A 227,863-nucleotide genomic window follows, 5' to 3' on the forward strand; every position below is an offset into this window, starting at 1 on the left:
AGAGGGTGGTCTTTGTTGGACTAAAAAAAAAAAAAAAATTAAAAATCAAAGCTGTAACATAAAATGCTGATCAGTACCATCTACAAATATTTTGTTTCAATGTTATTTCCCCTTTAAAGGAGCGGGAAAATAGAAAGCTTGGCATTTCTTGTTATCTTCCAACTACTTTGGGGAAAAGTTTTACCCAGAAACTAGTTTGTTCCTGTTGTTTAATAATGGCATGTCAGAAAAAAAGACAAAAACAGCTCAGGATGAAGGGGTGAAGAGTACAGAGCAACTTTATTTTCTCCACAAGGTCCCACGTACGTAGGACAGGCGTGTTTTGCAATACTTACCACGTGCAGTGGTGTTGAGGGGAGGCTCTGTGGACTTGTGGCATAGTAGGGACAGACCAAGTACTCCTTCTTGCTTTGCTACTCGCTGTGATTGGGAGGAGACAAGTTACTAATGGTCTGATTTTGTTTTCTGAAGTTGGGGTGATAAGTACCACCAGAGATTGCTGGGAATGTGCGAGCACTGAGGCATTTCTTTCAAACGGCACCTTTATGTATCTGGGGCTTTCTGCATATCCAGCTGGTGAATTAGGGAAAACCGTGTGGGCGGGTGATGAATTAGAGATCCCATTAATAATTGCAAAGTGCTTTTAGGATGCTATGATGAAAGGCACATTAGGGGCATCAAAGTGGTTTTTCTACTGTTCATCATGCATTTAATGGGGATGGCTGGTTGGGGTGTTTTGTGTGTGTTATTTTGAGGAAGGCAAAGGTGAAAGCCACGTTACCCACATCAATTAATGACTGAGGTGGCGTTAGCCATTTGGTGGTGAGGCTGTCAGGTGCACTACATCAGCATTACAGAGAAAATACTGTACCTGTTCCCTTGCCCGGGGCATATCCACTGACAAGAGTATTAACAAAGTATTGTTGCTTATTCAAGACTTTGAAGATTGTGAAATATTAAATGGTCTTATTTATTTCATTCTGCTGATTAATGCAAGTCTTGCAGCAAGATTTGGTCTGGCTTGTGTGCTAATTATGGGATTTTATGGGACAAGAGCCACCGTCAGGGCTGTTTGAAGAACATCTCAAGATATACTGAGCAATGGAACGAGATTAAAAGTTGCCGTTTTTAATCTAAACAAGAAATAGTTTAATGTTAGCTCATATTAAAGAAGTGCCAGAAAAAAAAACAATATAAGAAAGGCAAGTGTTCAGGCTGGCTATGAAGTGAGATGACACTGATAAGGCATAAATTTCGCTGGCATATGAAGCAAATGTTGAAGCGTAGTGAGTTTGCCAGTGGAAAAGTTTGCTGATGACACACAAATGAGGTCTTCCATATGAAGAGAGGTTTGACTGTTTTCTGAGAAATTGAAGAGTAAACAGTGCTTCTTCCTTGGTTTTGGAGTGTAGAACTTGACCCTGACCTAACCCTCATCAGTGACAAGGCTCCTCTTCAATCCCACAGACTTTGGGGGAATGGGAAATGGGAAGCAGGTTTAAAAATGTCTTGATTTAGTTTGTATAATGGCTGCTCTATAGTGATGCCACTGGATGCTGCAAATGAGGGCTTACCCCCTTGGCTACATTTCTGAAATGTATAAGGGCCAAATTCTCTGTGCTGTTCCACAAATACAAATTTCAGCTGAACACACAGAAATTCGTTGCACTTCTATTGCTGTATTTGTGAGCAGTGGAAATGCAGGATTGTTACTAGCTTTACTAACATTAACTCCTTGTGCTTTTTTTTTTCCTGAAAGCATGGAGAGGGTGCTATTGAGTGTGAGCAGTATGTATGTATTTATTTCTGTTTGCAAGTATATACAAATCTGCTCCCAGGTCTCTATATAGTGAATGGAGGATGCCCAGCTGCAGCCAGTGGCACTCCATCAGTTTACATCAAGAACAAGTTTATCAGTTTAAATCCTCTTAAACCACATTAGGAAGGCTGATATGCTGCCTGCTATAGAGTAGCTAGTCCAGGAAACAGTTTTCTGGTAGTGAAATGCATCCTGGTGACTGACTCTCCTGTAAAAACTTCAGGTATCTTGTGCAAAAGGATTCAGAATTCTTTTTTTTAGAACAACAATAATAGGAATAGTCACTTCATTATGCAGGATTCAACAATAGATAGTTTTGACAGGAAAAGCCTACTAAATTAAAGGCTTTCCTGATTAACGGTGCAGAGGTGCCAATCATGCCGCACACATAACGCCCTGGTTGGCTGCCATGGGGTAGCTCACACTGGGAACTCCGGCATGGCAGAGCTGAGTGGGATTTGGTCCCGGTGTGTAGTTCAGGGGGGTTTGCCTTTGGCAGAGGGAAACTACCTTCGATAGACACGTTGATGGGTTGATGGGATCACAGTCCCTGACGCTCTGATTATTGCTTTAGTAAAGGGATTTATGAATCACACGGAACAGACAAGCCCAAGGGCCTTAATGTGGGTGGAGGGACAAAACCAGCAAAGCAGTTTGTCACAGAGGCAAAGAGCAAATTTGTCACTGGTAGATCTTTCCTTTTCAAAGGAACTGTGCGCTGGAAGGGCTGGAGTTAGCCACAGGTCTACACAAGTGAGAAGCCCTGGTGAAACCAGAGCATGTTCTGGAGGCTTGAGAAGTCAATATGAGTCTTTCCGTTGGCCCTGACAGGCTTTGGACAGGATCTCCATGCTGGGAGAGCTAGAACAATGCTGATTAAATTGTTTATACTGTATCTAACTTGCTGGAACATTAACTGCTTCTTGCTCAGCAAGTCTGGCCCCATCAGGGCTGAGCCGAGTGCATCCCGAGAGGGTGTTTAGGGGGAACGGAGATGGTCCAGTCCCTGACGTACCTGAGCCTTGTGTCTACCAGATCCAGTGACGACTCTTGCAGCGTGCAAGGGCTCCTGAGCCTTTTGGTCCTTGGTGAAAGGTCCCACTGTGGACCTGCTTCGATGCACTCTGTACAGTACAATTGCATTTAAATTACAATAAAATTTTTAAAAACCCAAACAGCTCCCAAGCTCTGAAAACTAAGCAAACAAAGTCCCCTTCCATGAAATCCCCTATCAATCACTTCATTTTATTTCCCTCTTTTGGGGAGGTGGGGATTTATTTCACCAGTGAGTGTATAAATATTGACTTGATTTTTTTTTTTTTTTTTTTTTTGAATTGGAGGAACAGAGACACAACCAGGTCTCTTATTAGTTCTTATCCAAACATCAGTAAATACAGTCTTTCTGCAGTGGCTCCAGTTTGGAGAGCTTTACCAAATACTATTGCTATTGAAGTGAAGAGAGAGTGAGAGTGTGCAGATATGAAGAAGTGTGTTTGCTGGAAAAAAAAAAAGCCTATTAGCTTTGAAGCAGACTTGTATTCTTTCAGTTAACATACGGAGTATGTCAGAAGAGAACTTCTCTGTGAAAATGGGCTGTGTTTCTGCTTTATGTGTTAACAATTCAAGCAAAGTATGAAGAAATCGAGCATTGTTCTGCTCTAAGTGGCACAGATTGCGTTTCAGTCAGTGCAGATAAAGTGGTAGGAATTGTCTACTGTACTCCAGAAGATGTATTTGAACTGCATGTTTAATCAGCAGCGGTTTTTTTTTTTTACACGGGACTTTACAGCCAGATAAAACTGAACATTCTCTAATGAACTGTGCATCTGGATGATGGCAGGTTGTAGTGAATATAAAAGCTGGTTGGGAAATAGATTTACACTTTCTCCTGCAGGAAAGGCTGCCGCCAACTGCGTAGTAAAGTTGTAACAGTTCACTGGCAGCGCTTTATGTCTGAAGGTCTTAAACCTCTTTACACACAACATGATCTATATCACAAGCTTCACTCTAGAGACAAGAAAATAACAGCACAAAAGCAATGGTTTAAGTTGCTTCAGGTCACCCTGAAGGTCACTGGAATAGTGAAAACCAAAACCGAGCTCTGCTGAGATCTAGGTTAGTGTGTGATCCCTCGGACACTGCTGCCTCCAGGCAGAGAACAGCGACTCATTCTGTCTGAGACACCCAGGACTGAACAGCTGCTAAGAAATGAGGCAACATCCCTTTCCAACTAACCAGCCACATCACTTCATCAGAACAGTGATGAGCAACTGGTTGCAGAAACAGCTGAACACAATTGCTAAAGGAAATGGTGTCATAGCAGCGCATTGTGGCTCAGATTAGGTTAAGCAACTCTGTTATGGTTGGTTTGTCCCTTACAGATACTCTCAGACTACACAAATCAAGTTGCAGAGGTTTTGGTCTTGATGCCTCAGAACTTAATGTTGTATAATCTTGTGCTTAACATACGTGTGTGTGTGTGTACGTGCAAGGGGTGTCTCATCCTTGTCACTGCTAAAGAAGCTTTTCGTGTGTGTCATTAGTGAGCCCAGTGCAGGGTGGAGGCCAAGAGATGCTCACCTCAACTCTGTCTAGTCTCACCCTTCCTTCATTCTGCCCTGGACTTATCAGTTCTGCTTCAATTTCTTCCTGACACAAGGCAGCTATGGTTTCCCTTTGAGCAGTAAACAGCTCCCACAGGCCTGCCCAACACCGGTACGCAGCATTATCTTTCCTACAGCAGTTGGAACCAACAACTTTCCAAAAGTCACCAGTTCCAAAACAAAACATACATCTTGTTTGACTTGTAAAAAACCTTTTTGTTTTAAATAGTATTACCTTAAATTTTGGTCATAACGGAAAGTTGTTTTGATGTTTTCTAAGCTCTTCTTCCTTTCCCCTCGCAATTGAAACTACTCAGAATCTGACCCAGGCTTAATTTCTGTCTGTCTTGCACAAAATCTGTGTACCAGGCATTTGCATTGTAACATGCTGTCTCTTGAAAGGCAAGATCTTGCACTGATTTCTGTCTCCCTTTTGAACTCAGCCTTGAGGCTTGCTGGGTGTGCAAATGAGCTCCAGCTGCCGTAAGCACCATGTTCTCACGTTTGGGCACATGCATCCACGGAGCAAACGGCACCTCTTCTCGGAAAGGACCTAGCGTGACTCGGTAGTCTGTACCTTCCGATGTTTGTTGCCTGCAGCTACGTAGCCATTGTCCAGTGCGCTCAGGTCAGGTCACTGCTCCTGTCTACACCAGTTCCGCGTCGTGTGTGCGGGGACTCTGATCCACACCTGCATCAGCGCTACCGGGATACCCAGAAAGCTGACAGGCCGTGCTAGAAATGGGTGGTGCTGCCCAAAATTCATAAGCACGGTGCATGTATGACTTGCAGAATTCAGACTTAAATTTTACACACTGGTTTATGCTTCCTGCCATACTAATATGCTGTTGTAGTAGCCACCACAGTGGCAGTTAACTTGTAATTTTCCTACTTAACATGTAGGAAATTATTTAGATCACCAGGCACTTTTATGTACTAGTATAATGTCCATCTGTGCCACAGAGGAATGTGCTCTCAGGGTGGTTCTGTTTCATGAAAAGAAGATGTGCTGTTTCTTTAGAGAAAGATCACATTGCCTGCACTCACCCAGGATAACACACGTCCATCTCCACCAGCCCAACAGGGTCCTTTGGCACATCAGTGGGGAAAGCACTTGTGCTTGCTGATGAATTACTGCGTTTAACTAGCAAACCTCCAGACTGGAAGGATTGCTGCTCCATGTGCAGCAGCCCAGTGAGGATTTTGGTGGTGGATTATTTTTTTCCCTTATCATAAAGGGGGGAGACTGGCCTGCATTTTCTGCTGTGCAGTTCAAAACGTAGCATAGGATCACCGTGCTGCGCCAAAGACAGCAGAACAGCCTGGTCTGGTGTTTAGATTAGAGGACGTTGCTCAAAGCTGCCCAGTATTGTTGTATCTCCTGTATTTTCCAGTAGCACCAGTAACTGAATGGGTCCTAAACCAGGGATAGACTGAATACAGCTTAGGAACAGAGGGACAAATAGGGGCAATAAAGGGATGTTGGCAAAACCAGGCAGTCTTTGCCTGATATCTTAAACAAAGACAGTCAGGATTTAGGAGCTGTAATACCTTCTTGTCAAAGCCTGCCGATGTGTTACTGTGTCATGGCTTACCTGTCAGTCCAACACTGCTGGCTTGTCACATCGGCTGAACGATCGGCTTTACAGCCACCCTGTAAAACTGTAGCTCTCTAACTATCTAAATCGAAGCGTATGGCAGAATTGTAATCGGCAGGCAGCATTTCCTTGGGAAGGGTGGGCTTGGACTTGTGTCGCTGCATTGTGTTTCCTCTCATTCCAATGGAAAAAGGCTCTGTTTAATGATTAACAGCCATTCCTGCCTCTCGGCTGGTTGGGCAGCCCGATGTGATATGGTATAGCTGGAAAGTACAGAAAGATCAGTCTTTGCCAGACATGGCATCCCCACCGCACCGGTCAAGAGACAAAAGCCTTTAGTGTTCCCGAAAAGAATTTAAAACATTTTACATCAAACGGCTGCAGAAGTTCAAACATGTCACCGCTAGCCTGTGGCACCGGGGTTTGTCAGAAAGGCTGCAGAGAGGGGGGAAAATAGCACTGGGCAGTAACTTGGTTAAATACGTGATTTTTGAGCTTTCTGTGTGTATAATTAATACCCTTTATAGAGCACTGGGATCAAGAAACATAACTCACAGCAGGTTTTACATCACAAAATAGCTGTCAAACAGCAGCCCCTAAAATCACAAGTGCTTCATCTTCTGCTCCTCAGCTGAAACCTTTCATTCTCGCAGTAATGGCTGAAGCCAGAAAGAGAAAACGAATAGGAGCATCAGCTAACTGGACCCCAGCCAGGCCAGCTTCTCCTTCATGGAGATCTTGACTCTGCCATGGGTGGAGAGACTTCTTAGCAACCAAATGAAGTTCATCAGCAGATTTCTGCTCATGACCAGGTCCCTGCAGGGCAGGGAAGACTTTAGTCCAGGGCTTGAACTAGTTCCAGTCATTCAAATAGAGTTCATGCGTGTGAGAAGTGCTGGTACGGTCCTGTTAAATGCAGGATCTGAACAGAAAAGTCACGTAGGGATTAGGAAATCCTGTGCAGGGAATTACATACCTGGGAGAGCATTGCGGCAAAGCGTGGAGCTCACAAGGGCAGAGGGGCTGAGCTGCCCTCAAAGGGAGCAAGAAGGGATAGAAAATGGTGGCTTTGGTGTAAATGTTTCGGTGCCACCACGACAGGCAGGGATCAGTACCAGACCCGCTGCCTATACAGCTCTCCAGGGGCTTCTTGCTGCCAAGGCTGCTGACACTTGCAGCGTAGGTGCTAGGTCAGCCCTCGGCAGGACATCCCCAGGAGCTGGGGCCTGGCACAGCCTGTCCCTCCGATGCCACTGCCTGGATTAGCGTGGCGGTGCATGGGCTGGGGGCTGGGTCCCACTTCTGTGGATGGTTGATCTGTTCCTGCTGGGGTTGCAGGTGGGGATCCAGCCCTCCCCGGCAGCCCTGCTCCGTGCGATCCGTGTTCCTGGGCCACGCCACGTAGCTGTGTCCTCCCACCATCGCAGGGACTGTCACCCCTTCCTGGCAGCAGCACTTCCCACAGGGTGGGTCCCCTTTCCCTGTGGCTCCAGCCGCTCTTAGCCAGGTACCAAGTTCAGACACTCCCGATCTGGGCTGGGGGCAGATCCTTAGCCCAGAGGGGTGTGAAAGGCTCTTTATCCCACCTCTCCTTCACATGGTGTTTGATCCCTCCCACAAGTTTTTCCGGTGCCTTGGTTTTCACACCGCCTGTGCCTTCTGCCTGGTCATGCCACGGTTTGAAACCTGAATGGGGTGTTTATCTAAATATGTCCAAATATATCCCCATGATTCCTTGTGAGTTCTGGGGGCAGTGAGTGATGCAGGCTACTTTTCTGACTTGTGCAAAGGTAAAAATGATGGAACTGTAATTCAGCGTTGTCCTTCAGGCCAAGCCAAACTGGGAGGGCAAGCTCAGGTTAGTGTCTGGGATTCCTCTGGTCCTTGAAGTCAGGCACTGTGAGTCATGGAGAGCAGCTGTAACGCATGCTCGCCATGGCTCCTAGATGCCTTCACGCTTGGTTTTCCAAGAGGAGTAGAGAGACAAAATTATCTTAATAAGAGCCTTGATGCTTAACCAAGCTATGGATTCTGAGGAGAGGTGGCTATTGATTCTTCTGGAAACTGTCTAAATACGGACGAATATTTTAACTGCTGTATTTATTCAGGCAGTAATGACATGCTGCTTTTTTGGAGAGGTGCGTTTTGTCAAAAGCAAGTGTTCTGTTCCCTGTTCCCAATGATGTGTGGTGTGTGGTGGCATTTACTTCTCCCCTGTACTTTTCTTATTTTGGCTAATTAAGCTAGAACTGTCAATTCCAATTTTTTTTTCTTTTTCTTACTTTTTTTTTTTTAGTTTCACTGCTGTGCTGATTTACTTGAGTTTATTTAGCACTTTAAAATGGCTTCTATTTAATTTGGAAGGGAAGAAAAATAAATCTGCTAAATATATTTCTATTCAGATCATATGTTGTGGCTTTTCTCTTTTTGAAGAATGAGGTCTAATTTTTGAACCTGAATTCACTTGGCACTACTCTTGGCTTCAGCAACGTTGGGTTTCCTTTTGTTTTAAACTAATTCCCTTTTTCCTACTGCTGGACTATATTTATGTCTCCATGTTAGCAAAGCTTTTATGCATGTGTTTGGTTTGAAAGTGTTCATCTGAGCAAAGTTAAGTATGCTCAGAACATTTGAGGCTGAGGCTCTAAGTGTGTTTTATGGTGGCCCTTGGTGCAACACCGGGGACCTGAAGCATTGCCAGTCCTTACCAGCTACCCATAAGCATCCCGTTTGCGTACGTCTTTGCAGAAAGAGGCAGCACATCTTTTTGCTTTCTTCTCTGTCCCTCACTCTGGGAAGCCAGGGCCTTGTTCTTTTCTGGGTAGAGCAGAGGAAGGAAGGTTACTAAATACTTGCTGCTTTTGGAAGAGAGAAAAGGTAGAAAAGAGCAGGACAACAGAAGGTGGATTCAACAGCGCAGGATCTTCCACACGCTTCTTTGCAAAGTATTTTCTTTTAGTAGATTAAAGCTTTATCTTTAACACTTAGGCTTGGCTAGAATGTGTTTCTCAGTGAGGAATGCGTGACTGAGAAACACGGAAAAAACAGCTGGGGAAAAAAATAACTAAGAAATACGGAGATTTTATGTGATTTCTGACAAGTTATGTGACTGCCTTTTATCCCTAAAGTCCCAATCCTCAAAGCTGGTCTGGATGGGTTGTCTGAGCTCCTGGGCTTTCAGAGGGTTTTGAGATAGGTTTGTCTGTGCCTAGGAGTTTCTTACAAGTATCTGGTGGTGTAGCTTATCTGCACTCTTCTGAAAAGGTTTTCTTGAGGACAGTGGACTGTGAGGCTGTTAGTTATCTACCCCAGTCATAACACTGCTTGTTTAAAATTCTTTGTTATTGTTACTTAAAGCTTCTTCTGTTACAGCAAGCAAGAAAGCAAAATGCAGATGCTTTAGAGCAAAGGTATGAATAAAATCTTATGCCCATAGAAATTGGAGAACGCAAAAGTCCTGGCAAGCAACCACAACTAAGTCAAATATATGTATTAAAGGAGAGAAGTCCTTAGCATGCATGATGACAGATGTCATGTGTACAGGAGATCTGATCTATGTCAGAAACCTCAACGTTTGGCCACATTCTGAAGTCAATTTTTTGAGAAAACCTGCATTGCTGAGTCAGGCCAGTGGGTCCTTGAATTTTCTGCTTTCAGTGTAACATCATTTCCCTCTAGCTTCAAGTTCAGGTACTTGGTGGGTCAATGTTGATCCTACTTGTGGCTGTATTTTTTTCACGGGGAGCATGTTTAGTTTAGTGCCCATACCCAGGTTCAAGGTGCTTTAATTCCACCTGGTCCTTCCCCCTGTCTTGGGGGGATACCTTTGTGGAGCGAGACCCTGGGGTGGCTCAGCTCTAATGCCCAGACCACACTGGTGCCTCAGACCTGTGCTGGGCGCTCAGCACCTCGCAGGACCTGTCCTTTGCCCTGCAGACCTTGCAGCCCAAGGACCTACAGCTTGCCCTCCACCTTGGAGCAGCAGTGACCATGCAAGTCTTCACCCACAGCCCTCCCCTCCCTCCTCCAGCTTCATCCCTGCTCCATCCCTTGCTGGTGGGGTGCCCGGGCTGCCCCCCTGCCTCCCCAAGGCTGCAGAGCAGCCCTGAACCTGCCCCTCGGAGGCTGGATCTCTGCTCATTAGCTGTGTTTGCTGAAACCGGATACCTGGGGCACCCCAGCCAGCGGAGTCCCCTGGCTGCAGCTATTTAAAAGGACAAGGGCAGCCTTCTAATTTCCACCTCTTTCACATCCATGTCCCTCCCTGCACCCCGTCCCAACCTCTCTTCTCTCCTGGATCCCTGCAGCATCCATGACCCACGAGGGGAGCGACGGCCCGAGGGAGACTTGCCCGCAACAGTCCTGGGGAAGGATTATCTCTTGAATTTGGGGGAACCTCAGGCTTGCCAGAACGCCTTGGCTCGCTCGGGGCCCGGGAGCCTGGCAGGCACTTGCTGGCTCCCAGCACAGGAGACACCTTGAGACTGAAGGGGAAGGAGGGAGGAAGGGGCTTTGGGGATTTTTGGGGTGTTTGGTGGTTTTTTTGTTTGTTTGTTTTGCTTCTTTTGCCTTTTTTTTTAGTTATTATTTTATAAGAATTTAAAATTGCCATTAAGCTGCTGAGACAAATGAATGCCAATGAACGCAGGGCTGCGAGGAGACCGTGCCCAGCCTCTCGCCTTGCTGCAAAGTAAGTGCCCAAGGCAGAGACACTGTGTCAGGGGGAAGGGAGCAGGGCTGAGGGGGCACCCAGGGGTGCAGGGAGGAGGTGGGAGGGCTCGGTGTGGTGGGCTGCCCTCACCTGTGCGAGGGAATCCCACAGAGCTGAGGGGTTTGCTGTGTCCTGGTGTGGATAAGAGGGACCTGCTGGTCACACTGGGGTGTGCACAGTGGCTGGGTCCTGGCTTGGTGGGACTTTGCAAGAGCTGGAAGAGGAGGGGGCACGGGGATGCAGGTTTTATCCACATGCAAAAGTCCCCTCTCCTGGCAGAGCTGGCGAAGTGGACTTGGGATCTGATTTACTCTGATGGACCTCGCGTAAGAAACTCATTCCTCTCTCCCTGCCCTCTGGGCTGCAGCTTCCATCACTTGGTGCTGGGACGAGAGCGGGATCTGGAGATGCCCTGCACCCAGTCCCCTGTCCCCGCTCCCTGTAGAAGCAGGGCAGGGCAAGGAGGGGAGCAGGGGCAGGAGGAGCTTTTCCGCGAACCTGGGCCCCCTCCAGAGGCTCCCAACCGCCTCTGCCAAGCACTGAGCCCAAGGGAAAAGCTGTGTCGGTACCTTATTACGTGGGTCCTTTGCCAGCCCGTGGTGAGGTGGGTCGAAGTCGGTTTGGGCAGAGGGCTCATGGGTCCCAGCAGGTGAGCGCGGGTGAGCAGGATCTCCATCAGCAGCCTCCCCCAGACCAGGGGCCTGCACATTCCCTCCACAGAGCCTGGAAGGGGTCTTCGATTGCTTCTTGGCAGCTCTTCGGGCTGAAAGAGTTTCTTTTTTTAAATTATTTATTTACTTTGTATTATTTTTTGTAAGTGCTTCGGTATTACAGAGGAGGGCAGCAGAGAGAGGCAGCAGGCACATCCTTAAATAATTTTCATTTCTCAAAATCTGCCTTTTCCTCTTCTCTCTAAGTCCAGAGGAGAGATCCTTGGGGGGGTGGGAGGCACATCTGCACTGCAAATAAAAATAATAATTACAACCACCAACCAAACAACAACAAAAAAGTAACAGCTAAGAAAAAAAAAAACACTTTAAATCAAGGACTTTGGAAATCAGAGATCACAGAAATTGTACTATTAATAAGGAGGGGAAAAAAAAAAAAAAAGAGAGACAAGAAATCCAGCGACCATGGGCCAGCCTGGCTTCCTAGCGTGTACTTTCTGTTCTCTCTCCTTTTTCCCAAGGTAATTGCAGTCTGCCGAGAGGGAGTTAAATGGGATTAAAAGATCTGTGTAAGCAAAAGGACCCAGAAGAGAAGGAGGAAGGAGTGAGCCGTCCGGGCCAGGGGGTGTCTTTGACACAGCTGAGCCCCTTAGAGAGGCAGAGAGCTGAGCTCCTGGGAAGGATGTACCCACAAACCGGCCTGTCCCCCTTTTTCTGATGGATTGCCGCAAAAATTGCCCGAAAGAGACAATGCACTAAACGTGATGGAGCCGGAATCAGAGCCGGTCTCCAGACTCAGAGCTACAGCAGCAGGCAGGGGGTGAGTACAAAGTCCGGCTTCTCCCGGCGCTGGGGAAGGGCATCCCGGGCGGGGATGGGGGTGCCCGGGGAGCCGGGGGATCCCGGGAGGGCTGCGGGAGGGGAGAGCCGGCCCGAGCGGGGAGCTCCGCTCCCGGGTGGCTGGGGATGGGGTGGGGGAAGACATTCCTTCTGCCAGGGGATGATGTGAAAACTCCTGGGCTGGAGAGGAGCATGGGCTGGGAGAGAAGGGAGGCCACGCTGGAGCAGGAGGGTGGGAATGGGGCTGGGGTGTACGGAAAGGGGGTGAAAGCGGCGGGGGGTCGCGGCCGGGAAGGGCAGGAGGACCCCCCCACACACACATTATTCCCACGCACCGGGGGAAAGGAGCTCCCAGCCCGGGACCTGGTCCCGGGGGGGTGGGGGTGGGGGGGGGGGGTGGGGGGTGTGGGCGCCGATGTTGCACCCACACGAGATGCAGGAACGGGTGATTCCATCTCCCCGCTCCCCCCCTCGCACACCTCCCGGGCAGGGGGGCAGGTTCCCCAACCCCTCCTGGGAGCAGGGAAGGGAAATGCTGCTCCCTGACCCTGTCCTGCGGGGCCGTGGGGGCAGGAGTACCTGGAGATCGCCGCCGCCGCCGTCCTCCGGAGGGTGGGAGAGCCGCGGGCAGGGCTGAGGCACGGCCGGAGCGGCAGGCGGGTGCCTGGTGGCATGTTCTTCATGTGCTCCGTGTGCACACCCGCGCACGGACACTTCTTTCTGTCTGTGTATACGTGTGTATCGAAAAAATCCCAGCGCACCCCCTGCCCGTCCTCTTTCTCGCACTGCCGCGACCAGCTTTTACTATTTTCATTGTTAAAGTTGTTGTTGTTGTTATTTTCCCGGGGACTAGCAAAGGGTTAATCCCTCTGGTTGCGTTGTCGGATGTAATGATGATTTACCGACACTCCCTTGGAAAGACTGGGATTCTTCTGCCTGGCAGTTTGAAAAAGTTGTGTACAGGATCCCTCTGCTCCTGCCGGGCTCGGCTGGGCTGTGAGGTGGGGTGGAAAGGGGTAGAAACTGGGCGAAGGGATTTGGGGGCACGCACACACACCGCCCCCCCGTCCCTCCCTCCCTCCCTTCCACCCCCGAGGGTCACCCCGCTCCTGGCAGCCGCCCCTTTAGCGCAGCGCCGGGGTCTGGCCGTGGATGAATGTGCAGTTCCCTTTGTAGGCTCAGCACACGCTCTCCCTGCCTGGGTCTGGGCGCCAGGTTCTGTGGAGGGGTCAGAACCTCTCCCAGGAGCTGCAACCAGCTCCTTGAGACCTTTTGGGTGGGTTTACACACTCGCGAGGACTGAATTTCAGCGCTTGAGGGTTTTGGGGGTGGTTTTTTTAATTCTTTTTTTTTTTTTTTAGTTGCGCAGACGGTGGCCGTGGCGTGTCTGGAGATGCTGGTAGCTGCGGCGTCTCTCGGTTGTACCTTTTTTTAATGTTGGGCACGGTCTGGAGCGAACTGCTTGGCTGGGACTGCGCGAGGGTGGCTGGCTGTCAAAGATGGAGAAGTCAAAAGGGGAACAGACAGATAAAGATTTCTTTGAAAGATGGAGAGCAGCGCTGCAGTCGCAGCGAGGCGAGGGGAAGGGCCCCGGTGCTGGGGAGATACTTGGCACGAGGCGCAGTCGCTGCACAGAGCACCAGCGCGTGAGCGTGATGGAGAAGTTGCCCACGATCATGTTCCAGATGAGGGCAGGGAGATTCCGCTCGAGTCCCAGGGCAAATCCGACCCTGCTGAGGACAGGGTTAGGAAACAGGGAGCCAGGCAGCGTGGCTGCCCGCTCGCAGGAGGTCTGTGCCTGGTTCTGCATCTCGGTGTCCCAGGCTAGCACTGTGCACGGCTGCAGCGGGCTTGAGCGTTGCAGTGCCATGGGAAATCTGCGCTTTGGTCTTTTCTGGTGACTCCCAATATGTGTGCCTTTTGTTCTCAGGATCTCCTCTGGCTTAAATACCTCACAGCGTGCTGCTGATCCGTTCCCTCCTCAGCAGAGGTCGCTTGCTACCCTTCGCATTATCTCCCGATGGGCTTTTTGGTGCTGGGTTTTGATTTGATTGGCAGAGCTGAGTGCTGTGCAGCCAACCATTCCCACAGCTGGATGTTCCCGTTGAGGCCGTTAGTCTTGGAGAGGGTCCTCCGTGCTGCCGAGCAGTGGGTGAGGGTTGTGCTGCCCGAAGGCAGCATGTGATGGGAACTTTCTGGTGCATTCCCACATCGCACTGGGGGTCCCACTTGTCCCAGCACTCCTGCAGCATCCTTTGGAGCAGAGCTGGTGGCTGAGGAACTGCCAGACGTGCGGGAGAGCCGTGGATGGGAGGGCTGTCTCACTGGGGAAGAAGTAGTTGCAGAGTGTGCTGAAGCCTTGTCCTGGCTCGAGCAGCCTAAGCTTGTAAAACCAAGAACACAAAGTTTTACAGGCTCTGCAAGCTTAAAATGCCCCTCTTGATCATTGTCGATGCGTTTTTAGTGAGCACAGGCTCACTAAACCACAGGAAAGGGTTTTGCATTCAGCTGTGCATTGAGCACGTGTCCAGCCCGTAGCACTTGTGCTGTTCAGCTGTGTTTGTGCCACCTTGGCCCCTTCCAGCCTCAGTGCCACATGCTGGCCATGGAGGAGGCTTGGTTGATGCTCCTGGAGGGTTCCAGTGGGTGCCTGCTTGCTGTCACAGCCCTGGGTTATTGGCGTAATGCTGCTCTGGGGCTGCCTGGCCCAAGTGCTGGATGATCAAGCTGCACATATGGTGGTACAGCACCCACCTGGCACCACCAAGGTGGGTCAGCCCCTGGGAAGGCCTGAAAGGGCTGGAGGAAGGCACAGCTCCTGTTCTAAGAGGGAAAGACCGTTGCGTGCAAACTGGGCAGGTGACCTAGGGACAAATTATGGCACCGCTGGACAAATTCAGCAATGGGAGCCATAGGCAGGCAAATGATATGTGTGTGCTGGGTGCCTTGCGGTAGAGAGGAGGCAATTACACAGCCTCCTGGAGTTGTGTCCCAGGAGGGAAGGGCAGTGTCACAGCCAGGGATACAAGCTGAGGTCCAGTGTCCTGGTCCCCACTTCGTGCTGTGTCTCTATATGCTGCTCTGAGCGGGTCCTTTTAATAAAGCTCCAGCTTCATCCCCTTTCTGCAATGGGTTGAGGGGATAAAATCTGCCCTAATTGAAAACAGTGTTTATGGAGGTTACATTATTGACCGAGGGTTGCCCAGGTCTTGTGGTGAGGCGGTTGTAGGAAATCTCTGACCAGAGACAGACACAGAGCACGTGGGTTTTTCTCCCCTTTCTCTTTCTTCGCCAATTTGTTGGGGGCACAAGTAGAAATGATGGACGCTTACTGAAGTGCAAATGGAAACAATGGAGAATTCTATACAGCTCTGCCAAACCCCATTCACAAAATGAAGGAATGCAAAGGCGTTTGTTGGAAGGACAAAAAAGGAGTTAGATGACAGATCACGCTTAGCACTTCTGTTTGTTGAAGGCTCCAGTTACTAACTGAGAACACAAAGGCAAGGGCCAGTAGTGAGTGTTGTCACTTCACACAGCAACAAAGTCAATAACCCAGACAGACGGGGTGGTGAGCAAAGAGGAAACCAAGTAATGCGTTGTCAGGAAAGATCCCCTATTGTAGAAAGTTGCTGGGAGGTATCTGGGAGGGTATTGGATCATCACAGCCTTGTCAGTCAGTCTTGTACCTAGCAGGTGAGGAAGCAGCTTGTCGCCAGCAGGAGCTCAGAGGAGCTGGTTAGCTCTGGGCCAGCTTTGTGCAATGAATATACAAGCTCTAGTTCCCAGTTAGGAGGACAAGGACCAGTGGTTTGAAACCCATCAGCCCTATGTCTGCAGATACCGGCATAAATCCTTTAAAGAACAAGGTGTGAGGTGTCTGCAGGAGGGAGGGTTGGCCACACTGATGCTTCATCTCCATGTTCTGTGTACTGCAGATCTGCATTTCCCTCCTGGAGAAATCCTAAGAGCAGCTATAGCTGCTGGGGAAGCAAATATCAGGCCTTTATGCATCCAGATCCTCCTTGTGCCTGGCTGATGTGCAGGCTTTTAGGGGAGCAAAGCTTCTTTGCAGGACTCGAGACCTACTGCCGTACCATTGCCAGGAGCTGAGGTCCCTCCCTGTTGTGAATACGATTTCTCCCTTTCGTCAGGCCCTGATGGGTTCCTCTTTTCCTACCGGGGGCCTCCTCTGAAGGAAGAGCAGCTTTTTCTGGGCCATAGTTGCCAAAGCCCTGAGACAGACTCCTACAAGCACAGCACTAAGGGCATTTTCACCCTCAATTAAGATTAGATTTGGCAGAAATGATGCCAGAGAAACCCTGGGAATTTCTGGGTTTGCACGCACACTCCAAACTCTGGGGCAGGGTACATTCCTGTTCAGGATCACCCCAAGGACAGGTTGGAGTCTGGCCTAGGGAGTTTCCCCATCTGGGCTCTTGGAGTCTCTGGTAATAATGGTGGGACAATCTTTGAAACCCTCCGCTTTGTACTCTGCTCAGAGTGCTGTTAAAGCTCCGGCGGCCGCACTGACGTCCCACTTCATGTTCTCGCCTTCTGGCTACACGTGCAATGAATTTCAGGTTGTCACCTGAAAATCTGTTTTGATAAATGTGCGCCTAGGAGGAGTGGGTTGGATTCTGGGTGTTTTGTGTACTTGATGCTGGATAATACTTTTAGGGAGCTTTTTTGAACATTAAAATCTTACAGAAGGGTACTGAATTTTATTCCTCCCTGCTTAATATTGGCAGTTTCTCTTAGATTTCTCAGTATTTTTAAACAATCATGGAAAATTGTCCATCTGGACTATATCTGCTTGTCCGCTTTCTCCTTTTTCTTAAAAATGTAGATGCTGAATGGGAGTTAAAAATGAATACCGTTCCAGTCATCTCAGAAACTCTCCCCTTGGCGTGCTGGGTTTTGCAACAGTGCCTGTGTACACCAGACAAAAATCTTTGACTGGAGGTGTAAATCAATAGCTGGTCTATACTGCAGAAAATGTCCAGCAAAGGACTGTGCCGGGTCGATACAGGGACATCTACAAAACTATATGTTCCCATTGCTCTCTCCAGAAACTGAGGGTGAGAGGAGAAATACCGCAGTTTCTAGAAGCCCTGAAAAGAGAGCAGAAGTCTGTTCTGCACAGGATGATACTAGTACAAAATAAGATTTCTAACCCAAAAAGCTGGCAGTGGAGTTGATGTCACAGTGCAATTTAAAGCATCAGTATGTAGGTTGTGATTTTTGTTTCCTGTTGACTATCAGAACTGCTTGGGAACCTTATAAAATATCACCTCCAGTCATGTGCAAAGGATCTTAAGCAACATAGACACTTTCTCCTTTTAAAACACATTGTCTGACCTACAGCTAGAAATGTAGATTTACCTTCCTTGAAAAGCAATTTTCAACATACAGCTGGCTTTCTGGTCTTTTGGACAGAAGAAAATGCACCTGAATGGAGGAGAGCGGGGGGGAAATCGTTTTTCCACCCTGCAAGAACATTTGCCATTTTCAAAGACATTTCCTCACTACAAATGAGGGAGAAAACAAAATAAAAAATTAAATGCTGCTTTAGGCCCTAGTAACGTTTTCTTCAGCTTCAACCCATCATCTAAGCAAATAAGATGTCAAAATCATTTGGACTTATTTATTTAAGGCAGGGGGAAATCTTTCGATTTAAAAGAGCTGAAATTGTTCCAACCAACTCCAGAAATTGTCAAGTGGAGAATTAGCTGATCACAATTATTTCGCAGATTGCTTCAGCTTTGTTCCACTTGCACTTTTTTCAGGATAATTCCTGACCAAGTCTACCCCAGAGGCTATTGTCTTACTATTGTCCATAGTTCAGTGTAGTGCTTTATTCCAGTGGTTGTCAGGTAAGCACCGATATGTTCAACAGGATTTTTCCTTTGCTTTTGCTCTGGAGATTACCATCTGAACATGACTTTACTGGGGCTACACCAACCAGGCATGCTTTGCATAAGCCACCTGGAGAGGTGATAACTTTTCTTTAGCCTCCAAGTCACTTGCTGCTCTCAGGAGTCTGGTCTTTCAATGCTTAGTAAGAAGGTGGCAAGTGACTCTCAAAGCTGAAAACCCAGGGCACAGTTTGGCAATTGTGTGCTAATTATCATCGTGATTTCATCAGGTCTCTGGACTGGTGCGTACCACCATGTGCAGGGACCTCCTGCCTGTCCTAAAGCCCCAGCAGAAGTGGTGTCTAGACCTTCTGGCTGCTTTTTGTAGGAACTCCTCAGGATGTTTATTCTTGGCTGCTACCTGTGTGCGCATGGTCCTTGCTGGGAAGATGCTAAAATCACCATTAAGGCTGAGAAGAGTTATTACCAGTCTTTGTGCTTTTCTGTCCCTCTCTGTTGTCTTTTGCTTTGCACTTTTGGCACTGGTTAGTTCCCATGAACTGATCACGAGAGTTCACACATAGTAGCAAAGCAAAATTAAACTGTAGTTAGTAGCTTCGGTTTGCTATAAAGGGAGTTTATCTGCACTGGAAAACTTTTAGGGTTCACGTGAGCTTACATCACATGTATTTAGGGGCACTTCTTCACCTAGTGACTATAGCCACAGGATCCCCATTCTGGTATTCATAGGCCCTATGCAGTAAAAGAAACAAATGCCTTTAGCGGGTACCTCTTGATAGAGTCTCTGGAAAGCACTGGTTGTGGAAAGAAGCCGAGATAAGGGCCAAGGTGGGTTTGATAGCTCTATATAAGGAGAAAAATCTTCCTTTACTATTGCTACTCAAGTTGCTTATGCAATCCTGTTGCTGCAGAGTTGTAATGGAAAAAGAGCCTGCATTGTAAAATCGTGCAATAATTAACAGCCCCATCAGTCACAGGTCTGCCATTTGGAAGCTGCTTTTGCTTTTTCCATTAAGTTGGTAAATTTTGCCAAAATGTTTTTCTTCAGTGTTTTGGCACCCAGCCCTGCTCTCAACTCTTATGGTATTGGCTGTGCAAGGGGTCCAGGAGCAGGGCTGAGGCCAGCTGGATCCCATGCTGTGCATTCATCTCCTTTATAGCCCCGTCAGTGTCACTGGAATGAAATTACGTGCTGGATTTTCCCCTAAGGCTTGTTCCCCTCACTGTGGTGGTCAACAGGGATTTTGGAAGCAAATTTGGGTCGTGAAGGTACCCCTCCAAAAAAAGACCTGGATTTCAGTTAGGTGTGTTATGTGCAGCAGTGCTGGTACATAGCTGTACAAATCTGATCCTCATCAGAGAAAAGGTGTTATTAATGCTTGGGACTCCTGCTGCCCTCGGCATTCTCCTCATTTTGGTCACCCTCTTCCCTTTGTCCTTCTGTGCTCTCATCGGGCAGTCAAGCCCAACTGCTGATACCCTGTGAGGTCTTTGCTCCATGGACACGTGGAATTGTGTGCACATCTTAAAACTCCGTTGTTCCTTTGGAGGTGAGCACAGAAACGAAGGTCTTTCCATGAAGTGGATTTTAGCTTCTTTTAAGTCATAAAGACTTCTGATAGTGGTAGCCGTGAAGAATCATTCTGTTCTCCTTCCCTTCCTACCTCCCCTGAGTGAACTGGGACAATAGCTTTCCTTGGACTCAGCTGTGTCTTCAGCCTGACAGCTGCGTCCAATGGGATGAAGTGGGCAAAAAGCAACCAAGACTCCCCAGCTGGAGATCTCTTGAGCATAGTGAGGTTTTCCTGGTTAGCATACGGGTGGCTATAGGACACGGCGAAAGAATACCATGGTTCGGCTATTCCAAGGTGTTGTTTCTTCGCACACAAACTAAAGCAGCCCCAGAGCTCCTGAAATGTGCAGCCCAGTGTAAGTGTAATGGAAACAGCAAAGAATGATGTGGTCCATCTCATTTGTTTCCCAGCCGATGCGGGGCCTCTCCAGTATTTTGTCCTTTCAAGCCTTAAAATACTAGTTAGTGGCTGGATTCCTGCATGGATTTTTACATTCAAGGCCAGGTTTCCCCACTGATGCGTAAATCACTGTGGCTTCATTTTAGCTGTGGGAAAGGGTCTCCTGCACTGAGTGAGGATCTGGCCCAGGGTAATACATTGTCTCAGAGGATGCTTTCTTGTGCTAAAGCTGAGACTTGATGGCAGGAGAAGAGTGGTCTCTAATCCCACTTGATAAATCACTTGTCTTTGCCAGATCTGAAGAGAGGAGAAAGCTGCACTTTGGCACTGCTTTGCGTATCCCAGTGTTCACACTGGCTTGGCTGAAATGAAGAACAACCTGTGGATGTCCCATACTGCTTTCTTCTGGCTGAGGACTTTCTGTAGCTTACATTTTTGACTCTGTTCCTCCACCAGCCCTTGCTGATCAAGCTGTTAAATATCATCTCTAGAAAATTAGGGAATTCAGTCTTCAAACTTTCCACTGACAGTTTTAAGTGAGCTTAACCAAGGAGTTTCCTATGTTCGTTATTTGGCTACAAATCAAGGAAGTTGGTGGGGGAAGGGGGGACTCCAGCTACCTTTCTGGTAAAAGCTTTCTTCTCTGCTGCTGTTTTCAATGGCACTTCAAGGCTTAAAGTTTAGCTGACTGAAAGGTTTGTCCAATTCCCTCTCAGGCGTGAAAGAGTCTGTGAGAGCACTGCGCTTGGGAGTCTGCAGCTCTCACACTTTCTAAAATTACTTGCCGTACCAAGCTAATGAGAAATTCATTAGTGGCAACAGCACAGGGTGCTGAGTGGTTAGAAGCTGCCCCCATCTTTGCATCTGAGTGTAAAAAGAGGAATAGATCCATGTAGGATTTTGTATGCTTAGAATATTTTTAAGCTTGTAGTAAAGCAATAGGACTCCGAATTTGTTTGCTGAGATGCAGGTGATGTCACTGCATGTCAGTCCATTTGCTACCTGTGTCATCACAGACGTGCATGTGCGCTGCTGGCATGTCACTTGACCTTCCAATTTCGATTTATTTCTCCATCCTCTTGCATTTCTAGTGTTCTGTCCTAGATGGGGCGAGTGCCAAAGGGTAGCAGTAGGGAAGGGGCTGCTGACCTGGCACTGATGACCCTGCATCTCAAAACACTGGTCTGGTCCTTGTTTAAGGCTTGATCAATGGTCCCTAATACCGGTGGGAAAACCTTCCACTAACTCAGTGGGCTTTAGATGACTTTAAAGTAGCAAAATAAGATCTCAGTTGGAAGCAAGCGCTGTTCTACTGAGCATCCATTCCCCGTTTCCCAGAGACATGTGGACACTGCCACTGACTTCGCTAGACTTGTGATCAAGGAGAAGACCCTTACTGGGGGGACTAGGTTTTGTTACTAATGTTGTAGAAACTCATTGTCTTTTCTTCTCTTCCAATTTTAGGGGATTCTGCTTTCTCTGGACCGTATTATGTTTTACCTGGTTCCTGGGATTCACACAGGGAAATTCTGAAGGTAAATTAGACTTCTTATTTTTCTCTCCTCTTTCAACCAAAGTAAAACCCAAGTGCCTTGGTATTGGTTTAGGACCATCATTTAACAATGTCTCAGCCTAGTGCACAGAATTAAATGCATTTATTGCTGATCACTGCAGTACTGATGATACAGATGACGTAGTCAACAGCTAGCAAAAGAACCAGTTTTTTACAGGTGATTACGTGCCCCACAGGATTTTCAGAAGTGCCTGTCTGTCTGGTGGAACTGGTGTGAATGAAGCACTTCAGTGTGTCTAAAATGTCACTGGCACCTACCTGCACTCGCTAGTACTTAACTGCTTTTAGAAAGTGCCCCTTGAGGCTGGGGCATTAAGGAATTAAGCGTCTCTGGCAGACAGGTTTTTCCTTGACTCGAATGCAACCCAATCATGCCTGTGCAGGCACATAGGATGTTGTGCATACAGAAATTATGTCAGTCCCAAAAGTAAAAGCAAATTTAAGGAAGAAAAATTCCACCGGGGTGGTTCATAGTAGAGTGACTATGTCTGGCTCGGGCCCTGAGCAGTAGGGGAAGTATTCTATAGGGGAGTGATCATAAACCTTCATCCTGTTTTTACACCTCTTCTCCTGGCATCCCCTCCCAGTGCTGCAGGGGACAGGACAAAAGGTTGGGGTGCAATAATCAGTGACCCCATAAAAGCGGATAGAAGGCTTCAGCGCCAACAAAAATAAAAATAAGTTCTTCTTTTGCAGTTGGTAGCGGGAGCTGAGCACCTCTGCCACATCTGTTTGTAAAGGAGCCATCTCCTCTTAGAATAGCAACACCTCTTCCACATGGATGCTTTACACGGGTATATGCTGGAACTGAACAGCTTCCTCTGCAATCAGTAGACAGCAATAAGTGGACTAGCAGGCTCCAGGGCTGCTCTCTTAGTCTTCAAAACATGAAGGAAAAATAGAAAGCTGGTCAATGCTCAGCTGTAAGCCAGCCCAAGGAGCACTTTTTACTGGGGGGAAAAAAAGAAAATACATCCCTGCCATCAGCAATTTTGAAAAATGTAATATTTTCCAAATTCTGCTTCAATGCAAGAGAGGTGAACATCTGGCTGAATTACTTAGTCAAGCAGTTTTCAGAGCAAGTTTTATGTCAGCTCATAAAGAGGCAGAACAAATACTGTGTCTTGGCGTCTCTTTTTTTCAAGCAGATTTTAATATGCTGTTTAGATTCATCTCTATCCATCATTTTACCCCCATCGTAATTATGGGATGGTGCCATGTCTTTTGATTGTTACTATCAATCTAAAGGAAACTCTTTCACTTGGCTCTTACTGCATTACCTTAATGTGGTAGATAACTCCCCTCTGAGATACTTTCTCTGTGATAAAGAAATTCTAAAAATCTTGCTTGCTTTCCCCACAGTTAGACAGGCTGCTCTTCTGGGTACCAGAATGCAAAAGCTTCCAAGGAAGCAAAGACTGTAAGGAAAATTGGTGTCTTGAGACAGGGTTACCAGTCAGGATTTTCAAACACGAGATTTACAAAAGCAATAAGAGCTTGTTCATAGATCTGTGTGAGGCTGAACTTAAGCCAATGCCACGGGCTTTTGAAAACCCTGAAATTATTACTATGAGGCTTAGGGGTCTTCCTGCACACTGGAAAATCAGGGAACGCCAAGGATGATTTTTCCATAAGTGTTACAAATCCGAAAGATCATGGGGTTAGTGAGTTCATCTGATGTGCACTGACTAAGGGTCTGGGCGGCAACTTTTGGAAATGTAGTGTTTATTCAACCCAATTTTAGCTGTGGGCATCACACCTCAGCTGCTGGAATCAAGGAAGCTGCAAGTTATTTCTCTCCTGCCTTTTGGCTTTTTCTTCTTATAAAGCTTTTTGCGTGGGGAAAGGGGGAGGGAAAGGAGGAGATGGGAAGGAGAGCAATAAAACACTTTATCCCCTCTTTCAGAGGTGATCGTGTGGTTGTTGAGGAATCTCTGTGCATCTCACTTCATGCACAGAGTCTGCTAGAAAATTTTTTCCTGGTTGCTCAAATGTTGCTACAGGAATGTTGCAACTAGCTTCAAGGCACCTGGGACCAGGCAGCTCTGACTGAATGGGTTTTTAAATAATGTGTTTTGATGGAAAAATCTACAGAGGAAAAAATTCGAAGGGGAAAAAATGTTTTGCTAAACTTGGAGCTACTTAAGGAAGCCAAAATTACCTTGCGTTTTATGTTAGTTGATGACATCCCGCCATCCCTGGGGACGTGCCCCACCAGCCCAGGGCAGTCGGCATGGGATGGAGAAACAGACAGGCTGGGTGCACAGGAGTCCTGAGCTGTTTGCCTGGACCTGGTGCTGGAAAATCCACACACATGTTCTGTATGAGGTCTCTTTTAATCAGGTTTTGCGTAGGCATCTAGAATTTGGCTCTACCTTAGTGAGTTTTGAGGGAAAGGAGTGGTTGGGTTGTGCTTTTTTTCCTTTTTCTTAAGCACTGTCGGATGCAGTTGCTAACGAGACAGTTGGATTGGTCCTGAAAGCAGCAGCAGGATCCTCTGAGCAGGGAAACATCCTTACGTCTTTGCAGAGCAGCTACCAAGTGAATAGCTCCTGGAGTGTAAAGCATATCTGCCTAGTAGAGGCACACCACTGTCTGTCTCTGGGAGAGAACCTAAAAATACATGTAGAAATTGGAAGCTGGAGTCTAGCTCCTACTTTAAGTGGTAAATTTATTTCCTTAGGGCTAAAGCCTAATGCCTTTGAAGCCCGTGGCAAGGGTCCCGCTTGACTTTGCTAGAGCCAGGCTTTGGCCTTTAGTGTTTCATGGGCTCTGGAGATTATCCAGTATGAAGAGGCTGCTGTGATTCCTCCATTCAGTGCAGAGAGGGGAAGGCTCTACCTTTGCTATGCTGAGGGACAGCCGTGTTGGGCAATATGGCAGAAAAACAGTGGGAGACGAAGGATTTCATAGTATAGGAGAAGAACCGTTATTAACACTTGCACATGCTGTGCAGTAAATTATCCCCTCTTCATAGAGTGGGAAAATTTCCATCCCCTTTTGCATCTGATGCTTCTTCTCCAGGGTAGTGTCTGCTAGAAAATGAGTCAAGCTGCCTTAAAAAAGAGAGGTGGGAATAAAGCTGAGCTCAGACAAAGTAAATATTGATTGACTTGTTCTTGCATACAAAAATGGCCAAGGTTTTTGCCAAAGTCAAGGAACAGAGGTTTTCTCGTTATTCTCCTCCCTTCCTGGCCAGCAACATTACAGGCCTCAGACTGGCTCGAGTCTACAACCCTTCTGGCCAATGCTGAGGATCTCTTTTATGTGCCAGCTCTCCAAATATTGGGTATTGTGCTGAATATTTAATAGTTAAGTGTGGAAGAAGCCAAATTCCAAGGCACTTTTAAAGAAGGAGCTTGTTTTTTCTTTGGACAACCTTTGAGTTATTTTTCCTTTTAATCTAGGAAAGCTGCAATGCCATGGTGTTAGCTGATGTGCAGCCATGATTGCCGCTGCCGCATTTCTGATTGTTAAATTCTTACCTTGCAAGATCAGCATTTGGATTATACAGCCCAGACTAGCTTCCCCAAAGAGTACTTAAATATGAGAGTTAGCTGGTCATTGAGTAATGGGGATTGCATTTGGGCAGGGAAGAGAGAAGGAAATAGTTACCATAGCTCATTTTCAACAGTGGTAGTCTCCTGGTAACCATTACGGCCTTACCTTTATCTGTCTTTACCATGTAGGTAACATCTTTATTAGACCAAATGTTTGAACTGAAGTAAAAGAACAAGGTTTTGGGCACATAAGCACCTTTTTCAGGTCTGGGCACATTTACCTTTGCAGCTTTTCTCATGTAGACCTCTGCACCTTCCCCATTTGAGTAGTTCAGCTGAGACTGCTGCCAGCTGGCTCCGGCTTGTGTTGCTGTTGCCTGCTAATCTGCCTTGGACTCCGAGCTGTGTGTGACTCCTGTTAGACCTCGGGGCCAGAAACCAGAGGATTCTGCTTGTCTGTCCATTGCAGACTTCTCCTGGAGCTGGTGGAGAAAGATAGGTGCCTCTGGACATCAATTCCTCTCATGCTGTCTTGAACAAGACACCTAGTTCCTAGGTGACAACTGCTGGAGGCGAGTCTTACCTCTGCTGCTCAGTGGCAACCATAACTAATTTCTCAGCTCTTCACAAACCAAGTCTGATTCCTCCAGCCTATTAAAATAATTTAATACTGTAAGATGATCCACTGGGAAAAAAGTACTGCTGTTGAGAACCTTAACCAGTTCAGTGAAAACTAGGTGCAATTTTTTCATGCTGGGAGGCACCTTCACTTCCGTAAACTCTCCAGAATCTCAAAGATCAAAAGCTGCTTCTTACTAATTTGGAGAGAGGCAGATACAAGGCTTTTGCTCCCTTTGAAAGTTCTGTTACTTGCCTTCTGGGGATATAAAATTTTGCAATCCCAGCTCAGTCTGTTGTTCAAATTCCTCTCCAGCTGTGTGGTCAGTACTCAGAATTAAATCCCAGAGAAGTGGAGTATTGGTGCTCAGTGGGAAATTTCCTTGTAGTGAGGTCAGCTCCCCCCAGAACATCTGCAGCTGGTCCCTGGTGGGACAGGATAGCTAGCCAGATGCACCATGGAGCTGATGCATTTTGGCAATTGCTGGTCACCAAGTCAAGCATGCACTTGCTTCTCACAAAACGTGCGGAAGAGCTATGTGCTCTCCATTCTGATTATTTGAATGTATATATGTGAGAGGATGGTCGGGGTTTCCTGCATCCTGTTGCCTTTTTGCATGGACTGTTTGACTCCCCCATACCCATCTAGCCCTTGGGTTGCCCAACATCTCAGTCTTTGTGCTTCTCTTTCAGATGTGGATGTTCTTCAAAGACTGGGCCTGTCAGGGAAAAGGCCATCAAGTGGCTGGTCCTCATCACGTACAGTTCCTCAAGGAGTCATTCCTTTCAAATCAGGGGTCATCTTCACTCAGCGAGCACGTGTCGAAGCGCCGGTCAGCACCATCCTCCCCGCAGGCTCCAGCACTGACCTGCTCCTATTGCTGAGCCTCTGCTCCCACCGCATCAACAATGCTTTTCTCTTTGCTGTCAAAAGCAAAAAGAAGAAACTGCAGCTGGGGGTCCAGTTTGTGCCTGGGAAGATCATAGTATATGTGGGCCACAAACGCTCTGTATATTTTGATTACAATGTCCATGATGGCCAGTGGCACAATATGGCCATCAATATCCGTGGCCAGACAGTCACTTTATTTACTTCTTGTGGGAAGCGCAGAGTACATGCGGATTTGCATTTTAAAAAGGACGAGGCATTGGATCCACATGGATCTTTCCTCTTTGGGAAGATAAACCAGCACTCCGTGCAGTTTGAAGGAGCCATCTGCCAGTTTGATATTTATCCTTCTGCCAAGGCAGCTCATCATTACTGTAAATACCTGAAAAAACAGTGCAGGCAAGCAGATACCTACCGGCCGAACCTGCCCCCCCTCATCCCCCTCCTGCCCCGGGATCCCAGTGCCTCCCTGAGTACCCCACAGCATATGGAGCCCTCGCTGCAGGGTCTGAAAAACCTGACCACTGCTGCCCCATCCTTGGAGTCTGGCAGGGTCACTGCACCCCTCAAAACTCGGGGTTCAGGTGCAACAACCGTTGCATTGGTATCATCCCCGCCATCACTGCCAAGACTGACAACCAAAGCCACAAAGGACACAGTGGCCCCGTCTCCTGTTCCATCGAGTACGGAAACACAGCCACCCGCCCGTTTGCTCCCTCCAGGGACAGTGACGACCCTCGGGGTGTCTCGGCCCACTCCCCGCACACACACGGAGAAAAATTCCCTTCCCGCTGCCAAAAAGGCCCCACCAACAAGCCAGAGCCCTGCCACGGCCAACAGGAAGGAGTCCAAGCAAGAGACCAAAAAGAATATCAACCAAAAACCCACCACTGAGTCCTCTGAAACACCCAGTACTGTAAAGCCAATGAGGAGGATGACTGATAACACAACCAGCAATGTCCACTTTGTCACCCTAAAGCAAACCCCGCAGAACCCAAGCAATGGGCCCATTCCAAAGAAGCACGTGCCGTCCCCCACCAGAAAAGTGGAACCTAGTAACGTCCCTCTGGTGTACACCAAGCCACCCCTGGGGTCTGCCCGTCCTGTCTCCAGAACCAAGGCGCAGACCTTCAACCTCACAACCCCAGCTGCGACTGATGGCTATCAAATCTTTGACCCCCTCGGACCTACTCCGTTTCCATTTTTACTGGGGTACCCGGGAGTGAAAGGAGAGAGAGGACCTCAGGTAGGTTCAAGCTCTTAATGCTAACTCACAGCTCAGCTAAATGGTCGGCAGGCCATAACTTACAGGGGTTTCTGAAAAGCTTAGCAGCGTGTGACGACTCAAAAGAGCGGCCAAGCACTATTACATTTCTGATGATCTCAATTTCAGCATATATCTCAGTGTAAACTTGAGTGCTCTGTGATGGTGGATGCCCCTTAAAAGTTTGTGGTTAAAGTTGCTGTTTAATGTTAGACTTAAGAAAAGAAAAAGAAAAAATTCCCACCTTGCTTCCTACAAGCTGCTGGTTAAAATTTTGATGGCCAGGTTGGTGGTCTGTTCCACACTCCTGGTTTTTCTCAGGGCCAAGAGGGCAGAACTGCCAGTCACCTTCCAAAGAATACCCAGGTGGCTCAAAAACATGTCACAAATTAACTATTTCTTAACACTGGTTATTAATTTATTTTGTACCTGAAATTCACATTTCTAGAAAAGTGCCCTGTTTCAGTAAATTCAAGTACAGAAATTGCTTCAGTATTTATTTTTTTAAATGAACTCTTGTCTATTTTCAAGATATAAGTTAATTCACTTTTTTTTATTTCTTATAGCCCGCACTTAAAATGTGCAAAGAGTTTCCTTTATAAATTTAACTACTGCATTCCACACACAATAACCACTCTCAGGGTGTATATCTTGGCAATCGTAAAAGTATACATACATTTTGTAATGCTAAAAGCAGTCAGGCTACAGTAATTATCTGCTAGTTTGTTGGTGGGTTTTTTTCAGATGTAAGAATGCAAATAGGATCTTTAAACTGGCCAACTTTTGGAAGGATTTGGTGTTCCAACCCAAGCCTTTTGCTATTTTGTGCATATGCGAGAGGGGGTTGTACATGTAAAATAAGTTTCTCCCAGACAGAGTCTTTGGTTGCCAAGTTCCAGCCTAGAGCAAATTTTTACAGCTGACTTCTTAAAATAGTGAAAGAAGGGTTTACAATGGAAATATTGAAAGTGGCTTAAGGAACACAATCAACAGCACTTGTGCCTGCAGATGTGCTGCTCATTGTTGCAAGTAACACCTCAAGTGAAGCGGTTGTGTTTCCCTGAGCCCTCAGTGGGTACTTACCTTCAAGGTGTGTGTTTCCTGCCTGTCCTGTTTCAAAGCACCGTGGTGATTTCTCTCCTTGTAATTTGGGTGGGGAGTCACTAAGGAGTGTTTTGTTCTAAGGTTCCCATCTCAGGGAGAGGTGAAGATGCTGCCCCAGCCGGGGGAGTGCGGGCAGCTCTGTGCTCCTGCCTGATTTTACAGGCACACATCCCTGACATAGGCTTTGTACTCGGAGAAGTTTTGCTAAATCCTGAGTAGAGAGAATGAGCTTCAGTGATTTTTATCTTTGGGCAGTCTTCTGTGTTTCATGGAGAGTCATTTCAGGCACATTCCCAAGCAGAGAAATTCAGCAATTGTGAACTTCTTTTCAAACACTACTCACCTGTAAGGGCTAAGCCTGGGTGGCTTGCTCTGAGCCCAGTGAAATCCTGACCTTTTCCACCTTCTTGCCCTGCAAAGTGTCATGAGGGTGACCAAGCTCCAAGTCCCCACTTCCCCCTGCAATGTAAAGAGCTTATTATTGAACTGGAGTGGAAAATCCCTCTCAGCTTGTGAATCATAGCAAAGAAACAGATCCAGGCTTTGGAGGGCTGAGGGAAGAGATGGCAGGATTTTTCCATCCCATCTGAGAACCACTGGAGTTCTGAATTGAGGGAAAGGAGAACATTTTGAGGCTCTGTCTGGCCTTATCCTCTTTGACTGCTGGAAACAGAGTCGGCACTTTGGGACGGAAAGGTTATGGCTTGGCTGAAGCTGGCGGCTGTGCGGTGCTTGATAGCTCCTGTGACTCACTCAGAGATCTCTGTACCATACTTCGTTATGTCAGACACTTGGATGTGTCTGACATGGGAAGAGAAAGAGGAGAAAAGACCGGAATGGGGATGACATGTTGAGAAATTAATGTAGAGCTTCTACGGCCAGAAAAGCATGTTTCAGAACAGGTGCTGATAAATCCTCCATGCTTGAGTAATTACCTGGCGCCATCCTCGTGTTGTTGGGCAGACGTTTCTGGTGAGGTCAGTGCAGCCCTTCCCGCTCTGCTGTGTGATATCGCAGCCCCGCGCTTTCCCTGGACAGGGCAGGTTATGGGCTGGGAACGCCGCTCACGGAGTCTGGCCCATGGGTGGAAGGAGAAGATGATTAATTAGTTTTCCCAGTTGCGTTGCCTGACACAAAGTCTCTTCAAGAAGACTGTCACTCTGGGCAGAGAAATGTGTACAGGAAACCACCTTCTACCTTTTCAGCAAGGATTGGCAGCGATCTATGGGTAGAGGCAGTCTGGCAGCCAGCAGCACCTTGCCTGTCCGGCTTCTGCTTAGAGACAGTCTTTCACCCTGATCATCCCGAAACCAGGATGTGAATGACAGCCGTCGTGCGAGGCAGGGATGACTCAGGCACTGTGGTCTCTGTGCAATTCCAGCTCTGTGAATGCTACCAAAATAACTGTGGTCTAATCTTACCTGTGTAGAAGGACCCCATCCCCACAATGGAGGGAGGTGGCCGCACGGTTAGAGGAGTGCAAGCAAGGGGCTAAAAGGATCTGTTCACCTAGAAACAAAAGGCAGCGTCCTCCGTGGATTAATCTGTCCTGAAAGACCACCACAGCGCTGCGCAACAGGAAACGGAGATGCTGCGTCCCACGCGCGACTAATGGCAGAGCATTAATTCTTCAGGAATGTTGGGTTTGCTGGGCAGCTAGAGGAGGGAGGATATTATGTTCTTAAAAAAGAAAAATTTCTTGGGAACCATTAATAACCACAAGCATTTGGGATCTCTGCTCTAAATTTCTTTTGGAGGAGGGGGAAAGAGCAAAAAACACCCAAACATCATGCTAAGTCAGTAACACAGCACTGACTCAGCAGCTGGCAAACGTCCCTCTGAATCATCCCCACAGCTGCCCACAGCACCTCTGCTGAGCTTTGCTCGAGATCTCTCGTCCCTGCGCGGGGCCAAGCAGGCCTTTGCTCAGCTTGCAGAGCGGCGTGACCCCAGCACATGGCTGTGAGTAGCTTGGATACACACAGAAGAAAAATATATATCGAAAATAGTATTTTCTTGCCAGCATGTCAAGCCTTTGAACCCTTGTAAGGTTCTGATGCAATAAGTGTTTGAATCCTTCAGTGGATGGCGTATCATTTGCTTGTGTATACCAGCAGCAGGTTTGATGGGGAGATTTAGGGGTCTGTAGCCCTCTCCCCTGCCCATCAGCACTGCCTGCTGGGATGTGTATTCTTCTGTGTAATGTGGTAAAGCTGCAGCAAACCCCTTGCCCTGGCGCAGCTGGGCACTAGCTGGGTTGTCCACAGTGTAGCCCAAGCTGGACCTTTCTCCTCCTGTATAATAAGGCTGTAATTCTATGGCTTTTTGGCCTCTATGTATTAAAAAAAAACCCTGCATTGACTCTTTTGACAAGTGCCTGAGGGTTATTTTTAGAGCAGGAAAACCATACCTGCTGCTGAACGAGCAGAGGAGCAGGCTGAGTTCACAAAGAAGCTGTGGAAACACTGAGTAACGCAAGAGGAGCGGGGAGGGAGCGTGTTTCAGACGACTCCCCGAGTATCTGAGTGGGAAGAGTCCCCGGGCGGGCGGCCGGCAGCCTCCAGTTCCCAGCCGCCCGGCGCGGTGCGCGGCCAGGAGCCCCAGGTTCGAACCCTGGTGGCGGCAGGCCCAGCCAGAGGTGTGGCGCAAGGCTGGCCAGCAGCCACCTTTCAAAGGCAGATGTGTTTCTGAGCGCGTCCCCAGTCTAGACTGCTCCAGCTGCCATCTTCCGCACGAGCCGTTTGTCTTGGAGCCCGGCTCCTTTCACGAAGAAGCAATCCTTGCCAATTCAATCAGTGGGCAGGGGAGAGAGAGGTGATTGGGAACGCTGATAAAATACAAAGTGCCTGTTTCCAGTCTTCCTTGTACCAGAAAAGGCTACTTAAGCTGACAGTCTATGATAAATTAGGGAACACACAATGTGTTTGAACGTCTCTTAATGAATGAGTCATATTAATAAAAAAAAAGAGATCGCACGCTTTGTATAATACATGGGAAAAGTTTTAGCCTCTCTCACACAGTTGGATCATAATTCTTTTGCTAATTTAACCAGAACTATCCCCAAAGGGAAGTCTTTTTGCAGGCAAATGACTAAGCATCAGAGAGCTCTATTTGTGTAAAACAAAGTTCATTTTGAAGAGCCGTACTTAGCAGTGTGATTGAGATAAATGTGCTGCAGAGGATGCAGGGATGTATTGTATAAATATGTACAGGTATTCTTATAAATCTTTAAAAATAGAAAGTGAGTGATAGAGTATGGGATCCCTCTATTTCTTCACACCCCTTCAGACTTCCTTCCAAGGCCTGAGATTTCTCAGGAGTCTGAAGTGTCTTATGCAGAGACTGTTCCTGAAACGCCTCTGTAGAAAAGCTGCTTTCATCAAGCTGGAATATTAACATTTTGTTACATATTGTGCTGCCACTCTATTAGGAATCCAGTTGTGGACGAAGCCCTTTCTGTGATAGGTGTTGTACAGGCCCAGAATAAACATCTGTGTCTATTGCGGAAATCGTATTACAAGACTGGCTGTCCACCAACATCTTGGTTCCTGCCAGAATTATGAGGGCTTTTTCTTTTTACGCTGGTTGAAACCCAGATGTGTCCAAATTTAATATGATAAGCCTGCCTTGGAGAGGAAAGTAACCGAAGTGCTGCATTTTTTATTTTCCCCCCAAAATTCCACATTTGCTTGAGTCAGTACTTCAAGCCAGGTTTTAGTTTAGGTCCCGTCTCCCTCTCTGTGCAGTGCCTGGCAAGGACAGTGAGGTGAAGCAGGGTTGGCATGTCTTCTGGAGATGAGGTCTTCACTTCTGCTCTCCTGAGCAGGGTTTTTTTTAATTCTAGTTCTGCCCCTGTACCTGCTCAGTCCCTCCGTGCTGGTGCTTTCCAGATGTACAAGGCTAAATGCTTTATTTGTGGTAGTGGCCTTGTATGTGAAATATGCCTTTCTCTGGGAAGAAAACAAGACACGTTCTCTGTCTGCAGGGGTAACGTCACTGCTCAGAACCTCATGCCAAAGTGCAGAGAAACTTTTGATGCATTTTCTGAACTGCCTTTTAAGTTGGCTTTTACCACACACATCAGCATCTGAGAAAGAAGAACGTTCTCTCCTCAGCCCTTGCAGTGTTTTGCACAGTGCAGGATGCTCACCTCTGAAATGCAGCCGTTTCTGGGACAGAAGACAACTGCCCCACTGATGCTGTGCAGGGGTGCAGAACAGGGGAGGCAGAAGTACGTTGGAGAGACCCAAAAGTATAGATGTGTCTGTCAGAGTGCACTGGAATATGAGCTGAATTGTGTCCTAGATAATTGCCAGCTATTTGCTACCAGGCTGAGTACTTGCCCCTGAGGAAATTATTACAAGAATACTTTGCCATCTGGGCAAGCTGATTCAGTAGTCATTCAAAACGAAGGTAGTCATTTCCCAAATCACAGCACCAATTCCTGTACCAATTCTGCTTTCCTTGAAGCTCTCTCAGTTCAGCCCTGCTCAGGTTTTGAGATCCGAAGGTACCCAACTCCCAGGGGCACTGCTGCAGGCAGAGGAAGCAGTGTGAGGAGGGTCATGATGTGGGAGAGGCAAAGATATAAACTGGCTGATCTCTGCGGCAGGAGGAAATGGTGAGATTTCTCTTGTCCTGAGGGTCCGATGTATTTCACATTCAGACAACTTAACTTAATTCTCCATTTGCAATTTGAACCTCAAAAAGCTAAGGAAAAAAAAAATCCCTTTTGCGCCAGAAGGTTTCCCAGCAGCAGCTTAGAATAAATCCTATAATCATTTGGTGGGATCAGTCATCGTTGCTAATGCTACCGTGGGAAACTAAGAAGGGTTAAACTTTTATGTGGCTGCCATTAGCTGCTTCGCAGAACTGTTCGGGCTGGTTAACAATTCAGCTGTTTGGCTTGAGAAGAAAGTATCTGCTTCTGCCATGTTTCTTCTTGATCTCTGATTTTGCTTTGTGTGATAACAGGGTGTGTGTTCTCTGCCATCAGTTTGCAGAAAGGAGCAGGCAAGAAGCCAGAGAGACAAGAACCAAAGTGCTAGGCACGGTAGCTCGCTGCAGGAGGCTGTCAGCTTTGCTGAGCTCGTGGGGTGTTTGTGCAATGGGAGGGCAGGAGCGGAGAAGTGATATCTTCCTCAAGCTGCCAGGAAAAAAACCTTCCTGCCTCTCGGAGCACTTCCCATAGCTCCCTGTGGAATTCCCCAGGGGTGCTCTGAAGGGTCCAATGGAAAGTTCCACGCAGGCTCTATGTGAACATTTTAACTCTTCCCTGCACCCCACGTTAGGGGAGAGGGTGGCGATGTCTCTGGTGGGTGTAGGGACTGCATGGGCCTCACCTCCAGGAGGACTCTAGCATCTTGCTGCGTGGTGGCTTGTTGATAGATGTCTCTTACTCTCCATGTCTTGGAGCCTTACGCTTTAAGTGGGACTCCATCCATCATCCCTAAGTAGCTGGGCCCTGATCCAGTCTTATTCTTCTCTGGCTGCCTCTGCGGATGTGCATTTTTCTTCGTGTGTATTTCAGTATTGCTCTCCCCAGACCAAGTCAGTTGTCTGACCTGGGCCTTTTGTCTGAGAACTTGAGATGGATGATGTAGACGTATATGTACAGGGCAGAGGGCAGGGGAGAAATGAGTCGCTAGGAAGGCACAGTACATGTCCCATCCAACCCAACTGCCAAGGAACCATCTGAGAAGCTAGAAAGTGGTCTTGCAGCACGTCATGCTTCACAGCAACCATTGTTCACCCAGCTACCCCAGTCCTCTTCCACCTTGACTTGCTTCTAATTTATATCTGGTCACACTCTTGCCTTATACAGTTGCCATAGTGGCTGGTACCTTTTAGCCCCTCAACCCACAGTCACCTTATTCCTCTTACTCTTCAGGAGACAGGACAAAAAAGAAAAAATCTGAAGGAAAGGCAAATTAAACCGAAGGAAAGGCAAACAAAACCAAAGCAAAGTGATAGGGACTCCCGAGTTATGTATTGCTCTTGCTGTGCTGTTCCAACTAGATGCCTTTCCCTTAGCTCTGTATTCCCACTCCAGTGCAGGTATGAGCTCTCTCCTTATTTTTATGTTAGCTTCAGTTTATTCTGAACAGCCTACATTTTTGGAGAAGGTTTTTGTTTAAGTGGCCAAGTACAATTGCAGCTGCTGTTAGCAGGAAGGTGGAAAAGGTCACCTCAGTTCTGGTATGCAGGGAACACAGTTCTCAAACAGTTCCATCTTCTCTTTTACTTCTCCTTCTATGGGTAAATGGGGATGGGTTTTGATGGAGAAGAGGTTAAGGACTTGAATTGGTCTTTGGTGAGCTGTATTAGCTGTCGCTGTATCGGTTGCATTGGATTTATATTTTGATAGTTATCTTCCCGACTAAAAGGGCAAGGGGATTTTTTTAATAAAAGCTTGGATTCTGGAGCACAATTATACATGAGGCTTAAAAAACCCTACAATCACGTGTCTATTTGCACAGCTGTATAATTGCATTATGCACGGGGCCCTGAGCTGGCACAATGGCAGGTTAAAATGCTGTGTATATTGCTAAAATGAGGGTCAGCTGTATCAATGAGGGTTGTTAATACAAGGACCAGTAATACTGTGTCAGCCAGCAAAAAGCAACTTGGAAAGGGGTCAGATGAAGTGTCTCAGGCTATAGAGACTGGAATTCTCCAGGACAGGGTAGTAGCCATGAGTGATATGGTGGTAGAAGTCCATCCCTATGTGTTTCAGTGTGGGGCATTAACTATTCTATGCTCTGTAGGCTCTTACACTTTTTAAACAATCCTTTTCTTGTGATTTTTACTGCAACTAGAACCAACTACAGAAAAAAAATGTTACAATTCATTTGAAGTCCTGACAAATTAGTAGCACGGAGAGACCTACCCTGGGCTTGGCTTACTCCTCCCTGATTTTTTCCTACTGTACCAAGTTTGGCTGGATGTCTTTTTTAAAAGATATCTTTTATATAAATTAATTTGCTAATTATGTATAGGAGTGTTGATAACACTAGGGGAGTGTTTATTCATCAGTTACCTATAAGGTTCAGGCAAGTATTCTCTGTTCAAAATATTATCCTGGGCATGAGATTCAGGGTAGGGATCTCCAGGGATAATTTTTGTTACTAAATCACGCACTTGATAACTCCTGAAAACTTCATTAGAGATCATGAACTCTTCACTCTTCCTCAGGGCCAGTAATACGCTGCAGAACCTGAGCAGTTCTGCCTGGCAGTCCTTCAGCAGCAACAGGGCCAGCCTTGCAGCAGGCTCTGCTCAGGGCGATGGAGCACGTGAGGTCCTACAGAAATGACCCAGTGGGAAGGGAGCGAGGCCGTGCTGGGGCCAGAATGCTGCTGCGGGGCTTGTGCTGCACCCGCTCCACTGATGCACCCATCTTCCCCACGGAGCGTTGCTCCTGGGACCTGCTGTCCTGCTCACCACACAGCTGCGGAGCTCAGGCTGCCTTCCAAGCATCCTTCAGCCTGCCGCTCTGGATCTCTCTCTCCCCTGGATGCAATGAAAACTCGTCTTTTGTAACAAGCTACTAGAATATAAATCCTCTGGGAGACACTTTAATTAACAGTTATTCTTGTTAGACATGTTTGGCTTGGGGGAAAAGAAGTTTTGAGGAGTTATTAGGAGTTGCCAATGGCTCTCCAGAAATCTGAATTCTCCAGTCTGTTGAAAAAAATGAATAAATAAATGAAGAAATTCAAAGGCATTCAAACCTCATTGGTTAAGTATCTTTTCCTAACCTGTTTCAGATCAGTGCACAGCTGGGCGCCTGATATCTCCACTTTGTTCTCACCCTCTTCCAAGAGCCCCCACAGCCTCACACACTGACATGTATGAGTTGACCTCTCCTATACTACAAAGCCATATTTAAGAAATTCCGACATTGACACCAATTTTATTACATTTTGTACCATGCCACTTTAACATATGAAGTGCTGGGATGCAATTATGTTGTAACTCATGTAGGAATCTACAATACCCAGAACTATACATCCTCAGCTGATACATATTACAACACACAATGTTCTTCCCTCGCCAAGGTGCTAACACATTACTTCTGTTGTGTGCTAGCACGTAGCAGGAAACTCCAAAGCTGAGAGATGGTTGTGTTACTCCTGTGTTACAGCACGGGTGCAGGGAAGTGGAAGCATGAAACACAGCTGTGGTCACAGGAACGTGGTCTGCATCAGGAAGATGTGAACTCTCTGTCTCTACGGAAATAGATGCTTCTGCATATGTTATTGTGCATGGCTTTTTGTCCCTTTATAGTAATATCATAAGTTGAAGGGAAATTCTGGCCATGATGTTATAACTAGCCCTTCTCCCCAGATCTTCTCCAAATGGTTGTATTGTGGGTCTCTCTCAAACACTGTCAGGAGCACCATCCTGTTATGATACCGTCATTAATACTTATTTTTATTTTCCTAGGGTCCACCAGGTCTGCCGGGCTTACCAGGACCACCTGGCAAGAGAGGTTCCCGAGTAAGCAGTCTAAAAATTTCTATACATTTGTACTTGCATCTGCCTGTCCTATTGTTCCAAGGGCTGTTTGTGTTATGTTCCTGTGGCTGAGTAATTATTGCTTCAAACCTCGCTGTCGACGTCTGGTCTTCCTCCTTTCTCTCATTGCCTGTTAAAAGGTTTTCAGGAGGCCACACTGGTGATTCGCAGCCTCCCTGAGCTAAGGTTTGGCATCAGCAAAGGCTGGGGATGAATGTTTCCAAATGGCTGGCGTCAGAAGAATGAGTTCTGTCTGTCTCACTTTGTTTCCAGCATCCATTCCTTCTTGCAGACCCAGTGCTGAACATTAGCTTTGGCTGCTTTTTGCTTTGTCCTTCACTCTCCCCAGCTTCCCAAACTGCTGATCCTTCACTGTCATTACGCCTTCACTAGTGGCACCATGGTCTCTAGGACCAAGGACTCAATACACAAGGATGAGCTTTTGTGTTCCCCATACTCAGACCTGCGCTCTGACTCCTTTTCAAGATCCAGAGCAAACTGTCTTAGCTGTCCTACAAGATCCATTGCAAATTCCTGAATTTCTTCCTCCTCATGTTAAATTCTAATGTAGATCTTTGAACATTGAGTGCTATGCTGAGGAAACATCTGGTGCTGAGCGCTGCAGCTAGCTGTGAGAAAAGCTTTCTGCATTGGCCTAGCTGCAGAAGCAGTCTCCCAAAGCTGGGCAGCGTGCCTGACCTGGATACAGTTAACTGTTGGCACGGTTTTCACGGTAGCATGGTGCTGTCCCACAAGGTATGGTCATGGAGCCCATTTCCTGAGCACTGAACTGATGTGGGTTGGGAATCAAAAGATGTAAGTGTCTGAGGCTGGAAGAAGAGAATGTTTGGATCCGTGATCCAGGCAGCATCCTGGCCTGGCAGCAGAGGGAGATTTCCTCACACATACTTGGCTAAAACTCAACCCCGTGTAATGTCTTTAAAGAACAACCAAGAGGCTACGAGCTAGAAGGCTGTGCATTCCCTGAGGACACTTGTTACAGTCCTGTGAGATCTTGCAGTAACCAGTAAAGATAAACACTACAGCAGTAAAAACCAAAAGGACTGCAGGACCCCCTGCAGCCTGGGCATGGGTATCAACAGACCTGAACACTGATTTGAGCCCTAAGTGTAAGGCGTTAGATAGCACCAGGGTCGTCTGTCTAACAGGCAGGACATTCTGTTCCACATTAGATATAGTCTGTAGTGAAACATCAGCACGACTGATTGTACAGCCCTGATGTCTTCTGTTTCCAAATACCTGAGCAGCAACCACATCAGCAAACTGTCCAGAGCTTGCAGTTCTTAGCAAGTCCTCATGAAGGCTGAAAGTTTCTTCTTACCCCAGCTCGTTACTCACAAGAGGTGTTTGGTGTTACTTCTTGCAATCCTGCGGTGTGCAAACTAGACTCCGTGACTGGAGACCCCAGCTGCATCCCCTGCCTGCCATGCGAGTGACCAAATTTCAGCTCTACATCCAAATTCAACTACCTACAAAAAATTGAGATTTTCTGAAGAAAAAAGCATCGCGGAAGCCGTGTCGTAACTTTCTGTGTTAATTCCCCAGCTGTGGCATGCTTCATCTGATATTTAAGATGAACCTCTGAAAGACAATAAGCAACAGAGGATTTCTGAGTTCAGTCCCTGCCAGAGGTGCTGAGAATCAGCCCAGGAAAGAGTTCCCAGTTAGGAAGTGCTCAGTACAGCTGAGCCTGGCTTGTCTTGGACCTCTGCAAAGAGGCTGTGCTAATTTTGGAGGGAGCAAAAGGGTCACTCTGTAAATGTCTGGCCTGGAGCACTGGAGACAGAATTGCTCTGTGCATAAGTTGTTTTGACTTTGCAATGTGTTTCTTCTAGTATTTTTTTCTTGTGGCTCTTTGGGGTTTAAGGATTTCATTGCAAAGAGGAGGAGCTGCCAGAAACCAAGACAGACTTAGGGGAATTCTTGCATCTTTTGCATTTGTTGTGCATGAGCCACTTAAAAATAAATGTGCAACACTTCAGGGTTTGTCTTCTACCTCTGCCTAACCTGATCCTCAAACAAAGCAGCTTTAGAGTTCATATACCAGCCCAGTCCATGGGTAACCCGTGAGGTGCCTCATGAGGCTCCAGGCCAAGATTGGAGCTCCTGAGGGGTGGTGAATATTGCATGCAACTTTGCAGTGCTGGATGCCAGGGGAAAGGAAAGATTTTTTTTTAATTATTATTTTTCTTATCACCAATGCAGTTTGTGGCCTAAAGTGTGAGATCTAATTGCCCTTGTTGTAGCTTGCTTAATTTCTACATTATTAACACTTATACAATTACTCGGGTCATTTGAAAGTCTGGTAGCAGCATTTGACTCGTGATCTTCTGTAGCTGTGAAGTCCATAAAGTTGCTTTCTTGCTGATGTAGCGCAGTATTTCCACTCCTGTGAATTCTGTTTTGTCTCTGTTTTATTTCCCTTTCTCTCCCCTTATTGGTCAGGATAAAATGAAAGCTCTGATTAGCTTTTGCTTTGAGGTTGAGATTGCGGTCAGTGACAGTTTGTAAGAAAAGCTGGCTGATCCCATGATTCTGTTTCCTTGTTTCCAGCAGATAAGTATCACTAGACTTGCCTGTGTAGTTTGAATATTGCTCTTCCGTGTAAGCAGTGCCACCTGGTTCGCAGTAACGCCTGCCAGTCTTTGTAAAAGCATGAAAGAGGTGGTGTTCAGGACACATCTCAGCATTGAAGTGCAACTCAAGGTAGGGTAGTTAAGTGGATAGTGAAAGTCGTCTTGGAAATTACAATTTCTTGATTTTTAAAAGCCAATCCCCATTTTAGGAGCATGGAATTAATTTTGCACCCTGTCACTCAGCACCAGGGGCCCTTTGAGCCGAATTCAAACTATACCTATGCTCTACTCTGCAGCTATGAAGGCAGAGATACATAACAATGAAAGCTGGGTGTTTCTTCTCAGCTCTGCCTGAGGGACTCCAAGGGGAAGGAGTAAAAACGTTGATGACAGGAAACGATGGCTAATAACAATACTCAGGAGATCTGCAAACCTCTATAGGTATTGCTGTATTGGTCATATGCCCTTCACAGGATGGTTTTCTCTCTGCCTGCATCCAGCTAGGGTTATTTTCAGCTTCTATGTCTGCATTAAAGAATTTGAGGCATAAGCAAGAGATCTGTCCACACTACTTCTCCTCAAGCAAACGTGCCGTGTGCCTTGACAAGTGTCTGTGTAAGATCTGAGGTGCCTTTTGAAGGGAATGGCAGTTCTAGCAATGAGGGGTTTCCCCAGCTTTACGTGATTTGAAAGCACTTTGCTGGGCAGGTAGCGGGACAGCTTTTCCATGGTTGTGTCTGTAAGTGGTGGCACTTGGGTACACCCACAGCAACCCGAGCAGGGCAGTTCTGTGCGAGCGATGTGTGTGATCGCACTTCATTTCTGCATGTGACCTTTGCATTTCTTCAAACATCAGGGTTTAGTGGGCAGGCAGTGACTGAGGCTGGGGTTTGCTAGCAGAGCTGTGCTAACAAGCTCTACAAGTAACTGTCAACAAAGGGCTCCCGGTGGAGCAGTAACTTCTGCACCATTGTAGCTTATTCCTGCCTCACCCGGGACTCAATTAGCTTCACTCCCGTGCTGTCTGCATGAGGGGCTTTTGCCAGCACATCTACGTTGATCACAAATTGTGGCTCTTTCCAGTCCTCACTGGTATAGTTAGACCAGCAAACTACCCACGATTTAGTCAGGTCTGCAGAAAAGTACCACGAACCATGACACTTGGTCTTAAATGCTGCCTTCCAGACGAGTGCTATGTAAATCCTAGTTGTCTGTTCCCCTCCCACGTGAAGGAAACAGCAAGCTGACACATGACAGACGGAGTCCGATTGTTGGCTTGACTCCCAGGACAGCAAGGGAAGAGCTACGGTCAAACTTTCCAAAAGACTTACATAATTTAGGAAGCCAGGTCTCACTGGGAGTCGATCTCCCTCTCTAACAGATAAGCAAACTCAGGTACCAGGGAAGTGTTTTACCCATGTCCACCCAACAGGTCAGAGGCAGAACTGGGAATAAAAAGCCTGGCATGCTGCAGTTGCTCTTGTTTATTTACCCCCTCCCATACAATACAGGAGAAATCCAAATGGATGAGTCAAGAGAGTAGGTATGCACTCCCCAATGCTTTGGGATGCTCTTGCCATCCTCCTGTGAACCTTAGCAGCTTGAAAGATTGCAAGGTCCCAGTGTGACATGTCCCTGTTACATTTGGTCTGCGGTTGCAAAATGCAGGGCTTCCCTCCTAAAACAAGCAAGAACTTAGTCAGCTGTAGAGGTTCCCCGGTATCCTCATTTCAACAGGAAGATTTTCCAATTTCTGAAAAGAAGTGTTTAAAGAAACAGTTTGTTTGGCTTCACTTCAAATATTTAGCTCATTTCTTAGCAAGCCAGAGGTCAGAGTGGGATCTGTAGGTCAGGAGCAGAAAAAAAATTTGCTTTACACAGTGAAACCCCAAGACATAGAGAGTTTTGAATGAGTGGTCATTCCTCTGACTGAAGCTTTCTAGCATTTAGCAGGAGTTCGGAGGATTTTTTTTCCCCTCCTTGTGAATGCTGGAGGGATTGGGGGAGCTGTGCACAGTTACACTTTTGTTAATTTTTTGTAGGCTGTGAACTATTACGCATAAAAGCGCTTCTGTGAGCAGGGTCCCATCTCCAGGCACGTCACCGAGATGAACTGGATGGCACAGTGTAGTTCTCAAGTAGCATCATTCAAGTAAAGGACATTCCAGGGAGATTACAAACCCCGTCACCTTTGGGAACCCCCCCCTCACTTGCAAACACATTCAGGGATTGTTCTGGTCTCTGTGCTATGGAGCCTTGGGCTACTTCTGTCCCATGGTAAAATTTTCCATGGAATTTCTGGTGCAAGGCTTGTAAGATTTCAGATGCAAGTTTGCTTGCTGCTAGATTGGACTGTTTCAGCAGTCATAAGGGAGCCAAAGCCAGTGGGTAAATAGGCACATGTACAGATAGTAATACATCCTGTGGGATTTTTTTTTATTCAGTGGTCTCAGCATTGTCCCATCCTGTGTGTAGAAAAGAGGAGCAAAACTAATGCGTTGATGATAAATGTATTTAGGAGAATCCCAATTTCTAGATATGAGTGGGAAATTGAATTAAATCCAGGACAGCATGAGTAAAACATAGCAGTAAACTATAGCACTACAAAGCAATTAACTCCTGAATTGCTTCTGCATGAAAAGAGGGCTGTTTCTGAGAGCACTGGCTCAAGGTGGGTACTTCTACTGGGCACAGTAAGAAAGGAGGAAGGAACGTTGGACTGAGTTTAGTAAAACAAGGGTGAGTAGCTTGGGGGCAGGATGACTGTTACTGGGGTTGTCAGATTGGTGGATGGATTAATTTATAAGGCCTGCCAGTTCAGATTTTGTATTGCTAACAGCTCCTGAGGCAGATGCTGTCCTGTACCTTTTGTTACTCAGCCCATCTAACTGTACCACACTGCGTCTTCCTCCTCTGCCAAGAATGTGGATGTAATTACAGATTCAGGATTAACCATGTTGGAACACATCAAGACCAGTTATTTTTTTACCATTTTCAGGACTACTGCCAGACTACGCCCTTTCTCTCCACAGTTACAAGAGCAGTTTAAAATGTCTAGCACAAGCCCCAGACTTGGTTACAGCAGTTGCTTGTGTGCCAGACTGGACTTCCCACCGCCACTTCATCGGCGGGATGTGGTCACTTCTCACTAGGATAAGACCACGTTGGTCTTGAGGTATAGGATGGGTCTCTGACCTTCCTTTGCCTGGAGCACATGCTATGAGTCTCATTGAATTCAGCAGTAAAGGCTCCATCTTATCTCAAGAGCCTGTATTTTTCATAATCATGTGTCTTGTCACTGGATACTGGGACTAGATTATTTCCCCCTTCTTCCCTCCTTTTGGTTAAGGCTTGTTATGATTTTGTTGCTGTCCTTCAGTTTAGCTCTGAAAGAGCCTGCACCAAATTTTGCTGAAGGTGTGATTAGTCTTTTATCCAGGAGCTCTTGATCAGCAGCTCAGCTTCCTGAGTTCCAGGTTTCTTCCTGGAAACGATCATTTTCAGCAAGGAGTCACACCAAACCATGCTGTTCCTGCCGGTCTGACACTGTTTTAAGCCTGCCCCAGGCTATGGTGGAGCGTGGATTTCAACTAACTGCACTGAAACGGGCTTTGAGCCAAGCTGCCTGACCCCAAAGCTGAATAACAGCTGAATTCCCTCCTCAAATCTGGATTTATGAACCCTGTTCAGAGCTACCTAGATTATTGCTTATGTGTAAGAGCTTTTTAGGAACTCATCTTTTATAGAGACTTTACTGTTCTGATTTCTGTCACTTAGTATTAATTTTCATACGTATTTGAGATTTGGAAGGCTTGGGTTGAAGTGCTTTTGCTAACACAGGCTTGTTGAATTACCTTAAGCAGCTCATTAAGCCCCTCTTTCAGTGTCCCACCCATCCCACAGATGATGCCATAGTTTGCTGGGAAGACAAATTTATTTAAGATTACCTGGTGCTCAGCTACTCTGGTTACAGCAGCTATATGGGTTTTCCAATAACAAGTTGATACTCAAACACTTTAAATTTAATTAAAGTTGTTTCCGTTTCATTGGAAATTCATAACCAGGCTAAACTATCAGAGAATTTCCGGCTGAAAATTTGGAAGGAAGTTAAGAATGGGACAATAAATGTGTTTGGCTTCAGGCTGAAAATTTGGAAGGAATTTAAGAATGGGACATTAAATTTATTTGGGTAAAAAATGACATTTGAAAAGTTGAACCCCAGCCTTTTAATTCAACAGTCTCTTAAAGCAGAGCAGCATGTGTTGTGAAATAGCACTGAGCACTCAGCACTGTCTATACCACAAGATACAATAGCTAAATTAAAAAAGCCATTATTTTCTATTACAGTGCAGTAAAAATAACGCTGAATGTGCATCAGTGCACTGATGTTCTCCCAAAAGAGAGCAAGGGCACTGAACTTGGATGGCAGTCGCATGTTTAACTGCAGTGATTTTTTCCTTGGAAATCAGACCCTGAAGATTTTGGCCCCAGATATGTTGAAATGCTCATTGGAAATACTACGACTTACTGGGAAAGTGTCTGAGCAGCTTTTTATCCCCTAGCCTGTAGTCATTGTAACTAGAGGGTACATTAAAGTTCTCCTCATGGTGGTGTAAAGCTCACACACAGCCTTGGCAGAACAGGAGTCCTTGGAATTGAATCTTCAGGTTGTTTCATCTCCCAGGAACGTGTTCAAGAGGACTTAGAATTGTTATTACTTCTGCCTGAAAGGTTAACAGATCTTCTGTGTTGTATACACTCCTGGGATAAACTATTCTTAGCTGCTTGTTCCAGATAACTCCTTAAATAGTCTTTGGAAAATATGCAGGGTTTTTTTAAAATATGATGTAAAAGGAGATACTGCTGTATGTGATCTGAGGTGGATGCTCTGACAGCGTCATTGGCTTGTGAGACCTATGCAAAAATATAGATTTAAATTATTTGAACAAGGACTTGTTTCTGCTCCCCCTGTTTTACTGTCCGACCGTCCATTCTCTTTCTAAGCTCTAAAGGCAAAAATCTGGTTGCCTTGTAGGGGAAATGAGTCCATCTCAGACAGCTGAACAATTTCCCTTTAGTAATTACCTCTGCTCTCTTCCATTTTGGCCAAAAAAGTTGTTAACACCTCTGCACACTTCCACTCCCCTTTACCTACCTCCATCTCTTTCTGCTGGGGCTCCTTGCAGAGCTTTGACTCCCTGACCCCGAGGTAGTTTCCCTTCCTGGTTGTGGAATATTTGATGTGCCTGAATTGTCTTGTCATGACGTGTCTTGTGGTGACAGACACACAGCCCCTGCCATAGAGGCAGGTGGGAACTGGCAGCCAGGTCTCACCACCCCGCAGGCACTATTGAGGGACCATTGAAGCTGTCTCTCTGCTGGGGTGCAGGCTGCTGGTGCTGTGCTCTTAAGTCTGCCCACACCCTGCGACTTTCTGCAGCCCCCGGGACCAAGGCAGATGCTGGCTTTGACTGGCTTTGACTCTTATTTTGTGTTTGTTGTGTTTTTTTAGGGTCCCCCAGGTCCTCACGGAAACCCTGGCTCACCTGGTCCGCCCGGCATGAAAGTAAGTATGAATTGGTGCGAGGAGGTTTTGCCTTCCTCTCTCCGTGGGGGAAGCACAGCTTTGTTTCATCCTGCTCCGTACAACACGACGAGTAGCCGAGGTTGTTTCTCCCCTCCCCTCTGCTCGCACATAGCCCTCCAGCAGCACAGCCGAGGCCTTTTCCTGTGCTTGGGAGCGACCCTGCTGTGTGCCTCGGTTCTCGGTTCTCCCTCGTTTCAAAGACTGCCTAATTAGGATCCTGTTTAAGCTATGCCTGTGCCAGGGAGCAAACTGCTGCGTCGAGACAAGGGCAGTAGAATCCTCCTACTCCGGAGCCTCACTGGGTCCAGATTTTTTTGCTTTCTCATTTCTCTTCTCTGGATTTTGCAGCCTACTCCTCCACCTTTGGGTCCAGACAGCAGCAGGGGTGGACTGGCAGCACCCAGCTTCTGCCTCTGACTTCCTCCTTCTGAAACTCCCTTGTCTCTCCGTCGCTCTGCAGGGTGTCTGGGACCCCTGACCTCCATCAGTTCTCCCAAACTGATCCCGTTGCTTCCTTCTAGATGTCCTCATCTCTCCCACGAGGTCTCACAGACCTCCTCCTGCAGTGCTGGGAGCCCTGTCTGTGGTCCTTTTCTCCTCTACACACGTTCTCCCGGGGGTGCTGCAGCCGGGTGGATGCTGGAGCGCTGCAAGGTGGGATCCACCCCCTGCCGCCGAACCTCCTGCCTTTGTGTGGGAGTTTAGCATGGATGTGGCTCCAGAGGGGAGCTAATCCAGTGTGCTATGAAAACCCTCAGAAACGTGTTTTAATTCCCAGCTTGTTCCTGTGCATGAGGCTTTGTGTTACCTAAAGATTGTGAGTTCCTGGGAAATTGGTTTGGATTGTTTTGATGTCATTGTTTACACAGAAATAGATTTATATTTTATAACACCTATCTGGAGTTATAAAGAACTCCAGAGTTGAGTTTTGAAAGGCAATGCTTCATAGAGGAAACTGTAGGATGTCTCAGCCAAACATAGAGAAAGGTACAAGCAAGAGTCCTTTCTTTTCATGATCTCATCAGTAGGCAGAGATGTTATGAACACTATTGATGCTCTGGGAAAAAGATTCTGGAAACTTGGCATGCTGCCTCTACGTGATTAAAAATTAGGCACTGGAGACATGCTGGTGAACAGCAGCTGGTTTAAATTCTGAAGTGTAGTTATATGGCCTGAAAAGTGAGGCTGTAAAAGTTCTACATCTTAGTGTTCTGCATTTATTCTCCATCAATGACTTCCAGATCACACTTGTTGAGGTTTATAAGTCAAATCAAAGTTCTTTATCTAACTTCCAGTCCTGCAAATTCAGCCTGATCCAATCTGTAGAGTCAAGCTATGTTTCTATGCTATAGGATTTTTTTAAAAAAAAAAAAACAAAAAAAAACGCTCTTAGCTTAATGCCTGATCAGAAATCATCATTTGGCTGTAAAGCTGTTTTCAGTTGGCCTCCTACTAGAAATAAAAACTTCCTGCAAGCATTTTTCCTCCATTTTGATGCGCAGTCTGGCAGCAGGAAGCCCTCAGCGGATGGATAGCTGTAATAGTGTGCAGCAGACATCTGGTGTCATCAGTCTGAGAGATATATTTAAATTTCATCCAGCCACCATTCGCAGGATTAGGCTGTTCTACATGATGCTTTGTCAAAAGAAGTATTAAGTTTGCAATGGGATGTGAGAGCTGCAGCTGAGCCCAGGCCTGGGCATAACTTCACCTCTAGCAGGGAAAGCCTGGTAAGCCATGATTGCAAGATCTTTGCATCAGAAGTGCTTTTTGGAAGGTGTGTATCAGATTCCCAGAGTTTTGGCTTCCATCCTTCCCTCCATTTCTCTGATGTTACACCAGTGATATTTCACATCTTAAATGCCTCTACCCTTCACCAGGCTTGGCAAGCCTGTACCTGGGACCTGATATCTTCTTAGCAGACCCAGCCCATGGCAGAAATTGCAGACTTGTGAAAGCTCAGCGTGGGCAGTAAGGCAGAGCAGCCTCAACTTCTCTTGCTGAGAGCCTTCTAGTGGCTGCTGGACTAGGTCTTCCCTAGACAGCAGTTAATACCATGGAAAAAACAAGCAATCCAAGAAAGGAAACTGAAGTTTCCCAGATAGATACGGCTTGGAAACAATGACTAACACCAAGTCATTGTCACTTAGGAAGTAATGCAGGAGCGTAATTTTTATTAGCTGAATTAAGAGAGCACTCGTGAGGTCAGACCATCAGCTGCGTACGAGGGTTGTGATGTGGCACTGCAGCTGGCAGGGATGTGCCTGTTCGTGCATGTCTCTAGTCCAGTTGCACTGGTGAGCACCAGCGCTGCGCTGTTGGACTGCAGCATTGCTAAACCTGTCCTGTGCAGAGCCCACCTTCTTCTCATCCCTGGAGCTGAGCACTTGTAATTCCTTGTACTTAGGAAGCTCATCTTTTGCACAGAGCTGTATGTAGCTGTTGAGCCAAATTCCTGCTGATCTGCTTGGCCATGGTTCCACTGACTTCAGTGGCGTTGCACCCACTCACGCCACCTGAGAATTTGGCCCATCGGGCTTTTCTCAGCAATTTATAATGTTCAACTCTTTCAAGGGTCTTCTTGACACTTTTTACGTTCTGTTTGTTGTCCTTGGTGGTTGCAAAATTGCTATCACATCTAGTTAGCCAAGACTGATTATGGTAGATAACCTCATAAATGGCTGTAGACATATGCTGGGCTTGGATTGTGTGACCTTCAAGCTGCTGGTGAGGGCAGGAGGGGTGTTTTTACTAACAACAACTAGATGTAGCTCCAAGGATGCCCTAATAGATTTTGGGATTGGAAAGAGGGTAGCTGTCAGACGGTGTGTGTTTTCAGAAAGAAGCTGGGTTTGCATCTCTCATCTGAAGGCTTTTGGCTTCAGGCATTAGTATGGCTTGCTCAGTAGCTGCTCTGGATAAATCTTTCTTGTTATAGTGCTAGGAAAAATTGAATTTTCCTTTTAGTGAATGGTTTGGCTCCAAGATAGCTCATCAGTTTGGCTCACCGATGCTTAAAATTCTATTAGTGGGATTGCAAAGCTGAGGTGTTCAAATTTTACAGCTCCAGACTTCTCCTAGGTAGGGAAGAAACAGAAGAAAACAATTTATCCCTTTACAAGAGGTAATAGTGTGCTCAGTGAGTTGGGCCGGGAAAGAGAGAAGCTTGTGGGCGAGGTGCCGTGGCTTAGTGATGGACAAGGCTCAGGCTAATTCCTAATGTGAATGCTGTGCAAGGAGAGTTGGGCAATCAATCCATAATTTCAGCCCTCACACCCAGGCACCCTTTCTCTCTGGCCCTGTTGCTGCCTGGCAGATTAACCTTAGGGGGAAGCGTGATCCTACGCTTGGCTGAGTTCTCTACCTGTGTGATGGTCTCAGCAGCGTTGAACGCAGAACTGTGATGCAAAGCAGTCTTCGCTAATGTGATCTGAAGCTTCCCAAGGGAAAATGTAAGAGGCTTGTGTTCCTTTACATGGCTTGAAGTCGTTGCATTGAGCACATGGCAAGATTTAGGGAGAGTGGTGGGTGTCTACCCACTGTAGTAAATTAATTTGGCAGAGTAGAAATGATCACCCTATGATCCTGTGGACTGCTCCAATCTGTTCCAAGCAGTCGTAGCACCCACTGACTGCTCTGAACCTCAAAGAGTGGGAGAATTGCCCTGATAACAGCTGCATGCAAAGCAACATTGTCTGCATGACTTCATATGCTGTTTGGAAACCAGGCAGCCTTCATTCAGAATTTGTAGAGATGATGCATCTGCCTTGAATCAGCAGTGCTCCCTACAGTCCATAGCCAAATAGTCTCACTCCCTGAACCTTGCAGCTTGTGGTGGACGGTGGAGGAGGAGAAGGGGAGATTCACACTCTGTGCAAGGCGGGAAGTATGCATCGACTGTAGTCAGGTGAGGCTGCATGGAAAAGCTGCTCAGCTGGCTATAACTAGACCTTTGTGCTGCTATAGAGAAATGCCAGTTAATAAATACTATTACTCCTCTGTAGGGTCTCACCTTCCCTCCGAGCACTTCACTTGACAGCCGTTAATTGACCCTCACAGCTGTCCTGTGCTCGGCGATTGGTTTTGGATTCTGTGCTGCTGATGTGGCACACAGAGGTTGTGACTTGTTTATGATCCCAGGGGTGTTAAATAGCCAGTGCTGGATACGGGGATACCTGTGTCCTAGCTGTGCCAGAAGAGATGTTATACAGACCTAAACTTCTTTGTGTGCTAAGCCTTACCTCTCCCCTGCCAAAAGAATCTGGCACGCTTCAAATCTCTTCTAGTTTTTCCTACTTCTGTCTCTCACTCTGTTGGGTGCACACATTGCCTTTCCACGTTTTAAGCGTTTGAACAAGGATTTTCAAAGGAATCTACTGGAATTAGATGTTCAAATGCTGCTGAAATTCCAGCCTGTGTTCATCAGAAGATCACAGTCTTAACTGTAATTTCTCTCGTCACGGTTGTTAAAAAGGAACCTAAAGAATACTGCCACTTAAGAATAAAGTGTGCCCTTTCTTCTGCCAGCCTGAAAGCCTCACAAATGCTCTGGCTGTTGGTAGGGTCTAATTAGTGTAACTTTCTCTGCAGTTTCATCTGTTCTCCACAGTTAAAAAAGCAACAGCATCTAGCAAGTTGTTAAGAAGGATGGTTTAGCCTCAGTAATAGGCTTGGTAATTATTTTTGTGATGGTAGTTGTAGACAAGGAAGAAATCACAGCTGTCTAGTCTAATAAGTATCAAAAGTCCTGACACTGCCTTCTTCCAGTTATCCTTTCTTTAGTCAATTTAATACTGTCAAATACTATTTAAAACTCGACAGCTTTACCAGCAGCAACCACTCACCAAAACCACCCCCAGCAAAACAGCTATACCCAGGACTTTAATACATTTGGGATGTCAGGGCAAGATGAAGATAAAACAAAATGTTTTTCCAATTTGGAGGCTTGGTGGAAGCAGAACCACATCTATGGGCTGGGTGCTTGAATTACGTCATTAATTTAAGTTTTTCATTTCAGGGTCAGAAAGGTGACCCCGGGCTGTCGCCTGGAAAAGCTCGCAATGGACAGAAGGTAAGATGATGCCCAGAGTGCACAGGCATCAAGACCACAGTGTGCTTTAAGCCCTGTGCATACACATGGAGGGAGGCCATACTGCAGCTGCAAGCATCACAGCTACTCATGAAGACTTAGGACTGAAAATTGAGACTTAAAAGCCAGATGCAGGACTAAAGAGAGTTAGCTACGCTATTGACCACAGCGCACTAAGTACCTGCTGCCACGGCTTTTTGTTGTCCAAATGTTTATCCATTTTATGCACAATCTGCAGCCCAAACTTAAGTCTCTGCTGCTGCAGGCACGTGGCTACTTAAGCTAAGTATTTAAACTAGCGCATATGAGAGACAGACACACCTTGCCAGCTCTGGGCATGCAGCTGTAGGAAGAGGCAATCCCAGTGTAAGCAGTAAAAACCTTGAAGGCAAAGGAAAGGATGTCCTTGCCAAGGAGCTGAGAAACAGTGGTTTGCCTCGCGTCACATACACAGCCTGCAGCAGATTGCTACTGTGAGAGCAGCCTTGCTGTCCCGCTGGTGGGGAAAGGGAGGCTTCTCAGACCATTGCGCTGCCAGCGCATGGACCCTGCTGTGGGATAACCAGAGGCCTTTCCACCAAGGTCTACTCAAATCAACACAAAGCACACAACAGGGAGGTGTAGCTGGTGTCTGGATTTAGCAATTGTTAAGGATCAGAGTTCTGCTAATTCTTTTCAACAAGTTACAGCTCCCATTTTTGCTGTTTCACAGCTGAGTGATTTTTACTGAGGCAACAAGGCCTCACAGAAGTCTAGAAATGAATAATAAAGCAATCGGGGCTCCACAACATCTACCTCAATTAGCTCTTTCAGTGGTGACTGCACAATACTTCATAACTCATGTCCAGGGCAAGAAGCCTGGTTCTTTTCCTTTCATCGTAAGCCTTGCTGTAAATGCACAGCTAATCGAAAGCACCAGCCATGAAGAACTTAGGCCCTTCATTTGGAACCAGATGCCTCCATGAAGCGCAGCAAGCCACACAAATGCAAGATGGAGGGTGACACTAGAAAACATCAAGAAGGCTCAGTCTGAAACGATGCTTTTAACTTAACAGCACGAGATGGCTTTTGAAATTTCTGGTACACTACATCAGAATGGCATCACATGGAAACCATCCGCCCGCAGAGTCTGGAACTGTTTTCTTGCAAGCATGCTCAGTGCAAGAGAGGGAGAGATCCAGATCACTTTTAGCTCATGTTAACAAGGCTTTACTTCTGTTAGCAGTAATAGAAACAAGGAGTTTCCAGCAGGAGTTTGGAGTGATGCCTAATTTTCAAGCGAGATACTCCAAATGCATTTTCAGTAAGCAGGCGCAGCACAGTGTTAGAGACTCTGAAGGGTTGGGGTTTTTTGATCCTAATCAGACGAGGCCAAAATGGGCTTGTACAAACGGATTGGACATCAGAGAGGTCTCACAGCAATGCGTTTCTCTGTTCCTATGATGATTGGGTATGCCAGCTGGGATGTGATGCAATCCCTTTTCAAAACCGCTGGCAGTGAAAAAATCCTCCCACCAGCAGCCTGCAAAAGTTTGATCCATGTCATATAGGCAGGTTAAATAATTATACCAGCAGTGCTGTCTGAACTGGAGCCGTGGGCTGAGCCAGTGCAGTAGCAGAGTGTGAGCACAATCGCAGGATTTGGCAGGAGGTAACTGTTGTTCTTATTGCATTTAAAAGCTAAAATTTTCTTGCCTTGGTGATTTAAGTGCCTATCAAAAGGCAAATGAAGCATGTGACTGGATGAGATCATTGAAAAAAACAAAAACACTCATTCTGCTGGCAAAAAGCTGGACTCTAGCAGCAGCTGCCATTAATTAACTGGGTTTATTATTTATATGATCCAGTTAATAGAGGTGTTGTTTAAATCTACACTTCTGATCTAGTCAGTTTTGAAGAGCTGCGATTAGAACCAGAATATCAACAGTTGGTGCTACTTCGGCAAAACAATTTCAGTAACAGTACAGTAGACATAGGGAAAATGTTGCTGAAAATTAATTCAATTTGTTTGCTTCCTACAGGGAGATGTGGGCTTACCTGGTTTGACTGGGTTTCCTGGACCACCTGGAAGAAAGGTGAGAGTCGTCTTTTCTAGTGAATTAGATCAGTATTTTTATTTTAAAATTCTCTCCCCTAACTCTGCCTAAAAGATAGAATTAAGTCCTAGTACTCAGCAAAAAAAAGTCTTATGCCTGTTTCACAGGTGCATAAACTGGGGTATAGGCTGAAGCAACTGCCGAAAGGTTGTACCAGCAAGACTATGTAAGAATATGAAAAGAAATTCTGGATCCAGATTTTTGTTCCCTTTCTGTATTCCATGGCCCACTGCACTGTATCATCCCTCTGCACCCTGACACTGGCTTTTCATTAGGAAGCTGAATTTAGGTCTGGTTCAGCCAATATGTTAACTAAAAGGATCTACATCCAGCATCAATACTCAAAGGCCGGATTCAGAACAGGTCTAGACCTTCCAAGGAACTTTGACTGTCTCTCCTGGTAAAGCACACTTCAAACAAAATACCTGTATGCCTTCCCTCCGCTTTGCTTGGAGACTGACAGCACTAGTCAGGTTTTACTTTATTTGCTTCCATATTGATGGTACAACATCATTAACATCACCGACACCATACCTATGCCTAGGACATGATATGTATAGGGATAAAGCACAAGATCCATCCTTGCCTCGATGCTGCAGCAGTGTGTGTGCACAGCAATACCTTCACAATTCATACCTTGAGCTCGCGTCTCTCATGATTCAAGGACATCTCAGTTGACCTTCCGGTTCCAGCCTGTGTTGGTAGGTAGGTTTGGTTTTTTGGAAGCTGGGCCTGTTGGAGGGAACTGTTTGATAATTGGGCTCAGCAGACATGACTCCCCTTCCCAGCAAGCCAATATTGACATAGCTAAGCTGAACAGTTAAAATTAGCATCTTGTTTCAATCACTTCATCGCTCAATGGGCTGTTGAAGATATACTGCTCCGCAGGCCAATTAGCTGCACACAAACATCTACTCAGGTATGCTTTAAGACTCTGGGGAGAGAGTGAAGGTGTGGAGGAGGCTGAAATAAAACCTCCCTCTCCGCGATTGTTTGTTGGAATCAAATTGCCCAGGGTTCGTTTTTCTACTCCCAGGGCTGGTCATGCTTGGGGTGCTGTGCAGAGCTAGGAGAAATAGAGTGATTAAACACCAATCTTTTGCTGTCACAAACAAGTTCTGAAAAATAGGGTGCAAAGAATACCATTTTCCTGGTATAACAGCTCATAAAACAAAACTTTGTGGTTACAATCAGGAAAATGCAACGTCGGGAGTACAAGGACTCGTAGTGGGAAAAGCGGAGAAGGAATAGGATATTGAACAAACATTCCTGAGTCCAGCACATGGCCTTCACATCTGATCTCAGCTCCCCCAGGACAGGGCAAAGGCAGGGGTATGCTTCTGTTTCTTCAAGTAATGAGCAAGTTGGATGCTGAAATTTTTCCTTTGGTGCAGCCTAAAAAAAACCACCTCCCAGTAGCACTAGTCTGGCAGTGGTTTTGGTGTAACCTGGCTTTTATTAGCATCCTGCATTAAGAAAAAATTTAGAGCTGTTGGAGAAACGTTTGGAAAAAAGTCTTTTTTTATCTGGATTCCCTGCTGGCATTCTCCCAGTGAAAATATGCTGGTGTTTGGCTGAAGGTGGGCAACACATCTTGGCTACCAGAAAACAGCAAACACCTTGGAAATGGACATCCCTTCTGCTCACTCCATGGAGGGACTGTGAAAAGAGCTCCAAGGGCTTTGATCTGAAAGCGCCGTGTAGAAACTCAAATAGGCAAAATATTTCACCAGGGGAAACAAAATGCTTTTCCTGCTACACGAAACAACTGGCTCAGCAGCGTGAGCTGGAGCCACAACCAAGCAGCACACGGCTCTGGATGGTGCGGCTCACACCACGGTGCCTGCCCTGTGAATGCAGACCCTCGCTCTTTGTAGGACGGGAGAGTCTGATCCCAGAGCACCCCCAAAGTCATTTCGCCTGCACCCATCTACAAGTACATGAAACTGCCTTTCAAGCAGCAGATGTAATTCTCGTCCTCTCCACACAGAGCAGATGTTGCTTTGTTCTTGGGAGCAGTGACAGGACTTGGCTGTCCCCTCTGCAACTTCCCTTTGGTGCCTACGAGGTGTCTGTGGACTTTGTGGCTTTTGGTTGGGGGCTGCAGGCTACAGCTGCCTTGCAGATACATCTCAGCACAGCACTGCGTCAGTGCTCCCAGCCTCGAATGCTGTGGAGGAGAAAAAGGATGTAGCAAAGCACAAGACTGTAGAAGACGGCAGCAGTGAGAGAGAAAAGGCTTCGTTAAAGTCACTCAGAGGGTAAAGACAGAGCTGGGAATTGGTCAGTGCTTCAAAACACACTGTCACACACATCTCGTTCGCTGGCCTCTTTACTCTTCACATTTCCTATCAAAGTGCAGGATGATCCTTTTTAGCTAGGAGAGCAGGGATTATAAATATCATCACAGATGAGTAAATCCTTCACTGGAGTGCAATTTCCTTTCTAAATCACAGCCCTTTGTGTGGAGCACCCTGTAATCACCAGAAAGTGTTGGGATAAAAGAGCAAATGCAGTTGTTCTCATACCCTCTGCCCTGTCATTTTAGTGCTATTTGAAGAGGATTTTAGCAGGTAAATACTTTCACATTGCAGCCAGCTTTAGCATACATAAACTTTTCTGTTTTCTCCTTGCCATAATTAACCTGAGACAGAAATAACTGCAGCATACTATGAAGAAACACATTTGAAGCTTCCTAGAGCTCATGACATGTAGCAAGGAGGGTATTTAATAGTAGAGTATCTACATATTTAACAGAAGTACCATTCACTTACCATTATAGAGATAGCAATGCAATGTTTAGTGCAGACTTTAGCTCAGGACATGCTTTGAGCATCTCAAGGGGCTGTCATCTAACCACCTCTGGGTGGACATTGCAGGCTTGAAACACCTGTCCTCCAGGAACCCAGTCAGAGCAGAATGATTCAGAACAGCCAGGATGGGCACCTCTTTCTAATCAATGGAGGGAGTGAGACAACTCTCTTTGTGTCCATGGAAGTAGGTGCTCCAGCTGTCTCGAGACAAAGGTAGTTCCTGTTCCAGGCTGTGTCTGGAAGAATTGGGCAGAGGCCCCAGGAGGAAGCCCCATGGGTTCCATGGTAAATCCCAGGGCACGTCTGGAGATGCTGAATCCAGGGGTGTTTCTGTTGGCAGCTCTCTCTAGAAGAGGTGAGACGGGGGCCAGAACAGATGCTCTCTGTCTGCCCAATGCCCTGCTGGTCCATGTTCCAGGGATGGGTGATATCAATACTGGGCCTTACACACCCAGGTGGGTCTGGACCTTCACAACATGCCTTCACCTTCAGGCCAGACACCCAACCAGGGTGGGGCATCCTCCTCCTTTCAGCTGATGCTGAGCCTCTGTCAAGGAGCCAAGGAGAGGATAAGCAAGAGAGGATCTCATGGGGCAGATTTCTGGAGAGGGGCAGGGAGTCCTGTCTGCTGGTCCTGCTCCAAGAGCTGCTGAGGCAGTTCCAACTAGGAGCCACTTGCTGAAATGCTCTTACAGCTGGAGAAAGGACCTTCAAGAGGGTTCAAATAAGGGCTGGTCAGTAGCCAAATGGTCTTTCAGTTCAGCCACCACCTTCTCAGGAGGTGCAGCTCAGTCAATAGAGCAGACCATGATACATCTGCAAGGTCAAGCACAAGAGAATTGGTGGCAAGGGAATCAACATATTTCCAGGCCCAAATGGCTGAAATAACAAGCAAGGAGGAATGCAGAGGGGAGTGGGCAGTAGCCAGGATGGCTGAGAGCATTGCATACCTCTGCCAGCAAAGGCTTAGGCTGCAGGTCTAGGATAGCCCATGGGAAGAATAAAAAAGCCGTTAAGCAGAGGTGTGGACCTGGGAGCAGAAACAGGCCTGGGTTCCTCTGGTGAGTGAAGCAAAAGGCCAAGTCCTTGGCCAAACCAGGGTTTGGTTATGGCTTCCAGAGCAGGGGGATGCGCCCCTGTAGGTTTTCAGACAGGCGATGTGCGCCAGGAGCCCTGGCTGGGGACAGCGTGAGTGGCAAAGACTGAGTTACAATGAGCAGCTGTAACCCACCCTAAAAGCGTTTTGTTATTTCTGTATTTGTGCAAGGATTTCTTGTTTGGTTTTTCTCTCTATTTGTTTCAAGTTAAATTTTCTGCCCCTTTTTTTCAATCTTACTAGTAGCCCAGCTAAACAGTCATCTCTGTAACTGAATTTAATCTTCTAATCTGCTCTGACTCCACTTGGTGGAAACAAGTTTGTTTTAAATAGCTGAAGCAAGCTAATAAAGGGCGGGGGGGAGGGGAATTCTGAGGTGCCTGTCACTTGCAGAATTTATTTACTTTACCAAAGAGAGCTCCAGGTAAATCTTGGAGAAAGCAAACTCTCTTAAAAAACACACTGATCAGTCTGCAGTTGAACAGGCTACCTTTGTCCTGCTCCAGTGTCTGCATCTCAGAAAAAAAAAAAAAAACACTGAAAAACTGAAGCAGGTTTATGAAAGACCTGTGAGAATGATTTGAAGCCTGCAACACTTGCCAGCCAGCAAGCTGGATTAAGAAGCTCATTCTAATTAATTCAGCAGAGAGAGAGAGAGCAGGTTAAGAGACAGCTGGCTCAACATTTTAGGTAGCTTCATAATGAAGGACTCTGGATCTTGTCATTTCTTGTAATAATTAGATTAGAAAAGCTGAAAGCTAGACAAATTCAAGCTAGAAAAAAAACCTGCACTTTCCTGTGACAGTAAATGGATATTTTGGTGTTTCCTGTGGCCTTTCAAGTTCTAAAGCGAAAGTGAGTGCTCTGAAATGCAAGTGACTTGTGTGGTAGTCCGCCAACTTGCCCAAAGCCAACATTTCACTCCACAAGCCTGTGGTTTCCTAAGGATTAAGGATAGCTTTGCTAAAGGTGTAGGTTGCAACTAGACAGATCTGAGTGTAGATACAACTCTAAGTCTCTTCACGGAGCAAATCCTTCTTGAGTAACCACCAGGCCAGACCCCAGCGGGTGCCGGCTGCTTCTGCCACACCACATTGCAGCAGGGTCTGGGAACATTGTCAGGGTTTGGATGATGCAAGCACAAAGCAGCACGTTGAAAGTTTTTGTGTAGTGTAAAAGTGATTGTGTAGTGCTATCCCATATCTAAAAACCTGCTTCTCCACAGAGCTTTAATCCCACCTGCACGGAGAAATTCAAAACAAAGAAGTTTCTTTTATTATTCCTTTTTTTTCCCCTTCTTTTTCATCTTTTCCATCCTATTTCAACAGGGATATAAAGGCTACCCTGGACCACCAGGTCACCCTGGAGACCAGGTGAGTCTTCCCAGTTTCCAACACTGACCCTTTAAAGGGGGATGGATTTGCTGACTCTGATGCAGGTTTGGATCCCGTACAGCCTGCTCAGTGTGGACAGTCAGCTCCTTCCAGGGGCAGCTCGGCACACGCAGGGGGTGCGCAGTGCACTCCGTGCTGCCGGCAGCTGTGCACATACGCTGACGAGCATCAGCAGGTTGGTGGGAGGAGGCTGCCTTGGAGTTTCTAAATTTAATTTCTAATTTTTATTGCTCAACCACATTAAGTTTACATGGTGGAAGAAATACCAGCTTACCCGACTCCCCCTTTATTTTTCCTTTTACATTAATTTCACCTGGAGTTTACTAACCACATCATATTATATAATTCCCTTCCCAAAGCCCATTCCCCCTCTCCTTTTTTCTCCCCCCTCTTTATTTGGTTAAGTCTGATGTTTGCAGTTCAGGAAAAAAAAAAAAAAAAAAAGGCAATGAATAGCAGGCCCTGTTAGCAATGATGTTGAAGGATATTATACATGAATCCATTTAAGTTTAAAGAATTTTGGCAGTGCTTCCTCAACAGTAAAATGGTTCCATATGCCAGATATAGATGCAGCCTTACACCTTCTCTTAGCCTCCTTGTTTCCAACTATCTGGTACTTTCACTGCAGATGGAGGGAGAAGGAGAAATAACAACACTTGCTTAATACCTGGATCCTATTGACTTGTCTTCTGTGTGTTTTCCCCCCTCATTAATTTATTCCAATATCTACCCCTAATATTTTCTTCCTCTCTATAAATTTGCACCAGGTTAATCCATTCCACCCCCCTTTCCCCCCAGCTCAAAGAATCAAGCGGCTAAAAAGTCTTCCCAAGTGTGACATTCACCTCACCTTCTGTGCCTTTTCTTTTTTCTTTCCAAAGGGCGAACGAGGACCAGACGGAAGCCCAGGTGCCAAAGGTTATCCTGGCAGGCAGGTGCAGTAAATCTCATCGTGCTGTGCACAGACTAGGGATTTGGGTGTGCAGGTAGCTAAATGTATGCCCTGCTAAAGACAGTGCAGACCTCTAGAAAATGTCTGAATAATTTCCTTCTTCCCTTCCCAAGATGCTGTATCAATGACACGGTCTTTCAACTCTGGGGGACACTGAGGTTGTTAGAAAGTGTTTTATGCCTGTGATAGGCAAAACCTGAATTTCTATAGCAAAATCTGACAAATTATATCTTCAGTACAACAGCAGGAAAAAAATAAAAAAAACAACCAAGACAGCAGAGCAGAGAAACATCCGTGCAAGCTGCTAACCCTTCATTTCTAGGCACATTTTACATCTAATGTTGAATAGGTTAGAAACCTGGGACAGAAAAAGGCTTATTGCTGAAATAAAAGATTTAGATGAACTCTCACTAGTAAAATTCACTAGCACTGTCATATATGTACATCTATAAAAAATTATGCATGGACTGTAAATATAAAAATCATATTTGCAGCTGCAAAGATGATGGAATAAAACCAAGTCTTTGTTATTCTGAAAAAAATGCACAAAGACAGCTTTAGAAATGGAGGAGCGTGTGAAGGAAAATGGATCAAGATTGGATGATTTATTGTCTTACCAATGTATGATGCTGAGTAGTAGGAAGAAAATTAAAGAGAAATAACTTGTAGGACCCTTAATAGAATCTATTGGAGGGCAGAAGACATTTTACAGTGAAATGAGTTTGTCATGGTTTTCTAAAACAAACATATTAATGTTAAATTCTGCCACATTTAAGTGCATAAGTAAGAGGCTAGACAGATATCAAAGACCCCAAGCAGTCTGTCATGAGTCTTTCAGACTTGTCATGAGTTCATATGTGAGTTGTTACCCAGATGTGCAGGTTATTGGACTAAATGTGGACTAGGTGTGCAGAACAAGCCTGCATCCCCCTGCCTCGGGCTATCAGTAATGTATGATGATCCATTTTAAATCAAAAATTACATGGATGCCTTGATTAGCACACTGGAGAGTGCAGGTGGTAGAACTGGATGAGAGCATTATGCACCTGACTAAATGCTCATACACTGAAAGACTCTTAGAGATTTGCATGCCAAAGAATCTCCTAGGTGTGAACGTGTCTTAGGTGACTAATACGAAGAGGTCCAAGCTGTAGTGGACATACAAGGTTAACGAATGCTGTTTACCAGTTCACAGCAGTGTTCTGCCCATCAGATAAGCAGGGTAAAATTTTTGCACTTGACATATGAAGAACAAAAGTGCTTTCTTAAAGTGTGGTTTGGGTCAGGAAAATGACTTTTTTTTAAGGCAGCTTTTTTCAGCATATCTGAATGCTGTGTGTATCCAGCATCAGAGATGTTTACTTTACTGAGATTTTACTACTTGTTACTCCTGTCAGCTGTGCTGGCTCTGCAGCACGATGGGAGAGAGAGCTTGGCTCTGTTTTGATCTGCGCATCATAGGCAGAATTGTTAACTTCACCCCGACGGCTGAAATCTTTGGCAATGATGCATCAGCCAGGAAAGAGCACAACCTGACTTTCAGATCCCAGGCTGAGCGTGCAGAGCTGCCAGCTAAAGAAAATATGGACTTAGCCTTTTTTTTTTTCCACCTTCCAAGAAAGCTTAACAGCATTTGGAACTAGAGAAAATTGACCCGGAAACTTGCTAGAAAAGAATAAACGTGAAAATTCATTGTGCATTTTTACAGGGTTCTTTTTCACGGTACTTTAGGTGAGCAGCAACAGGCATAGAATTAGAATGGGGAATGTATTTTCAGTTCTTTTCATAGCTGTTGATGCTGCAAAGGGTTAGAGATATTGCAGTACCTGCACTGCTAAGTGACTTTCTAGGCTGTAGAAATTAGAGAGGCTTCCTCACCGCATCAGTGGCCGCCTGTGCTCCCTAAACAAGTATTGAAATACGTTTGTCATTTACTATGCACGTGCTCAGTCAAGCAGGAAAACTAATCGAGAGCTGTTGGGTACAGAGCATCGCTGTACATCGCATCTGAAGTGTAATGCAGCTTCTGTGCACCCTGCTGCCTTGGCCTTTTTGGTCTTTATGATCAGAAATCTCAACTTCAGCCCCAGGGAAGGCTCACTATGTGCAGCAGTCTCAGGTTCTGCAGAGTCCCAGCTCCCCAACAATGGGAGATTTGTTATTTGTATCATTTTGTCCTTTTTTCTCCTTTGTTGATATGGCTTGGACTCAGCACTGAAAGCAGAACCACACAGGGACGGCGCTGGGGATTTGGCACTGCTCGTTAGGTTAAGTTAAAGCCTGTCCACATTTGTCTTTGTTTTTTCCCTTCTGTTCCAGGGTTTACCTGGCCCCATAGGGGAAGCTGGTCCAAAAGGCAGTCGGGTAAGCAGCCTTTCATTTGTCTTTTCTCTATTTGTTTTTACCAAAGGCTTCTCAAGGAATTTTATGCTTAATTTTTCAATCCTGAGACTAGTTGCTTTACTTTGTTGGATTCAGGGGATTTGAACTGCCCACCGCTTGTTTATTGAAGTACTGCTAAATTTTTTAAATTAAACGTGGAATGTACCAAGATCAAAGTTCACCAATAGTGCCGATGATACAAAGTCAACCCCTTCAGAGCTCACGTTGCAGGAGAGGAAAGAATGGCATACAAATTCCTACCAAAGACCAAAGTCTGAACTTTCTGCAAGGCCCATCTCCCAAAGGCCTCTTTAGTTTCAATGAGTGTGGTTCAGCGGTCTTCGACCATGCTGAATATGGGCTCTTTTGGGTATAGTCCTGGGTTTGGGAGTGATTTATATCATTATGCAGAATAGCAAGCCAGCATCTTGAAGCCATGTGCAAATAAAAACATCAGAATCTCTGTTCTGCCTGTTCTTTCTCACCAAATTGAATTGCTGGGGTTTCATTCCCACTGCAAAGGATTTTTATTTTTTTTAACCACCTAAGGCTCTCGTTAATCACATTTTGTTCTTTTCCTGCAATTATCAATTCACAATGAGATTCAGAGCCAATAAAATCCCCCATTTCTCTAACATGTGATACTTTCTCTGTATGCAGTAAATTCAACCAGCTGGCTTTCATCACTAGGAAAACTGCAAAGAATAAACAAATGCTGACCCTGTAGCTGGCTGTATTCCTGAGCTGGGAAGGGAGATGGCACAATCAATGTCCTGCAGGAGAGAGGAAGATCTGAGATAGCACAGCTTGCTCACCTCATTTCTGCAAGTGAAGCTTTTCCTGGTGCATCTGTTTCACTGGCCTAACCAGGACCTCATGTAATTATCATGTAGTAGATATGCAGAATGTAAGATTCAAAAATTATTTCCCTCTTTGCACTCCTGTGAGTGCTGAGGACAGAAATATTTATAGCTGCCCAAGGAAACCATTTCTCAGTTTAACTGCAGTCAATCAGGATGGATACTACAGGCAGATATCTACATTTTGTGGATTGAGGAGCCAGCTGTGGACTCTTTTCCATCCCCCACCTCTATTTTTTTCCTCTGCAGGAAGTGGTTCAGCAGTTACAGGGTTTGTCTTGGGGTTCAGGAGGCAGAGGCAGGCAGCATCGTTTTAATGTAGCCCTATTGCCAAGCTAAGTATTTTCCCTAAAGGAAGCGCAACCTAAAAGGAGCAATGGACTGATTAAAAAGTTTGTGGGGTTGACAGTAAGAGATTTAGTGATGACGGAGAAAGAAAGATGAGAGAAAATCAGTGTTAACACTTGGCTCCTGTAACAGTGAGGTGCCACTGAGGGGGCTCCCTGCTGAAATTCACTTCCTCTTGATCCTACATGTTTGGCACAAATTAGTCCTTTGCAAAGGACCAGCACACAAGGTAACTTTGTACTAACTGCTGAGCAAAGGGGATTAAACACAAGGCTTCAATTGTTGCAAGGGAAGGGAAATGTAGCATTTTATGCAGTATGTCTTGTCTGAGCAGGATCCCAAGGCTGGGAGAAATGCTGCATACTTGAAAATGCGATGCCTGCCGATGAGCGTGAAAGGAGCGGATTTGATGTGAAACACGTTGGTGCAGAGGAGGCTTCTTTACCGTTGGGTGTCAGAGGGTCTGTACGTATGCACGAGTTGAGCCTCGTGCACCGATCTAAAGAGCCTGAAATGCCACACCCAGCCTCTCCCTGCCTGGGCAAGAGCCCTTGGGTCGAACAAAGCGTTTGCAAAAGGTTTTGGTGGGGCAACAGAGTTTGCAGGGAAAGGCTTTAGGCAGAACAGTTACCCATCTGCTCCTCTCTCAACAACAGGGTTGTCAGCAGCCTCGCAGGCCAGGAAAAGGTGGTGTTTGTGTGAGAAGGGGCTGCAGTGTGCAACCACCATGTGACGTAAGACAAGGAGAAAGGGCTTAGTACAACAGGACATTTTCGTAACACAATTGGGAATGAGTGCCAAAGGCAGGGAAAGAGCCCTTGGAGAGATGAAAGGAGGTGTAGGTGTGTGGATTACTTTTTCTATCACTCTTACTAACCTTGGACCAAGCTCTGTTTCCCTCAGGTACACCTAGAGCCAGCCCAGGTAAGGTTTCTTCTCGCTGGCTTCTTCCTGCCTGGAGTCCTCATGATCCCTGGTGTGAGGGTATGTGCCCTTGGACTACATCGTGGAAGCCAGCACCATGCAGTCCATGGGCATATACACTTGCCTCAAGGTTTATTTCATCATGGCTGCCTTGATGAACAATGGAAGGTACTCTGCTGTCCAGGAAAGACAGACTGACTGGTTGCTAATGGAGAAATGTATTTGACTACTTGTTTCCTCTTTTCTTTAGGGGTATATTGGTCTCCCAGGATTGTTTGGGCTACCAGGGGCTGATGGAGAACGAGTGAGTATTTTGTGAAGAAAATTTGCTTGAATACAGTTCTTCAGAGCCTGTTGTAACCTTCTCTATCCATTGTTCCTGAGGAAAAAGGCAAGCAGGCCGAATGTTTAACTGTGCCTTCTTTAGCCTCTTTCTACCCTTGCATGAAGACCCTTGTCCCTGTATGGTGTTGACATTCAGCTCAGGAAAGCTTGGGCTTCAGACAGGTCATCAGACCTTACTGTTGAGTAGAGAGGAGTTTTTCTATATTTTGCTTCACTTAAAAATCTGCCTTCCTCCTCCCTCCTACTGGTTCATCTTAGTAGGATGGGGCAGGAGGGAGAATGTACGTGGCAATTCCCTGCTCCCACAGGAGTGACAATCCAGCCACAGTGTCCCAGCATTTTGGGTGTCCAACTGGAGGTGTCTGGAAAGAGTTCTTGGAAGGGAAAGTGCCTGGGGCTTACTGACAATGGCTTTCCTTCCAGTTGCATCGAGTTGGGCAGTCAAGACTGGGCCCTGTGGATGGGCAGCTGTGGCTGCTGTTCCTATGTGTCCTCCCTTCCCTCCATCCTTTTCATAGTTCCTCTTCCAAACCCATGTGTTCAGAGCTTTGCAGGACCTCCCTTGCTTTTTTTTGCTTTTCTCCCCTACGTCCCCTCACCTGCCTGATCCAAGGACCCCCTCCTCCCACTGCAAGAGCTCCTAAAGAAGGTCACTGTAAGATGAAGACTGTTTTATTCCAGTTTTTTCTCCCTCAAATGCAAGCTTCAGAAACAAGAGAGGCCCTGGGAGCCTGTGGGAGTGAGTGTGTGTGTGCCTGCCTGGAAGGGGACTACCCTGCACTCTAGAGTCGCTGATTTAATGCTTGTATAACTAAATAAGAAACATAAACAGAAGTTCTCCAGCGAGTGCCTTGGCGGTGGCCTTCATTTGGTTCCAGACCAGTAGCTTAATGACTGCTCCTGCTAAGCACAGCTTCAGCCTGTTGCCCTGGGTGTGGATGCTGCCTGCATGTGTCCTCAGGGAGGGCCGTAGTTAGTGGGTGAAGGTTAATTGTCTTCTGCTCTCACAGCTGACTGCGAGTAGCTGACATTTTGATTCCTGAACAATGCCGCAGTCATTAGCCTGTTTTGCATTCCCCTTTTGCTTCTAGTTTTGTTTTGTATTGTTGGTTGGCTGTTTGCTTTCTCAACCAGACCTATTATTTTTTTTTCTCTGTGTGTTTGCCTTGCAGGGGATCCCTGGAGTTCCTGGGAAGAGGGGCAAGATGGGTAGGCCGGTAAAGTTTTTCCTCGTCTATTATGCAGACCCTGTTGAATGAAACTGGAAATGAAACATCTGGCTTTTGGCTCGGTCCCTTCATACCTCCTCATAGAAACTAAATGGGGAGATCAAACAAACTTTTCCATGTCTCTTTCTCAAGCAGGAAGAAAACTGAAGATACAAATCTTGTTCTCTTCCTTCCTTCCATGCTCTGCACACTTCATAGGCATTTTTGTTCTTTTTTGCACTGTCTCTGTGCTCCCTTGGACCTTAGCTTCTCAGGTTCTCTTCTTCAGGGTCTTCCCCTCTGTCCTCCCTCTGGCTAGCCTCTTCCCTGAATATGCTATTTAATTCCCCACCATGATTGCAGCATCCCAGGTGTCTGTGCTCGCTCTGTTACATCTACTGCTCTGTGCTCCCACCAGTCCCATCATGTTTGCCTCTTTTGCTGTGATTCTCTCCAACCCTTGTACCATCCTGGTTTGTATAATGCAAGTGCACATTTGTGTAGAAATCTTTTTATCCTTGGTAGTGGCAGAGAGTTAAAGCAGTAACAGATCAGATGAAGATGTGTTTGAGGAGCAATGAGACCAGGTAGATTTGAGAGCTTGGCCAGGAGGAAGAGGTGTTTACAGGCAGGGCTGAATACATGGTGGAAATTGTGAGAGCTACATAGAAGAAGAAGGGGGTTGTGCTGACTGTAGCATAAAGCAAAATAAAAGCAGGTAGGAAAAGTACTGAAATGAGTAGAGGAAACAGGGGAAGGACAGAAAGGAAAGCCTTTCCCCTGTCAGCCTTCTTCCAAATAATTCTGCATGCTTCCTTTAGCAAAACTTGCAAAGTCTTTTGCTGCAGGAGTCAGTAGAGAGATCAGGCACACTCGTGCTTTGCAGTGCCTCGTTGCCTTTGCACCTCATTCTTTGTGTCAGCTGAGTTTCCCTCAATCTCCTGATATTGTTGCACTCACAGGCTCCTTCTAAAATGTCCACTCACCCACACACGGAAAAATCCAGTGCTTTCCCCTTGTCACCCTTGCATGTGAATGCAAGCTTTCCAGGAGTCCCACGCCTACTGCTTGCTGGTGTTCTCACAGTGCAAGCCATCCAAACATCCCAACAGTGCCACATTCATACTGGCTGGCTGTTCTCTCCACTGGATGTGGGGAGGCCAAGCAGATTATTTTGGGGGGTTTAGCAGAAATCTGTACCAGATCTTACAGTTTTGTAAGCTGCTGGTTGCACCAGAAACCTCTGTGATGAATAATTGCAGAGCCGGTTGATGTAACGATGACTCATTGACCAGAGTAAAACAAACAAAGCAACTGTCGTTAGGTACAGGGTTTCTGCTCTCTGCCTTGTTTCTACACAGAGCACGCTGGAGGCTCAAAGCGTTCCAGCTGTTGTTTGGCTAGCATTTGTAACCTTCCAGGCAAGAGATTTTGTCTGGCGGTCACTGTTACAAACAAGGGGCTCCCCTGAGATCAGCAGGGAGTCTCTCAACCGTGGAGGCATTTAGGCTGGGACCTGGAGAAGGGATTAAATGGCTGCGCACGAGCACCTTTGTTCTACTCGGCTCTTTCAGAGAGTTTTGGCTCCATCCCCATTTCATGATATCAGGTTTAATAAGAAATCTTGAATGGACCGCTGCTGATGATTTGTACTTCCGAGCATGAACAAAAAGATTAAGTGACATCCAGTTATTCAGGAAGTCACTGGGAGAATGGAAAGTAGGAACCAGCTGACCTGGTCTCTTCCCAACACTTATCTTCTTGCCTGTGCCATCTCCCAGGTGGTTTGCAGTGTTAGTGAGCCCGCTGCAATTTTTCTGGTCTCTCACATCCCCGTGCTGCTAGTTTTGCTGGCTACTGTTCCTATTTTATTGCAGTGTTGTCGTTGCAATGGAGAACTCTTGGAAGCCCTTATTTGCCGCCATCCAAAGCTGGTAAATGCTCTGGAGAGCAGGGAAGGAATTGATATCAAATATGTTTCTCTACCTAGTTTTGTTTGGGATGAGAGATGGCAACAGACTAAGTGCTCAGCAGAGGAGGAGCAGGGGGCTGGGGGAGTTTGCATGTGACACCGTGGGCCTCTGAGAATGATGTAAGAGGGAATGATTAAAATAGAAGAACTGGACATGAGTCAGATCTTGAAACCCTTCCAGGGAAGTTAAGTTTTGCAGAGCTGTGAGGGACATAGTGAATCTGTCGTGGAAAGAGCTGACTCCACCTCCCGCGCTGCTCTCCCTGCAGTGCATCCGCAACGCAGGAGGCGAGTGCATTCCTAACGGATGGGCCCTGGCAAACTCTTGAGCAAGGAGGGGGCTGGGGGGGGGGGGCTAGGGGGAAAATTATGATTAAAGTACAATGCACTAGGGAGACCGAAATAGCGTGAGTCTGTACATTTCCAGATATGCTGCCTGTGTCAGAGGTAGGCTGGAGGCTGGAGGCCTTGGAGCTGAAGCAGCCAGTTGCTTAAACCTTCAGTCTTGCCAGGGCAGTGGCTGAAAAGAATGGCTTTTTATGGTGTTTTTGTGGATTTTTATGGTGTTCGGTTGAGCAGCTGGGAAAAAAAAAAAAAAAAAAAAGACAAAAAAAAGGCCCCATTGCTGTGAGGGCAGCAGGGCTGTGGTCTGCACTGTGCTGGGGGGAAGGAATGAGAGAAGCTGTTGTTACCCTCTCTCTTGGCATGCATAGGCAATGCGTCAGTCCTAGTTCATCTTTAGAGAGGAGATGGACTGTCGCTGAAGGAGGTAACCCACAGGAAGAGGAGATGTTGGTAGTCATCATTCAAGAAGCGCAAAGCTGAAAATGATATGATTTTCTGATGCTGTGGGAGATGAGTAGCTACAGTCAGATATATCTGCACTGCAGATTACATTAAACTTCAAATAGAGTGTAATATATTCAGTTCTCAAGCCCTGTTAGAGAAAGAGACTTAAAGGTGAACTTTCATGTAATATATCTAAAGAGCTTCAAGGTCTTTTGTTGTTCATCTTCATTATTGATGTGTGCTTGTGTCTCTTTTTTCACGTAGAGTATCAATATTTTACCAGCTGTGCTATCTTATGCCTGATTTTCACTTACAATGTGTTTTATTAGTAGTATTATTTTAAAAGAGATAGAAAGGAAGGAGCAAAGTCTAGTGCCAAGACATACTTAGTAATTCTTGGGTTTGTCTGAGGTCTACTCACAATTAGCCAAACACAGCTGAGGTTTCCTTGTATTTTTCTGAGAACCTGTTGGTGCTGCTGGTCTCGTGCCTGGAGCTCAGCTGAACACTCAGAGCCTCGCTGTGTCAGGTGCCGTGCTAACACGTCCTGAAAGAAAAGCCCTGGCCCAAAGGATCCATCAGTTTGGATTACAAAACAGCACGAGATCAGACCATCCTCGGGGATGGAAGGTTTAGGCAACGAACAGCAAGTCTTTAATACCTCAAGGTGGCGTTTTGGCTTCCCTGCCTGTCTAGCTGTGCTCATCATTGCTGTTCTTTCTTCTGTCCTCCTGTAGCTCGTGTTTGTGAGCGATAAGCAGCTGCGTCCCACCAGCTGTCAGGTGCCATCATGGGGGTTCCTGCCCGCCTGCTAACCTCAGGCAGGGGAGGGAAACACCTCCTGACAACACGGGCTCTGTCATTAGGCTTTACACAGCCGCTGGCGAGTGCCAACGTGTTGCTGAAGTGCTGCTCCAAGGAGACAGCCTGGCAGGGGGAGTGGATGTTGTAAGTATCAGGCACAGAGGGAGGGTTTGCACTCAGGATGCATGGACAGGAAGGCTGGCACCTCTACCTGTGAGAATGTGTGGAGTCTGCTAAGGCAAGGTGGGAAGATGCTGTATTGCTTGGTGACAGCATAGAAGGAGGAAGAGGAATATGGGACTACGTTTCTCCTCGTGGCACACAAGGCCAGACAAGCTTTTTGGCTGTTCTTGGCTGCTTCATAAACAGGGGTAACACACTCGGCTCTCCTTCAAGCTCCGGAGTTGAAACTTAGCATGTAAACACCAAGGATTACTCTCAGATGTCAAGAAAGAGATGCTATAAAGCGGCATGAGGATTTTAAGTATTAGGGGTCAGTGCATAGGTGAGTCCAGAACCCTCCCTTCCCTCTGCCTGTCAGCCGCAGAGTGGAGGTTGTGAGATGCAGCAGTGATCTGGCAGCCATTGTAATGTAACCTCAGTATTTGTTGTGAGCATCAACGCGGTGGCAAGCTGCTCAATCTGGCATTCGTTTTCCATGAGTTTACCACAGGCAGGGTCCCCCTTGCCAGCTCTCAGCTTGTAATGCAGCGGCGCCTTCTTGCCGGGCTGTTTTTCATGTCTGCTGTCTTCTTCCATGTTGACTTATAAAGTTAATGTCTTAACTCCTGCCTCTAGCGAACACCAAGTCTCAGCATATTGTCTTTTCTTCATCCGATAAGTTATTAGAAGTACATGTGATACCCCTGCACTCCCCACCAATGTAGGCAGGCTGTTGCATCACATGAAAAGGCGTTGCTTGTGGGAGACACCAGATAGCAAAAAACAGGGCTGCCTTTTGGTTAGGAAGGTTTTGTTTTACGGCTTCCCCCAACGATTTGATATATGGCTAAGATAACTTAGTGGTGAACGTAAGTGCATGGGGCTTTGCCAAGTTACACAGTCTCAGCTGTTGTCCGTGCAAACAATGGGGGGACGTGTTTTGCCATGTGTCTGGAAAGCCTGGCATAACCACAAATTACTGAGAAAATACATTTTGCTCCTCTCTGTAGGGACTAAGATGATAAACAGCTCCTCTCTTCTTGCTCCAATCTTTTCTCTGCTTTCGATGCAGTTGAGGTCCTTCCTTGCATTTGGAGTGAACCAAGTGAGAGTCTCCTGCACCACGCAAGTTGAGATTTGGGAAACGAGTAACAGCATTTCGAAGTACCTCTTCCTTAATGAATAATTGCCAAACTCTGATTGATTTGAGTGGCCTCCCTGGAGGTGCAAAGAGGCAGCCCATACAGCCTTTCTCATAACAACCATGACATAGACATACACCCTTAGAGCTCTCGCCTACAGCTTCGAGTATCGTGGCTCACACGGGCTGCTAAGGGTCCAGACGTGTCTCTTTTGTCACTGAGACCTTGTTACCTACCAAAAAAAGGAGAAAGAATGAAGCTGTACTTCTCTTTAAACACTGAGAAACATTTTAAAGAAATATTGTAATTAAAATTGAAAAATTTCTAAAGAAGTAGGGATAAACTATGGTTTCCCACTTAGCTAGGCGGTAGTTCAGTGTGTTGGTCCACAGGCCGTTTCCTAAGATTTGAAAGAAATGGGAATGATTTCTTAGCTGACTGTAAGTGATGTTTTTTGTATATATCCTCAGGAAAATAAATATTTACTCTTCCACATAGCCTCACTGCTCGGGCCTGATTCACCTGAGCACTTGGTGAACTCATCCTCCAACCCATAAAGCATTCCTTCCCATCTCGTGTCTCAGTTCAGATTCAGCTGTGGGCCCTGTGCGTACAGAGATGTAGAGATGTACTTTCAGATGTGGCCAGCTAAAGTTAGTGGAGAAATGTGCAGGCTGAGGACCTATTTGTAGAGGTAAATCCACAAGATGAGCAGGAAGGAGCATAAATGGCCTGTAGGGGTTGATGGACAGGACTTGAGTAGCTCACTCTGTCTTGTGTCATGCCCCAGCATAGCACCAAAAAGTTTGGTACCTTCTTCAGGAACTTACTGATTTAAAAAAGATAAATAAATGCTTTTAATCGTGCATGAAAAGTCAAGTGGAGGTCTTGAAAATTAGTAATCAACAGAACTCCTCTGTTACTGAGAAAGTTTTAGCCCATGAATTGGATTTTTCCTGTTAGCCATCCAAGTCAATTCTTTGCTACAATTTTTCTTTATTAATCTAAATTTTTAAAACAGATTTGGTTTGAGTAATCAGTGACTTTTTTAATGCTTAAGTTGGACATTGAAACTGGGCAGCTGGTCTCTCCTCCCCTTTGGTCCTGGTTCACCACGCTGAAATGCAGGCACAAGCCCAGAGCAAATGTCACCATCTCTTTCTGGCTTTTATGTTCCATGTGTCTGGAGTTTCCCAAATTTCTGTTGTGAGGTGCTTGCATGGTTACTTATCACTCTGATATCAGCATGTGTTCCTATGTTCATGATTACATCATCCAAATAACCTGGCAAGGTGGACAGCATTAGCGTGTCTTTCATTTTTTAGAGAATGGACAAAACAACGTACTGAAAACACAGACAAAAGGGTTTGAAAGATGCCAAAGCAAATAACTTCTACTTAAAGAAAGAAAACAATCCCAAAGGCGGTTTGTTTCCAAGAATGCCCCTAAGCGACTTGACTACAGTCATTCCAAAAGCTTGTGAAGAATTGAACCAAGGTCTCCTAAGCGCAAGAGCGTCTTTCTTCCTTCAGGGAAATGTTGATTCATAAATCAGATCAAAGCCCCAAAATTATTTTCATTAGAAATTATAAGGAAAAAAATAATACAACTATTGCTTTTGAGTCTGAAAACATTTTGATCATCAAAGCTGCTTGACTTTCTTAAATAGGAGGTTGCTTGATTTGGAGATCTTGGCCATAAATAATTAGAAGCAGTGGCAGATTCAGTGCTCTTCAGCATTAGTTGGATCTGTATAATCTGCACTCTGTTAGAGCCCCACAGGCAGGGACAAAGCAGATGGGCAAGAGGGTGGCAGGGCTGTCAGTTAAATTCAGAGCCGTTTGGCTGAGCGGCCTTCAGGGGACTTCTGCTTATGTTCGAGTGGAACAGGCTGCCCTGAAGGGCTGTGCTCCCACAGCTGGAGGGACAGTTAGGTTTAAAAATGCCATGAGATCTTTATTCAGAAAGGATGTGACACGGAGCTGTGAATGCTCCCAGGGAGAGAGAGCAAACCTCCCTTTCAGGTGACAAAGGAGCAGAACTGCAGCAGGACTGTCAGTCCTGCACCCAGCTGAGGATGGCACCTCCCTTCTTCGCAGGGATGAGAGCTGCCACAGTCCCAGGTCTAGCCTGAGCAGAAGGCAAAGGGTCCTGTACAACTTCAGGAATTAAAGCTAGCGAGCAGGCACGCCAGGAGGACAGGATTTGCCAGGCTCCCTTTAGGGTGACTCTCTCTGCTCTAGGAACCAGCGCTGGGTCGGAGCCAGCCTGCTTGCCTTCGCGCCCACCTGTGGAGGGGCTCACGTCTGCGCTCTCCACCAAGAATGCTCTCACGGACGTAAGCTGCCAACATAAGCTACGCTTGTTTATTTTATTCTCCTTCTTTTTTTCCAATGAATGCCTTCTCTCACCCTCAATCCTACTTCCCCACCACCACCACTTTTTTTTAAATTGTTTGACTTGCAAGCTCCATCCCTGGGGAGACTCCTGGGCAGTGATTCACCTGGCCAGAGCCAACTGGCAAATAGAGTCTTTTGCAGACAAGACAGGAGGGCTGGTTGGTTTGAGCAGCTTCACCTTCAGCCAACAGGAAAATAAAATCCTATTTTTGGAGGAGGATTCTGTTGGCGTGAAGACCTGCCAGGATTCCTTGGAGCAGAAGCTGCCAGACTGCCTCCTTTACTCCGTCAGGGAAAGTGTTTTAAACTGAATCAGATGTTGTATACATACAACACACCCACCCACATGCATGTACCTGAAAAGGCCTTGGGGAAACAAAGGACACGGTGCATCTCACCGGTCTCTGCTTCTCTGCAAACAGCTGCTTCCAGGGACGAGAGACAAGGAGTGGTGGTGTCTGCTCAGACCAGGAGCAGCCCTTTGGCTGACAACAGCAAGAACAGGCAGGCCACTCTGTTTTAAGCAGAGGAAGAAAGGAAGGGGAGGTGGAGGGGGATGTAATCCCCTGATGCAGGAGGAGCTGGTTCCAGTGTCTGTCTAGGTCTGGTTGTTCTCAGCAGGACTCTCCTGGCATATGAAAGGATGCCCTTTGCAGGGAGTGTATGAAAAGGAATTAAGGCACTATTGTAGGATCTCAAAGATAGATTTAGTTACCAGTTCAGCTTCGGACTTCTCAGCGTTACCCAGGATAAATCAGTTTGCATCTCTCTGTCTCAGTTCCCTCTCTAATAGTAGTTACTCAGCTTCACTGTGTGCAGGGAGGACAAACTGTGCACCCACTGTAAAGCTCTGTTTGGGGTGGGGACAGGAGACCACAGAAGCACCTGGACCTTGCTTAGTGTAAAGCATCTGCTTGCATGCTTTTTCTCCAACTCCTCTTCAAGCTTCATCTTTCTTCTTTCATTGAACTTCTCCTTCAGCAATATGAAATCCATTCAGCTGGACTTCTTTTCCCCACCTCCTCTCTGTATTTCCCAGCTGTGACACAGAGCCAAAAGTTTTGTCATACCTGACTTCAGCCACTGCAGAGGAGCACCCCACTGGCCCTTGGCCAACAGAACTTGCTAGTAGAGCATTTTCCTCCTAGTTCTGCTGCCATTAGCTATCCCTTCCCAGTCCTGGTCCTCCTCTGTATGTCCCCTCCCTCCCACAGAGCAGGTAGGCCACATGGCTCGGTATTTTTCGCTAGGATGTTGTTCTTTGCCATCCCAATTCTTGAACATAATTTCCAGGGACCAGTCTTCCTGGAAAAGCAGCTGCACCCTGAAAAACTGGATTTTCTGTACCAAAAAAAAAACCCTCTGCACTGGCTTTGGGAAGGTCAGGAGACTCTGGATGTCTTGGGCTCTTTAAGCTCTTTCACAAGTCTCCTGTAATGCACTGCCAGTTGCGACCTGCCTGTCCGCCAGCACCATAAAATGAGCTTCCTGCCCCATGTGTTCTCCCTCCGTTTGGGCTCCTCAGGCTGCTGGAGCAGTGCACGGGAGAGGAGCAATAGTGCTGCTTACAGGAATGAAACAAATGGAATAACAATGTCTGCTTGTAATTCCTAGGCTGCTTGTTTCGGTTGAATAGTGCTAGTTTTGCTCCTGGGGAACATCTCTGTCCTTCAGGCTCAGGCAGGAGAGGAAAGGCACTGAAAAAAATAGCTTTTACAGACATGTGAGATCCAATAAATTAGGACACTGTGGTCACTGGAACTGTTATTGTGGTTTAAACTGCTACTGCTTACCCCATGGAAAGAAAGTGCTTTCTTTTTCATTAGGGGCTTAGAAGATTGATTGTTCCCTGCTGCGCACAGGACTGTGTTGGGATAGCTTTCACAACCTGGTTTGGGTCTTTGGAGACTGTATCAATGCTGAAACAGACTTCATGCCACAGCCACTAGCCTTGGTCTGATTTAATGTGCAAAAGCCTGTTAATACTTGTGTTGCCAAGCTCAAATATTGGGCTAGAATGCCTGGGGCTAGTTGAATTGAAACTGCTCTTTCCATTTCTGTCCTCCTCTAGGTTTGTTTTAGAGCTTGGGCCAAAAAGTACCAGGGGACCACCCACCACCCTGTGGTCTGTGAGCCTAGGCTGGGAGGGGTGCTCACGCCAGCAGAGCAGATGGCGTGTTAAGGACGATCAGGTGTTGGCAAAGACAGGGCTTCGCTGCAGAGTGTTGTTTCGGGCCTGGCTGTTGTAGCAATGATGCCAGCCCACGCTGTTCTGGGTTTTCTCCTCTGTTTCCTTCCACTTTGACCCTTTTCCATCCCATCTTGACAATGGGCAGGAACCCTAGCTCTGTGGAGAGAGTCATAGTGTGCTGCTGTGAACAGGTTTTGTTGTCAAATCTCTTTCTTACTGGGTAGTGTTAGCCAAGTGACCTCAGGTGCTCAGCTCTCTGCCTTCAAAACACAGGAATAATCTGCTGTTTCATACACTTGGAGATCAACTGTTGGAAAGCCTGTGTAAAAGCTGGGCTATTATTAAGTCGATTACCAAGTGCCTCAGATCTCCTATGTCTTTATCTTTAAGCAGTGAGGTTAGTACTAGAAACTGAGGCATAAAAAGAGATTAGTGGGAAACATAAGAATTCAAAGAGTTCCTTATCTGGACACTTCTATTCTGGCAGAGGAGTGCATTGTTTATATCACACTGGAAGAGATTTAAACTGAATTTAGAAAATGCTTTTAGTCTGGAGTAAGCATTCCTCTAGATGGTATTATGCTGCTCTAGCAATATTGATTCAATTGTACTATTCAAAGTAGTTAAACCTTCCCACACTGGCAAGACCTTAGCTTGACAGAAGACACCTCAGCAGCCCCAGGGTCAGGCTGCTCAGTGGCATCCATGGGTCACTCTGCACCCAGCTCTGCCCTCCGAGAAAGGAAGGATGCAGCTGGGTGAGGGCTGAAGGCTGTGACTGAAATCTGCAGCAGTGTAAGTACAGTATCAGCCTGTTCACACTCATATTTTCCTTGGCAAGTTGTATGACTGTAAACAGCAAAATATTCCAAGGCCGTCTTTTTTTTTTTTTTTTTTTTTTCTCTTTCCTGAGCAATGAGTTTTCCCTACACATCTCTGTTCTGATCTTATTGATTCAGCATGTAGCAGAGTTATTTTTCCCCTTTTCTATTAAAGAACGTTGTAGGGCCCCCCCACCTTCTTGTTACGTTTGATGTCTTTATCTCTAGATGGCAGAAGGCTGTTTGCAGTGGTTGCTTACCACAGCTTCTTGGTACATGCATAGGCTTGAGGGATGTAGTGCCCAGCTGGAAAAAGGCAGACAACTTTCCCATTCACAGTGATGCCCATAAAATAGAAGTATTCAATCCAAGCAAGCAAGTGATAGCTTGTGTCCATTCAAGAGTGCGTACTGAACGCTGCAGGGAATTGGTACAGAAAAGGTGAAGCACCGGCTCTGAAGTCGGTGGCAAAATTTTGGTTGTCTTAAACAGGTCTCTCAACTCTCACCTCAGATTTGACCGAGTATATTTTTACCTGGTTGTGTTGACCAGGAATTGTAAACCCTCAAAGCTGAAGGGAGATCTTGGGTAACATCTTTGACTGCAGAGCTTCCCAGTATAGTTTTCTTGTTCTGTCCACTGTGATCATTTCCATTTTCAGTGTTGCTGATGGGTTTCCAGATAGCACATTGCTGTTGGCTGTCACAGTTTTACTTTTCCACAGCAATCAGTGTTTGCAGTATACAGGGGAGCAGGCAGGAAGAGAGAGCATCCTTCTGGCTCAGCAAGGACCCTCCTATCCCTGTCTGCTCCATCCCTGTGTCTTAAGCTCTTAGCTAGCCCAGGATGTGGCTGTGTTGTCCTTTGTATCGTACAGTTTGGTGGAGCCAGAGAAGGGTGTAAAGCAGTTTTATTGTGACTTCTAGATTGCATCAGAAGTAACGCACCCGCTAGCAGTTGGAACTCTGGAGCACATCTGGTGTAGCCTTATCTAAGCAATACTGCTCACTCTCCAAGACTGCTCCGTGATAAACAGAAGAAGGAGCAGGGGTGATTGGAGCTTTGCTTCACAAATTCGCGCTCTGAATTGAGGCACAAAGGTAGATGCTCTGGCCAGGAAGCCTCCTCTGTGTAAATATATTGCTTAGTTTTCCATCCTGATGCCCACAGTCAGAATAGTGTGGAGAATAAAGCAGGATCTTAGCCCTGGCTGAATTAATCAAGTCTAGGAGTCAGAGCCTGGGGTTAGGTTCTGCGTATGCTGTGTCCATTGGGAGCTCTTCTAGCAGACAACGATTTCCCTTTTGGCTCAGAGTCAAACGAGGTGGATGCTGCGTCATATTTTTATCTCGCTTCATCTTAAGGGGCATGCAAGAAAAAGAAGTGGAGAGTCACAGCGGTCCCTTACCTCAGTGCCACAGCCTCCCCAAAGCACCTTCTACTGCAGCTGAAGCTGTTGATGGTTGAGCTGGTCCCTCACAGCTCTTGGCAGCCTGCTCCCTGCCAGTCCCTTGCTGAATGAAGTTCAAGCTCGGGGGAAAACTGAGTCCAATCCATCTTAAACTCAACTGCTTCCTGCTTGAAAATCTCAGTGCAGTGACTAAGAAGTTTTACCAACCACAGAGGTTGTGTACGCCTCTGCTAAGCTCTTTCTGAGGGAGACAGAGCATGACAGGAGAGGGAAGAGCAAGCTGCTGTATGATTTGTTTGTAACAGGGAACTGGGGGGGCTTAGTGGAGCACAGGGTCTGTCTAAGAGCACGAGAGAGAACGTGTCATACCACCATGTTCTGGCTCTGGCTCAGTACTTCCACTCCCTTTTCTATAATGGTTTGAAGTCTTCCAAATTTGTATCGGATATAATGAGACGATGAAGTAGTCTTTTGTGGTGACTTTTTCATGTAGTAAACATGGTCTTTCACAGCTCTGGGGTGTGGACCGTAATGAGCTTGGAACCGTTTGTTCCTCTGGCAAGCTGAAAGGTCGTGAATGCATTGGGGTGAATTCACTAGGCATCTTTGATCAGCTCCATTAAGCATCTGCATGGGCTCCAACAGGCATTACGCTCTTCAGCTATCCTATGAGAAGGGGGGGTACTGTTCAAATGATTGTGTTAGTAGGCAGGATGAAATAATTCAGATTGACAATCTATTTTTGAGGTTAGTCATTGCAGTGAGGTCTATGAATTCTTTCAGAACATAAGGGATATGAGATTGACTTTTAAGGAAGTATCCTATCAATGGGATATTTCTTCCTGAAAGAGGACAGAAAGCACTGTACCTTTAAATACAGAGTTTGATCTTCCAAATGCGGGATTATCATTTCACATATGAACTACAGAACATAATATTCAGGGCTGCATGTTTTTTATTGGACATACTGGAATACTTGGGTGAACCAAAAGGAGGACAGAAGCACTGATTTCCACCCCTTCTCTCTGCTATGCACATTCATATTTTCTTTCTACATGGTGCTGCAAAAGCCTTGCCTGCCACATGAAGCGTGCCCAGGGCTGACAACTGGTGCTAAGAAAAGGCATGGCTGATTGAGGGCTGGACATAGTGTGCAAGACAAGGTGTGAACAAGTCAAGTCCAGCAGCTTCAGAATTAGGTGCTTTTCATAGCATGGCCAAGGAAAAAAAGCCTTCCTGTCTCCTCGTCGATTCCTCCTCTCATGGCTCCCGTTAGTTAATGTGCAGCTCAGGGCCGAGGCTTGTAACAGTACTTCTGGTTACCGTTCATTGGCCCCAGGAGAGAGCAGTGAATCAGAGCTTTTGGCCTTACAGAGCTCCTCACTGAGCGGATGGAGGAAGAATGGTTTGGGCGAGGACAAGCAGGCTGGTTGGCCCACACTTCTTTGCGACCCGCTGTCTCCCAAAGTGCTGCACTGAGTGCAGGGGGAGCAGGTTTTAACCTGTCTGTCTTTACACCAGGGTGCGTCAGTAACCACTACTTGTGTTTGCCTCCTCTCCGCAGGGTTTTCCTGGTGATTTTGGGGAACGAGGACCTCCAGGCATCGATGGGAACCCAGTAAGTTGATAGCTTTTTTCCTTCTTTCTTTCTGTTGCAGCAGACAGCACACTGTTCCGCATCATGCTAGGTAGAGTTGAAAGAAGCTTTGAAGTTTGGTGGCAGCTGCATTTTTGTTTTGTCCCTCCTGAAAAACAAATGTACGTCCCTGACCTGCTCAAGTGTGCTGTGAATTCCCATGTTCGACTCAACATCCTGTAACTGCCAGGTCATCGTGTTGCCCTTTGCTTTCTGTCTCCATCTGTTGCCTTTCTTGCACCTTGGTCTTGATAGATGCTTTCTTATCCCGAGGATATGGCTAGAACAAAAACCAGGAGAGAAAGGGTAGGGGTGTTGCTCCTGATGAACAGACAGTGGTTGGAGTTTGTTGTCCATACCACAGGGCCTGATCAAAACCTGTGCCAGCCGCAGGAATCACCTTGTTGACAAATGTGCTCTGGATGAAGCTTCGTATGAACACAGCAGGGAGACACGGGCCCAAAGACAGAGGCACATATCATCATAAAGCACCACAGATTGCTACTTGACTGCACGTGAACCCTCAGAGGAGCAGCCCATGTACTCGATTGTCTAGAGGTCTGAGGTACAAGAGAAGGAAGCATGTTCCTTTCCTTTTCACCACCATTTCATTTTGTGATGCAGGTTAGCAAGCTAGCAAAACCACTTGGTTTGCATCTCACTAACCTGTAGAAGAAAGTTTCTGAAGTACTCCAAAGCTCAGTACCTTTCCTCATCTGAAGTGAACGTTAATACTTGTGCAAGAAGTGCCAGGTTCCCTGCTCTGGTGTCTGGAAGCACTGAGAAAGACACCATAGTCCAGGCTTCCTCTGCCCTACCCCATGCCTCAGCCGCCCCCAGGACTGCAGTGGGAGAAGTCTTCAGGCTCCTGAGCTCTTGGCCTCTCTCTGGTCTTCATCTGACCCCTGCTGGCTTTCTAAGAAAGGGATGTGTCTCCTGGGAATTGGGTCAGGATGGTCACAGAGACCATTTAAGCAGCCGGATACTGATAAGGTTTATTTTGCTCTGCTCTTGTAGGACTTAATACCAACAGTTGGGATTGTGCTGTGTTTCCCACTACTCACAAAACATACCCATGTGGATTGCAAAAGTTCTCAGATGTATTAATTATTCTAAATTATTTTCTGAATGACTTTGTTGGTTCTCCTTCAATTAGCATGTGAGCGGTACTGATTCATCTTTGAAATTCCTGCTGTCTTGTTATTCATGCATAATCACAGTGCTGCTCTTGGTGTTTGATGGAATGATTTGTGTGAAGTAACCCACGCCACATGTGTCTTCATGTTCCCATTCGTCTTATATGCAGCATAAAAATTATTTTCACAAACTACTCTAATCACCAAGCCGAGCTCAGCTACAGTCCAGCCTTTGTGGGAATTCGGCACAAGAATCACAAATGCGGTGAACTGAAAGAATTAGATTCCCAAGGAATACTTCTGCAGGACTTTTCCCATCCTTCAGTCAACTTAAGCCATGGGTCAGAGTGGAATCAGTAGTCTCAAAGTAGAAGACTTTCTAGATTGTATTGCTATTTCCAGCCAGCCCACCAGGCAGAGCAGGAATCCTGGAGGTCAGAAAGATTTCTTTTTCCAAATAACTTGTTTTGTTTTCTTTTAAATTTGCAAGTTGTCTAAGCCCCATTCAGAAGATGTGCTCAATGTTAGCTGAATGCCAGTTCCCAGAGCATCAGAGAGAAGCAAATGTCCCTTCCATTAATTCATCCAGAAGGATTGCTCGTCTTTCATCTTATCAACGGCTTTTAAATATTAATGTGCCTTGGAGATTGTAGAATGAAAACAGACTGTTTCGGCTGACTTAAAGGGAGGTTCACAGGGTCACAAGTAGAGTCACAGACGCAGAAAAATGCCAGAAAGTCTGTTTGTGGAACACACAAATATGCCGAGTTTGCTAGGTGGAGCATGCAGCTAAATTGTAGGCAGGCGGGCAGGCTGCCACAGGTCCTGAACTGCCCCATCCTCTGCTCCACCGAGCACTTACGCTGCTGCTGCCTCTGCTGTCGCATGGGGATGGCTGAAGCCGACAGTCTCTGATCTTCTTTCCATCCCCTCCAGACAGAGCAAAGACTCTTCCAACCACAGGGGTGTTTTTCCCTCCTACCAACTTGCTGAGAACTGTTGAGCCATCACATTCCAAATCCCTGTTCCCGGACCGCTTTAGCCACTCCAATTAGTCTCTTAATCACAGGAATTAGACATGGGAAAGGACTGTTGATTCATCTCCTTGTCTTTTGTCCCAGTGCCCAGTTTATGTACTGAAAAAAGGAGAATAGAGCCCAACTTCCCTCACAGGTCAGGGACCAGCCTGTCATTACTGATAGCAGGGAAGAACACCTGTAAATCCTCCATTTCCCAGGCCAGGGAATGGCTCAAATTAACAACTAGTCCTGTCCAGATCTCCCAGGGGAGTCCGCCCCTCGTCTTCCAAGAGGAAATCCTCTCGCATTAGCCATGAGGCCATGCATTTCCACATTTACCCTTTCTCTTGGGGAATACCCACATGACATAACTCAGAAACCTCGGCAGTCCCTCCTGCAACTGCTAGGACCAAGAGCTGACCATCCACCCAGTCTGCATCCCAGCCACCCTTGGAGCCTGCAGAGCTTACTGGGAAATCCAGGCTGTTGTGCAGCTCCTGTGCTCAGCATTCCTGGGGATATTCCCTCTCCTTGCTGAGCCTAGTAATGCCAGGCCTTGATTGAAAGCTTGAAGCTGACCTTATTACAGTAGCTTTGAGGACACAGAAATCCCACCCATGAGGAACAATTGCTCCACAGATGTCCCAAGTATGCAGGAAAGGAACCGGCCATAAAAAAGCAATTTTAGGCTGGTTGAGATTATGAAACGCTTTTTGTGTGTGCTTGCCCAATAGTCCTTTACTCCACTTCCCATAAAATAAACACACGTAACCCTTTACCCAAGGAGGCTGAGCACGTTTAGTCACATTGCGTCCCCTTCTCTTTCATTCTTTCACTAGGCAAATCTTTCCATAAAAGGGGAGCTTTATTGCACTGAAGGGGACTCCACCAGATGTACATCATAAACTGAGCTGGTCTGTCAAAGAAAGTAGCCAGCATGATCCAGAGCAGGGGTAGGGTTGTCTGAGCCAATGGGAAGTTTAGTATTTCCAACACACTTGTTTTGAGAGGCCCTGTTGGAGACGGAGGTGTGTAAGAGCAGGTCCTGCCCTGACAAGCAACCCCCTGTCAACGCAGCAAGGGAGTAGGTGATCCACTGAGACCCAGGGACAGGCTGAGCCTCACATGATTGCTGAAGTACTTGGGGACCTAGATAGGTGTTTAGTGTGGGTCCAACACAGCTTCTCTGCTGCCCTTCGCCTGGCAATGCCACCAGGCACCTGCCGCCACTCCTGGCACCTGCATGTCTTTGGAAAGCTGGCATGGAGGGAGTTTGTGGTGAAGCTGGGAATTCAAAGCAGCCCCACAAACCCAGAGAGCAGTCTGTCCCTTGAAATGGTGAGCTCTGAGGTGCTCTTGAGAAGCCTCTAACAGGAGCTGGAGCTTTCCAAGATGCCCTGCTTGGGAGCGGTCTCTAAGAGGTGGCAAATAGGCACAGAGCCCAAGACAAAATCTCTGCAGTCCAAATCCTGCTCTCTGCAGTGTCATTAAAAGTGACTTGTCTTCGCTGCTGACAGAGGTGCTGAGCCACCTCCGTGCAGACGAGCTGCAGCCCAAAGGCTAGGGGCTTTTTCTGAAAATTAAAGAAATGGCTAGCTGATGGACTGGGCAAGATCCTAGATGGATGAGACAGAGTGCAGAGGATGCTGCTGGTTCCCCAACTTAAACCAGCTTAGGTAGAGGAGGAGTAGCCTCGGAGCACCCTGGGTGCCAAACACACTCCCAGGGCCCATCAACCAGCACCAGAAGCACCAAGTCCTCCTTTTTTTTATGGGCTTTATTGTTCCTTAACCACTCCCAAAAAACTCACCTTTCCCAACGCTAAGCAGCAGCTTTCCCCTCCTTCCCACCTTAGCTTTGCTGTCCCCCTGTCCCCTCCCTACCCTGGTCCCTCTCCCTGCCCCTGCCTTCATCTCACCTGGGGCAGGCTCCCGCCCGCTCCCCTGCCTGCACAGTGAAATGCTGCTTTTGTCTAGCCTGCTCCTGGGCGGGGAGGTCAGCCCTGCAAATAACTGCTGAACAACAGGCAGCTCTGTGTCAGGAGAGGCTGTGCTCCTGCTAAGATGGAAGCTCTCGATCACTCTGGCTGAGGAAGGGGCTGGGGAGGGGAACGGAAGGGGGAGGGATGGTCTTTTCCCTTCCGTTGAGCTCCTGGAACACTGAGCTGCCTTTCAGCCTCTGTTTGTCTGTAACCATGTCCGTTTATCTTTCCTTTTAGGGAGAATTGGGAGCCCCAGGTCCTCCTGGAGTCCTTGGACTCATTGTAAGTACAAAAACAAATGGAGATCTGGCTTCTCAGGGCTTTAACCCTTTCAGCCTGCATAACTATGCACAGATTTTCTTCTCTCTGCGGCAGGGCAGTGAACAGGATGACTGTATGGGGGAGGCATGATGTCTGGGGAGAGAGGAGGTTGCCTGGTGGACTGGGAGGTGGAGGAGGGCAAACCCTTTCTAAGCAAAAGGAAACAGATGAAAGGTTTGTTGTTAGTGCCCGTATTCCTAGATAACTCACCCTTTCGAAGACATTTGCCAGGGTGTTTCTTCAAAGATGCAAATATTGATTCATTCCACACCGGGATCTGTCATCTTTTACAAGGCAAGCTCCTGTAAGCAGTAACCTAAGGACACACAGTTCTTGCTCACTGGAGAGGCCGTGGGCAGGAACCATCTGTCCTCTGGGTATACAGGACTTTTATGTGCCCTCTCACCATCCCATCACTAATCCAGGTAATTATTTACACAGCCAAATTCCATGCTTCGTTACACTCTTCCCCAGCAGGAGATAAATGGCTGTAAGGATGGGTGGCAACTCATCCTCTGGCAGCTGTGCTGGGGGTTAGTGAATGCCCAGATGAACATATTACGGTTTATTTTTAGGTCTCACAACTTGTTTCGAGTTATTTCCTTCCATGCACAAGAAGTGGTAGGTTCTGTTAGTACTACAGCATTCTTTCAAAATGATTCCTCCTTGGCTCTGATAATCCATGACAACTTGACTTGCAATGAACGGTTAAAGGCCTTCCCCTTTTGCCTTTCCATAGCTTAAATTACAGGAGTCTATATGTCAGCTGAGATCAAGTCCTCAATTGCCCCTGACATTGCGCAAACGTAAAACACCAAACCCAGAAATCTTAGACTCCATGGGGCAAAAAGCAGAGAATATGGGATCAAGTGTGCCCATCTTGCAGGTGGGGGATCAGGGCACAGGTGGATTAAGGCTTCAGGAAGTCTTTTATGGAGCCAGAAATCAGGTCTTCATTTCCCGTTGTTGGTGGAGACGAAAGTAGCTACTTCAGCCGTAGCAGCAGAAAGGACGTGCTCCTGGCAGAGAGCTGTAAGAAGATTGATATTTAAAAGAATAAGATTGAAGGTATTGTCCAAATTAGATTGTATTTCTCCTAGCTTTTGGAAAGATTTATATTAACCTAGTTGCTATTATCTCACAGATATTTGTTAGAAAGTAAAAGGTGTGATTAAGATCATTCGGGAGATGATGGAGTCAGGAGGCTGCCTGTCCTCCCCTCCTAGCTGGCCCAGCCAGTGCCATGCTGTTACGTGCTTGGGATAGGTCACAGGGGCCAGGAGGGATGCGTTTTGCCTGGAGCTGATCTGAAATGAGGACAGGCAGTGTGTGGTTTCTAACCTGCCTCTGTGATCATGATGGTTTTGTCTCACATTGGCTGCAGCTACCCAAAGGGCACCAAATTCTACATGAGGTACAACTAAACCATGGGGTTTTTTCCCTGACTGGCCCTGAGATCTAGCATTGCATGTCCTAGACCAGGGCTCAGCTCCATCACCAGATACCTGGAGTCTGTCACCTTCTTGGTTCTGATGTTTTTGCTGGAAAAAGGGCAAAACCAGCAGTTCTCCTTTTGCTTCTAAGCCTAGTCTGTCTTAAACTTTGAATATTTGTTCTCCCTTCCCATCCAGATAAAGAAATCATCTTTCCTGTTGTGAGCTTCTTCCTAGCTTTACTTTTAAGGCAGGAAGTCGGTCCTTTGCAGTGCTGTTTTTTCAGGAATCACTTGCTGCAGCAGTAGCAATCAGCTGCTGTCTTTCCCAGTTGGTACCACTCTGAGCAGATGAAAATTTCAAACAGAGATTCAGGTCAAACTGAGTCAGATCATGTGTCCCAGGGTAACATGCAACTGCTAAGTTCAGGATGCTGAAGCATCTCTAACAGGACTGATGTAAGAGTGACCTCCACCATCCTCCTGGGGAGAAGGGAGCACATCCATCCTGCCTTCTCCTCTCTGTGGGACAGCACCAGCCTCCTTCCCTGGGGTCTGCAGCACAGGGCTCACGCTGCAGGGCACGGAGAGGGCGGCTGGGTGTTTGCTCCGGGCTGGGCCCCGTTCAGTCGCTTCCTTCCTTCCCAGCTACAGCCTCCCCCAGGGGACCGGCCGGGTTCCCGGCTGCCTCCACGCACCCTGCAGGTGTTTGGCTTTGCTGTTTAAGAGAGGCTGAAGAGCAGAATTAGATATAACTAAAGCCTCTTGCTCTCCTAATTAACGGTGTGGGCAAAGCTTTAAGTAAACGCGTTTCTACAAGAAGCCTTTATGCTGGGAGGTATGAAAAGAGCATCTGTTCAGGCGGCTGCAGCCCAGCGCTCCCAGCGTGGCTGCGGGCCCAAGACTGCTGACCAGAGAAGCGCTCCTTCAGCAGAGCCTTCCCTGTTTATTTACACATTGCAGGCAAGGCTGGTGCGCTGTATCACTGACTCCCTTCATGGGCAGAAAGCAGCCTGTTTAAATGGTGACCACTGAAGGCTTTCTTTTGTGCATGCACACGCGGGTACACACAGCAGCCGTGAGCTCCAGTGTCCTCCTGTGCTGCAGTTTCTTGTCGAAGTCCCAATACACGATGCCACGCTGACTTCTTGCTGCGGCAGAATGGCCGTGCTGATGAGACACCTCTGTCCTTACCTCCTGTTTCTCCTCTCTCCTCCTCATATCACTTTTAGGTATCGGAGCTCGGTAGTGACCCAAGTTTCTTGACCACTGCCGTTTTTGCTGTTTGCGTCTGTGTCCTTTTTAACACACCCTCAGACTCCTTTTGGAGAACCCAGGGATGCTGTGGTAGATTCTTTCTGAGAACACAAGTAAATTCACTGAGAATAAATACACACCAGGTTTGTCTTAAACTGGCTCAGTATTTTAATTTTTCAAATAGTGGAAGACAGAAATCAATCCATTTAGAAGTTAGGAATAATGTTAAATAAAATTCCTCGGATCTTACCACAGCAGACTTCAAGGTGGTTTATTAATTAATTTTCCATTATTTTGCCATTAATTTACTAGCCTGAATTCCTTATCTATTTTTTAAGTGGGTCCAGGACCTCAGGCTCCTGGTTTTGGAGTCTGACCACACTCCCCAACACCCATGTCTCCTGTGGCGCAGGAGTGGGATGCTCACGCCTTCTCCAGGCATCCAGCACACTCTGCCCAATTGCTGTGGCCGCGCACAGGAGCAGCAGCCTGGTGGGGCCGGGTGAGCTGATCACAGGGGACAGCTCACACCTCTGGTGGTTGCTGTCGGGGCGCTCTGGGGTCTCTTTGTGGTGAGAACAGGATGCGAATAGGAGCTGCTCTTCTTCCCTCACATGCCTGTGGGGCAAACACCCTGTGCTGCTTTTACTTAGAGGCTGTCTACCCATCGAAAGTCTCTTGACTCGTGCCAGGATGCTGCGTCTGCTGAAGTCAGTGGTGGAATTCCTCAGGGATACTGAGAGACCAGATAGGAGAGGAATTTCACACCACATACAGCTATCTGTTGGGTTTGCACCTAATGACTTTGGCGATTTTCTTTCTCTTACTAGGGTGACATGGGCTCTGTTGGACCGATAGGCTATCCAGGACCAAAAGGCTTAAAGGTGAGAGAATAACTGAGCTGTGTGAGCTCTTGTCCCTCAATGCCAGGGCTGAAGATTAGTCTGTTCCTCTCTTGGGTAATGGTGTCTGTCCTGAGAGAAAGGATGGGCAGCAGTAACGCTTGCTTGTCCACTGGCTCAGCAACAGGACTGTTGAACACAACATCCCACTTGTGATCCGCAGTAGGTGTAAGTCAATGGAGAATCCCAGGGGCATTTTCCCTGCATGCCTCCAGCCCATGAAGGGTGTTTAAAGAATGTGTGATGGAACACACTTTGGGAGCAGGCTGGCATTTGGCCTTGGGGCTGTGGAGGCCAATGCTATGGGTCTGAGCCACCAGCCCTGTCAGGGGCATCCGTGTCAGAGCTGAGCAAGTCTTCACAGTGGCTCAGTCTCACTCTGAACTTTCTTTTGTTTCAGGGGCTGATGGGAAACCCTGGAGAACATGGACTGAAAGGTGATAAGGTGATCTGAATACTCCCTTATTGCACTGTGTTTTAATTTTGCATGTGAAATCCGCCTTCTAGCTTCTCTTTCTTATTCAGCACCATGGTACTGGTTCCACTTTGGCTGTTTCTTTGCCCCCATCCTCCCACCCTCCCCCCTATCTTGACACTGCATTTTTTATTTTTCTTTCTTTTATGATATCTGTCCCATCCCCTTTTCCATGGAGGTCTAGTATAGATCAGTTATGCTCAAATCCTCTTTGGAGCTTCTGTCTCCCACGGATGATGACAGAAACGTAAGATTAGCTGGTGTTTCACTGAGCTTTTATGGTTTTGATGGGATGGGGAGGAGGATGAAGACCTAACAACACTGACATAATGCATTTGTTGGAAACACACGATATGACAAAGCAGCACAATGCAGTGGATCAAGCAAACCAGCTGGATCCCCAGGAAAAACTGTTCTGTGTTGGGTACCTCTGCTCCTGTTTGGAGAGGCTCACCTCGGTTCAGTTTCCTGCTGAGAGGAAATTGCCTTACGCCAAACTGATATAAATCACTTTAGAAAAAGAAAAAAGGACAGGGGCATTGGTTGCAATGATTTAGTGCTGCTGGCACAAAAACACACAGCTTGAGCTAGACCAGCATGAAGCTGTGTGTGTAAATGTCTCACTGTCATGAGAACCATCCTCCTACAGATATTTGACTGGAGGATTTATCTAGTCTGAAAGAGTGGGAGGTGCAGTCATTTATTGTTGGCTCTGATTGCTCAGGAGGGCAATTGAAAATGACCATTAAGTGAATTCTCCTCCTCCTGTCTGATGTTTTATTCTCCTGTTAGATGTTTGCCTTTAGAGAATGATTTAGCAGCCCAAAACTGCACATGGGGGAAGTAGCGTCAAGCCAGTTGATGCCACTCTCCTTATATTATAGCAGCTCTTTACCAGGCCTCCTGTGTCTGCAATTTCCATTTCTCCTCTGTACCACCTTTTCACTTCAGTAGAGAGGAAGGACAGGGCAAGAGAAGGATATTTCTTTAGGACAAGCTTAAGACATTGTAGCTGGGGTCTTGACTCAACACTAATTCCTAGAGCCCACAGACTTTTCTATCTGCTCATTGAAATAAATGGTTGAATATCTTCAGAATCGCCAAAGTTTAAATCATTGTTTAGCAAAATTAACCTTCCTGGACGTCACAGTCTCCATCACTTTACACAGACTGCTCTGTTTATCCCCAGTATTTCTCCAGCTGCTACTATCACAGTGACCAAATGGTTTGCAGCTCTCCCTAGGGTTATCCTTACAATACTCCCAAGTGCAGAACTATCCATTGTCCCTCAGTAAACCCATGCTCAGTCTTGCAGCCTCTCTCCTGAGGTGCAGGAAACCTTCTCCCTAGCTACCTCTCCCACTGCATTCTCCTTGGACAGGACAGACTTCCTTCCTGGCTTTCGTTGCAGCCTTTTCCTAATCCAAGACTGACAAACCATCCCTCCTACTCAACCCTCCTCTGTTCCTAATGAGTTGACATTAGTTCAAATATCCTGGGTACTATCAAACACTCAGATCAGACCAACAATGATTTCAGAGTCAGAGAGAGCTTCCAAAGAGCTTGTGCCTATCCTTTCCAGCAGCCCAACAGCCAAAGGGCTGGGAAATGCAAGGTAAAGGAAAATCCTTGCTTAGGCGTTGATGGCCACAAGTCTCATTTGCTCAGGTGAAGGGGTGCAGCCCTGGCATTGCAGTTTTTAGCCAAAGCATCTGAGTTTGCTGCACTTGTTTGCATGAGTATAGACAAAGTTCTCAGCTCTCCTTATGTTTGAGGGAGGATTTGGCCTGAAATAGCTCTGTGGGTTTTTTCAGTTATTTGGTTTTCTGATTTGTTGATCTTGCTGTTCAGCTAGTTGGCCCAGTTTATAATACATCCCTTTTCCAACTGATCAAAAAGCTGTTGCATTGATTTACTCACTCCCACATTTCTTTAGTGAATGGCACCTTCAAGCCTTTTTATTTTCTCTCACTCCGAATTCGGCATCATGAGTAAAAACACTCATCCCTTCTTACAGCTGGTTTACGTTTGCATTTTAATTGTTTATGTTCTGGTACCGCTAAGAAATTTATATATCTGGTCTTGCTGCTTTTGCTCAGCTTGTAGCAAGGGAAAAACTCTGCGTTCAAAGATTTTGTGGTCTAAATGCTCCTGTGGTAGAAGGAAGGGACATTTCATGTTATGTGAGGGCTTCTGAGTTGCAGAAGTGACTGAGGAGGTTGCTAGAGGTGGGAAGTACACCCTGGCCTCTTGGACCCTCTCCTTGCCAGGATCATCATTCATCTTGCCGCCTGCCTTGTTTCAGTGAAAATGTTTTCTATCTCAGCCTTTATTAAGAAGCTGCATTATAAATCTTTCTTTGCCCCTTTTTTTTGCCACATGCTTTTTAATTGAATCTGGTCTTAGAAATATCCAACTTAAGGAAATCCCACGTATAGGAAATTAGAAGCAGGATCTCTGTGTTCATTTAGTGCCCGGCTGGGCTTGGGTCACAGGAGAGATCCTGTCTAGAGCAGAGTGATTGACTTGTGTTGCAAGCCCACTCTGTAATCTCTCACCGGTTGTGTCACTGTTATTTTCCGCTGCTATTGTTATTTTAGGCTGTGACATCTAATTTAAAAGCCTTCTCTGGTTGCCTACTACTCTTTTTCTGTCCTTTAGATTTTGACTTCATTATAAGCCTCCATCATCTTCTTCAGACAAAACTGCCCTACTGCTATGACCAGAAACATAAGCAGCCTCCCTGAATCTTGTAATTATTCTCTCTGTCTGTTAGTCTGAGAGTTTACCTCTTGCCATTCTTGAAATATTTCCAGACCACGGTTGTACACAAAATCTGCCTCTGCAGAGATCCTTATTGGTCACCTCCCAAGTAATAGAGTTCCCTTCTCTGCTGGATGTTGAAGATGCAATTCCAAGAGTGAACTTAGCTAACTTGTTGGGGGTGATAGCGCAGCCACCGTGCAGCGATTCCCTGCACATTGGTGCAGCTCAAGCACGCCCATCCCACTGTAACACTCTAAGAGCATGTGAGGTCCCTGAGCTCCCTTTGAAGAGCAAACTGTTTCAGACTCCCGAGCTGGTGCTTCTTTCCAGCAGTGCATTCACCAGGAACGCTGCAGGAGGAGGAAGGGCTGGCATGGTCCTGTGCAGAGCCACTGCACAGCCCATACAGCAGAAAGCTGTGTTAGGAGTCCTGTTTACACCCCAGCTTGTGAACAGGGTTCAGAAATCGGTTGAAGACACAGGATTTTCCATAGGGGTTGAGCTGTCACCTGCCAACTGTCTGGGCGTCTTTCCTGAGACCTTAAGTGGGCGCCTCCAATGGCTAGTCCATCTCTGAAAGACCAAGTGTGTTGAATGTGCAAGATGAATGAAACCAGGTACTAGCAAGCACAGATGATGCCCAGGCTCAGCCAACAGTAGCTGTCAACCTTGCTAAACATGCCCATTCCAGCAGCATATCAACATCTTCACCAGAGAGTCCCAGCTATCAAAGGCTGAATCTTGTGTGAAAATGTCACGTGGATTCTCTGGAAAACAGTTCCTGATAAACCCATTTAGAAGCAGAGGCTTTTCCTAAAGGGGTGTGAGGGCTTATTGCAGAAGTGCAGTAGTCTCTCATTACATGGCCAGAGGGGAAGGGGGATAAATGTGCTGGCTCGCCCCTCTTCTCCTCCACTGTGGTTTTCAGAAAGCTGGTAAATATAGAGTTAAACTTCCTATTTAAAAAAAAAAAAAAAAAAAAAAAAAGAAAATCCCTAGACATTTGGCAGCACCTGAAATGCTGGGTCGGCAGGGGCAGAGAGTGCCAAACCTCACTGCTCCAGGCTGACACTAATCAGTAACCTTTCATAATTAGTAATTCATGGCAAATGAGAGCAGCCTTGGGGACCTCCCACCTTCCATCTGCTGTCACTCACGGCCTAGACCAGGTTTGAGGAGGAACAGGGATTTCGAGAGTTTCCCACGTCCTCCCTGGCAAGAGATGGCCTTTTTCCTCCTGTCGTAGCTCTACGGAACTTGACCTCTTCTGCACGTCCACGTGGATCTGCCCGTGCTGTGCCCTGGGTTACTCCCCTGGGACCCCGCAGGGCTGCAGGAGCAGCAATAGCTGCCTGGAGCACAACCCATACCTCACACCTGGCCTGCCCCTCCAGGCTGCGGTTCATGGTGCCTTGCTGAGGATGTGTTGATGAAGATTTAATTAGGTGTCTGCGATCTCCTGTTAAACCCATCTGTCTTGGTCGCATCCAAGTATGTGGCCTCGTACATGTTTGTCTTCTCACAGCCGAGGAAAACTCCCTTCCCTCAACAGCAGTCAGATCAGATGCTGGTAGAACCTAAGCGTGATGACAGGGTGGCTGGATGGTGCGTGTGGGCAGCAGGCTTCTAACGGAGGCTGCCACCTCAATCCACCTGGGAGAAGGTCCTCACTGCAATGCTGCATCTTTTAGAAATGCTGCCACCATTCCCCTTTGCCATGGCAGGAGGAGGAGCCTGCCTCAACGCTGAGAAGGGTTTCCCTTCCATGAGAGGGTGTTTTTCACTGTTTTTTGGACTTTGTTTCCTATGTTGCCTCAGTCAATATTCTACAAGGCGCAGCTCATCAACCCCAAATGCCTGCATCACGTGGTGGAGGCCAGGCATCTACTAGGATAAGAGGCAACATCTCACTCCTGCAGAAATCATATCTTTGTATCTAGCAACTAGACAGGCAAGTACAGAGCATAGCAATGCTAGTCAACCCCTTCTGCATCCCCCACAAAAGCTTGGACCACAGAATTTAATAATGTTTTTTACAGCTTCAGTTTTCCCACAAAATGAGTCATCCTTCTGTTTCCATTTATGTTTTCATGGAGGCAAGAAGAAGGGGTAGAGAGGGTTGCATCTGCTCCTACAGAGAGAAGCGGAATTACTATATAACTCTGAAATAAAGAGTGGTCTTGAGAAGACCACATGATGTGATGAGTGCAGAGGAAAGGTGGAGGAAGTGGAGGAAATCCTAGCTACTTGTTCACATAAAGGAGTTTTATGAATCAGGACATCTGTAACTTGTGAAGGACACGGCTCAGTAAAATACCTCTAGTAGTTTTGCAGTGTTAGCACCCCTTGTATAGCTAAGCAGAAAGTCTCGGGAAAAGAGATGTCCAGTCGAGGGCAAAAGGAGGTTTTTGCACAGTGACCTTCTCTGCATCCTACGGAGAGCAAAAGCACCTCATGCTTGCAAATCTGTCACTTCCCTTGTAGCCCCTTTCAGTGTGGTGTGGCGTAAGAAGGGCCTCAGGGTCTCTGAAGCTGTTTTTCTTTTATAGGTGAAATGTGAAACATAGGCAACATCCCACAGGGAGAGTCTGTTTGTAATTTTGGATTGTACATTCCTCCTCCTCCCCATAAGCAAAGTCCTTGCAGACCCTTTTCATCGTCTCGGCATCGTTTTTTTTAATAATAAACATGCCTGACCTCTTTCCTCCTTATTTCTTCCCTCACGTTAAGGACACACACCCTGAGTCACAGTTTCAGATGTACTGTGCTCAAGGCAGGTGAAAGGGGATGCCCCAGTCCTCGGTTTTGGTTTAAGATATTCATGGCCATTGCAGATGGATCGCTCATGCCGTGACACTCTGCTGTACTCTTGCCATAGCACGTGAACATCTTGCATGGACCCCAGCTAAAGATAAGAGATGTGTTTTGTCTTTCCTGCTTCCTTCTTATCCTCTCTAATGCCCATTTCTCAGGGTTGTTCAAAAACTGTTTTCTCTGTCATGCGGTCACTATCCAATCTTTGCTTAAAGGTCAGCGATAAAGGTTTGTTCCTGCCTTTTGGATATGCTCAGGAAACTCTTTGCCTACAGTAGTCGTTTCTTAATGTCCAAGTATTTCTTCCAAAACAGTATTCCAAAGGCCACTTATAATCTCTGGGTAGAAAACTGCTTAATTAAAAAAAAAAAAAAAATATCTTTTTTTTGACCCTCAGCATAGGTGATAAAGACAGGGGGTTTTCAGAGCAAACCTCTTGCTTTCAAGAAAAACTGTTTTCCTGCTGTGCTCTGGCAGGAGCCAGAATTAGAGTAGGTTTCAGTGTTTTAAGCCTTGGACTAGATTAAATAAGTAGAAAATTTAGAGAAGATAAGAGAAATGTGGCAATGGTTGGAAATGATCTGGGTCACACGGTAGTTTTTTTGCCGTCTCTATTGTGTCTAATACTTGGGGTTCATCTGAACTGAAGCTGTGTAAATAGCCAATTGTTTCCATTTGCTGGCATTGCCAAAAAAAAAGGATAGATGGAAAATAGTTTAGATGAAGCAACATGTTGGTAATTTGACTCAAATTAAAATATTTCATGTTAAAATCCACATGAGTAAAAATAATCTAACTTTTTTTAAGAGTTCAACATTTCAATTTTGCTGTGTAAAAGATTTGTTTTGAAGATGGTTCAGTGAAATGTCCTAGGAAAAATTACCAAAACATTTAAGTAAATTTAGCATGAATCCATGAAATGTTTCCATCATTGAATCTGCGTAGTTGTTCATTATTTTTCTTCTGAAAAAGTTGTCTCCAAAAAGTCTTTCACAACTCAAGCCTTAACCGTCCACAATTACACTATCCCCTGCATGTTACTGAAGTAGTTAGAATTATTTCATCTCTCTGATAACAAGTGGGTGGTTTTTGCTTGAGCAGAAGTAGACTTCCTCTGTCATCTCTTTGTAGACTTTGGCTCTGTCACAGGAATCCATATGTCTTCCATGTGGACTATGTTTAAACATATAGCTCTCTGCTCTGGTATGGCTTGTTCCCTTACTAGGAAGCCAAGTTTAGAGGCTTATGCTGTGCATGGGACAGAGTTCCTCTAACGGTTATTTCTGTTGGGTCTTGTCATTGTACCAAGTTTTTATAGTCATTCTTGCTTTGACTTCCCAAGTAGAATTTTCCTGTCCCATCATTGACTCATCCTTTGTTTAAGTAAATCACTAAATAAATGAGGTTGGGAGGGACATCAGGAGGTCATCTTGTCCAACAGCCTGCTCACAGCAGGGCTCAAAGGCAGTGCAAGATATCCCACTGCTCCTAAGAAAACCTTCAGGGATACTTATTTTCTACCCACAGGGTCAAAATCTGTTACAATGGTCCAAAGAAGGGAAAGAAAACTAGCTTAATTAAGAAATATTGTCAATGATGGTGTGCTCAAAGATGGGATCCCCATCCCCATTCTCCTTCTGGGGAATCTCGGCCTCGATATTGGCAGTGAGATGACACAAAAGCATTACTAGAAGTTATTCTTGTTTTCTTATGAGAGAGGATAAATCTTTGATGCCAGCAATAGGATACGCTCACAAAACCCCTGAGTATTGTTTTCTTTTCTATAGAACCTTGAGAGAAAAGGTCCATTCATTGAAAACTAAGCTAGCTCTTCTGCTCAGCTGAATTTTAACACTTCACCACCTTCACGGTTGCTGTTAGCCAGAGGGACGTAGTTTCTCTTCTTGCAGCTTCTATAGAAACACAATGCTTGAGAATTCATGTTTTTCTTTCTCCTGCAGTTCCATTTCTTACTTTAGAATCAGTGTTGAGAACACATACTTCATTCAGGATTGTTGTTAGAGCTAATATGCTCTCCGGTTTGCAGTGGTTCAGTTTTGAATGCAGCTAGTGATGAGACTTTTGCTGTACAATGCACCGTCTAGCATCTACCTGGGCGTTTTGGCCGTTGCTGTTGCCTATTTTAACTCTCTGGTGATGTGTATCCAGGGTGATCAGGGAGGAGCAGGTGTTCCAGGAGATATCGGCTTCCAAGGAGACAAGGTAATTGTTTCTCTTTTCTCCATCATTTTTTTCCCTTACTTAGTAGTATGTGTGTCCACCAGCTTTCTCAGCTTGTCTTAAGCTCCAAGGAGCTGGAACTAGCTGCATCCTGCTGTCAGGTTCCCCATCTCGGGTAGCTCTCATTTGGGGTATGCTGCACCTTTCTAAAATTCATGTCAATATATGGATTTTGTTGTTACAAAAAAAAACAGTTCTACCAGGGTCTTTCTATAAAAGGGGCCATATCTTCATGCAGAAATTGGAAGTGATGGGATGGGATTGATAGGGTGGGTGGGAATGTGTGTGGTCCAGCGGCTGCAGACTCGGAGGTTTTGTCTGCTCAGTGCAGCAACTTAAACCCCGACCCAGTGAAGCACTTAACGTCGTGCATAACTTCTAAGCGAACGACTTCTCCCCTGTGACTACAATACGATACTGACTTCAGCTGACTAACGCTGTGCTTAGCACTGCACTGGGGCCTACATGGCTCGGAGCCACAACTAACTGCAACAGCTCATGTGTTCTTCAGGACTAAACTCAGCCTCGGATTTAGCAGAAACATCTCACTGACATTAGTGCAACCGTCCCAGCCCCTTGCAGGGCCGAGTTCAGCCCTTAGAAAGTGTCCTTTCTCTGCTGCAGAGGAGCTGGAGCTGGGGAATTGGGGAGGGGTTTGATGCTTCATTGTGTTTTCTGAAAAAATATGTGTGTCTCTTTCTCAGGGCAGCCAGGGTTTGCCTGGGGTCCCTGGGGCAAGAGGGAAAGCAGGCCCCCTGGTAAGTAACCAAGCACCCTCTGCTTCCTCATCTCACTTTCTAAAGGTTTAGTGCCCAGCTGGAAAGACCGCTTGGCAGGGGTGTGCTGTTCTAAACAGGAAAGCCGGTAGCCAGGAGCCAGCTCACTTTTCTCCGTGTTTTTCTGATTTCAGGGAAAAGTCGGTGACAAAGGTCCAGTCGGGTTTCCAGGACCACCCGGCCCTGAGGTATGTCCCACTACCTCCTCATGTCTTTCCTTCCTTTGGCAACTTTTGCTTCATCCTTTCTTCAGCAAATCCACATGGTAACTCCCCTCTCCCATCTTGTTTTGCCTCTGCAGCAGTAGTTATTCGATGTCTGCCTCTTGCTGCCCCACTGAGAATCAGCCCTGTGATAAACACCCGTGTGGCATTTGAGAGACTGTTAGAGATGCCTATCTCCTTTCCCCACTGGCGGTTTTTAGCTGTCAAGCTGTGTACAGACAGGCCCACATAGGGTTTTGATTAGGAGGCATATGCATATAGCCGTTGCTAATTCATATGGAAAGCAAGAGCCAAACGCTCCCTCCCACGTGGTTGCCCAGCCCGATGGAGGGTGGGGACAGCTGCCACCGCTACTGCTCACCGTGAGACTTGAGCTCTGATACCTTTACCAACCCAAAACTGTTGTGCTCTGAGGTCAAAACGTTTGCTAAAGTTGGGCAGAGGGGTTGCTTTAGGACAATGGCACACCGGGGCTCCAGAAATGCCAAGGCAGAAAGAGGTTTGCTGTGCTGTAGGATTTACTGATATTTAATGAATTGAGGTCCAGTTTTGTTCAAACTGGGAGATGGGACAAACTCTCCATCCTGTACCCTCTGACTACCCTGCACTCTGATCTCCAGCTACCGTTTCAAGCCTTTTTCTTCCCAGTCTTCCCATGCAAGTCCTATATTCCGCTCTTGTTCAGAAAGATCAGTCCCCAAAGGTTGTCTCTAGCCTGGCAAACAGAATGTCACAACCCATCACCTTTCCCCATCTTTCCTCTGTTTTTTTTTTCTTTTTTACACCTTGGCAGACACTCACTGCAAAGCAGAACATCCTATCATTTTGCAGAGGGAAGATCTCAAGCCTAGAAAAGCAAAGGGAGATTCCGAAAGATGTGAGAAAAGCCAGTGATGCATTGGAATAGAGCCCCACGCTGTCTTCCAACCACTGGCCAGTCCTTGTGGACACTGGTCTTTCTACTCAACATGTTGTTTTCTGGCCCTTTTTGTTCTTCAACTGCTTTTGTGGGGCAGAACACTCATTTCTTGAATCTTGCATCTCACTTTCAACCTACCTCCTCTTCTCAGCCTAGGGCTTCACATCTCTGCTAGGGTGTGATAGTTCATGAGTGATGATGAGGTAGGGAGGATTAAGATCGGTTCATGACCCATTCTGCATCTCGTGGCTTCCTGGTTTTTCCTTCCAATTTTTGTCACAGATATCATGGAGGGTTCTTTTCAGTTTTTCCCCCACAAAATACCATTTCAAGTAGGAAAAGACTCTTACTACCCTTACCAAAGTAATTGTCACAGTGATACCTTAAATGCAGGATCAGCTTCCCCCAGCGCATTGTCGTTTTTCTCCTTCATAAGCAACCAGACAATGTCAGTAAGATGCTAGAGAGCCACTTCCAGCACAAGTGATGGTCTGTTTTCCCATCATCAGTTTTCTGGTATTCTGCTGGGTCTGGAAGGGCTCTTGGTTGCATGCTGCCACTTAGCAGTTGTTCCTCTTTGTTGCTATTGGAAATAACCACAGATTCCTTTGTTTCCTCAGCGACGGGCTGATGGGTGGAAAGGAGTCACTGCCTGGCTGAAGGCAGCAGCTAATGAGCATGTCAGCACCTTTCCTAATTCCTCGCCTGCTTCCCTTTGTCGCTGAGGCGTGCAGTGCGTTTCTTGGAGCAGTGAGATTATGCGCTGACTCATAAAGATTAATTAAAACCCAAATTGCTGGTTTTAGCTGTGTGATGACAGGGAGGCCCTCACAGCAATAAATCTTCTAAGAAGATGGACCTAAAGGGAACTGCTGGGAAAGGCTGCTCTTGAATCAAACCGATAGCGCTGCTCCCATTGTCTTGTTTCGTCCCCTCTAGAGGCCATGCAGTGGCCCACACACGGACACTGCCAGCACGTAACAAATGTCTCAGCCCGTAGCCTTTAATTAAAACTCTCACAGAGGCTGTCGTCTGAAGCTGGCTGCAAAAGTCCACCTGTGCACCCTGACTGTTTCTCGTTTTCTTCAGGGCTTCCCAGGTGACATTGGCCCACCGGGAGAAAATGGTCCTGAAGGCCTGAAGGTGAGTGGAGCAGAGACTGAAGCTCTGTGTGGGGTGGGAAGCAGCCAGCGAAAACAAAGTAGTGGGAAGGGGGGAGAGAGAAAGCCCTGGAGATTCCTAAAGATTGTCCTGGCCAGCGTTTCGGCTTGGTCTGTTTGGCTTGAGGTCTCTCCAAGTGCAGGGTTTTCTTTTTTTTTTCATTTTTTTTTCTGTAACAGAATTGACATTGGATGATGTCCCATGGCTGTGAAAGAGACTTTCTCATTTTAATTGCTCTTTTGAGCTTATGTTTCTATTTTCTGAGTATCTTTTCCTTTGGCTCTTTCTCAGGGAAAGCCAGGAGCACGAGGTTTACCTGGGCCGAGAGGACTGCCTGGACAAGAGGTGAGTGTCCTCAGACCAAAAGCAGATTAGATTTAAAGAATAATGTTGAACTTTGAATATTAATGCATGCTGAAATGGTGCATGCTGAAAAAGTGACCAGAGACCCACAGAAGAGGAGCTTCCCCTACGTTGCAGTCATGTGATCTTTGCTTCCAGTCACTGCTGGTGTCTGCTGACCCTGAACCCTCCATTGGCTTTTCTTTTAAAGTCTGTTCCCCTACACGCACACAGAATGGGTGTTAAAGCCCTTTTCCCTGCCCATGCCCTTGTACAGGCATGCCATGACCTGGCTTTTGCTTTCTGCTCCTTTTAAGTGCGTTTTCTTTCAGCTGTGAGATCTGCAGACTCCACTCTCTCGCACAGAGCAATACCCTTTTGTTAAAAGGGTGCGTAAATTGAAATTGCTGTTCTGCAAAGATTCATTTGTACCAGCATCTCAGAGCTTGGAGCTTTCACTTACCACATCATGTGAAAACTTGAGGCTTCATTCCACTCACACTCGCTAAGAAGTGACGACTGTCATTGATTTAATTGTCCTGGAGCTGCAAATACTTTATAGCAGCAGCAGAGAAGGCCTGAGTGCCCTCTGTTTATCCTGTTGTAACTCCAGTGTAGTTTCTTCTCATTTAGGCCAGTGAAAGCCGTTCATCCGGAGCCATGAGACATTGTGTAAATAAATGCTTAGTGCACGCATGAGCAGGAGCTCATTCTAATAGCACCAATAATTTTTAACTTTTTCTGTGAACTCTTTTGCTTGTTCTTTAAATGGGATTAATGCAAATTAGCTCATTTATTTGCGCTGAAATAGGGAAAACAAATTCTAGGCAATCTACAAAGGGAATCGAAGCCCTGCATTCCAGGTTCAGGCGGGCATGACCAAGCTGCCTTCAATTTACTCTGGTTAGTGAGTGTAAAAGTAAGACTGAAGACATGGACATGGAGTTCGACATAAGCTGTGCTGAAAGACTTTGAACATGCACCACACCACTATGCCTTTGTCGCTGGTGTTAGCCAAGGCAGTAGGTCAAAGCTGTGGATTACATCTTTAGAAATGTGGCATTTTGTGGGTGGTTTGTGTGAGCCCATTGAGCTGGGTTCCTGACTTCCAGTGCTATCATCAGCCCGCCAGCTCGTGCTACTTCATTACCACGGCTGACCACCTAAATGAGAACAGTCAGGACTGTGGCTGCCAAGGGTGCTTTTAATTTCTCTCTTGGCAGTTGGTTTTAGACACTTGAGATAATTTTTGTGAAGCTTAATTGAAGGTCTCCTAGAAACTGTAGATCTGATCCTATCATATTAGAAACTGGTGTAGAGCCAAGGGGGAGGACCGAGTCCAATTGCCGTGTGAGATTTTGAGATAGCTCCATCCTGCAGCATATGTAGTCCCATTTGAAAGCAAAAGGGAAACCTTCATACGGTTGCCAAGAGGTTCTGTGGGAAGTTTTGCAGCACCCTTTTTGTGGGGGGAAAAAAGAAAGAAAGGAAGAAAGAAAGAGAGAAAGAAGAGAGCTCTACAACATTCGTATCCCTGCCAAATCCAATGAAGCAGAGTCATATGATCACACCTGGGGTACTCTATGGGCCAAATCCAGCCCATGATAGACCAAATCAACTAGTGTTGACTTTGGTCAAATTTTGGGTTGCATTTGCTGGCAGGACTTGACTTCAGACTTTTTTTTTCCTGAGATGGGGATGGGAGATGAGAAACCTCAGACATGCTGAGCTGCCTGCTCTGAGATTCAGAAGGACTCAGTTGTTAAAATGTGACAGCTGAGCACACAGCTTGTGTTTAACTGCTGCTCATACTTTCATTCTTGCTCCATGGTGAGTCCAAATTTTGTCACTACTTTGCCTTTTATTTTAATATCTTTTCACCTCAGGGAGATGAAGGACCCTTAGGACCACCAGGAGTCCCTGGTTCAGAGGTAGGTTTCAGTTGTTTACTCAGTTACTACCAGCTTTGTTGACCTTGCAATGGAATTGTAGTTAAATTAACATAAAGCTTCAATCCTCCTGGTTTGGAGAGTGATCTGCCCTTCTAAGAAATTGTCTTGTCCAGGGCTTGATCCAATGGCTGGATTCAGGATGGCTGAAAGTCAAGGAAGTGTCTTGCACAGGGTGTTGAGTGGGACTCCAGTTTTATAACTTGCTCAAAATCTCAGACCTTGAAAAATCCTCTAATGTTTAAATAGTTCATCCTCAAGATAAAGCACATTGATCAGAAACCATCTCTGTAACCAGCCCTTGTGTTTCTTCCTCGATTTATCGTATTTTTCAATGAGTAGAGGGAAAAGCAGGAAAAAAGACCGGTCAGTGAGAGAGTCCTTTTTGACCTCTACATTACTCTGACGACAGTGATGTATCACAGAAACACAGTTAGAAGAAGAAAAAAAAAGGTTATTATCCTTGGCAGCTCATGATTTCATGATGGTTGTGTACATCATTTTCATCGCAGGATAGCAAAATACTTTGAAAATGGGTAACCGTGCTGGAGCTTCTAGGTGAACCAGAAAATAAATGTTTTATCTTGCATTTCTCCATTGGTCTGATAGACACTTTTATTCCTTTCTGGAGCAACATAATAAATCCTGTTTCTCCAGTGCCTGGGACAGCACCATAAGGATTCTTCTAGCCAATGGGAAGGCTCAACCTGAACCTTCTGGCAGGTTTATTTCTGCTTTTCTGAGCTGCAGCTGCGAATGTCAGCCTGGCTTCCCCACAGTAGGAACAGTCTTACTCCCAAATCCTTCCTGGATGCCAGGGATGGAACCTGTAAGAAGCTTACATGAGCAAGTCCCTGCAAGCACTAGGAAACTACCATCTCTGAATGCTCAGACCGCTGGTGTCCTTGCTGGCATTGCTACAAGAAAAATGCTGGAAGTAGAGTAAATCCAGCTGAACGTGGCACATAGTAAACTAAAGGACAGTAACAAAGCCCTTAGCTTGGTTGATTGTAGTCCATGCATTATGTTTCTGATGTCATGTTTAGGTAATGGAATCAAGCTGGAGGGTCAGAAATGGGCTGAACCTTGGAGTAGCTGTCTAGGCATGTTCCCCGTGGATCAAACCTGGTGTCACTCAAGACACAGTGCTTTCCTCTTGTCTTGCCTTGGCCTCAGTGAGAGCTGCTACATCTCTAGCACCCTGAATTCACAGGAGCGTTGCTTGTAAGCTGGTTCACAGACGCACTGCTGTGACCAAGGGCAGGTGCAAGCTTTTTATGTTCATTGTTTTTCCATGTATTTCAGGGTCGATCTGGCCGGAAGGGATTTCCAGGAAGACCTGGTCCTGATGGTCCAAAGGTGAGGAAAGGGTTTGTTCATGATCAGGGAAGCAGTGGGTGGAAGGGAGGAAAAGCAGAGGGAAATATCTTTTCTGAGCTTTACTGTGCTCCTAGCCTAGGGTACTCATTCCAGAGAGGACAAGGGGAACTGGGGATTTCTCTTTTTCTCTGAATTCTGGAGTCTCGGCTTCTGCTTCGTTTCTTCAGCAAAAAGAATGACGGTGCATTTTTTAAGCCATGTGCTTTATTATAAACAAGTGTGTTTCTCCTTTGATATTAACCAACTCCCCCCTCCAACATCTCATCTTATTTTCCATTGCTTCTCCACGTTTTTGTTCCGAAACAATGCACATCATTCCTATCTTTGCTGCCTAATTAGCAGCAGGAGCCATCCCAGGGCTGTCCGCTCCACAAACCCACACTCAAAAGGAAAGAGAAAACCCAACAAAAACAACCTCTTCAAACAGTAAATAGCAAAAATGTGGTCTGGCAGCACATCTGGAGTATCTGCCTACTGAGAAAATACATCTGCCGTCACCCGGAGACAACACTGGTTAGCGGTGAGTCTGATCTCTGGATGGCCTGTCCTGGGGCCCTCCACCGGCCTTTGAGCGCTGCCATGGCTGCCCTTATCCCTGGCAGGTTTGAAGTTCTCCTCCTCATGCTGCTTTCCTCTTCACCCCTCATTATTCTCATTCTCTGAATTTCTCTCTGCACTGTGATTTCTCTCATGTAGGTACTTTCTGTGGTTTTCACGTGGATGCTCCACGTGACAGTAATGTGCCTACGTTTGAGATTTTGCAGTAACAGAATCAGGGTGCAGCATTGCCTGGGAAATTTTGGGTTATCTTTTATTCTTGTTACACTTCCACTAGCTAGCGAACTTTCTTGGATCCCTTCTCCTCTGTCATTCAGGAACTACACCTCCCCATGGTGTCTGCACTCTTGTTTTCCCCAGATGCTCCTCGAATCCTTTGGTTGATCAGGGTCTTTTCCTACTCTCTTCCTGCTGATGATGTGTTTCTGTCTTCATGTGTCTGTTTTACACAGTCTTTCAAATTGAAATGTTATGGGTCAGAAACACCCCAACTTCAGGAACATCCCTGGTGAGAACTCATGCCTTATTAAACACAAGGGTATAGCAACCAGGTCTAGTCTATGCCACAGGAAAGTAGACAGCTTATGTTTCAATGTCTGCGTTTGGTTCTGTGAAGGTTATTTTACCACAGCAGGACCAGCTGCTTTTGGGGCATTTCACTTCAGAACAGCAAGTGTTTGTTCCACATTTCTGTCAGCTGTGTTTCTTGCTTTGGATTATCTTTCAAGTCACAGTTGGTTTTGTAAGAAGTTTTTTCTTGCAGATTTTCCACAATTCACACACAGCAGCCCAAATCACGGGCATATAAAGCATACTAAGTTGTACTCAGGGTCTGACTAGGAGCACCAAGTAACTTGTGTGCCTTATCTTTCCTTGTCCTGCAGGGTGAGCCAGGAAACCGTGGCCGACCCGGGAAAGTTGGTGAGCAGGTAAACTCTTTGTTTTCCTTGTCTGTTTGGTCTCCTATGTACAATGTCTCCCAGATGACCAGAGTGCAGGCAGAGGACAGTGACCAGGAGCTTCCAGTCACCTCAAGCCTGTCCGTAGTCCTGGTGCTCCAGCTGGGGTGCTCTTAGTCTAGCTGAAACTCTTGGTGAACAGCACTGACAAGTGACTATGGTGTCTATTTTAAACTGGAGGGTTTTCCGTAGTCAGAGTGCTCTGATAAAGCCACAGTTCAGGTGGATGTGCTGGTGGTGCTGGCAGCAGTACAGCTCATACAGCTGACTGTGCTTCTCAAGGAGGCAAAGCCATGGTCAGGAGAGAGATGGTGAATTTCCAGGTATTCCTCTTATCCCTGAAAGGGCAATTTGCCTATGTATGTTTTAAAGGTAGGTGTAGGTTTTAAGGGCAGGATCCTCTGCTTCGGGTGCTGTGCTGCTTTGACTCCCACTGGATTTTGGGAGGGAGCAGAGGAGATAGCAGCTGAAGAAACCAGACCCTGGGGAAGAGAGGTGCTGTGCTGCATTTCCTTGTACTGCAAGAGAGAACGTTCTGCTGGGGTAGCAGGGGACATGGATCATCCCTGTAGGCTTCAGGGGGAACCACAGGCATCAAGGAAAAAGAAACAATTGTTCCTACGTCTCTGTGATTGAAGCCAACCAACTTGTCCACCACCAGCCCTGAAATTGCAGCCATGGAGCCTCCAACATGTTCTGTGCATTCCTACATGACCACACCAAGCTGGCTGCAGCAGCTGGCCCTGGCAAAGAGGGTGTTTCTTCTCAGCACAGCTGTCCTTCACAACACTTTCCCTGCTGGATGGTCAAGAAATTTGGTTTGGTTTCACTTGTCAGCCTCTCTGGCTCTTCTTTCCTCTGTATGCAACAGCTGGGTGTCGCTTCTTTTATGGGTTTCTGACCAAGCAAGTCCAAAAAACCAAGGTGTATCCTTTTCAGTACCAGCAATCTGATGAGTCTCAGTATATATCAAGGATAGTTACTTCTGTTTGGAAATTAGAGTCATTTCTGTATCATGATTAACAATTTACTCCATGAAGAGCAACAACTGAAGAAGCAAAGTTGTTCCACACACCTGAATTCTAGTTGCAGCTTTATCAGATTCTGCACGATCTCAGGCAACACCTTCCAGTGCTCTGTGCCTTGATTTCCCTTTCTGTGGAAGGTGTGAGAGAGCTCTGAACAGCTTAGCGCAATGTGTTCTGTTCTCATCACCTGTGGTTGCTGCTGTATTACAGTTAAAAATGAATACTTAGAAGTGCTTTGAGATCCTTAACAAGATGTCCTTGAAGGACAAAGCATCATTAGGATTATTATTCTTTAAAGTCCCTCTGGACTGACCTTGGATGAAAACTGTAGGCGCTTTTCATGAAAAAGAAAACACAGCTGGCCTCTGCTGACACTGAAACCAGCACAGTGGTATGAAAGCTGCCTGTATTATTCTTAGTCAATTAGTCTCTGTCTAGAAATATCACCCAGAAAGAACTTCCATTTCCATACCAGTCAAGTCATTAGAACAAAAATGTAGCACCAGATTACTGAGAAATAGCCTCCTTTCCCATCTCACTTTTGCTGGACAGTGCTGGAGTGTTGGGTTTTCATTCCTCCCTCCACCTAAGCCTCCACATTTGGTGTTGGGTTTGGGTTGGTTTTTTGCAGAGCTCTGAGAGGCTGGACTACCCAGGTCACTTGGCACTTCACTTCACCCCTGTCTTCTCTTGTGGAGGCCTTGATGTTTGCTATTCCATGGGCACAGTGGGAGTGATCACACTTTTCAAACTTGCTTCTCTGTCCTCCATATGGGTTCCCTCTGAGTAGAAATCCTCAGCATAACAGCATGAGAAAAGATCAGCCGTACATCTGATTGGTGCTCCCTTCCCTTTCTTAGGGACATCTGTTTAGGCAAACATGGGAGTTTCTGTGAGGTTTCCAGTGGCATTTGAGCTCTCATTGGAAAAATTATGTTTTAAGCTACAGGGCAGTCCCTGATGTGTTGCTTTTCCATCGCAAGGACACTGACTCAGGAAGTTCATTCATAAGATGCTCGTTGTCTCCATATGCTGGAAGGACTCCAGCTGCTGGGCTCCCCTGTACCCTGGAAATGTGTGATTTAACCCTTCCTTGCCAATAGATGAAGGTAGAAGGATATGAAGAAGAATATGGGGCCTCTGGCCAAGGCCACCATCCTTCCTCTTCCAGAGCTGGGAACACAGAGCAGGAGGATGTCACCTAAAGGCCAGACAGCCCTGCAGAGGAGAAGCAACACCCTGCAGCAGGCAAGATAGCAAGCTGCAGAAGGGTGCCACACACCTATGGACCTTCCCCAGCTCTGCGCTAGAGACTGAAAATATTGATGAAGAGTTGTGCCAGCTGAAAGAGGCTACGGTTGACCTATGTACTTAATGGGAATGAGGAGGCCCTGTCACAGCAGGAATGGCTTTTTTAATCCCTCTTCCTGTACAAGAAGTGGCAGCCCTGCTCACTCACATGCTGATGTTAGAGTCAGCCACACACCCATTGCACTGTGCTGGGAAGAAGAGTTGCTCCACAGCCCCTTTGGAATGTCTCTCCCTTTGAGGGAGAGGCATGTTGTCCCAATATCAGATATTATTCTAAAATAATTTGTCAAAGGAAACCAGCACCATCGGTCGCCTCCTTAATGTATTTTCCTTGCGGTGCTCGTACAAAGGAGGGATGTGCTGTAATGTCAGTTTTGCAGGTGGGGTCTGACACGCAAAGATACGGATGGACTTGACCAAGGTCAAAAGTGTCACCAAGGACCGAGCAGGGAATTGCACGAGCGTTTCCCCCGTCTTAGAGCAGCACCTTTCCCAATGCATTTACCTTCCTCTCCAGAGCGCCCTTCTGAGCTGCAGACCTCAGGGATTTATGGGCACTGTGGTGTATGCAGCCTCTTTGATCTGACAAGGTGTTTTGTCAGCGTGTCTCCACCTTTCCTTCCGTCGCTCCCCGGAGAGCAATGGGAACCCAACGTCGCCCCAGGGTACAGCTGAGCCCGGTGCACAGGGGGTTAAACCACATGGCTTTTCTTTGCGGGTCAGAGCGTCCTCCCTTAAACTGTGATATTTACTGTTTTACTTTCCCTTTCTTTCATCTGAATGGGAGGATTGTACATTTACTCCCTCCCGTCCTTTGTCCCTGGTTTGTTTTGTTTTGAGTTCTAGCGAACCAGTAAAACAGAAAGGCCATGATCGGTTCCTGCTGGGAGCGACTGGCGGTCCCGTCCCTGGGAGACCCTGCTCACGCTGGGCTCGCCTTTCGGTTGTTTCTCTCAAATGGGCTATGATTTATGCAAGGCTTCATTGCTGACTTGCTCGCTGTTGATGCAGCCAAGAGGGGGGGCTTAATTATGACAGGGCTGGACAATAAATGGGGAAAGCCAGACAGGAGTTAGGAATTACAACCCGCCAGTCCCCCCCTTTCCTTCCCCCCAAGCCCCCAGCAACTTTTTAACAATCTCCATCCCTTTTCCGCCATGCCCTTGGCTGGGGAATACAGCAGACTGAATCATGAGCGACATGCTGAACTCCCCGTCTAATATAAATGTTTTACATTCTTTCCTGTATACTGTGGGCCTTTATGCGGGCAGCCACTGCTGCTGGGACTTCACGTGCACCATTACACACACTGCCTGAAGTCGTGTTTGATGCAGGGCTTCTTTTCAACCCTGGGAACCTGGGGAAAATATGTTACACCGCAGCCATTTTAGTGTAATGGCCACAACTCAGGTCTGCTTTGATTTAATATTTGCCACCGGTGGCTTTTCTGGTTCTTAAAATCTAAATCTTTTGCTGCTTGTGTTCCCTTTAGTGTCTATCCCATTTTGGCCTGTGAAGAATATCGTTATCCAATCTACCCCAGTTGTTTCCTATACTCCCAATAATTTACTAGAATTTATTTTGCCTAGACATATCTATCTCGATTTGTGTCTGCCTGCAGACACAGAAATGTTAGTTAATTTAGCCCAGAGCAGACAATATTGGCTGCAAACGCTACAGAGCTACTGTGCTGGAAGCCTGGCCACATCACAGGGTCCCTGCTCTGCCGTCTCACTTTGGTCCCTACTCTGTCATGGTCACACCATGGGATGCTCCTGTTGCTGGGTTGGCGGGAAGCAATGACGTCTTCCATTGAGCAGAAACGTGATGTACCAGTGCAGACAGAATTTTCCCCAGTTTTAGAGTGAAAACCAGGCCAGAAATTTTGGCTGTGCTCCTCTTCCATTCTGACATTTACCCGTGCAACAGTTGCAGTGTCTGCCTCTACCCCGCTTGCGTTGGCAGTGCTGGCAGGTTTCTGTACAAGCTGCGATAACAAAGGGCACATCTGTGACAGCGAGAGGGGTCTCAGGAGGGCGCTGGGTTTGTGGGCTGCTTGGCATGCCGCAATCGATTCTCTGCAAACCAGCTGTAAAGCACCACTGGGTTGGCTGGGAAGCACAACCCGTACATCTCACTTCATGACCCAGATTCCTTAGAGACTTTTTAGAGTGCAAGCTGACGCTATGTGTGTGTATATATAAGATTATTAGCCTTCAAGCCTGAGTTTGGGTATGCAATGCCCCTCAGAAGTGTTTTTGAAACAGCTTTGTTCTGCATGGTAACATTCGCTGCAAGAGCAGGGATCTCTCTCTTCTTCTGCAGGGACTGACCTAAGTAACCCAGAAACACCTTAGAGAGACTCTTCCTGGGGAGAGAGAGAATCACAGAACAGTAGTGGTTGGAAGGACCTCTGGAGATCATCTAGTCCAACCCCCCTGCTAGAGCAGGTTCACCCAGAGCAGGTTGCACAGGATTGTGTCCAAGCGGGTTTTGAATATCTCCAGGGAAGGAGACTCCACAACTTCTCTGGGCAGCCTGATCCAGGGCTCTGTCAACCTCAAAGTAAAGAAGTTTTTCCTTGTGTTAGTGTGGAACTTCCTGTACTCCAGTTTGTGCTCATTGCCTCTTGTCCTGTCTCTGGACACCACTGAAAAGAGCCTGGCCCCATCCTCTTGACACCCACCCTTTAGATATTTATAGGCATTGATCAGGTCCCCTCTCAGTCTTCTCTTCTCCAGGCTGAAGAGCCCCAGGTCTCTCAGCCTTTGCTCATAAGAGAGGTGCTCCAGTCCCTTCATTATCTTCGTAGCCCTCCACTGGACTCTCCCCAGTAGTTCCCTGTCCCTCTTGAACTGGGGGGCCCAGAACTGGACACAGCACTCCAGATGTGGCCTCACCAGGGCAGAGTGGAGAGGGAGGAGAACCTCCCTCGACCTGCTGGCCACACTCTGCTTAATGCACCCCAGGATACCATCGACCTTCTTGGCCACAAGGGCACATGGCTGGCTCATGGTCAACTTGTTGTCTACCACAACTCCCAGGTCCTTCCTGCAGAGCTGCTCTCCAGCAGGTTGACCCCCGACCTGTACTGGTGCGTGGGGTTATTCGTCCCCAAGTGCAGGACCCTACACTTGCCCTTGTTGAACCTCATTAGGTTCCTCTCTGCCCAGGTCTCCAGCCTGTCCAGGACTCACTGAATGGCAGCACAGCCTTCTGGCGTGTCAGCCGCTCCTCCCAGTTTTGTGTCATCAGTAAACTTGCGGAGGGTGCCCTCTGTCCCTTCATCCAGGTCATTGGTGAATATATTGAACAAGACCAGACCCAGCACTGAGCCCTGGGGAACACCACTAGCCACAGGCCTCCAGCTGGACTCTGTGCCACTGTTCACAACCCTCTGAGCTCCACCATTCAGCCAGCTGTCAATTCATCTCAGAGAATTCTGCAGTTTTACTGAGAAATTGGAAATGAAGGATCCGATTTATTCTTTCTTGCTTTGTTATCTTATTTTTGCCTAGCAATGCATTTCCTTGTTTCATCTCATTGCTTTGCCCTTCTCTCCTCTACCTTTACATTTGCCGCCTTCACAGCCTTGGGCTACTGGAAAACTCCAGCAACTGGATACAGGTATCAGCTGTGTATCTGCACTTGTGGCTAATTGAAACGATAATTGAGTCAGCAGCCTTCAGCAATGCCACCCAGTGGCAATCTTGCATATGCAGATACTGCGAATTTGCCTGCAGTCGCTTTGGTTCCTTCGCTGGGCAATCTGCTCCTGAGTCCAGCACTGCTTTGCTCCCACGTGTCTTGTCCGTGTGGCCTGGCCCCGACGGCATGCTTGTGAACTGGGACTGCTTCGGCTTTGGACACAGCAAAGACTATCTCAGCACTGATGTCAGAAAGGTTGGTGACATCAAGCCCCTGGCGGGATAGTAGAGCTTTCCTGGTAGTAGCTGTCTTCCCATGGTTACTCAATATTTCCATCATGGTACAGTGGCATGCCAGTTTCTTGGGACATCATGTCTGGATGGATTTTTAACACAGGCACCTAACTCCAGGCTCTGACATACCAGCGGAGCTCTTTGCCTTCTCTCATGAGTTTTCTCCCAAACACTTTTCACCTGGATGTTGCTCTGATGCCAGAGTGTGACAAGGGTCACTCAGCACAGAGAGTGTGTGGCTGCTCCCTGCAAGAGGCAAAGCCAGCTGAGCGTCCAAGTGAGAGATGCTTTTGTTGAGCCCATCAGCATGCTTCATTGAGGAGCTCCTGTCTCCAGTGATGTTCAAAGGATGACATTTAATTGCACCATGTGAGGAATGTTAATGCATGAAGTCTCTCGGTGTTTGGAGTCATCATCAGAAGCTGTTCTCTCTAAAAGTCATTGGAGAGTGACCCACATTGTGTTTTATGTCTCTGCATGGGTCTGCTGAGCCTGACACATACAGGAATAGCAATGAGGCTTGTTATTTTGTGCTACAGCTTTACCCTGTGAGCAAAACTTCATGGAGAGAGAGAGGCTTTTGGTGGCAGGAGGACTGCACAACCTGCGAGTAGGCTGCTCTGTGGTGCTGGACACTCCTCTGTAGCTGGGTAGTACCACTTTACGCTGTGGATGCACAGACGTAAACAGAACCGCGGCAATGCACAGACTGCAGAGAGCTCCGCTACGAATGGCACATGTGTCAGGCCAGCTGGGAACAGAAAAGGCAATGAAGCAGGAGTACAAAGAGGAAACTTCTGCTTCTTTTCTTGTTGTTCTCCTGGAAAGGAGGTAGCAGGGTCAAAAGCTCTCCCTTCTCTGAGAGCACGCTGCAGGAGTTGCCTTGCTAGCATAGTTTTTTCCCCACTGTGTTTGTTCATACTGAAAAGTTTTCTTCAGCGTCACTTGAAAACCTCCTTGATGTTGAAGTAAGAAGGTGAGATGCATTTGCATAGAGGAACTTTACAATTTATTAGGAAGGTTTCAAGTTATTCTAAAAAAGAGGAAGAGTAGGGTGATACCGCTGGAGAATCCATTCCTGTCTCTGACTTGCTTAGCAGCCACCTCCCATTACCAATCAAACTGTTGCCCAAAATCAAACAAGCTGGGGCATGGCTTCATTGACACAACCCACGCCAACTGTGGGCAGGTTATGAAGTGTTTCGACGGGACATGAATCCTTTAGTTACAGAATCATTGGAGGAACTAGATACAGAAATCTGTCTCCCAATGACCCTTGCTGGGACGAGGGATGAGGCCATGAGAGTCATGCAGTGAGAGACCAAGCACCTACTGTGGCAGAGAGGACGATCCCTTGCATCTCTAGAGCCAGAGATCCGCTGCAGTTGGTAGGGACGCTGCTGTATTTTAATTCTTAGGCGTCTTAGCTTGAGATTGTATCTGTTTCCATCTTCCTAATTAAAAGCAGTTCTGTTTCTGTTTGTTTCTTCGTTATCCCAAACGTTGTTAAATCCTGACAAATCCTGAGCTTAGACTGGGGGTTTTTTCCCAGTTTCTGAGTAGTGTGACAGATCTGCTGCCCTGCTGGCCCCTCTGACTGTGTCCTCAGACCTTTGTTTCCTACTGACATCCCAACAGCATGACACTATCCAGGGCAAGACTAATTTGCACAAGGATTTTGAGGCAGCTCAGATTAACCCAGAGGAAGTCCACCCGGTACAGCAGTTAAAATGACGGCAGCTCTCAGACTCTGTGCAACCCAGGAGCTCCAGCTATCGATGCTCTTGGGGAAGTTGCGCTGACGTTTTGGGAAATGCTTGCAAAACAAAGCCACGCTATGGATTTGGCCTTTCTACGAAACGTGCTTCACTCATCCCCTATACTGTGTGTTGTGGCTCTTGCAGATCCTAGCGCTGCCGTTCCAGCTGGCGCCTAAAGCAGAACCAGCTGTGGAGTTAGACGTTCCCATGGCCGGGAGCAACTCTGTCCGCTCTGGTAGCCAGTAGGAATTACTGAGCAGTATATGAGGGATGCTGTGCTATTTCAACCAGCAAGGTGGACCAAAGAAACTGTTTACTTTCTCAGCAAATAAAGCTGAAAATTAATTGTGCTTTTCTCTTTCCTCAGGGTCTAATGGGTTTCATTGGTCCCGTAGGGGAGCCTGGAATAGTGGGAGAAAAGGTAAGGCTGCTTACAGCAAATTGGTTGTTGTAATTTTTTCAGGGTGAGGGAGACTGGGACAGGAGGAATATTGCGGAAATTTAAGTTGCCATGTCAGTGCAACACCCAGATGGGAATGCAGCACATCCAGGGTGTCTGAGCTAGTCTTGGGCCAGGCAAAAATCATTCACTTCGCATTTAGGAATTAATATGCGTTTGCTCTCCAAGGAGATGTTGTCAAATATTCTCTGAAAATTTAATCTTTATTCATTCATAATTTGCCAGAAAGCTGGTATTTAACAGTCAGTTCTGTTTTTTCCGGGAATGAGAGGCCCATCAGCCCTGTATTCCTGGTCAAGGGAGGAGTCCAAGGAGTTGAGATTACAGACAGATTTGTGCAGAGATGTGCTCAGAAGCCCATGCTGAGTTGCCAATGGGGTCACACAGGACCAGGGCTGAGCCTGCACTGAACAGGAGGTCTCAGCAATTTCTCAGGTGCAGAGAAGGTACAAGAGTGCAGCCAGCCACCTGAGCAAAGGTTGGTCCAAATATTTCCCTTTTTATTTGATGAGGACCACCCCATTTGGCTGCCCCTGTGGTTGCATTAGGCGTGCTACTAAGGGCTGGTGCCCTCTTGTGTACAGTACAGATACATGCTGCTTTCAGGAAGAAAAATGGCTTTATTTTCCGTAAAAATGTAAATGGACATTAATTTGTTTTCTATTAGAGTGTAAAATTTTATTCAGGGGTAGCTTCCAAAGACAAATCGATGTCGTTCATTGTAGCTTAGTTGCAAACTGCTGGTTTTCATTGGTGGTTTAATTATTCACAGTCCAGCCATAAAGATAGTAAAGAGCATAAAATGATGCATTCCACACATCAGTTCTCTCTCTTGCTTTTATTACTTCAAGTCCTGTCCTCTGGGTAATGATGTCAAGACTCTGTGACAGTTATATTGTGTTCGCTGCAAATGCATTTTATTGCCTGTCTGCAGCAGCCTTTGGAAAGCCCGTTGCGCTAGATGGCCTCTGGTGGGGCAGCAGCAGGAGCAGGCTCAGTCCAAACTGTCAAGGCACACAAGAACTGAAAGGAATGACACGATGTGGGCTGCATTTTACAGAAGAAAAACAGCGGAATGAAGAGTCTGTGATGTGCCCAAGGTGGTTACACAGAAAACTGGTGCCTGAGTGAGCTGTTTCAATAGCAGCTGCAGACCTGAGTTGAATGAGAAATAAGGGGGTTGCCACTCAGGAGACACTAGAAGACACATCTTTTTCTGCACTCCAGTAAATTCACATCTGGCCCTATGACTTCTATGCCAACACCTTGACCGCATGAGCTATATTCATCTTGCAGATTGACTCTGCAACACGATGATGTTAGGTTAGTGTCAAGGCAAACCTGGGCTGTTCTTTGAAAATCTGCCCTAGGAGATCCCCAGCGCAGCTGTGATTTCTGTCAGGCTTCTTCTCTACCAGGACAAACTTACAGACGACAGAAATAACTATTATCAAATCAAAACCTCAATACCAGGCCTCCAGTTGGCATGGCATCCTACAGCTTACTATGCTGTTGTGAGCTAAATGAAGTGGGAAATATGCTTTCATCAGACACAGCTGAGTCAGCAATCTCCATCCTGAGAGCTGCAAAACTTAAGACTGAAGCCAGTAGAATCCAGAGATTATCAAAGAGAACAATACAGTTAATACGTATTTAATAAAATCCATGCATTCAGGAGGAAAAGAAATCCTTACATTAGTTTACAAGGGCCAACTGGTGACAACACAAACTCTGGGGTTTGTTTTTAATAAGCTGCTTAGAGCTGAGAAAATATTTCCCCTTACGCTTTGGCTGTTGGAAGGTAGGTCAGATTTTGGGCGTAAACTACTTGGCAGCATTTACTAAATCCTCCTTCCTCATTCCCCCAAGCACACAAACGTAACACACCTAATTCCCGGTGCATCACCAGGGCTGCAACGGAGAGCAGAAGCAGTCGTGGTGGGAATTGCCACCATCTCCAAAAAGGAGCAGTTGACGTCCCGTTGCTAGAGCCGTGCCTTCAACTCGCCCTGGAGTCAGCAGGTAGCGGTGGTGCTCATGGAGGCTTACACCTCGTCTCCTGTTCTTGGCTGAGCTGTAGGGCCAAGGATGTACTCTGGGGAAATGAGATGTTCCATGTGTGGGGTTAAGTAAGACTTCTGGAATTAATAAGTGATTTTTTTGGTACGTTACATATTTTAATGCCAAATGGTGGCTTGTTTTAGAAGGGATAGTATCTTTAGGGTGGGCCATGGAGGCATCCGGCTCTGAACCCCTTGTAAACACAGGCCTCCAGATTGTTGTTGTTTGCACTGTGGTCTCAGTATGAGCCACAGCATATGGAGTCCCCCCAAAATGCCTACGGTCTCCTGAAAGCACCAGCTAACTATTCCAGGCAACATCTCTGCTTTTCTGACTTGATTCTCTGCTCTCAGCAGGGCCTTATGACCACAGCTTTCAAATCCGTGCCTCTCAAAACACCAGAACCTCTAAGGATTATGATACTGCAGAACAGAGAGGGATGTTGTGCCTTGGGTGGGAAGGGCTGGAGACCTCCTGGGATCCAGTCCTAGCGTTGTCTGGAGTTGAAGGTGGTCTTGAGTGCCTTGCTTGTTTCTTGTTCCTCAGTTGTTTGATGACAATAGTAAAGTCTCCTCTCTCAAGATGTGGAGGATTAGCTAACTCTTGCTGTAGTCCTGACAAGGGTGATGATTATTCTGTTCTTCTATTCTAGAAGCATTTCTGGTAGAAATCTGATTGCACAGATTGCAATTGGTGGATCTTTTAGTTGTTTCATTGCTCTAGGTCCCTGTTACTGCCAGCTCAGTGTGCTTGTTAGCAGAAGTCCTCACTCTTCCCCATGCACCTGTGTCTCTCCTAGGGCGACCGTGGCTCAGTGGGACCCCCAGGCCCTCCAGGAGTCAAGGGGTCGATGGTAAGGAGTAAGTCTGCATTCTCTCGCTCTTGCTGCTGCCTCTGTCCTAGTGAAGGATGCAGCTTCTCCTGGTCTTTTAGTTACATGACAACAGCTGCAAATTCGTCCTGTCCCCGTGGGGATGGGAATGGCCATTTGACTGACTGGATATTGAGGTATAACCTCTGCCCCAACAGTCGTGTTCAGCAGTTTCCCCTTCAGAGAAACACTGGGTTTCGACAAGTGTTTTGCAGCTCTATCAGCTGAGGACCTGTTGTGTCAAGTAGAGAAAACTAGGAACTGCAAGCTATGGCACCTGAGGGACTGCCTGTTTCCAAGCATCCTGGCTACGGAACAGACGGGTTGCGGGAGCAGGGATGTGTTGTTCACATCCCACCGAGCTGCCAAGTTGCCAGGGGCAGCTGGAGATGCTACCTGGGCCGCACGCTCATGGTGTTTTGCTGTGCTATGTGCACTGCCGTTTGGGGAACCTCGTTTAGGAGTTTAACAGAGGGGACCTCAGCAAAACCTTGTCTTGCTCTGACACTTACCTCCTGTCTACCATAGTGCAAGAGACAAAGACAGATTTTTGTATTAGTTCAGCCCAGTCTCTTCCAGGCTGTTCAGAAAATCTAGCTGCTTATACTGCTAGCGAGGTTGGAGCTGGGCTTTTGGCAGTCTGACCGTCTCCATCTGCCCCTGAGCAGTTTTACCCTAACAAATAACAGACCTGCCTGACCTCGCAGGCAGCCAACAACGCCTTTTTTCCTGTCTTCCCGCTTGGAGGAAGAAGGGCTGAGCAGATCCTGGGAATTCACACCAGGCATGTTGTTCTTCCTTCCCTTTTAGGGGCACCCCGGGACACCAGGAGGAGTTGGTTTTCCTGGGATCCCTGGACCAACAGTAAGTAAAGGTTGTCATCACCTTGTAACACCACACACCAAAAATCAACATCCTGTATCCTAGGCATTCGTGGGCTGAGTCAAGCAACTGTGTCCCAGTTGATCTGAGTTTGATATGAACAAGAGATGTGGAGAAAAGGGATGGGGCATGGGTGGGAACAACATGGAAAGAGATGCTAAAAAAAAAAATAGAGGTGCTTCATTCAAACTTTTATAGCCCATTTCTCAAATGGGGGATCCAAAACTCACAATCTGGCCTCAGTCTTTTAGCAGGACACGAGCTCATTAGCTCAAGGATTGCAAGGCCCTGTATTTCTGCTGGGAGTTGTTGGCAGTGTGGTGATCACATCACGCGACACAGCGACTATCGCATGGCGACTCCATCATGCAGCGACTGCGTCATGCGTTATCAGAGACCCTCGCTGGACCGCGAGGAGCAGCAGCGCAGCCGCCCCCAGATGTACCAGCTGTCTGGATGGTTTCATGTGGTACATGTGCAGCTGTGGCTGGAGCGTGCAATTGGTGTGGAGGTAGATTTTAGTGTGGCTCCAGTTTCCCACAGCTGTTGTTTAGACAGAGCTCCAGCTCTCCCAGCAGCACAAATGCCGCTGCGTGTCGTGTGCTGGAATTAACAGAAAGGCAGCTCGGGGTGGGTAGGGGGAATGGATTTTGCTCAGCGTGTGAATTCCCACAGTGTTGTTAATTGGGAGGAAGATCACAGTAGCGAAATGCCTGGGCAGTGCCAAAGTTTGGCCTTCAGATCAGCGGCAGCTCTGCCCACTGTGGGGAGCTCAGGGATGCTCTGGGCCCACCAGCTGCAGCCAGCTGCTGCCCCAGGAGAGATTTCACAGTGGCAAGTCAATGGAGGTGAGGGAAAGAAAAGGTCTCGGGTCAAGCAGCACCTCGGGGTGACCTGTCCCTGCCTGAAGACCAGCAACATGGCACTGGCCAGGCCCTTACGATAAAAGGAGTATGATGCTGCCCGCGGCCCCCGGCAGTGAGCTGCTCTGTGGCCCCTCACGGCAGCACTTGCTGTTGACAGAAGTCTAGGAGGCAGATGGCTGTTTCTAGATGTCACATTTTCAGCAACTTCCCCAGCACGTTAGCTGCTGCATGACTTGGGGACAGCTGGAGCATCAGGCAGGACCCTGCTTACCCCATGCCTGGGAGCACGGGGGAGAACAGGAGTGTGTCCTTGGCAGGGGCAGGCTCTGCACTGGCCCTGTGGCAAAGAGCTCCCAGCCCTGAAGCACTATCTAGTGCACCACTAACTGGTAGCTTTAGTTGAGGCTGAGTTTTGTCTTACTTCACTGGGGCATGACGACAACAGTATGAGTGAGGCATCAGCTCTGACTGGAGATGTCAAAACCTCCCTGCAGAGATCTGGGAGCAGCAACTGTCCCCAGGTCCTTCTGCTTCCTTCAGTTCCCTGTTCTCCCGCAGGCAAATAACTAACAAGTTCATCCAAGCAAAATGTTTCCTCCAAGACTGCATTTTAAAAAGTCATAATTCAATAAGTCAAACTTCCCCACAAAGCCAGTAAATCAAATAATCCCCTAATATCAAATCCCCACTCATTAACTCCAGCTGTTTCTGCCTGTTTCTCCACCAAATATTCATTATTTTCATTTCAAGACCGACCTGAGGCATGCTGTTGTTGTTTGTCCTAAACCGTTAAAACCTCTGAGATTAAGCTATCCAGTGAGACTTAGCAGCTCTGACAGCTGATTAATTCAATAGAGGGTGGGTGGGAATGGGAAGCATAGGTATAGTCAATGATAGGAAACTCTGCCCTTAATTTCAGTTTACTGAGGCTTGTGAATTCTTTTTCCCTCTTCTTGCATGGTGACATCACGGTACATCTTTTGTGTTAATACAGAGTTTTGAAAATAATGTATACGTATAAGTATATTAAAGGTCACTCATTTTCTCCTAAACAGTTCCTTGAAATTTCCAGCATGGTATCTAGTTGTTCACTCAATTTTTGCCATCACAACGAATGTTTCTGTGCTTGTATTTTCATAAGCTATTTGGGATAGGCTGAGACTTCCAGGAGGATATTCCAAAAACCAACAAAGAATTTCATTTCAGTATGTGTTTATCATAAAAATCTTTATAAAACAGGCGTCTGACACATCTACTGTTTGTCTGTGCCAGTTGCTACTAACCTTACTAGCAAAACTGAGATTTACTGTGATTACAAATATAGTTACACTCAACTAACTTTTCCATCTTGAGTGAGAACAGCTAAGCATTTGTATTCTGAACTTACATGCCATGCAGAAAGATATCTCCACTCCAAAAGCAAAATCTTTATTAGTGGCAATGGTACAAGCAGTAGGAAGATCACAGTCCAATTCTGTTCTGATCCTTGGTGGAGTTTGCAGGGTTGACAGTTGGTAAAAGCTATTAATACATAAATAGCAAAACTTGATCTGGAATGTCTGAGAGAGTAAGAATGGAATGTGTCATTTTGAGGTTTTCTTTTCTGACAGCAGAAAGGCACTAACTTTAAATATGGGGTTTAAATGTTATAACACAGAAATAAATGCTGTTAATTGAACATATCCTTTCATTTTTGAAACTGATAAATATTCTAACAGGAAAAAAAATACTTCATTTTCTTCTGCATTTTCTGTGTGCACATTAATGAATCAAGTGTGTACAAATCCAGGTTATAAGAAAACCTGAAATCTTTCTGTAAGCGTAAGAAGAACAGGATCATCCACAACACCAACAGTCCAAACGAAATTAGCATCTATCTGCCAGTATGAATATTTATGCAGCACTAAGAGGACAACAGTTACTTGAAGATAAAATCAGTATTTGGCTGAAAAGGTCGAACTTGGATACCTAAGATGAGGTGTCTGATTTTGTATTTGGACAACTGAAAAACAGATCCTGGTTATTATTATTTTTGTACAGATACTGAGCAACAGCTGCTTTTAATGGCTTCGTAGGGAATTCTGGATGTTCGACTTCTCTTCAAATCACACCACTTACACAGACAACAGGCTGCAGATACTTAAGAATACAAACTTCAACCAGGATCCTTGGCCTAAATGTTTATAATCCAAAGACAATCAATTGGGTTAAAAAAAAAAAAAAAAAAGGACATTTATAAACAAGTAACTATGGTAATGTCTTTGGCAAGAGTTTAATGAACCAACCTGCTGGTCAAGAGTCTGCATCTGAGGCACCTGCAGATCACGTAGGGATGTGGGTCTTATCAGCAGTTACTGCCTTCCTCATCCATCTTCATTTTGTTTTCCTCTGCCCCTTCCAGGGTCCAGCAGGAGTCCGTGGTGCGCCAGGGATAAGAGGGATGAAAGGCCGCAGGGTAAGTACTTTCCATGAGCTTTTATCCCTCTCCTCTTTCAGCTGTTGGAACAGCAATTGGGTAGATTAGTTTGGGGGGCTGAAGATGAGCAGCAGTTGGGGCAGCACCTCCACAGCCATGTTTCTGCTGTGTACAGACTGCGGTCATTGGAGTAAGTCTTACCAGGTCTGCGAATGCAAGTGACACATATGGGCAGAGGGGTTGTCCCAGTGTAGAGTTTGTCATGAGAGTAGTCCAGCTTGTGTTTTCCAACCACTCGCAATGTCAATTCAGGTTTTACAGACACTTTTGGTGAGGATGGTGAAGATGTGGTTATCTGAAGATGTTTCTGGGATGGTGAAAAGACCAGAAAAGGTGCCTTTGCTGCCAGGGACAGAGAGCAGCTGAGATGTGAAGTGTTGTGATTTAACCAGAAGCAGATAAAGCAGTAAATGCTATGCCATGAAACAGAATTAAGAGACGAGGTAGGCAGAAACGGAGCTGACAAGGAGCCAAACGGTCGACTCTTCCCATATCTTCCCATTCAGTCTCACAGAATTAATATGTTCTGGCAGCATTCTGTGGGATTGAGAAAGGTGTGTTTTGCACTGTCAGTAGATCAAATTATAAGTATGCCCTATGTCTTTCTATGAGTTTTTCCAGCCCATAACACCAGGCCTTGATTTTATCTATACATACCTAAAGAATACCATGCTGTAAAGCACATATGAATTATTGCTCTGCCTAGAAAGAGCAGACCCCCAGCCTAGTGCTGGGTATTGGTACTAACTAGTATCACTGACAGTGCTACAAGTACATGTTACACCGGATAAATATCTCACAAGCACTCTGTGTCAGTTCATGTGTGGTTCTTCCTGCTCTGTTTGGGTGACAGCCGACAGCAGAATGACCTCTAGACCTGCCAAAGCTGCTTGTTTTCCTGCCTGTGACATCCAACCCATGTCCCACTGAGCTCTTCAGTCTTTCTTCTTCTTCAATGGGACATTTATTGCAGGAGCATCCCTGCTTTGGGTTGTTTTTCCTTGTCCAGCTGCTTTTCGAAGTATTAATAGCGAGAGCACGTGGGTTCTGCTGAAGGCCCCAACAACAACATGTTTTGCATTTCTCCTTCCAAGGATCTTATGATATCTGTTTCCATGTTTCATTTTCAAAGATGTAGGCTGGAGTAAACTATACTTTTTACCCACCCCCAATCTGCTTCTACTGCAACTCCTGCTTGGGGAATTCAGGACAGCCAAGGATTGCGTATGTTTCCTTATACCAGAGCTAATACTCTCTTCGAATAGCTGGGACCGGCAAAAGGAAATGGAATAACCAACTAGAAATCTTTATAACCACAGAGTTATGTACCCTGGAACTGCTTTCAGCTTTAAAAGCACAGCTAGAAGGACACCAGTAACATCCAAGCCCAGCAGATGCATATCAGGATTCAGCTTTTAACTTGTGGCTGGGAAAAACAGCTTCCTTGCCTCTGTTCTCCTTGGTGGGAAGGCTCATGGATCTCATTCCCCAGATCCTCTCTCACAGGGTCCCCTGGGAGCGAGGTTTCTCTGTGATACATAGCAGCGATTAACGGAGCTGTCCGGGACATCCATGATCATGACGGATGAGAAACTGGAGGCATTCTTTCACGGGAGGCTTTGAAGGGATAGCCACAGCCTCCTCCCAGCTGCCAGCCAGGGGTGCCAGCCGCATCCCCTGGCGCTGAGCCTCTCCTTACAGCAGGCAGAGCCACATGCAACTGTGGTATTTGGCTCTTGGGTTGTGTGAGATTCACTCACATAAATCTTACTCAGCTTCTTATGTCTGCATTGGCCTAAAGTCCTCAACCCACAAGGAAAGTACAGCTGACCAGGCTGTTTTCAGCCCCACTGGTACTATCAGGAATGACGAAGGGGATATTTATTATCACACAAGGTAAAACAAAAAGCAAAGCTGGATTCAGCTCCTGAGAAAGGTTGGCTGGCACAACAGGGACCTGCCTTTGGGTGTAGCTAGATCCAGAGAAAGGGTGCCAAATCCTCAAGAGAAATCCTGCAGGACACCAACTGCCACCAGCGCTGTCCATCCTCAAAATGATGTATCGCATGGTAGAGACATTCAGCTTATAGAATCATAGAACCAATGGTTTAGGTTGGAAGGGACCTCAAAGATCATCTAGTTCCAGCCCCTTCCATGGGCAGGGACACGTCCCATTAGACCAGGTTGCTCAAGCCTCCATCCAACCTGGTCTTGAACACTTCAAGCTTCATGACCTAGGGTTGCATTTCCTCTCCAGATATTGAGTCCAACAGACCCTGTGCCTGTTACTCCCCCTGGACATTCCTCCACTGAGGAAGCCCAGCCTTCAAAGTGTATCCCAGCCCTGAAAGCCTGATGCAGCACTGACTGTATCCCAGCTGCCTGCAGAGCCCTGCAAAAAGTCACCCCAGGAAGTACAGAACATCGAGGCAGAATAGGAGGCAGTGCCCACAGAAGAGGATGCATTAAGGTCTTGATCTTATCCTAAGGACACCAGTGTCAGAGGGAGCTAAGCCTCTGCCAGCAGGCACTGAGCGTCTGGATCTGCTGCTGGTGCCCTGCACTGATCCTGCCTTCAACACCCACTGCTGGACTGTGCCGTGGTGGAGATTTTGTGCATTTGAGCGCCACAGTGATGTAATCCATACAGAGCTTGCAAAACAGAGGCATCCTTTCTAAGATCCCCAGCAGAGAGGAAGAATATGGGCTTTGCTCTGAAATCCTACAGATTTCAGTGAATGTGATGTGGGAAAGTCAGTATTGTAAGGACCAGCAGTTCTCCTGCCTGGAGGATTTCTGGTTTGTATATCTCTCTCTCACATTTGCCTTCTCTTCATACTCTCAGAAGATATTCCAGGCACATAGTATTCTTTGTTTGCTTAGTTTGTCCTGCTATTCCGGCTCTTGGTTTTCTCAGGATGGGGAAATGATCCCCCAATTGTAATTTCAGACATTACCCTCTGTCTACCCTAGCTTACAAAAGGGACGTAATTCAATTCAGAGTGGAAACATGAATGCAGTCTCCGCCAGATGTTTGTGGATTCCATGAGCTCTGTTTGTGGATACTTCATTAAAGTAATTTTGTTTTTGAAGGAAACGTAAATAGCAAATATGGTTTCGATTGTAAAGAACAATGGAGACTTTTGGGGGTCTGTATTTATGTTGTGATAGTTTTTGTATTGTCAAGATATAAGTTCAAATTTTAAAAAGAAAATTCTTTAAAAAATTTAACCCTCTTTTTAGTTATGACAGGGCTATTGTTCCTTCCCAAGTCTTTGTTTAGACCATCAGACTGATACTGAACAATCTTCCACAAAAGCGGTTTCCACTCCTCTCTTCCCTAAGGACAAGAAACTTGGACCTGTGAGCCCAGGCTTATTTTCTTTCATCCATATTCAATGTAGCACTTAGACATGTGCTTAACATTCAGCTAGTGACAGCTATGCACGTGTTTAAACCTAATTATTTAACCAAATCAAGGTTTACATTTGGAGGTGGCTGATTCAGCAAGTCTCTCACCCTATCTCACTTAAATTCAAAAGCACATTTCTGTTAATCAGCTCCTCACAGCAGAAAAACATGTGGTCCCCAGCATCCTCTATTGAGGATAGTGATATCAAAAAGCCCGTGTATTGACTGAGAATCTCTCCAAAAGGTTAAATATCAACTGGAGCCATGACTTTGCAACTCAGATCATAAAGCTGCACCTAAAATCCTGCTATAAAGTGACTTGCCTTGCCCCGGTCTTCTGGCCAAGGTGTCTGTCAATATTTCTGGAATTTTATCCTCTCACTGGAGGGGATGCTGGGTACTGGCTCAGGTGACTCAGAGGAGCTTTTCAAATCCCAAAGCATATTTCTCTTTTCCACTGTGCCATTATTCATCAAGCTCCTGCACTGACTATTGCCCAGGTGAAGCCTGCAAAGACAAGATAAGGCGTGCACACCTCCGCTCCCAGCACTCTGCTGCTTTGCTATCTCTCTGCCACACAGACCCGACGCTTCGCAGCGTCACTGACTGCAAGAATTTGTAAATGCTAGGGATTTGTAAAGGGGTGTTATCTAAGCAAACCTGAAAAGAGTTGCTTTTTCCAGGCCCAGCTGAGAAATTGTTCATGGAGAACAAGCAGAGGGATATTGTTTTGCTCCCAGGGATCTTTCTAGTTGGCTGAAAAAGCATTAGAAGTGTTTGAGGAAAAGTTAGCTACAGATCTATGGCCAGCAATGTCTCCTTTCAGCTTCAGTCAAGGCATCTGCTTGCTTTTCATTTGGCCAGACTGTGATAGTGAAATATCAATATTTGGATAAAGGGGTAAGGAAGAAGCTTTGGATTTCTGGAAAGGAGCTACTGACTGCTTGTTCATGCTGCTGCTTCTGCTATGCAGAGGCTGGTCACTGTCTCTGAACTCTTGAGTAGCTGTTTAAACAGGGGGAAATGCAGCGCTGCTTTGCAGAAACACCTTGTTGAGTATTCTGCACGGTTCTGCAGGAATGTTGTCTACTCTAGCAGCAGGATATATCTCTATTGCCTCAGATGGACTAGCAATAAACCTGAGCTGCAAAGCCCGGAGCTGAGTTCTCCTGCATTTGTGAGCTGACGCCGTTCACATCTAGCCAACATCGTAACTCTGTTTAGCCTGGGATTGCTGACAGTGCTGCTCGGTATTGCACATCTCTGAGGGAAATACTGTCTCGGCCTGCGTACCTGCTGATCGTATGGCACTGTGACTTGCTTTGCTACCATTGCTGGTGCCTACATTAAAAATAACTCGTGATTACAAGGGGCAGAATGTGACTGCAGGGGAGACTCACAAGGACTTGACTCTGGCTTTCTACTGTATAGCTCCGTGGGGACCTACACAGGGATTACCGTGAGAAATGTGCCCACGTTAGACATTGAAGCTAGAATTTAAAAGATGTTGGACTCTGCCCAGCCCTGAGTGTCTCACTGCCTGCTGAGATCCAGGAGCTCAGCGCAAGCCTGGCTTACTGCAGCTGGAGCATCGGCACTCAGATGCGGGGTCACAGAGCTGTGATTTCCTGCACAACACCAATTTGGCTCCTCTTGCCTGAGAGCACAACCGAAAGGGGGAACTCATCTGTTTGGGTAGCAACGAGTGATAACACTTGGGTCTTGTGGCTCATGTGCTGCAGTGGGACTGCCCAGGCACCTCCCTGTGCTGTGACTCCCTGTGTGACCTCGGGTGAGCTGCTTTAAGATGGATGTGGCCTTTGAGCCACATATTCGTGTTCAAGTGGCTTTGCTGAAACAGTTGAGCAGGTTCTCTTGATCAGCCATTAACATGTCTCTCTCTGTGCCTTGGCTGCCCATGTGCGAAGGAGCGGACAGATCTTGATTTAACCCTCCTTTTTTTCCTGTTTACATTATAAAGCTGCTTGGAGCTTGCACTGTTTGTACAGCCTTGGCCCAGCAGGACCTCTCCTGAGCTGTGTACTGCCATATAAATACTAACACAGGCTGAAGAAAAGCTTCCTTCTCTGTTTCATGGGCCCCTAGAGTGATAAAGCCACGCCTTTCACATCACCCTCTTTACCCCATTCTTAGGACAGGTCCACACTGCATATGCCCCTGGGACAGCATTCCCCAAGGTGCCTCTCTACATGTTCACCCTGGTCCCTCTGCCCTGCCATGCTCAGGGTAGGCACGCCTGGCTGGGCGGTTAATTTTGAAGCACTGAGGGTCCAAGGGGACCCCAGGGAGCTGTGCTCAGCCCTGCCTGCAAGGCCAAGCCACCAGGTCTGCAGGGGGAAGGCACCATGCTGTGCCTTGCGGCATTTGGCATGGGATGTTCCCTGGAGAGCTGCCAGGACCTCACTCACTCATCTCTAACCAGCGTTGTCAGTAAAAGAGAGTTTTAAAGATTTAACTAATTGACTAAATGTAGCCTTTCCTGTCAGAGCGAATTAGGGGAAGCCTTTATCCTGGGTTTTGGCCCAGGAGGCTGGAGAAGATGAAGCTTGCCACATGCATTTGCAAATACAGGGTCACTTTCTGCTTCTTTAGGTCAGATGCCGATGAGATGTGTTGTGATGGGATTAGGCAGGTGGCTGCTGTGAAGTGAGATTGCCCTGGCAGATCCTGAGATGCTGGTGACAGGGCTCTGCTGGAAGAAACGAGGATACTGTAAACACTTCCCCAGCCAGCCAGCCCTGCCGGGTTGGACTGCTGAGAACCGCAGCCATCACTGCCTTCACTGCAGGGCTGAGTGAGGGCTGAGGGCACCCAACAGCCTCCACCCAGCCCAGAGCAGCCCAGCACTGGCAAAGGGGCTGGAGAGGGCAGGACAGGCTACAGAAGATGAGTCTGGAGGGGCCAGACACATCCCACTTCCCTTCCCTGGCAGCACCTGCCCTGGAACGGAAAGCTCTCACCTGGATCATCACTGTCATTTCCATGTCGCACTGGCCTCTGAGCCCTGCTCCCTCCTTCTGTAATACCAGGGCTAAGCTGTTGAATCCTTCCCCCCTGCACATCCTTCCCCTTCTTTGCAAGCAGGTCACCCCATCATCTTGGATAGTGAAGGTGTAATTGCATAAAAATCTGAATGGCTGCTCAAAGAGGACGGGAACACTACGTTTTCCGGGGAGGATGAGAAGTTGGGTGTCAGGGTGCTTTCCCAGGGTGCCAGTGCCATACTCATGCTGACATCTCCCTTCTCTTTGGGCAGCCCAGTACTCAGCCCAGGGAAGGTATGTGTATTTTTCTGGGTTGCTGGGTGTCCTGGTCACCCCAGGCAGCTCCCCAGATGCTTCCGAGCCCGGCTCTCCCAGTACCCCAACTTACAGTGCTGTCTGAGTTGAGCTGTCAGTAGCCCGGCTTTTAAATGAACTTCTGGTTTGTGTCAATGTGCTTTGAGTTTTACAGGGACATGGATTAATAAAACTTTTCGTCTTTACTGCTCCCTGATCTAGGGGCTAGCATGAGCCAGGGCACTTGGGGTCTAGGGCTGGTGAGAGCTGCCGTTACGTTAGTGTAGCAAAGCACCGCCCTGTGAAACACCCCATTTGGTTGTGGTGTTCCCATCTGGTGCACAGTCGTCCTCTGCCCATCTGTCCTGGAGACCAGGCTGAGCATTCTTTAGAGCTGTGTCTTACTGGCATGCAATGCAAGCTTTTGGTTATTTAATCTCTGGTACTCTCAGCAGCACAAGGTTTTGCCAAGCGCAGTAGAAGTTTTTGCGTTATTTTATATTGACAATGTTTGTCTGCTGTAATAATTTGGCTAAGATTCCTATACATCTTCTGCTGTTACACTGCCTTTCTTTGTGAGTCTCGCTCTCTTTGCCTGTCATACTGGAGTTGCTTTTCTAACGCATTGGCTCCCTAGTCCTGTTATTACTTTTGGCACTCGGTTTGCATCCCGATTAAGCACATTGGCTCCTGTTTTCTCTATTTCCGTGCTGGCCTGCTCTCAGGATTCCTCTTACCACTACATTCTAGCACCGCTCTGTGTTTTTATTTATTATTTGTATTGCAGTAGCGCCTAAGAGTCCCAACTGAGCTCATGGCCTGATTATGAACATGATGTGCGTTAATAGAGTCTGTTGATATGCCTTTTTTTACTGTTATATTTTCCCTGACTATGGCTCTGTTTATTCTCTGTCAGTGTGATACACTGGTTTCTGGGGTTCGAACGGTGCAGAGGGCTCTGCCTTCAGCTCTTCTGAAATTAGCTTGAAAGCTAGATCACAGCTATCCCCTCCTCCCAGGGCTCTCCTCTACTTAGAACCCTCTGGAAGATCAAGGACACCCCTCCCTCGAGGATGCCTGAACTGTACCACGAGCTGTTTGGTTTTAGCTAACCACATCCAGGATCACTCACTGTCTGGACTCTTGTATGTGCATTTGCAGCAGCGATGTGTGTCCCATACAGCTCCTGAGGTCCTCATGCCTGCTGCGTGCACACACCCGGGAGCAGATGCCGGGCATAGGACTAGACATGCCAAAGTCGGCACGGCAGGCTGCGCTCCTCCCAGCGTGCATATGTATGAGCACCTGCCTGATCCTTAACAGCAGCCAGTTCTTTAAATAGCAGGTAACCGTAGCTGAAGGCTTGGAGTTCAGCTGCCAGCAAATATACCCTGCTCTTTGGGAGCAGTTTGGGGCCCAGGACAGTCGTGAAGGTACTGTACAGTGGGGGCTCGTGTGCCTCTGTGTATTTTGTAGCTTTATTGCCCTGATTGTGACCGTGAGAGTGTGGTATGCCAAGAGTTAAGGGCAGGGGCTGCTGGAAAAGCAGGGTTTCCAGGAAGGAAGAGATCTGCCATCAATAAGGCTAGAACTGCAAGTCTGTGCATTGCAAAACTGTTGTCATGTAATCGTTGTCTGAAAATAAGGCTGTTCCTGGCCTGCTTTTCTCCTCTGGCTTTGGTTTGCGGTTGGTAGTTGGTTTAACAGGAATAAAAAGTATTTTCGTGCTGTGTGCTGGTAATGGTGAGAAATGAAGGAACAAAACACAGAAAGGATCTTTTGAGTCCTGGGCTCCAAGCTGCTGTGCTCAACCCAACCAGGTATAGGTTGACTTAGCCAGGACTGATCTCATGGACCTTCCTGGTGGCCAAAGCTAGGGCGAATGCTGTATTTTCCAGTGAGACATACACTCTGTGTTCTTATTTTTGCACTTCTTTTGCCTTTTTCCAGGGTGCCAGAGGGCCTGATGGACCAGTAGGTGAGCCGGGCACACGAGGTGTCAAGGTGAGTGCCAATGGGTTGCCAGGTTGGCCAAGGCTGCTCTTAGCTTAGTGTTTTGAAATGCTCTGGGCAGGATCAAGGGCACGTCCTCCTCCAGGAATAGGGGATGTTCAGTTGCTTTGTGAGGATCAACTAGCAGGGATGAGCCTTTTGTGCAACCGGAGTAAAATCTGTCCAACGTGGATATCGGGGCTCTTGCTGCTGGGGTTTGAGACCCTGGTACAAAGGCAGTCCACAAACATAAAAGGGCCTCTACTAAAATAATGGAGTCCCTCACAGGAATGGGCGTAGCTGTAACTGGCAGTGAGTGAGCTTGACTGTTACATCTGAACGTAGCACTAAAATCAGAGCAATTTAACATGGCTGGTAAAATATGACCTAAGGGAATACATACCTGTTCTGATGTACTTCATGTTAATTTGATCAGGACAGGAAAAAATGCAGGGCAAGAGATGCCTGCTGCAAAGACAGCCTGGCAGATACCCTTCCCAAGCAGACCCTCATCCAGGGTGACCCTTCTCCGTGACAGGCTCCGAGATGGCTGCATGGGAGAGTTTCTCCCCTTGGTAGCAGCTTGATGTAAGAGTAGTGTGGCAGAGCTGAACCCTTGTCCTACCATTGAACGTCACAGACTCCATCCCCTGCGTGGCACATCTGGCCCTGTGAATTAATTTGCGTGGGGAAATCTCCCTTATTTCATGCTCTGACAGGCAGGGCTGTGCTGGGTCTCCTGAGAATCCCAGCTTCCTCCAAAGCAGTGTTTGCTCAAAAAGCCCATTGCCCACCCTCCTTGCTGGTGGGGGTGTTCTTCAGGAGAGGTTGCTGGGCATCTGGCCTCTCAAAAGCTGCAAGGAACTGGAGGGGTTATTCGATGCACAAAAACACAAGAGCAGATGGGCTGGGGCAGAAAAGCATCGCCACTAGTTTGTGCTCCTGCCAATGTGTCTTGCCTTTTTGCTTTGCAGGGCCGACCAGGGGAGCCAGGCAAGCTGGGGCCAGATGGGCAGCAGGTATGTCCTCTGTAAGAGCCAGTGCCTGCCAGACCCCCCATGGGGGTACCCACATGTCCACAGTGCCCAGGGAACTGCAGCTTCTCCTGGCCAAAGCGCCGCAGGTGTCTCAGCACATTCCCAGCTGCTAATTGCTGTAACTGTGTGTTCACAGGGGAAGATGGGTGAGACTGGGGAGACAGGAGCACGTGGCTTCCCAGTAAGTGCCCATCCCTTGTGCTTCCTTTCATAATCTCGGTTTCACTCCAGTCAGTAAGTTTCGAGTCCTGGTCCAGGAGGAAGAATTTGGACAGTGTCTCACACCTTTACGGGGCCACCTCTCCACTTCTTTTACTGGAGCATTTGTGAGATGCATGTTACTGGCAAGAGGCATGCAGGATTGCTATGGGTTTGGAGCTGACCTTGGTGTTTTTAATTTTTCTAGGGTATCCAAGGACCTTCTGGACCTCCAGGAACAAAAGGGGCTCCAGGCGACCCGGCAAGTGTCTTATCACTCTCTCTTCATCTGTCTTTCCTTGCACACACAAAGACACTTAATTTCTTCTCTCTGTCTGTCTCTTCCCCAACACTTATTTCCATTCCCAGCTTCTCTGTCCTTGCCAACTCCAGCGTGGTCAGAGATGTGAAAGTCTTGGCTAGAGTCCTAGGAGGCATGAGGAAAGACAAGGTCAGACCCCTGGAAAGCAAAAGGGGGACGTGGATCAACAGGGAGAGTGTAGGATACAGCCTGGGCTGGATTTCGGAAGGGAAAGGAGAAAAGAAGGGCAAGGTTGGGTCTGGGACAGGGTCAGATGTAACAGTAGGAGTTGGACTGGGCTTGTAGGTAGAGCAGAAGAGGGACCAGAAGGGAGGCTGATGGTGTCAGAACTGAGCCTGCAGGGGAAACACTGGGAGATGACAGGTGAAGACACGGAGGTCCAACAGGACCACTGAAGCAGGAAGAGGGGTCATCTCTCTGTGTTTGTGGTGCCTGACCTGGACTGTGAAGGAAGAGGGGAAACCAGGCATTTTTAGTTACCAACTCAGTTGTTTTAGATGGGATCCAGAAAGATGAAGGGCTTTCTGAGCTGTTTGCCAGTTAAGGTGCCTCAGCACACCCGTTGCTGGCCTCTCCATCTCACTGGCCATCTCTTACACACTGTACAGCTCCACTGTGATGTGGGAGGGAACTGGTGTCTTGTCTTGCAGACAATGGAAGTGATGGCCCTTCAGAAATGACAGCAGTTGTGTGAAAAGAGCCTTGTGTCTCTGTTTTTCAGGGTCCACAAGGACCACAGGGACCACCTGGGCCTTTGGGAGAAATGGGGCATAAGGTAGGTCTGATCTTTGCTCCTATTTTTTTTTCCCCTTGCATCAAGAGTGGCAGGACTAAGGGAGAAGTAAATGTGCAGAGGCACATCCTTCCACACCTGTGGACACAAGCAGGAAGGATTTTCCTCAAGTCTGAAAGTTAACTTCCAAAGCAAACAGTGAAAATCAGAAATTCGAGCATCATTTTCATCTTGGCCTATAGACACCCAGTTGGTAGATGTGCAGACCCATCTTCACAACAAGAGAAACATCTCATCTCAAAGCTGGCCACACTGTCAAGCATGTCCCAGGCATGGCCCTACAGCCACACCAGGGACCACCTTCCCGCACCCAGGTGCAAAGTCAGGGACCAAATACAGTAACAGTTCAAATTGAAAACTGGTCTTTCTTTTCCCATTCACTGATGCCACTGCTGACAAGACGCGGTTTTGTCAGCCCACCTGGATTCCTATGGCAGTCCCATCACAAGCCACTGTGCAGCCAGTGGAGGAAACTCAGAGAAATGCCTTTGCTGCTGACTGTGCTTTTGGGTTGCTGTTGCCATGAAGCAGTGGCACAAACACACCATAACCAAAGCAGCAGCGGCTGCCAAGCAGTGCCCCGATGGAGTGCAGAAGATGCCTCCATGGTTTCCCCCTAACTCATCTACAATCTTGGCTTGATTTCGCTCCTTTTGAAGTATTATAGTCTTGGCTGTTTATACCAGATGTGCCGGTTCCCCTTGGGTAGATCCTTTCTATGGGTCCCGAGCTGTAACACAGACATGATGTTTCACTCGGTTGTGAAAACAGCAGAGAAGGTGGCTTTTAATGCAGTCTACTGCAAAGTGTATGAGTCACGAAAGTTTCCATTCTCATGGCTGCTAGGTTGGATGAAGCGAGCTCTCAGCGTGGTAAACCACACTGAGGAGCTGGAAAGCTGCTACTGAGCCACTCTGGATGTTGCCAACCAAGAAAGTACAGAGCTTTATTCACATCCATGACTCTTCCAGGAGCCTTTCTCTGCACTGGCACCTCTGGAGAAACCCAAGCAGGATTTTTCCTTTCGTTGGAGTTTGAATTTTCTCATTGCGTGACTTGACCATTTGTTCATAAACCCAACACGCCCCCTGCTCCCTCCTCTGCTTGAATCCACTTCAGCAAGCCAGGAACTGGCCTTATTCCCTGGGCAGCAGAGTGCTCCCTTGACTATGTGCTCTTTTTTCCTTTATTCCCAACTGTAAAGAGAAGGGAGATTGTTGTCCAGAAAGCAAATATCATAAGTAAATAAACCACTCAAATCCTTTAAAGACAAGCTTTGCTGTCCCATCTTTGGGCTTGTTTTACAGATACTCATTCCCCATGTTTCCCAGAGGTAGCAGAAAATGTGCAAAGTTAAAGGTCCCAATTAGTACCAATTGATCTTGGTACTAAAAATAGCCAGTGCACCTGACCCCTCTGTCGCGAGGCTGCACGTGGCAGCTGGACACTGAGTGAGAACGATTTGCAAGTTCATTCTCTCATCTTCCATCTTTCTATCGTACTTCCTATAGTTTTTCAGGTCAGGCGCTCATTTTTGGCTTTCTGAGGGGTGCCAAGCCTCTCTACCAAGGTCTCTGCTCAGATAGATAGGTCCATGTTACCTTATCTGCCAGCCACTTTCTTTCAGCTAGTACAGCCTGGTGACAGCCCTGAGCCATGGATTTCTGTCCGCGCCCAGTCGTTGGCATTAGGGTGTTTACTGGCCCATTACAGCCAGAGGAAGTGGGTGATGGATGTCAAGGCTAATATGGTCAAAGTTTGTGCTGGACTGTTTAGTGTAACCTTGCTGTTCTTGGCTCCCTTGAACTGTCCTGGAGTTGGCAGTACCCATTGTGCCCCTGCCTCTCTGGGAGCGTGGGGCCAACGGCTCAGCTCCGAGCTGCGTCATCTGGGGCGCTGAGGGCAGCTCAACGCGCCCGCAAACCCTGAGGCTGCGTTAACGCCTCGCCCTAACCGAGACGAGATGAGTGGCACGGAGGAGAATGTGCTCACTCCGGTGCTGATGGAGAAGTCGGGGAGCAGGGAGCAAGAGCACAGCTGAGCATTTTTGTTGTCCGCTGGATCAGCCAACCTGCTGGACCCCCTGGGCTTTAAAGTCTAATTCTGGACTTTTTCCCTTTTTTCCCAACTAGTCCCAGTGCTGCTCCCTGGCACGGTTACTAACCTTGGAAAACAGAGGGGTTGGAAGGAGTTAGAGAGAGGTGCTTGGCAGAGGAGGCTGGGGTCTGCCACAGGGCTGGGGAGAGGGAAGGCGTGAGAGACGAGCAGAGCCCTCCCAGGAACCAGGCACGAGGGGCTGCCGGGCCTCTTTGATGCTGTGTACCCTGAGCCAGCTCCGGGGAGATAATTACATTGCAACCAGGGCTCCCCTGTCCTGGGAGGGCTCTGCTAAAGGAATTATGTCTTTGATCTTGCTTTCTACTTGGTTACAATGGGTTTTTTCATTATCTTTTTTTTTTTTTTTCCAGGGACCGCCTGGCTCGATAGGACAAACTGGCCTTGCAGGTGAACCTGGCATGAAGGTAAGAATAACCCTTAGTGCAATTTCTCTGTCAGACCAGGGAGATAACAGCAACTTCTGTTCCTGCAGGACTGGGTAGCATTGCAGGTTCACCCTCCAGCAGCAAAAGCAAACAACATACTCAATAAAAGGTAGTTTAAAAAATAAAATCGGGTTAACTTTAAGACCTTGGTTACAAATTCCTGAGCTTCATCTCAACGGAGAGGCTGTTGGTGCTGTGGGAGAAGCACTGTCCCAGGGATCTTATGCCTCAAGAGCTGTGAAGGGCCTTGAAAGTGAAGCTCAACTTCTTTGCAGATCCAAAATCTGAGTGGAGAGGGGAGTCCTCGAGACCCTGAGGTCCAGGCAGCTTCTAATTTGAAACAAGAAGAATCTTAGGAAGGTCCCAAACTTAAAAATACACCCAGACAAGGTCCTGCCACAGTTTTCAAGTCTCAGCTCTGTGGGGATGGGACTCCTCTAATAGTTATGGGGGAAGGGTGCCCTGCTCCAGAGCCATGAATGCACCTTCTTGTCCACATGGAAAGGCCTATAAAATCCATCTTTGTTTGGATAAGATCCCTGAGCTGAGCAGCTCAGAGGGGTTTTTATTTTATCCTAACCCCCTTTCCACTTGGTTTGAAGGTTTGCTCCTGTGTGCAGAGCTTTTGAACAGACTCTATGTGGGGATTAAATGCAATTTCCTCTTTGCTGTTCTTCACTCCCCACCCCAGCCCCATCCTTTGCCGTGTTTTCCTTGGCAAACCTTCTGACACTTCACTGGAGCTACCATGTCTTTGGCATTCTGATACTGCATGAGTGTTTCAGCTCCTGTGCTCTTGGCTGCCCTCCTCAGAACAGGGCACGATGATTTGCACAAACACCCCTTCACCCACTGTCAGTGCAACACGACCTTGCCAGGCAGTCAAGGAGCCAGAGTCCCATGTTAGTCCTTCTCCCAGCCTGGGAGGTGCTCAGACATGCTGACGTTGTTTTGGGCTGTCATCGCTTGCAGATCGGTTTGCTGCGGGATGAGATGTATGGATAGGTCAAGCGTTTTTCCCCTTATGCCTCTGCATTTCCTGAGCTCTCTTCCTTGCGACCTGCTCTAGGCGAACCTGCTTTGGCAGGGGGGGTTGGACTAGATGATCTCCAGAGGTCCCTTCCAACCCCTACCATTCTGCAGTTCTGTTAGCTTGGATGGGCAGGCATGGGAGGTAGCTGCCCTATGGCCGTTGTACCCCCGGTGCTAAATTGCAACCTCACAGCCTGTCACCAAGATCCATTCGCGTGCCAGCTCCAACACCTTCAGTTCACTCATTTTGGTGCCATCAAAGATGCAGGTTCTTCTCCGTGCTCCTCAGTCATGCTGGGGCTCAAACAGCTCTTTGCTTTCTTCTCACTTGCTCCAGTTGTGTCTGCCACAACGCTGCGTGGCACCCAGCATTGCTGCTTTTCTGCTGAAGGCCATGCCAAGGGAATACCTTCTGGCTCTGCAGCTGCAGGCAGCACAAACCACTGTGCAACCCCTGTCCTGTCAAGCATCGTTGCAACAGAGCCTGCGAGGTGTGTGCTGGCCCTATGCGAGCAGAGGCGCTGGTGATGCCAACCTGTCCTTGCAAACCGAAGTGAAGATGTTTGTGTGGGAGAAGGAAAGAAAATGAGTGGTGCAATGGGAAGCGTTCTGTGCTCGCTCACTGTCAGTAAACAGCTTGCCTCCATGTCTGTGGTTCCTTCTTTTTAGGGTGATCCTGGCCAGCTGGGAGTCCCTGGAGAGCAAGGCCTTGCTGGCCAAAGAGTGAGTATGGTCACCTCTTGGTGGGGCTTCTGTGCCTTATCCGTTCCCCAGAGGCTCTGTTTCCTGTTCACCAGCAGCCTGGGGAGACAGACCCTGCTCTGGGCATCCCACAACTCTTATGGCCCTTGTTTCTTCTGCGGGTGATGGAAACACCTTCCTCGCAGAGCCTGTCGGCTTGAGCCCGCCAGCCCGTGTGAGCCGCTCCGACGCTACAGCGCCGCTTTGCAAAGCGCCGTGGCAGCCGCGCGTATGAAAGGGGCAGTGTGGGAACAGACCCGGCCTGTTCACCGGGAGGGTGCAGCCTGCACGGGGCAGGGAAACGCCGGAGCAGAAGGCAGGCATTAAGCAGGGAAACACTAGCTACACTATGCACGCGTGGGAGGGAGCCAGGGATGGGATGAATGCATGGATTGAAGCCGGCAGTGGCTCTTGTCCCTTCTCAGGACTAAGGTCAGTTGTTGGAGCAGGATGGGGAAGCCTCAGGTTTAATGAATGCAGACTGAGCCCACCACAGGGAAGGAGGTCTTCCCGCAGGCCAGCAGCGGGGTCTGTGGAGGAGAAACTATAGCTCAGAATAAAACAAGAGGCTGAATTCCTGCTCTTGCTCCAGGAAGAGCTTGTCCAGCATTGGAGTATGAGACAGGACACATGTCAAAGTGCAAGGCTGGGCTCCTTGTCGCTGCAGCTCGACTTACTGCTGTGAGTCAGCGGCAGAAAGCATAGGGAAAAAAAATCATGTTTAGACACAGCCTTATGGCACTTGCTTCTGCCTTGCAGGGAGAATCGGGGCTGGAAGGGGACGGCGGACCACCCGGGCCGGACGGTGTCAAGGTAAACCCCACTCTCATGGCGTGTTTCAGCTCTCACACACATCTCCATGCACTCAGGCCCCCGTGATTCCCGGGGCCAGGTTGAAGCTGGGGGGGTTATTTGGTCCTCTGTGCAATAAGCCTTTGCCCTGCTCCCTCTAAGGATTTTTTTTCTGCAAGCACACATAACGGACTCCTCCTGTTTCACTCCTCTACCCACATTTTTGGCATCTGATCAGATCTCCGAAAAGGTCAAGTTCTTCAAAATCTAGTTTCCAACAATTTTGTCTGCTTTATTTGAGTCTTTGCAGATTAAATTTCCAACTAATCAGGAATTTCTGGGCCTGGCAGGAGAAATTAAGAATTGTCCATCACTCTCCCCTGCACCACTGACCAGAAGGTTGTTAGCAAGTAAAGAAACAGATCCCCTTCCTCTTGGCAAAGCCCCAGGTGCTCGCTCAGGGCTTGCACTGCACTCTATATCTAGCTGCTGTGAGTTTGCTACCTTGCCTTTGGAACAGGACTCTGATTTCTGTCCCTGCACAGCCAGCCTTTCCAAACAGGCCAACAGTTTTGTTCCATGGAAAGAAAAAGCAGCCGGTCCCACAACAATGCGGTTTATTCCTTCGTTCTAGTTAAACTGTTTGCCATGTGTTTCTACTTCTGCTTATCTCTCAGAGTTGGGCCAAAAGACTCTTCTTTAAAGACAGTCAAGACTTCTGTATTTTCTTATGACCATTAACCGGCCCCAAGAGCTCTTGAACCAAACCAGATCTTTTCAACCCGAATGCGTCTCTGGGCAGTAGAAGAGCTGCTGCTCACTGCAGGAGCATTTGTTTAACCAGAAGAGATGTTACTGTGCACTCACGAATGCAGGTGCAAGTGGAACACAACTCTGTCAAGGCTGGTTGGTTGCACAAGTGTAGGTGCTGATATCAGTACAGAACTGGCCTTCTTGAATGTTTCCATAAAATTTTGTGCTATCAGTTATAAGAACGGTGATTTGACGTGGTACCTACTGCTCAGACCACAAATCCTTCACGGGGGCATGATGACACTGTTTCACACAGTGTTTATTCAAGCCCTGGGCTGATTCCCATTTGGCAGCAAAAGCCAAGTGGCTGCTCCAGACGAACCCGTCCTATTAAAAATCTTTCAGCATCCCAAGCTCAGTGCTTCTGGGTGAGGCAAGGGAGACTTTCAGATCTTGTCCGCCTGTCTCATTCATGTGGGAGGTTCAGGTCTTATTGCAGGAGAAGCAAAGAGGTTCAGATTACGCTGTGTAATGGGGGAGTTCCTTCTCCTCCAGCCAAGAGACTCTAAAAAAAAAAAACCTGGTTTTGCTCATTTTGTTAAATGTCAAGTGTATTATGACTCATCCTCATTCATCCTTTTGCTTGCAGGCTCTCTTCCTCTCAGACTCCTGAAATATTAATTATGTGGTGGTTTTTTTCCTTGCAAGAGCCGTGTACAGTGACCCATGTGTTGTGTGGGTATGAAAAGCTCCCACCCTCCTCTCTTCCACAGGGAGACAAAGGGGAGCAAGGCCTGGAAGGAGAGAAAGGAGAAAAAGGCGACGAAGGACTGAAGGGAAAAGAAGGGCCTCCTGGATATCCCGGCATCACAGGTGTCCGAGTGAGTCTGCAAAACCAGCCCGCTCGCCCCTGTAGCTGGTCCATGGGTTTTCTGTAGCAATTAGTGCTCTCCTTCCCGAGCTGCACGGGCGGCCATGTGTGTATCTGGGATCGCCAGGGTACGGGTACTGGCCCAACATGGCTCCTGCACTCTCCATAAGGCCGCCTGCGCTCTCGTTTCCAAGTTAGCAGTTGCACCTCGCCCCAAAGGGATCAGCAGAGTGCTGCGTGCTCTTGTCTAAATCCCTGCGTGCAAGGCAGCTCTAGCCTTCCCGATGGCTGCAGCGTGAGCCCAGGGGTGCAGTACGCGTTCCCCAGCTCGGGCATCGGGACACAGCTGGCACACAGCGAGCCCCGGGCTGCAGAAGGCAAACCAGCTCGTCTAAAGAGACGAGATCCTTTTGCAACAAGAGGACAACAGAGAGTTTGCAGTCTTGTGTCTAGGAGGCTGGATTGCATTTAAACCCTAGTAAGAAGTAAATAAGCTTTTTTCTTCCTTTTTTTTTTTTCTTTTTCTTTTTTTTTGTTTTCCAAGGGTGGTAATTACTGTAGACATTAGCACTATTGTAACAGGACATGCTGTGTTGCAGCAGAACACCTGGGGGCAGATTGAGAGGGAGATGCAGGCAGTGAACGAGGACACTGCTTAGGGCAGGAGGTCATCTGAGATGTGACCTGCAGCAAATGTTGTCATAAAGTATGTTACTTTTGTGAAAAGCCAGCTGGTTTTACAATCAGGGTACACGCTTGAGATGGGGATCCTTTCTCTGGTCTGCCGGAGGCTTTGGGACACTGTGCCTCTCTGCTGCATCTGTAAAATGGACCACCTCGCAGGGTATTGGAGAGGAACGTACAGAGGACCATGAGGAGCTGAGTTTCCCCTGGCTGCCACAGCTGGCCTTGGCCTGGAGTTTGGAAATGGCCAGCTTTTGCCTTCTTCTCACTTCTGTTTGATAACTACTTGCTTAATTCTGGTTTTCCCTTCTAAGGTTTCCCCCTTAAATATAGAAAACAAATGAAGAAATTAGCAGGAAATTATTCTGAATCCTCAGTGAATATCCTAGGCCTGTCTGGTTCACTTGGAGGTCTGATCTCAGTGCTGTAGAAAGAAAAAATGTGATTCTGGCTCCAAGGTGAGAGCTGCAGGGCCAGAGGAAGTTGGGCAGGGTCTGGCCTGGGTCTCATTCAGTGGTGCCAGATGGAGGATAGCACTGCCCAGTGCCCCAGTGGGCAGCTCTGCAAGGCAAGTCAGGCCCTTCTGCTTGAAACTTGGATTTTCTCGTCTTGAAGACATGATTTATTCGTTGTAATTATTATTGTGGATCAAAGTTGTAGGAAGCGTGGGCTCACAAGGCTCTTTCTGTGAAGCAATAGCCCCGTTGAGTCGGATGCAGCCGGAGATCACACCAGCTCCCACCCCACACACCTCTGTGCAGCATGCGAGCAGCCCCAGCGTTTCAGAAGGAACAAGTAGACCAAGTTTGACCAAGTTTGATGGGAGCTCAGCAATCCCTGCCCAGGATGGGCGGGGGGCAGCAGGGCAGGCAGGTACCTCTGAGCGCTGGGTGGATGCTCGATGTGGAAGCATGCTGTTTTTCCCTTTGGTGACGTTGGAGCTGGCTAAAAGGAGGGCAGGAAAGAAGGGTGTGAGGGTATGGAAGCAGAGAAGGGGCTGGATTTATGTTATTTTTGGGCTGAGGTTGGGATTTGAACACTGACTCGACTAGAAAGTGGAAACACTGGCTTAATGCTGCGGTGCAGCACCATAAATGTGCAGAATAAGGCTGTAGTTCTGCCCCAAATAAGGCCACCCTTGGCCACAGCCCCCTGTACCCATAGAGAGCTCTTTGCAGGACTGGGACCATACCACAGGGGAGGGGTGGTCCCCAGTATCCCAGCTCCCTCCCAGCTGCAGGCTGGCACGGCTGGACAGCCGTCCTCAGCACCTGGCCCTCCATGTGCTGTACTTCTGGCTGCTTCACGTGTTTATATTGTGCATGTTTTAAGAACCAATAAAAATACTAAAATCATGCAAAAGCCATATTAAGTTATAGAGTATAAAATATAGATTCTCTCAGACTCCATCCCTGCTGTTTGCCAGCATGTCCCTGGGAACATGATGCCGTTTTCTGTTTTATTTAAAAAAAAAGAGTTAATAGAGCCAAGATTCCTGCTCATAATCACTCCCTTTTGTTTTTTTTACTGCAGAGTGCTATATTTCCATCTACTATTTTAATGTGCTTCTTTGTATATCCTTATGTCTAAACCCAAGCAGGCTTTCAGCGACCTGCCTAGGCTCCAGATAGCACTGCCTCCCCTGCCAAACGCCTGGCCATTACCTAATATATAGGCTGGTGTTCCTGCACTCGCTGAGGTAATTTAAAGATGCAAGTCCTCAGACAGAAGTACAAATAATTTTTCTCTTCCCATTTTTTCTTTGAGACTTTTGTCCTAACTTCCCACGGAGAAAACATACCAATATGAGTGGGATCTTCCTTAGGCTTCTGTCGAGATTCAGCTCACAGCTCAGAGATGCAAACCTCTAGAGATAACTGCAACCCTGTCGTTTTCAGCTGAGGACTCGAAGCTGGAATATAAAGTCAACCCATCTTCTGCAACATGCCACAAAAGCCACCGCAGGCACAGCCCACCACAAACGTGTTCAATGGACAGAGGTTTTTAAGGCTGCTGGACAGAGATAACAAAAATCTTGTCAGGGACAAATCCTGAAGGCATTCCCCCAAGGACAAATTGCCAAGGTTGCACAGCCACAAACTCATGTCCAGGATTTGTAGGGTGGCATTGAAATTGTCTGGGGAAGGTGTTGGAGGCACTTGCATTGCAGGGAGGAGGTATGTTGGGTGTGGGTGTGCTGCAGATACTCTATGTTTACACATTACGTGTGTTGCATATGGTTTTAATACATCTGATGTGATTATGCTGTCCAATACTCAGTTTGGATGGTTTTAAAGAGAACTTCGTCTTTAGCTGTTCCATCTTCATTTGGTCTTCTCCTGGCATGACACCCAGGAGTCCTTACATCCGTGCTTCACTGCATTCCTGCCTGGATCCACTGACTTTTCCCTGGGCTAGAGGTGTTTGCTTCTGCTCCAATATTGTTCAGATATCCTGCTCATCTACAAAGCGGACAGGGGAGATGTTGATGCTTCTGTGCTGTTAGTGGGAGAGACACGCACAAGGATCTGTCTAGTTACCTGTGCCAACAAACTGACCTCCATCTGGAAATGTGTACTTCATCTCCTGCTTCTGGAAGAGATTCATATTAGCTCGAGGAAGTTGATGCCCATCTGCACTTGTGGACATGCTTCTCCCACGCTTTGGCTTGGCCCTGTGTTGCCCTCTGCCTTGGCATTAGAGGGCACTCACAGAGACATGCTCTCCACAAACAGTGATGGCCTCTGGAAAAACCCTTTTCATCAAAAGTCCCTGCAGCTACACCATTTCTTGAAGGTTTTTCTTTAACACCAAGGACATGTTTAGTCTTAATCTTTATTTTGCTTATGACTAAAGGAATGTGACACTTCGCTATCAAGTGTTCTCTGGGCAGATGTAGGAAATGAGGTGCCTGATTGCTCTGAAATGATCTGCCTTTATTGCTGGTACATTTTCAGCCCAGTTTTCACCACTAGCCTGGGGCTGGCAGCACCACGTGTACCCACGGAGCAGGTAGAAGCTGAGGAGCTTGGCAGGGCACGTACAAGTTTACACACCACGTGGCGATGGGCCAGTGCAAGGGATGGAAGGAGGTTAGCAGTTCTTCGATTGGCACAGCCGTAGAGCTCCCTGGGAGATGGCAGATGAAAGGATGTACTGGAGCACCTTCACAGGTGCTGAAGCTGGAGGAAGCCTAAAGGGTCTGTGCTGCCCCACTGGGTCATGCAGGAGAGAAACGTCCATCCAGCAATCGAGCCCAACAGCAGGGACACGTCTGGCTTTACTGAGCAAGGTTCTATTTTCCAGAAAGCCATCCCGATGCTGATACAACATTACCAGCTGAGCACAACCAAACTTCCCTTGGTGCTCAAGAAACAATTTTCAAAGATCGCTAGTTTTAACTTGGCTCGGCCATTTCCAGTACTAATGTATCTGAAAATGGGCTTCCACTGTGGTTTTAAATCTCAAACAAAAGCGGCAGGGAGGCCCCAGCCGAGTCTCCAGGGGTAGTTTGTACATGTTTCAAAGCCAGTGGATTTCAGCAAACAAACCTGGCAACTGAGATGGTCCATGAGCCTCACAGCTGTGGCTGGCAGGACTCGAGGCAGCTGGAGCTGAGATACGCGAGTATCCTCTATCTTTTGGTCGCTTTGTCCAAGTTCACGCTGCTCCGTTCAATTCCATTTCCTGCTCAGCAGAGGGATGGGCCAGTTGTCCCCCTGGTCATAAAAGAGAAATCAGAGCACCTGGAACACTAACACACAGCTGAGTGCAAGATCCACTTGAGATTTCAAAAATCACATCAGAGATGTGCACCTTTCCTGAGCTGCTCTCTCACATATTATCTCCTCACAGTGGTTTCCATCTTCTTCTAATACCAACTTGTTGCCTTTGCTTGATCTTGACTCTTGGCCATTTGACCTCTGGTTGGCTGATTTGAGCAGCAAAGAGCTGAAAATCTCTTCCCCTTTCAGAGCACCAAGGACTGTTTGGGCATCTCCATTCAGAAAGATTGGCTGGAGATGCAGATCCTGGGGTCAACAGTGTGGGAAGCAGGAGCAGGAGTTGTCCACTGGAGATCCAGACTTTCTGTACGGGCAAGGCAGGCCAAGGATATGTCTCCACAGTTTGTGGGGAGCCTGGAAGATACAACAGCCCATAGAACCCTGGCAAGGTATCCATCAGCAATGTAAGTGTCACAGTGTAGTCTGCCAAAACAAAAAAGATCATTTATCTGCTGACCTATAATGCACGAGGGGATAGTGCTGTGGAGCCTGAAACACCCAAAGAACATTGTTGGAGAGTAATGTGTGTGTACAAAGGATCTGGCTGCCAGTCAGCCCTGCTCTTCGCAACAGAGGATGATAAAAGCCAAAGGTTGAAGTCACTGGTATACAACCAGTAACCTGGGCACAGACAAGTGGTCCCTGAGAGCAATGCCCCCAAAAGTGCTCCTCTCCGCTGCTTGTCCTCTCCACCTACAGAAAATACGGCATTTCAGCCCTTCCCTTGGAGGACAACTGATCTGCCGGTGGCTGCGCGAAAGGCCCAAGCCAGTTGGCAGGAGGGAGGTGGTGGGTTTCCAGCTGTGCTCCGTGGCTGTGCACTGTGGTTTTCGTAATGTGCTGGTTGTCGTACAAGGCAGACATCTGATAGTGAGGTTTTTACAGTTCCAGGAAAGCAATCGGAGAGCCTGTAGGTAATGAAATACAACATGCTCTGAAACAAGAAAATCCCTCGCTGTTCAGCAAAACTGGGAGCTGAGTTCTTTTCTTTTTCCACTTCTTTTTTAACCTGAAATCCTATCTGCAGTGTCATTCAAGCCACGTCAGGACTCGGAAAGCTTTGAGCCAGATGCTCCAATGGTATAAATCGCCATAAACAATTACATCAGAGAAGATCTGGCTGCATGTGCCGGCCCTGCTGCGTGGTGCAGATGTGCAGCAGCAGACCAAAAGAGCTGTAAGGGCTGGTAAATCCTTTTACTCTGATGCGACAAGGTCCAAAGTCCTTTTGTTTGCTCTCCAAGAGGGTAGAGTGATGGAGCTGGGCTGGGGTGAAGATCTGAGGAGGTTTTTTGAGGGGAATTCACAGCGCTTTGAAAAGGATAAAGCCACTATCCAGCCCAGTGCAGAGTGCTGACTGAACTCATGGTTCCTGGCCCCAGCACTGTGGTCTCGGTCACATCGCTCCCCACAGCGGCAGCAACTCCCCACGCAGCGTTGGATGATGTCCTGAGGATAGCATCCTTCCCACTGTGCTCTTGTTTCTCCACCATCCACAGGCTGCAGTCCTAAAGTGCAAGGGGAACTTGCTGGCCAGGATGGACCTTCTGCTCTGAGCTAGCGGAGTCGCTTCAGAAACGGCATGCTGTGGTCACAGCTGAGATGGAGCTGGTTTCTGGGCTCTGTAATGCCAGGGTAGAGCAGGAGCTCATTCTCATCCGACACACTGCTCTATTACAAGGCTGTCCAAACATCACTTACAGCAGAATTGGTCCCGGAGTGGGTTTTTTGCTCTTTGTTCTTTTCTGTTTCCTGCCACTGAAAACATGATTCAAAGATTTTCTGCAACAAAGCGCCTCACTCTGCTGCCGCTGAATCCAGCCATTCACTCCGAACACATGAGCTCAGCGACAGCTGGCAATGCCACATCAGTTACATGGCATTCAGCTCCCTGAAAACGCTGAGGCTGCCGAAGGACAATCCTGGAGTCGCTTCTGGTTTTAATCGCTGCTCTCCGTGCAGGAATCTATGCTTGTTTTGATAATGTGCTGAGCTGTTGTTTCGGGAAAAGCTGGGTTTTGTGCCCTGGTCTATCGGCTGTCTGTAGAGCTCTTACTTGAAGTTTCTTAAACTCCCTCAACTGGGGGGCATGACTGAGCAATGGAAGGAATGGAGAATACTGGTCTCGGTATGCAGGGGAGGGCTGTGACAGCCCCAGCAGCGTGTCAGTGGTAACAGCAAGCTCCTCACACCCTTAATCTAGGAAACGAGTATTGCTACTCCTAATCTCGCCCTTGAATAACACGTTAGCAGTGGATGCACAAAGTAGTAAAGTGACTTGCCCAAGGCAGGAGGTCGGTCGGTGGCAGAGGGGGACAGGGAGCTCCTCAGCCGTGCTCCTGTGCCCTGTGCTGCAGCTCGGCACGGGCTGTGTGGGCCCACAGGCCAGACGTATCTCAGCCGATGTTTCCTGAGACAGCTGTGCTTGTCAAAGGGCATGGGCCCTTTGCTGCAGAGCTGAATGTCTCCTGGGCTTGTGTGTGACCCACATCCCAAGCCACAGCTACCCCTTCTGCATGGGAGGAGGGGACACAACAGGACATAATTTTCCTGCCCCACAGCCTGTCCTTTCCAATAGCTGCTACGTGATCAGGGCCAGTTTCCACAGCTGAAGACGCTTTCCCTTGGCCATGGTGCGTCACTGTACATCAGCCTTGGAGTATCATTGCTCGTGTGGACCAATATCCAGCAAAGCCATAAGCAGGTATTTGCCTTGCATCAAAAATCAAAGATGAATAAAGTTTCTCAGGGTTATAGTCAAACACCCCTGAGATACAGGTGAGAGCAAGGGTCAGGGTGAGTGCCGCTCCACATAGCTGCAGTCCACAGGCCTCTCTCCTTCCCTTCTAGGAGCAGTGTTGTCATCCCTGGGCAACCCTTCCCTTAGCTGCAATCAGCTTCTCCTTCTTTTACTTTAATAATTAGTGCATTGCTGACGGCCCCAGGTTCAGCCTTTTCTGTGGAAGCCTAAAACATCCCATTTTACAGAGAGGTACATGCTGGATTTTGTTGTTCGGGAGATTTGATTGTGGGGTTTTTTTCCCCCCCTTGTCTGCTATTCTGGTATCTGTGACTCAGCCCACCAAATCCTTGGAAACCTCTGGAGTGGACCAAGGTTGCCTGTGAGCCCTGGGAATCCTGCAGGGAATCGCAGAGCTCTCCCAATCCCTGGGGAACCACTGCTTACAGCGACCGAGGTTGCTCCTCTGCAGCCAAGGGGCCGTTCGCCTTTTCAGTGAGTCGGCCAGCTCTGCCGGTCTCTCTGCTGCTTGGGAAGGCAGGCTGATCCCAGCTGGTCTTCGTTTAGAGTTAATAGGAGTCAAAATGAGCCAGAATTTGAAATAAATCCCATTGACTTGGCATGGTTTCTTTCCTGACTCAGACGAAGGAGACGCACTTTTTGGGCAGTTACTCCAAGATTCCCCTCCTTATTGCAAGAGAGGATTTCATTCCCCTCCTCTTCCACAACCCCAGGGCATCTGTGTCCTTCAAAAGGAAGATATTAACCCCTAGTGTTTGGGGGAGGAAAAAAAGAGCACAAGCCGTGTTCATTAGTTTAAATCGGAGTTACACTGCCCAAACACTCTGTCTATTCCTTTCCTTCCAGTTGTCAGCTTCCAACACTGGCTAATTCTTTGGAGCATTTTGGTGTCATTGTGTATGAAAGCTTCACAGCTCAGTGGGGTTGAGGGCTTGCACTTTTCCTGCACTTCCCACCCATCCGTCTGGTCTTTTGGTGGCACTTTTGTCTCCTGTGCTTCCTTAGAGATGAGGAAATAGAGGCAAAGAGGAGGGAAAAAAGGGATGTTCCCAGAAACAACAAATTAGTTCAGGGCTATCAGACCAAACCAGAGCAGCTCAGAGCACACAGCACTGCTCTCTACACAATTCTCTTTGCTGTCTTATACTGTGACTGCTTAGCAAGAGCAAGTTAAATAGACATCCTCATCCACAAAACCAAAAGTGGTATATTTCAGAGCATCTGTCTGCAGATAATAATTTGTGTTAAAGCAGAGAGTTTGGGATACAAGATTTTGGTCTGGGTTCCACATTTTAAGCTGAGGAACTCAGCTGAAAGGAAAGTCATAGTGACGCTAGCTGTAGTCTTTCCATCCGAGATCTTTTTATATGATTTCCCCATCTCGCTTTTTCTTTGAATTCAGCCAGCCAGCTCTACCTGCACTCACCGCTCGGGTTTCCACAAGCAGGCCAAGAGCCCATTACTTCCCAGTGGTCCCAGTGAAGCCCTCTGAACCTCACAGTACAATCAGGTCTTTCTTCTCGAGAACAGTTGAGTCTTTCTTCTTTCCCCATACTCATTCAGGAGCTGCTACCCTGTCTCCTCCCCTTCTAAACTACTGCGAGGCAGAGTGATTATGAAATGTGTTTCTTATAAATCTGAAACATTTATGTCTTCAAATGCCCGGCTCCAATAATCCCACTAATTTCCTGAGTGCTTGCAAACTGTCCTCCATGGGGGGAGGCTTCTCTCGATCAAAGCTTATTAAGTAGAGGTTCTCATATGGAGACATTGCTGAGCGGTAGGAAATGATATGGGGCTTTTTCATTTCCCTTTAAATGAGCTCGCTGGCTGGGCCCTGAACAATATGGGCATGGTCATCCTATGTTTCGTGCTTCCTACCTTTATTGCTGCTTTAGCTTTTCTTCTCTTTCTACATCCAGTGCCTCAAACTATCACCATTTGTTTCCCATCACCATTGGCACTTGCTTTTCTTTACTCAGTAGCTGCATTCTGGTTCTTCTATTTCTTCCTGCCTCATTTTTGGTAGGGAGGAGTGACCTCAGACCTTCACTCGGTGAAACCCTAAAAAAAATAAATTGAAAATAGGCTCCTACTCTGCAACAGTCCTGAGAAATCCTGCCTGAGGTAGGCTTTGGGAAGCTATCTCATCAGTACTGTGCCCTCATAGAGCTTCCCTCCTCTGCCATGCTGCAAGTCTGCAAGGAAAGCAGAAACATATCTGTCCTCTGAAGTGCCAAGGGCCACAGCAACCCTTGAGTCAAACCAGGACAGTGAGTCACGTCTCGGTAACCACTTCCCTGGATCTATTTCATGTAGCAGAACATCACTGAACGTGGGGGAAGTTTGGGTCTGGATTTTAAGAGTTTATTGTTTGGCTCCATTTGGGGCATATCTCTCTGCGGTTCATTCAGCTTCCTTATTTTGTTTTTCTGGATGTTGCTGTCGTAACATAGATTTCAACTGTTGAAGTCTTGAGAATTTAAAGCTGGGCTGGTCATCTGTTTGCTCCCAATAAATGTTAGTGCTGTGACGTGCAAGAGACCTGGCTTTGATGCCAAGGCCGTCAGCATCTGAAAGTCGCTTTTTTCCCTTCAAAATTAATCAATTTGAATTGGAAAACAAACCATCCAGCTTTTCCCTTAGGGGAATATCTAAGGCCATACTAAAAAAAAATTATACAATTGGGTCCTTACTGAAGCTGGCAATGAAATTTTAAACACAAGATGATAATTTTTTTGCTTTCCTTGAACATTTTGGCATTCCTGGAGGCATGTGACTTCGTAAAACCACTGATTTCTGCTGTTCCTGGTCACAAATACCACCATCTTCTGGAGATACTGATATGCTTCTCTAGTGAAGAATGCAGTATATAAAGAGAAATCACCATTTAAAAATAATCCCACTCATGGAAGAAGCTTGGAAAGATTTGTTTTCTCAGCAAACCAGTAACCCAAAGCATACAACAAAATGTGTACAAACCCCAAGAATAAAAGCATCAAGTGTTTAGTGCCTTGGCACACTAACCAAACTGATCTGAATCCAGCAAAAAGCACTCGAAATGAATTATTCTTATGTATAGGCTTTTGTACATTTTCTGCCCCTTATTGCTGTCTCTGCTAAAGAGAGTAGGAGCCCTAGAAACTTCACACTGCAGTGAAAGAGGTACCAAAAGATGCTAGATTCCTGACATAATTTGGAGACCCTGGATGAAGTTACAATGTCACTGAATTTTATTTTTATCATTTTTTTTCTCCCCCCTGTTCTGGCCCTGATTTTTCCATCTCTGGACAGATGAGTCAGAAGAATGGAGAGAAAAAAAACCTCTGACCTTTTTTGAAGGCTACCAAAGTTGTTGCTGGGCTTGTTATTGCCTGTGTAACATGTGGCATGTGACAGTGTGGTGATTTCTGGAAACTGTGCAAACCGCTGCGTATGTGCCCGGTGAACGTCTAGGATTGCAACAAACAGCAACCACATCTGGAACATCACAAGTACAGATATCCCATATCTGGGAACCCCAGACAAGTGTTGAACTGTCTCTAAATTCATCTGGGCAAAATTCCTGCGCAGTTGGAGAAAGCACATCCAGGAAAATCAGACATATGGTAGGCTTCCCGCTCACCAGCAGAGCTCTGCTGGCCAAAGTCCTAGAAAGCATGCTGGTAGAGCACAGAAATGTCCTTTGCTGATAGAGCTTACTCTGTTTGAGGAGGTGACTAAGGCTGCAAGATCCAAGCCACGTCTCTGCTGATGGTGTCGCCAGCACGATTTGACCCATTTATTTATACCAGCAAAGCATTTAACCAGCAGATGAGAGCGAGCGACAGTGGGGGAGGCTCAAAGAAAGATCTCCTGGTTCACTGCGAGTGACAGCTGGTCTCACTATCACTGACAAGAGTTGGACATGCTGCCAACTCTTTTTTTCTCCGGCAATGAAGAAGAAGCCACACCCCAGCTGGAGGACCCAGGAGAGCCTTCTGGAGTAGATGAACATCCCTGCTCAATGAGGCCGATGCGTCATAAGGGGAAAAGCCAGTACAGGGATTTTATTGGAGCCCATTTCTGTGTTCAGACTCTACCAACAGGGAAAGACAAGCTGAAGGTACCCAGAGAAAGTTGAGACCCTGTTTGAACATGGCAGAGTCTTCCACGGATCAAGTTTATTTTCGTAAGCAGGGCTTGGACTGTCAAAGTTGGGTTTATATTTTGGCTTTTTTCCCTCTCCCAGATGACTCTAATACTGTATCTGTACTTCATGATTGCAGGTACAAGCATGAACTTCAATGCTGGCAGATTTTGGGAGCAGTGTGGAAATTTTGTTTCTCAGATGAGAAGATCTATGGCCTGAACCTGTCTTCTCAAAAAGCAAAGACATTTCCCAGTGCAGATTAGAAGCAAATTTCAGTCATTGCTTCCATGGGAGATGTATCCAGGTGGGGGAAAACAGACTGTACTTGGAACTCTTCTAAGTAGCTGTGAGATCCTTGTGACCTCCCCTGTGAACAGGGTCCGTCTGCCCTGCACGGTGGTAACAGGGTACATCTCATCAATGCGCTGGTGGCTGCATTTTTTACTGACAGTACAATGCATCCTCATCCCGGGGATGGAAGTATTTGTTTCAAGAGCTGCTACAGCACAACAGTTCAGGAGCACATCTGAGCGTGCAAAATGACTCTGCTGGAGAAGGTCAAGGCTTTGGCCATCACTGGGGCCAGGAACAGATTTAGCTTAAAACGGGCTTTCTCCCGTTTGCAAGAAACATCTATTGCCCGTGCTTCCAAAAGATCTTAGTGCACAGTCCAGGGAGACTGATGGAAAAACACTATGCAACTAATTAGAAACCCCGGTTGTGTCTTTGTTCGTTCATGTCTTGTTTTGACAGTAAACTTTTTTGCGTGATTCCACTACTCACTCTCCAAATTTTGAAGCCACTAAGCATCACAGTATTGCTGCAGAACAGGGTCTGCGAGCATTATTGCTGCTTTACTACACCCATTGTGACCGATAAGTGGGGAAGTTGAAGGGCCTGGTACCAGGTCCAGTGCTGAGCTAGCTGCAGAGCTGGATGGGGATGGCCGTTTCCCAGGCTGATGCTTTCATTGGTAAGGATTTCTCTGTACTCCTGTCAAAAGCATAAATCACGTGGGTGATGCTAGAGGTTTGGCACCCAAAAGTCATCGTGTATTGCGGCTGCTCAGTGTCTGTGGGAAAATAATTCCAAAAGTGATCTCTTGGAAAATGGCAGCAAAAAGTAGCAAACAAAACCCCCAAGCAGTACGGAAGAGACAACAGAACAGGACTCGGGTACTCCTCGGCAGGGACCTGTCCTTTGTGAAGCTCTAATAGTGTTGGCAAGGTGGGCTCTTGAAATGTTTGACTTAGGTAAAATGGAGCTATTCCCTTTGGGGAAGTGAAGAACTGGCACAATTCTTTAGGGCTATAGTCTGAATTGCTCCTTTGTGTTAAGAGCAGGCACTTTAGGAGGCCCATGTTTCAGATCAGAGTGAAAACCCTCTGATACGGCTAGCTTTATAAGTCGCTTTTGTTCAGCTGAGACTGCAACTTCAATGGTGGTGAAAATTATACCTTCTGAACTGGGAGGCGGGAGAGCAGAGGGAGAGATGCCGTGCTGGTGTGTAGATGCTGTTGAAAAGTTTGTGGCAACTGCCAAAAGGCATGAGTTATTTTCTTCAGTGATACTTTTGCTTCTTTCTGTCAAATCCAAAATATGTTGTCTGCCTTGCAGCCAACGAGGTCAAACATTGAAAAAATGAACTCCCTGGGCTCCCTAAGGAGCGTGAGCTATACTTAGCTGCTCATCGCAGCTAATTTCTGCTCTGTGTGTGCAAGGAGAGGCAGCAGGTTCTGCTGCCTGTGAGGCAGCGGTGCTGGGGGCACAAAGCAGGCCAGCGTTTCTGTCTTTCATTGCTGTGGCTCCTACCTGAAGTTTTGCATCCCACTCCATTTCTGGATGCCTGATCGGTATGTTGTGATTTCTATGTGCTGTGTGTTGCAGTAATAATAGTACAAATAAAGGGAAGGGTTTTGCATTGCGAGCAGGAAGCTCTGCATGGCAGGTAGATAGAAAATGGAACCACTGCCTGTTTTAACAAAGTAAAAATAAGGAGAATTGCTTTTGAGGCAATGGTTCCATTGCCAGTACCCTAAAACCATATAAAAAGTATTGATACCTTTTGCAGTGCCATAGTTGATGGTGAAAGGTACAACTCTGTAATGCAGCGGTGCACAGATGACAGCTCTGTCTGCAGACCAGAGGAAACATTTTGTTGGGGCCAGGGTAAATGTGCTTTCCACATTTCAGCAGTTTCTGTAGCAGTGGCTGGGTAGGTACTGTTTTTCGGTTCAGTGGGTGCTGTCTTCAAGGAGCACTTCTGAGATCCCTCTTTTGCATCTTTGAGGGTATATCAGACAGCAGTTTTCCATCACCTGCCTGTCTTTGACATGTAATCTGAAGATGAAAAATATCACCTTTCAGATATGTTGCCCTATAGCCACCTGGGCATAGAGATCTTTCCACCTTTAAGCAATGGTGTTTCCTTCTCCTCCATGTGTTGGAGCAGCTGTGAATCGTGGCCATACCTTCATGACTTCCTAGCCTCCTTGTTGGCTCCCGTGGGAATAGGACAGGATGCGTGAGGACGCTGTCAGGGTTGAGTGTACAAGGGAAGGGGCCTGGGAGTGGCTGGTTGGGATGGGACTTCTTTGCTTTCCCATTCTAATGGCTTTTTGTGCTCTCTTAGGGACCAGAAGGGAAACCAGGAAAACAGGGGGAAAAGGGCAAGCCTGGCCAGAAGGTAGGAGCATCTTCTGTTGATAATGTCTCCTCCTCTGGATCTCCCTTTCTTTGCTTTGATATTTATCTGCAGAAGTGGTTGTGTCCTGCATTAATGTCAGTGATTTTGTTCTGCAGGGCAGCAAGGGCTACCAGGGGCAGCTCGGCGAGACAGGATCTCCAGGGAAGGAGGGGCCGAAGGGGAACCAAGGCCCTAAAGGATCCCGAGGTACCCTGGGACCTATGGTGAGAAGAGCTCTGCAAATGGTTGAACACAACACGCAGTGGTGGGCTCGGCCCTAAATGAAGCAGAGAGCCCAACAGAGGCTTCAGAGCACAGAAAGTGAGATGATGTTAGATGGGTTTAATTGACCAAAACAGTTTAACACTTGCCCTGAGCAGCACAGCAACACAGAGGCTCCATACTGGTGGTTGTGTTGGTGCCCCGTGAACCCAGTTCACGTTGCATCGTGACGGCTCTTCACAACTCCCTGGATGGGCTGAAATACTGGGGATTTTTCTTGAGAAAGGAGTGAGCTGATAAGCTATTTTTTGCTAAGATCTTTCCCTTTGAGACTGCACACTCATGGCAAGAGCTGCTTCCAAGTCAAACTGTGTTGTTAGAAGAAAATCTGCCTTGGACTTTTGCCCTGTTTCTACACCAACTCTTGATCTACTTATCTAAAACACTTGCAGCAAGAAGAAATATAGCATGGGAAAGGGTTTAAGCTGGGGACTGAAGGTGAGGTTTTCAGAGAGAACAACAATAGTATAGTGGAGAGGGAAGAAAGTTAATTTGCTTTAGGTGCATGAGACAAATGCATTGGGACAGCAGCAGTAAGTAATAAGTACCTCCTCATGCATTGCAGACTGGTAAGGAAACTTCTTGCACTATATTTGGTAGAACTTGGTGAAAAAGCAGGAGTTATTTATGAACCAGGAATCGTGGTGATGTTTCAGAACAGTAGCAAATGAGTGATGGAGTAAGGGCTCCGCTGATAGTGTTTTCCTGCACTAAAAATTATGGCCTCCCCATATATTCTCCCTTCATATTCTTTGGCAAAGCTTCATGGATTATTTCACAAGGAAGCAAAGCAATATCTGAGCAGCAGTCTATTGGACTGAACACATGGAAAGGGCTTTCTTCCACACTAAATGCTGTTACATAGAAAGTTTGCCTTTCACTTTAATCTGATGATCTGGTTTAAACCCTTTTGCTCAGTCTGCTACAGATGGAATAAACAGCTCTTGCAGTGCCCTCATCACAACCCAGAAAACTCCTTGCTTGGCCTCAGAACCCACACCGAAAGATTTCCTCCCAACAGTTTAGGATTAGGTCGTGCATGAGAATGGTCTCGCTGGTGGACTTCCTGGCACAAAGCTAATTTGGTTATAAAGACGTCCAGGAGGGCAGATGAAGAGCACACACTATGCAGCCATTGCTGGTAGAAACTCTGAAGGAGGTGGGGAACCTATTGCTACAGGCTGTCAAAGACATAGAATGGACTCCTAGCATCGCCCTCAGTGTGTAAGAGGTTAGAGCCAAGCAAGAGCATTTCAGAGGCTGCAGCAAAACTCACTGGTGGCCACGCTCTCACGTGGTGCTGAGCTTTGCTTTGCATAGGCCAGTGCATCCTCTTCTTGTGGGTTAATACTCACGGGCTGTTCTCATGGTGCTTTCTGTGCTTGCCTCTGCAGGGTGCTCCAGGAAGAATGGGTGCTCAAGGTGAACCTGGCTTAAAGGGTTACCAGGTAAGATTTTATTTTCATCCTCTGGCTTCTGTCTATTCTCAAACACAACAAAACTGCCACTCCAAGGTGCAGAATTGTTCTTAAACTGTGATTTATTTCTGATCTTGGGTTCAGTTTAGTTCTTTCTCTAGTTTCCATTTGCACCATCACAACTTCTCCAGCTGCATTTGGTTTATCTCTGCCATGACCCATGTGTCCCTTCGAAGCTGGGATGCGCAACACAGGGCTTGCGAGATCTGGAAGGAAACCAGGGAGGACCTTCAGTTCAACAGCCCCTTCCTGTCACCTCACATGCTGTCTGCTTTCCACAGGGACATGCAGGACCACCAGGGCCAATTGGACCACCAGGACCAAAGGGGGAAAAGGTAAGTTTGCAGAGTCTAGCCATCCTGTCTTCCATTGGCATGGAAGCTGAGCTGACTTGGAGATTGCCCCACTGCCATAACACCCATGCATCTGCGCTCTCCTCTACCTGCAGCAGAGGCGGAGGTGCCTCCTCTACAGCATGGCCAACGACATAATTCCTGCTGCAGCTTTACTTCTGCAAATCAGCGCTGGGACACCTGTGCCACTAGCACATGCGTTCTAGACACCACATGCCCTTGTGCTGGTGGCTGAGCCAGCCGGCGTGCATTCTGGAGACGTGTTTTCCCCGCATCTGCAGAAATTCTGCTCAGTGCCCAAGCTGAAAGAAACCTTTCTGTGATCAAGTCAGAATAGCACCCTACACAAACAAGCTGATCTTCAGCAAGCTGCCCATCTGTTCTTAAATCAGCCAATAATGTTGTAAGCGAGGCAGAACCAGTCTCCTCTCCATTGCCCTTGCTCCATTTTCCTCATCGCCTGCCACCCCTTTTACCCAGCTCATCCCCTGCCCACCCCTCGACGAGCCCTCTTGCCGCAGCTGGCCTGAGTCAGAGCCCTCTTTCCACAGCGGCTTTCCCCTTGTGTTTTTCCCCTTTTGCTGAGTCAGCACAGCCATAACCAGTTCAGGCTGGAGAAATGACTCACGCTTTAATGGTTTCCTGTCAGCGGAGCTGGCTGCTCCGAGGACAGCCCAGCTGGCGTTGGCTGTACTCGCAGTGCTGCTGGAGCCCCTCACGTGCGGCAACGATGCTCCCTCCCTCGGTGTGGGAAGGGAAGCGATGGTAGTTGGGACTGGTCCGTCATGGGGCCCCCATGAAGAGCAAAGATGCATGAACTCTTTTCGCTCATTTTCCACCCCCCATCACCGAGAGAGCTTTCGCCTTTCCCTCTGCGACAGGTGTGATTGCAGCTGTACACGCGCAAGCAGAAGTTTCATTGCTTATAAAAGGAGTTTGTGGGACACAGATCCCAAGGTCTTGTCTTTGCCGGGGCTTTGAGCGTCTCCTTTCAGCTCAGGCTCCTGGATGTCAGGACACCCTGTTCACACGGCTCTCTGCCTGGAGACTCCGCGTGCAGCAGTGAATCTCTGTGCTGGCGGCTGGGAGTCAGTGAGGCAGGCTGAACTGTTGTGTTTCACTAGATATTCACATGCCTCAGAAGTTTTGCTTTGGGGATGAACAATGGTCATGCTGCTTTTTCTCTCATTTCCTGCTGCTGAAACACATCCGTGGAGGAACAGCTGGTGATGTTCCTGCTGCTCCGCATCTCCATCGCTGCCTTCCTGAATTTCCTCTCCACCCCCAGCCTTTCTAACGCTGCCCCATCCGCTTCCCGAGCTGCACCTCTTGCTCTTCCAGGCTTCAGCAGCGTTCCTCCTCAGGTGTATTCTGCTGAGTGGCCATGCGGGAAGTGGCACGTGTTCACCAAGCACAACCAACCCAGGATAATAATGCAAGAGCTCACAACCAAGCACGTTGTTGGCTGAGAGCTTAGCCAGAGGTGTCTCACAGTCTCACTGTTGAAACTTGAGCATCCAGGCAAAAATCTGTGACTTTTAACTACCAAAAGCAAGATCAGCCATTGGCCTTACAGCAGAAGGAGTAAGAGATGTGCAGATACGTATCTCTGTTTAAATTGTGGCTGTTGTTTTATTTTAAAACATTGAAAGTTGCCATCTTCTTGAAAGCTCCCATTGTTTCAGTAGTAAATGATCCCCAAACTATTAACCTGAAACAGTCAGTGAAGCGCTCTCCCCTTCACCAACAAAACATTCTTCTGCCAGTGGACACTAGAAGAGCACTCCCTCAGAAATAACATGGATCTTGAGCCATCAGAGTACAGCAACGCTGATGACAAAATGAATTCTACGTGCAAGCATCCAAGCTGAAGCCTGACAAAGGCACCAAAGCATCTAATGCATCCTGCTGAGAACAGTCAGCTCTGTTAATGACCATTGGCAGCCACATCTCACTCACGTCTTCCTGGAAGGTCAGCAGGTCTGCTGGCATCTTGCTGGAGAGCAGCTCCAGCTGAATGAGGAGAGCACAGCATCGCGTGCTGAGCCTCCAGCACCATTTCTTGCAGCTTCCAGGTGCTCTGCAAAAGTCTGGCATCTCTTATCCATCCTTCCTTCTTATGTCCTAAGAGTTGCCTGGGTCCCAGCCTAAGGACAGACAGATTCATTCCCTCTGGACATCTGTAACCTCGCACACATGCAAACATGAAGATGGAAGACTGAATCTGAGAAATTAAGAGGAAACGAAAATTAGGACCATGACCACTCTGTGAGCTTTAAACATCACGGTAAACTTAGCTGTGCTGAAGAAGGAGGATATATAATAGTGGGAAAGGTCTTCCCTTTGCCAGAGAAGAAAGCAGCTTGGTGAGAGGCATTATTGTGGAATCCAGCTCCCTTGTGCCACACCAGCCAGCTACTCTGCCACATTTAATACATTTGCAGCTCCTCAAAGAGGCCTTGCTCAGAGCAGACGCCTGCACTTGGCAGCTGCTTAAAGCAGTCCAGATGGGATCCTTTTAAAAAGTACAAACTGGTGTATCTCACTTTGGGACAGGAGTCAACAACAACAAGCCTTCTCTTCTTCTTCATGCATTTTCCATTTGTATCCCAACATGTTTACTTTGCTGCCCTTTACTCTAACTTTTTTTCACTGCAACTTTCCGAAGAATTAGCACAGATCTTTCATCTCCCTCTTGAGCAGCTGAGGCATCAGGAAGTCCTGGAGGAGCTCAGTCTCGCAGTCCTAGAGCTGACCAGGCTGCAGGCTTCACTCAGTCAGAAGGCAAAGGACAAGGTGGGAATTAGACTCAAGGGTACACAAAGCCACAACACAGCTTTGGGGAGAAAGTCTGTGAGGCTTGATGCTCTTCAAGGGTCCTCAGAATTGTGAGCTTTCTTTGAGTTCATCACACTCACCTCAACTCCCAAATGGCAAGGTGTTCGCATCCTGTTTGGAAGAAGCAATTGGTGCCAAGACTTCTGCATAGTAACACTTATACTGGGATTTATTTTTTTTCCTGAGACTTGAGAAATGGTGGCTTTGTTTGTCTTCTAGCCTACATTCCTCTGATAGCGGCTAGAAAGCAAACCCGCTGCCAGGTATTCTGCTGCAGACTTCAACCAGCAAGTTCAGTAGCACTGGAAACTGTTGGCAGAGCCTGTTAGGCATCACTTTCCTTTCTCTGTACTCTGACACCCAGATTTCTTCATCCATATTGCTCAGTACTATATCCTCAAGCCAGCCTGGCACAGTTTCTCCCTATATAGTTCTTCCACCATGATACCTTCCCAAAACGCCAGACAAGTATGCTGGAGGTCTCCACCCAGCACACGATCACTTAAGGACGGAATAACCATAACCTGTGGGTATATATGAAATCCTGGCAACATTCATCCAACATGTGTCACAGCAGCAGAGAAAGAAAATGCCACTGTCATCAAGCGTGTAAAGATGCACTGAGCTCTTTGCTACCTGTTGAGGTTAACTTCAAGAGATTTTGCCAAATCTTGAGCCTTCTTCTACCAAGCTGTAAATGTCACTAGTGGTGCTCAGCCCGTGAGAAGTCAGTGTGGGTCAGCATGTCTCTCTCAGCAGTGGCACAGCCTTGATTCCAAACCGTGACTCAGTTCCTACAGAAAAGAAGCTATTGGCTCCACTGTCTGAGTTTTTTCACTGAGCGTTATTCACTGCTCCACCAAACACCACATAAAAGCAAAGCACCCCAAGTGCCTTCTCCCAGAGGCAGGGTCACTGAGACCAAGCACCCTTCCTATCAGAAGCTGCAATTCAAACAGAAGATGAGAGTAGCCCTGAGAGAAAGTCAAGGACAGTCGTAAATACACCAGAAAGGGCTGATGCAACCACTGAGTATTATGGAAGTCTGCAGAAAACTTGGCTCTGCATAGCTGTGGGGATTTGGATGTTCAAGGCTCTAGCAGCACCCTAAGCACTCCAAACACAGCAACTCCACTGTGCCAGAACCCCCCAGACTTCCTTTTTTCAGTAGCTGCAACATCAAAGGATGTTCATCCTAAGGAGCCAGCGTCTCAGTGATTTGAAGCAGCCAAAACCTGGAGAGCCTGGAATGTAGCTATCTTCTATGGGGAGCAAAGAAACAGCCATCTCTGAGCTAGACTCCAGAGAAAATAGGACACCATGACCCTGAGTGCTTTATACAACAGAATTAAAAAAGATAGTGTCTGTGTTAAGTCTTGAGGGATCTCTCTGTGGATGTTTCAGAGAGACCTCAGTAATAAATAATCCGTGTGATCTTCTCTACCAGCCAAACCATGATCTCTGAGCTCTCGCTGAGGAGCATCCCATCAACGAGTGGAGCTGCTCACACAGCGAGTGTGTTAGGGGCTGACCCTCTCACCTGATCAATTGTAAGACAAGCCCACAACGGTGGCACACAACCAGGGAGCCCATCCAGACCGCCCTTGTTCCCACGACAGACCAGGCAGCACTCACTCAATGAGGGTGGGGAAATGCTTGATTAAAGAGCTTGGTTTGACTGTCAGCAATGAAATTCAGCGGCAGAGAACAATTTCCTATATTGTCATAATTACATGCTTCTTGCTTAGTTTTAGGGACTGTTGAAAATAACCCTTTGTACCTGGTTCCTTAGGGAGGACAGTTAGACCAGGCAGAAACAACCACCAAAGAAACCAGGAAAGCAATGTGAAGAGTCAGTGTATGCCAGGCTGAGAAACAAACAAACAAAAAATTGTTTAGACTTTCTTTGGATGAAAAGTTAGTAAATTCAACAGAGGCTTTCACTTAGGAGCCCATGATATGGGAGGACTGGATCGAGTCTGTACAGAAGCATCTGCCATATAATCTGCTGTCTATATTAATACTAGCATTTTTATCACAGGGAGAACAAGGTGATGACGGGAAAGTTGAAGGCCCACAGGGACCACCTGGAGACAGAGTAAGATATTAAATCCCTTCTCTAACCAATCCTGGCCTGACTTTTTCAGGATTAGTTGGGTTGCTTCCTTACTTGTAGAACAAGCACAAGCCATTGAGATATTGCAGATGACAGATGGTTTACATCCACCTTAAGTCTTTGTTGTGTTGCTGTAGGGCCCTGTTGGTGACAGAGGTGATCGAGGGGAGCCTGGAGACCCTGGTTATCCTGTGAGTCTTATTCCAGATACATGATTCAGAAATGTTTGTCTTGGGGAAGCGCTTCCAATCTGCATCAGCCCATGAAAGGTCTACCCTTTGCCTAGTAGTCGCGACTCATAACCCACTGTTGTCCCTTGTCAGCCTCTGCACATGGCTGTGCTTCAAACAAGGAATCATTCAGATGTCTTTGCCTAAAGTGGTAAAAATTTTGCTGAAGGCAAATGTAGGTCCTGCAGGTCAGCATCTCACAATGCCATGCACCTGCCTGGGCACACCAGACTGAAAGAATAAGCAGGACTGTCTCATCAGAGGTATTTGTGATTATCAAGGAAATACCCCGGGGAAGATGTGCACAAGAGAGGTACTGCCACTGCTGGACAAAATTCAAGACTGCTGTGCCCATGGCTGTAGACTCTTTCATGGGGAGATCTCTGTTAACTTGGAGGTTTGGAAGATTCCAAAACCGTATCAGGTTTTCTCTCAAAAGCAAGACAGGGGTTATGAATTATTCCCCTGTACTCCTGATGCCCTCTTTGCAGGACATCTCCAGCTGGTCGGTGTTGATCTGCAAAGGCTCTGTGGACTAAGTCTTACCTCCATCTGAATGCAGCTGGTCAGAGCAACTCGTTACAGTAACGTACAGAAGAGTTTAAATTCACCAGGGTAGCAGTGCTGCTGCCTTATTTCGTAGGACAGCAGTCTCCAGCTGCTCACTTCCATTAGTGCTGTGTGTATTTAGGGATGCATTAGAAAGCCTTCTTTTCTGCATAGGTGGTGATCAGCAGTTCCTCTTCGCTATTTCTTTCCAACGCATGTCCATGGGAGCAGGTACACTACCCACAAGCTTCAACATTTCTGTATCATCAGAATGCAGATATGGGTATCTTCTCCTGCCCCACGCAGCATGTTACATCCATTTTTGTTTCCCATTGCCAGAAAAGTACCCAAGAACAAATACATATTCCCTCTCTGTTTTTTATTTAAGGGTCAAGAAGGGCTTGACGGAGAAAGAGGAAAACCTGGACAGCAAGGCTTACCTGTAAGAGATGCTGCTTTATTGTAAGCTACCCAAAGACACATGCATGTGAAATACAGATGCAAAAGGAAGGAAGGTGGGAAGGGCTGCAGTAAGGACCGTGCGGTGAGCTGTGAAATGCAACGTGTGCGTTTCCACAAGCCAGGCCTACAGAATGGGCACTTCGAGTCACATCTTGAGACTAATAAATGGGTGATGAAACAGGGGGCACTCCCAGAAGCCTGTCTCCAAAACTGTCTTTTCTGAACGATCCAAGAGGGACTAGAAATCTTAGGAGATGGGCAGTGGGAGATGACAATGACAGTGGGAGGGTCCACTTGGAAATCGTACATTTTGCATACTGGCAGTGAGAGCTGCTCCAGTGTGAGGCAAGACCATATTATCCTGCCTGCATGGTGTTTCCTCTCAAATCAGTGCTTTTATCAAAGACTAAATTAAATCCAAATTTAAGGGAAGGACTTTTTATTACCTTGGCATATATGGCAGCGTCTAATTTGTATGAGTGACTATTGCAACTGTAGTGTGCTGTTATATGATCTAGAAGTGGCTGTAGCTTATTCTGATGTAGTTGTAGTAGATCTGCAGTAGATGTAGTTTGTTCTGAAGGATGGTAGCCCCTCAGATGACAGTGTTTCAGATGGAAGCAGGAGCTTTGGATTGTCTTTAGTAAAGAGCCATTAGGAACGTGCAGTTCAGAAACAAGCTGAAGAAGGAGAGCTCTGCAGGTGTGTCCTTACTTACCATTTCTTTGATATTAGTCCAGAAATTGCCCCTGACACCAACACACACAAAAAAACACTGGATGGCCAGAAGAAGATACGGAGACATGTGTGATGGGGAAGAGACCAGTAAGAGAGAAGTGAAATATCCTCTCTGCTTTACTCCTCCATAGGTAGCTCTCTAATAGCTGACATCCAGGCAAAACCAAGAAAAGGGCTGGAGCATGCAAAAGGGAGGTAGTACCAACACTCAAGATGTAGTCACTGTATAAACTACTCATTCAGCACGTAGCTTCTGCAGTACCTTTCTTAAAACAGTCTCCTTCCTGCCCGCTTCTCGGCACTGTTTTCCAGGCGCCATCTGGAATTTAGTGACTTATTTCCGTGAATACAAACACCACCCAAGCGAGCGGGTAGCATTGCTTCTTCTCCAATTGACACCCTGTTAAATGCTCTCTGGAGACAGTTCCTTGCTCCTTTTCCCCCATGAGGCCTGTCTGAGCACAGGCTGTTCCCCTGAATTGTTTCCATACGGTCAGCGTTGTCAGGGCACAAAAAATGCTGTACTTAGTGCTTCGTGCGAGATACTGCCAGAAGAGGATTTCAAGCAGATTTTTCTTGCTTGTGTTTTGTAGGGGGATCCTGGACCACCAGGCCAGCCAGGAGCAAAGGGATCCAAAGGTGATGTGGTAGGTTTCAGCAGGGTGGATTTATAGTGTCCCAAGTTTAACCAAAATGTCTAATTAAGAGGACTGTCGTGTTTTTCCCCAGCATGTGTGATTTGGCCTATGGTCTACGCCTTGAGAGACTGGGGAGAACCTAGTGGGAGGGCTGTAAACATGTATTTGAGTGTCCAAGCCCAATAGTTTGTTGGCTTTGGGGAGCTGGAGAAGATCAAGACAATTACAGCTCCAGCATGATGGGTGAATCTTGGGCAGGTCTTCAGTCATTGCCCTGGCTTGTGTCTCTTTCCCATGCCCCTGTTTGTGGTGCCTCCAGCCACAGCTGGCTTGTCTGTCCCTGAGGAGGTCTGAGCCAGGCAAGTGTCTCTCTCTTTCACTTGAACCATAAACTTTTCTGGGTTGAAATCTTCCAGATTTGGAGTCCATTTATCCATGCAGTTATGTTTCTTGGAAGAGTCCCTCTAACTTCTTGCCCATATTGAGCAAGAAAACACAGCACACATGGGTCCTTCAAGGTTCATTGGGGTGCCTCATACCAACCCCTACCTCCACATCTGGCTATAATGACAGCTTGCTAATTATTCTCACAGATGAGGGACTTCATTTGCTAAAACATAAGTATGTGACCTCAATACTCAGCAAATTCCTGCTCCCTTTTCGCAGATGTCAGGTTTTTTAATCTGACCCTGCTGGCGTAATGCCAGAAGATAGTTTAACCTCCAGTAGGTGTTCTTGGCAAAAAGCGTACCAGGCGATAAGAGAAATAAACTCTACCCATCAATGGACAATCTGGAACTGCCTTTGGGTCTAATGAATAGCAGAGAAAGCACCCCCAGGAGTATTTCTTTCATGTAGCTGGCCTGCCTGGTCCTCTGCAGATGGAGAAACAATGCACAGAAAATGCAGTACTTCAATTTAAAAGTGCTTTAGTACACGACCTCATTAAGAGAGCCCTATTGAAGGTGATGAGGCTGAGTTTTCCATTCATTCTGCAGAAATTAATCCTTCTTACAGCTAATAAACCTCAAGAGTATTTGTTTTATGTCTTTATTCACAAACCAGCATTGCAAATTTTAGACACAAGATACCTTTTTCATTTCCATTAACTTTCCAAAATAGAGGGAACTACCTCGCAGAGCAAAAGCCCTTACTGAATGCCATGCAGAAGACTTGCTGGGTCCTTGGTTTAGCACTGTGCTGTCAATGAATTGACAGAGGATGCAGGTTTTAAGCATCTTGTTCTAATGTTTGCCAGTGCACTGAGTCCTCCCTCGAGTTCATCCTGCTGTATTTGTCCTCATCTGCTCTGTATTAGGAAAAATGTAGGTCCTTGCCTTCTAGCTATTCATTCCTGCCCTAGAACTCTCAAGACATACGAAGAATCACTTGTAATAAAACCAAATAGCAGTTCGTTCCCCAGTGTTGGAGCAACTGACTTTATAAATCTCCTTTTTATAAAAAACTTTCCAACCATTATCCAAAAGCACACCCTGAAGTCAGGCTCCCGAGTGGAGTTGTGCTAGAGCTGCTGCAATTTTAGATGTCTGTCGTTTTTTTACTTGCAGGGTCAAAAAGGAAAGCAAGGAGCACGGGGCAATGCAGGGAGCAGAGGCTCACCGGTATGTAGAAATTCAGTTTTCTGCCCCAGCAAACGCTGTCCAGGACCTCCATCACTAACACCCTTGTGATTTTAGGGCATCCTTGGGCTACCAGGTCCTCGAGGAGTGGTGGGAAGGCAGGGTCAAGAGGGTGCCCCTGGAGTGGACGGAGTGCCTGGGAAGGATGGCGTGCCTGGGACGCTGGTGAGTTTGCAATTGTAACCTTACAGCATCGGCGGCAAACGCAGCTTAGGAGCTGGAAAACTAGAAAGTAGAGAAATGGATACAGTCCAGCTACGGCTATTTCAGTTTACATGTACCCAGAGTGGATCAGACGCTCCTCTTCATATCTCACACGCACAGAGAGGCAGCAGCTGCCTTTGCACGGCCAAGTCTGTAAATAAGCTGGAGTTTCTAGCCTGACAGATACTTGCAGGCACAGACTTCTATAAACATGTCTGCAAATCCACCCGTGCCCAGATGCATGGTGCTTGCTGAGGGCAGAATCACACCACTCCCCTGTTCCCCCAGAAGCCGTGCAGAGGTGGAAAGAGCGTCTTGTTTCATGACCTCTTCTGGGTTTCTTTTCTAGGGAGAGCAGGGTGATGATGGGGAAGAAGGTGTGACAGGGATGTCAGGCAAAAGAGGGAACCCTGGCATACCAGGACTCCCCGGGGCACAAGGACCACCAGGATTCAAGGTGAGTTTCTGACTCCTTAAGATACTGCCACGAGCAATGAGCCTGTGAGCCTGTTGTCTCTAGAGCTTGGATTCTCCAAGGTCTAATAACGTCTCAACTCCTGCCACTGTCTTTCCCTTAGCTAGAGGCTCAGTAGTCCTTTCTCCTTATCCATCCATCCGTCCATTCATCCATTTTCATGACGCTCACAGCAGCTGAATGTCCCAGAGACCTCTCCTCCTTTATCAAAGTTCACTGAGCCCAGGAGCCTACAGATGCACGTACCCAGACTATGAACACTTTAGCCTTCTTCGTTAGAAACGTGGCTAAAAAAACATGGCCTTGGAGAAGTTGCAAAGGAACTGCTACAGCCTGCCTGTACAATGTCCAGGGTGGACAACTCCATGGGAAATTTGGCTTTTCTCTAGCTGCTGCCCTGCGAGGCCTGAACTGCTGAAGGGAAATTTGTACTGCTTGTTTTCTAATATATATTTGCTGGATTGGAAGGGCTGGAACCAGTACAGGCTTGGACATCACTCTGGGTGGAAGCAGGGACAAGCTGCTTTAGTGACCTTGGGGTTTTTTCCTGGTCCTTGCCCTGATCCAGGCTGGCCACAGGAGCTAAACTGGACCAACAGGAATTCAGCTGTTTGTAGAAAGACTCTGTAAATAGGAAGACTCCAGCTGTGTTTGGAGAGACTATCAGGTCTGATTTAAATTATGCCTGCCATAACACATCACTCTTGAACTGTCACTTGCTGCCCTCCAGCTGCCTTGGGTAGAATAACAGGCTGATACAGAAATGACTGAAAGACCCTTGCACCGTTACGACAGACTCATACCCTGACTCCAGGGAGATTTGTTGCCCCTTTCCCAGGTGCTCAACCGTCCTAAGCTCTCGCCACCTTTGCTCCTCTCTCCAGTCTGCCCCAGATCAAGTAGCTGGGGCTTGTGCTGCTCCTGGCACTTAGCACAGGGAAGTGTGGTGCTGGGTCTCAGAAGCCCCTCTCTTGTCCTTAAGTTGCAGAGTTGGTGCTGGGGAAAATGTTGGCTTTGCAGCCTCTGGATTGAAGTCCTCCAGCCAAAGTTTTGGCATGTCTTCAACATTGTAGATGGATTAATCATCAATTGCTAGCCTGCTGGGGGGAAGAAATTACGAGAAACTGCAGGGCAGGACAGACAACATACAGAAGTGCAGACAGATGTTTCACCCCCTTGCTGTCCTTAGCCCGATGCAGGCAGTACAGCTCTGCTGAAGCTCCTGCTCTACATGAAGCTCAGGAGGGGACGCAGCCATGCCCATCGCTGGTTTGACCCTGTGCATCCCGCAACAATCCGCCTTAGCAGACCTGAGGCATCTCCTGATGGAACCACATTCCTTATGCCGATGAGCCACTCTTTTCCAGCTTTCCATCTATGGCTATTTCGGCTGACTGTTGTTATATTTAGCTCCTGTCCTTTGGAATTACTTGAATTCTGTTATTTTTAGGGTGAAAGAGGATTGCCTGGACAGACTGGCCAAACAGGGAAGCGAGGCTCACCAGGAGGAATGGGACTTCCAGGGAGCCCCGGTGACCTGGGACCCAAAGGACAACCGGTCAGTGAAGAACAGAGATGATCAGACCTGGCTCCAAGATGTCTCCTGCAGGAGAGGGTGCAGATCCGCAGGCTGGGATAGCAGGGTGAACCCTGGGAGGGTCTTTTACAGGGGAACCCGTAGCCAGCGTGTGCATGAGTGCAGGAGCGTCGGCACAGCTCTCTCCAGCACGCACGCTTCCCGGCTCTTCACCGCTCACTTGTGCCCAGAGATGTCTAATCCACGCCTGCATTCCCCGAGACAGCGTGACTGTTCACGTCACCCTCGTGCCTGTGGTTACAAGGCCGTGGTGTGCGCTGGCAGCCAGGCTGCCGAGCCGCCTCCAACACCCCTCAGCAGTCTTCAATGAGAGCTGTTACGAGAGCGGTGCATGGAGCCTGCGGGGGGTGTTGAGTGTAGGAGGTGAACTGTGCACTCCAAGCCATCCAAAAGGTGCAAAGGAGGGTCTGTAACTCCACTGGGACGCGCAGGAGGTGCAGAGGGGGGTGTCATCGGTGCAGTTTTGAGGGCAGTGGAGCTGCGAGTTCAGAGCAGGCTGTGGGAGAAACACTGAGAGTCCTCGGTCAAAACAGAAGTTAAATTCCCACACCTGCCCCCAAGGCAGGCTCCTAATCCTGGCAGCTTTTATTTGCTGTGCTGGTAGGATTGCCCAGTTTAGCACGGATGTGTCACGCTTTAGCAGCCTGAGGCTGTATTGAGAATAATTAAGCTATTTAGATTGGGACCACCAACAGAGGGTCTAGTTAGACCACAGAAGTAAAACTAACATGAGGGAAAGAGAGGTGAGGACTAACACAAAACAAGGGACAAGATGAACGCAAACTACCTCAATTAAAATATACTTGTTTGAATATTTTATATAAACCCCTGTGGTGGCAGTATTTCAGCTGAAAGATAGTAGCCAACAACATAATAACAATATCATTTTGCCTCTTGTGTCCACAAGTGGCTGGTTCATTTGCCCAGTATTACCATTGCCTGCCTTGCTGTATGAGGTGATCAATCCCCTTAGCTGAGCTGGCTCTATGGCATTTAAACCGTTCTGACTCCCCATTTACTTTTGCCTGAAATTCCTCCAGAAAGTGGGCTTGACTGGTTCTCCTAATGCAGGAAGGACCTTAGCCCTCTGTTAGTAGCAGTTTTACGTTTCCAGGATCCATAAATGGGCAGTTAAATCAATTTGTATCCTTGGAAAGTTTCTTACGCTCCACCGAGTCCAACCAAGCCCTTTTTTGCCAAGTAGTTTCTCACTGTCGTGGCAGAAAAAAATTCTTAGCAGTGAGGTTTCTAGGCTGACTCTGGAATAGCCTTGTAATAGAGGTGGTGGAAACCCCATCGCTTGAGTCATTTACAACTGGGCTGAACAAGACATTGTAAAACATCCCGTAAAGTACAATCCCGTGTGGGTCACATAGTCCTGCTGAGAGTCCAAACAAGCCTTTTCCATCTCTGATGTTCCTAAGACTGTAGATGAATCATGAATCATCTGGTGTATGTTTCTGACCCTTTTTTTGTAACGTTGAATCATTTTGCATTTTGACATCTGGGAAACCCAGAAATACCAAAGGACATACATCTCAAACGTGGTGAAATGAGGGTGTTGATATAAGGACATGCTACCCAGTGTGGGGTTTTTTTATTCTCAGAATGCATGCTATGTGCTAATCCAAGCTTGATGGCCTTCCAAATATTTTATTATTATTTGTCTTAAGAAATTGAGCAAAAATCCCTACAGGGTTCAATAGGAAAAGAATTAGGGGATATGCACACTTTTCCTGGGTTTGAGTGGGAGGTTATGTTGTAGGAACATGCACTTATTTGACAGCTTGAATGACCATAGTTTGAAATTATCCTTTAGTAGGTCAGTCCACTTGGTATTAGAAACACAAGAAGAGCTTGTTTTAAAGGGCTTTGAGGCTGGCCTTTTGCAGTGTGAACTTCCAAGACCAATTTCAGAGTAGATGCTCTCCATCCTGCTTCTGCTGACTGTGGTCCAAGCTAGACAAACATCAGCTAGAAATAGTGTAGGCATGCCTCCCGTTTGAGGGGCAAAAAGGCTTAGTCTACGAGATCTAAGTTGTCTACAAGTCTATGACATCTTCTGGGGTTGCTTCTAGCCTGATGTTTGTGTAATTCCTCCTTCAGATCTCTTTCATACTTCTTTCTCATCAGTCCTGCTTAGGCTGAAGAATACTAATGGATTTCTCCTTCTCCGAAGCTGCTGAACTCTTGGCACGTCTTCGAGTGACCAGCCGTTCGGCGTGAACTCACTGTTGTTCTTATGTTTGTCTTGGCTGTCATTTGCAGGGAGACTTTGGCGAGGCAGGATTTCCAGGGATTGCGGGCATGTTTGGGCCAAAGGTAAGAGGCTGTCTTGTGACCAGTTGGCTTTCTAGTCTCTCTTTACTGGGGACAGACAATGCAATACTTGTTGCAAAGACTTTATTAGCAGCTCCGCAGAAACTATTGAAATTAAATTGTGATTCCAACTTCCTTTAGTTTATGCATCTTCATTTGTAGAGCTTATTCCTGTTAAAATGAGCAGACAGCCGAGGGAAAAGGTCTGTCCTATAGAGCTGTTGTCCCCACCTGAACGTCTTCCAGACACTTGTATTTCCAGTCTGTACCTGAGACACCAATATGCATTCCTAATATTGAGAGCCTTGATTTTTGAAATTTAGACTCATTTCATCAGCATATAATTTTCCTGGTGAAGAGGGACCAGTGTGTTTTCTGCAGAAAGTAAAGGGCTTGCGAAACACGAGTGGGAAAAGAACCTTTAAAAAACTGGACCTTCCCACTCCCATGTACAAGAGGCAGCACCTCTGTCCTTGCAGCGGAGCTGTAAGCGAGGGCATAAACACGGGTATGTTTATTGAGGGGATGTGGCATCTCGTTTTCATTTGCAGGGCCCCCCAGGAGACCTTGGTTTCAAAGGCATTCAGGGACCACGTGGGCCACCTGGTCTCATGGTGAGTGGTTTTTCAGTTTGTTTGGTTTGGGAGGATTTTCTTCCTTCCTCCACCCTCTGTTTCTGTGAGGCTACAGGGCGCTATAAGGAGCACAGTGCACTGTTCACCCCCTGCCTGGCAGAGCAGCCGCAGCCGTGGCACCACCACTGAGCCACCAGAACCACGTGTGCACAGGTCTCTTCTGCCTTGGAGACAGTCATGCTGTTATGACCACTGCACAGGCCGCTCCAGCTACACTGAAATCTTTCTATTTCTGGAATTTCTGTGGTTTTACATGGGCCATGACAACCATACTGTGAGGGCTTGTGTCTTCAGACCTGCATTTTGGAACAGTTTTATTTCAGCTACAGCAAATACCACAATCATGTTGCTGAAAAGCAGTAAAGATACTCATTCAGTGTCTTTGCTGAGTCAAACGTCGTGAAAATGACCGTCAGTCCCCATGTGATGGGTCACGCATATCTTTTCTTTTCTAGGGAAAAGAAGGAATTATTGGTCCGCTTGGCATTCAGGGTCCCATGGGAAGCCCAGTAAGTATCTGCGCCTTTTTCCTGCCTGCATTTCTTAGAAGAGGGCAGTGTTTGAGATCTGAGATGCTTGAGGCCAGCATAGGTAAACCCCAAGTAATGAAGGAAACGAAATTGTCTTTAAGATGAGCAGCTTGAAAGAAGCACAGGTTTAGTCTCTGGCTGCATATATGGTTGCAGGGACATTATTAGCTTAAAAGCGAGGAGCAGCTCTACCTGAGTGCAAGTTTTTTGATAGATTGGCTCAGACTAGAAGACAAGAATGTTATTGCAGTTTTTCAAAAGCAAGCTGCCAGATTTTCCAAACAACTTGGCCTGAGACGGGCAACAAAACCCAGAGAAAAAAAAACAAAACAAAACAAAACAAAACTGATAAATGTATTAAACTGGGAACAGCTTGATTCTAGGAAGTGTTGAAAATCTCTGCCTGCCCCAAAATGCCGAAGGCGCTGAACACAGACTAAAGTTCAGGTCAGTGCTTCGTAAAAACATGAGCATGAAGCTACTCAGAGTTCAGTACAGAGATTGCTACTGGCAGAGATGAAAACCAGTAAGATGAACTCAGACATTGCCAAAACATCCAGTAACAGCTATTTTTCTGCCTTGGGATGGGTGGGCCAGTATGGCAACCTGAGCTGATCTGTGTAGAGATGCACTCGGGTCCTTGCAAGGAGCTTCTGGGTGGCAACACACCCTGGGAGGGCAGCTTGCTGGCAGTCACTGACAGCCGCCTCGTGTGCTTTAACAGGGGCCCAAGGGAGACAAAGGCAGCCGCGGAGAAACGGTAAGTGCTGCTCCGCACCCCTGGGTGCGTCCTGCCGTTCTGAGGGTCTCTGTGAGCAACCAAGGGTCACGCTGGGCTCTGCCACACAGGCTTAGTGTGGGCGGCATCAGGCTCCCACGAGGGCAAAGCACACGCATCCATACGTGTGTGCACAGCGAAGCCAACGCGTGACCACCTTAGCTACGACCGTAGCGTCTCCAGGAACAAGCTGCAGTGAATGGCAGCTGAAAAAGCCCCAGGCTGCCCAGGCCAGGAGTGTGGGACCTATTTAAATAGCAGCATTGCCCAGGTGCAGCCCCCACAGCTGGAGGAGCAGTGCCAGGGCACGTTCTCACCTTCTGCTCTTCCTCTGGTCCCCTTCTTGTGGGGGCTCTGGTGGACTTCTACACCTTCTCGTAGCTCCTTGGTGTTCTCACCAGAGAGGGGGGGGGTCTGGGCTATACTGGATACGTGTTGTTCATCCTTCGTGTTACCCGTAGCACGGGTCCCCCTGCTCTCCAGGTTGCTTCCTTTAGGGATAGTGGCTGCTCCTGCACGCAGGGGCGCTGGCACCATCCTGTGCCCGCCCAGACCCTGCTGCAGTCCGGGCATCGGAGCCCAGCAGACCCAGCTGTGTGGGTAGTGCAGAAGGCTGTTTCGTGCCTTCTTCAAAACAGACCTCCCACAACAAACACCCCACGGGTACCAGAAACCCCGGTGCACATTTCTAACAAGCCAGGCTGCTGCCTCTGATTCCTCTTGCTCACCGTTTTCCACCTCCAAGGGCACAGCAGAGGCCAGCGTGCTGGGATGGACCTGAGCCCCAGGGCCAGCATTTGCTGGTGTCAGAACCATCACATCCTTTGCTGCAATAACCTCTCTGCTGTTGGCAGACACTGTTGGGCCCCTGTTTTCACTGTCCTTCCAGTGCAGCACCCAGCCCTTGCGCAGGCACCTTGGGCACAGCACACGGCTGTACGGAGAGATTTGGGTTTGTTAATGAGCATCTTCCTTTTTTTTTTTTTTTTTTCCCAACTTTTTTTTCCTGCAGGGTCTGCAAGGTCCAAGGGTAAGTATTTGAAATCACTTTTTTCTGACTAATGTCTTCTATTTAAATAAAACAGCTGCTTTTAGCAAATGTTAAGCTGTGGGGTGGGTAATTGTGCATGCAGGGAATGTGATAAGTATCTGGGGATATGGCATTAATGGTAGCGAAGGAGCTAAGGGCTGGGAGCAAGTGATGCAGCAGGAACAGACCAGGTGCAGACAGATGCACCCAGAGTTGGGAGATGGGCAAAATGGGGTCACCTCTTGTCTCCTGAAGGGTTTGAGGGAGAAGGTGCTGTAAGATGTCAAAAATCTGGAGGATTTCAGCAGGGAACAGATTCATGCTCGTGACAACCGTGAGAAATGGAAATATAAACTGGAGATATTTCACTAACTGATGCCACTCTGTCTTTAGGGTCCTCCAGGCCCACGAGGACACCCTGGCCCTCCGGTATGTATATGTGGAAAGAGTTCAAAGACATTATTGAAGCAAGCTAAAATTATTGCCATGATACTCTCCAGAGGGACTGTTCACTCACTGGAAATTATAGCTTAGCCCCATGCAAAAATGTGTGTGTGAATGGACTAGTGTTTCTTGTGCTTTAGTCCAAACCTTCTCCAAGTATTTTATAGAGACAGCATTGTGGCCCCCCCTCACTCGTCTGCATTGAGGGACTCCAGGGGAAAGATTTCAAAAGGACATGACTGAATTTCTTTGCAATAGTGACTGCTCATCTTTCTGGCTGACATCCCTTTTTTTGCTTTGATTTCTAGGGACCACCAGGAATTCCAGCCTCATTTGTAAGTTGCTGTTTTCTGTCTGTTTGTTACCGATGATAATAAGTCATGCAAAGCCAAGGTGCTGATGGGACATCCAGAAAGAGCTGCTGGGACCCTGAAGACACACACTCAGGTCCAGCAGGAGATGCCATGTTAGCAGCGCAAAGCTTCAATAGCAGCCCCAGACTGAGAAGCGTTTGCTTGCATCAGGGCATGTTCAGCTTCTATCAATCTCAGTTACCATCTCTTTCACCCCACACTAGCAACAAGACGGCTTTGGGGCAGCTTTCCAGACGCTAATCGACTCGAACACTGCGCTCAAGACAGAGGTACGAGAGTGCTTTTGAACTCACTGGTCTCTGCTGGAGCTGGAGGCTGGGAACAGTCACAGCGTTGCTTGTTCTTTCTGCATGCTTAAAGTTTGTACACACAAAGCTCTGATTTGTCACTGTTCTCAAGTGTCGGGAGGATGGAGCCGGGCTCTTCTTGGTGATGTCCAGTGATAGGACAGGGGGCAACGGGTGCAAGCTGGAGCACAGGAGGTTCCACATTAACAGAAGGAAAAACTTTTTCACTGTGAGGGTGACAGAGCCCTGGAACAGGCTGCCCAGAGAGGGTGTGGAGTCTCCTTCCCTGGAGATATTCAGAACCCACCTGGACGCATTCCTGTGTGACCTGCTCTGGGTGGTCCTGCTCTGGCAGGGGGGTTGGACTGGATGATCTTTCGAGGTGCCTTCCAACCCCTGCCATTCTGTGATTCTGTGAATATCTGGAGTTAATGTATGCAAAGATCCAGTTAAAGGATATGGTTCTGTTGTGTTACTCATTTGTGAAGCTTCAGACCTCATGACTTTGACAGCGCTTCAGAGATGTCCCGTTCAGGACAGTGCAAGGCCTGTAGCTTGCTGGATCCCAGCCAGCGCAGCCTGTCTTTGACCCACCGAGTTTTCCCCCAGATAAAACAAAAATCCTTGTGGTTACAACTCCTGGTGCCCCCCAAGGCCCACCTGACTGCCTCCTTTTCTCTCCAGGGCTACCAACATCCAGACCTTCTCATGCTGGACCACGGAGGGGAGATCTTTAAGACTCTACACTACCTCAGCAACCTCATTCAGAGCATCAAAAGACCCCTGGGAACCAAGGAAAACCCTGCACGCATCTGTCGAGACCTCATGAACTGTGAACAGAAGATGAATGATGGTAGGAAGCCCTGAGTGTACAAAGGCTGCATCCTCCATTTCACATGGCCCAAACTGGTCTCCTTCCCTGGGACCAGTAATGAAGAAATCAAAGCTTTCTTTTTCTCCTTCACAGAAAAGGTTAACTGTCCTTGTTAATCCCCAAATCTTCCATTTCTTCAGGTACCTACTGGATTGACCCAAACCTTGGCTGTTCCTCAGACACCATACAGGTCATCTGTAACTTCACCAATGGTGGGCAGACATGTGTCAGCCCCATCACCGTCTCCAAGGTACACACAGCTCGACCCCAGCACGGCATTTCCCATACTACTATTACAAAATATTTACCCAGGGGTGTGCTGTCCCAGGACACCGGATGGTGACTGCTCTGACACAGCGTGCTGGTTTCCCCTCGAGGCAGAGTGAGCGTAGCTGTAACATTCAGAACTGCCCTCAGTAGTTAAACAATACACCTAAGACTGGTATTGACTCCCGTCAAGACAAAGCAGTACGTTTCTAGCGATGTTTGATCAACACGTAGCCTTAACAGCGGCCAGTGATTTTGCAAACATGCTGCTCCCAAGTGCTTTGTTGGATTAATTTATGTTCAGGTCGCTCTTGCATTTTGTTTTCTGCTACCTGAAAAAGTGAGGTCATTTTAAATATACAAGGTTCCAGTGAAGTTAATGCTACAGGGTTTTTTCTTGAGGAAGCAGCTGTACCAAAAATACCAGCAACAATATCCGGGTTCATCTGCAGATGAGCTGGAACCTGCTGCTTTCCTGCTTTGCAGAAGCGTGTATTGAATTCAAAGTTTATTTTCCTCCTGCTTAAGGACCTGCCAGTTTGTTCTGAAAAATAAAGGACCTGCTGTGTCCCCATGAAAATTTTCCAGATTGACTTGGCATCTGGCCCTTACGCCCATAATCATGCCAGATCCAGTTCTGGACATCCATGCACGGCCGCCTCCAAACTGACACAAAGTACAGGGACCACCTTTGCTGTCCCATCTTGCGCTAACCCTGCCACTAGCTCCCTCCAGCCCCGCTGCGGGGGTACGCCCTAACCTCTCTGTCACCTTCCCAGCTGGATTTTGACATCGGTAGAGTCCAAATGAACTTCCTCCGCCTCCTGAGCTCAGAGGTGGTGCAGCACATCACCATCCACTGCCTCAATACCTCCGTCTGGCGGGAAGGCTCATCCGAGAAACCTTCGGAAAAAGCCGTGCGCTTCAGGGCCTGGAACGGACAGATGTTTGAGGCAGATGGGCAGCTCAGGCCAGAAGTAGCAGCTGATGATTGCAAGGTAGGTTGCTGCAAAAGAGGGGAGAGGTGGAGAGAAATGCCAGGCTGAACCCACTCAGGGCACACAACAAGGCTCGCGTTATACCTGTGCTTCTCATTCTACAAAAAATGAGAGAAGGGTCTAGTTTACCTGTTCACCCTTTAATTTTCCAGCCCAGGGTGCTGTAGCAGCTCCTGTTAAGTGAACGGCCTTTAAATAGAAAGCAAAAAAATTACATTCCAAAGTTAAATGGCAGAAGGGGGAATTGCTACCCGGAGGTGGTGGTCTGGGCTCTTGCCACACTGAGTCGGTAGCCGTGTGCCTGCATTCCGGGTTCTCTGCGTTCAGAGGTTGTGGTTGGTGATGCCTTTTCAAGCTCGGGTTCCATCAACTTGACCCAGTTAAAGGGTTCCCCAAAATGCTTTCTAAACCTCACCCCAAGCCTGCTCAGCCCAAAGGGCAGTCCCTTGCCTCACGCAGGGCTCTGCAAGCTTATGCCTTGTAAAACGCATTCCTTTCCAGCGGGATTCGTCCCCCAGTTAAACAGCTTTTTCTCTCTCCCTCCTCCCTGCACAGATCAAGGATGGACGCTGGCATCGGACTCTCTTCTCGTTTCGGACGCAGAACCCTCAGCAGCTGCCAATTGTCAACATCTACAACCTTCCCCCATCCGAGCCAGGAAAGCAATATCACCTCGAGGTCGGCCCCGTGTGCTTCCTTTGAACAAAGCCATCGAAACCGGGCTCCAAGGCTTTGACCCCGTGTTTGGCCTATGTCTTTACACAGGCTCTCCCACCTCTCTGCAGCAAGGACAGCTGGGCTGTATCTTTTGGCTCAACTCTTGCTCTAGCCTTTGGCTCAAGGTCTCAAAGAACCCGTGGTCTACTGAACTCAGCAGATTGTTGAAAGGAGGAATAACAAGGATGTAGGGGAAGCGGGTATCAGTCGGGACGTGAACAGTGAAAAGGGATCAGGGGACTAGATGTTGCAAGCGGTTCCACACACAAAGCTTCTTCCATGACCAAAGAAAATATTGAGAGAAACCTCAAGCAACTTGCAGCATGTGGTTTGTTATCGGTGTTTTGGGTTTTTTCCCCGTCATTTTGTCTTACCTGGTTCCTGAGTTACCAAATGTTCTTTCAATTGAAAAGTAATTAAAAGATAGAGCTTCCCTCTCAGAGCTTGTCGCCTTCCGGATGGCCACGTGCTGCATCAGGTCTCCCAGGCGGAGCTGCAAGTTGAATCCGGCTGCTCTGGGTGCCGGAAGCATTTCAATGTGCAATATTAGAAGAAACAAAATATATATATTATATTATTTAAAGCAAAAAGAAAAAGAAAAAAAAAAAAAGTTCCTCCTTCCATGGGTGAGTTTAGTCAACGTCCCTTCTCATGCGTGGTGTTGGGGTGGGAGAGAGTCCCGAAGCCAAGAGGGGGAATGGAAGGAGGAGAGGGGAAGAGATTGGTGCTAAAATAGAGAGAGAGGATGGGCTCGTCTGATTTGTTTCTACCTCTCACTGTGAAATCTCTGGTGCTCTTAAAGAAGTGTGTTATTTTATGTATATGACTTTAAACTATTTAAGGTTGTGAAGGTGCTACAGTGTCTTGCCACAGACCCAAAAAAAAAAAGCCCATAGGACCATCTCTCTAGGAGAGGAGGTTACGGTCTACAGCTAAATCAGAGAAACAGTCACCTTTAAAGGGATCCTTCAACCGCCGTGGATGTCAAGCGTGCGCAACAACTCAAACCGTGTCCAAAATAGCTTACAGGATATTTTAAAAGCAAATTTGCCTTTTCGTTGTTGTTGTTTCCTTTTGTTAATCAGCACTTCACTGCTTTGGGAGGGGAGTAAGGGACACAGCTCATCTGGAAGCCTTGAGCCTCAGAGAGCGCTAGCTGTGAGTCGGTCGTCGTGTAACTAGTTTTGCTGCCGTCACGCTGCCCACACGTCCGTGCCGGCTTGCGCGTGCAGTGATTCCCTGGTCTAAGCTCGTATTTAAACCCAGCTCTGCAACCCTTCTGTCTGGCCCCTCTGTCAAGACTGACATGATGGTACCTTGTTTCAGAACCCAGCCAGGCTTGGAGGGGGTTCGTTTTGTTAAGTTTTGTAGAAATTTAGGCTCTATATGTAAATTTGGAGGATTTTTTTTTTTTTTTTTAAAGAGGATAATTATGGTAATCTTTAATTCTATATAAGGAATAATATTGATGTAATCGGAGCTGTACTGTATCGGAAATGCTTCAGTGCCTGTTTGGAGTTTTCATGTCTCATATGGACTATGGATTTTATTTTTTTGAGGAAAAAAAAAAATTATATGTGAGTCTCTCTTTGTGTATTCTTTTTTCTTTTTTCTTACTACTGCCTGCTGGTTGGTTTCCAACAACCATCAGAAAAGGTTAACAAGATCTGTCCCAAATACCTCACCCTCCACGCAGCCCTGCCTCTGCTCAGCAATACCTCACCCTGCGGGGCGGCTCGCCCCAGCACCCCCGGGCCAAAATCACCATCGCTCATCGCCCGCTTGCTGCCTTCCCCTGCCCACACCCCCACGCTCCCGGGTTTCTCCCTCTCTCGTCCTCTCACCATCATTTTTGTGTGTTTTCTCGAGGCTGGAGTTACCGTTTGTTCTCATTCAAGCTTTTTTCCTTCTCTTCTTCCCCTTTTTTTTTTTTTTTTTTGGACTTTAAATAAATATTTAAAACTGAGGCAAAGAAATGGGACTGGTACAGGTTTGGTTTTGGTTTTTTTTTTTTTGCTTCTTCATGGGAAACTGAGCAAGAGGGACAGAAATACCCTGTTGCTCAGGGATGATGATGTTGGTGTGACAGCCCAGAGACACCCACCCCAGGCAACCCAGGGAGCCCAACCCACATCCCAAAACCCTTCCTCTGGTGCCGGTCACAGCACGACCTGCCCAGCCCTCAGCGTGACGCTACGTGCATGACAAGGCTGGGAACCCAATGGCTCCCCACCACTGTACGTCCCACTGCCACCAGCCCACTCTTCATCCATGTCCCCATCCTGAGACAGTGCCAGGGAACAAGAGGAAAAAGAAAAAAATGGAGCTGAGTGATTTTTTTTTCATTGCTGAAGCCCAAATCACATCTGAGCTGCTCCAAGCTGACATTAAAACCCAACTTCTCCTTGGTTAGGAGGTCTCCTGGCCCCAGCCCAGCCTCAGACTGACCTCGTGGGCCAGCAGCGAAGCCCACTAGGCTTGAGCCAGGGGAGGGGGACATAGGGGTGACCCTCACACACACCCCCACCATTACACACCATTACAGCCCATGCCCTGGCTGCTCCTGGGTTGCGTCAGGGGCAGCGGGAAGGGGCCGGCCCGTGTTTGCTCATCCCACGCTGTGCCCCTTCCCGGCAGCACTCCTGGGGCTGGAGGGGCCGAGGGACACCCCCTGGGTACGGCGGGGTGCTGGGCAGCAGGGCCAGGTCAGTACGTAAAAAACCAGCTCGGTCGGGGCTGACCGTCTCTCACGTGAGCCTGCTGTTCCTGAAACACATCGCTCGTGGGCAGAGAAAAAGCAAACACATTTAATACATAGATCAATGCACTTCATTATGAGGCCAAAGTTGGAGGAGATGTAAGAGACTGTTAAATAGAAAGATTCTTCATTCAGAGACCTTGTGATTTATTTATTTTGTTAAAAGCCTGAGCCCACTGCACTGGTTGTTCCCCTGCCTCATACCCTGTACCCAGCCAGGATTTATTAAGCAAGTCCCTGTCTCTACCAGTTGGTTTAGATTATTTAATCAGTTACGTATGTTATCAGCACCCCCAGCCCAAAGGCCAGTTTATCACTGCAAGGCTGGGCTCAGACAAGCCACAAGCAGCAAGCGCCGCAAGGCTGCCGGCACACACCAGGGAGCTCCGCTGGAAAGGGCGAACCCCCAGATTTCATGGCTTAAGGGATCCCATGGAGCTGCTGTAGGGTCAGCTCAGACACAGGGGCACCACCGGGGAGAGGAAGGAGATGGTGGGTGGGTTTGTTTTTTTTTTGGCTTGGTTTGTTTTTAAATGGTCCAACTTATCCTCACAACACAGAATGTTTTGGGCTGGAAGGGCCTTCTAAGGTCATCTAGTCCAACCCCCCTGCACTAAGCAGGGGCTTCTTTAGCTGGATCAGGTTGTTCAGAGCCCCGTCCAACCTGACCTTGAATACTTCCAGGGATGGGGCATCTACCACCTCTTTGGGCAGCCTGGTTCAGCGTTTCTCCATCCTCATCATAAAAAAGATCTTCCTTCTGCCTAGTCTGAACCTACCCTCTAGTTTAAAGCCATTACCCCTCCTCTTATCACTACCCTTCCTGATCACGAGCCCCTCCCCACCTTCCCTGTAGTCCCCTTTCAGCACTGGAAGGCCACTATAATGTCTCCCTGGAGCCTTCTCCTCTCCAGGCTGAACACCCTCAACTCTCTCAGCCCGTCCTCACAGGGGAGCTGCTCCAGCCCCACGAGCACCTTCATGGCCTCCTCTGGACCTGCTCCAACAGGTCTGTGCCTTTCCTGTGCTGAGGACTCCCACCTTGGGCCTAATCCTGCTGTGCACGCCGAACTGCAGAGCCAGGTCACGGCTCCATCCCCAGCACATCCTCGCCGCCCCCACCCCACTCCCCCGCCGTGAGCACACGTGAACCCCAGCGCCAGCCCCGTGCCCCGGCGCGGGGTGAGGCCGGTGCAGCCCCAAAGCCCTTACAGCCCCGTGGGTGAGCAGCCAGCACCCCCCCCCATCACCGTGGGGATTTATTTGCCCTGTGGAGGAGAGCCACAGGTGCCATTCGGTGCCCCCTGAGGCCTCCAAACACCTCCTGGAGCTGACCGAGCGTTTCGCCAGGCATCCGCAGAATTAATTGCTGTTTCCGAGAACAAACGCCTGTATTGGTGAAATATGAGGTTCCGTTTCGTTAGGGGTTTTTTTCATCTTTGCTGTTGGAGAAATCCAAGGTTTTGCAAGTTTAATTTCCTCCACCTGCTATTGCTTCATGCCTGAGCAAACAGCCCAGCTGCTGAACAAGCACATCGGGGCTGGGGATGTCCAGCTTTGCAGGCAGCTGTATATAAGGGACGGAGCTGAGCCACGTCCCGTCAGAGCAGGAGCCTCCTCTCAGCCGGCCAGGCGATGCTGGCCTCCCTTGCCCTCCTCCTGGGGCTGCCCCTCGCCCTCAGCGCCGAGCCCCCCAGCTGCGCCCCGCTCGTCCCGGTCACCCTCGACAATGACACCATCCCTAGGGTAAGCCCTGCCTTCAGTTCGGGCACCCGTTCTCTCCTTTCCTATCAGCACCACCAGCCGTTACGGGTCCAGGAAGAGGTTATGAACCCAATCAGCAGCTCAACTCTTATCTCGCTGCCTGTCCATGCTTATTTTCCCTAAAAAAATCAAGGCTGCTGCACAGGAGCGTGGGGAAGGGGGTGAAGCCTTGCAGCTCTGCACTCATGATCTCGTGAGCAGGTGCTTTTGGAGGGCTTCTGTTTCCATCTCCCCGTGCAAACCAGGCTGGGCAGCACCGTCCCCAGTGCTTCACCACTCTATTTCTAGTCCTTCAAGTGGTGGGGACTTGGGTCACAAGTCTCCATCCGCAAAACCCCTCACTGCATAAACAGTATTTAGTCCCTTGGGGACGTTTAATGGGAGGAAAGCAAGGAGAGCCAGGCACAGAGCAGGAGGGACACGACCGCAGAAACAAGCTGGCCATCCCGGGAGCTGGAGCATCTCCGCTTGGGGGAGAGGACAAAACCAAGAGCCCCTCATCCATCCTGGATTCTGCCCAGGGCAGTCACCTACCAGGGGTGCTCCTGGCCATGGGGACGGCATCTGCTTTTACTCACACGGAGCCCGTGGGTGAACCCAGCACAGCACCCCCCAGCTCTTCCCCACTCCCCTCCTCTCCACAGATCCTGGGAGAGTGGATCTACATCGTCGGCGCCTCCAGTTACCCGCCTCACCTGGAAGAGCTGAAGGTGCTGAAATACACGGCTTTTTCCATCTTTCCTGGCAGCCATGAGGACGAGCTCAACGTCACCGAAATCATGAGAGTGTAAGGATGAGGATTCACCCCTCACCCAGCTCCCCTGTCCCTAAGGGCATTTCCACCCACTGGTGCCACCCTCTGGGCTGAGATACCCCCACACACAAATTTGGGGCTGGAGAGCAGCTATGCCAAATCTATTTCAACTCTCCAGCCTGGCTCAAGTTCTGAATCCCTCGGGTTTGGTTGGGGCAGTTTGGGGGGGTTGTTGGCTCCATCTGACCTCTCTGCCCCGCAGGAACGAGACGTGTGTGGTGAGGAACGGCAGCGTGATCCACGTCTTTCGGCACAACTCCACCCTGGTGCACGGTAAAGCCCCTGCCGTGGTGCAGGGCCAGGACTGGGGTGGGGAGAGGGGAAGGGGCACAGCAGCCACACCTTGCACCCTCCCGCTTCTGCCCCCCTGAGCTCCCAGCACCAAAACATGCCTGGAGGTGGGGGAGGAAAATTTCTTCTATACCCTAAGCAATGGGCACAGCAGTGCTGTGGGACCAGACTGGTCCCTACTGGGATAAATCTCCTGGGGTAAAGGGGATGAGCAGCCCCCGCTGTGCTGCTGGCTCTGCCCGGGCTGAGCCCCGGCACAGGGCAACGCTCGCCAACGGGGACCCCCCTCTCCCTGTGCCTTCCAGTCGATGACCAGACGACTGCCACGGCTAAACTGATCCAAAGCGACAAGGACCTGCTGATCCTGAGACACTTGCACAACAACTACCTGGGTCTGAGCCTCTCGGGTGAGTGGATGCTGCCCCAGCTCCGTGGGGCACGTCCCTGCCTGGGGATGCACCGTCGGGCCCCTTTTCCCCTGATACGGAGAGGGAAAAGACGGGGGTGGGCAGGCAGCGAGCTCCCCATCCACACCGCAGGGATGACTATGGGGCAAAGCTCTCCCTAAAAGTTCCCTTTCCCCCCCCCCCCCCCCCCCCTTCTCCTTTTATGACCCCATTTCTCTGCCAGCACGGACGCCCAATGTGAGCAAGGAGCACCTGGAGGAGTTCAAAGCCCAGCTCCACTGCATGGGCTTCACCGAGGAGGAGATGTTCTTCACTTCCGAAAAGGTCCGAACCCCTCCGCAGGGTGGGCGAGCGCCAGCCCCGCTCCTGCCGCCAGCTGGGCTGGGGGGCTGAGGGGCTGTAAGACAGGTTCCCCACTGCAGCTGCCCCTCTGCACGTCCCCTCTCCTCCCCCAGCATTCACCCCGGCTGCTCCTGGCTCGTCAGGAGGTTTTGGGGCGAGGGGGCACCAACAGCCGCTCTCCCCTTCTCCCGCAGGACGCCTGTCCCCTGCCCTGGGAGAAGACAGGCAAAGGCGACGTGGAGCAGCAGCAGCAGCAGCAGCAGGTGTAACCCCCGCGGGCTGGGTCAGCCACTCCATCCTCATCCTCCTCCAGCCCCTCCGCAGGGACGTCCCTGCCCGCTGGCCCCAGCCGGGCTTGGCTGAGCCTCAGGACTTTCTATCGAGGTTTTGGATTTTCCCTCCTGGATGAAACACCCCGTTTCCCTGTTCTCACCTGGACCCAAAATAAACCCCTATGATACAACCACCTGCCACTCCTGCTGCATCCTCGCCGCAACCACGGGCAGGACCGACCTGCTCCTGCCTGCCCTGCCCGCGATGCTGCACCTCCGAACCTGCTGAGAGGCATGAGAAGCCCCAGACAAAACCTGAGCGGGGCCGAGCGTGGCAGCAAGCACGGAGATGCTCATCCCTTCCACCAGCTCTGTGGTGGCACGGGACCCTCCTGGCCACTGCACCCCGTAGGTCCCCTCCAGCCACAGGGCATCGGGACGTGAGCACCCACCCATCAGCCCCAGCCCTGCGGGGAGATGCACAAACCCACCGACCCCTTTGGGTCTCCTCCACTGCGACTCAAACCAGCCCAGGTGGTTTTAGCACCCGAACATCCCACCCTGAACTTTCAAGCCGAATCCCACGAGGCTCCGCCTACACTGGGGGCTTGTGCAGGCATCACAGTGGGGTGGGGTGACATGGGGTGACATTGTGCCTTCCCCAAGGGTCTCCGAACAAGGGGAGGGGGAGAGGATGGGAAAAACGAACACCCAGGGCCAGACTGAGGGCCTTGGGGATGGCTCTGCTGCCGGAGAGGAAAGGGCAAACAGAAATAAAGCCAGAAAAGCAGGTCCTGCCCTGCCCAGCGGCATGGGGACAGGAGTGGGACAGGGGGGTGGGGGGAGCCACCGCAGGGGACAAGTCCAGCAGGAGGGTGGTGACCTCCTGGGGTGCCTTCAGCCCCGTTTTTATGGCCTGTTTTGGCAAGGAAGGGGAAAACACCTTCCTGCCCAGGAAGAAGGTGGCTCTTTGAAGCCCCCCCAAGGCAGGGGGTGGCTGCACCCCAGCCAGCACCAGGGCAGGGGCTGCACGGGGCCACATTTGCAGCGCAAGAGGCAACCTCACCGGCTGCTCATGGGAACAAAACAGGCAAATTCAGGGCAGATTTTGGTTTTAAACGCAGCGAGTGCATCGCTCCCATCACCTCCAGCCACGCTGACAGCCCAGAGCTGCCGATGCTCGCTGCTGGTGGCCGCGGCCAAAGCCAGGACAGCGCCGAGCTCAGGGCTGGGCACGCGGCTCTTCTCTGGGCAATGTCCCCAAAAGGTGCTGGTTGCGTCACCAGTGCGGAGCCACGTCCCATCCCTCCCCCGCAAGGCTACAAAAGCAAACGGCCGAGCAAGCCCGTCCGTCCGTCTGTCCGGGGCTTCGCTCGCTCCTCGCTTTCGGGCAGCCATGGCCGCAGCTCAGGTCACCGCCATCCTCAGCCTCACGGCGCTGCTGCCCACGGCCGCCTTCCCCTGCGGAGCCCCACGCCCGGACAACACCACGGCATCAAAGGTAGGAGAGACCTGAGCCCCAGGGGGCTGCCCCACTCCTGCAGCGAGTTTGTGGGTGCTCTGCTAAGCCTCACTGCCCCCTGGGACAAGGGGAAACCCCCCCCCTTGCCCCCCTCGGCACATCTGCTGAGGCGCCTTCCGCAGAAACACCTGCAACAAACGGGAAACGCTTGCTTTCCAAAACGTCCTGAACTACCCGATTTTCTCGTGGTCCCCCAGCGAGCCCCAGCGATGACCTCAAAACAAGGGGGGCTGGCTGGGTGCTTTTTGGTGCAAATCCCCCGCGGCAGCGCAGTTGTCCTGACCCTGCCGCACCGCGCAGGGGCACCCGCAGCCAACGCCAGCACTGTTTCCCAATCCCCACATTCCGCTATTTTTATTGTTTTTCCCCACACAGGTTTCATTTTGTAGCTGCCAGTGCGGTGCAAGAGGGAGAACTAGCAGAGGCCTGAGGTCAAAAATAACCATTTTGCCATGGGGAGCGTGGAAATCTCCTCCCCAAAGCTCACCCTGAAAGTGCAAAAGCTCTCACCACCCTGCCCCTCTCCCTCCACAGCTGCTGGGGACATGGCTGTACGTGGCAGGGGCTGCCCAGTTCCCCCAGCACCTCCTGGAGATGCTGCTCATCGACCACGGTCACCTCTACGTGGAGCCCCATGAGGAGAAGCTGCTCATCACCCAGCACATGGCCGTGTAAGACGTAGCCCTCGGGTCCCCCGGCCCCAGCCCATCTCCTCCCGTGTGCTGCAGCCCCCGCAGCCCTTTCAACACAAGATATGAGTATGATTTCAGACAGGTTTTCCCAAGGACAAAGTCTCTCCTGGCCGCTCCATGCAAGCTCTCCCATCCCCTCTCTTCCTCGCCCCTTCTTTTATTTATTTCAACAGCCCCCAGGTTTAGGCGAATTTTGCAGGGTACAGAGGTCTTGCAGGCACCAAGCCCTGCAGGTATGGATGCTGCAGGACACAGGGAAGGAGAAGACCTCTCTAGAGGAGAAGACCTTTCCAGAGGTCCCTGCACCACGGCTGCTAGCTCTGCTGGGCACCAAAAGCTGTTTCCCCTCCCAGGGTCAGACTTCAAGGGGATGAATTTTTCTGTGCCAACACAGGCAGCTCTTTGCAGTTTCAGTTGTTTCGGGGCGGAAAACCTCTCCCACCAAGGAGCCAGGGCAAGGCTGAGACCACAAGCTGCAGGTGGAGGTCAAACACACAGGAGAAACAGCTTAACTTCAACAGTGAGAGCAGTTCAGTCCGCAGGAGCTGGCACAGCCAGGTTCCCAGCCCACAGCCGGGGGCAGGTGCCCCGTGCAGTGGCAGCACCAGGTCTGGGGCTTTGCTGGTCCGTTCCAGCCCACAGTGAGGGGTCTCTGCTCTCCTTCCCCACGTCACCCCTTCTCCTCTTTCTCTCCAGGGGGGACCAATGTCTCACCAACAACTCCACCTACTTCGAAAGCGCCGCCGGTAACGCCACGCTGGTGAAGCACGGTGAGCAGCGCCGGCAGGCACGGCTGTCGGGGTTATCCCCCAGTCCTTTTTTCAGCGGGGTGAGACGCACAAAGGGCCCATGTCCATGTTTTACATCATCTGACGCATTTTATTCCTGGGTCGCTTTGTCTGTTTGAAGCCTCAGTGGACTCCAAACGGCTCGCCAGGGCCAGGGGCTCACTGGGTCAGCCCCACTCCTGGGGCACCCTGGGGATTGCGGCCCCACCACCAAGATTCACCAAACCCTACGAAGCAACGCCGTGCTGGGAGCAAGGAGCAAACCAGCTCCCATCCCTGTAGGAGACCACCTCGTTTGTAAAGTTATTTCACAATCCCTCGGGGAAAGGAGGGGAATATTTATGGCAGGTTTCAGCAAATTAATGAAGCTTTGCATTCTGAATTGTTTCCTCCTCGCTGAGGAAATGGGGTGAGCCATTTAGCAGAGGAATCGCAAACCCCCTGAGAGAGTTTGCACTGACCCAGCCAAAACAGCATTGCTGCGAGCAGGGGACACTTTCTCCCCATTTTTGCAGCCCCCCCCCTCCCCAAGCTGCAAGGGACTTGCTCATACCCCAAGCACCAGCAAGCCATGCCATCCAGCACATTGCAACAGCAGGGCAGGAGCTGGGTGACTTTGGCTCCTTCACACCCCAGGCCCACATTTAAGAAACACAATTCAAATAAACCAAGAGCCAAACAACTCGCCCTGTGTCAGGACATTTGTCCTCACTCACTGCTAAGGGCTGGATCCCCAGGGCTGCTGGCATTGCCCACATCTAGGCTGTGGTTTATCACAGCTGCAGCACTGAAAATCTGAATATTGTGGCTGTTCCCAACCCTGACTCTTCTCTCAAAGCCAAGACGCAGCAAACTGTGGGGATGGTGATGAACCTCAGCTCTGAAGACGTTTTACTCATCCAGTACAAACCACAGAGGGAAAGGACGTATTTGGGACTATATCTCTACGGTATGCAAACTCCATCCTACAGCAACTTAAAGCTATTGTGGGACACCAAAACACGCACATAAAATGATCAGCTAAAACCACACGACAGCTCGGTTTTGCCAACAGTCAGTGATTTTCCTGAGATTGCCGCTCCAGGGGTCACGGGAGTATTTACAAATCCCATTAAAATCTAAATCTCTTGGCAGAGCAGAAAGAGCAAGTTAAAGACAAAACCCACTTACGCCATAAATATTCAAAGAGCAGGAAGCTAATACAATTCAGCATTAGTATCATTGTAAAATCTTCATATTTTCAAGCCAACCATGATTTTTCAGTACTTGCCTCCCAGGGCAGAGCATGTGGCTTTGCAGTACTGGCACAGGCAAAGCCGATCAGATCTACCCACAACCCCATAAAGCAGTGTTTTAGACCTTGATAAGGTTTCCTGTTGCCCTTCCAAGCTGCAAAGCAGTTGCTTAAGAGAGTTTGAAGACACATATAGAAAACTGCCTCCATACTCAGCCTCGGTCCCTCCCCAGGAGCATCAGACTATCCTGCAACCCCTTAAAGCCGACAGGACCAGAGCTGATCGAGGAGTGAGTTAAAAACAGCGATGCCCGAGGTTGGTTTTGCTCAGGTGTGTTCACCATGAGGGCGAGACCCCAGCAGAGACCACGTCCACAGCAAGTGTTGGTGGGAGCAGGGCGAAGGGAGGCAGCAAGGGCAGGGATGCCGAGGCCACCGGTCCGTACCTAACAGCTGGCAAATGCTTCTCCTTTTCCAGCCCGAAACCTGAGCGTGAGCACGGCCCACCGGGAAGAGTTTGAGCACCACGCCAAGGGCCTGGGGCTGAGCGAAAAGGGGATCATCTATGCGCCATGGAAAACGGTACGTGGCTGCTCGTGGGTGGGCGAGGGTCGGCAGAGCTCTGGCAAGACCCCGGGCCGCAGCTCCGGCAGCCAAACTGGAGTCTCGGAGAGAGATTTTCAAGGTGGTGGAAACGGTTTAGGGGACTAAATAAAATGATGGTTTAAAATAACACACACTCCCCCCACAGACATGTGACTCCCCGAAGCAAATACCTGCACCTGAGCTTCTGCAGTGGGAAACCTGGTAACTGCCTGCCTCCCCCTGCCAGGGGCAGATAGCTAAGACATGGGATTTTTGCCCTGCAATTCCTGATTTTGCCCGCCCCCCCAGCAGAGGCCAGCCGCCCCCAGGAGCTGCAGCAAGGGGCAGGAAGGGCCAGTGCCCTGGGGCACTGCACGGCCCCGCTTCAGACGAGGCCACAACCATTTAAAACCCTAAAAACCTCGGGTTGTGCTCAGATGGGATTTGCTTTTCTGGCACCCTGAGGTGCTGCGCGATGAGCGGGTTCACAGCCCGGCTGGCTGTAAACGGGGTTCAGGAAGACTGCACAGGCCAGTCGTCCTCCCGTCCCAGCACAGGGGTGTCCATCCTTTTGGGACATCAGGAAAGAGGCAACACCATCCACTCCCACAAAAACAGAATTTTCCCTTTAGTTTTAGCCAGACCCAGCCCTTGCCCTAACCTCTGCCACCTGATTTAGGACATTTTATCCTGCAAATGACCCAGTCCCCAAGCCAGCTTGATAGGGCTCCTTTTTTGGAAAGTGGGGGGGGTGTGTGAAAATACCTTACCTTTTCCCATCCCGTCCTGTCCATCCATTCCTGTCCTGGCCATCTGCTCGTCCACAGCAGGAGACTCCAAGCTTCCAGCAGTGCCCAAAAACTCACTCTAAGCTGCCAGACTGGACCCCACGTAGCTCCTGACACCCCCCAGCCTCAAGATGTTTTTTTTTTTTTTTAGAAATATCCCCCACGGTTCAGGGGAACTGGGGACAGGGACACAGGCACAGGCTGAAACCCTCCTGGTGGGGCAGGGGCAGGTCTCCTCTCCCTGTTAGGCAACGGGCAGCACCTGGGAGGCAGGACCCAGCTCCTCCAAATTAACAGCTGGACCCCATTCAAATTTGGGCAAGACAAATTGCTATTAGAGAAAGCCAAGATGAGTGGAATCAGCCAGACCTGTTTGTCCCTACAAGCCCTGGTGCGATCACTGTTAGCAGAGAAGCGTTTCGTGCCTGGCTGCAAGGCAGGACCCCACATCTGAGGAGTAAAATGAAACTGATTAAACAAACACAGAAAAGATTTTGGGGACCTTTGTCGTCAGGCTGAAGGAGGTGGATGTGAACAGAGCACCAGAGCAGAGATTGACGTACCTCTGTATCAGCCTGAGGCATTAGCAGGACTTAAACCACGCTAATTCTGAGTGCCTGGGTAGCACAAGCTTTTTACTGATTTCTCAAAAAGTTTGAATCCCCCTTTCCTTCAGAGCACACTTACTCCCCCCCCCAGCACCGCACAGCTTTGCTCCAGAAACCTGGTTTCCTCTTTCCAGCACAGGCACCAGCAGCAGCTCCGCACCCAGGCAAGCAGCCTCTGGGATCGGGGCAGTGTGGGGAAGCCCGCAGCTTCTCTAGGCCCCTTTAGCCTTATAATCAGATAAAAAGGAAAATAAAAATACATCTGTCTTCAGCAAATTCTCTCCTGCTGGTGCACTGGCAGTTTCACTGATCCTGTTATTGTTGTTTTGGAAGGAGCTGTGTCAAGTGAAAGAAACCAAAAAAGGAAACAGCCCGTGCACGGAGCCCACAGCTACAGCCACGGCATCGCCGCCTCTGGGTACCCCCCGGCCTGGGAACGCGGGTAACTAACCCCACGTTAGGCAATAAATGTTTTCCTCAAATTCAGTGTATTTTGTTGCTCAGATGTTGGGAGAGCCGGGGTTCTGACGAGATCAGAAGTGGGGCTTGCAAAAAGAAACCGAACGCCCAAATTCACCTTGTGTGTCATTCGGCTAGGAGCTGGGAAAAGGCAGCCTTAAGCAAAGAGGGATGGAAGACGTGGTGACAGGGGGAAGGTTTTTGCCGCGCTGACTCAGTCCGCTCAGCTTCACACCAAGCTTGCAAGAGCCTCTGCCAAAAAGAAAAGCAGAGCTCGGAGGAGGCAGTAAAGGAGGCCAGCCAGAAGAGGGCAATCAGTACCTGTTTTAAACGAGTGTGCTGAGCATTGGGTGAGTAACCGCAATACACCGGAGGCTGGACACTCCTCTTGAGCTGTGCAGGCCGAGGGGAAGAGGGTGCTTCAACAGAAGCAACCACCCGAGTCCCTGGACCGCAGCCTGAGCAGCTGGGGCAGGCGCTCCTGCCCAAACCCTTCGGACCCGGCGAGAGCTCCCCGACACCGTGCACGCACAGCCACGTTTTGTGACAGCGTGACCACACTGACAAACCCCAACCCAACCCAGGCTGGAGTTTTACTTCCCCACAGAAAAAGTTCCTCAGGTCTCCTCGCTTCCCAACAAGCTTGGCACCCCAGAGGGGAGAAGGTTCAAGGGCCAAGATTCACGGTGCTCCCCGTGCCCCGGTACAGCCCTGCGCTCCCCAGGCACCTCGCACAGCCCTTACCCCAGCCCCAGCCGGCTGTCACGCTGTGCCTGCGAAAGCGGGGGGCGGTTGAAAGAGACTGCCTCTGCTGCATGTCTGGGGAGCAACTCAGTCTCAGCCCTAATCTAGTAATTAAGCACTGGAAATAACCTTTCTTCCTTAAAAAGGAAGAGAAGGAGAAAAGCTGGAGGGAACACAGCGAAGAAGAGCGCCCTGCTCCTCCCTCTGCGGCACCAGGGTGCCCCGTCCCCGTGCGGCAGCGTTTCAGCGTCGAGCCTCTGGCCCGATTCCTGCAGCAAAAATGAATTTTACAAGGTCAAGCGGGACTGATTCCCTCCGGGTCTCCCAGGGCGCAGACACCTGGCCAGCCCTTGCTCCAGAGACATCCTCATCAGATTGAGAGAGGCATGTAACCCCCCACCTCGAGGAGGAAGACAGTCCAAGGGTTGGAGAGGGCAGCAGCGCGAGAGGGGATGCTGCCAGCAGCCTTGAGCACTGCAGTCCAAGAGCGCGTCGATAAGCGTCTCAGCTGACCGAAGCTGACACCACTGGAAAGCTGTGGCTCAGATTACAAGGACCCAGACTTCACGAGTAGATTTACAGCAGAATAAAAGCCTTGAGTAACAGGCAAAGGAACCAACAAACCCAGTCTGGCCCCCGCAGCAAGTTTTGTTCACCAAATCGGAGGCCACTTGCACTATGCCATGGGTCCTGAGTGACCTTCAAGGATAGCTCCTGGTGGGGTCTTTATTTATTTTAAGAAAAGAATGTACAAAGCCTTTCTTTTGAAAAGCCTTTCTTTTGAAAACCCTATAAGCCAGCTTCCTTCGAGGGCATAAGTGGACTGCAGTTTCCAGCTCTTCTGGGAAACTCGCTTCTCTGAACCGTTACGGATACTGCGGATGAGCAAAGTCCAGCGACACTCACAGACAGGTTAACAGTATCCAAACATCACTACCGTCATTAGCCTTGATCTCAGGTTGTTGGCTTTGCCTTTAAGAATTCTGTTCTCCCAGATCCTCACAGGGAGAATCCTTCCCAGTGTCAGCGTCCTTGCTGACAATCATCCCAGGAAGAGTCTGGCCACAAACAGCACCAATAAACCGTATTGAGAAAGAGATGCAGACACGTGGTATCTCTTTGACAGACCTTTATTAGCAGACTGTTCCCTACATGAAGAATCCGAGTTAGATTTGCATTATAACAATTTGTGGTTACAGCTACAAAGATGGTTGTCATTTTGCATTGATTTTTGCATTCTGATATTCGTATTCCCATTAGGCCACACTGGTAGGAAGGAGCCACTGCAGAATTTATGACAGGTTTCAAGAAGAGGCGGGGGGTGGGAAAAAAAATCATATCACTAATCCAGATTGGTTCGATTTCCATGTGGCTAACTCCTGGCAGCACTGGATAGTCAAGGCAGAATCTCACCTCTCCATGAACCACCGAAGCCCGTCCGCAGGAGAGCAGCTGCAGAGCGCCAGCAAACCGCTGCGGTTTCTCCCACGCTGCTCCGCAGCGCCCGTCTGCACGTGAAGGGTGCGGGCTCAGCAGCAGGGTCTACGGATTCAGCCTCCAAGCACCACCGCAGCACCTTGTGTCCAAGTGCAAGTTTCCTCCCATCTCTCTGGAAACTTGCATTTCCTTTAGTCCCTGAGATTTCTCCCCTCCCCCCTTACCTAAAGACTCCCCAAGATCGCTCTCAATTAGCCACTGTGACATCCAACATACACAGACCTTCTACTTCCCAACTTCAGCCACCACCTGAAAGCCTTTCAGCCGTGCACAGAGGCGATTCCAAAATAAGGCAAGCCTCACGGTGCACCCTCTCCCCTCCTCCCAAGGTACTGCTTCCTCATCAGCTCCCTTCTCTCCTATGGCTTCTTGCTACAGAATTTCTCTGGGCTGAGGTCCTCCAGCAACAACCCCAGGCGTGGGAAAGGCAGCTCAAGCCCTGAAGGGAAGGTACGCAAGCGACTTCAGCGTCCCTCCCCACGACTCAGCTGTGTGATGTAAGAGAACAAAGAACTTTTTAAAACAGGAGAAATACAAGCACAGTAACAATATTTAAACAAGTCTATAAAAATAGTCCGACATAACTCTGTTCAAATAAATACAAAATAAATATGCTTTAAGCAGTAAAACAGTGGAATGCAACGCTGGTCCATTTTGCCCAAAGTGAAAAGTTGGATGAGGATCTCCCGGGCCTCGGAAGCCAGATCCTATCGACTAAAGTAGCCCATAATGCATCAGAGAAATTGTAAAGCCATCTCTTTCCCTTAGCCTTATGAAAAGCACCCTTTGAAAGAAAAGCAAGTGTGTCTTCAGGCCTGAAAGCTCACCTCTCCCAGGGACAACCAGCCCCTCTCCCTAACACCCCTTCCCACAGCAGACATACTCCCGGCTTGGGGACTCCGTTCCCGCCAATGCAAACCCGAACAGCAATCCACAAAGAGGTCTAAAGAGATAGATAGCAGCGTAGGCACAGGGCTTGGAAAAGGTCCACCGGCTGCCCTCGGCACCAGGCAGAATGGAAGTCAGAGGTCCATGCAGCGCTGCACAGGGGCTCTTGTGTCGTGCTGGGAGCACAACTGCACAGGAGCTGTGAAATATTGTCTTTTGTTCACCAAAGCCATGCATCAAGGTGCCAGTCCATCCAGGGCTCTCCTGCTTTCCCCTTTCCAAGCCCCTGCTGAGTATAAGACAAGCCAATCCCGGCATGCAAAGGATACAGGCATGCAGGCTCTAGTCTGCTGCTTCTGTTAGTAAGTGCATCTTGTTAGTGGATTTATGAGACACACTTAAACCTATAAAAAATAAATAATCCTAATTCTTCATCAGGCTGGCCTAAGTAACCTTCAGCCTGACTGGATAAACCACTGCCCACCAGCCCTCAAAACCAGTATAGTTCAAAGTTACGTTTCATGTCAAGTCTTGGAAGCGGAACATGAATGTCTCCTACCCACAGGAATACATGTAAACATAGTAGTAACAAGCCTGGTGTGGCAGCAGCTCCTACACAAGGTTTGTACAGATTCAAACAACGGGTAGGAAGTTAAACAACTGAATGGAAAAAGAAGCTCTCTGAATGGAAAAAGAAGCTCTTTCAGCAAGTCAGAAGGTGCTCATCTGCAGGCAAACAGCTCTGTACACGCAACACGCTGAGAGCAGACCTGTTACCCAAACCTTTGCTACTCTGCCATCCTGCTGGGAACTGACCTCAGCAACTCACGCCTTAAGATTCTCCCAGGAGTTCACCTCCTGGGCTCCCAAAAGGCCCAACAAGGAGGACCACATGATGGTTTCTGTGGAGTCTGAGTAGCAAGATGGCAAAGGACACCAGATCCTCCCCTCACTGACTCACAAACGATCTGAGATTTCACAGCTTTGCTTAGTCAGCTTAGTGTCAACACATTCACAGAATGAGAGATGGCTATACGTCTTGGGATTGCACCCCAAGAGTTCAGAGTTCAGAGTCCTCGGCATCTCCTGGTCACCGCGACTGCACGCCCAGAGTCATCTTCAAGTTTTCATAAACCACGTAACTGATGCTCACAGCCGGGATCACCTTCATAAAGTTCGGTGCCAGACCCCGGTACAGACCAAATGCTCCCTCTGTCTTCAGAATGTGCTTAAACAGTCCCCTCATCGTCACCTCGGGAGCGCCCTCCACTGAAGCTGCAACAGGGAAAGCCACAATAAACAACGCAGCCTACGCGGTGACAACGCTTTAGGGTCACTCCTGTCTCAAAGAGCAGGGCTGACCCACGTGTTCCTGCGGGCCTTCACGGCCCAAAGGTGCTTCACGGGGGGCAGCACCGAACTGCTCGGCAGCCCGCAGCTGGGCTGCGCACCGCAGCCATGTGCTCACCCTGCTCTGCAGACACCCCGAGCCCACCGCGGAGCAGGACAGAGCGGCTGGAGGTGCCTGGCCCAGACGCCGAGGGCAGCACAAAGTCCACTGTCCCCCTGCAGCACGGCACACAGCCTGCTGCTCAGCTGCACAGGGCAGTGGAGGCGGCTGTTGCAATGTTTACACTAGAGGACCTTTACCCTGCTCAGAGACCATGACAGGAGTTCCCACAGTTCCCAGAAGTTCTCACCTTGAGCCTGCATACGTGTCCTCACAAGAGCCAGAGGGTAACTGGCAAGCTGTCCACAGGTACTGGAGATGGTGCCACAAGCCAGAAGAACAAAGACTCCGGGGTCGGCACTGTTGACAGCATAGCGTTGCAGCCAGGCATTTTTTAGTGTCTGGAAGGAACAAGGTAGATGTTAGCAGTGAAGAGGCCATCAAAAGACTAGCACATTACAGAGAAGATCTAGAGTAAAGGCCCAGAAAGCTACGTGCAAATTCAGCAGAAGCACCAGGCTTCTCAGATCTTTTTGAGCTAATGCTACTGTCACCCCTGGGGAAAAGCCCTTCTTCAATTTTTTTGCTGCAGTTTTCTCATAAAACAAAAAAACAAACAAGGGACCATGCATGATGCTGACTAGGAAAAGAGAATCATTGTATCGGATTATCTTTAGGCCATTTTGGGTAAAAAAAAAAAAAAAAAATCCATTTGTGCCCCATAAGTCTGATCAGGAAAGCTTTGAAAAATTACTTAAACTGTCAGGTCTGACAGTGATAAAGCCACACAAGCAGCACATCCCTACAAAAATGTGGTGGGTTGACCTCGGCTGGGGAAAGTTACCTCAATCTCAGCCAGACCCAACACAAATAGGCTAAAGGCTTCATACCTCATAGACTGCCAGGTCAATGCCAGCATACGGAATGATTCCTAGCATGTTGGGGATGTAGCCTTTGTAAAAGGCAGCCATTCCTTCCTTCGAAAGGATGTTTTTGGCACAATCCAACATGCCTGAATATTGTCCTGTCTTCCTTAGAGCCATCCGTGTTTTCAGAACCTAGAAGGCAAGAATAAGGACAGTGAAGGCCTACGGGAGAATCAATAGGAGAAAAATACACAGACAATGTCATTCTTAAGAGCAGGATGGTCAGGACTACAGCAAGCATCACGCCAGCAGTATGACCTGGTATCACCTCCAAGAACTCATTAATTAAGCTATCACAGTGCTGGGTGTTCTACCCCCATTTTCCCCACATTTGCCTCACCTCCATCGGGTAGATGCTGCTCTGTGCGATGGCCCCAGCCAGAGAACCAGCCAACAGCCGCTCGTGGATCCGCAGCATTTCTTGGTCAGTACCAATGAACCGCTTGATCTGTAGAAGCCAGAACAGACAGACACTGAGGCTCGCTGACTTACCCGAGCTGTCTTTCTGCAGCCAGATTTGTCCTTGCCCTTTTACCCACCTGCTCATAGGCCATGAATTTAATGGCAGACTCCGGTGCAATCTTCAACACATTGATGCCATTCCCTCGCCACAGCGACCTTGGTCCCCCCTCTCGGATCATTTGAGTAAAACCGCCAACGATGCACATGTTGTTACTGCGGGAGGCATGAACCTGGGAGAGAGGGAGAGAGAGAGAGCGCGCGCAAACTTGGATTAGTTCCAGTCCTGATTACGACAGTGCTACGTTTTTCCATAATCCAGGGACAAAAGGGCGCTTTTTTTTTTATTTACCCAGAGATTTGCCAAGGCTTTAATCCCTTCCAGATAACTTCTACAATAGGAAAGCAAGTTTCTTTCCCTTCTTGTGAAGTCTAGTGTTAACTAATGAATCTAATCAACATCTCCTACTGGAATGGGAGAAAAGGTTAAACAGGCAACTCCCATACCTAGCGTAGGATCAGCCACCCAGGGTAAACTTCTCAGCTGGCTCAAGAGCAGGTCCAGTGACAAAGCAGGCTAAACCCAAGTTTTTCTAACACTGATAATACTTATACTAAGTACGAGCTCTACCAGCTGACCACCACAACCACTTCAAACCTCATGGCCCCAGGGTCTCTCATGGGAACCTAAGACTTGAACCTGTTTCACCAAAACCCTGGTTTTCTAGTGCTCTAAACCACAAAGCTCTCAAACCATTGGCAGTTTTGACATGCCTACCTCCCAAAAGATTCTCTGTATTTTTTCTAGTCAATGAAGAACAACTTTTTAACACGACTTTGATTATTCAAATCATCCAAAAAGCTTTCAAAAATAGCAATATAACAGCAGTAAGATTAATCCTGGCCAGAGTGCTGTACTGTGTTGATGGACACAACCATCTCCCAGGCATCCAAGAATATTAAAGGAATTTGCCTGGGTATTCAAATCAACTGGAACTGCTCCATCATACCTGCATGAGCACTTTCAAGCGGTCCAAGGGAGCTGTACAGGTTCTGGACACGGCACCTGCACCTCCACCTGCAACCAGATGTCTCCACCACATCCCTGTCTGCCTCTCTTCCACTGTGAACTCATCAGGGACGGTCAAATTCTCTCCTACATCGAAGATCTGCAAAAATATAAGGTGTTGAGAAACGTTTCATCAGTTAGTGATCTTGCCAAAGTTCTATTGCTCTTTATCAGTGCTAAGTGTTGAAGTACTGGATATGCTCATTCCAAGTCAGCAGCTCATCTATAGCCATTAACTGCTGTGCCTGGCCACAGTGGGAACTTTCACATTCCAACCTTCTGTCCAAGAAGCTGGCACCTGCTGAACATTAGTCAGCACTAAGATACTGTGGATCGTAGTAAGGAACAAAATGACCAACTGTGGGCAGCTGCATGGTGAAAAAGCTGGACCTCTCCAGAACCTCCCAAGCTCACAGCCAGTTTAATCTCGTTACATACACACACCGAAATACCTCCAGGAAGGACGGCTGCCTGTCAAAGCGGTTTCTAGTCTCAACAGGTCCTGAACCGGCAGGAGCTGGCCACCGGTATGAGCTCTCAGAGGTTCATGCCAAGTGAACACCCTCATCTTCTTGCAGCATGTGCAGTTGTTATCATCTGTGCCAGAGGCTTCAGAAGGTGTGCCAGTGATAAGTGGCAAGATAACAGGACAGGGCAGGAAGCAATTGCGTTTCTAGGGCTGCAAGGCAGCTACCGAACCGTGAAGAGGAAGATAGGAACTGCCGATAGCAGCTCCTGGGGGTCAGGGCTCTGACTGTGAAGCTGGGGAAAGACCAAGACCTGTTGGTCTGAGGAACCATTTCTTACCGTGGAGTGCTTCCAGTACAGGATGATTTCAGGAATGTTCTCCACGGGGTGCAGCAGGTGATAGTCTCGCCACTCATTCCAGTCAATTGTCATTGTCCCATTTTTATCCATGCTGAAAAGATTCATCATTAGATGAGTACAGACTCCTACTGGGTGACAAATTCCTCCTCCCCTTCCCTTTAATTATTCAGGCCTACACCAACAAAAGCTTTGCAAAGCAACTACTAAAAGACTTCTAAAGAGACACAAGACAAAGCTAGGAAATATTCTGTTCACCAAACACTGCAGAGAGGTAGAAGTGGGTGCCCTTTTCCCTCCCTCTCTCTCTCCCCTTCAACTGACCCACAGGAGCAGTTGCACCCCCTCCTACCAAACTTTGGGACATAACTGACACTGAAGGGAAAATAATACTTACTAGGTGACAGGACCCCAGAAGTGTCCCGTCCTTATTCTGACACACAGGCAAACAGACAGAGGGAAGGTAGCAGAGGAAAGAAAAAGGAAAAAACAGCACAAATAAGTGGTTGTTAACATGTTAGTGCCACATGCATAAAGCGCTCGGCATTTCCGAAGAGCAACTGCACAGTCCCTCTACAAAGCAGCAAGCTCAGGGCAGCAGGACAATCAGACAGGGATGCAAATCAGCTCAGGTGCAAGCGCTTCCCCACAAGCCAGGAAGGTAAGAGATTCTGACAGTAATTATCCACGATGCATTATGACCTTGGAAGTGTCAATTCATGGGAAAAAAAAAAAAAATCAAAATGAAGAGTCATAGGCAAAATGGGAAGAGGTGAAGTCTCTGGAAAGTGTGTACAGGGTAGAAAGAGGAGACGGGTTCCATGTCCCTACATTTCCTTCTAACCCCCTCAACAGGAAACAGAAGAACCAGCTGAATCCTCACCTCTTCAGTATTTTCTCAGCCTGCTGTTCAGAGATCTTGACTCCCAGGTCCCGAAGAGACTGTACAATCTCCTGGGCATCAATACGGCCTGCAAAGGTAAGCCCGTGAGCTCAGGTACATGTATTACAAGCTAACACGTGCAGTAATCTATTCATGAGCATGAGAAAGGTGCTTACCATCATTTTTCTTATCCAGACTCTTGAAGACCAGTCTCAGCTTCTTTTCATGATCTTGGAGATAGTGAACAAATTCCTCAAAATCCAGCTGTCCATCCAGGTCCTTGTCTCCAGCCTTCACAATTTTCTGTTCAGAAAACAATCAAAAACTGTCGGTTCCTTTGTTCATTCAGAAAGATATGCCCCTTCTACCATACTTAAAAGATCATTTCCTATACAACTTTGGCTTTTGCTCCAGAAAGTAGCTGACAGAATTACAATAATTCCTCAAAGAAATCTGAGCAAAGCAGCAGTGCAGAAGACTCACCTGATTCCAAGCAACTGCCTCCCAAAGTTAGTTACGCAGATGAAGTGCCTCATGCCTTTATCAGGGATATTCTGCCAGTATCATGTGCCTAATCTCAGTCCCGTATCTTGATTAACACCTTACAAAGCCCTTGTGGAGGCTCTTGAACTAATATGAGGCAACAGATTTGCATAAAAAGTGAATCACAAAACTTCAGGTAATAAAAAGAACCTGAACAGGAGAAGGAATTTCATGCCTGCTATGATCCTTAGAGAAGTAAGCTCCCTCTGGCATTAACTAACGCCGACCAGAAAAATCCTGCCCAGCTCAGGTGGACACAGCCAAAGATAAAAACCCCTATGAACTGGTTTAGGCACCCTGAAGCTATGTGCTTTAATTATACAAGTTTCCATGAGATGCATATAGAACAAGAAAAGGTTCTTAGTAGGAGAAAGCTAAAATCAAGATCAGACTCTGTGCCAGACAACTAGGACAAAGTAAACGACTAATTAACTCACTCCAGCATGGGGCAATAGCAGATGGACTGCCCTATCTAAGGGCACGTGGCTACTTGTTGACAGGAGATGGGATCTCCAGACTGCAAGAATGTGGCTCAGGGAGTTCCTACTCCCCTTCTTGTTCAGTCACTTGCCTTTGACAGCCTACAGGTCTTTTTTCGACACAAACCAGTGAGCAACACTAAACAAGGTGTGATTCAGTCTACTGCACCACACAAATTTTTGTTTTAATTCTTGTAACATTTATGTGAACAGCAGGTGGGCTCTTAAGGAAGCTCTGAGCTGAGATCAAACACTAGGCTAACCCTCTGTTCGCCAATATTTTGTTCAATATTTATGTTTCAAAGGTAATAGGCAAACCTAAGCTTATTGTGATTATTTCCTCAACCTATGGGCACCAGTCCCCTTCATAAGCCTGAAGCCCCTGTTTCAATGCCATTTTAAACGACTTCAATACTAAATACTTCACTATTAAAACTCTCTCTCTTTCTCACCCCACCAAGTCCTGTCACTTTAGCCCTACTGCTATGAGGATTATCCTAATCGTTTTACGAACCTTAAATAAGAAAGTGCTGTCCCAGCTGCCCTGACCTTTGAGGTACGCCCAGCATTCTTAACCTGCCGTTTATCATATGACTCTTGTAAAGTTCAGATATGACCCCACATTAAACTTGAGGCTAAAGATAGACCAACACCCCTCACATGTCAGCAGATTGGCCTTGAACAGCTGAATCAGGGCTTCCCTCTGGCCGGCAAGCCCCAACCACTTGACAGGCACTAATAATTCAAAGGCGCTGCATGAGATGTGACTGTGCAACTGCTCCCGCGCTCTCAGCACGCCCCTAACAACCGCAGAGATGCGCCATGAGTGCGCGGAGACCGCAGGTAACAAGAGCTGCCTTGCTCTGCCTTGCTCCGCGAACCGCCCTCCTCCACCACCACGCAGCAACGCCGCGAGCCCGCCGAACAGTAACCCACAGCACAAGGCGTGAAGGGTGAGAAAGCCAAGCTCCCAGCATCTTCTCCAGAGGTAGGAACAGGCATCCGCCTGCAGCTCTTTGCCTTTAACAGCAACTGCAAAGTCTCCACAGACAGAACCGGTCACTAACAGCTATGCTGGCTACAGACGTTTTTGTGGTCGCCTGCACGACACGCTGTGCCTGCGGCACGCTTCGGCACCCCGCACGTCTTAACGCCTGCGACAGCCCCCGCTTGTGGGTCTGCCCGAAGGTACAAACGCCGACCCAGCTTTGCTGCTCCGTCATCAGCCGTCTGGGCTCTTGACAGCCTGGTTATGAAAAAAATCACACCAGTAGCAGCAAGCTGAAAGCAAGGGCTGTGATAGAGCCCCGGACGGAGCGCTCTGGGGATTTAGTGCATCTCCCTTCCGCAGCAGAGGGAAATGTTCTTGCACAACCTGCCCCGGCTCTGCCCTCCCACCGCTGCTGAGCTGCTCTCCAGCTCATGGCACAAACCTGCTCCCCTTCACCGGGGTGAGACCTGCGTTGGCTGGCGCTGACATTAGATTACACACCTCCTGTCAGAAGGGGGGCAGGCCGAAGGGTGTAAGAAGGAAAAGGAAGAGGATGTGAAACATTGCTACACGGACCAGTTAAAGCAGAAGAATCCATAGTCTGGAAAATCCCTTTTTCTATTTAACTTGCATCAAGTAACTGGTTTAAATAGTCTTAGAAGCACCGAGATCTCATCAGACTAAAGCCAAAAGAATCAAAAAGAAAAAAGTCCCCTCCACGCTGCCTCGGCAACCCCTGCCAAGGGAAACGTGTCCACGCTGTACCCAGCTATTACGACAGAGCCGTCATGAAGTTCTCCCCCTCCAACCAGCCACTCGGGGTGCTGGAGACCAGCCCTCCACAACTCACTCGCTCCCCCCGTTCCTCCCTCGGGCCGTACCTGCTTCCACTGGCGGTAGGTGGAGAACTCCTGGGAAGGAATGAAGAGGCTAAGTCGGAAGATGGACTTGAGTTCAGCCGGCAGCCCCTTCGACTCAAAGTATTCAAACTCCGTCTGCGACTCCCCGAACACCGGCACATGCAGACAGAGGCAGAGCATCTTTCTGAGCGGGAGACTCGGCTGCCCTGCTCAGTCCGACCAGGAAGAGGAGTAAAGCGGAATGACTCCCCTGAGCTAATTTCAGCGCGTAGTGGAAAGGAAATGCCAGCGAGTCTCATGACACATGGCTATGAGCGCGCCGGCTCCGGCGGGATTGGCTGCACAAGCCCTGCCCTTCTACTTAAAAGGGAAGCGGTGGCTGTACAGTCCCACCCAGCCGCCGGCGGATCAGGAGGAGGCATGTGAGCGGCCTCCCATTGCTCAACCCCAGGCTCCCATTAAGCCCAGGGCCCTTACATCACACTCCCCACAAGTTAACTCTTACTGGGCGCGTCTTTTAACCCAAGAGGCTTTGGCCAACATCCAAGACGCTCACTTGCTGTTCCTTACATCCGATCCTTTCTGATCCCGTTCTCACCCCTCCAGGGTTCACACGCACAGCACAAGTAGGGCCCAGTCTTGACCATAACCTCTCCCATCATACAATACAGGACAACTCTCACTGTCTTCCTCCTCCCAAAAATTCTTCCTCCAGAACACAGGAAGAGCAGGATGCCAGTTAGTTACTGCTTTCATACATGTTTGGGATATCCAGCTTAAGTAAAAGCCTTGAAATTCCACTTTCACAAGGTTACTTATCTATGCCAGAGTTGATCGGCTTTGGCTGCAAGTTCTCCCAAAAACACTTGTGCCAGCTAGGAGCAGGCAACCCCTGCACGCCAAGATCTCCCTCCTCTGCAGCACCCCGGAGTACTAACACAGGCAGCTCTAAAGCCTGGGGAAGGTTTGTCATTGTGCCGAATACCCAGAAAACCACCGAAATCATGGGTAGGCTTCAAAACAGACCCAGCTGCTTCAAAGCCTCCCAGCTAAGTAACCACACAGCAGTTACGCCAGCTTAATAGTTTTTCCTCCTTTTCCAACCAATTAAACATTGCAGTGGGGGGGATGCGCTGTAGTCAGAAGTGGCCCAGGCAGAACAACATTTTCCAGTTTCTACCATTTACAGTTCAATCAACTTGTAAGCGAGTTCCTGAGCTTTCATCAGGAGCAAGCCAGGCTGAAGAGGGAGTATGGCACATGCATCATTTAATGTGGACATAATTATAGGCTTCTGAGCATTTAGTGGAGTTTGATGTAAGGGATAACACCTAGTGCTACAGCAAGAGTACTGAAGAAGTGCAGCAGGTAACAATACTACTCAGCACAGAATTACTAATTGCTAACATGAATTTTAAAATAAAGTTATAGCCAACATTCATCAGAGAGAAGCTATCCTACAAGGAAGATGCAAAAAGCCATAGCCAATAACCAAAACACTATAATCCTGCCTGCACTTCATGTAACACAACGTTTGCTACACTGGTTTAAGCCAGTCCAGCTAACAGCTTTCCCCACCACTGCAGACACAGCAACATTTTCTTGTGTTTGCTCTGTTTAAACAGACTGCCTGGCCAGTGCAAAGTCCAATAAGCATTCCCCTCCTCAGATCCTAATGCACAAGGGGCCTTTACGTCTTTACCACGGTATTTTGTTCTTTAAAGAAAAGCCAAGGTCTGTAACAAGCTGTTTGTGCAGCTGCATGTCCATCACACAAATTGGGTATATTTAATCTGGGGCTTTATTTCAAGAATTTTTTTTTTTTAAAAAAAAAAGCTTAATAGATCATGACTCACAGCAATTTGGTACCCTTGAGAATCATGACCTGCAATGGTTTCCTACGCCCTCCCCCAGGCACCTCACCTACCATGGCACTACTGCCATGTTACCTAACCAGGCTTAACCTACTCCCTGCTGACGTCTCTCCGCACGAAAACAGGATCTTCTCAGGCACTCCAGATCCTCTTAAAGATCAGCGGCAGCAGCTCCCTACATGCACGCCAACAGCACACCCCAGCCTTCCCACCAAGCCGCGTCTCGCTGCAAGCCGCCCCCTAACGCCACACACCACGGCCAAAAGCAAACACCTTCAGCAGCCTGGCCAAGGCGAGCAGCTGCCCCCCAGCTCCAGCTAGGAAACGAACAAATGTAACTTCCATTTGCCCCACCAAGCCTTAGGATCCTCCGTAGTCCTTCCCACGAGTTGCCAAGCATCACTATTATAGCTGCTTGGCAGCTCAGTTGCTATGCCAACGTGATGCAGATTTTCCTAATAAACTCTGTCTGGAGTTGGCTGGTAGGGACAAAAGGCAAAATCTGCACATTTTCGGGAAAAAAAGCCCAACTACCTACGTCAGAGGAAAGGAGAAAGGTAATGAGGTTAAGAAAGCTGATTTTAAGCAGGGCATTAATTACAGGACAGCGAGCTAAGAAGGAGAGACAGATTACAATGAAGTTTATACCAGCAATTCTGGTTATAATGACAAAGGGAGGTTAAATAAGCATTAACAAGCTTTTAGATTTCACCTAAAAAAACCCTGGTAAACCTGGAAGTACTCAAAAGCACGACAGCTCTCCAAAGCTGCAGGGATCAGTGCTGCTGGAACACAACTAGTATGGGGTCACCACTCAACTCAGCACACACAGCCAGGCCCGCTCCCCCAGTCCCTGCCACTGCAGGCAGCAGCACACCCACCCCAGGGCTTCAGCCAAGAGCTGCGGACAGTACATCCCTCGTTAGCACTGTCTATTCCTGATCAAACCAAGGACAGGGCACAGAGCTCCAAATAAAGTCAATCCTTTCGAGTCACTCCTCCCTGATACATCTTCTATCCACCAATTCTGCCAGTGAAGCCAGAGCTGGACATTTGTGGTCGATGTGAAGCCAGCCTAGCTAATACCCTCCTCTGCTAAAGGGAGCACTAGATGGATCTGTCTTCCTTCTACGGAAGGCTCACTTGTCTTGCCACCAAGGAAGCTGCAAACTCATTTTCATTTTATTTATAGGATTTGGTTCTCATTTAGATGCTGCATGAGTTGCCAGTTTCAATACCCTGCCATTCCAAGGCTAACCTTTCAAAGTCATTTGTACTCTTCTAGGCATCTGCTTCATCACTGGTTTACTACATCAGCTCCAGAAGGTACCTCCCAAAGGATGGGAGGATGCAGCCATACAAGGAGCAGGAAAGTATGCTGTTTAATTTTGAATTTACTTTGCTAAAAAAGTAGTCTCTAAAAATATCAAGTGCCAGTGAGCGTCACAGCCACATAACTAACATCCTCCTTCACAGGCAAAACAGCTTTCTGGTGAGCACACCGTGGGCCAGAGAGAGAACCGCTATGGCTCGAAGTTTTCACCAGGTTCTGCTGACTCGATATTCTTCAGTTTCTGGAAACTAGCTTATAATTAATTGTACAGTACAGAAAGTCCTCACAAAGCACAAACAAAGAGCATAAAGTGTATGAAGGATGGGAGTTAATCATTTAAGAGACCCCAGCAGAGGAAAGTGCTGCAGCCAGCCAAGGCTGCGCAAGGGGAAGGATAGGGACCGGGGAAGGCAGACAACACTACATGGTATTTGACATAAAGGTAACCAGGAAAGGTGACCTGTTCCACTGACAACACACGGATCCAAAGTTACAAGTCCAGATGGTGACATCAGGGGCAGATCATACCTCTCTCCTGTGTACACACACCCAGGGGCCAACACATCACATTTGTAATCAGTATTTTCTCCCACATTTGCAGAATCAGCCTCATGTTGAAATCGCTACCTTCAAGCAAGGCTCTGAGCAAAAACACGCCAATCACAACATGAAGATTGAAGAACCAGGGCCAGGAAGCACCTCCAGTCAAGTTTATCGATTCCAGTCAATTCCTTACAGTAATCCCAGTATCCGGCATGATATTTTGCCTGGTTTCAGCAGATGGGTAGTTACAAGTGTTTTTAAAAAACAAAGCAGCCCACCAGCCAAAAGACTTCTCCCAAGGTCACAGACAATCAGTGACAGAGAACGAAAGTCATGTGTCCCCCACTCTTTCATTAAACACCAAATGATACCGTTTGCTCACAGTGGTTTATAATCTATGCCTAAGGCTGTACAAGACTTTTTGCAACACTTCTTCCTCAGACACCTAATTAGAACACAGATATCTGATCAAGCACAAACAAGTCATTGCAGCTTAGCGAGTTACTGTCCATCAGCTGAGCCACGATGGCTGAATGCAGTATTAGCCGTCCTGAATCACAAGGTAAAACATATCTGCATAATCCTCAATAGAAGAGCTTTACACTGCGTTTTACTTTACAATCAGGGCAGGCTAAAATTACACAGTCACAGCCTCCTAGCAGATGGGCAGTTACTTCCTAAGCTGCAATAACTCACTTTACCACATCCTCATCCTCTAGATATTTCTCCATTAGCCAGTTTTAGGGTTCCTATGCAGCAAAACTTCCCAGGGTCACACAGGAAAGAGGAGATTGGTATCAGCTTTCAGAGAAAGCTTCACTTGCAGGTGTGAACAGATGGACTCTCCCTGACTGAGGGACCATTGTTCCCTGCAAGACAGCAGAGATTTTTGGCCCTACTCTTCCAAGGTTTTCATCACAACCTCCTTCAGTTCTGAACCTCTGTCCTTCAACCTCTGTGCATAAAAGTGTTTCTCTTCTCAAAAAGTGCACACTCCTTTTTGAAGAGGATGCACAACGTTAACTGCTAGCGATAGGGATGAAGGCAAAAATCCCTGCAGATTTTTCAGCCTGATTCAAGCAGGGAGTGGCTTTTGCTCCCCAGAATGCAAAATGCCACCCTGCCTATTTCCATTCAAAACGGCAGCAGAACAGATATTAATCCCTTCTACAACTTAAACCTGTTCGTGCCCCATTTTAGAGAGAAAGCTTACAGCAACAACCGTGCCTGATTCCCTGTCAAATAAGCTGGATCCTGCAAGTCATGCACCCTATCCCTGCTGCAGCCCTTCAGTATTATCCCAAGCTCCCACCCATAAGCAGGGGTTATGCCCGACTCCTTCTCCCCTAATCCCAGGTCACACCCTTGGTCTTGAGCCACATGTAGTCAGAGCTGACTGCACCATCCCCAGGAGAGATGGGAGAGCATTCCCTCCCCAACAAAAATAAACCAGAATTGCAGTCAGCCAGCACTGTGCTGGGAGCCCAGGCACTGAACTAAGCAGCTTTTGTTCGCCTCCCCCCAGACAAAGCTTCACCATTTATTCTCCACCAATTGCGCACACCCACCACCTCCCCGCTCTCCCACCCCCCGGGAAGTTCCCATCCTCACGCAGGTTTTAGTCTCTCCCTTATGCCACCCGCTCCCCAGGGACAGGCTTTACTCTCTTCCGGGCTGTGCCATTCAAAGAACACAGCCGGTTACTCATTTGTTCAAAACACGCTAGTTTTCTTGCCAAATTACCAGAGACTGAGTCCGGAACATTTTAGGATCTATTTGATCCTTTGCTGGCCTCCAGTGCAGGGGTGGGATTTGCCACTAACCTGCATTATCATTCCCTGCCCTCTTAGTCATGCTTCTTACCGAGGTGTCCAGGAACCTTCGAGACCCCCCGTATTCCCCCTTGTCCCTGAACGGCGTCTTCCCCCCCCACCCCTTGAACATCATGTCCAAAAGGTTAGATCACCTCCTCTCTACAGTCATCCACCCGGTCCCCCCACATTTCCCTTCCAGCAAGCACACACATTGGACCCTGCTCCATTTTCCTGCTCCTCTCCCCCCTCCCCAAATACATACACATCCCCCCCCCAGCTGCTCGCACACTCCACCTGCAACACCCCTACTCCCGGCAGACCACACACTCCGCCGTCGTGTGCGCCAACCCCTCCTCAGGCCCCTGGATGTCCCGTTACCTTTGGAAAATGCTCTGCGGGTCCAACCACCAGTAGGATAGTTGGTCTCCTTTCAGTGGGGTCAGTCCCTCTGTCCTGTGGCTTCCCCAACATCTTTGGCCCTTTCTCCCCGGGGCCTGGAAGTGGGGTGGTGTTTCTGGCCTCATCCTCTTTTTCATCTGCAGGACCTTGGCATACGGCCCTGGGAAGGAAGCTAGACAGAAAATGCCAAAGGGTCTGCAGCATTGCTGCTCCAGCGAGCATCCCAAGCAGGGAAACCCTGCGTGCTCAGGAGCTGCCCGCTGCCAAGGATGGTGTGACTGCACTACCAAGCACCCCCAAGATGGGAATCGGCACGGCAGCCAGCGAGAGGTTCAACCCAGCGACTCCACGGGCTCGGATTCTTTACAGACCGCTCCTGCGGACGCTTCCTGCCTTTTGAAATTGCTGCTACTGCAGTCGTGCCTGGCCTGACAAGCAGCTCATTGTACCCGAGCCTCAGAAATCTGATGGCAACAGACAAAGCACAAGACCCCTGGCACGGAGAAGCCGAGACGCTGAGCTTTGGAGACAGCTTGGACAGAGAAGCCGAGACGCCGCGCTTAAGAGGAACGCGAAAGATGAACCTCTCCGAGAGAAGCTCCTCAGAGCTGGCAATTAACCCGCGCGTCCCGGCTCGTCCTCACGGCCCCCGAGCCGAGCGAGCGGCGAGGCTGAGCACCCGGGCTGCGTCCCCACTGCAGCAGTGCCCAGCCAATCCTCGCTCCCAACACTGCGGTGCTCCGGAGCACGGCAGCGCGCGCAGCCGGGCGGGAGCGCGCCCTGGGTTGCGGGAGGCATCCCGCAGAGGAGAGCGGCCGCCAGCTCCGTCGGGCAGGGAGGGCAGCCAGGGCAGCCGGCCGGGATGCGGGAGCTACGGCCCAATTCGGTTGCCCGAGGCGTGCGTGTAGCCCGTTTCTGGGGCTCGGCAGGTTGGGCTGCAGCTCTTTGTCAGAGCGGCAGATGGTTCTGCGGAGAGAAGCTGGCTTTTCCCAGCCATGGCTGAATTAACCTCTAACTGCACCCTCTCTCCCTGGTCTATTATAGTCTCATCCGTCATTACAATAGCTCTTTGGTGCTGCATTGTGCCCCTGCCATTTGGCTTCCAGCGCAACACAGCGACACGCTTGCACAGCATTTGTGGCAATTCATCTATGCAAGATCTAATACGCTGTGGTGAAACTAGTGCCGATTAGTCAAACAGGCCGAGGGCTGCTGAAGGAGCCTTTAACCGTACAGTCAAGGGTAGGATTAGCCAGAGCAGGGCTACAAGTACGTACCAATATATAAGCACAGAACACACGACATGCCCTGAATTTCTACAAGAAATGCCACGTTTCCCTCTGCTGCCACTGCAGCAATTGCTCACGGCCCCGCTGTAAGGCTGGGGCTCCCGACCAGGGCACCACCAGAAAGTCAACCCACCTTGGTGGAACCGAGCAGCTCACATCTGGCAGGCACAACAGCAGGCTGGAGACAGTAAGGGCTCATTTTCCATTTTAAAGTACCAACAACTTTGCAGTTCTAGACTCTTGCCTGCCTTTTGCATCTACAGACAGAGGGCACTGCACGCCTCACTTTCCAAAGTATTATGACTTTTCCATAAGAGAACAGTTGGGGTTTTTTTAACAGACAGGATAAATAAGTACAGAGCAAAGCTTTCATTTCCTGAGGCTCCCTACCCACCACAGCACTGCAAGCAGAGGACCTCCGTTTTCAGCTTTTAACTTTTGAGATTGACAGACTGTGGGAAACTTTTGTTTTACAGATATTAATACAATCCAAAACCTGGAAAGACTGCAAGCTTCCAGTAGCCAATTTGCAAATAAATTTTAGAGGGAGAACATGAAACATTACACTTTTGGGAACTTGTTAATGTTGAACTCCTTTAACCAACCTGAGTAATGGAAAAAGTGAGAGACAAGCACATAGAAGACATCACATTAAAGAAAGAATTCAGTTACTTAAGAAGAAAAAATGCTGTTTAATCATAAGGTCTACATACAGTACACATAAAGTTTTTTTATCTTAAAACTTGACACACACACCCCAAAAAAAAAAAAAACAACAAAAAAAAAAAACACAAACAAACCTGAAAAAAGTACAAAATTCAGGGGCGGTACCACTGGAGTGAGGGTGCAGGTAAAGCCCTGCCCCTCTCTGAGGAATGGCACAGTCCAGTTCTAGTTGGGATGCAGTCAGAAGCCCAGGCACAGGCCCGAGTGAGGAATTTTTGTCATGCCTCGATTACCTTGAGCTGTTGCCAGTCATCACAACTACAAGCACAAAAGTTAAACTACTTTCTAAAATGGAGTGATTCACATCCTTTAAGATGACATTTGAAAGGTTCTAATGCTCTCAAGTCAGAGGAGGAACAAAGGGATTTTCTGAACTGGGCATGGTTCTTCAAAATCGACTTTTATTAGCCTAAGGGTGTTGTTTCACAAAAAGCAGTGAACTGATCCAAAGCTTTACCTTGCTCCCATGCTCCTCTGACAACCTCATTAACCCAGCCAAAAATTACAGAGCCTTCTGCTGGAGTAACCAGTTGAGGCTACTCATGGATGGGGTCCAAAAACCTGCGACTGCCTGTGGAAAGGGCATCAGAGCTGCCTGCTGCGGCAGCAGGCAGACTGGCCCCACTGCTCAGAGCTACAGGCCACGATACAGGAGGCAAAAATCACCCGAGTGGGACTTTAAATTTGTCCTCAGTGGTGACTTAATGCAGGGCTGCTCCTCACAAAGACCCATTAAAGCAGCTGATGTTACCCGACTCTACTGCTTACAGTTTCACTGCATAGTATTAGTTTTAGTGGGGTCTGCAGGGGAGGGCCCCCATCTTCCTTTGTTCAGGCAGAGATTCCACAGTAGAACAACAACTTGTGCAAGAAATTACATGCCTTGGGTGCAATTAAAGCAAAAACTCAGCAGCGCTTCCTTGGCCTTTGTCCTCACTAAAAGAAACCTCAGAGGAATTCTGCCACTGCATTAATCCACACACAGCTCCTTGGGAACAGACAGACTTTTCTAATCATATCTAGAGAGGGAAAAAAAAAAAAAAAAAAAAGGCATTTGTTTTACCAAGTGGGGAATTTTATTAGGTCAGAATAATAAACCTAGTAACAGCAAGATGATTATAGCTAGAGGCAAGACCTGCTCTCTTGTAGGGACGTATTACCCTACCAACACCACCACGAAGCCAATAAATCACACATAAGAAAAGCTGCAATAAATACCATGAGTCCAGCCTGAACAGTGACACAAGGGAATGGATGAGGAACAAAAATTCATTTTTTCTAGAAATCATGAACAAACACCTAGGCCTCAGTGAAACAGCTTTCCAGACCCAGGCTTCATTAGGAGGCACTCAGCCCTCCCAATTCCAGCTGATTCCATGAACCAGCCCAGGATTTTGACGGCAGGAAAGCAGCAGGACTGATCTGACAGCTGGCTCTCGGCCAGCACACCAGGCACTGGGGACAGAAGGCGCCTGTGGCAGCTGGCCTCAAAGACCTACACCTTCAAAATGGAGAGTCATTAGATAGCCGGAGGAGAAGCTGACAATACAGTCGTGTAATCTATCCAAACGGAGACAAAGGAGAAAGCAAAGAGCAAGAAAGTGACGTGTTTGGCTTAATTAAAACAATATTTTCCTCATTACTGCAAGCTGTGGGACAGAGGTTCTGTTTTAAGCCACAAACCCAAGGTATCTGGTATCCTCTTCAGCCACATCATGCAGGCCACATCTTAGTAGCTGCTCAGTCTGAAACTCCAGTTTTCAAACAGGCACTTGCCCTTTCCTGGGAATACCAGGCAGAAATTCAGACTCAGACTGTTTGCTTTAAGATGGCTTCTAGAAGACTTCTGAGTAAATGCGCAGCGTTTTCCGGCAAGAATCTGAGCCTCGTCACCAGACAACTAGCTAACGTGTAAAAAATGCAGGAGGGAGGGTGAAAAGAAAGGGAGGCAGAGGGAAGGGAGCTGTGCTGGGAGCAATGACCCTTCTCCTCCTCCGGCGCAGGAGGAGCTGCCGCTGCAGTCTGCAGTTCCTTAGGTGACCCCGCAGGACTCAGCCGTGACTCATCTCCTTTGGGAGCTCTCCTGGAAGCACCCAGGAGCGCTGGCTGCCTGTGTGCCACCCAGAGATAGAGCGCGCCCAGCCTGCCCCAGCTGGGATGGGCCACCATGACTCTTTCAATTCCCTCTTATCTTTTCAACTGTAATTTCTGAAAGACGAAAAGGCGAGCACTTCCCACTTTTTAGAAAGCTGAAGTTAACCCAGTGCTTCTTGCGCCATGCCATAAAATCTAAATGTCTTGGCCCCTGCTGCTTAAATAATTAAACTGCCTAGTGACATTCAACTACATTAATACGTTAGGGTGACACAGCATAGTTCACTGAACGCTACAAAGAACCCCAGGTCGCCTCGTTATAGGAACCCTGGCACAAGTGCTTAGCTATTCTAGTCAATATATTAAGGCAACCGCGGGCCAGTGCCAAATACAGGGCCACAGAGAGCGCTGGCCGGGGAGAGGGAAGCACACAGCTAGTGCCCAGAACAGCGAGTTCCACCAAGGTCACATCGTATCACATGAAGAACTGGGGATTGACCAAGAGAAAGGGCATCCTTAGTACTCAGAAGTTAGAAAGTCAACTCCTCACTGCACTAGAAAGTTAACCAGGAAAACAGCTAGTGAGAAGCGATGCCCCTCCGGCAGCCCAGGCCCAGGCTTGCTCTCACACAGCCCCTGTTCTCCTTAGGCTAAATGATGTAGGTTCACATACCAAACAGCTCTGCCTTTCCAAGCAACTCACGATCTAAAAATTTCAACAATTTCTCTTACAGCAGAATTCCCCGCTGCAAGCCACTTTTAACTGCCAGAAGCTCCCCTGCAGCTCACTACATGTGACTTAGAAAAAACTAAGAAGTCTCCGCTGCCTTTCCACATTGACAGTAGTTATGCACAGCTACGCTTCTCCACCACGAAGTCTGGGGCATCATTAAAGCGTGCTCATGTCCCACATTCAGAGGGACAAATATAGCGATAGGACATGAACAAGAACAAAGATTCATTTACCATTTGCGACAAGTAGGTCTGCAAGAAAAAAAAAAACCCTCCCCCTTCTCCCAAAACCATGTCATGTTATAATATATGCAACACAGCACAGAACTGCAGCATCACCATTTTGTAGGGCTCTCAAACAGAAGACCATGTCCTTATTATGGCTTTGCTGTCATTTTGCACACTCGTCAACCATTTAAGGGTTCTGCTCAACATTCAGCCAGATTAATTACTGGTCTTGTTTCTTTTAAAAGAAATCTAAAAGAAACAATAAGTATACTGAAGTCCTGGGGGTTTTTTACCTGCAGTTATCTCAGTAAACTGACTAAAAATCCAATGCAGATGAAGATAAGTAGACATTTTCCATTACTTACCAAGGCATCTAGCCCTGGTCACTAAATAATGCCTCACAGAACACATGTTGAAAGACCAAAACCCTGCTGCATATTCTACACAGGCACTTTGGATCAGTTTTGCTGTTCCCATTCACTCAGGCTCTGTGGATCCTACAGGCATTCACTTCACTGGAGTTCAGAATACGTCCCATCATGCAGAAAACATCACACTGCGAGGCCACGTCAGTGACGTGCAGGATGCCTTTCTGCAAGACAGGCTCTCACACAACATTGACATTTAACACGGATGTGCTCAAGTCAAAGTTGCACCCACATCTCCCAAAGGTCAGCCAGCATCCTTCATCCATTATCACTCCACAAAGAGGACAGAGGTCGCCGCTAAATAAACCCAAGAGCCACCAGGATTCTCTAATTTGCTGTAAGGTAGGACAAAAAGCGATCATGGAGGAACATCACAAGATTGCATCTCTCAAGAGTCATGCACCTGGTCCTGTACGTACATGAACATAAAGCAACACCTGCCTAATCCACAATTGTTTGTTTATGTGCAAGGTAAACTTACGCAAGAGCAAGTTTCTCCTATATTTGCATCTAAAAACTCGCTTCCAGTCTACCCCCTTGAACACGGAGTGGACAGGCACTGCCAGTTTAATACATGAATCACACTAAGGCAGGTCTGAAGACCAGAGATCAAGCTGGAGTAGACTTTCACCATTACGGTGTGAGACTCCCTGGTCTCCAGCATCCCTCTCTCTCCTCCTGCCCTCCCCATAAGACCTCTGGGTCCAGGCAGAGTGACAAAGGCAGGCAGCCAGCGTGCCAGCCAGTCTCCCCTGACAGTCATTGTCACAGCGCGCCCTCCAGCCCAGCAAAGCTCTCGCTCGAGGCGGCTGCTGGCCAAGTCTATTAATAACCAACACTGCACTGAGAAGTTTCCTTGTGCCAAAGCCAATCCCTGTATTTCTTCTCAAAGTCTTTGCAGCGACTGTCAAGAACTCACTTGATTGATTACAAAGAGTTCGTCTGTGACTTTAGCCTGCCTAAATCAGAGAAGGTAACAGAACCCAGAATTCACACCAACTCATCCCACTTACCACAGATTTAAAGGCTTTATCTACAACCTAATCACTGACCGACAGTTCTGCTCTTGCACCAGGCTTCCCAAGTGCATGAGAACAGGGCCTTCATCAAACCACACATTTCATAATTTACAGGCAGCAAGAATAGGCCTCCACTCCCTACAGACCCAGCAAATAGTATATTTTTGCCTGCTAATTTAATGCACATTATACATAAATGCGTGGAGTTATTTAATGTTATTGAAAGCAGTTTCACCTTATGTTAAACTGCTTCAGGGCATCCACATTTGTCCTTTGGAATTAGTCAGGAGATGGGTGGTTGAGAAGCTGTTGGCAAGTATCTTTCAGCAGGAGGAAAGGTATCAACTGCAATTTCAAACTGTAACACTGCTTCATTTGTTTGATACGACCTTGTGTTGCTTAACCCTTCATGACAGATTACGAAGGCCTGGCTAAAAGCTCCACAACTGCCCCAGCAGGATTCAAGACACACAAGCCATGAAGATGTTTTATCTAAAGGTACACAGGTTTGGAGAGATATTCCAGCTGAGATCACAGAATATATTCAAATTCTGCCTTTTTTTTTTCATAAATGGACTTCTGTAACACAACAAAAACTCAGGTCCTCCTTTTCCAGATGACTGTGAACAGAAAACAGGTGAAAACATCACACAGAAAAGATTCCCTGCTTCCTCTGCCCCTTACGGTTGCTGAGAACTTTAGTACATTGTGCATAGTACAATACAGAGTATTCAAAAGTCTTGAAGAACAAAAGTTACAGAAATTAAGAGTCTGAAAGGAAGAATTAAATGGCATCATGACAGAAGATAAACTATTGATCAGAAATAAGATTGAACTTCTTTATGATTACAAATGCTACAACAGAAAGAGTTTCTCAATCCATGGAGTCACTTGCAAAAGAGCTAACCGACCAGCTATCCCAGAGCAGCACGGACAGAGCTGGAAGAGTCCAGAGACGAACCTAAAGAGCAAAGCTGCTCAGAGGAGAGGCCTGAAGCAAACAGAATGCTGCAGAGTCCAGCTGCAGCAACGCAGTTACGCTTCTTTGGTGCACGTGAAAAGTGAACAACAGAACTTGTGTGGGAGTCTGGACAGCCAGAACTTGGAGACCAACAAGGAGATACCAGGCTAAGAAAGAAGTGATGAAAGCAGATGTGAAGATTTCAGCAGAATGGGAGCTGCTGTAGTTTCACAGAGGGAAGCTGATACCGAGGGAGCAATAGGCAGTCACACACATGAACTCAGGAGAAGAAAGCATCACGGCCAAGGAGGGCATCACCGTTACAGCAGAGGCACCCAGACACTTGTAACTGAAGAGACGAGGGTTATGTTTGCTCTGTTTCTTAAAGCCGAGAGAATCAGTCCAGCAGAAGATGCTCAGCACCACCACAGCAGAGGTAGCTGCAGACAAAGTTCACCACTTCAGCCTGTCTCTAGGCAGCTGGGACAAATTCCACCAGTTCAAACTGTCTGGAACTTCAGCAGCAAAGATGTGGTTTTAGAATAGCACTCAAGCCCTACAGTTCCTCAGGATCAGTAGGAAAACAGTTATATTAGCAAATACACAAATACTACCATTATACATCCTTTCAACAACACGACATCTCCAGATACAAAGTAGAAAACACAGTTCTGGTTCAACTACCTGTATTCCCATACAGTGCATACTTCCAGTTCAGTAAGTCTACACAAATATTTTCATGAGAGAGGTCAGAAACTAAGAGTAACAGGAGATTGACTATTCCAGAAGTAGATGTAATTTAGCAGCAAAAGTCTATCCCTTTACACAGTAGGACAAGAATGCCTCTAGAACATTTTTCACATGGTTATCACTTTACTGCTCAAGCAAAGTGAAGTATGTGAATTGCTTCCCGCTAACCAGTGCAAACAAGCATTTCTTTAGAAGGCTCACGGATCTGGCACACCGTATTTGTCAAATGGTTTAAAGATAACGGCATAGGTTAAAAAAATGCATTGTTTACTTAAGCAAATTCTACCTCAAAGGATATCTAAGTACAACCCCTTCTCTCCCCCACCACAGAAGGCCACCTCTAAAACAGAAGGCAGCAGTTTTCCAAGAATGCTACAAAGGGTTTTATCTCAGTAAGAACTCTCAAGCATTGAAGGAGCCAAAACACTGCTCATTTTCTTTTCAAGTTGCAGCCCCAAACTATTATTGTTACCACAAGGACTTTTAGCCTACTGACGCAAAGAGATTAGCAACTTACAGCTAAGATTGGCGATAACCTCACATTACCAGCCTAATATTTTCTCCATCTGCCTCCCAAACGTTACAAAGCAATGCCCATATCAAACGTACTGTCACATGGAAGGAAAAATAAAACACACCATAGCCACCAAGTAATTTACTAATCACAAGCAATCCATGTGATTTATGCCTAAATTGGTCTCCAAACACCACGTCTGATACATCAGAAGGGTTTTCATTCTGATGCTTAAGCACTTTTCTCAAGCATGACTTCACACTAGTTACCCCAAGCATCAAGGTGCCATTATTAGCTAAGGATGGGGGAGGAAAAAAAGAAAAGAATGACTTATTAATAGAACTGCCTGGGAAACAGGAAGTTTATTTGGTTTTACTAAATTACACAATGTGGAAGTTTTCTAGCCAGCTCTCCAAGGACTGTTCCCACATGTTTAACTGGAACTTAAAGAGTTTTGAACTCTGCCTCCTCATTCTCAACAGCCACTTTTTGCACTGCTGAAGGGGATGCTCTGCAATGACAACAACGCTTTGCCAACGCCATTCATCTGACCAGCCGCTTCCTGCGCGGCGGAAGAGCAGGCAGAGGAAGCGAAGGGCTGAGGAACAATCCTGGCAGACAAGGGCTTCAGCAGAAAGGCAGGATTGTTAAGCAGCATCCAGCCAGCGCTTCCCTCTGACAGAGCAGTCCCAGTCCCTGCAGAACGGTTCTTTCCCGCCGCTCCCGCCGTCTGGCGAGCAAAGAAACTATCTGCTGGGAAGTAAAAACACATTTTGTTTTGTGGTACCTCTTCCTAGCCTGGAGAATAGTCAGGCAGGATTGAATACCATGGCCGGGAAGGAAAGGGAATGCAAACGGAGCAGGCATGCAGGGGTAAGCACAGCACATCCTGGTGGATGAGAGACTTTTGCCAGAGGTAGAGGATTTGGCACCCACGGGCAGCAGCAGGTCAGCATTTCACAGGGTGTGCGCAAGTGATTTATATGGTATAATCAGGTTTCATTACCGAAACGCACCCGGCAGAAAATCACCATGGCGCTGGCGTTATTTTTAGAAACAGCACAACTAAACCACTCACGAGATCCTCACACTGCCAAGGAATTCTCGCACTTCACAGCAGCAAGGAAGATGCCAACCAAAGAGAAATGACGAAAGTTAAGATGTTGGAGATTCAAGGTTAGAAAGGAACTAGCAACTCAGGAAAGGAGGGATACGTGCAGCTGAAGCGCTCAAATTGGGGCACCACTCCCAGAACAGGAGAGAATAAGAACTGTCACTTGAATTACATCTTTTCAGTGACTCCAAAGTTATCCTTAAACTCTTCATCTTTCCTGCAGGACTGAGGCACTCTGAGACAGCACATCCCTGACTGCACCCATGTGTTTATCTACTGTCCTCACAAGATACTCAGCTTCTTTATGGTCCTGTATATAAAATACAAGAAACTAGACAGGGACAAACTGTGCACAGAGGACAAACCCATTACTCTGATCCATACAGATGTAAATTGCACTAATTACAGTTAAACAGAGCAACACCACGTTGAACCTCGAAGCCTAGAATGGTCAGTGCACAGCATCGCACAAAGAGCTGTGCGACCACAAAAGGGCACAGCTCCCAACGCTGAAGCAGAAAGTTAGTGCACGGCACATTTTATATACTCCATGTGCCAACTGTACAGATACAGCAGCCTTCCTACATGTTAAGATGTTTCAAACCCCTTAAAACGGACGAGTTTGGCACGTATAAGCCATCTGGGCAAGAAACTTGAGCAGCAACACGGTGCCAAACAGACTAACGTGAGGAAAGGCAATGACGCAATGAAAACCACAAAACCACCTGACTGCACTTATCCCTTCCAAAAAATATTTTAGAAATTTAAGCACGCATGCAAGCTTCCTAGTCCTCGGTCCTGGAGAAAGAGGATTTTCTTTATGGTTCCTCCCGTCCAAGCAGCAAGTTCTCAGTCTGAAATTTCCGCAGTTAATGCCACACGTGCCTACAGGCAGTAAGCAAGCTGATTCCTCCGGGTTTAGTGTCCAAGTCAGCAGGGTAGCTTTTGGGCAAGTACCTAGAAAGGCTTGAACACTCTCTCCGGTGCAGAGCAGAGCAAAGCAGAGCAGCGGCGTCCCCCACCACACAAACGCCTTTTCTCACTCGGGGCCCTCCCGGCCACGCATCAGGAGGGTAACGGGATGCAAGTGCTGGCATGCCACAAGCAGGTGCCTGCTGCCACCACTAACCTGGCGGGTCGCCTGCCCCGGCCGAGGCACAGCTAAAGGGTCTTCCGAGCCCACGTCCCGCTCCCAAGAACGGCGGAGCCGGGCGAGCTCCGCGGCGCGGAGCCGGGCTCCGGAGAGGGACTAGCGCTGCGGGGCACAGGGGCAGGGCGCGGAATGAGGCGGGCGGCCAGACGCAACTCTCCCCCCTCAGGAACGCAGGTGCGGAGCCCAGCCCGGCTCAGCCCCGCCGGGCCGAGCCCCGCCGCCCCTCCCGCCTCACCGCCCCCCCGCCGCCGCTCACCAGAAGGTCCAGCTCGGTGCGATGCAGCCCGAGGCGGCCCAGGCCCACGGCCAGATCGTGGATGCAGAGGGCGCCGTCGCGGTTCACGTCGAGCTTCTGGAAGAGGGCGCGGAGGCGCCGGTCCTGCTCGGAGGCCTCGCACAGAGATCGCCCGCAGGGGCCCGCGCTCCCGCCGCCGCCGCCGCCCTCCGCCCCCGGGCCGGTCGCGGCGCCAGCAGCCCGCGGGGAGCCGCAGGGGCAGAGCACGCCGCTCACCACCGGGGAGGCCAGCGAGCGCCGCGCCCCCGGCATCGTCCCGTCCGTTCCCCACGCGCGCCGACGCCGGCAAATGGCGGCGCTTCCGCCGCGAGGAACCGACACGGAGCGCTTCCGCCTTCGCGCCACACGCCGCGGCTACCACGTGACGCTCCGCGCCGACCAATGGTAGCGGCCCGCGCGCCGGCGTCTGCCAAGACGCCCACGCCCCCACCCACACCCCCGGCTTCCACGCGCTCCGGCGAGGTGGGCGGGCACTGACGTCAGAGGAACGCCTTCCTCTTCACCAATCGGGAGGAAACACCGCCAAGCGCGTACAAGCGCCTAGACCAAACTCCCATTGGTTAAGCCCCCGGGGAAGGCGGGGATAAAGCTACAGCATCTCCAATCAGATCGGGAACCGGGAGTCAGTTTGAGCTTGACGGACGTGTCATGTACCCGGTAGCTTCCAAAGCAGGGAGCTCTCTGTACTGATGGACGGGAGATGTACCCAATGGAGTTAGAGCGGGGAATTCATGGGCGGGCCCAGCCCCTCAGAGGCCTCACGCAGGCCCAGTAGCCTCAGACAAGCGGCGATGCGGGGCCGTCTCTTGGCTCCCCCGATGGGCAGGGCGACTGGCCAATGACAGCGCGGTGCTGCCGGCGGAAGGCGGGATCTCCGCCTGACGGGCAGGCAGACTGTCCAATCAGACGAGGCAGGAAAGGGGGCTGATTCTGGAAGCCATTACGCCAGTGTCGCAGGGTGGAAGCCGTTGAGCGGGGTTTGCTGGGTGGCTGCGGTACGCAATTTGCGTATCGTTGGCGGTGCCAAGGGGGGAGCGGGGGGGGGGGCACGAACACCTCCGGGCCCTGAGGGGCCTCGGGGCCCCCCTGTTGTCCCCGGCCCCGGGGGGTGAGCAGGCCTGGGGGGGCCCTGCCACCCCTCGGCCCTGCCCAGCCTCCCCCAGAGCCCCCTGGGCCCGGCCAGGCCCCCCTGGCCTGCAGGTGTCCCCCAGTGCCCCCTCCTCGGTGCCCCTCATGGCCATGGCGTCGCCCCCGGCACCCCCAGCCAAGAAGCGGAAGATGAACTTCTCGGAGCGGGAGGTGGAGATCATCGTGGAGGAGCTGGAGCGAGGCAAGCACCTCCTCATCAACCACTTCAACGCGGGCGTGCCTCTGGCCGCCAAGGCCGCCGCCTGGCACGACATCCTGCGCCGCGTCAACGCCGTCGCCACCTGCCACCGCGAGCTGCCCGAGGTCAAAAAGAAATGGTCCGACCTCAAGACCGAGGTGCGACGAAAAGTGGCCCAAGTCCGGGCCGCCATGGAAGGGGGAGGCGAGAGCCAGAATGGCAACGGCAACGGGCCAGAGAGCGAAGACCCGACGGGCGCTGCAACCGCCCCGGTTATCCTCACCCCCATGCAGCAACGCATCTGCAACCTGCTGGGAGAAGCCACCATCATCAGTCTGCCGAGTGGGGACTGCAGCGCGGGTGACGGTACCGAGATACCCATCACCGCCTCAGCCACCACGGTCACCCTGACCCAGAGTGAGTGCTGCGCCTGCTGAAGATGCTCTGTGCTGAATTTGGAAGGTCATATGGGGGGGCCCTGACACCCGCCCACGAGGAGGCCCTGAGCCCTGGCTGGGGAAAGCCTCAGGAAAATAAACCCCCGCATCTCTGTAGTGAAAGCGCCGCTCCCAGTGTGTCCTCGTGCTGTAGGGAAGTGGCTGCAAGATACGCACGTACTGAAAGTCAGCTTTGATAGCAGGGCTCGGCCATAAGAACAAGGGAAACCAGTATCCTTTGCACCTTGCAGATTGTTTAGTCCCCCTCTCTGGGGACAAAAGCAAACGGAGAAACATCTCCAAGGCTGATTTCCCAGTCTGCCCCAAAGAGCAGCTGTCCTGACAAGTGTCATTCTGGATCTTGTCTTTGCCCTTATGTCAGTTGGTTAATGCCGCTTGGAAAGGTTGTTCTGAACTGGAGGTTGAGAAATTATTTTGTCTAGACAGATAAGGCATGCCCTTTGGACTGTACAGCCTAGAAGGAAGCTTGAATGAGGGTGGAGTAGACTTAAATAGGTCATTTTGCGAGTTGCTGTTCATTGTGCGTTATCTCACTGAACAGGCAGTATTCTTGTGATATTCCTGTGATATTCATTGAATAGTCCTGTAGATAAAAATCCCCATATCGCAGCTACTTCTTACCCCCTTTCTGTCCTTTGTTCTCAGTTCCTGCAGAGACAACGTACCACAGTCTGGAGGACGGAGTTGTGGAGTACTGCACAACAGAAGCCCCCGCCACAGTCACTACCGAAGCACCCCTGGAGATGATGGCGCATCAACACGAAGTGTCTGCGAAACCCCAGGAGCTGAAAAGCCGAATTGCTCTGAACTCAGCCAAGCTCTTGCAGGAGCAGCGAGTGACCAACTTGCATGTGAAGGAGATTGCCCAGCACCTCGAGCAGCAGAATGACTTGCTTCAGATGATTCGTCGCTCTCAGGAGGTGCAGGCATGCGCCCAGGAGCGACAGGCACAAGCCATGGAAGGAACACAGGCGGCACTGAGTGCCCTCATCCAGGTCCTCCGCCCCATGATTAAGGACTTCCGGCGATTTTTGCAGAGCAATACACCCAGTCCGTCGGTCACCGCTGACCCCAGCCAGACGGGGCAGCAAGATGGCATGATCCAGTGAAAGAAACAGTGATGGGATGTCTTTCTTGGAAAAAACCTGCCTGTGGTGCCAGTGGACACAGGGATCCAGGGGTGCTAGCTCTTGTCAATGTGAAATGGCTCGCCTTGGAGTCTTGCTGAGCCTAAACAGCTTTCTTTCTCTGCTAATCTTATGCTAATCCACCTTTTCAGACTCATACAGAGCTGTAGCAGGATGTGTAACAAACCAGGACTTTAACATTGGTTGCTTTAGTTCCTCAAACAATAGATTTATTAAAAAAAAAAAAAAAAAGGACAGTTATTTTTTTATTTCTGTTTGGAAAAAGCTCTCCTAAGTATGACACCTCTCTCAAGATCTATAGCCTTTAACTGACTTCTGACGTGGAGAGCCTTGTTGCAATATCACAGCACTGCAGCTGCCAGGGTACAGTTATCACCAACGAGTGCACAGCAGTGAATGCATTTCTGTCTCTTGCTGAAAGCATTTTCTAGAAACTGGATGTGGTACAACCTTCTCTCTGCACCAAGAGTTGTGGGCGCGGCTCTTGGAGTGTGACATCCAGCCCATGCAGACCAGCACCAAGCCTACATGCCGGTTAAATCCCACCCACGTCCCCTGAGGATAGAAATGGGATGAAAACAGTGCGTTCAACCTCATGTCCTGTCTGCATAGGGTCGTGAAACTTGGCAGATGTGATGAAAATTTCATGCCTTGGTTACCAGATACTGTCCTGGGATACGTATCGGAAGCGACGTACTGCCTGTCTCAGCGCAGTTAATGCACGGGGGCCTGGATGAGTTTCACTCGGGTGTAACAGGTGAAACTCCATCTCTGTCTCCTCTGCATAGTTTGTCACACCCATAATACCCTCATCCTTCAAAGTGGACCTGGACTGCGGAGCTTCAGCCTTACAGTAATTCCCAACATTTAGCAGTTTATCAGCCACTGGTGTCATTGAGTGGATTGTGGAGCGTTACTTGGTTCTGCTGGTGGTGGTGGTATTTGTGCTGTACTTGTCAGGAGCTGGAAGCGAGTACAGCCGTTCTTTGTTACTCTGCTTGCTGGCTTTGAGTGGCATTCTGAGGTTCACCTCACTATTTTGCAGGGGTAAAACAACATTTGCAGCCACCTTTCACTTCTTTGAGGTGTTCAGGCTGTGAGGTTTGGTCCTCAATGAGAAAGCTGAATTTCAGAGGGTGGTGAACGTGATTCTTACAGACTTGCAGTAACTTCATAAACTTTTAGATTAAAAGCTCCACTTGTACATGCATAGAAGCAAACTACAGGCAAAACAAAAGAAAAGGAAGCATAACTCTTTTTCTCCCTGTAACTTGCAAAGTGTGTCACAGTTAGCAGCCATGTTGCTTGCCAGATGTTAATTTTGAAATGGAATATTTCAAAATATTCTTTCGAAGCTGGTATTTGCTTGCTGTTAAGTCTCCTTTAGGGCTGAGATGCGGTGAGCCACGATTGATGACGGAGTGAGTTTGCACAATCAAATTAAACCTTTACACAGCCTTTTAGGGGGGGATGCTGACGGGGGGGCCTGCTCGGAGCAGCAGGTGAAGAGGCTGCCGCTGCCTGTCTCTGGCCTTTACTCACCTCTCGTCTGCGAGGCTGGCGGGGAGCAAGGGCAGCGCGGGGGAAACCATCAGCCCCTGGAAGGCTCCTGACCCTTTGGCACCGACATCTCTGTGCTGAGTCAGGGCGGCATCACCTGCATCTTCTCGCCTTGTCCGGCGTCTCGCTCCATGAGTAACACTCCCCTGACTCTTCTTCTCAGACTTCATGGAATCAAATCAATTACTTAATTGAAATTTATTTTTAAAGTGAAAACTATGTCATATGTGTTGGTTGACCTCATTTGTGTAATGATCTCTCCTTTACAAATATGAATTTTAATAAAAAATACGTTTTTGGTAAACAGGCTCTTTCAGTTCATCGGTGTGCTCCGGGGCAAAAATGAGTTCAAGACAACAACTTCGCAACATGATTCTGTGAAAGGGCCAAAGGAAGCTGTGAACGGCCACGGGTTGCAGTAGCTTTTTCTCTTGTTCACAAAATTTGTGGCCTTGTATTTACATAATTATGGTCTTTTTCAAATAACAGCTTTTGCAGCCTTACCTTGGAGCACTGGTTATTTCACTGTGTATGACAGGTTACCGAAGCGTACTAATCTCCCAGCTGCTCAGAAGATGCCACAACAGCCTAAAATGATGGATGAAGTACCAGCCTTTGGCTTTAAATTGCAGTGTGCATTTTTTCAGTGACTAAGCACTTAACCTGTGTTACTGTTTCATAGGAGTAAACGTGTTGCCCTTGGAACCACCCATTTTTCTTGTGTTTTCGGGATAAATACAGAGCTTAGTCAAGCCAGCAGCGTGCAAGTTCCGCGTACACATTTTTGTCTCATTAAAAAGATGTAGCAACATTTTAAATACAGGGTGAGCACTGCGATGAGGGGGCTTGGTTGTTGCTCATGACGAGGTCATCAAACTTCGAGAGGAAGAGAGGAAATGTGTCCCTTAAAGTCAGAACCCAGAGGAAGAGGTAAACGAGGCGAACGTATACGCAAGGCATTCAACTGAACAGGGAGCTGGTGCCCAGGCACAACAAAAGCTGACGAGTAACATCTGTAGATGTTCGTTTGTGTCCTCTGCTGCTCTCTTTGTACCCAGAGATGTGTATTCAGCATCCAGAGCGGGAAAGAGCCACGCAGGGATGTTCTGCCACAAGGTACCTTGGCGGTGAGGGCGAGCAGCCGGGCAGTGAGCAGCATCCTTGTACCTGCTGGAAGAAGAAGGGTTGGGGGCGTGGGGGACTCTTGTTGGGTCAGAAGATAAAACTTTGCAGCCACCAGAGGCAGTGGCCAAGCTGCCTGCAGCTGCTTCAGGAGCCAAACTGTTGTGTGCAGCTCAGGCACGGCTTTCCAGGAGATGGCACTGCACAACGGGGCAAGGCGCAGGGCTCCTGAGCTGCAGCAGAGCCCAGCGCACTGCAGGGCCCTGGAGGGTGGTCCCAGAAATGACCGTGGTCGTCCAGACCTTTTGTGATCCTGCTTGCTCCTCTCACTGGTGAATCTTTTCAGGCCGGAGAGCCCAGAGAGGAAGCAATTCAATGGGCAGAGCCCAGCGATGAGGAACACCGGTACCCCTGGAAAAGTCAGGGTGCCTGGGAACACAAACTGGGTCCCTCTGCTTCCCGCAGCACGGGCAGGGGACGCTGAGATGTCGGGAGCTCATGTCTCTCTTTGGGATGAGTTCACTGCAGAACCAGATGGGCAGGCAGAAGATAAAAAAAACCCACATGAACTCCTTAATTATAAGCAAAGGGACAGGTTTAAGATCTTTTAGACCACACGTAAATGTCAGCATCCCGCAAGTACAGTGCGCTGCCATAGCTACGTCACCGTTCTGGGAGCAGATCCCTGCCGAGGGACAGAATGGTATCACCTCTGCGCTCACCCAAATTACCTTTACCTCCTCCAGCGTGTTTTTAAAGTTCATCAAGCCTGTTTTGGCAATTCTGGGTTTTTTTGTGGGTTTTTCCAGTTACCGCCAGCAGGTACTGTCATCACGAGTGTGATCTGTCAAGTGTGAAAACTGAAGTATTTAAGATTCTTTGTCTTTCTGGAAAGCATCTGACAAGAAGCTTCACACGAATGGTGGGCACAGCTTCCCGGCTGCGTTTCGCGAGCAGGACTGAAGCCCACATCACCTGCAAACTGGGCTCCCCAGCCCTTGGGTCTCAGCCCCGCAAGGTGATTAACCCAAGGCGGGAGGTCAGCCCCAGCAGGGACAGTTTCTGTTACCTCTGCCGCCTGGGATCCCAAATTAGAGGTTGCCGTGTCAAGTGAGAACCACAGACTTACAGTTGGGTTTGCTGCGTTTGGGGTAACAGCGGCATTTGTGGGCTGCGGCCAGCGGCACGGAACCCACGGGAGAGCCCACGGCCAGCAAGGCTCTCGTCCGGCAGAGCACTGCAGGTGACACCTGGGATACAGACACAGGACAACGCCTGATAAATGCAACAAGCCTCGAGGCAAAGCGTGTTCCAGTGTGCAAATTTTGGAAGGGGCAAACCAGCTCCAGCTCCACTCATAGGCCTCCAGGAAAGAAGCAGAGAGTCCTGTCGCACATTCCCAGGACACACTGGAGCAGACATGGAAACCAGTAAAAAAAAAAAAAGCCAAGCAGCTGGATTTTCAGGTCTGGCCACATGTTTGGGGAAAGGAATCCACCAACTCCAGATTCCTGTGCTCCCTTTGCCTCTGTCAATAACAGGATCCCCCGTCCTGGCAGGCCAGAAACCCACCGTGCAGGTGTGTCCTTTGCAGGTCCAACAGGAAACCCAACCTGGCACAGAAAGTGAAACAGTTCCCGGCCTTTATGATGATGAGTTCAGTTAAATATGGAACTAGTGAAATGCACAAGCAGATCAAAGCAGAGCTCGTAGCCTGTTATTAAATTAAGCTGAGAAGATGCAAGTTTGGAATAACACCACACCATAGGATAATCCTGCGTAATGGGGATAGGTGCTCCTTCCCCTCACAGGGTTTCCAGCATACTGCAGGCTACAGACGGGGCTCACGCCGCTGTGGCGGCCTGCCCTGGGGGCCTGCACCCCCTGCCCCATTTCCGGAGCTCCCCAGCCTGGCTCTGCCCCCCACAGCTCCCGTGAAAGCTCCTCAGAGCAGGTGCGTTGCAGGTGCTTGGCCACCGCAGCGCGAAGAACACCTTCATAGCATAAAGCGTTGTGTGATGATCTTCTCTTTTTGGATGACGAGGCTGAAAGCTCATTAAAGGTGTTACAACAGAGGTTACAGGTGTCATAGAGGAGAGCCATTGTTGTCTTTACGCTGTTGCAGCAAAGTGTATAATTTAGTTTTCAAACTTTAATCATTTGGCTGCTAGGACAAATGGATTTGCGTGATGATGTTTTCCAGAGGAAGAGGCTGATAATGTGGTTTACACGGCTTGATGATTTGCTCGTGTGTCTGGGATTCCCCTGGGATAAGAGATAGGATTTGACAGCTCACCAAATGCATTACAGCGTCTACCTCGCTTCACCTCACTGAGTGTTGTCCCTTCTGAATTTATCTTGCCTTGTTTCTTCCCGGCTGCTTTACCTCAGTCCTCGAAGAAGGGAGGGAGGAGGCAAGAAAAGCCGTCTCTGTTTCTGCTCCCTCACAGAGAGCAGAGCGTAGAGACCCAGCCCTGGCCAGCGAGACACACCTCCGGTGACAGCAGAGGTGAGGCCCAGACTGAACTGCAGAGCCCAAACTGATAAATTACCCTGGACTGATAAGACGATGCCCTGAGCCAGCAAAAGTTGAGGAAGTGGTGGCGGCACCGGAGAGCGGCATCAGGAAGGGCTTAGGTCAGGAAGAGCATGGGGCAGGGACAGGGCTGAGGTTCGCGGAGCAGAGGTGAGGTGGGCACAGCGGGGCCGAGGTCGTGGAGGAGAAATCAACAGCGTTGCAGTCTGGGGTAAGGAGAACTGACATATATCAGAGCACCCTGTTCACCCAAACAGCTCCTTGGGTTGGACCTGGATCGGAAAATGATACAAAGCCAGTGGGATGGTGGGTGGATGGAGATACCCTACACCCACATCCCCTCTGTGGTGCCTCCGTAGGCCTCAGACTAACTCACCCGCTCTGAGATCAGCAGAGGCGCACGTTCAGAGGAGCACTGTCCCTTTAAAAAATGTGAATTTGTCCAGAAACAATTATGCAGCATAAACACAGAAAAATCAACAGGGTGAATTTTGAGCTAATAAAGATTTAATCTCTAAGTCATGAGACTGCCTTGTTAGGAAAATACACATACTCCTGAGAATCCAGCGAGGGTTGCTGTATTACACACTGTTCAGCAGCTTACTGGGCATTCTTCCAAATCCATTTATTTTTAACATCAGTCACATTATTCAATTAATTATAAAAACACTGAGGTTTTCAAGAGATGTTTCTGATAAAACTGCAGAGTAAATATGCGTGAGAATAGTAAGGATTAAAATCTCTGTAAACTTTAGCATTTGGGGCTGTTGCTATAAACAAGAGAAGTCCTCCTTATCAGAGTGAATCATACCAGATAACACACGGCCTCCTCCCACACCACAAAGAGAGAGATCGTTTGTTCTTTACCTAGTGATGGAAGGGGAAGATCGACACATCTGTCAGCGGTATGCTCACGGAATGAGAAGTGTGAGGGACCGGGCTGGATTCTTCAGATGCTTTCAGCATTCAAGCACCCCAGCTTGGCAAATACTAACTATTTAGTAGGCTGAGCTCTTTCCCAGTTAACTGAGAAACACAAAGCAAAATAACCCAGCCCATCTCTAGCAATGTCTTGAGGCCTTGAAAACACCAGATATCCATTGGTGGAACGATTCAAGCGCTACCTTTAAAAGCAGCCTCCACAAACCCTGCTGTGTGGGAAGACTGATACCTCCTGTGATGCTTTCACTGTACCAATATGAAATGTTTTCCCAGCCCGAAGTCTGTGTATCTGCTTAACCTGGTAAGCAAGAATCATAACAATGCGTTTGGCTTAATTCTGTGATTAACTTTTAACAAAGTACATTGCCGTGTACTTTTCCTAGCAGAGTTTTGTTTTTTTTAAAGGCTCACATTGTGAGAATAGAATTATTTGATAGCTCTGATGTTGTCTGCATAGATGGCAAAGATTAAAGGCAAGGAGCCCGGGCATCAAAGCCCGGCAAAGAGCACGAGGAGTCCCAGGCTTTCATCCAAACTTTGCCAGACGTGCAAACTTGGGAAAAGTCCCTCCCATACGAGCTTCAACAATTCTGCCACAGAGACTCTTAGGCACATCCCTGACTTTAAAAACTAGGCAAATCATGTTGATGATTGCAGACTCCTTCGGGACAAGGAGGGACATTTTGTTCTGCTTGCCCTTAAATGATGGAATCCTGCCTAACCAGGGATCCCTGCCCACAGCACAGGACATGGCAGCAGCACCTGATAACAGGGAGCCATTTTGATGGAGATGCGTTTAGCTGGTTGCCACTTCTCACACACGGAGGGTGAGACCAGCTCCTGGCCCTGCCTGGCGCTGCCCGCAGAGGTGTGTGGTGCCTCCTGCCAGCGGGAGGCTCCAGGACAGCCAGCCCACCGGCCAGCCTAACCCACCGCCCGCTGCGTGGTACCCAGAGGTGCGGAGCGAGGACGGGGAGGCCGCACCGCTGCGTCTGTGGTGTGGGTCATACCCGTTGGAAGAGATGTCACCAGGAGCTGTTTGGGGAGGGAAGGCACTGGGACAAGGACAGGGCAAGGGGTCCTGGCTGTCCAGGGGGAGCTGTCACTCCCCTCACCTCAGCCCAGACAGGGACACCTCGACTGCAGCCTCCGGGGGCCGAGGCCTGCCATGCCCTCCGCCAGCCCACTCCAGCCCCGCACACTCCGGTGCCTGCTCGCGGCTGCTCGGCCGGCGGAGGGGCTATGCGACACCCTGGGGGGGGGTGCCGGGAAGGCCGAGGGACCCCCAGCCCAGCAGCCATGCTGAACCGCGCTCCCGCCACACTCCCCGCTCCAGCGACACCGCGGCCGTGCCAGAGGCCCCGCTTCCCGCCCACCGACCTCCTCAGGTAGGAGGGCGGGTCTTGCCCAAACCGACAGCCTCCGCCTCCAATCCGCGCTCAATCGTCCCCGCCCCGTGCCGGAGCAACCAATCAAAGTCTTGCTGCCCACCTCCTTGCTGCTTGCCCAATCGGGCGGCGCCGCTCTCCTGCTCCCCTCCCCCCTCTCCGGGGAGGAGGTTTGTTACGTAGTGTCGGGTTGGTATTCCCGAAGCGCGGCCGTGGCGTTGCTCTGCCTTGTGGCTGCCTGCGGCGTTGGCGTAGCATCCGCAGTTGGCGTAGCGCTAGCAGAGGCGGCTGTGGCGGGGAGCAGCGGTGGCCGTGGCGGCCGTGCGAGGAGAGGGCAGGAGGTGCGACCAGGGCCGGGCAGGGACCGGGCCGGGACCGGGCCGCAGGTCGGTGGAGGGGGCCGAGAAGCGGGCTGAGACCTCTTGTAGGTCAGCTCGTGATTTTGGGGGCGGGAGGGGGAGGGCAGGAGCGGAGCTGAGACCTGGCTGCAGCTCAGTGCATGGGCTGGGAGGGAGGGCGGCTGGGACCTGGCTGCAGCTCGGTGCACGGTTCATGGGGCCAGAACTGGGCTGTTGCCCGGCCACGGCCCAGTGCATGGCCCCTGGGGCTGGGAGAGGGGCTGAGACCTGGCTGCCGTTCACCCTGTGGTTCGCAGGGCCGGGAGGCAGGCTGAGACCTGGCCGCCGTTCAGTGCGTGGCTCAGAAAGCGAGCTGAGACCTGACCACAGCTTAGTGCATGGCCCAAGGGTGCCAGGGGACAGGCTGCGACCTCGCTGCTGCCAGGTGCGTGGTCCACAGTGCCCAGAGGTGGGCCGAGAGCTGTCTGCATCTCCATGCACAGTCCGCGGGGCTGGAAGGCAGGCTGAGACCTAACAGCAGCTCAGTGCAGGGGCAGAGAGGGCAGGTACGGCTCACGGAGGGGGCTGGCGGAGCGGAGCGGCTGCCAGTCTGCCCCTTTGCTCCGCTCCATGGCAGCCGCAGGAGAGCGGTTCCTCTGCGGAGGTGCCCGGGCCCCGGCACAGCGGGCAGAGCTGGCTGGATTCGCCCGCTGCTGCCCGAGCGGGAGAGGGGCTTTAACCGCACCCCGTGTGGGCAGCGGGAGCTTTGCCTGCCTTGGTTTGCGGTCCTTAATTCCGAGTATCGGTGAGGATTGTTGACTGCCCAGTGTTCATAACCTCGTCCCTTTTAGATGCTAATCAGCTCTTGCCTCCCTGGCTTAGGTGTTGCGTAAATGTGTAATGAAATTACCAGTCTCTAGCCCCAAAACTGTGTGGGGCATGGCTTGGTGTGGACCTGGTGCTGGGGGAAGGCAGCATACTCAGTGGGCCTGACTATTGGACAGGCAGATGACCTGATTTGGTTGTTATGCTGTGTAATCTGGAGCAGACTGCCTTTTTTTTTTTTTTTTTCCCCCTCTGGGCTGCTTTCTGCGTTTATAAGATACAGGTGCTAACACTTAGGGCTGGTCGGAAATACAGAAAAGAAACAGATTTTTGCATTTCTTGAGATGGCTTTTGGTTACTCTTGTTAGACTACATGTTAGACTGATCTTGCTCTGTAAACTGCTTCTCAAGATGATGCGTGAAAATAGAGCAGATTTTTATTAGCTGCTTTGCAAAACAAATTACGAGGGGGATGACAACAGTGA

At 48.3% G+C, this 227,863-nt stretch overlaps 5 protein-coding genes across 10 annotated transcripts; 4 read left to right on the forward strand and 1 right to left on the reverse strand.

Annotated features, from left to right (window-relative positions):
- The first annotated feature begins 14,923 nt into the window (after positions 1-14,923).
- Positions 14,924-173,515, forward strand: LOC104348963 (uncharacterized). The gene is made up of 61 exons (XM_086475928.1): positions 14,924-15,007; positions 23,027-23,084; positions 26,476-27,917; positions 37,488-37,541; positions 45,669-45,722; positions 50,761-50,814; positions 52,854-52,907; positions 58,166-58,210; positions 59,113-59,166; positions 61,503-61,547; positions 63,948-64,001; positions 65,215-65,259; positions 78,506-78,559; positions 82,951-82,995; positions 86,554-86,607; positions 87,026-87,070; positions 94,850-94,903; positions 95,626-95,679; positions 95,832-95,885; positions 97,930-97,983; positions 98,293-98,346; positions 100,230-100,274; positions 101,598-101,651; positions 103,115-103,159; positions 111,597-111,650; positions 114,550-114,603; positions 115,432-115,485; positions 118,771-118,824; positions 127,506-127,559; positions 128,522-128,566; positions 128,721-128,765; positions 128,991-129,044; positions 129,826-129,879; positions 132,366-132,419; positions 134,142-134,195; positions 134,973-135,026; positions 136,532-136,639; positions 150,624-150,677; positions 150,794-150,901; positions 152,354-152,407; positions 152,719-152,772; positions 157,670-157,726; positions 157,882-157,935; positions 158,912-158,965; positions 160,317-160,370; positions 161,930-161,983; positions 162,059-162,166; positions 162,555-162,662; positions 164,131-164,238; positions 166,546-166,599; positions 167,148-167,210; positions 167,687-167,740; positions 168,486-168,521; positions 169,552-169,569; positions 169,963-169,998; positions 170,322-170,348; positions 170,591-170,656; positions 171,359-171,527; positions 171,689-171,798; positions 172,595-172,813; positions 173,369-173,515. The coding sequence occupies exons 1-61, from the start codon at positions 14,924-14,926 to the stop codon at positions 173,513-173,515; spliced, it is 5,259 nt and encodes a 1,752-aa protein (XP_086332054.1).
- Positions 173,516-177,923: 4,408 nt separating this feature from the next.
- LOC104348962 (alpha-1-acid glycoprotein 1) lies at positions 177,924-180,175 on the forward strand. Its single transcript, XM_086475929.1, has 6 exons — positions 177,924-178,034; positions 178,697-178,839; positions 179,069-179,139; positions 179,463-179,564; positions 179,788-179,888; positions 180,101-180,175. The coding sequence occupies exons 1-6, from the start codon at positions 177,924-177,926 to the stop codon at positions 180,173-180,175; spliced, it is 603 nt and encodes a 200-aa protein (XP_086332055.1).
- A 1,399-nt stretch (positions 180,176-181,574) lies between these two features.
- Positions 181,575-186,845, forward strand: LOC104343216 (uncharacterized). Its single transcript, XM_009947043.2, has 6 exons — positions 181,575-181,679; positions 182,235-182,371; positions 183,089-183,162; positions 184,019-184,129; positions 184,893-184,996; positions 186,729-186,845. The coding sequence occupies exons 1-6, from the start codon at positions 181,575-181,577 to the stop codon at positions 186,843-186,845; spliced, it is 648 nt and encodes a 215-aa protein (XP_009945345.2).
- A 4,077-nt stretch (positions 186,846-190,922) lies between these two features.
- On the reverse strand, positions 190,923-215,986 carry SLC25A25 (solute carrier family 25 member 25). 6 transcript variants are annotated; one of them, XM_086475504.1, is made up of 11 exons: positions 215,696-215,986; positions 195,772-195,898; positions 195,596-195,683; positions 195,110-195,145; positions 194,695-194,806; positions 193,829-193,987; positions 192,899-193,051; positions 192,700-192,807; positions 192,324-192,491; positions 191,684-191,834; positions 190,923-191,258 (listed from the first exon to the last, which is right to left on the reverse strand). In XM_086475504.1, the coding sequence occupies exons 1-11, from the start codon at positions 215,984-215,986 to the stop codon at positions 191,074-191,076; spliced, it is 1,578 nt and encodes a 525-aa protein (XP_086331630.1). In that variant the 3' UTR covers positions 190,923-191,073. The 6 variants fall into 6 exon arrangements, with proteins under 6 accessions (XP_086331630.1, XP_086331632.1, XP_086331634.1 ...); XM_086475506.1 differs by lacking the exon at positions 215,696-215,986 and adding an exon at positions 204,411-204,635; XM_086475508.1 differs by lacking the exon at positions 215,696-215,986 and adding an exon at positions 198,490-198,648.
- A 981-nt stretch (positions 215,987-216,967) lies between these two features.
- On the forward strand, positions 216,968-219,008 carry NAIF1 (nuclear apoptosis inducing factor 1). Its single transcript, XM_009958801.2, has 2 exons — positions 216,968-217,478; positions 218,165-219,008. The coding sequence occupies exons 1-2, from the start codon at positions 216,968-216,970 to the stop codon at positions 218,626-218,628; spliced, it is 975 nt and encodes a 324-aa protein (XP_009957103.2). The 3' UTR covers positions 218,629-219,008.
- Positions 219,009-227,863: the final 8,855 nt, after the last annotated feature.

This window comes from Leptosomus discolor, chromosome 19 (assembly GCF_034619465.1).
Source record: "Leptosomus discolor isolate bLepDis1 chromosome 19, bLepDis1.hap2, whole genome shotgun sequence".
NCBI classification, from domain to species: Eukaryota; Metazoa; Chordata; class Aves; order Leptosomiformes; family Leptosomidae; genus Leptosomus; species Leptosomus discolor.

What these genes read in the sequence shown, in the direction of transcription:
- LOC104348963 (XM_086475928.1), top strand. Translation starts at nt 14,924, where the DNA reads ATGCTGCTCTGGGGCTGCCTGGCCCAAGTGCTGGATGATCAAGCTGCA. An exon ending in CTGGTCCGCCCGGCATGAAA is followed by an intron (nt 45,723 to 50,760) that starts GTAAGTATGAAT and finishes TTTTCATTTCAG; the next exon opens with GGTCAGAAAGGTGACCCCGG. An exon ending in ATGGACTGAAAGGTGATAAG is followed by an intron (nt 87,071 to 94,849) that starts GTGATCTGAATA and finishes ATGTGTATCCAG; the next exon opens with GGTGATCAGGGAGGAGCAGG.
- LOC104348962 (XM_086475929.1), top strand. Translation starts at nt 177,924, where the DNA reads ATGCTGGCCTCCCTTGCCCTCCTCCTGGGGCTGCCCCTCGCCCTCAGC. An exon ending in GTCACCGAAATCATGAGAGT is followed by an intron (nt 178,840 to 179,068) that starts GTAAGGATGAGG and finishes TCTGCCCCGCAG; the next exon opens with GAACGAGACGTGTGTGGTGA. An exon ending in TGTTCTTCACTTCCGAAAAG is followed by an intron (nt 179,889 to 180,100) that starts GTCCGAACCCCT and finishes CTTCTCCCGCAG; the next exon opens with GACGCCTGTCCCCTGCCCTG.
- LOC104343216 (XM_009947043.2), top strand. Translation starts at nt 181,575, where the DNA reads ATGGCCGCAGCTCAGGTCACCGCCATCCTCAGCCTCACGGCGCTGCTG. An exon ending in ATCACCCAGCACATGGCCGT is followed by an intron (nt 182,372 to 183,088) that starts GTAAGACGTAGC and finishes CTTTCTCTCCAG; the next exon opens with GGGGGACCAATGTCTCACCA. An exon ending in TTTGGGACTATATCTCTACG is followed by an intron (nt 184,130 to 184,892) that starts GTATGCAAACTC and finishes CTCCTTTTCCAG; the next exon opens with CCCGAAACCTGAGCGTGAGC.
- SLC25A25 (XM_086475504.1), bottom strand. Translation starts at nt 215,986, where the DNA reads ATGCCGGGGGCGCGGCGCTCGCTGGCCTCCCCGGTGGTGAGCGGCGTG. An exon ending in TTCTGGGGTCCTGTCACCTA is followed by an intron (nt 194,807 to 195,109) that starts GTAAGTATTATT and finishes GAATCTTTTCAG; the next exon opens with CATGGATAAAAATGGGACAA. An exon ending in TTGACCTGGCAGTCTATGAG is followed by an intron (nt 191,835 to 192,323) that starts GTATGAAGCCTT and finishes TGTTCCTTCCAG; the next exon opens with ACACTAAAAAATGCCTGGCT.
- NAIF1 (XM_009958801.2), top strand. Translation starts at nt 216,968, where the DNA reads ATGGCCATGGCGTCGCCCCCGGCACCCCCAGCCAAGAAGCGGAAGATG. An exon ending in CACGGTCACCCTGACCCAGA is followed by an intron (nt 217,479 to 218,164) that starts GTGAGTGCTGCG and finishes CTTTGTTCTCAG; the next exon opens with TTCCTGCAGAGACAACGTAC.